At 52.0% G+C, this 243,837-nt stretch overlaps 5 protein-coding genes across 9 annotated transcripts; 3 read left to right on the forward strand and 2 right to left on the reverse strand.

The window, feature by feature from the left end:
* The first annotated feature begins 39,118 nt into the window (after positions 1–39,118).
* Positions 39,119–44,250, forward strand: LOC136297990 (glucagon receptor-like). Its single transcript, XM_066198388.1, has 14 exons — positions 39,119–39,398; positions 40,091–40,237; positions 40,407–40,503; positions 40,794–40,901; positions 41,176–41,297; positions 41,395–41,501; positions 41,569–41,729; positions 42,299–42,454; positions 42,625–42,685; positions 42,877–42,946; positions 43,342–43,430; positions 43,587–43,725; positions 44,008–44,049; positions 44,169–44,250. Exons 2-14 carry the CDS (start codon positions 40,160–40,162, stop codon positions 44,238–44,240), a joined length of 1,302 nt encoding a protein of 433 aa, XP_066054485.1. The 5' UTR covers positions 39,119–39,398; positions 40,091–40,159; the 3' UTR covers positions 44,241–44,250.
* Positions 44,251–45,916: 1,666 nt separating this feature from the next.
* Positions 45,917–63,248, reverse strand: ANKS3 (ankyrin repeat and sterile alpha motif domain containing 3). Of its 2 annotated transcripts, XM_066198191.1 has the most exons (18): positions 63,182–63,248; positions 58,360–58,460; positions 57,744–57,919; positions 57,193–57,391; positions 56,873–56,994; positions 56,161–56,242; positions 55,344–55,479; positions 54,873–55,031; positions 53,690–53,815; positions 53,130–53,245; positions 52,665–52,832; positions 52,105–52,229; positions 51,705–51,846; positions 50,999–51,171; positions 49,741–49,856; positions 48,739–48,822; positions 48,199–48,294; positions 45,917–47,975 (listed from the first exon to the last, which is right to left on the reverse strand). In XM_066198191.1, exons 3-17 carry the CDS (start codon positions 57,911–57,913, stop codon positions 48,212–48,214), a joined length of 2,001 nt encoding a protein of 666 aa, XP_066054288.1. In that variant the 5' UTR covers positions 57,914–57,919; positions 58,360–58,460; positions 63,182–63,248; the 3' UTR covers positions 45,917–47,975; positions 48,199–48,211. The 2 variants fall into 2 exon arrangements, with proteins under 2 accessions (XP_066054288.1, XP_066054287.1); XM_066198190.1 differs by lacking the exons at positions 45,917–47,975; positions 48,199–48,294; positions 48,739–48,822; positions 63,182–63,248 and adding an exon at positions 49,967–50,095 and having other exon boundaries at positions 49,775–49,856; positions 58,360–58,443.
* A 1,925-nt stretch (positions 63,249–65,173) lies between these two features.
* On the forward strand, positions 65,174–153,308 carry DNAAF8 (dynein axonemal assembly factor 8). Its single transcript, XM_066198407.1, has 31 exons — positions 65,174–65,320; positions 68,471–68,584; positions 69,248–69,733; positions 71,709–71,805; positions 72,147–72,285; positions 73,136–73,282; positions 73,645–73,722; positions 75,358–75,711; positions 77,496–77,655; positions 90,816–91,007; positions 93,470–93,625; positions 97,915–98,109; positions 106,471–106,587; positions 108,905–109,049; positions 111,181–111,412; positions 113,268–113,374; positions 116,339–116,493; positions 117,752–117,896; positions 121,086–121,214; positions 122,743–122,937; positions 124,165–124,491; positions 126,152–126,220; positions 127,675–127,728; positions 129,651–129,820; positions 134,934–135,129; positions 138,521–138,615; positions 139,570–139,690; positions 141,683–141,900; positions 143,808–143,893; positions 148,023–148,092; positions 151,181–153,308. Exons 1-31 carry the CDS (start codon positions 65,174–65,176, stop codon positions 151,256–151,258), a joined length of 4,974 nt encoding a protein of 1,657 aa, XP_066054504.1. The 3' UTR covers positions 151,259–153,308.
* A 9,503-nt stretch (positions 153,309–162,811) lies between these two features.
* Positions 162,812–179,406, reverse strand: SBK1 (SH3 domain binding kinase 1). Of its 3 annotated transcripts, none has more exons than XM_066198301.1 (4): positions 179,054–179,406; positions 166,072–166,274; positions 165,787–165,989; positions 162,812–165,271 (listed from the first exon to the last, which is right to left on the reverse strand). In XM_066198301.1, exons 1-4 carry the CDS (start codon positions 179,113–179,115, stop codon positions 164,489–164,491), a joined length of 1,251 nt encoding a protein of 416 aa, XP_066054398.1. In that variant the 5' UTR covers positions 179,116–179,406; the 3' UTR covers positions 162,812–164,488. The 3 variants fall into 3 exon arrangements, with proteins under 3 accessions (XP_066054398.1, XP_066054399.1, XP_066054400.1); XM_066198302.1 differs by lacking the exon at positions 179,054–179,406 and adding an exon at positions 173,226–173,268; XM_066198303.1 differs by lacking the exon at positions 179,054–179,406 and adding an exon at positions 169,234–169,386.
* Positions 179,407–187,101: 7,695 nt separating this feature from the next.
* On the forward strand, positions 187,102–242,600 carry XPO6 (exportin 6). 2 transcript variants are annotated; one of them, XM_066197928.1, is made up of 24 exons: positions 187,102–187,324; positions 202,662–202,752; positions 204,403–204,515; positions 207,378–207,575; positions 210,051–210,210; positions 210,611–210,688; positions 216,127–216,580; positions 219,682–219,808; positions 220,834–220,943; positions 223,155–223,263; positions 224,616–224,708; positions 226,692–226,761; positions 228,215–228,374; positions 229,510–229,602; positions 230,884–231,028; positions 231,645–231,791; positions 233,047–233,236; positions 233,858–234,013; positions 235,183–235,297; positions 235,791–235,962; positions 236,322–236,483; positions 239,037–239,135; positions 240,399–240,629; positions 241,885–242,600. In XM_066197928.1, exons 1-24 carry the CDS (start codon positions 187,322–187,324, stop codon positions 241,984–241,986), a joined length of 3,378 nt encoding a protein of 1,125 aa, XP_066054025.1. In that variant the 5' UTR covers positions 187,102–187,321; the 3' UTR covers positions 241,987–242,600. The 2 variants fall into 2 exon arrangements, with proteins under 2 accessions (XP_066054025.1, XP_066054026.1); XM_066197929.1 differs by lacking the exon at positions 187,102–187,324 and adding an exon at positions 188,061–188,079.
* The last annotated feature ends 1,237 nt before the right edge of the window (positions 242,601–243,837 follow it).

Here is a 243,837-nt window from a genome sequence, read left to right on the forward strand (position 1 = left end):
GCTGTTGCTGGCCGGAGGAGTTTCACTGTGGCCAAAGGGATCCAGTCCTGAAAAATCTACTATCACCAGTTCGACCTAAATCCTGAGTTTTTCTCTGCCACTTGCGGAGGCTAGGCCGCTTTTTCTGCCTCGCCTTCGAGCTTCTTCGGCGCTGCTCCTCTTGCTGCAGCGTGACCCTGCACCCCCTGCCTGCCGGGACACCCTGCCATCCCAGCTACCAGCCCGGGACTTTTCCACTGTTCCAGCTTGGTGCTCTGAAGATCCTGCAAGGACACCGAAACCAAACTGCCCTGGGTTTTGTGAAACAAAGCCCTCAAGGTTCTTGATACTGTTGTCGTTTGTCATTAATGCTGTAGTTGTTTGGTAGGGGGGGGGAGTTTTTTTGCGTTTGTTTGCTTTGTATTACATACTAGTAAAGAACTGCTATTCCTATTTCCCAAATCTTTGCCAAAGAGCCTCTGATTGTAATTTTACCTAGCAAATACCTGTCTTCCTAAACCAAGACAGGAAGGCTGTGCAGCACATGTCCTGAGCAGAGAGGCTGAGGGAGCCTGGGGAGCTCATCCTGGAGAAAAGGAGGCTGGGGGGGGATGTTCTCAATCTCCTCAACAGTGCAACAGGAGATGGAGCCAGGTGGAGGTCAGGCTCTGCTCCCAGGGAACAAGGGACAGGACAAGAAGACACAGTCTTAAATGTGTCAGGAGAGGTTTAAGTCGCATTTAAGGAGGAATTCCTTCCCATAAAGGCTGATCACATGTTGGAATGGGGTACCCATGTGTGTGGATGTGTGTGGTGAATTCACTGTGGCAGCAGATGTTCAAGATAAGCTTGGGTGTAAACCCTCAGGGCTCTGGTCTGGTTGCCACAGTGGACCTGGGTTCCAGGTTGGAGTCACTGATATCACAGGGCACTTCCAGCTGAATGGATTCCATGGTTCTGTGACATCACAGCCTTTGGGGCCAGCGCGGTGGCTGCTGAGTGTCCCCAGCCCGTGGTTGCGGTCAGAGCCCAGGCACAAGGCGGCTGCGAAGGACGTGCCGAGGCTGTTGAGCGGCGGCAGTTTGGCCTTCAGCAGCACCATGCTGTGGGAGAAGGTCTGGATGCTGCTGCCCCTGACGCTGCTGCTCCTGATGGAGTCAGTGGATCCTCCCAGCCCCGCTGCCGTGGACGCGGGGATCGGGGACGCGCTTCCCGAGGCCCCGGAGGAGCAGGAGATGATGACGCTGAGGGGGGCCATGCTGGTCCTGGAGGTGCTGTCATGGATCTGGACGGCCGTGACCCTGCTCCTCAGGGGCCTTCGGCTGTGCAGGCTGCTGGCCAAATGGCTCAGGAGGCGCTGGGGAGAGGTGAGGCAGGGCCGGGGGCAGGTGGGCCGGGAGCCGCCACGGCCTTGGGGCAGGAGGCTGTGGGGCCAGGGCCGAGAGCCCCGCGGGGCAGCAGAGCTGGGCGGGCCCCGAGGGCGCTGCGCCTCCGCGGCCGCCGCGCCGGGCCGGGCTCTGCGTGCAGGAGGGGCCGAAGGCAGCGGCGGAGGGCTCGGCCCCCTGAGGCCCCTGTGCCCCTGCCACGGGGCGCCCTGCGCCCTGTGTTGCAGGAGAAGAGCCGGAGCGCCCTGGCCTCCGCACGGCCGTGCTGCCGGGGCCACGGCTGCTGCGAGGAGCTGCTGCAGCTGGTGCTGGGCCCTGCTGAGGCGCTGCCTGCGCCAGAGCTGCCGGCGGAGGCCGGTGCTCAGACGGAAGAGGGAAGCCGGCCTGGCCCTCGGCAGAGGAGGAGACACCGCTTCTCGCCCCTCTCCTCTGGCTCTGTGGCCCCAGCTCAGTCCGGCCTTGCCAGACACGGCAGGGAAGGTATGCCCAGAGCCGAGTCCGGGCACTGGGATGTTCCCGCCCATAGGACTTAGGAAGCCCTTTTGTTATTAGTCATAGTTTTCCCTGTAATTTTCTTACCACACATTTCAAGTTCGTAGGAGTGTAAAAGCTTTGAAGAGTATTAAGGTTCAATAAAGTTCATGTTTTCTATGTATTGCTGTTTTATTTTACTGTTAACTATGACTGCGGTGGACTTCAAATGATGGTTTTGTACATGGGCTGCAGACCAGCAGTAAAGTCGAGCCTGAGTGTCACAGCAATATTTTAAGGGTGTTGAGGGCATCTCAAGTCAGAGCGCAGGCAATATGCTCTTCCCTGTGCCTTCTAAAGAATTTTTTCTTCTATCCCTATCTGCACTGTGCCAGGGCGCCCCCAAGACCTTAGGAAGTTTCTGGGTAGCCACAGAAGGCTCTTGCAATCCCCTGGGACGGCAGGGAAGGGGCAGGAGCATCCCTGGGGTGCTCAGACAGGCCCACAGAATTGCTGGGCTGCAGAAGCTGCCACAGAAGGCAGCTGAGCCCAACCAACACGGCTGTTGCAGCCTCTCAGCTCCCAGCTGCACCTGATGGTGACTGATCCTGGCAGCAGCTTTGTGAGAAACTTCTTAAAGGGTGTTGATCTCCTGAGTTTTCCCCCATAGACATAAGCCACAGCAGTTTTCATGTTGATGAATCAAGGAAGAACAGCATGAGCGTTTCTGTGCTGACACTGGTGATGTGCCTTGGACAAAGGTACTGGCAGCTGTGACCACAAATCTCTGCATTAACACTGGATGGAGCAGCCACAGCTCTTCCTCACAGGAATCTGTATCTCAGGGTGGATTGAGTTGAAAATCACCTACATGTCAGGCTGATCTGTGGATGTCTGAGGATATTTTGCAGAGCAGTTCACAGTTTTTCACTTCTAACTGCCCAAGCTTAGAAAACACACAGACGTGGATTCTGTAGTGAGCAATACTCATGCACATGATTGAAAAAGTAATCAAAAGCAAGGAAAGAGCAATAAATCCTGAAAGAATAAATACTGAAATGAAATAGTTACATTAGAAAATAGGAAATGTGTTTAGAGAATGGGTTTCTTATGCTAGAAAGCCGTGAGACAGCAAGCCTTGAATAATTCACCAGTTCAAGAATGTATCAGCAATCCCACTTGTTCAGGGGCATCAAAGAAGAAAGGAACCATTCCCCTGCTCTGCTTGGAGTTACACTCACTAATGATGAAATATGTGGGAGAAAGCCAAAGCTGTAAAATAAATAAAATAAATTCCACAGCTGAGGTAAACACTACACTGAGACTCTAAGTAAATATAATTAACATTTTTATATTAATGTTAGGCAGCACAAAAGTGCTGCTGGAGATGGGGTGGATGTAGCTTTGAACTAAGCAGGGACCCAGAGAGGAGAGCAGCCTCTCTGGCAGGAGCTCAGACTCCATCCACAAAGGATAAACTTTTCTCCCTGCCCACTTCCCATTTCTAGCAACCTGAAGGAAAACACACCTCTACTTATTCCCTAGCACATGAACTCACCTCCATGGAAACACCTCCCCATTCCACAGCCCACACTAGAGGAGTGGGGTTTTTTTGTTTGGTTGGGTTTTTTTGTTGTTTTTTCTCTTGTTCATCAGTACAGGAATTTTTCATTTCAGAAGTGGAAATTTTCATGGAAAGCAAAGAAAACTGGCCATTTTGGTGCAGGTTTCGGTGGCAGTGGGCCATCAGCTGGGACTGCAGGCTTTGAGTACAGAACCTGTCGGGTTCTCGACATATAAATAATCAGCTCTATTCATCTTTCCCTCTGTTGGCCCTTTCAGCCATCAGATATCTTGTTGCAGATGAAGTGGTGGTTGAGGATGTTTTTAATTTGGTTCTTCCCTCCCCCCCCCCCCCAGTATATGTCTTTTCATTCTTCATATTCTACTGTTCTTTCCCCAGAGGTTTTGGAAGGGTTGGTTTTTGTTTTGTTTTTTTAGCAGAGCTTGGCACTAAAGCTTCTGTCACATATTTTTAAGTCAAATTCTCACATCCTAGTATTGGCCTACCAGGCAGATGGACCTAAACCAATTTTTTTCCTCTGGTAACAAGTGGCTTTGTGAGGAGTTGCTACTTCATGAGATTCCCATGGGGCAAGTGATTACTTGGGATCAGACTCACCTGGACCACACTCACCAAGGGTCAGGGTGTTATTTTACAGCTTTGGCTTTCCTCAGAGTCATAAACACCAAGGGCTGGAGCCCCTCTGCTTTTGTCTGTGCTGGGGCATAAATGTGCTGTTGAAAACATGATCAAGGAGAACGTAAGTGATTTTTAACTTCATTTCTCTAATGTTTTTTAAATTAGGAAAAAAAAATTGAAAAGAACATTCTTCAGATTCTTCAAGCACAAAAATCAGGAAACACTAATCTGTGCCTGCGCTTTTGGGGGAAAAATGGGTAAAAAGTCCTCAGGCTTCTTTTGCATCCCAGAAAAATCTTCCTGTGAAGCTGCTGTACACTTCAATATACTCTAAGTCACCTTTCACATACTGCAGGGAAAAAAAAAATTAATTCAGTGTGGTCATGATGGTGAATAAAATATGACCTGTTTCTGCTGGGTTGTTTCCCAGCCTACCTGTTAGAAAAGGTTTTGGCTTCACAAATTGCTTGAAAGACTAGGCAGGGAAACTGCCAGATCATTTGTTCAGAGAAGGGCAAAAGGTGCCAAAAAACACCAAACCAAGATCAGGCAGGGTAGGAAGTGATGAGCTTTTCATTTGGCTGGTTCATGGAATTTGGTGTACAGACACTTAATACTCAGCCTTTTGCATCACCTTTTGCCTTATACTTCCAAGTTTTTGGCACCAATTTTTGCTCTTCCAGTCAGAGCCTCCCTTATTTCCCATCTGGGACATTAATTTTCACCTAAATTCTGTTTTCATGCCTGGGCTGCTCTCTTATCCACAGGATCTGAGGTTTCTGTTTGCTGCTGAGGGCTGGCTCAGCTTGCAGACTTCTTGGCCTTTGAAGAGTTTCATGAGCAAACCCCTTCCTTCCCACTTTATTTAACATTAACCTCATCCCTCCAGAGTTGGTGGAAGGGAAAAGAACCCCTCCCAGGAGGAGGGGAAATGGCCAGGGAATCGCTGGGGAAAGCAAAGTGCTCTTTGTGCCGAGGAGCCTGGGGAAGGGAAATATGCAGGAATGTCACGTTCCCGATAATTACAGTGCAGAGCAGCTCTCCCTGTTAATGGGCTGGCATTAGAGGAGAGCTGGGTGCCCAGGATAAGCCGAAGCCCATGGATCAAACACCAGGGGTAATAAATCAACAGCTGGCCTTTGGTGGCTCAGCAGGTGAGCAGGAGAAGCTACTTAGGATGAAAAAACACCCCCAAGCATGGAGATTTCCAGATCCATCTCCGTCTGTGTCTGGCAGGTCAGGAGAGGAGATTGGCTTTTCATTTATATTCAGTGAAAAACAAAATTATACACCCACCCTCCATTAACTCCCCCCAAAGCAAAGTGCCATTTGACCCACCCAAAGCCAGCACTAAGTGCTGATTTCCCAGAGTCTGCCTAATTCCTGGGGGTCCAATTTCAGGTGGCCCAGCACAGCTTGATTTAAAGCCAGCACAACCCTCCCAGTGAGCCTGGGAGCTGCAAGTCCAGCTCATCCTCAGCACGAGGCACAGGGGATCCAAAAATCCTTGTTTTTTCATCAAATATCCCAGCTTGGAAGAGGCCTGTAATGATCACAAGATGCTTTGGTGTTTTTTACCAACATTTTGGCTCTTGGACTACCTGGAGGGAAAGGCACAGAGAGCAGCCAGGCAGGGTGATAAGGACAAAGAAGGACAGGTTTGGAAGGCCATTGTCACAGTCAGCCAATTTTACCCTTTTGATAAGGATCACTCAGAAAAACGCTTCCCATGCATGAGGAAACACAAGCCCTGCTCAGCAAAAGGGTGAAATGAACCCTCCTGGGCCTCCTCTTCCCCAGGCTCCAAACTCGGCACCAGCTCTTTATTGAACTCATTGCAGCCACAGAATCCTTCAGGTTGGAAAAGCCCTCCAAGGTCACCGAGTCCAGCCATTCCCCAGCACTGCCCAGGCCACCACTAACCACATCCTCAAGGACAACATCCACTGCATTAAAATGTCGAGGCTTGAGTACAATTCCAGAGGATTTTCCCCCAAAGTTAAGTATTTTATATCCAAAATAATTTAGTGTAGTCAGCATTTGGGCACTGCCATCAAAACTAGGAACAAATGGGTGGAAATGAGAGCTCTTCCAGGATTATCCCAAATACTCCTTCCCTGTGGAGGTGCTGCCTTTGCCTGGGTTTCTCCCCTTTCTGAGGGGACTCTCAGGGGCAGTTGGAGTCTTGGATAAACAGGCCTTGGGCTGGGCCAGTCTGGGAATGTTATGTTCCTGTGCTGGCAGAAACCTGTGATCTCAGCAGCAGAATTAAGTGTTGCTCAGTTCAAAGGTGAGGGGAGCTGGGTTGTGTTCAACACTCCCGAGAACAGGTTTGTGACAGGGAAAGGTTCGGAGTGGAAGTGATGGAAGGACTTTAGGCAGGGGATGGTGAGCAAGAGAGAGTGGGAGATCCCTGGGCTGGCAGATTGTGCAAACCATGACCTGCAGGCAGTGGGGCCAGTGCCCAGGGAGGGGATGGCACTGCTGAGCCCTCCTGTGGAACCCCAGCTCCCAGCAAAGCCAAAGGGATCTCTGAATCCTGCTTCATTTCCTGCCAGGAATCCCAGCCAGAGCAGCCAAGCACAGTCACAGGGAGAGATAAGTGACAGCAGGGCCACACCTGACCTGGAAATAACCCCCTCCTTGGAGCCTCCTTTTCCTAGTGCAGAACTACTCTCGACTGTGAAACTGAGCCCAGGGGAAGCCATTCCTTCTGGATGGATCCAGCATCGCTGCCAGCAGCTCCCTGTGCCTCAGCTTTGTCACCCAACTCTGCCTGGTGGAGGGACACCTTACAACCTCAATGCCAGTGCTGTTGCACTGCAGCTCTTACGGGATTTGGGGAATTGTTATCCCCCCTTGGTTAGGTAATGAGGATCTCAGGCTCCCTGAGCAGGAGATAGATTTTCTCTGCAGGCTGGGTGCCTTCATCAGCTGTTAAGCTGTAGGAACATGTGCGGTCGTGTCAGAAAAATGCCCCTGATGAGGATGTCTGGGCATCTTTATGAGCAGAGCTGACATGTTCAGCCAGAAATCTCTCTTGACTTGACCTCCAGAAAATGCGCCACACCTCCAGCAAACCCAGGACCCAGCCTGAGGTTTCATTAACTGAGAGAGAAGTGAATAGTCCTCAGACAAAGCCTATTTGGGCTGGTCTCCATGATGGGGAGGCTGCAGAGCAGGAGTTGGGGTGATGTCTGCCTGCAGCTCATCAGTAAATGTGTTTGATACCAGCCCATCCCGACATGGTGTGCAGCACCCTCTGAGCAAGTTGTGCCATGTCCCTGGAGCTGGCTGTGTGCAGCAGGAGCCCAAAACAAGGCTAAAAAAACCCCAAAAAACCTCATTTCTATGAGGAAGACAGAAGCTGCTGAGGCAGGAGGTGTGTGATCCATGCTGCTACCCCTGGAGCTTCCCTGCAACAGCTGGAACAGGAGTGGGTGTGGAAGGAGCAATAACCAGGGATTACACAGCTTTGCATTTATACTGATTAGCGGGCCCTTTTCCCATCAGAAGGAAAATCACACACAGGCAGCCCTAAACAGACACAAAAATCCAACAGGTTTTTCAGCCCAGCTCGTGGCATCTATTTGACAACCCAAACCCCCACAATTTTTGTGAAGATTTTGTAAACGTGCAGAAATCTGATGCCAGAAGGAGCCCAAGGTGGTGAGGCCCTGGCACAGGGTGCCCAGAGAAGCTGTGGCTGTCCCTGGATCCCTGGAAATGTCCAAGGCCAGGCTGGACGGGGCTTGGAGCAGCCTGGGATGGTGGGAGGAGAGGAGGTGGGACAAGATGAGCTTTAAGGTCCTTTCCCACCCAAACCATTCCAGGATTCTGTGATTGACATTTGGGCCTCCGATGGGAGCTGTGTTTAAGCAGAGGGGAATGTCCCTGCCAGCCCCTGCAGCTGCTGCTCCAACCCCAGGGTGCTGCCCAGCCTCAGATCCACCTGCTCCAGCAGCTCATTGGGAAGCTCCTGCAGGAACACATGCTAAGAATTGGGCAAGTTGCTTTTTCACTTCATTTTGCCCAAAGTGAGGGGGAGAGAGCTTTCCCACCGAGTGTGTTGTGATCCAGCACTGTGCCTGGGGGCTGTCTGCTCCCAAACCTGGTTGCTTTGGGTGATTCCCAAATCACCCAAATAATGCTGGAGGAGACACATCCTGACGTCTCCTGTGGTAACTGGGCTTCCAGCATGCCCCAGTCCCACCCGGAGCACCCTGCCTTGTGACAGCACAGAAGCTCCAGTGTCAGTGCCTCCCTCCCCAGCTCTGAGCCCGGGTTTGTATCATGAGGCATTGGCAAACCTGGAGGGGTTTTCTGGAGCCCTTTTAGACCTTCTGGCAAGAGGGAAATAAATGCAGAGCACGTCTCTCACCTGGCAGGTTCGAGTGACTTGAATGCTTTGCTGCCAGAGCAGTGCCAGTTACAGCCCAGGATGAAAATACATTTTCATCCATCACACAGTCCCAGAAGGTGGCAAACATCCAACACTTGGGACAGCTGGAAAGCTGGGAAAGAACCCAGGGCAAGACAAGGCAACTTCTTAATCCCTTGGTTTTCCAGAACAGGATGTGAAAGGTATGGGAAACACGTCTGTTCTCAGAGCAGCTGAGGGGCACCCCAGACCCTCATGGGCTGCTCACCTTCTCTCCTCTGCTTCCACAGGGTGGCTGGAGAGGCCCCTGGGCTGGGAGGAGCCAGGGCTCAGCCGTCACATTGGGACAGAGCCACTTGTGCCCCGGAGTGACTGCAAATGCGTTTTGGCAAATACCAACGGGGATCTTCCAGCTTCCCCCTGGGAATTCTGGGGACCGCCCTGAGCTGGCAAAGCGCTGCCACACCCCTGAGGCACTTGAGCGGCTGATGGGAGGCTCTGATGAAGATGTCCCTTAGTAATTCCACCTGGGGTTAACCCTGACCCTGCCCAGCTTAACGATGAATAAGCTAAAGCAGGGGCACCTTACACTACCCCAGGCTGCTGCAAGCCCCATCCAGCCTGGCCTTGGACACTTCAGGGATCCAGGGGCAGCCACAGCTTCTCTGGGCACCCTGTGCCAGGGCCTCCCCAACCTCCCAGGGAACAATTCCTTCCCAATATCCCATCCATCCCTGCCCTCTGGCAGGGCAAAGCCATTCCCTGTGTCCTGTTCCTCCGTCCCTTGTCCCCAGTCCCTCTCCAGCTCTCCTGGAGCCCCTTTAGGCCCTGGCAGGGGCTCTGAGCTCTCCCTGGAGCCTTCTCCTCTCCAGGGGAACACCCCCAGCTCTCCCAGCCTGGGTCCAGAGCAGAGGGGCTCCAGCCCTTGGAGCATCTCCGTGGCCTCCTCTGGACTGGCTCCAGCAGCTCCAGCCTGGTTTTCCTTGTGCTGCAGCCCTAGAGTTGGTAATAGCAGAAATTGCAACCAGAGTCCTACCAGGCAGGGAGGAAATAAAAGATGCATCCTTTTATCTTCTCCTTGAATTCCGGGTGCCGGGGTTGTTTGATCCATATGGATGCTGCCCTGCCTGCCAAGGCCCTTCAGCAGAGGACGGGGGACAAAGAGCCCAACCCCGGGGCAGGATGTGAATAGAGATGAATTTCAGAGAAGTTCTTGATCTTATCGTTTAAACCTTCCGGCTTGAATGAGGCGAGAATCCACATGGAAACGGAGGAGACCTGGTCAGCTTTGAATCCAGGTTTGCATCCCAGGTGCCTGGGGGCTCGCTGGAGGGACGGCAGCTGCTGACGGCTCTGAACAAGTGCCGAATCCAATAGTGCCTTTCTGAGCTGGGAACACTCATTTGTCACGGGAATGTGACGCCGTGGTGAAACACCGGCTTGGGGGTGACCTTTGCTGTGTGATGGAGTGGGGTCCCCGGCTGTCATCGCCACAGAGGATGGAAACAAGCTGGAAATTGGAGGGAAATGGGATGGAAATAGATGTTCCTGTTCCGTAAACGCTGACCAAAACCCCAAGAGCTACCCCAGGGGCAGCCCTGGAGATGGCTCAGCCGCAGGGAGCCGTATCCCTCCTCACGCTGCTTCCTGGGCACTCGCATGCTTGTGGATTTCTCTACCTGGTAACGCTCCCACAGCCTTTTCGGGGAAGTTTGCTGCATAATTGGGAGTCGGGATGTGTTGATGAGCGCTTCTGTTCTGAGAATTGCTGCTGGATGGGGAGCAAAGCACCTTGATTAGCAGATCCTGCAATAATACACACACGGATGAATCCCCCCATCAATAATGGATAGATAAAGTGAAAGCTGCCGTCAGGAGGTGTTGCTGCTGGTAGCAGTGCTCGGGGGAAGGGATTTAGCCCTGGGGATTTCTCTGGCTGGGTGTTTATCCCTTAGGGACCCTGGCTTTTCTCCCAGGGAACACGGGACAGGGCCAGAGGAAACGGCCTCCAGTTGCACCAGAGGAGGTTTAGGTTGGATATTGGGAAAATTTCTTCCTTTGGAAGAGTGATCAGGCACTGGAACCGGCTGCTTAGAGCAGTGGTGGAGTCACCATCCATGCAAGTGTTCCAAAAACTTGTAGGTGCGGTGTTTTAGGACGTGGGTTAATCGTGGACCTGGCAGTGCTGCCTCATTGGACTCGATGATCTCAGAGGGCTTTTCCAACCTAAGCAATTCCATGATTTTTCCATGCAGGACCCTGGAGGATGCTCTCCTCTCCCTGGGCACTCCTGCAGCTCTCAGCCTGCCTAAGAAGCACCAACAGCTTCAATGCCTGAGACCATTCTGGGGCAATTTTCCCAGCTCTGATGGTGAACATCACTTTTAATAAAGAAATAAATTTACCAGTTGTGTGTTCTCGGTGACAGCTGTGTCCCAAGCCCACCCTGGCAGGACAGCAGTTGTTGGGAGTGGGGTGCTGTCCCAGCCCCTCTTCCCGTGGCTCCAGCTGGCTCTGAGCACCCCATGGATCAGGATCCGGCACCAGCTGAGCCTTGAGCGCTGCAGTCGCTATGGAGACCCGCCTGAAATGCATCAATATGGAGAGGAACAGCTCGTTCCTCATGTCCCCATTCAAGGGGCATGGAAGAAAATCCCATCCGGATGGACCACACCAGGACATTAACGTCTGGGGTGTTGTGATTCCTCTCTAGGCAATGGCATCCGCCTGCTGTATCCCTGGCTCTCCCCAAATCCAGCATCCTTGTGGGATGGGCCCAGCCCATGCTCCTGCTGCCATTGGATGGATTCACATAGGGAGATGTGTGGGGTGCAGAGTGCAGTGTCTGTCTGGGAAGGGGATGTGGCTGGAATCATCCTCCATGAGTGCCCCAGGGCTGAGTTATCATGGAATGGTTTGGGTTGAAGGGACCTTAAAGCTCACCCAGTTCCACCCCCACCATGGGCAGGGACACCTCCCACCATCCCAGGCTGCTCCAAGCCCCATCCAACCTGGCCTTGGACACTTCCAGGGATCCAGGGGCAGCCACAGCTTCTCTGGGCACCCTGTGCCAGGGCCTGCCCACCCTCACAGGGAACAATTCCTTCCCCATATCCCATCCACCCCTGCCTCTGCCAGTGGGAAGCCATTCCCTGTGTCCTGTCCCTCCAGGCTTTTGTCCAAAGTTCATAATCTGTCAATGAACAAACACCCTGGTGTTGGCTCATGCCGGGGGAGGCATTTGAGGGCTCATTTCCCCACCAAACAGCAAAACCTCACCCTGGGCTGCTCCACCACTGTGTTATTTGTCACTTGGAATAACCAGACACTGCTCGCATCACTGGAACCACAGCTGTGACTCCTCATCTGTCTGACTCCTGTGTCTGCTCCCAGCCCACTGCAGCAGCTTCGAGGCAAACATCTTATTTTTGCAAAATAAATGCGTTTTCTGGTGCATTCAGCCAGTTTGGGGGGATGAACCCCACCTTGCTGCAGGGCAGGGTCGGCAGCAGCATTACAGCAGGAGGGAAGCACAGCTGCTCTGGGGGGGACATGGGAGCCTGGAAGAGCTGCACTGCTGGTGATTTGGGGGACCCCAGGGGAATCTCCCCTGCTCCACTGATGGCAAAACCCAGCCCTGCCCCCGGCACAGAACCCTCCCTCCCCACTGCCAGCGCATGTGGTGGGGAGGCAGCATGGCCAGGGCCACCAGGATTGTCCCTGCCCTTGCAGGTCCCTGGCTGGGTGATGGGACTCACGGATGTCACGGACTGTGTCCCTGTGCTGGATCCAGTTCTGTCCCCAGGGGAGGGTGGCCCCCGCAGCCCACCCTGCCTGCGCAGGAGCTGTCACCGTGCCAGCACCCAGCCCAGGGACAGTCAGAGGGACACCGAGCCTGAGAGGTGAAGGACTTTCCCTGGGGCTGCGTGGTGGGAGGGACATGGGCTCTGGGGGACACTGAAGGGCTCTGGACCCTTGATCCGGTCCCTGTGGCCCACAGCTGGAGGGCTGGACCCCCATCCCTGCCCCCGTGTGATGCAGCTGGGGACCCTCAGTGGGGCTGGACCCGGACCCTCATCCCTGTCCCTGTGTGACTCCACCAGGGACCCCGGCAGGGCTGGACCTGGACCCCCATCCCTGTGTCATTCCCGGGGGCCCCGTGGGTCCGTATTGGAGCTCCGCGGGGGCGGCGGCGCCGGGACCCTCCGAGTCCCGGCGGGCGTCCGGAGCCCCGAGAGGCGGCGCCGCCCCCGAACTCCCCCCTAAGCCCCCCCCAAAACCTCCCTCCCGTCGGGGCACGGCGCTGGCAGGAGGCGGCTCCGCCGCAGACGCCGCTCGGTCACCGCCGCGCTCACCTCGCGGAGCCGGGGCTGCCCGTGCCACCGGGAACACTGGGGCTGCCAGAAACACCGGCACTGCCGAGGCCGCCGGGAGTACCGGGAGCACCGGGACGTCGGGAGCCGGGTAAGCGGGCGGAGGAAGCGGCGGAGCGCCGGGACCCCCGCCCGCACCGAGCGGGACCGGCTGGGGATCCTCGTGCGGGACAAACCGGGAGGTCCGGGCTGGAGGGGGGGGCCGGGCTGGGGTCGTCCGTCCTGGAGCGATGAGGAGCCCCGGGAGGACCGGGGAGCCCCGGGGGTGACTGAGCCGCTCCTCCCCCCCCCCCCCCCCCCAGCCGGGCTGGGAGGGGTCTCGGCCAGCAGGATCGGGGCAGGACGGGACGGGATGGGGCGCAGCTGGTTTGGGGGTCCCAGCCTGGCTGGGGGTGGGGGCCCAGGGGACCCCAGAGAGGTCTCGCTGTCTCCTGTCCCTGCAGCCCTTTCCCGGGTCACCCAGGGGTCCCAGCCACCTGCCGGGTGGCCGCGGTGGCACTGGGGCTGTCCCGTCGGCTGTCACGGTGGCGTTTGCTCCCCTCGGGGCTGGCAGCGGTGGGTGGAAGCTGAGCAACCTCATCCAGGACCCGTGATCAATTTACACCCTGGCTGCTCTGCCTGGTGCTCCCCGAGGTTTTGGCTCCATCAGGGAAGTGACCCGGGGCTGCGGCAGCCCAGGACATGCCCGGGATCTTCTCTGCTGGCTCGGGAAGCACATCTCTGCCTCCGCCGGGCGCGGGTGGCTGGCAGAGCCGAGCCGTCCCCGTTCCTTCACCTCTCACCAGGATCGGGGTCCCCGGCCCAGCCCGAGGCGCGCCCCGGCACTGGGAGCACTGGTCAGGCTGGGAGCAGCCATGAGGGACGTGCTTGGAGCCGGAGCCCTGCGGAACCTTGTCCAACTTGCCTGGATGTGCCTGTTCTCCTCTGTGCCGGTGAGGGCCGGGGGACAGCGGGGTTGGCCCAGCCGGGCTCTGGCCCCTGCGGGGCGGCTCCGTCCCGGCTCCGCGCTGGGCTCCTGCCCGGCCCCAGGGAGTGGCAGCACTTCATGGGGGCACTCGAGGCGCTGGGGCTGGAGGCTCTGACCCGGCTCTGGGCTTGCAGCACGGCGGGGCCAAGGTGCTGGAGAAGACCTTCGAGGAGTGGCTGCGGTACCGTGACGAGTGCCTGAGGAGGATGGCGAGCGAGCCCTACCCAGCAGGTACCCGGCCGTGCCCGGCTCGGGGGCACACAGAGCCAGGGCTGGGGTTTGTCCCTCCTGCAGCATCCTCTGCTCAGGCCACCCACGCAGGGTGAGCCAAGAGACTGACAAGGACCTCCACATCTCAGATGGGACACCCAGCGCTGGGATGTCCTGGGGGGCTGAGGCTGCTGTGGGGCACCCGGGCCCATTTCAGGGTGGCATCAGCCCCCTCAGAGGTGCTGGGATAGCAGGGCTCGATATGTCTGTCTCCAGGATGAGCCCCCCAGGCTCCCTCAGCCCCTCCACACAGGACATGTGCTCCATACCCCTTCCCTGCACCTGCTCCAGCCCCTCGGTGTCCTTCCTGAACTGAGGGCCCCACAGCTGAACACGGCACTGGAGCTGTGTGGCCTCCCCACTGCACAGCACAGCACAGGGCCACAAGCACTGCCCCGCTCCTGCCGGTCACTCCCTGCGCCCCCGCCCTGGCTCTGCCAGTCAGGGCCGCCATTTTGTGGCCGAGCCTCTGGCTGTCGGCCACGCTGTCAGTGCTGTCCCATTTGCTTTGTGAAATTTTTATTTGTTCTTCATAAAACTTTTATAACTCATTCCCACTTGGGGTCTGAGTCGTTTATAACACCCGGGCTGAGCCAGGATGGGGTTTGTGACTTAGGAGGGAGGGCTGGGAGCCATCCCCGAGGGGTTCTGAGGAGCACCGGCCGTGTGTGCGGTGTGAGGGGAGCCCGGTCTGCACCCGGCCGGAGCGCACACGGACCCGCCGGCCACATCCCGGGGATCCATACGCCCTCCGTGTGCTCTGCAGAGCACGGTGAGGACTTCTCCCAGGGCAAGAGCCTGGCTTTTGTCCGGCAAAAATCAAACAAAAGAAGCCCTAATGAGACTAGAAGATAAATCTCCTACTGCAGACTGGGGTCTCTGGACCCTGGAATGCACACAGTGGGTTTGTGTACAAACTGCGAAACGCGTAAAGCCTGACCCACTTCACCAGCAGGAATTGCTGCTGGGGGGTCCTGAATACACCTCTTCAGCCACTCTGGATAAGGAACAAATTTACTTCGTTCAACAAGGCTGAGAAATACGTCTTTTCAGAAGAAGACGGAAAAAAGCTGCAAGAAAGTCATCTAAGGGCAGCCTATATATTGAGAAGTGTGTTTCCCTTTGTCACGAAGAAATCGTAAACACAAGATGCAAAATTCCTAACCCTGCTACAGTATGCATTATATATCTTCACAGATCCCTATGGCCAGGTGTGCGTTTCTGTCCTGGATTTCACTTTATCTGTAAGCATCTGGGCAGGTCATGGCTTTGCTCATGCCAACATTCCAGCTCACAGTTTGTATCCTGTACATCACCCATGACTCAAAACTCTGAAAATTTTTCAGAAAAAAGGTCGATTAACCTGTACAGGTACATTTTTATGGAAAAACTGAGAATCCTATCTCTAGAAATATTTTATTGATAACCACTACAAATTATGTTTTGTTCTATTACTGTCCAAAATGTACCAGAAATGCACCAAAATGCACGGAGACAGTTCTCAGTTGTCCCAGAAGGTGCTTTCAAGACCTTGGGGCACCTGGGGCTGCTGTTGGACCATGGCTGAACCTGCAACAACTGTGCCCAGGTGGGCAGGAAGGCCAATGGCCCCTGTGTCAGACGTGGCATGAGCAGAAGCAGGGCAGTGCTTGTGGCCTTGTGCTGGGCACTGGTGAGGCCACAGCTCCAGTGCTGTGTCCAGTTGTGGGCTCCTCAATTATGGGAGAACATTGAGGGGCTGGGGAAGGGTGCAGGGACAGGAAGGGAGCTGGGGAAGGCTGTGCAGCACATGTCCTGAGCAGAGAGGCTGAGGGAGCCTGGGGAGCTCATCCTGGAGAAAAGGAGGCTGGGGGGGGATGTTCTCAATCTCCTCAACAGTGCAACAGGAGATGGAGCCAGGTGGAGGTCAGGCTCTGCTCCCAGGGAACAAGGGACAGGACAAGAAGACACAGTCTTAAATGTGCCAGGAGAGGTTTAAGTCGCATTTAAGGAGGAATTCCTTCCCATAAAGGCTGATCACATGTTGGAATGGGGTACCCATGTGTGTGGATGTGTGTGGTGAATTCACTGTGGCAGCAGATGTTCAAGATAAGCTTGGGTGTAAACCCTCAGGGCTCTGGTCTGGTTGCCACAGTGGACCTGGGTTCCAGGTTGGAGTCACTGATATCACAGGGCACTTCCAGCTGAATGGATTCCATGGTCCTGTGACATCACAGCCTTTGGGGCCAGCGCGGTGGCTGCTGAGTGTCCCCAGCCCGTGGTTGCGGTCAGAGCCCAGGCACAAGGCGGCTGCGAAGGACGTGCCGAGGCTGTTGAGCGGCGGCAGTTTGGCCTTCAGCAGCACCATGCTGTGGGAGAAGGTCCGGATGCTGCTGCCCCTGACGCTGCTGCTCCTGATGGAGTCAGTGGATCCTCCCAGCCCCGCTGCCGTGGACGCGGGGATCGGGGACGCGCTTCCCGAGGCCCCGGAGGAGCAGGAGATGATGACGCTGAGGGGGGCCATGCTGGTCCTGGAGGTGCTTTCATGGATCTGGACGGCCGTGACCCTGCTCCTCAGGGGCCTTTGGCTGTGCAGGCTGCTGGCCAAATGGCTCAGGAGGCGCCGGGGAGAGGTGAGGCAGGGCCGGGGGCAGGTGGGCCGGGAGCCGCCACGGCCTTGGGGCAGGAGGCCGTGGGGCCAGGGCCGAGAGCCCCGCGGGGCAGCAGAGCTGGGCGGGCCCCGAGGGCGCTGCGCCTCCGCGGCCGCCGCGCCGGGCCGGGCTCTGCGTGCAGGAGGGGCCGAAGGCAGCGGCAGAGGGCTCGGCCCCCTGAGGCCCCTGTGCCCCTGCCACGGGGCGCCCTGCGCCCTGTGTTGCAGGAGAAGAGCCGGAGCGCCCTGGCCTCGGCACGGCCGTGCTGCCGGGGCCACGGCTGCTGCGAGGAGCTGCTGCAGCTGGTGCTGGGCCCTGCTGAGGCGCTTCCTGCGCCAGAGCTGCCGGCGGAGGCCGGTGCTCAGACGGAAGAGGGAAGCCGGCCTGGCCCTCGGCAGAGGAGGAGACACCGCTTCTCGCCCCTCTCCTCTGGCTCTGTGGCCCCAGCTCAGTCCGGCCTTGCCAGACACGGCAGGGAAGGTATGCCCAGAGCCGAGTCCGGGCACTGGGATGTTCCCGCCCATAGGACTTAGGAAGCCCTTTTGTTATTAGTCATAGTTTTCCCTGTAATTTTCTTACCACACATTTCAAGTTCGTAGGCGTGTAAAAGCTTTGAAGAGTATTAAGGTTCAATAAAGTTCATGTTTTCTATGTATTGCTGTTTTATTTTACTGTTAACTATGACTGCGGTGGACTTCAAATGATGGTTTTGTACATGGGCTGCAGACCAGCAGTAAAGTCGAGCCTGAGTGTCACAGCAATATTTTAAGGGTGTTGAGGGCATCTCAAGTCAGAGCGCAGGCAATATGCTCTTCCCTGTGCCTTCTAAAGAATTTTTTCTTCTATCCCTATCTGCACTGTGCCAGGGCGCCCCCAAGACCTTAGGAAGTTTCTGGGTAGCCACAGAAGGCTCTTGCAATCCCCTGGGACGGCAGGGAAGGGGCAGGAGCATCCCTGGGGTGCTCAGACAGGCCCACAGAATTGCTGGGCTGCAGAAGCTGCCACAGAAGGCAGCTGAGCCCAACCAACACGGCTGTTGCAGCCTCTCAGCTCCCGGCTGCACCTGATGGTGACTGATCCTGGCAGCAGCTTTGTGAGAAACTTCTTAAAGGGTGTTGATCTCCTGAGTTTTCCCCCACAGACATAAGCCACAGCAGTTTTCATGTTGATGAATCAAGGAAGAACAGCATGAGCGTTTCTGTGCTGACACTGGTGATGTGCCTTGGACAAAGGTACTGGCAGCTGTGACCACAAATCTCTGCATTAACACTGGATGGAGCAGCCACAGCTCTTCCTCACAGGAATCTGTATCTCAGGGTGGATTGAGTTGAAAATCACCTTCGACCTGAATCCTGAGTTTTTCTCTGCCACTTGCGGAGGCTAGGCCGCTTTTTCTGCCTCGCCTTCGAGCTTCTTCGGCGCTGCTCCTCTTGCTGCAGCGTGACCCTGCACCCCCTGCCTGCCGGGACACCCTGCCATCCCAGCTACCAGCCCGGGACTTTTCCACTGTTCCAGCTTGGTGCTCTGAAGATCCTGCAGGGACACCGAAACCAAACTGCCCTGGGTTTTGTGAAACAAAGCCCTCAAGGTTCTTGATACTGTTGTCGTTTGTCATTAATGCTGTAGTTGTTTGGTAGGGGGGGGGAGTTTTTTTGCGTTTGTTTGCTTTGTATTACATACTAGTAAAGAACTGCTATTCCTATTTCCCAAATCTTTGCCAAAGAGCCTCTGATTGTAATTTTACCTAGCAAATACCTGTCTTCCTAAACCAAGACAGGAAGGCTGTGCAGCACATGTCCTGAGCAGAGAGGCTGAGGGAGCCTGGGGAGCTCATCCTGGAGAAAAGGAGGCTGGGGGGGGATGTTCTCAATCTCCTCAACAGTGCAACAGGAGATGGAGCCAGGTGGAGGTCAGGCTCTGCTCCCAGGGAACAAGGGACAGGACAAGAAGACACAGTCTTAAATGTGTCAGGAGAGGTTTAAGTCGCATTTAAGGAGGAATTCCTTCCCATAAAGGCTGATCACATGTTGGAATGGGGTACCCATGTGTGTGGATGTGTGTGGTGAATTCACTGTGGCAGCAGATGTTCAAGATAAGCTTGGGTGTAAACCCTCAGGGCTCTGGTCTGGTTGCCACAGTGGACCTGGGTTCCAGGTTGGAGTCACTGATATCACAGGGCACTTCCAGCTGAATGGATTCCATGGTCCTGTGACATCACAGCCTTTGGGGCCAGCGCGGTGGCTGCTGAGTGTCCCCAGCCCGTGGTTGCGGTCAGAGCCCAGGCACAAGGCGGCTGCGAAGGACGTGCCGAGGCTGTTGAGCGGCGGCAGTTTGGCCTTCAGCAGCACCATGCTGTGGGAGAAGGTCTGGATGCTGCTGCCCCTGACGCTGCTGCTCCTGATGGAGTCAGTGGATCCTCCCAGCCCCGCTGCCGTGGACGCGGGGATCGGGGACGCGCTTCCCGAGGCCCCGGAGGAGCAGGAGATGATGACGCTGAGGGGGGCCATGCTGGTCCTGGAGGTGCTGTCATGGATCTGGACGGCCGTGACCCTGCTCCTCAGGGGCCTTCGGCTGTGCAGGCTGCTGGCCAAATGGCTCAGGAGGCGCTGGGGAGAGGTGAGGCAGGGCCGGGGGCAGGTGGGCCGGGAGCCGCCACGGCCTTGGGGCAGGAGGCTGTGGGGCCAGGGCCGAGAGCCCCGCGGGGCAGCAGAGCCGGGCGGGCCCCGAGGGCGCTGCGCCTCCGCGGCCGCCGCGCCGGGCCGGGCTCTGCGTGCAGGAGGGGCCGAAGGCAGCGGCGGAGGGCTCGGCCCCCTGAGGCCCCTGTGCCCCTGCCACGGGGCGCCCTGCGCCCTGTGTTGCAGGAGAAGAGCCGGAGCGCCCTGGCCTCCGCACGGCCGTGCTGCCGGGGCCACGGCTGCTGCGAGGAGCTGCTGCAGCTGGTGCTGGGCCCTGCTGAGGCGCTGCCTGCGCCAGAGCTGCCGGCGGAGGCCGGTGCTCAGACGGAAGAGGGAAGCCGGCCTGGCCCTCGGCAGAGGAGGAGACATCGCTTCTCGCCCCTCTCCTCTGGCTCTGTGGCCCCAGCTCAGTCCGGCCTTGCCAGACACGGCAGGGAAGGTATGCCCAGGGCCGAGTCCGGGCACTGGGATGTTCCCGCCCATAGGACTTAGGAAGCCCTTTTGTTATTAGTCATAGTTTTCCCTGTAATTTTCTTACCACACATTTCAAGTTCGTAGGCGTGTAAAAGCTTTGAAGAGTATTAAGGTTCAATAAAGTTCATGTTTTCTATGTATTGCTGTTTTATTTTACTGTTAACTATGACTGCGGTGGACTTCAAATGATGGTTTTGTACATGGGCTGCAGACCAGCAGTAAAGTCGAGCCTGAGTGTCACAGCAATATTTTAAGGGTGTTGAGGGCATCTCAAGTCAGAGCGCAGGCAATATGCTCTTCCCTGTGCCTTCTAAAGAATTTTTTCTTCTATCCCTATCTGCACTGTGCCAGGGCGCCCCCAAGACCTTAGGAAGTTTCTGGGTAGCCACAGAAGGCTCTTGCAATCCCCTGGGACGGCAGGGAAGGGGCAGGAGCATCCCTGGGGTGCTCAGACAGGCCCACAGAATTGCTGGGCTGCAGAAGCTGCCACAGAAGGCAGCTGGGCCCAACCAACACGGCTGTTGCAGCCTCTCAGCTCCCAGCTGCACCTGATGGTGACTGATCCTGGCAGCAGCTTTGTGAGAAACTTCTTAAAGGGTGTTGATCTCCTGAGTTTTCCCCCGCAGACATAAGCCACAGCAGTTTTCATGTTGATGAATCAAGGAAGAACAGCATGAGCGTTTCTGTGCTGACACTGGTGATGTGCCTTGGACAAAGGTACTGGCAGCTGTGACCACAAATCTCTGCATTAACACTGGATGGAGCAGCCACAGCTCTTCCTCACAGGAATCTGTATCTCAGGGTGGATTGAGTTGAAAATCACCTTCGACCTGAATCCTGAGTTTTTCTCTGCCACTTGCGGAGGCTAGGCCGCTTTTTCTGCCTCGCCTTCGAGCTTCTTCGGCGCTGCTCCTCTTGCTGCAGCGTGACCCTGCACCCCCTGCCTGCCGGGACACCCTGCCATCCCAGCTACCAGCCCGGGACTTTTCCACTGTTCCAGCTTGGTGCTCTGAAGATCCTGCAGGGACACCGAAACCAAACTGCCCTGGGTTTTGTGAAACAAAGCCCTCAAGGTTCTTGGTACTGTTGTCGTTTGTCATTAATGCTGTAGTTGTTTGGTGGGGGGGGGAGTTTTTTTGCGTTTGTTTGCTTTGTATTACATACTAGTAAAGAACTGCTATTTCTATTTCCCAAATCTTTGCCAAAGAGCCTCTGATTGTAATTTTACCTAGCAGATACCTGTCTTCCTAAACCAAGACAGATTTTGGCGCCCAACGTGCGGCTTGAGGGCACTAAGAAAAGAGAAAAAAAATAGCAGTTCTTAACTAACCTAGTACTTTCTTTTGTGTGCGTTGGATATAAAAACCTCATTAGGCTGCATCATGTAGTCTAACTTAGCCTGGTTTGGGTGGCATGTGGTTGTGGCTGTATTCCTTCCATTTGCAGGCCCTTATCTAAACATGGGCCCTATAACTAAGGCTACTGTGACTGTCATCCAGTTTATTTTATGGCTTAATAAGGTGAAGAACTCATGGATTTTTAATTTCCTCTGGAAGGCAGGCACATGGATTCAAGGCTATCGTACACTAACTGTGTGGTTTTGGAGTTACTTTAACAATAGTACCTACTGTGAAAAAATGACACCGGGAGAAGTTTCTTTTTCCCAACCCTTTACCCATCTCTTTGAGTCTGCCCCACCAGTTTTTGAAGGGTTTAAATCCTCTCTGAATGCTAATGATATCATACAATGGCTGGTGCTGCTAATATGCGTATTCTGTTTAGCATTCAGAGATAAAAGAAGATTGACCTGGATAACCACCCTGATACCTACCCCACAGAATAGGGATGATACCCCAGAGCCTGACTCTGCCCCACAGCCTGCCTCAGAAAAGACCCACCCGGATTGGGTTGAAGTTCTGGTAAAAAAAATACATGAGATAGGCCAGATACTGAGAGAGTACATTTCCCCAGCTCATAAAAAACCCTCCCCCTGCCCCGAGAAGGCAGAGACTGATGGTGCAGCAGTGGAACCCACAGATGTTACAACTGTCCAGGTTCCAGCTGAACCACAAAGGCAGCCACAGCCAGCAGCAGTCGCCCCTGTGGAAACAAAAAAGTGTAAAGTGAAATCGTCAGATCCTAGTATTAAGGATAAAAAAGGAGAGTCCTCACAGTCCACAGAAGAGCCACAGGTTGAGATCATCACTGAGTCCCTGACATATGAAAGTCTACGTAATCTGCAAAAAAATATTGCACGACGAGAACGTGAGGCTTATACAGCCTAGCTACTTCGAGTCTAAGACCTTATGGGTACAGGTGTGCAACTAGATAGTGCTGAAGCAAGAAATTTGGGACCCTTGACCCAAGACTCAGGTATAAATCAAATATTTGTAAGAGAGCAAAAGCCCCTTCCCCTTTGGGAACGACTTCTAATAAGTGTGAGAGAAAGATTTGTCCACAGAGACAGAATGCAAGAGCACAACAATAGAATGCGATAGAAGACCCTTGAAGAAAAAATCCAACAGTTGAGAGAAGTGGCAGTATTAAAAGTACTTTTTAGGAAGACTGGACAGCATAATAATGACCCCGACAAGGTTAAATACACAAGGCACATGTTGTGGAATCTGGCAACTCATGGACCATCCCAATACGCCACATTCATCGCAACAATTAATGCCGAAGATAACCGAGAGACAGTGAGTTCTGTTGCCAACAAGCTCAAAAATTATAAAAGTATAATCAGTAGCCCAATGCAAGCTCATGTCTCTGCGGTGGTGAAGGAACTCAAAGAGAAGATGAGGGAAATGAGAGAGGAGATGAGAAGGAACAGTTCCCATGTAGCACCGGTGCGAGTCACAAACCCCAGAATCAGAGCCCAACATCCCCCAGCGAGAGAGAGAGGGTACACCCCTCGAGCTGACCTGTGGTTTTATCTGCGGGACCATGAGGAGGACATGGGAGCGTGGCATGAAAAACCTACTTCTGTCCTGGCAGCACGGGTACGTGAGCTCAAGAAGAAAAACGCTAACAGAGGAAGTTCCACTAGAATAAAGGTAGCCTCAGCCTCCCATGAGCAAGCTGCCAGGTATTACAGAAGTGGGAATGCTGTGTCAGATTCCCTCGAAAAAACCTCTACCATGTATGTCCAAAAAGAAAATAATAACCAGTGCTAGAGAGGCCCTGCCTCTAGCCAAGAAGAAGCACGAGAAAATCGAGTTTTTTGGACTGTGTGGATTCGATGGCCTAGCACATCAGAGCCACAAAAATATGAAGCTTTAGTAAATACTGGGTCGCAGTATACTCTAATGCCATCAGGACATGTGAAAGCAGAACCGATTTCCATTGCCGGGGTGACGGGGGGATCACAGGAACTGACTCTGGTTGAAGCCGAAGTGAGCCTGACCGGGAAGGAGTGGCAGAAACTTCCGATTGTGACCGGCCCAGAAGCTCCATGTATTCTGGGCATAGACTTCCTCAAGAATAGATATTATAAAGACCCCAAAAGACTCAGATAGGCTTTTAGAATAGCTGCTGTGAAGACAGAGAACATTAAGCAGTTGAACACCTTGCCGGGACTATCAGAGAACCCATCTACAGTGGGACTCCTGAAGGTAGAAGAACAACAAGTACCTGTTGCCACCTCGACAGTGCACCGTCGGCAGTATCGGACAAATCGGGATGCCGTGATCCCCATCCACAAAATAATCCGTGAGCTGAAGAGCCAAGAGGTGGTCAGCAAAACCCACTCACCCTTCAACAGCCCCATCTGGCCTGTGCGCAAGTCTAATGGAAAATAGAGACTGACTGTAGACTATCGTGCATTGAATGAAGTGACTCCACCGCTGAGCGCTGCTGTGCCAGACATGCTAGAACTTCAGTACGAGCTGGAGTCCAAGGCAGCGAAGTGGTATGCCACTATTAACATTGCCAATGCATTTTTCTCCATTCCTCTGGCTGCAGAATGCAGGCCTCAGTTTGCTTTCACCTGGAGGGGCGTGCAGTACACCTGAAACCGGCTGCCCCAGGGGTGGAAACACAGCCCCACCATCTGCCATGGGCTGATCCAGGCTGCACTGGAAAAAAGTGAAGCTCCGGAACATCTACAGTACATTGATGACATCATTGTGTAGAGAAAGACTGCAGCTGAAGTGTTCGAAAAAGGAAAGAGGATCATCCAGATTTTGCTGAAAGCCGGGTTTGCCATCAAAAAGAGCAAAGTCAAAAAACCTGCCAGAAAGATCCAGTTCCTGGGAGTAAAGTGGCAAGATGAACGGCGGCAGATCCCCACTGAAGTCATTGATAAGATCACAGCAATGTCTCCACCGACCAGCAAAAAAAACCCACAAGCTTTCCTAAGAGCCATAAGTTTTTAGAAGATGCACATTCCTGAGTACAGTCAAATCGTGAGCCCTCTCTACCTAGTTACCCGCAAAAAAACCAATTTCCACTAGAGCCCTAAACAGCAACAAGCCTTTGCCCAAATCAAGCAAAAAATTGCTCATGCAGTAGCCCTTAGCCCAGTCAAGACGAGACCAGATGTGAAGAATGTGCTTTATTCTGCAGCCGAAAACAACGGTTTGTCCTGGAGCCTTTGGCAGAAGGTGCCAAGAGAGACCCGAGGCCGACCACTGAGATTCTAAAGTCGAAGTTACAGAAAATCTGAAGCCAACTACACTCCCACAGAGAAAGAGATCTTGGCCGCCTATGAAAGAGTTCAAGCCGCCTCAGAAGTGATTGGCACAAAAGCACAACTCCTCTTAGCACCCCGACTACCAATGCTAGGGTAGATGTTTAAAAGAAAGGCTCCCTCCACGCACCATGCCACTAATGCCACATAGAGCAAATGGACTGCCCTCATCACACAGCGTGCCCGTATTGAAAACCCAAATCGCCCTGAGATTTTAGAAATAATTACAAACTAGCCGGAAAGAAAAAACTTCGGTCTCACGGACGAAAAAAAGCAAGAACAAGTGACACGAGCTGAAAAAGCTCCTCCGTACAACCAACTGCCAGCAGAAAAAACACACTACGCTCTTTTCACTAACGGTTCCTGTCGCATCGTGAGAATGAACCGTAAGTAGAAAGCAGCCGTATAGAGCCCCACACAACAAGTTGCAGAAGCCACTAAAAAAAAAGAGAGATCAAGTCAGCTTGCTAAACTCAAAGCTGTTCAATTAGCCCTTGACATTGCTGAAAGAGAAAAGTAGCCAAAGCTCTACCTCTACACTAATTCGTGAATGATAGCTAATGCTCTGTGAAGCTGGCTAAAAAAGTAAAAAAAGGCCAACTGGCAGCGTAGAAGAAAACCAATCTGGGCTGCTAATGAATAGAAGAACGTTGCCACTCGTTTAGAGAAGCTGCCTGTAAAAGTCCGCCATGTAGATGCCCATGTTCCCAAGAGTCAAGCTAATGAGAAACACCAAAACAACAAGCAAGTAGATCAAACTGCCAAGATAGAAGTGTCAAAGATAGATTTAAATTAGCAACACAAAAGAGAGTTGTTCCTAGCCTGATGGGCCCATGATGCCTCGAGTCATCAGGGCAAAGATGCCACCTATAAGTAGGCCCGAGACCGAGGAGTAGATTTAACCATAGACAGTATTTCTCAAGTTATCCATGACTGTGAGACATGTGCTGCAATCAAGCAAACCAAGCGAGTGAAGCCCTTATGGTATAGTAGGCGGTAGTCCAAATATAAATATGAAAAAGCCTGGCAAATTGACTACATCACCCTTCCCCAAACCCGCCAAAGCAAGCGTTATGTGCTAACCATAGTAGAAGCCACCACTAAATGGTTAGAGACCTACCCTGTGCCTCATGCTACTGCCCGGAACACCATCCTGGGCCTAGAAAAACAAGTCCTGTGGAGACATAGCACCCCTGAAAGAATCGAGTCAAACAATGAGACTCATTTCAAAAATAGTCTTATAAGCACCTGGGCTAGAAAACATAGCATTGAGTGAGTGTACCATATTCCTTATCATGCACCAGCGGCCGAGAAAGTTGAACGGTGCAATGGCCTGCTTAAAACTACCTTGAAAGCACTGGGTGGGGGAACCTTTAAAAATTGAGATACTAATTTAGCAAAGGCCACCTAGTTGGTAAACACTCGAGGTTCCACCAACCGAGCAAGTCCTGCCCAATCTGAGCCCTTGCAAAAGACAGACAGAAATAAAGTTCCAGTGGTACACATAAGAAGTATGCTGAAAAAAACTGTTTGAATTAATCCTGCCTCCAGCAAAGACAATCCCATCCGTGGGGTTGTCTTCGCTCAGAGACCAGGTTGCACCTGGTAGGTAATGCAAAAGAATGGAAAGACCCGATGCATACCTCAAGAAGACCTTGTTTTAAGGTGAACTACCCATGACAATGTGGCTGCATCCATATTTGCATATATATATATATGTATTTTTAACAGTTAAAACTCAATGTAATATGTTGGTATAAAAAAAAATTCGAAGTGAATAATGTTGGGGGTTAGGTTTGTTCCTTCTTTCTCTAAAGAATTTTTTCCCCACAAGTTACCAAAGAGACCAAGTGTTAGATACTTGAGAGTACTTAACTGAAACAAAAAGGTAGACAAAAAATAGAAGAAAAAGAGAACGCAAGTAAAAGACAAAGCTTGAGGCAGCTGCGTGCTTTTTTGCTTCCGGCGTTCGAAGAGACGCGTGTCTGCCGCTCCTCGAGGAGCTCAGCTGCCGCAAAAGCACGCCGAGCGAAGAACGGCTGTTGCTGGCCGGAGGAGTTTCACTGTGGCCAAAGGGATCCAGTCCTGAAAAATCTACTATCACCAGTTCGACCTAAATCCTGAGTTTTTCTCTGCCACTTGCGGAGGCTAGGCCGCTTTTTCTGCCTCGCCTTCGAGTTTCTTCGGCGCTGCTCCTCTTGCTGCAGCGTGACCCTGCACCCCCTACCTGCCGGGACACCCTGCCATCCCAGCTACCAGCCCGGGACTTTTCCACTGTTCCAGCTTGGTGCTCTGAAGATCCTGCAAGGACACCGAAACCAAACTGCCCTGGATTTTGTGAAACAAAGCCCTCAAGGTTCTTGATACTGTTGTCGTTTGTCATTAATGCTGTAGTTGTTTGGTGGGGGGGGGGAGTTTTTTTGCGTTTGTTTGCTTTGTATTACATACTAGTAAAGAACTGCTATTCCTATTTCCCAAATCTTTGCCAAAGAGCCTCTGATTGTAATTTTACCTAGCAAATACCTGTCTTCCTAAACCAAGACAGGAAGGCTGTGCAGCACATGTCCTGAGCAGAGAGGCTGAGGGAGCCTGGGGAGCTCATCCTGGAGAAAAGGAGGCTGGGGGGGGATGTTCTCAATCTCCTCAACAGTGCAACAGGAGATGGAGCCAAGTGGAGGTCAGGCTCTGCTCCCAGGGAACAAGGGACAGGACAAGAAGACACAGTCTTAAATGTGCCAGGAGAGGTTTAAGTCGCATTTAAGGAGGAATTCCTTCCCATAAAGGCTGATCACATGTGTGTGGATGTGTGTGGTGAATTCACTGTGGCAGCAGATGTTCAAGATAAGCTTGGGTGTAAACCCTCAGGGCTCTGGTCTGGTTGCCACAGTGGACCTGGGTTCCAGGTTGGAGTCACTGATATCACAGGGCACTTCCAGCTGAATGGATTCCATGGTTCTGTGACATCACAGCCTTTGGGGCCAGCGCGGTGGCTGCTGAGTGTCCCCAGCCCGTGGTTGCGGTCAGAGCCCAGGCACAAGGCGGCTGCGAAGGACGTGCCGAGGCTGTTGAGCGGCGGCAGTTTGGCCTTCAGCAGCACCATGCTGTGGGAGAAGGTCTGGATGCTGCTGCCCGTGACGCTGCTGCTCCTGATGGAGTCAGTGGATCCTCCCAGCCCCGCTGCCGTGGACGCGGGGATCGGGGACGCGCTTCCCGAGGCCCCGGAGGAGCAGGAGATGATGACGCTGAGGGGGGCCATGCTGGTCCTGGAGGTGCTGTCATGGATCTGGACGGCCGTGACCCTGCTCCTCAGGGGCCTTCGGCTGTGCAGGCTGCTGGCCAAATGGCTCAGGAGGCGCTGGGGAGAGGTGAGGCAGGGCCGGGGGCAGGTGGGCCGGGAGCCGCCACGGCCTTGGGGCAGGAGGCTGTGGGGCCAGGGCCGAGAGCCCCGCGGGGCAGCAGAGCCGGGCGGGCCCCGAGGGCGCTGCGCCTCCGCGGCCGCCGCGCCGGGCCGGGCTCTGCGTGCAGGAGGGGCCGAAGGCAGCGGCGGAGGGCTCGGCCCCCTGAGGCCCCTGTGCCCCTGCCACGGGGCGCCCTGCGCCCTGTGTTGCAGGAGAAGAGCCGGAGCGCCCTGGCCTCCGCACGGCCGTGCTGCCGGGGCCACGGCTGCTGCGAGGAGCTGCTGCAGCTGGTGCTGGGCCCTGCTGAGGCGCTTCCTGCGCCAGAGCTGCCGGCGGAGGCCGGTGCTCAGACGGAAGAGGGAAGCCGGCCTGGCCCTCGGCAGAGGAGGAGACACCGCTTATCGCCCCTCTCCTCTGGCTCTGTGGCCCCAGCTCAGTCCGGCCTTGCCAGACACGGCAGGGAAGGTATGCCCAGAGCCGAGTCCGGGCACTGGGATGTTCCCGCCCATAGGACTTAGGAAGCCCTTTTGTTATTAGTCATAGTTTTCCCTGTAATTTTCTTACCACACATTTCAAGTTCGTAGGAGTGTAAAAGCTTTGAAGAGTATTAAGGTTCAATAAAGTTCATGTTTTCTATGTATTGCTGTTTTATTTTACTGTTAACTATGACTGCGGTGGACTTCAAATGATGGTTTTGTACATGGGCTGCAGACCAGCAGTAAAGTCGAGCCTGAGTGTCACAGCAATATTTTAAGGGTGTTGAGGGCATCTCAAGTCAGAGCGCAGGCAATATGCTCTTCCCTGTGCCTTCTAAAGAATTTTTTCTTCTATCCCTATCTGCACTGTGCCAGGGCACCCCCAAGACCTTAGGAAGTTTCTGGGTAGCCACAGAAGGCTCTTGCAATCCCCTGGGACGGCAGGGAAGGGGCAGGAGCATCCCTGGGGTGCTCAGACAGGCCCACAGAATTGCTGGGCTGCAGAAGCTGCCACAGAAGGCAGCTGAGCCCAACCAACACGGCTGTTGCAGCCTCTCAGCTCCCAGCTGCACCTGATGGTGACTGATCCTGGCAGCAACTTTGTGAGAAACTTCTTGAAGGGTGTTGATCTCCTGAGTTTTCCCCCACAGACATAAGCCACAGCAGTTTTCATGTTGATGAATCAAGGAAGAACAGCATGAGCGTTTCTGTGCTGACACTGGTGATGTGCCTTGGACAAAGGTACTGGCAGCTGTGACCACAAATCTCTGCATTAACACTGGATGGAGCAGCCACAGCTCTTCCTCACAGGAATCTGTATCTCAGGGTGGATTGAGTTGAAAATCACCTACATGTCAGGCTGATCTGTGGATGTCTGAGGATATTTTGCAGAGCAGTTCACAGTTTTTCACTTCTAACTGCCCAAGCTTAGAAAACACACAGACGTGGATTCTGTAGTGAGCAATACTCATGCACATGATTGAAAAAGTAATCAAAAGCAAGGAAAGAGCAATAAATCCTGAAAGAATAAATACTGAAATGAAATAGTTACATTAGAAAATAGGAAATGTGTTTAGAGAATGGGTTTCTTATGCTAGAAAGCCGTGAGACAGCAAGCCTTGAATAATTCACCAGTTCAAGAATGTATCAGCAATCCCACTTGTTCAGGGGCATCAAAGAAGAAAGGAACCATTCCCCTGCTCTGCTTGGAGTTACACTCACTAATGATGAAATATGTGGGAGAAAGCCAAAGCTGTAAAATAAATAAAATAAATTCCACAGCTGAGGTAAACACTACACTGAGACTCTAAGTAAATATAATTAACATTTTTATATTAATGTTAGGCAGCACAAAAGTGCTGCTGGAGATGGGGTGGATGTAGCTTTGAACTAAGCAGGGACCCAGAGAGGAGAGCAGCCTCTCTGGCAGGAGCTCAGACTCCATCCACAAAGGATAAACTTTTCTCCCTGCCCACTTCCCATTTCTAGCAACCTGAAGGAAAACACACCTCTACTTATTCCCTAGCACATGAACTCACCTCCATGGAAACACCTCCCCATTCCACAGCCCACACTAGAGGAGTGGGGTTTTTTTGTTTTGTTGGTTTTTTTTGTTGTTTTTTCTCTTGTTCATCAGTACAGGAATTTTTCATTTCAGAAGTGGAAATTTTCATGGAAAGCAAAGAAAATTGGCCATTTTGGTGCAGGTTTCGGTGGCAGTGGGCCATCAGCTGGGACTGCAGGCTTTGAGTACAGAACCTGTCGGGTTCTCGACATATAAATAATCAGCTCTATTCATCTTTCCCTCTGTTGGCCCTTTCAGCCATCAGATATCTTGTTGCAGATGAAGTGGTGGTTGAGGATGTTTTTAATTTGGTTCTTCCCTCCCCCCCCCCCCCCAGTATATGTCTTTTCATTCTTCATATTCTACTGTTCTTTCCCCAGAGGTTTTGGAAGGGTTGTTTTTTGTTTTTTTTTTAGCAGAGCTTGGCACTAAAGCTTCTGTCACATATTTTTAAGTCAAATTCTCACATCCTAGTATTGGCCTACCAGGCAGATGGACCTAAACCAATTTTTTTCCTCTGGTAACAAGTGGCTTTGTGAGGAGTTGCTACTTCATGAGATTCCCATGGGGCAAGTGATTACTTGGGATCAGACTCACCTGGACCACACTCACCAAGGGTCAGGGTGTTATTTTACAGCTTTGGCTTTCCTCAGAGTCATAAACACCAAGGGCTGGAGCCCCTCTGCTTTTGTCTGTGCTGGGGCATAAATGTGCTGTTGAAAACATGATCAAGGAGAACGTAAGTGATTTTTAACTTCATTTCTCTAATGTTTTTTAAATTAGGAAAAAAAAATTGAAAAGAACATTCTTCAGATTCTTCAAGCACAAAAATCAGGAAACACTAATCTGTGCCTGCGCTTTTGGGGGAAAAATGGGTAAAAAGTCCTCAGGCTTCTTTTGCATCCCAGAAAAATCTTCCTGTGAAGCTGCTGTACACTTCAATATACTCTAAGTCACCTTTCACATACTGCAGGGAAAAAAAAAATTAATTCAGTGTGGTCATGATGGTGAATAAAACATGACCTGTTTCTGCTGGGTTGTTTCCCAGCCTACCTGTTAGAAAAGGTTTTAGCTTCACAAATTGCTTGAAAGACTAGGCAGGGAAACTGCCAGATCATTTGTTCAGAGAAGGGCAAAAGGTGCCAAAAAACACCAAACCAAGATCAGGCAGGGTAGGAAGTGATGAGCTTTTCATTTGGCTGGTTCATGGAATTTGGTGTACAGACACTTAATACTCAGCCTTTTGCATCACCTTTTGCCTTATACTTCCAAGTTTTTGGCACCAATTTTTGCTCTTCCAGTCAGAGCCTCCCTTATTTCCCATCTGGGACATTAATTTTCACCTAAATTCTGTTTTCATGCCTGGGCTGCTCTCTTATCCACAGGATCTGAGGTTTCTGTTTGCTGCTGAGGGCTGGCTCAGCTTGCAGACTTCTTGGCCTTTGAAGAGTTTCATGAGCAAACCCCTTCCTTCCCACTTTATTTAACATTAACCTCATCCCTCCAGAGTTGGTGGAAGGGAAAAGAACCCCTCCCAGGAGGAGGGGAAATGGCCAGGGAATCGCTGGGGAAAGCAAAGTGCTCTTTGTGCCGAGGAGCCTGGGGAAGGGAAATATGCAGGAATGTCACGTTCCCAATAATTACAGTGCAGAGCAGCTCTCCCTGTTAATGGGCTGGCATTAGAGGAGAGCTGGGTGCCCAGGATAAGCCGAAGCCCATGGATCAAACACCAGGGGTAATAAATCAACAGCTGGCCTTTGGTGGCTCAGCAGGTGAGCAGGAGAAGCTACTTAGGATGAAAAAACACCCCCAAGCATGGAGATTTCCAGATCCATCTCCGTCTGTGTCTGGCAGGTCAGGAGAGGAGATTGGCTTTTCATTTATATTCAGTGAAAAACAAAATTATACACCCACCCTCCATTAATTCCCCCCAAAGCAAAGTGCCATTTGACCCACCCAAAGCCAGCACTAAGTGCTGATTTCCCAGAGTCTGCCTAATTCCTGGGGGTCCAATTTCAGGTGGCCCAGCACAGCTTGATTTAAAGCCAGCACAACCCTCCCAGTGAGCCTGGGAGCTGCAAGTCCAGCTCATACTCAGCACGAGGCACAGGGGATCCAAAAATCCTTGTTTTTTTCATCAAATATCCCAGCTTGGAAGAGGCCTGTAATGATCACAAGATGCTTTGGTGTTTTTCACCAACATTTTGGCTCTTGGACTACCTGGAGGGAAAGGCACAGAGAGCAGCCAGGCAGGGTGATAAGGACAAAGAAGGACAGGTTTGGAAGGCCATTGTCACAGTCAGCCAATTTTACCCTTTTGATAAGGATCACTCAGAAAAACGCTTCCCATGCATGAGGAAACACAAGCCCTGCTCAGCAAAAGGGTGAAATGAACCCTCCTGGGCCTCTTCTTCCCCAGGCTCCAAACTCGGCACCAGCTCTTTATTGAACTCATTGCAGCCACAGAATCCTTTAGGTTGGAAAAGCCCTCCAAGGTCACCGAGTCCAGCCATTCCCCAGCACTGCCCAGGCCACCACTAACCACATCCTCAAGGGCAACATCCACTGCATTAAAATGTAGAGGCTTGAGTACAATTCCAGAGGATTTTCCCCCAAAGTTAAGTATTTTATATCCAAAATAATTTAGTGTAGTCAGCATTTGGGCACTGCCATCAAAACTAGGAACAAATGGGTGGAAATGAGAGCTCTTCCAGGATTATCCCAAATACTCCTTCCCTGTGGAGGTGCTGCCTTTGCCTGGGTTTCTCCCCTTTCTGAGGGGACTCTCAGGGGCAGTTGGAGTCTTGGATAAACAGGCCTTGGGCTGGGCCAGTCTGGGAATGTTATGTTCCTGTGCTGGCAGAAACCTGTGATCTCAGCAGCAGAATTAAGTGTTGCTCAGTTCAAAGGTGAGGGGAGCTGGGTTGTGTTCAACACTCCCGAGAACAGGTTTGTGACAGGGAAAGGTTCGGAGTGGAAGTGATGGAAGGACTTTAGGCAGGGGATGGTGAGCAAGAGAGAGTGGGAGATCCCTGGGCTGGCAGATTGTGCAAACCATGACCTGCAGGCAGTGGGGCCAGTGCCCAGGGAGGGGATGGCACTGCTGAGCCCTCCTGTGGAACCCCAGCTCCCAGCAAAGCCAAAGGGATCTCTGAATCCTGCTTCATTTCCTGCCAGGAATCCCAGCCAGAGCAGCCAAGCACAGTCACAGGGAGAGATAAGTGACAGCAGGGCCACACCTGACCTGGAAATAACCCCCTCCTTGGAGCCTCCTTTTCCTAGTGCAGAACTACTCTCGACTGTGAAACTGAGCCCAGGGGAAGCCATTCCTTCTGGATGGATCCAGCATCGCTGCCAGCAGCTCCCTGTGCCTCAGCTTTGTCACCCAACTCTGCCTGGTGGAGGGAGACCTTACAACCTCAATGCCAGTGCTGTTGCACTGCAGCTCTTACGGGATTTGGGGAATTGTTATCCCCCCTTGGTTAGGTAATGAGGATCTCAGGCTCCCTGAGCAGGAGATAGATTTTCTCTGCAGGCTGGGTGCCTTCATCAGCTGTTAAGCTGTAGGAACATGTGCGGTCGTGTCAGAAAAATGCCCCTGATGAGGATGTCTGGGCATCTTTATGAGCAGAGCTGACATGTTCAGCCAGAAATCTCTCTTGACTTGACCTCCAGAAAATGCGCCACACCTCCAGCAAACCCAGGACCCAGCCTGAGGTTTCATTAACTGAGAGAGAAGTGAATAGTCCTCAGACAAAGCCTATTTGGGCTGGTCTCCATGATGGGGAGGCTGCAGAGCAGGAGTTGGGGTGATGTCTGCCTGCAGCTCATCAGTAAATGTGTTTGATACCAGCCCATCCCGACATGGTGTGCAGCACCCTCTGAGCAAGTTGTGCCATGTCCCTGGAGCTGGCTGTGTGCAGCAGGAGCCCAAAACAAGGCTAAAAAAACCCAAAAAAACCTCATTTCTATGAGGAAGACAGAAGCTGCTGAGGCAGGAGGTGTGTGATCCATGCTGCTACCCCTGGAGCTTCCCTGCAACAGCTGGAACAGGAGTGGGTGTGGAAGGAGCAATAACCAGGGATTACACAGCTTTGCATTTATACTGATTAGCGGGCCCTTTTCCCATCAGAAGGAAAATCACACACAGGCAGCCCTAAACAGACACAAAAATCCAACAGGTTTTTCAGCCCAGCTCGTGGCATCTATTTGACAACCCAAACCCCCACAATTTTTGTGAAGATTTTGTAAACATGCAGAAATCTGATGCCAGAAGGAGCCCAAGGTGGTGAGGCCCTGGCACAGGGTGCCCAGAGAAGCTGTGGCTGTCCCTGGATCCCTGGAAATGTCCAAGGCCAGGCTGGATGGGGCTTGGAGCAGCCTGGGATGGTGGGAGGAGAGGAGGTGGGACAAGATGAGCTTTAAGGTCCTTTCCCACCCAAACCATTCCAGGATTCTGTGATTGACATTTGGGCCTCCGATGGGAGCTGTGTTTAAGCAGAGGGGAATGTCCCTGCCAGCCCCTGCAGCCGCTGCTCCAACCCCAGGGTGCTGCCCAGCCTCAGATCCACCTGCTCCAGCAGCTCATTGGGAAGCTCCTGCAGGAACACATGCTAAGAATTGGGCAAGTTGCTTTTTCACTTCATTTTGCCCAAAGTGAGGGGGAGAGAGCTTTCCCACCGAGTGTGTTGTGATCCAGCACTGTGCCTGGGGGCTGTCAGCTCCCAAACCTGGGGGCTTTGGGTGATTCCCAAATCACCCAAATAATGCTGGAGGAGACACATCCTGACGTCTCCTGTGGTAACTGGGCTTCCAGCATGCCCCAGTCCCACCCGGAGCACCCTGCCTTGTGACAGCACAGAAGCTCCAGTGTCAGTGCCTCCCTCCCCAGCTCTGAGCCCGGGTTTGTATCATGAGGCATTGGCAAACCTGGAGGGGTTTTCTGGAGCCCTCTTAGACCTTCTGGCAAGAGGGAAATAAATGCAGAGCACGTCTCTCACCTGGCAGGTTCGAGTGACTTGAATGCTTTGCTGCCAGAGCAGTGCCAGTTACAGCCCAGGATGAAAATACATTTTCATCCATCACGCAGTCCCAGAAGGTGGCAAACATCCAACACTTGGGACAGCTGGAAGGCTGGGAAAGAACCCAGGGCAAGACAAGGCAACTTCTTAATCCCTTGGTTTTCCAGAACAGGATGTGAAAGGTATGGGAAACACGTCTGTTCTCAGAGCAGCTGAGGGGCACCCCAGACCCTCATGGGCTGCTCACCTTCTCTCCTCTGCTTCCACAGGGTGGCTGGAGAGGCCCCTGGGCTGGGAGGAGCCAGGGCTCAGCCGTCACATTGGGACAGAGCCACTTGTGCCTCGGAGTGACTGCAAATGCGTTTTGGCAAATACCAACGGGGATCTTCCAGCTTCCCCCTGGGAATTCTGGGGACCGCCCTGAGCTGGCAAAGCGCTGCCACACCCCTGAGGCACTTGAGCGGCTGATGGGAGGCTCTGATGAAGATGTCCCTTAGTAATTCCACCTGGGGTTAACCCTGACCCTGCCCAGCTTAACGATGAATAAGCTAAAGCAGGGGCACCTTACACTACCCCAGGCTGCTGCAAGCCCCATCCAGCCTGGCCTTGGACACTTCCAGGGATCCAGGGGCAGCCACAGCTTCTCTGGGCACCCTGTGCCAGGGCCTCCCCAACCTCCCAGGGAACAATTCCTTCCCAATATCCCATCCATCCCTGCCCTCTGGCAGGGCAAAGCCATTCCCTGTGTCCTATTCCTCCGTCCCTTGTCCCCAGTCCCTCTCCAGCTCTCCTGGAGCCCCTTTAGGCCCTGGCAGGGGCTCTGAGCTCTCCCTGGAGCCTTCTCCTCTCCAGGGGAACACCCCCAGCTCTCCCAGCCTGGCTCCAGAGCAGAGGGGCTCCAGCCCTTGGGGCATCTCCGTGGCCTCCTCTGGACTGGCTCCAGCAGCTCCAGCCTGGTTTTCCTTGTGCTGCAGCCCTAGAGTTGGTAATAGCAGAAATTGCAACCAGAGTCCTACCAGGCAGGGAGGAAATAAAAGATGCATCCTTTTATCTTCTCCTTGAATTCCGGGTGCCGGGGTTGTTTGATCCATATGGATGCTGCCCTGCCTGCCAAGGCCCTTCAGCAGAGGACGGGGACAAAGAGCCCAACCCCGGGGCAGGATGTGAATAGAGATGAATTTCAGAGAAGTTCTTGATCTTATCGTTTAAACCTTCCGGCTTGAATGAGGCGAGAATCCACATGGAAACGGAGGAGACCTGGTCAGCTTTGAATCCAGGTTTGCATCCCAGGTGCCTGGGGGCTCGCTGGAGGGACGGCAGCTGCTGACGGCTCTGAACAAGTGCCGAATCCAATAGTGCCTTTCTGAGCTGGGAACACTCATTTGTCACGGGAATGTGACGCCGTGGTGAAACACCGGCTTGGGGGTGACCTTTGCTGTGTGATGGAGTGGGGTCCCCGGCTGTCATCGCCACAGGGGATGGAAACAAGCTGGAAATAGGAGGGAAATGGGATGGAAATAGATGTTCCTGTTCCGTAAACGCTGACCAAAACCCCAAGAGCTACCCCAGGGGCAGCCCTGGAGATGGCTCAGCCGCAGGGAGCTGTATCCCTCCTCACGCTGCTTCCTGGGCACTCGCATGCTTGTGGATTTCTCTACCTGGTAACGCCCCCACAGCCTTTTCGGGGAAGTTTGCTGCATAATTGGGAGTCGGGATGTGTTGATGAGCGCTTCTGTTCTGCGAATTGCTGCTGGATGGGGAGCAAAGCACCTTGATTAGCAGATCCTGCAATAATACACACACGGATGAATCCCCCCATCAATAATGGATAGATAAAGTGAAAGCTGCCGTCAGGAGGTGTTGCTGCTGGTAGCAGTGCTCGGGGGAAGGGATTTAGCCCTGGGGATTTCTCTGGCTGGGTGTTTATCCCTTAGGGACCCTGGCTTTTCTCCCAGGGAACACGGGACAGGGCCAGAGGAAACGGCCTCCAGTTGCACCAGAGGAGGTTTAGGTTGGATATTGGGAAAATTTCTTCCTTTGGAAGAGTGATCAGGCACTGGAACCGGCTGCTTAGAGCAGTGGTGGAGTCACCATCCATGCAAGTGTTCCAAAAACTTGTAGGTGCGGTGTTTTAGGACGTGGGTTAATCGTGGACCTGGCAGTGCTGCCTCATTGGACTCGATGATCTCAGAGGGCTTTTCCAACCTAAGCAATTCCATGATTTTTCCATGCAGGACCCTGGAGGATGCTCTCCTCTCCCTGGGCACTCCTGCAGCTCTCAGCCTGCCTAAGAAGCACCAACAGCTTCAATGCCTGAGACCATTCTGGGGCAATTTTCCCAGCTCTGATGGTGAACATCACTTTTAATAAAGAAATAAATTTACCAGTTGTGTGTTCTCGGTGACAGCTGTGTCCCAAGCCCACCCTGGCAGGACAGCAGTTGTTGGGAGTGGGGTGCTGTCCCAGCCCCTCTTCCCGTGGCTCCAGCTGGCTCTGAGCACCCCATGGATCAGGATCCGGCACTAGCTGAGCCTTGAGCGCTGCAGTCGCTATGGAGACCCGCCTGAAATGCATCAATATGGAGAGGAACAGCTCGTTCCTCATGTCCCCATTCAAGGGACATGGAAGAAAATCCCATCCGGATGGACCACACCAGGACATTAACGTCTGGGGTGTTGTGATTCCTCTCTAGGCAATGGCATCCGCCTGCTGTATCCCTGGCTCTCCCCAAATCCAGCATCCTTGTGGGATGGGCCCAGCCCATGCTCCTGCTGCCATTGGATGGATTCACACAGGGAGATGTGTGGGGTGCTGAGTGCAGTGTCTGTCTGGGAAGGGGATGTGGCTGGAATCATCCTCCATGAGTGCCCCAGGGCTGAGTTATCATGGAATGGTTTGGGTTGAAGGGACCTTAAAGCTCACCCAGTTCCACCTCCACCATGGGCAGGGACACCTCCCACCATCCCAGGCTGCTCCAAGCCCCATCCAACCTGGCCTTGGACACTTCCAGGGATCCAGGGGCAGCCACAGCTTCTCTGGGCACCCTGTGCCAGGGCCTGCCCACCCTCACAGGGAACAATTCCTTCCCCATATCCCATCCACCCCTGCCTCTGCCAGTGGGAAGCCATTCCCTGTGTCCTGTCCCTCCAGGCTTTTGTCCAAAGTTCATAATCTGTTAATGAACAAACACCCTGGTGTTGGCTCATGCCGGGGGAGGCATTTGAGGGCTCATTTCCCCACCAAACAGCAAAACCTCACCCTGGGCTGCTCCACCACTGTGTTATTTGTCACTTGGAATAACCAGACACTGCTCGCATCACTGGAACCACAGCTGTGACTCCTCATCTGTCTGACTCCTGTGTCTGCTCCCAGCCCACTGCAGCAGCTTCGAGGCAAACATCTTATTTTTGCAAAATAAATGCGTTTTCTGGTGCATTCAGCCAGTTTGGGGGGATGAACCCCACCTTGCTGCAGGGCAGGGTCGGCAGCAGCATTGCAGCAGGAGGGAAGCACAGCTGCTCTGGGGGGGACATGGGAGCCTGGAAGAGCTGCACTGCTGGTGATTTGGGGGACCCCAGGGGAATCTCCCCTGCTCCACTGATGGCAAAACCCAGCCCTGCCCCCGGCACAGAACCCTCCCTCCCCACTGCCAGCGCATGTGGTGGGGAGGCAGCATGGCCAGGGCCACCAGGATTGTCCCTGCCCTTGCAGGTCCCTGGCTGGGTGATGGGACTCACGGATGTCACGGGCTGTGTCCCTGTGCTGGATCCAGTTCTGTCCCCAGGGGAGGGTGGCCCCCGCAGCCCACCCTGCCTGCGCAGGAGCTGTCACCGTGCCAGCACCCTGCCCAGGGACAGTCAGAGGAACACCGAGCCTGAGAGGTGAAGGACTTTCCCTGGGGCTGCGTGGTGGGAGGGACATGGGCTCTGGGGGACACTGAAGGGCTCTGGACCCTTGATCCGGTCCCTGTGGCCCACAGCTGGAGGGCTGGACCCCCATCCCTGCCCCCGTGTGATGCAGCTGGGGACCCTCAGTGGGGCTGGACCCGGACCCTCATCCCTGTCCCTGTGTGACTCCACCAGGGACCCCGGCAGGGCTGGACCTGGACCCCCATCCCTGTGTCATTCCCGGGGGCTCCGTGGGTCCGTATTGGAGCTCCGCGGGGGCGGCGGCGCCGGGACCCTCCGAGTCCCGGCGGGCGTCCGGAGCCCCGAGAGGCGGCGCCGCCCCCGAACTCCCCCCTAAGCCCCCCCCCAAAACCTCCCTCCCGTCGGGGCACGGCGCTGGCAGGAGGCGGCTCCGCCGCAGACGCCGCTCGGTCACCGCCGCGCTCACCTCGCGGAGCCGGGGCTGCCCGTGCCACCGGGAACACTGGGGCTGCCAGAAACACCGGCACTGCCGAGGCCGCCGGGAGTACCGGGAGCACCGGGACGTCGGGAGCCGGGTAAGCGGGCGGAGGAAGCGGCGGAGCGCCGGGACCCCCGCCCGCACCGAGCGGGACCGGCTGGGGATCCTCGTGCGGGACAAACCGGGAGGTCCGGGCTGGAGGGGGGGGCCGGGCTGGGGTCGTCCGTCCTGGAGCGATGAGGAGCCCCGGGAGGACCGGGGAGCCCCGGGGGTGACTGAGCCGCTCCTCCCCCCCCCCCCCCCCAGCCGGGTTGGGAGGGGTCTCGGCCAGCAGGATCGGGGCAGGACGGGACGGGATGGGGCGCAGCTGGTTTGGGGGTCCCAGCCTGGCTGGGGGTGGGGGCCCAGGGGACCCCAGAGAGGTCTCGCTGTCTCCTGTCCCTGCAGCCCTTTCCCGGGTCACCCAGGGGTCCCAGCCACCTGCCGGGTGGCCGCGGTGGCACTGGGGCTGTCCCGTCGGCTGTCACGGTGGCGTTTGCTCCCCTCGGGGCTGGCAGCGGTGGGTGGAAGCTGAGCAACCTCATCCAGGACCCGTGATCAATTTACACCCTGGCTGCTCTGCCTGGTGCTCCCCGAGGTTTTGGCTCCATCAGGGAAGTGACCCGGGGCTGCGGCAGCCCAGGACATGCCCGGGATCTTCTCTGCTGGCTCGGGAAGCACATCTCTGCCTCCGCCGGGCGCGGGTGGCTGGCAGAGCCGAGCCGTCCCCGTTCCTTCACCTCTCACCAGGATCGGGGTCCCCGGCCCAGCCCGAGGCGCGCCCCGGCACTGGGAGCACTGGTCAGGCTGGGAGCAGCCATGAGGGACGTGCTTGGAGCCGGAGCCCTGCGGAGCCTTGTCCAACTTGCCTGGATGTGCCTGTTCTCCTCTGTGCCGGTGAGGGCCGGGGGGCAGCGGGGTTGGCCCAGCCGGGCTCTGGCCCCTGCGGGGCGGCTCCGTCCCGGCTCCGCGCTGGGCTCCTGCCCGGCCCCAGGGAGTGGCAGCACTTCATGGGGGCACTCGAGGCGCTGGGGCTGGAGGCTCTGACCCGGCTCTGGGCTTGCAGCACGGCGGGGCCAAGGTGCTGGAGAAGACCTTCGAGGAGTGGCTGCGGTACCGTGACGAGTGCCTGAGGAGGATGGCGAGCGAGCCCTACCCAGCAGGTACCCGGCCGTGCCCGGCTCGGGGGCACACAGAGCCAGGGCTGGGGTTTGTCCCTCCTGCAGCATCCTCTGCTCAGGCCACCCACGCAGGGTGAGCCAAGAGACTGACAAGGACCTCCACATCTCAGATGGGACACCCAGCGCTGGGATGTCCTGGGGGGCTGAGGCTGCTGTGGGGCACCCGGGCCCATTTCAGGGTGGCATCAGCCCCCTCAGAGGTGCTGGGATAGCAGGGCTCGATATGTCTGTGCTACCAGCGTCTGACCCCTGGCTTTCCATGTCCTTGGAAGGGCTGTTCTGTAACAGGACATTTGACATGTACGCCTGCTGGCCCGACGGGAGCCCCGGCACCGCTGTCAACGTCTCCTGCCCCTTCTACCTGCCCTGGTTTGAGAAAGGTGAGGATGCCCTCCTGCCATCCCGGAGCTGGGAGCCAGGGCTGAGCCGTTCTGGGGGTGGAGAGGCTCTCAGGGCTCCCCTCCCTTCGCCTGACAGGGGCAGAGGGACCCATGGAGGGACCTGGGGTAAGGGGACGCTTGGGGCTCAGAGCGGAGCCAGCCCGTGCCCTGCCCACGCCTGCCCCGGAGCAGGGCACTGGGCAGGGTCAGATCCATCATCCCAGAGAGGGGCTTGGGGAGCCTGGGGGACTGTGCCCGTGCTTTGTGTCCGCAGTGAAACACGGGCTGGTGAGCCGCAGGTGCGGCACCGACGGCCAGTGGGTGACAGTGAACGGCAGCCAGCCCTGGAGGGACTACTCCCAGTGCGAGGATGAGCTGGAGGTCACTGCTGAGGAGGTGCGACCCTGGCTGGGACCCCAGGGGTGGCCGGGGCAGCCCGGCCGGGGGTGGCCACACACCCACCTGGGCTCCCTGGCGCTGTGCTCACCTGCAGGAAGGCGCCCGCCGCCTCATGGTCAGCTTCAAGGTGCTCTACACCGTGGGGTACTCGCTGTCACTGCTCACGCTCATCTCTGCCCTGCTCGTCCTCACCGTCTGCAGGTAGGACACGGCCCCGCCGCCGCTCCCTGCCCGCGGTGCCGGCCCCGCCTGACCCCGGCTCCTGCAGGAACCTGCGCTGCACCAGGAATTACATCCACGCCAACCTGTTTGCCTCCTTCGGCCTGCGGGCCACCTCGGTGATGGTGAAGGATGCACTGCTGGAGCGGCGCTGGGGCGTGGAGCTGGTGCAGGTGGCGGACTGGGAGGCTCTGCTGAGCCACGAGGCACGTGCTGGGCTGGTGGCAGCGTGGGGACACCGCCTGGGGCAGGGCTGGGGGGGGGGTGGGTGCCCGTGCAGCCCCAGGCACCCGCTGGGTGCGTCCTTGGGGTGCCAGTGGTGCCCATGCACCCCATGGGTGAGGTCTTGGGGTAGCTGTGCATGGTCCTGGGGTGCCCATCCACCTGCTGGACACGCTTTTGGTGTGCCTGTGCTGCCCATGACCCAGTGGGTGAACTCTTGGGATACCTGTGCACCTGCTGGGTGAGCTCAGGGCCTGTGTGGCACCTGAGGGATGAGCCCTTGGTGCCACCCATGCCCCTGATGGGTGAGGTCTGGGGGTTCTCTGGGTGAGCTCTCAGGCCCCATGGGGGTGCTCTCAGGGTTCTTGGGGTGCCTGTATAACACCATACATCTGATGCACGAGCTCTTGGGGCACCTGTGCATCCTCCGGACGAGCTCTCAGGGCTCTTGGGGTGCCTGTGCAGCACCACACCCCCCGTGGATGAGCTCCTGGGGTGCCTGGTCGCTGTGGGTGAGCTGTGGGGTGCCCCATGGGTGGCTCTCCCATGGCAGGCAGCGCTGGGGTGCCGTGCAGCGCAGGTGCTGATGCAGTACTGCATCCTGGCCAACCACTACTGGTTCCTGGTGGAAGCTGTCTACCTCTACAAGCTGCTCATCGGGGCTGTGTTCTCCGAGAAGAATTACTACAGGCTCTATCTCTACCTGGGCTGGGGTAGGAGCCACCTGGGTGTGGCGGGGACAGGGGCAGTGCCTGGTGTCCCAGCCATGCCAGGAGGGTGTGGGGTGGGGGCTCTGCCACCCCGGGTGTCCCCCCCAGCACGGGGGTGGTTTCTCAGCTCAGGAGGGTGCTTGGTTTTACAGGGTTTGCTGTGTGACTTGCAGGGACCCCCGTGGTGTTCGTGGTGCCCTGGATGGCTGCCAAGTACCTGAAGGAGAATGCAGAGTGAGTGGGGAGGGAGGGAGGGAGGGATGAATGGAAGGATGGAGGGATGGATGGAGGGAGGGAGGGGGGTTCTGTTGGGACACTCATTGGCTGCTCAGGGTCCCTGAGTCCCCTGGCTGGGGCTGGAAGGCTCTTGGATCGTGCTGCCCCAGCAGAGGGTGATGGTGCTGCTCTCGGTGCCTCCCTGGCAGGTGCTGGGCGCTGAACGAGAACATGGCGTACTGGTGGATCATCCGCATCCCCATCCTGCTCGCCTCCCTGGTAGGGAACAGCAGCCAGCCCCGGGACTGTTGGACAGCAGCAGCTCAGCCCCTGGCTCCTGGCCATGGGCAGGGCTGTGATCCCCAGGGGAGCTTCCAGCAGAGGCCAGGAGGGAGATTTGGCCTGCAAGGACCAGCCAAATGCACAGGGGGCTTGGCAATTTGCTGACCCCCTGGTTCAAGGGGTTGATGAAGGAAAGTGGGGTGCTGGACCCCAGAGAAAGGGGCTGGGGGCGGCCCCTGCTGCTTCCTAGCCAGGATTTTGGGACGGCAGGAGGGGAGGAAGGGCAGCAGCAGCCTTGGCAGCGCAGGGGGTGCCATCTCTTGCTGGGCGAGTGTCACAGCCAGGGTGGGGGTGCTGGGCTCTGTGTGCCCCTGCCCTGTCTCCCCTCCCAGATCAACCTGCTCATCTTCATGCGGATCCTCAAGGTGATCCTGGCCAAACTCCGGGCCAACCAGAAGGGCTACGCCGACTACAAGCTGAGGTGGGCCGGGAGAGGGGCGGGGTCAGTCTGGGATAACGGGATGACATCGCCTCCACACCCCCTGCCCCTCCCCATGCCTCTCCTCCGCCCTGCACATCCTTAAACCACCGCCCTGGGATTAACCGGGAGATTCAGTGTCCCCTTACTCTCCCGCAGGCTGGCCAAAGCCACCCTGACCCTCATCCCCCTCTTCGGCATCCACGAGGTCGTTTTTATCTTCGCCACCGACGAGCAAACCACGGGCATCCTGCGCTACGTCAAGGTGTTCTTCACCCTCTTCCTCAACTCCTTCCAGGTGAGGTGGGAGTGAAGCAAGTCCCTGCTCTGGGCACACCACGGAGCAAAGATCAGGGGGTCCCTCTCTGAGCTTGCTCTCCCTGTGCTGCTTCCATGGGAAGGGCGGCACGGTCTCTGCCGCCCTCTGCCCCGGAGAGCGTGGTGCTGCCTGCCGGGGCTCTCTGGGGCCGCGGGGACCGCAGCCCTAAAAACCCCCAGAAGTGGCCTGGGGGGAGCCTGAGCCCAGCCCAGCCCCAGGAGAGGGACGGCGAGGGGGGCTCACTCCTGGCTCTCCCTGCAGGGCTTCCTGGTGGCTGTGCTGTACTGCTTTGCCAACAAGGAGGTAACGTCCCTGTCCCTGTCCCTGTCACCGCGCCTCCTGCCCGCCTTCCCCACGCCACGCTGTGCCTGCAGGGAGGGCAGAGCCAGGGATGAGCCGCTGCTCCCTCCCCTCCTTGGCAGGTGAAGTCCGAGATGAAGAAGAAGTGGCAGCTCTGGAAGCTCGACCACCCGGTGCTCTGCTGTGCCCAGTGAGGTGCTGAGCAGCCAGGGCCGAGGGGCTGCTGGCCACAATGGCCACAGGGCCTGGCTGGAGGGCAGGAGGCTGCAGGAAGCTGTGCTGCGCAGTGCCCACCCGGGATGGCACCGGTGTCTGGCTGTGCCGCGCTGGAGCTGCTGAAGGGGCATCCCTGCTGTCACCCGAGTGGGAGGTGGCGCCCCTGGCCCTTGCCCGTCGCTGTCCCCTCAGCAGGGCCTCACCGGGGGCTGTGGGCAGCGCCTGCTGCTTCCTCCCGCTGCCTGAGCAGCAGCGGAGCCTGGCAGCCTCCCCCAGGACACCTCCCACACGGGGAACCCGGGACCGCCTCACCCACCCGGGCACCGGAGGGATCGCAGCAGCCGCGGGGAGCCTGATCCTCAGCACTGGGAATGGGAGACGCTGCCCAAACGCTGCACCCTGGGCCGCTCCTCAGCCAGGGCCTCTCTGTCCTCCCGTGTCCCCGCCCAGGACCATCGCCAGCACCCTGACAGCTCCCAGCCGTCCACGTAAAGCTCTTCCCAGCCACGGGCTGCTCCCTGCACTCCTCCCTACCCTCATCACCAACACAGAACAGCAGCACCCAGCCCCTCCTGGCTGCCCTCCAGCTGCACGAAGCCCCTGCTGCCCCCTCACCATGGGCAGAGCCGAGGATGGAGCCTCAAAAGCACTTGGGAGTGAAGGATTTGAGAGCAGCACTGCGCTGGGGCAGAGCCCAACCTCTCCCAGCCCAGGTTCAGCTCCCAGCCCAGCCTCCCCGTTTTGTGGAGGGAAAGCTGGATTTCCAGGCTTGGCAGGAGCTCAGGAACCATTTTGCTGGCCAAAGTCTAAAATCCTGGGGGCTTGCTTTCCAGTGGGGGTGCCAAAGCATCACCTCACCCTGGCCAAGCAGCCTGTGGCTCCCAGGAAGCCCAGAAGCAGCCGAGGTGGTGTGGTTCGAGCAGGGCTGCTCCCATCCCGGTGCTGCACTTTCCTGGAGGAGCCCAGAGCAGCTGGGGACACCCCCAGGCCCTCACTCTGACCCTCACGAGCAGCACAGGAACGCTGCCAGAGCTTGTTCCCACCACACTCCTTCCTCTGCAATGCATAAGTTCCCTCGGGGCTGGGACACTCCAGGAGATGCCCATGGACACAGGAGGTCCTCCAGGTCGTGGAGGCTGGGGGAGCCTCTCCCAGAGCCTCACGGAGGAGCTGCCTCAGGCACACAAAGCAAAGAGGCTGCACCAGGCTGGAGTCGCACAGGAACGGTCCTGGATCGATGGAACCCCCACAAGACCATTTTACACATTAACTCTCTTCTCAGATGTAAATAAATATTTTTCAGCAAGCAGAGCCTGCTGCTTCTGTCTGCTCCAGGGAGGGAAAGGCCTGGTGGGTACAGAGCTGAATCTCAGAAAGGACTGGGGTGGAAAGGACCTTAAAGCTCATCCCATTCCAGCCCCTGCCATGGACAGGGACATCTACTGCCCCAAGCCTCAGTGTCCAACCTGGCCTTGGACACTGCCAGAGGCAGCCACAGCTTCTCTGGGCACCCTGTGCCAGGGTCTCCCCACCCTCCCAGGGAACAATTCCTTCCCAATATCCCATCTAACCCTGCCCTCTGCCAGTGGGAAGCCAGGCCCTGTGTCCTGTCCCCCCCCCCTCACTTGTCCCCAGTCCATGTCCAACTCTCCTGGCGCCCCTTTACCCCTGGAAGGGGCTCTGAGGTTTCTCTGGATCTTCCTCAGGTGAACAGAGGAGCCAGCTCTCTGAGCCTGGCTTCAGCCCTTTGCTTGGAGTACCGCTGTGGCTTCTCCAGCAGCTCCCACTGGATTCCCACATCACCTACCCCTGGGATGTCAGGGATGAGGCATTCCCAAACCCCTGAGCCTGCAACGGCCTGGCAAACTAGGCTGGAAAACCCTGTGTGCGTTCCTGATTGTCCTGCAAGAAATCAGGGAAGTTATTCATGCTGCCCCAGCTCCCCGCAGAGAAAGCCACACACCACACCCAGGCTTCTCAGCTTTTATTCATTTATCCAAATCAGCAAATGCTATTGTTCCTCGGACAGCTCACCTTAGGGTAGCACCAGACTCCTGCTGCCTGCACAGCCCCCCTGGCCGCAAGGAATGCTGCTTCACACCCTGCAGGTAAGGAATTGCCTCCTCAGGGATACCCTGTGGTAGAAGATCCCCTCCCTGCTCGGCCTTTGTGTGCTCTCACACCTGGGCTCCTGCAGCACCGCTTTGGGGCCTTTTTCCTTCACACACACACACACACACACACACACTGCCACCTCTCCTCCCTTTTTTTAAACATTCTAATTCATCAAGGCCATCACTCACAGACTTCAGATTTTGATTGTTGTATTTTTTCCCCCTTACAGGATTCAGGAATAAATGGGAACACAGTCACTGCAAACTACTTTAAGACCAAGGTCCCTGGCACCGGATCCCTCACCCAATCCCAGGGACAGGGCAGCCTCTTCCTGCACTGCATGTCCTTGGCAATGCCCACCCAAGAATGCCCTGGCAGAATTATTTCCCAACACTAAAGCCTGCAAATCAAAGGCAGGCAGTGGTGAGGAGCAAAGCTTGGCACCACAGCTCCATCTGGGCTGTGGCTCCTTTGCCCACCTCCCACGGGGCACAGAGCTATCCCTGCTCCTGCTCTGCTGCCTTGGCATTCCCCTGCTTGCCACAGGCATGGGAAGCTCTACAGTCCCAGCTCTTCCTTCTCTCTCCTGTCTTTCCAGGGGAACATACGCCTTGCTGGGATCTTGGCCCTGGCAAACCAGACCAATGACCTCTGCCATAAAGCTCTGACCACAGGCCAAGTTCTTGGGGATGGAGTAATGATGATGTCCTTGTTCTGGCCAGGACAGGGTTCATTTTTGCAGAACCAGGACATCACCTGTACACTTTTCTTATTACTGTTGTTGCTGTTACTGTTCCCCATCTCATTGCTGTTTCCAGTAAAATGCTTTTATTTCTACCAGTGATCTTCACCTTTTGTGCCTCCAGTTCTCCTCTCCATCCCAGCCCAGGGGAGGGGAGGAGGAGGAGTGGGTGATTTGGGAGTGTTTCAGTGAATGCCATTCCTAAACCACCAATGTGATCACACCCAGCCCCTGAGGACAGCAGGAACCCAAAGTGAACCAGAGTGGGCTGCTTGGAGGAACAGGCTTTGAAGCCCAGAGCTGGGGTGGCAGTAGAGCAGACAATCCAACTAGGAACAGGGCTGCACTTTGAGCTCACTGCAGCTCAAAGAGCTAAACATCACAAACTCCACTCCTGCACCCCTCCACAACAAACTGCCTTCTTTATGGCCTCAGATCCATTCTCTGGGCCAACCCCCACGGCACAGGAGGAGCCAGGGGCACATTTCAGAGGCCCTGGGGAACGTGGGATGCAGAAAAGGATAATGAATTGATTGCTGTGTGCAACAGTCACCTTTCTACCACCACTCCGACCTGAACAAGAGCTGCAGGAAGCTTAAGGCAGATAAAACTTCCAGGCTTGGAGCTTCTCCTCCAAACCTAAACCTTTCAAACAAAGATCCTGAGAGCCTTGAGTCAGGCCCCGAGAGCTGCTGGTCGTTGTCCTCTGCTGTCCCTCGTCCTCCCAGCTGTGTTTTCGGGTGGCCACAGCCTCCTCCGTGCCCTGCCAGCTGCGGTGGCCCTCGGCATGGCCCCGTGCTCCCTCTCCCAGGCACACTCAGCTTCCGGGTGGAACAGTCACCCGACGTCAGAATTCCTGCAGCCACCAGGAGAGAGGGGACAGTCACCCTCTGCTGGGACAGAGGGGCAAGGGGCACACGGGTTTTCCAAAGGGAGAACCACCCAGAGGGCACACAAGGACAAGCCAGAGCCCAGCCCTGGTGTGTGAGCTCCGAGCGAGCTCTGGGCACGTGGCAGTGCAGGATGGTGTCCCCTCAGTGTCACAGCCTGGGACTGGCAGGGCAGTTGTTCCCACTCACCCTCCTGGCTTGGTTATGGCTTTGGCCGGCTCTGCCTGCTCTGCCCCAGGGCTTGGAGCCTTTGGAGGTTTTGAGTCACAGTCTGCAGAGCTTTTCCTGAGGACAAACCAAAGGGAAAAAGCAGCATTAGGAAGGGGCCAGGAGGCAGGAAAGAACAAGCTGCACTCAGTCACTGCTGTGCTGCCTTCCTGCTCTGGAAACAGGAGTGTCTCTACCGTCTGCAAGTTGCTGGGACAATTTCCTGTCACCAGGAGAACAGCACACAGGATCAGGGAACCACTTCCCCAGCAGCTCTCACCACTGAGCAGGAGATGCAGGGACCACCCCCCACCTCTCAGCCTGGACCTGCCACCAGGGGATAATGCAGAGCCCAAGACTTGCAGCAAGAATAGCACCAACTCCAGAGCCTGGAGACTTCCCTGAATGAGCAGGGATTATGGGGTCTCTCCCGACAACCACTCCAAACCACCAAACCCCACCCAGCCACGCCTCCCCCAGCACAACAGTCCCTCCACATGCCCAGAGTCCTTCCCACCTTACCCATCTCTCCCACACACTCCTCCAGCACAGCTGACAGCTCAGGCAAGCTCATGGACTTCAGGGAAGGTGGCCATCCTTCCAGCACTGCAGGGACAGGGACACAGTTAATCCATCTGCAGCTCTCTGGGACAGAGCAGACAAGAGGCTGGTGCTGCTGGGAAGCATCCCCAGCCAAAAACGTTCCAGTTAGGGGTTCTGAATCACATAGGAAGAGAGCTGGAGCTGCCTGTGCCAAACTGAGGAGTTTTCTGGCAATTCCACCACTTAGGAATTTATGCTTTAGACTGGTTGGGTTGTTTTTATTAATAGAATCTCAAAGGGATTAAGTGCAGTGGACAGAAATCAACAGGATCTCTACTTGTCTCACTTCTAAGACACAGGCAGCAAGGTCACTAGGGACATGTCACAGGCAGCAAGACCAGAGAATCTCAGAATCATGGAATGGTTTGGGATGGAAGAGACCTTAAAGCCCATCCCATTCCACCCCTGCCATGGATAAGGACACCCTTCACTAGACCTGACTGCTCCAAGTTCCATTCCACCTGGCCTTGAGCACTTCCAGGGATCATTTACCAACTCCTAGGGATGAGGAGCTGCTGGGTCAGGCCTGCCCAGCCACAGAGGTTTGTCCCATGGATCCAACAGCAAAATCCCCCAAACCTGGTTAGGGAACCAACCACATCTCCTGGTTCAGACCCTGCTCCAGCGCACAGGGTGGTAACAAACCCGAGGTGCAGCCACAGGTCCCTGAAGCAGGGCTGTCACTGGGGTCTGTGCTACAGCTCTGCATTTTTAGCCACAAACACCTGCCAGACCCCAAACCTTGCAGAGAAACTCTGCAAGTTCCACTCCAAACGCCCTGAGAGCTTTAAACACTTCTCCTGAGCAAGACTTAAACTCACTCTAAGAGTTTGGCTGCTCATGCACTCCCAACTGTGTGACTCTCAGCAAGGACAGACAAGCAGGGGGTCTGCCCTGGGCTCTCCTGGAGCTGCTCCTCACCTGGGCGCTCCCCGGGCCGCCGGCTCTCCCCGGTGCCACACTGCTCCGGCGTGTCCGGCGCTGCATCGCCCGCCCGCTCCGGGGCCAGCCGGGACGACAGCTCCGCCTGGCAGCTCCTGCCAAACCACACCAAAGCCATCAGCAGGACACAGGGACGCGCTGGGAGTGACACTGCACACTCCTACAGCCTGCAGTACCTGCACGGGGGAAGGCCCTGGGGTACAACCTGCTCCTTGCTGCTTCCCGGGAAGAGGAAGTGGTGCCTCAGCCCGAGCTCGGGGCGCTGGCACTGCTCAGCTCCCAGCCACTGCTCCCCAGCGCAGCCACAGCCAGCTCTGCCCCGTTCACAGAGGAGCTGTGGGGGGACAAGACAAGGAGGGGCCGGGGTGAGCAGTGGGAAGCCCGAGTCAGGGGCTGTGCCTGCTCTGTGTGAGAATCAGGCCCAATCCAAGGTTTCTACTGGGCAAAGGAAATGACCTCAGGACAGGCACGAGGGGCACCCAGGTTCTCAGGCTGTCATCACCATCCCACCAATTCAAGCAGTGTATGTTCAGAGCATGGCAGGGCCCTTCTACAGCAGCCTCGGCTCCTCAGTCAGGGAGAAAAGTCAGGCTCTGCCCTCTGCAGTGGGATACTGCTCTGCTGAGCTTCTGGGTCCAACTTAGCTCACCCTGGCTTGGCAGCAAGCAGACCCCACTCTCCCGGGCTAGGATCCAGAAGCAGCAGGATTTATGCCATTTTCAGGGATGTCCCTGTTATATCACTGGACAGAACAAGGCCCATGACAGGAGTCCAAATGAGGCACAGATAAAAGCACCACAAAGGGAGTAAAAGGAGTGTCAGGAGGTGGGACAGGTCAGATTATTCTGCCAGCTGTCAGAGTTGTAGGAAAAGTATTCTTCACTTGCAAGACACTGCACACCCTTTGATAGGATACAGGTTAAAAACTCCTTTTTGTATTCACTTCATCCCCAAGTTATACCCTGGGCACTGGGCAAGCACAGTCTCAGCCTTTTGGTTCCTTCTAGTTGAAACAGGAGCACTCAGCACTCCCAAAAGGCCACTTCCAGCTCATGTATCTGACCAAAGCTTCACACGTGCTCCCGTGGCTGTGGCTTTCCACTAGGGAAACTCAGGCAGGATCCAAATATGTTCAGGTGCCAGGTGAGCTCTGCTGCCTTACCCTAAGCATCACCTGTAAGGCTGCCAGTATGACCCCAACTCCCATTTCCCAGCAGTCTCAGTGGGAATGACTTACTTGATCTGATCCAGCAGGACTCCAGCATCCTTGGTGATGGCCTGAGCCTCTCTGAGCTGGCACTGGATGGCATTCCAGGTCTCATCCCGCTCCATCAAACAGCTCTCAGCCACTGCACGCAGCTTCTGCTCCTGGCACACCTGGCCCTTCATCACCTGCACCTCTTCACACCTCTGCAGCAGAGCACACTGGGGATCAGGCTGGGAGCACTGAACATCTGCTGCTCTCAAGTCCCTGCTATTGTAATGCCTTAGGCAGCCAGAATGCTCCTTTCCAGTGGGAAAGGAAGCTGGATGAAGCTTGTACACCGAGTACGGGTTCTCTCCACACTAAGCCCAGCCCCACAGTTACAATTCCCCCTTCCCCTCTGTTTACAAAGTTACTTGTGAGTCCAAATTTCCCAAACCAACACAAGTCTGTTCACTGAAGGCTGCACAACTTCACCATAAAAACGGTGGGACAGAGCAGAGATTGGATTCCCACCCCTGGTTCCTATACTTCTCAGATGGATGGGAAACTGACACAATGGAACACGAAGGAGCACAAAGGATGAGGGGTGGGTAAGCTTGTGGCGCACTTGACACCAAGCACGTCCACTACAAGTCGCGGCTTGAGGCGAAGGAGAAACATCAGAGGCACAACAAAAACACAGCACTGATCACTTCCTGCAGGGTGCAGGGCCCTGAGGAGCTGGCAGCAGGCTCACCTTGTGCAGCTGGATGGCCAATTCCTGCATCTCCGCCTCCAGCCGATCGGCGTAGGCCAACTCCAGCGCGTCGCTGGGCGGGCGGGCGCTGCTGTGCCAGCGCGCGATGGCCGAGGTCATCTTCCTCTTGGGGCCAAACAGCCTGGGGGGATGGAACCAACAGGGGTCAGGCCCTGCACCACCTGTCCCTGAGCCCAACAGGATGCCATGAGGGCCTCTGCAGCACCCTGGTCTCTCCAGGGTACTTCCAGCAGCAGGAGTGTGTTACAGCCGGGGACGTGGGGAGGTGGTGTTGTGTGGGAGGCAGGCAGAGGAGAGCAGCACTCCCCAGCTAAACCCGCCTGACCAGGTTGGATGTGGTTTGTAGGGGAAAGCTGGGAAGGACAGGACAGACACTCACGTGATGCCTATTTCCTTCAGGTCACTCTCTGTGAGGGTGAGGAAGATCCGGAGGTCCACATCTTGCTCCTCAAACACCTGCAGGTACTTCAGGCACCCAATCTCATTAAGGAACGTTGCCAAGTCCTGCAGCCCAGACAAAACAAACTTATTTACACCTTCACAACAAAACCATCACCACTCCTCCTGATCATAAATATCTGCTTCCTCCGGCTGTTATAACACCTTTCTGGGTTCCAGCAGCAACCACAACTTCCTGTGGTTCCCTGTTCTTCTCCACACTCACACACCAGGACTGGCCTCTTGTAACAAGCGCAGAGCAGAATGACACAGAACCAGCTACCCCAGCCCACCCCACTGTCAGGTTTGATAGCCCACCCATAGGTATGAAGGGTCTTGGAAACCCCTCCAAGCAACAACAACATCAGCAAACAGCTCCTATACAAGAAATTGCTGCTCCACAATCGTTCTAAGTTTGGAGTCCAAGGTGTTTCGGTGACCTTGGAAAAGCCTCCCACACCTGGTACAGTGACAGAGCCTGCAGGACAAGTCTGTGGTTACCTGGGGCCCTGTGTAGGCTGGGGGCTCAGGGAGGACCAGGTGCTGGCTGCAGCCCCCAGCCTTGCCCAGGCAGTGGCTCCACTGGCTGTCACTGTTGCTGTAGCGGGTCTTGCCCTTAAGGTTCTTGGCTTGTTTCCGACTCGGGGGGCTGTTGGTGTGATCAGAGTCCTGGAAAAGGAAAACACCACCCACAGAATGGAAAGGATGACTGTGCAGAGATGTCAGCATCAGGGGGGGCTAACAACTGCAGACTCCTCCAAGACCTAAAGGCCCTTTTGTACTGCAGCCCCAGAGCTTCCTTGACCCACGTTAGCTGTGAGTAACCTCCAACCTCTTCCCCTTGGTTTTCCTGGCCCTGGAACAGCCTGTCCCTCACCCAGCCTGGTCCTACAGGCTGCCATGGGAGTTGAGTCACCCAGGGGTGAAAGCACTGCCCAAACTGAAGGAAGAAAAAGGAAAATCCACCTCATTGCTTTCCAAGGAGCCTTCACTGCTGACTCCTGGGATTCTAATTAGGCATTCGCTGCTGCTGCTGCTGCTCCTGATGGTTCCCAAGCTGTTGCTGGACAAAGCACTATCCTCTGGAAAGGAACAGGAAAAAAAATATTGAGGCACAACTTCATTAAATTCTGGTTCTGTTACACAATTACCAGCAAAACCTCCTGGAGGTGTAAAGGAAGAGGAGACACAGAACAAGGCTTCATGTGCAGCACTCAGGATACAAGATGACCCTGCGGCAGAGATTTCACATCTGATCCCCAGCACTCATCTTTCCCCAAGTCTGTTTGCCATCAGAGACGCTTCTGGAAACAGCCATGCTCTGTCTTCTTCCCACCCTCCTTCAGATTGTTTGTATGAAGTGATGAAATTACCACACTGAGCTTTATCTTCTGTAGCTAAACCATCCCAGCCTTCTCTCAGGAGAGACATTCCAATCTCAGCATCTTAGTGGGAAAGGAGCCAAGGCCTGGACTGACACCCAGGTGTGCACTGGAAGCTGGACCATTTCTGAGGCAGTGACTTACCCCTGCTGCTGCTGCTCTCCATGTCCAGCTCGTTGATGGGGGAGGTGACGTCCCTGTTGCGGATGACACCTGACTCACAGCTGCCATCGTTGCTGAAGGTGACACAGCCCTGAGGGGGCACCTGCTCTGTGTGCAACAGCAAGGGAGAACAGAGATTAGGATGCAAGTTAATCAGGGAGGCTCCTGCAGAAAATGCAACCACTTCTGGACCCGAAAATAACCAAAATGAGAGACTGTGCTCGCGACTGACAAGTTTTGTTCTAAAAAGCACAGAGAGCACCTGAGAAATGCAGGTTCCTGCAGTTCCCTCACATGACCCCACAGCACGTGTACTACATTTACATGCTTACACTGAAAGGAAATCAGAGAAAACACCTCATAGCAGAGATGTACCTTAAACAGCAGCTTCCAGCACTCCCTCTCCTCTTTATACCCAAATTATGAAAGGGGAGAAACAGCTGCTTAAGAGAGCAGCCCTGCACACCCTGCGGAACCAACCCCCCTGCAGCTGTGCTAAAACACCAGGAGCATCCCACTGACATTTAAGAAGCTGACAGTATCATTCCAATACAGCCCGGGGGATAACACAGACTCCTGTTTAGGAGAATGATCTGAGCTTTGAACATGCTTTCAAGCCTATAATCTTGGTTATTCCAGGCAACCACTCTGAGAAATACCTATGACACACAGTAAAACAGATCTCCTAGCACTGCATCTAGGATGTCTGAATTGGGATCACCTTTTCTCTTGGTCTACTGCAAAGGTTTTGCAGTTTCATTTTTAGTAGCATTTCAAGCATCAGGGAAGGCAAAACTCACAAGTTCACTCTCAAGATCAATGATTTCTTGGCCATTGTGAGCAGCCCCTGTCACCAGCTTCAGAAGGGCTCTCCAACTTTTGAGCCTGCCTCAAAAAGGGAAACTGGACTGTTCTCAAGAGTCAGGGGAATAGCAACTGAGGTGAGAGCAGAACAGTATCCCACTCATCAATATCCAGCCTTGACAAAAGAGTTCAGGGGCTTTTCTTTCTAACCCAGACACTGGATAGTGAACACCTTAAAGGCTATCTTTGTTCTGTACAAACCACACATGAATCCCAAACAAATTAAAAATGGATAGCAGGAACAGCTGCAGTGCATTTGAGGTCTCAGAGGATTGTCCCTCAGGTTCCCAACTCTCCTTACCATAGCAAGACTGCTTCCTTCCCCCAATCCCAACTGCTGTGATCTTGGCCAAGGCCTGGGGGCCCTCGTGGATGCTGGGACCCTTGGGCCTACGAGCAGGTCTCTGTCTCTGGGGAGCAGAACATGATTCATCTGAAGAACTCAGCTCCTCATAGTTGCCTGTAGTTCAAACACAGGTTGTTAGCAGCACAGGAAGTCATTTGCCTGCTTTACTTGCTACTGGTCCTATAAATGCAGTGGAAAGAAAAAGGGAAGTGTTAAACAGTGAGGGTAAAACAGCTAACCTAGGTCAGAAAGGGGCTAGCAGACAAGAGTTGTTGGATTCATGCCTCTTCCATCCTCAGAAATGCTGGAATTTTCAAGATAGACCAAGTAGCACTACCCCATCTACACAGTATAACGTACTTTCAAACTATCAAACACCTCACTTCAAGTTCCATCTTAAAATGAACAAGGTCAAACATCTGTTACCTCGACCTCTGCAGAGGACCTTGGGCACTGGGGCTGCATGCAAATCTATCAGCCCCACAATCTTGGTGTGGCCATACTTCATGGCCAGGGCCCTTGCTGTGGCTCCAGTGTTATCTCTGACATCTGCCTTCACCCCCTGCAGAAAAAAAAAAAACCCTGTTTAAGTGCACATAGCAGAGGGTAGTGTTAAAAATATATATGTATATTCAAAACAACCCAAAACAACCCAAAATTGTCTTAGCTCCTCAACCAGCAATACAGGCTCACCTTTGACAGACAGTTCAAGCTGCACTAATACCCTGAATGCCTTTCTAGTTATTTCCAGGCTCTCCAATTCCTGAATGCCAAATAGCCCAGGGCTCTTGTGCCTTGCCACTGGGAACTGGTTTGTTTGATCTGAAGTGTTTAGTATTGCTGCCTCCTTCTGGCAGTAGGCTGGACCAGTCAAACGGGATTTAAACCAAACTCTGTAAAAAGCCCTGCGTGCTCATGAGCTTTTGGATGAAGATGTCCACTAGCCTGAGCATGCAAGCCTGTAAACACAATAGAAAAACTACAGCTTCGGTTGTTTTCTAATTCAGTCAAACCTGGACAGTCAGACCTCACTCCTATTCCTGCAAGGCCAGTGTCAAAATCATGGTACCAGCCTCCAGATCCTGTGAAAACACTCCTGAAAGTCTGGGACGTCAGAGGTGACTGTCAACAAGGAGCAAACAGAACACTGGCAAAAAAAAGCGTGGTGTCAAATTTGTGGTGGCTCCTCTGAGGGCTGGAACCAGAAACTTTCAGCTACACAGAGAACTGTCAGGACACTTACATGATTGAGAAGGTACTGAACAATTATCTCATGGCCAGAAGCAGCTGCTTCCATCAGAGGGGTGTATCCATACACTGGCTCCCTGGGGAGAGAACACACACATGGACTGGTATAACCACAGCTGAACTGTGCTGCAGTTTTGCCGTTCCCTAACAGAGCATATTTTCACCCCTCAACCTTTGCTGATCACAGACTCTACGATGTACTGGCACTCCTGTTGTACAATTCCCTGCAGAGATCCAGTGTTCCTAAACTAGGGCTGCACAGAAACAGATTACTCTTCCAGCTGCAGATCTGCCTTTAAGAGCCCAAATCAGTTTTGCAGGAGCTAATGAAGCAAGAACCTCTTGTTGCCCTCAGGCAATTCCACGTGCATAAATGTGTGGTGGTCCCCAAGGCATGGAAATGCAGGGCACACTTCAAGAACCAGCCTGAACTCTGAGTATATAAAATAATCAATAGAAAGACTTATGAAGTGCACTTGAGTTCAGAAGGTGTCAGTGTTTAGCAGATAATTAAACAAGCAGTAAATCTAATTTCCCTTGATCTGAGTTTAATAAACAGTGACAGCATGGGCAGATTTCAATTCAGTTTGCAGGTCACCTGTCCCTGTATTAGCTATGCCACACATCCCAAGGTACAGGGGGAAGACAAAAGCAGCTGCTTTCATACTGAATGACAAATGACAATGAAATGACAAATTCCTCCTTACTTGCAGTTGGCATTTGCCCCATTCTCCAATAAGAACTTGACCATCTGCTGGTGCCCGGCACTGGTGCAGTGGAACAAGGCAGTCCAGCCATGGATGTCCTTCATCTCCAGCTCTGCCCCTTGCTGCAAGAGAACAGGCAATAATCCTTACTGCACCTGCTCTGCTCAGGCTTTCAGCCACTGCCCCTTCATGCTGGGACATCAGGAGTTTAAATTAAATCTCACCACAAAGCAGAACTCACAACAGAACATAAAGTGGCAGCTTGCATGAGCATTTAAACCGTGTGCTGTGGCTTTACCAGTTTTTTATGGGATACACACCTGTAGAAGGAAGTAAGCAACACTCTCATTGCCACAGCTGGAGGCCAGCATGAGGGGAGTCTGGCCCTCCGGGGTGGGGATGTTCACGTTCACTCCCGCTTCCAGCAGCAGGTGCACGATGTTGTCGTGGCCAATGTAGGAGGCATACATGAGTGGGGTCCAGCCCCCACAGTTCCTCTGGTTCAAATCCAGGTCTCCACTAAGGAACGGAGGAAAGAAGTCACATGAATGACTGTGCTGGAGCTGTGGACCACAGCTGGCTTCTGCAGACTCCTGTTATCATCTAGCACTGAAGCCTGCATGGGAATTTCTACCAGCTGCAGCACAACCTCCCCCAGATCACAGAATGGTTTGGGGTAGAAGGGACCTTAAAGACCACCTCATTCCACACCCTGTCATGAGGGGGACACACACACCTCCCACTAAAACACTAAGGAGGTGATTTTATTAGCAGGTTTGCCCCTGGAAACTTTGTGCCAAGAACCCTTTGGGAGTCCCAGTGACGTGTCCCTGTCGCCCCGACCAGCCCTGCCCTCCCCAGCCCCTCTCACCGCTGGATGCAGTCCTGCACCACCTGGTACTGCCCCACGGAGGAGGCCGTGTGCAGGTCCAGAGGCACGTCCAGCTCCTCCCGGCACAGCACGTGCCCCACCCCGTGCCACATGGACAGGCTGCGGCTCAGCAGCTCCGACTCGCTGGCCTCGTCGCTCAGCTCCGACATCCCGCCCTGAGGAGCCAAAGCAGAGCACAGAGCTCAGCTGCTGATCCCTGCCTTCCACACAGTTACAGCTCCCAGGTGTGCTGAAAGCAGGGCACCACATCCGTCACACATTTTGTTTTAATTTTCACACCAATGGCTAATTAAACTGTACCACACATCCTGCCGCAACGCAAATTAAAACAGCATTAAACAATGTGTGCCAGTAGATTACTGGCCAATAAACCTTTAAAACCCCCTGTAACCTGTGGCCTTGTGACCATTGGCCACGAAATCCTGGTGTATGTGGTGAAGACGTTCTCACCCTTCATGAGACTGTAGAAGAGGAGCAAAAAATCATGTTTTAAGATGTCTCCCAGTGGTCCCATCTCTCTAAAAATCCTGATAGTGCCCCAGGCTCGGAAGGTGAGGCCAGTTCACATGTGTGGTGTGGGGTTTCAAGTTCTTACCTCAACTTTGACTGACTCCTCAGCCCGAAGCAATAACTGTTGCTGAGAAGATTTTGCTGGAAGTTTTCTCTTGCTGCAGGGAACTCTGTGATTCCAATACCCTGGAAAAATAAAAGACAATAATGCTAAACCCCACATCTTTCAATTCTCATTTCAAGATTGCAGAAGGAGTGGCTTTATTTCCACCCTGCCTAATCCAAACATGCCTAAGACAGCTTTGAATAACCTCAGCTACAGAAGACTAAACATCTATTTAAGAGCTGAAGGTGAGCTTAGTGTTATGCAAAAGATGTACTTCTTGCTCTGCATGTTTTATAATGCAAGGAGAGAATTAAGAATTCACGTGTCAGGCATCCCTGGTCTTGTCCATCTCTCTTGTATTACAGGATGGTCCTGATTAAATTAAGACACAGTCATTAATAATGACAACTGTCCACTGCTCCCCAAAAGACTCTGTCATCTGAAAAGGGTGCACCCTCCACTGTCATCAGGTTGTAAGCAGATTGTTTCTACCATTTATTGTTCCAGCCCTCCAGAGGCAGCCCAGCACCACCTCAGTGAATCCTGGAAAATGCTGAAACAGTGGGAGCAGCAGCACACATGCCCATTCATCATCCAAGCACACCCCCCCCCCTGCAGACATAACTTAATTACACAGCTCCTCCAGCTCCAGGACTGCCTGAAAGGTTTAGATCAGCCCCAGCCTTAGGGAGCAATTGCAGACCAATCATGTGAACCTCTCACAGGAGAGTGTTCTTGTCTGGCACTCCATGAAGAGCTGCTCAGCACAGCTGCATCCAACAGCTGAGGGCTTCAGCTGCAGCTCCAGGACACACAATCCCAGAGTGGTTGGGGTTGGAAGGGACCACTGGGTGTCATCTCACCCAACTTCCCTGCTCAAGCAGGGTCCTCTGAGCACATTACACAGGCCTGTGTCCAGGTGGGCTTTGAATATCTCCAGGGAAGGAGAGCCACAGCCTCTCCGGGCAGCTTGTTCCAGGCAATCCCATGGGAATTGCCTCCCCCTCCCTGTAGTCTCATTGCCCACCATACAGCACTCCTGGGCTTTGCCTGGTCCCTCTACACAACCCAAGCCATAAGACATAAAGTCTTTCTTCTTCCTGGCAACTTCTCACCAGTTTAATTCCTTTGATCCATTCTGGGGTCAGGCAAATGCCAAATGTGGCACTGGTGAGGAATAAAGGAGAGCAGGAACAGGCTTTTCAGCAGCAGCTGCTACTCAGATTCCCTCATATGTAACATTTCAAAACCACACTCCTGTTTTCTGAGCAACTGGGAGTCTTTGTCTTGAAAGCATCAGCCCATTTGCTTGTAAGAAAATACCTTTAATTCCTACCTCTTCACTCCCCACCTGCATTCTTTCTCTCCAACCTTCCTTTTCTTCCCCTCCTTCATCCTCAGCTTGTTTAGACTACAAAAGCACCATTTATTCTACTTCATCACCTGGTAAGAAATTATGTCCCTTTAAAAATATCTGTAAAAATACCTACTTTACCTGACAGCAGCAACTGGTACTGCACTGGGAAACCCAGAGGTCTCAACACAAACCTGCAGAGCACAAGGGAAAGGCCTGGACACCTCACAATCAAAACATGAGAAGAGCTGAGTGGATCATAAGGGGGAGAGTAGGAAATTCTCACTAAAACAAAGTAAAGCTGTCCCAGGAAGGCTAAGAGGCAAAGAAAGGAGGTAAAATCCAGGGCAGTTTGTAAAAGCACATTTAGGTGCAAGTGAAGCTCGTTGTTTCCTACCCTCCTTGTTAATTGGATACATTAATTATAAACCACCCGGGTGTTTGGTCTTTGTCAGAATCAGCCACTCTCTCAGGTACAGGTCCCAGTGCAGCTTTGGTGAGGTGATCCACAGTCAGCAGGGCAATAAGGACAGGACAGAACATCCAGGACATTCAGCCTCACTCCTACATCTCCCCTGTGCTCTGCCTACATATTTGCTTTTTGATTTTTTTTTTTTTTTTAAAGCTCTGAGATTTCCCCTCAGACTGAACTTTAGCAGGTTGTCAGCTCTGCAAGCAACTGAGGACAGCTGCTCACAACTTCCAGGCCCACAAGAGTGATCAGAGCTCTCAGGACTGAAATGGAAAGAAGTGAATGAAACAAAACCGGGGTTGTCTGGTGCAAAGAGGAGGAGCCTGGAGGGGACATGTGCCAAGAGAATCCAATACATGATAATCCATCATACCGTGGAATACCAGGATGGTTTGGGTTGGAAAGGACCCCAAAGCCCATCCTGTCCTACCACCTGCCATGGGCAGGGACACCTTCCAGTGTCCCAGGTTGCTCCAAGCCCTGTCCAAGCTGGCCTTGGACACTTCCAGGGATTCAGGGGCTGCCACAACAGAGCCCAAGAAGCTCACATGGAACATCTTAGGTAAAGCCCACTAAAATCCCTGTGGAAGTAAATACAAGAGTACTGAGGGACATGGGGTTACTACGAATAACTTTGACAAAGAACTCCTGAACATTCCCAGGTTGTTCCCCTGCTTTGGGCCAGAGTGACCAAGTTCCCATTTGTTGGAGCCCTCCCTCAGCTCTGCTGTCCTACTTTCAGCTGGGATAGAGTTCATTGTCTTCCCAGCAGCTGGCACAGGCTGTTTTGGATTTGGGATGGGAAGAACGCTGATAACACACTGATGCTTTGGTTGCTGCCATCCAGTGCTTACCCTAAATCAAGGACTTTCCAGTTTCCCATGCTCTGCCAGCAAGGAGGTGCCCAAGAAGCCAGGAGGGGAGCTGACCCAAACTGGCCAGAGGGATATTCTATTCCACAGAACACCACTCCCAGTAAATGAACTGGGGAGCTTGGCTGGGAGAGGCCAATCAGAGCTTGGATACGGGATGGGAATCAGCAGGTGCTGAGCAACCATGTTACTTCTGAGTTTCTTTTGGGGTTATTTTCTCCTTATAATTAATATTATCATTGTATTTTACTTTGCCTCAATAATTGAATTGTTTTTACCTCAAGCCAAGAGTTTTTTTTAACTTTCTTTTCTGATTTTCCTCCCCATCCCACTGGGATAGAGCAGGGAAAAGCAGCAGCCTGGTACTCGGTAACCAGCTGGGGTCAAGCCACGACACCTGTGAGGCTGCTGTTATTATTACTATTCAATTTAATCCATCAGCACTCAGCTATTTATCAGGGTCAGAGCTCTACAGTGCTGGGGCACAGACCAGGCAGCAAACCCCACACTGCCCTGGATTTGGAGTCTGCTGTTTGAGCAGACCAGAAGGCAGAGAAAAAATAAACTTTGTATGAAAACTGAAGCAAAAAGCACCTTAGAATCACGCTACAATAAATGGGAGGTGATTTGAGAAGCAACCAGCCCCCAACACAGAACAAATCCAACACTGTCCGTTAATCACCCTCAGCAGGCACTGCTCAGCTCCAGGCTCTGCTCAGTTCACTCTCTCACATCCCCTCTCACAAGCACAGGTGACATCCACACGTGTCCTTCCGTCCCAAAACAGGGACACCCAAGGCAGCACAAGCGTGGAGATTGCTGAAGGTTCCAAATGAGCAAGCAAATTGACAAGAGAGAGTCATGGAATGTCCTGAGTGGGGAGGGACCCACAGAGATCATCCAGTCCAGCCCCTGGTCCTGCACAGACACCCCAACAAACCCACCCTGTGCCTGAGCATTGTCCAAACACTCCTGGAGCTCTGGCAGCCTCGGGGCTGTGCCCATTCCCTGGGGAGCCTGGGCAGTGCCCAGCACCCTCTGGGGAAGAACCTTTCCCTGATCTGCAGCCTGACCCTGCCCTGGCCCAGCTCCAGCCCTTCCCTGTCCCAGAGGTCGGAGCTGCAGCCCCTGCTGAGCTCTGCCTCAGTCTCCTTCTCCAGCTGAACAATCCAAGTGCCCTCAGCTGCTCCTCAGACCCTTCCCCATGCCCATGGCCCTCCTCTGGACACTCTCCAACAGCTTTAGATCCTTCTGATATCATGGTTGCCCCCAGGACTCGAGATGAGGCCCCAGCAGGGCAGAGCAGGAACACGCTCCCCTTCTGCTCCTGATTTAGTTCTACTTCCACTAAATCCAGCAATAACTTATTGGACGAAGTAACAAAAGCCTCGTTACATCCCAGTGTAGGTGCAATTGTTACCAGCTCAGCCACAACAACAGGAACCAGAGCATCTCATTTTTGAGCGTATCGTCCACTGACCGACTCAGCTGGCACCAATCACAGCTGCAGGAACCACGTCATGTTCCTAAGGTGGGCAAGAGAAAATATTCCTGTACCCGCAACACTCGAGCTCAATCCTACCCACGTCTGTCAAAAACACACCAAGCTCTTAATCTTTTAAAGTTTGGACTCAGTGTGCCTACAGGTCCTTTCCAAGCACAGTCTACCATGAGCCTGCCGCTCTCAGGCACGTTAAAGCACATCAACCAACCTCAGAAAAAGGAGGCAAGAGGCACAGAAGCACCTGAGCAGCCACATTCGGGAGCACATTTCCCCTGCCGGGGGCTGTGCCCGCCGAGGCAGCCGGACACGGCACCCGCAGGGCTCGGCCCGGGCACACGACAGCGCACCTGGGGCGGCCCCACACGGCTCACGGCGAACCGGCTCCGGGGGCCTCACCCCGCACCCGCCGCCCTCACGGCCCTGCCGGCAACGCGGCCTCGGCACCGCAGACTCCAGCGAGCGGGTACGAGCCGCCGCGGCCACGGGCCCACCGAGAACGAGGAGTGCTCGGGGCCGGCCCCAGAGGCGAGTGCCGCCACTCCTGCTGCTCCCCGCTGTTCCGGGCCCAATGTGCTGTCCCAACCCCGCCGCTCCCTCACCTGCGTCCCGGTAAGCGCCGCCACCGGAACTAGTCCTGTCCGGGCAAGGCACGCCGGGAGCGCCCCGCCCCCCGGGCGGCGGACTACATCACCCAAGAGCCCCCGCGGCGCCCGGCCAATGGGAGGAGCCCGCATGAGGGGCGGGGCGAAGGGCAGCCAATGGGGTTGGGGCTGGCGGCGGGCTGTTGTGGCGAGCAGCCCCCGAGGACGCGGCCCCGCGGCGCTGTCTGCAGCCCCGCGCTCGTCCCGGTGCCGCCGGTTCGCTGTGCTCTCGGCCCGGCCCGGCCCGGCCCGGCGCGGAGCGGGGCGGTGGGCGCCGTGAGTGAGGGCAGGGGAGCGGGCCGGGGCCGGGGGCGCGGGAGCCGCGTTGCCATGGGGACGGTGCGCGTGCGCCGCGCGGCCGCCATTGCGGGGCTGTGAGGGGGGTTCTCCCTCAGGCCGGCCCCGTCCCGGGCTCCGGCCAAGCTCTGTCTCCCACCGCTGCCGGTGTCTTCACCGCTTCTCCTTCCCAGCAAACGTCCGTCCTGGTGACACGGAGAAGCTCAGGGTTTCAAGTCTCAGTCAGAGTCATGGAGTCATTAAGGCTGGAAAAGACCTCCAAGATCATCCAGTCCAACTTTCGACCTACCACCTCTATGCCCAAGCTCTACAGAAAGTGCCTGTTGTGCTACTGCTAACAAGGGTTTATTTTGGACACAGAGCACTGTTTGCTCGCACAGAGGATGCTGCATTAGCTGACTGACAAGTCAGATCCAGTGCCCATCCATAACCTTGGAATATTTATCTGGAAATTTGGCTCAGGGAGCCATACTAGGCAGTTTGTGTTATCCTCATGGGGCTCCTCTGACCCTTGGCAAGCTCTGCTCTGTCAGAGCACAATGCTCCAGCCTTGAGGAGTTCCCTCCTTTTTACCTGAGTGATATTCAGGGGTTGTCTCACACCAACAAAACCACCATAGATGTGGCCTGTAAAGTATCTAGAGAGGCAATTTGCAAGTTATAAACTTCCCAGGGAGTAAGTTGAGTTTAACTTCATGTTTTGAGGAGTGTTCCTGGCCAGTGCAGGGAACAGTGACAGTGTGGTTGGTCCCTTGAACAGTTATTTCAGTCCTGAACAGAACACAGTTACCAGTCTCTGATGGTCCTTGTGGGTCTCTTCCAACCCTGGATATCCTGTGAAACCTCTGAACCAGGAGTCATTTACTCTCATGTTTGACTGCCCAGAAAACCATGTGATTGTAGCATAAAATGTAAAGGTTTTCTGTGAGGGTGAATTATCTGACCGCTTAGTTCAGCTGCAGTTCCTACTGTGTTGTCTCAATTTCTCTTGGACATCAGGGATCAGGAGGAAAGAATCCACCTTAGAAACACTCGGAGAGGTCAAAATCCACGAATGTGCCTATTCTTAACTACGTTTTTGAATAAAAATCCAGTGAAAACAAAAGTAAACATGAATCACGTGGAAGGTTCCCTGCCCATGGCAGGTGGGTAGAACGAGATCAACTTTAAGCTCCATTCCAACCCAAACCATTATGAGATTCTTTGACTTCGTGATCATTTTATCTATCCTTTGAGTAGTGAGGAGGGGAATGTGAGGGAAATTGGGAACAGGTGTCAATCCAGCTGAGAGTAGAGGTGTCAGCCTGCCTTTGCTGTGCTCCTGTCCTGTCCCTGCAGGCAGAACATAGGAACATGCTTGGAGAGGACACATTTACAGCACTGTGTCTAAGAATCCCAAAAGATACTTTTCTAAATGAGGGGCAAAACTGCCCCTGGGGTGTGTGTGGTGAGTAGGACGAAAAGCTCTCAGCCCTTTCTGAACTCAGGTGGGAAGGAATAGCTCCAAAAATGCAGATTTTAACATGCCCTGCTGGGAGTGCTGGGAATTCCTCTGCCCTGACCACACACACTGTGTCCTTGGTTTGGACTGATGTAATCTCACGTTTGGAGAAGTGTCCTTAAGCTCATCTTTCCTCGAAGGGAAGCTGTTCCAATGGCCTCAGGAGCACAAAGTGAGGATGCAGAACATGCAGCTGAGCCTGCTGCAGCTCCAGTGCAAAGGGACAGGACATTCCAGTGGGGAGCTATCCTTGCTGCAGTGAAAGACCAGCTCCCGTCCCTGGACTCTGACTCTTCCACAGTAAGCACTGAAAATCTGCCTTTCTTCCCTCTGGGTCATGGAAAAAACTCTCAAAAGCAAGAGCAGGTGACCTTATCAAGCATTTTGGGGTGGCTGGTGTGGTATCCTGGGAGGGCTGCCTGTCCTGCCTATGGAACACTGTGTGTTAATCCACAGCCTTATGGATTATCCTTAATTATCAGAGTTTTTGCTGCCTCCTTTCCCTGTATTCTTGGTATCCTGCTCCTCTGCTCAGCTCAGTGACACCCCACCTGCAGAGCTGCCTCCAGCCCTAGGGCCCAGCACAGACTTGGAGCTGCTGGAGCGAGTCCAGGGGAGGCACCAGGATGATCAGGAGGATGGAGCAGCTCTGCTGGGAGCCAGGCTGAGACAATTGGGATTGTTCAGCCTTGAAAAGAGAAGCTTTGGAGTGATCTCATTGTGGCCTTCTAGTGCCTGAAGGGGCTCCAGGAGGGCTGGAGAGGGACTTGGCACAAGGCGTGGAGGGACAGGACACAGGGAATGGCTTCCCACTGCCAAAGGGCAGAGTTAGATGGGCTATTGGGGAGGAATTGTTCCCTAGGAGGGTGGGGAGGCCCTGGCACAGGGTGCCCAGAGAAGCTGTGGCTGCCCCTGGATCCCTGGAAGTGTCCAAGGCCAGGCTGGACAGAGCTTGGAGTGACCTGAGATAGTGGAAGGTGTCTCTGCCCATGGCAGGGGGTGGGACAAGATGGGTTTTGAGGTCCTTTCCCAACCCAAACCATCCTGGTGTTCCATGATATTATGGATTATTATGTATTTGAGGCTGGTGTCACATGTTCTCTCCACAAGGCACGCTGCTTTTTTGTGCTTTTTACCTGCCAAAGAAGCATAATTACAGAAACCTTTTCATATGAAGTGTGAGACTGAGAGGTGTTGCACAGCATTCTTCCCTGGTACAGGTTTTTCACTTGCTGGGTCTGGGCCAGGCAGTTCTTGGCTGCTGAACATCTCTGTTCACAGGACAGCATTGCTCAGGTGCTCCTCTCTAGTCCAAGATGCTCTGGCATCGACTTTTCTGAGGGGATAACATGTCTCAAGATTTGATTATTTGTGGCATTTTGTCCAAATCAGAACATTGAGTTAATGTTCAAACATGTAGAAAATTGAAAAACATTTTGAACTCACAAAGGATATATTTTATCCCAATTTAGTGTAGCTATTGATGGTACAGGGGGAGATTGAAGATGTGAAAGAGCCAGAAATGTCTCCAGTGGGTATTCATTATTTATTATCAATCAGTGATCCAAAGCAGTGTGATCTGGTGGATGAAGTGTTGATGGGGATTCCAAGACTTGGGTTCTGCACCTGGATCTCTCACTGTCATGCTGGACAAGCCACATTCCCTCGCTGTTCTCAGTTCCCTCTACCTGCACTGTTTTAATTATTCAGAACAACCCTTGCATGTTAACATGTGTCTCTGTAGTCAGATGAAGGCCCAACACGGAGATTATTTGTAGGCTTTCTCGTTGAGTAAGTTACAACCAGGATAAGCAAGAGGAGCAGCTCCAGATTTTGGTGCCAAACACCATTGTATAACCCCAAATCATGCTGAACAGTTTTTTCACTCTTTACAATCTCCAAATTCTCTGTTTCTATCCCACGTGGAAAAGATTTCCTGCACAAGGAACTGAGGCAATCTGTCTGGCACTTCATTTACATTCAGAAGATCTGGTTGTGTAATCCCTTGTCCTGCTGAGGCTGCAGTTCCAGGGCTGCACCTTTGTCCGAGGAGTTTCCTTGTGTGGAAAGATCCATTTGTGCATCCCAGAGCTGTCACCTGAACGTGCTCTGCTCCCACCTCCAAAAATGGCACTCACCAATGTGTTTGATGCCCTGAAGCCCTTTCATTACCCTGATATGCAATTTATTAAGGAGAAAGATGTTCTGTTGCAGTTGACTTCGTGTTAAGTTAATGACACCAGAGAGGATTCTCTGCAGTGTGAATTCCCAAAAGTGCACACTTGCAAAACAAAGGGACAAGCAGGAAAGCTGTGTCCTGACTGCTGAGGAGGTGCTTAATCTCCCTTTGGTCTCCATGCATAAGGATTCATCTCCAATGCATATCTGATGTTTAAAAAAGGGATTTCCAGAGCTATCTAAATTCTGCCCAGTCAAACACAGATGCTGTTTGCATTCTGAACAGGAGTCAGGGTCCTGAGGGCAGTGAAAACCTGCCTGGCCTCACCTCTGGCTCCCAGCAGCTCTATTTAAGCTCAGCTCTGGCCCTTCACTCCCTCTCAGAGCTATGCTAGGGGAGTTTTGGTTTCTAGTTATGGTCCTGCCTGAGCCAGACTTTCACCTGTGAATTGACTTTCAGTCTTGATCTCTGACCAGCCTCATCACACCAATATTGCCTGAGGGTCTGGAGCTGTGCCTCAGCCTGGCTGCTCCCCCTGGCTGTCCTGCTTGTTCCTCTTGGGGGTTGTGAGACTAGGCTTTGCCTGGTGAGGCCTTGCCTTTCCAGTCCCTGAGAATGCCAGACTGCTTTGGGTTTGGAGGGATCTTAAAGCTCATCCAGTTCCACCCCCTGCTATGGGCAGGGACACCTTCCACCATCCCAGGCTGCTCCAAGCCCCATCCAGCCTGGCTGTGGACACTTCCAGGGATCCAGGGGCAGCCACAGCTTCTCTGGGCACCCTGTGCCAGGGCCTCCCCACCTTCCCAGGGAACGATTCCTTCCCAATATCCTATCCATCCCTGCCCTCTGGCACTGGGAAGCCATTCCCTGTTGTCCTGGCACTCCAAGTCCTTGTAAATATTGAGCAGCTCTGCTCTTGCCTCTCTGATGGTGAATGAGTTGGTGCAGAGAATCACATGGGAGTTAGAAAACTTCCCACAGTTCCCATTGCTTTTCTCAGCAGGGTGTTTGTCATCAACCTCCATAGGAATTCAATGTTTTACATGGTTTTTTGCATTTGTAGCTTGCTGAAATGTGGGGTTGGTGACTCTTGGGCTACCAGACTGTCTAGTAAAGGTGTGACTGCAAGGAAACTTCTTGTCTCTGCACTTCAAGAGGTGCCAACATGGGAGCTGTCACTGCAAACCAGATATTCCAATATCAGTGAGTATTGCAATCTCTTGTTGAAAAAAAAATTCTCTCTCTCTTTTTTTTTTTTTTCCTGTTTGCAGTCTGATTGTGAGAGTGATGAGGAGCTTTTCATCTTCCAGCGGGACCTGCCAAACTTAATTCCTGACCTGTCGGAAGAACTGATGATGTTTTCTCTGGAAGACTCCCAGGAGCAGGTTGGGACTGTTGTGTGCAGGCTGTACTGTCACCCCTCTCTTCTGGCTGTCCCCAGTGTGGGCAGCTGCTGATGTCTGACCTATTTGAACAGGAAAAGCTTAGTCCTCAGTATTTTCTCCCACTAGAAAATGGAACTGTTTTTCTCTTTTTGCAGTGGCCCTTTAAAGTTTTCTCTGTTCTTGAGATTTTGGACCTTTTTTGTCCCGTCTCCTGGCAGTTTTTATTGTTCCTTTACTGTTTTTCTTTCATGTGCACTAATTAACACTGTGCAATCATTTTATGTGTCTAGAAAAGGAATTAGGAGAGTGCAGGAAGGAGGAAAAGTATGAAGTTTACTCTTTGAACAGCTTTTCTGGGATAAAATAATCACATTGTTCCTTCAGTGATGAAGGTAAATCCACAGAATCACAGAATGGTTTGAGTTGGAATAATGAGCACATGTAAGAAAAAGTAATTGAAAGGATGTTTATCAGTTCCTGAAATAAAAGTTTCTGGAAAGTAAACAGTCTCCCTGTTTTCCATGAGGGATATGGTGTGGGTTGTTTCCATATGGTGTCTGAGTTGGAGCTGTTGCCTTCCAGTCACTCTGTTCTGGTTTGTTATCCACTTCTAAAGCTCAGGGAGATTGACTTTCTGTATGTTTGTGCTTTCTCTACCTGTAGAAAATCCAGGAGACAGAAAAACTTCCATGGGAGATCTGGAATGGAGACCTGGAAAGTTTTGACTTTCAGGAAAAAGCAGATGGTGCCCAAATCATTTCAAAAGAAGATGTAGAAATGATTAAAGATGAGGCTCCTGAACCTGCCAGCCAGACTGAAGGAATGCCAAGCCAAAAGAGAGCTGTTCTTGAAGAGTCTCACTCAGATTCCACAGATCACCTCGAGGAGAAAGAAATGGACAGGACACAGGCTAAGGAAAGAGGGAGCTCCTGGATTAACACAGCAGTGTCTGTGGAAGAGCTGTGCAGTAAAAAGGAGAGAAAAAAGCTGATTGAGACAAAGATACTCTCCAAGATCATTGTGGAGCCATCCCCAAAGCAGGATGTCAAGCCTCCCTCCCACGGCATCAACAATGGTCTAGGAAGACTTCCAAAGGAGGAAACCTCCTCAGCTGAGCATCTTGGAGAAGTGACCCCTTTGTCACTGCAGGCAAGTGGCCCTGAAATGAACCTTTGGGGGTGCTGCAGGTGGGGTGGGGGCACAGTGCAGTGCCTGCACAATCCCACTGCAGTGAGGCACTGGAGTGCCCAGTTCTGACACACCACAGGGGCTGGGGGTTAAACAGGTACCCAAAGCTGTCCCACAGCTGTCAGTGCAAGCCCAAACCATGGCAAAAGCCATGGGTCAGCAGCAAGGTCCACGAACTGTTCAGGGAAGCCAACCACAGCCTCTGTCCCTGGGAAGGCAAGGAGTTTTTCAGGTCTCGGGCAGACTTTGCATTAGAATAGAGAGCTTTCTGACCTTCCAGTGGAGTGCTGGAGGTGACAAGGTGTTCAGGGTTGTTCCTGAAGTCCTAAATCTCACCCACCTAAGGCAGGTTGGATGAACGGCTCAGTGTTAACTGGGACGTGGCCCAGAGTGAGGGGGTGGTTCTCTTCAGCACTGAGTTACAGATCTGCCTGTATTGATTTTTAAGTTCATTAGGACTTAATCAGCACAGAACAGGTCCTGATCTTTCTGTTCAAAGCCTTCCACAGGTCAGAGTACAGATGTTTCCCTTCCCCTTTCAAGTCTTCACAGAAATGAAGTTTTTGATGTTAGAGCTGTTCCAGTCCAGGCAAATCATGCAGCTGCTGGCCTTTGAGTTAAATTGTGCTGCATCACTGAAGAACATCTTTTTCAAGTGGGTTTGGGTGTAATTCCCAGCTCACCTCATAGAATTCAGTCTCTGTTAATTCAGGAGGCACTATTTGCCTCTCAGAACCTGTTTAATATCAGTGCCTTCAATGAGCTGAAGTCTGGTGCTTTGGGGTGGGTTCTTAGACGAGGTCAATGTGTTCTCACTTTCATTTGGAAGGGGGTTGTTGCTCCCCAGCTCAGCCAGGCACCTCAGTTTGTGTCAAGTTGCTAAACCTAATACACAGTTTCTTCTTGATTCCTCTCAGTTCATTTGAAATGGCTGTTATGTTTTTTTTTTTTTCTTAAGTTCTTTTCTGTATTACAAATGGAATTGTGCAAACCTTCACTTTTATTTCTTCTGGAACTTCTGGAACTTAAACCAGTGCTGCAGTGTTAGAATAGATCTAATCAAGGTTCAGATATGTGTGAAGATCTATTGCTCAGGAAGGAGGGAGAATCTTCTCTTCAGCAAGAGGGGCAGATGCTGGAGGTTTTACAAGGTGAAACTGCTGGGTTTGGAGGCTGCTTCTGCTTTTTTAAAAGCCATGAGTGGTTTGTTAACTGCGTGTTTGTAGCAGTGGTGTCATTGTCACGACGCACAGCCCCCTTCCTTTCAATAAAACTTGTAAGCACTTCTAATTTCTGGTGATGATATTTCACATGGGTGTGGATTCTTTCCATTAAAACTTCAATTTCAAATAATGTTCAGAGGGGACGGCAATGAGTGGTTTAAATGCATGTGGACTTCCATGGCAACCTCTGCACCTGAGCCAGGTGAGTGTGAGCCCTCAGCCAGGGATTCAGAGGAAGGAAATGGATGATCCTCTTTTCAGGGCAAGGTGAGCAGCTGTGAGATATCATCTGATACTGACTGTACCCAGAGCAATAGGAATTTACCCTGCTCAGAAGTTGGAGGGAGAGGAAAGGGCTCATCTCAAAGAACTGAAGAGCCACAAGTCCTCCTGTGGGTGGCAGTAAGAAGTTCTCGCATTATTCAGGTTCTGGATGCACATGCTTGGCCTTGTATCAGGCCACTTTTTAATCTGTTCCACTGTCTCCAGTGACTTTTTGGAGTCTTATCAAAAGGGTTCATGATTCTCAGAGAAAAAGCCTCAGCAGAAGTAGCTGAAGCAGCTGGAGGGATGCAGTGTCTGAAGGGATGTAATAAATGCATTCCTTTCCTTACAGCACTTCCTCTAGAATTGCTGAAAGCAAGCTGGCACTGAAATTAGAAGTGGTCTTTTGGGAGTAAACTTTCCATCACATTTCTCTTGTCTTCTTTCAGAATATTGAGAAATGGGATGTAGACAAGAATCTTGAGGAGCTGGAGCAGCAGGGAGATAAAACTCGTGCAGGAGTTGCTTTCTTCCCAGCAGATTATGGTAATGTCACTAGTTGAAAGGGCATAAAAATAAATAAAACTCAGGTTCCTGTATTTAAGTCATTGCCTGCGGCATAATTTTGAATGCAGAAATCTTAGTGGGTTTTTTAAATGCTTCTAAAACATGTTTAATTATCTTCCTTCAAGATTTCATCTAGGTTTCTTAGCCTGAAGCCAATGCTTCACAGCCTGCCATGGGCCAGACAAGCCAGTTACAATATTATCTTTATCCTTCCCCTGCTGCCAAGCTGAAAGAAAAGGAGCAATGTGAACATGTGGGAGTACTGGGTGATTCCGTGGCAGAAGACCACAACTGATTGTTATTTTGTTGCTCTTCCACAGAGACCTTCAGGAGGATGTCTGAAGACGAGCTCATGGAAAGGCTGGGAGAGCTGTGTGCCCGGCAGTCCAGGGCAGTGTCCCCTCCCTGTGGGAGGCCGTCAGCCAAGCTCTGCGCCTTCCAGGAGCAGCAGGACAATGAGTAGGTCCTTTTCTGTCACATATCCCAGCTAATCCTGGCTGCCAGAATGGATACTGGGGAACTCCTGGTCTTCCACAGAGGTTTTTCTCTGTAGCCTTGCTGATACTGGAATTGGAATACTCAGTCATTCATTTCCATTTGATGATAAACACCTTGGCATTCTCCATCAACCCTTGTCTAAACCTTACCAGACACTTGGGATCAATGGGAAAGGCAGGAAAATGAGGCTAAGCCAATTATCCTGCTCACCTTTTATTTGTCATCTAGGATACCAAGTTCTCTTAATGGTCCTTCAATTGAGCAAAAATACACAAGATGATTTTCTGTGGGTATGAGTGAAGGTGTCAGTGCTTCTTAGAGGTTTCTGTTCTTAGAGGGAACAACATCAATGGTGGCAGCACAGAGGAAATAATGGGTGAAAAAGTGGAGGGGAAGTGGGAAATACCTTCATTTCCAGAGCAGGGAAATCCACTGGGATGATTTGCACTTTGTATGCCTGGGAAGATAAAATGGAATTTCCAGAAGAGGCAGAGACGAAAGGGGAACTTGTTCTTAAACTGAGATGTTAAAAGTTGTGATCTCTCTGGTGCCTTCCTTTGTTCTCCAGAACAATTTGGTGGTGTCACACTTTGAGAACGAAATATCCTTCTTCATCCTGCCTGTGATCTGTGTTCCTGGGGGAAGCTGAATCCTTGAATTTTGATAGCAGGCAGAAGCAGAGTTGGAAACTGTGTGGTAGCCTGGCACAAAGCTCCTTTCTCAGTCCAGTTTTGATCCTAATCCACTCCCTGCAGGATTCCTTGGGTGGATAAGGCAGAGGATATGCTGAGATGGTGTGTTCTATCTGTAGGGATGTTGCCTTGCTGTTATCTCCACCAAGTTCTCTGAGGATGGGCAGGATGAGTTTCCAGGGCCTGCCAAAACCTGCAACTGTGTACATTGATTTGAGAGATGCTGAGCCAAAAAAGTCAGTGACAGTCCCTGAAGAGGAGCAAAGGTAAATCATGGCTTTTTTTGGGAGTGAGAAATAAGTAATAAAAAGTGAGAAGCATAAACCTTTCTGAATCTCATACTTGGGAAATGTAACTTTAAAAATGTTCTTTCACACCTCTGTCATAAGAAGAAACCTTGTAGTTAATAAACAGCTACTAGATAATAAACATTTTTGTCTAGTGGCTTGAATATTTGAATTTTCTTTTTGCTAGAGTAATAGTGAAAGGACACCTCCATAACACCTGAAAGTATCTCTCCCTTTTTCCTCATTTTCTAAATTTGCATCTTAGAAATGACCAAGAGCCATCACTCAGCTGGAACAGGGTTAATTAATATGGTCTGATTGTTTCACAGTGCAAGTGACAGCTCCTCCTCCTCCTCCTCTGAAGAAGAAGAAGAAGAAGAAGAGACTGTGACAATTAAGGATGAAGCAGAAAGGAGAATGTAAGATTCCTTACCAGGACCGTGTTTCAAATTATATGATGTTCATTTTTTCTGAAACTAAAATAATTGCTCTAACAGTGATCAGAGTGAAAGCTTGTGTACTTAAATATTTCCATTCCTGGTCTTCACAGAAAAAAAAAAAAAAATTAAAGCCCAGTAATAAAAGTGCTCCAGTGTGGCCCCAGGAGGTCACTCTTCTCCTGTTGCATGGTAAAGCTACCAAAGCTAGAGAGTTGTTGATCCTTGAGGCAATATTTGCACCTGTCCAGCTGCTTGGGACAGCTCAAAACACAGCCAGAGGTGCCCTGGGGGCTGGAAAATGTGACTTTTTCTCCAGCCCTGTGGGAGTGACACCAGAACTGTGTTTGACATGATTCAGAACCAAACTTGGGAGATGTCGTAGGGAGTTGACTCAGACAAACCTTTATTTTTAGAAATAATAAAATAGACTAGAATGGATAGAGATTTAAAGAGAATACTGACTGCATTGTATGGGGAGGAGCCCTCCCAGTTCTCCTGAATTGGAGGGGAAAGGGGAGAGAGTGTGATGGGTGAAATCCTAAAGTGTAAATTCTTGACAGGCACAGATATCAGCCTTTTCTTGCTAAACTCCTGGATTCATATCCATAGGTTATTAGACATTTGTTTAATGTGAAAGGGTCAAATTTAACCATCTTCCTGCACTCATGCTCTGGGTTCCATTTGGAATTCTGCAGCCTGGAAGTTCAAACCACAGCAGAGCAGGGGACTAGCAGAACACGTGTCTTGTTGTGCCAGCTACTTACACTTCTTTTAATGGTTTGGAAGAAGAGATGATTTGGCAAGGAACAGAGCCCAGACAATGTAATTTAGAACATCTAATCCAAAACCAGTAAAAAGCAGGGACAAGGGGATTCTTGAGGAACTCTCCCTGGCACTGACACAAGTTCAGCAGTTCCATCAGTGTAAATCTGCAGGGATAGAGAGCAGAGCCTGGATTTTGACTCACCTTAATGTTGCTAAAGAACAAGCACAAATGTGATGCCTGGCAAATGCTGCTCAGTTTTGGTTATAAATAAGAAATCCTCTTGGTCTCAGCAGGGCGGGATGCTGACCTCATTCACGAGGGGTCTATCCAGTTTCATTTTTATCTGGGACAAATTATTAAACAGGAATTATTATTCTGTGCATGTAGATTATGTCATGACAGGACAATCCACTACCACAGTAATGTGCTTGCTGACAGTTTAGCAGTCTCATTGAGGAAACTAAGCCAAACTTTCAAAAAATTGTAATTATTATTAGAAAGACTTTTCATCTGCATGTGTTTGAACCCCACTCCCTGTATCCAAAGGGGACAGAAGTCTGTAGGCTCTGATTTCCATGCCAACCATACATTTGTTCAGGGCTCTTCTGGTAGGTGCTTGTGTTGTACCTGAATGCACAAGAGGTAAATAAATTGCCAGGAAGATCAATTTTGTGTTCTGGCTCTGCTTGTGTCACCTGAGTGCTGGGGCTGCTGTCACCCGCAGTTATTATTCCTGTCAATGCCCAGTCCTTGTTTTGAGCTCTCATCATATGAGAAGTTCCTCAGAGATTGAGTTTATTCCTATAATGTTTTATCTTGATGAAATCAGGTTTTTATTTCCTTTGCAGGAGGAATTGCTCAGGGAAGAGCCTGTTACTGCAACAACTCCGAGCAGCCCGTAAGGAGGCCTTGGAGCTTCTTCATAAAGCGCCTGTTCCAGCTGAGAAACTGCATCCAGAAAGGCTGGAAGACAGAGGTTCCTCTCATGAAAATCAAAACCAATCTTGTAAAGTGAGGCAAGAGACAAATGAGGTGGTTCCCAGGAAACTGATGAGATTGGAGGCAGGCAAGGAAAGCCCCCCCTTTCCAAGCTGTGGAGGCAATGGAACTGACACAGAGAAAGAGAACAAAATGGAAGCTCAGAAGATTCAAAATGCAGGAGATGCTCCAGAGTGTCCTCTAATTACAGCGGAATTGCCAAGGTATCCCACAGGAAAAATAATCAATGGGTTTGGATGTGGCTCCTCTAATTGTCCAGGATTAAAGAAAATTGCTTACCTGGGCTGTGAGTTTGAGCAAGACTGGTTTTGTTACCTGGAAAGAACAACAGTCCTGGCAGCTACTGCTGGAAGGTTTAGAGGCATCCTCAGTGGGGCCTGGTATTAGATGAGCTATGGCACTTCTGACATTGGAAATTGAGCCTTTTCCTTTAGCTTTTATTCTACAGAAGAGGAGGATAACGCAGTATTGATCTCCTTTAGGAACAACAGCCCTGAGAGCTCCTAAGCACAGCTTCCTAGAAAATAGGTCTGGAAGGGTCAGTCTTCCCTGTGCCAATAAAGAGTGAGGTAAAACCTAATATCTCCTGGCAGATCTTTATAGAACTTGGTCTTGAAATCCTCAATGGTGAGGATTCCTTGGCTCCCAGGTAGTACATTTTGCTGTTTGATTATCCTTAGAGCTGTAAAGCTTTTCATTAAGTCTAATTTAAATTATCCCCTCTCCAATTTAAGCTTATTTTTGTTGTGTTCCCAGAAGGGATGGAAAATGGTTTATTCTGTGTCTCAGTTTAAAACACCTTTCACAAACTGTAATTTTTTTTTTCTTCCAAACAAAGGAATTCTGACTCTTTTCCAACAAGAAAAGTGCAAGTTCTTGGAGTTACAAAGTACACCCCCGAGGAATGTCACAGGAATATCTTGGAAAGCTTTAAAAAATAGAAATAAGAGTGATATCAGTTGAGGAAATTGCTGAGTTATTTGGGCCTCTGCCTCCCTGGGCTTAGTTAAATGTAGTGTATTCTGCAGAAGGTCTAATTTCAAAGTGAAATCAGGTGGTTGCCTTGTGCACCTGCCCAACTGTTTGGGAGAGCTCCATTATGCTGCCTTTTCAAAGGTTATATCCTGCTATTTTCAGAGTGAAATTTAACATTCTGACTTTGACATATGAGCCCTGGTAAGAATCAGGATCTGCCTGCTCTGGAGACTATTACTGTGTCAGAGTTAAACACTTGCCTGCCCTGCCACTTATACACCTCAGCTCCTGTGTACCTGCTTTAAAAGGCACGTGGTTGGTTGCAGGGATTTTTTCCCTCTGGAATTCCTGACATTAAGCTCATTGCTTCCATCAGGAATACTAAACTCCATTTTGATTACCTGTTAGCCTGAGATGGCAGCTCATGGCCAGGCAAGCATATTGGTTATTTACTGTCTTCGAGTGATAAGTCAGTGATTTTAACTGATTTCAGTTTTCTCTCTTGCTATTCTAATTATTGCTGGGGCACCTGGGGCTGGAAGGATTCAGAAGAAATTGAACTTTTGTTTGCCATGGAAATGGCAGGTGAAATCCAGGTGTAGGAAGATGGGAGGTCTTGGGGTCAGGAGAACTTTATCTCTGTCATATCCTATAGCAGATAGGAAAGGAAATGGGTTTAGACTGGGAATCTCAGTGTGGAGATGGGGACACATCCCAAACACGTCTGCTTAAAGGAGTTTTCATCTCCAGATAGATCATCACCACTTATCAGAAGTTTGATCACCGCTCCTTTTCTTTGAGGTTTTTTTGCTTCTTAGAGAGATTATTTCATCCGCTGACAAGTTCTTGTGTCCCCCCACAAACACCAGAACTGCTTCCAAAATCTGTTTTAGCCTTTCATGTCATGATTCCCCCTCAAGTGTGTGGTGTAAATACGAGGAAAAAAGCAGTGCAACCAGATGAACAAGGGGCTTTTTTTTTTCCCAAGTGTAAAGTAATCTGTATTTTTCAGGAGAGAAGGAAGTGAAAGAGAGCTCTCCCAAAAAGAAGAGGAGCTGAAGGAGAGGCAGAGGAGATGCAGGTTGCAGGAGCAGCTGGAGCAGTGGCAGCCTCAGCGCTCGGTGTGTGGGAAGCAGCCCATGGCAGAGAACACCCCACTCCTCTTCCACATGGTCAGTGCCTCAGGGCAGGCTGGGCCTCGCAGGGGCTCCCTGCCACGGGCAACTGGGAGCAAAAGGTCATTTTTTATTGCATTGTTTCAAATCTGTTTGTTATGGAGCACCATTAGCTGAGGAGAGGAGCAGCCCTACAACTCTTCTCACACTAAGAGGGAAGAATTTCCCACTTTCATGTGCAGGGAGAGCTGCCCAAGCAGCTGCCCTCCAGTTCTGACCTGTCAGGACTTGTGGAATCAGTGGCCTTGGTGTCATCTACTTCATAGCCAGAGTCTCCCACATGGTTTTTCATAACTTTTCCTAAAAAAATGAAGTATTTTTACTGTCTCTGCTGAGTCCTGCCTTCTTGTCTGCCCCCAGCAGCTTTATAGTTCACTTCTGTAGATTGGTTTTGAGGACTGTGGGCTTAATAATAGGTTTTACTCCAGATTAGGGGAGTATGAAACAATCCTGATTTTAGCCAAAGCCTAACTATGGCTTGGAGGACAGGGCTGCTGTTACTCCTCAGAAGATTTCTCTCTATCCCTGCCCTTAGCAGGGGCGTTGGAATGAGATGAGCTTTAGGATCACTCCCAACCCAACCCATTCCATGATTCTATGACAAGCAGTGCTGCGTCATCCATGCACTGATTTTGCTGAACACCAGGCTGGGTGAGAAGGTCAGAGGAGCTGAGAAACTGCAGAACCACCACGAATCCACCATAATGGTTTATTTGGGCTAATGCCAATAACAAAGCTCTTTTGTCAGTACAAAAGTTGGAAAACTTTACAGCCCTAGATTTGGGGCTGGACCATTCAGGTTTGTTTTGTAAATTGATTGCTGTGGTTGTGGAGATTTGAAAGCTCATTTTATTTAGCACTGGATTAGTCAGTGAGGAGGAGTAAAGGAATAAAAAGCTCCCAGCTGAGTTTCCCTCTGCCAGCCTGCTTTGACAAGGACAGCACAGTGCCCAGAGCTCTGCTTTGGAGTGTAGAGGTTGGGGATCCTTTGGATTTGCTCCTCCCTGGCTGCTGGCAGGTACCACCCGCTTCCAGTTAGCCCTTGTTAAGATGCAGAGACTCCCTTGCTCCTCAGAAATCCACGTGGGCCTTGCTCTCTCCTTCCTGACAATGCACCAGGCAAGGCAGAATTACTCTGTGTTTGGTCATTTCCCATATTTGCTGTGCGGATGCCAATAAAATGAAGATGGGCTTGGTGATGTGCTTTGTCTGGAGCAGAGCTCAGGGTGGATCTGTGCTGGAACTGGAGTTGTAAATATTCCCTTAAGGGATGGGATGATGTTCCAGTTGTGGCAGCAGGGACAGGGGCGTTTCTCACCAGCTCGGGCTCCTGCTGCCTATGCAAACTGCTCCCAGGGCCCAGAAGGAGGGAGAGGGACTCATTACACAGTGACAGGACAAGGGACAGCAGGTTTAACCAGAGCGCAGGGTTAAGGTGGGATTTTGGGGACAAATCCTTCCCTGGGAGGGTGGGCAGGCCCTGGCACAGGGTGCCCAGAGCAGCTGTGGCTGCCCCTGGATCCCTGGCAGTGCCCAAGGCCAGGTTGGAGCAGCCTGGGATAGTGGAGGTGTCCCTGCCCATGACACGGGTGGGATGGGATGATCTTTAAGGTCCTTCCAACCCAAACCATTCCATGATCCCAAACTAGAGTGCCAGCCTGCTACAGGGGAACCTGCCTGACCTCCCAAGGCACTGAGGGTAACAACAAATCAGCACAACCCATAATAACCGTGTTGTCTGGGCAACTCTGCTCTTAGTTCTTATTCAGTAATATTCATTATTAAAATTAAGACTAAAAAATGTATCAAAATAATCTATCAAATACAACAGTCCTTTATAAGATTACTTGAAATCCACTTTGATAGCAGCGTTTTTTTCCTTTGAGTTTGAAGAGGGTTTTCTTTTCTTTCTTTTTTTATGAACTCAGACAGAAAAAACTTGACTGTTTTGACATCTAAAACTAAAAGCCCCTGTAATTTGGCAGCTATGTCTCAGTGAAAATATCTAATATCTATATATAAACACATATATTCAAAGAACAAGCCCCAGTGTTTGAGAGAGTAGCACACTTGCAAATTTGTTTTGTAAGTCCTTTGTTTTGGCAGTGATAGATGTTCAGATCTGGAACACTTGTCATAATTTCCAGAATTCTTCTGACCATTTATAATGTACATAAATAATTGAATTGAATAATAATCAGAGGGAAAGTTTAGAAACTCTGCAATTACTGTAGCTGAGGTGCTGGGAAAGACTGGCAAAGGAAATTTAAAAAGCTGCATTAGGGTTACATTAGAGTTCTTGTCTAAAATGTAAAAGCAGATTTAATGTGCTGTCTCCTTTTTCTTAACCCAGTTCAGTCAAACTCTGTCCTCAGCTTCACTCTGAGAGTCAGGGCTGGGGAGAGGTAACTTGAGAGACTGAGAATTCACTTCCAGGGGCACTTCAGCTGCTGAAGAAGGGGCTTAGATCCAGTGGATTTGCAAGACATGCAGGTGCCAATTCCCTGGGAAATCAGTAGGTTCTTGCTAAGAATTCTGCCTGTCAAGTCCATGTCTGTAGGTGTCTGAATACTTGGGCAATCTCGCTCACCTCTTAGTTTAAAAAATAATGCAGGGAAGAACCTGATTTTTTTAATGCTATGTTTTGGTTTTGTTTTTCTTTCCTTCTCTGCACCACCCAAACTTTTGGTGAAATTTAAGACTGGCATGAGATGATCCCTTCTGAAACTGGGCTCCCTAACCACATTTTAACCTTTGGATCTGCTTCAGAACTGGTGCAAGCACCTAGAATTGTGTGAAAGCCAGCAGAGTGGTGGTGTGATCCTTTCTGTAGGGTCAGGATGAATTAGTAGTTTTGAGGAACAATAGAGGGTTTGTTTCATTATTTGAGCAGTGTTATTGATGAGGGAGGCAGAAGGAATGCTCACAGGATGTAAAGCAGTTAAATGGAGGATGTAAAATGAAATGGGTTTGATCTGCCTCTTCATTCATCTTGCTTATTATGATAAGTAACTTTGTGCTGATGTTGTTTTCCTGTCACATTCCCATTAGGTGGGATCCAGATAATGGTGGTAACTTTTGCCAAGCTCAGAGCTGAGTTTTATGTCAGGAGCAGCACAAGCAAGTTATTCTAAGGATATGACAGGATCCCAGACTGGTCTGGGTGGGAAGGGACCCTAAATCCCATCCTGTCCCACCCCCTGCCATGGGCAGGGGCACCTTCCACTATCCCAACCTGGCCTTGGACACTTCCAGGGATCCAGGGGCAGTCTGTGCCAGGGCCTCCCCACCCTCCCAGGGAACAATTTCTCCCCAACAGCCCATCTAAGCCTGCCCTCTGGCAGTGGGAAGCCTTTGGGGAAGACAAAGCAGGATCTGCAGGTGAGAGCAAGGCAGGCAGGGCAGTCCTCGCCAGCAGGTAGGGCAGTGCCACGCTCCCAAAGGAGCAGCAGAGCAGCTCCAGTGAGGCTGGTCAGTTGTGGCAAATGTGTGGGAATGAGGAAGGTCTAAGATGAAGAGCAGAAAGCCAAGGCAGGGACAGGACCCAGGGGCAGCCCAGTGATCACCCAGAAGGTCTGGAGCGATGGAACAGGGCTGAGCTGGAGCCGCAAAGTCAGAGCAAGCAGTGCAGGGGCAGTGCAGGCGAGGGAGGTGAGGCCAGGCAGAGGTAGAGCTGCTCTGCAGCTTGTCCAGGACCAAGGGAAGCTACTGATAAGGCAGCTTCACAGAGCTCCTTTCCCAGCAGCCCCATGGGAAGTGAAACTCCTGAGCTTGTGTCAGACCCGGCCTTGAGCACTGCAGCCAAACCCCTGCATGGCCCATCCAGCCCTGGAATTCATTTAACACAGAACAACTACAATTTAGCTTGCACTCATCTCTTTTATTATTGGGACAAAGTAGGTGCTTTCAGCAGGGCTTCGGCTTGATTCTCCATTTATTGCTTTATCATGATATGGCAGAGCAAGATAATGTTGTTGGAGAGCTATTAGGAGCCACCTTGTAACCAGCCCCTTATAAACAGAGTTTTATCTCCCTTACCCAGCCAGAGTGGTTGGGAAATGAATGTGTTGACTCATACTGTAGCATCTCATTTTTCTTGGCATTCACAATCACTTGGGCTAACCTTGTATCAGTAATTACATTACCCTGATCCTCATCTCATTGCAGCTTAGCCTTACAGCTGCCTTACAAAACAAAAACATCCAGGCACAACAGAGTCATTCTGCCTTAACAAATGGATGATGTGGGTACTTTCCTTTCCATCTTGTAAACACAGGCTCCATCACCTTTTTGTCAAAATCAGCAGGTTCTTTATGTTAACATGCCTTGACTCAGCTCGCTGGTGTCAGGGAGAATTCTCAACCACAAGATGTTCTACTTGCATTGCCACAAAATTACCAATATATTATGGTCAGATCCTTCCTTGTCCTTTGATGGCCTTGTTCTCTCTTTGATCTGATATTTCTTCTGGGGAAAATCCCTGACAAAATCCATATTTACCACCCAGAGTGGTGCTGAAGTGCTGTACATTCTGCTACTGGGACAGTTACCCTGCATCAGCATGGTCTGCCTGAAAGTAGGGATTGATTTCCAAAACTTGTACAAGTATTTTTAGTTCAGTTACTGGCCCCAGAAGTTATTTTTAAGTAGGAGGTACCTTGATCTGCAGATTGTCAGTGATATGCTTTTGATTCTTTACCTGTCTTCCTTAAATAGGTGCCTGTGGTTGCCATTGCTGTTCCATGAGTGTTTTGATCTTTTTAAGGCGATGGTGCTGACATCAGCATTGGAAATTGCCCTTCTCTTCCATCTCTGGGTTGTTCAAGGACGTTGTGGATCCCAGGATCCCAACCCAGCACTTCACCTGCTGGACCAGGGCACTTGGGCACCTCCCCAGCTCCACTGGAGCTGCTCTCATGACTGCACTGAGGTGATGGCCTCAGCACTATTTAAAAATACACCACTTCTATGCTGAGTGGAAAATGCATAAGGAAAAGGACGGTAAGAAAGTCAAATTAGTGTCTCCACTTAAATGGACAAAGGCCTGATCAGCCTCATGAAGGAATGAGGAATATTCATGAAGGGGTAGGTTTTGTGCCACTTCCTTACAGAAATGCCAATTTATCCCCCAAAATGTGGTGCAGTACATCTACTTGGAAAAGCTGAGGTAACCTGTAAAATCTTTTTATGATTATAACGATTCTGTGACACAGTAGTTGCATTTTTCTATATCTGTATTACTCCAAAGGTGATCCTGGTACTACAAATCACCTGTGACCAAATGTTTTCATTGACACTAGATCAAAGCAACTGCATTGGTGTGAATGTAATTATAACAGCATTTAGCCCTTACTATTATTTTAATATAGCTTCAAATCCTCCCATTAATTGTAAAAATCACCGAATATTTCCTACACTAATTCTTTTCAGACACCAGAGCTGAGTTTGGGTTTTGCTTGGCTCCAGGTGCTCTCCCTTCTGGGCTGATGCCAAGGTTCTGGCCAGCAGTGCTGTGCCCAACGGCCACCAGATGGCCCCTGAATTCCTCCTTTTTTTTTTTTTTTTTTCCTGCCAGGCATTTAATGAGTTCCTGAAACAAGATTAAAATCTCTTGTACTTAATGAACCCACTGCCTCGACTCAAGAAAGGCTTAAAAATAAACTAAGGCAATTAGAGATGGAGTTAAACTTAGCACACAGAGACAGAAGGCCAAGATTCCTGTTTGTGCCACCAGGCCGGCACACAGCATTTGGAATAGATGGAAGATCCCAAGGAAATGTTTTTCCAGCATGGGTGGCTGGCAGCTGGCACAGAGCCTGTGTTTCTGGCCTCCCCTTCATCTTCCCACATGGTGCCAGGGAAAGCAAATGGGGGGATTTGCTGGCACAGCACTTTGGTGGAGAAGCTGCTTCCTGCTGTCCCTGGCTCCGGGCACAAATCCCAGGAGCTGAGGCTTAGGATGCCATGGATCTGACCTAAGGATTTGCCTTAATAGGCAAGCAGAGGGTCTAGGCCCTAGGTGTCTGTGTTATAAACACCTCCCTCCACACAGGAGGAGTTTGCTCTCCGTGTTCCCAGAGTCAGGAATGGTATGGAAGTGCCCAGGCACTCCTAGGGCAGGTTGTGCTTCCCATCCTCATGGCTCCTCTCCCCAGTTCTGCTCACACCACCAGAGCAGGTCCAGGAGCCACACAGTAAAGCTGCTTTCATAACCTTTGGCTGCTTTAAGAGGTTTCCCTGCCAAATTGCTGTAGAAATGCTCCGAACCAGGAAATTCACCTGTGCTGAATGCAGCAGGATCACCAAAAAGCCATGGAGAACTTTCCATGTAAACCTGGAGAGCCACTCTGATGGTTCCCAGGGGCCCCCACATTTGTGCTTTTTCCAGCTGTGGAAGGAATTGAAGAACCAGGGCTTTACAAAGCAGTGAGATCTTGCAGTGCTGTTTCTCTGACTGCAGTTTGAAAAGGCCCCAGGATAATGTGAGATATTTAATCCTTTATATTCCTCGGCATATCCTGGAAGTGATTAAAATGAGTTTAGGCTTATTCCTCAATACACTCCTGCCTGAGTTTGACAGATGGGAACATTCGTTGCTGTTGCTTAAGGGAAAGGTTAATACAAGGAAAAGGAGCAGAGTTTCCAGGATTCCATGCATGAACTTGCTGCCAGTAGAGGTCCTGAATACTCCTCCATTCAAATTAGCAGGATGTTCACATTAAACTTGAGGACAATAACGTAAAATATCCATGAGCTAAATTCTATTTCTCATCCTGGAGAGGGCAGGAGGACACAAAACCACCTCTGGGCTTTTTGTCTCCTCAGGTCCTGCTCTGTGCCAGGCCCTGTGCTGGCAGCAGGAAGAGCTACCCTGGGTTTGCAGTGACTATGAACAAGTGCCAGTCACATTTAATTACGCAGAGAAACAAACACTTCGTGCCGCGATTCTCTCTCTTGGAATCAAAATAGAATTCCCAACTCCTGGCCTTACCTCAGGGCTGTGATCACTGATGCTATTTGTAGATGAAAGGAGGCTGAACCTGCCCCTCTGTTTTTCCAAGGGGATGTGCAGGCTTGTCTGTTAATGGAAGTGCAGCATTTAAACTGCACTCCTGGTCTCACTCATGCCTTCTTGTTCAGCATTGACTTAGGCTGGGCTCGTGTTCCAAATCTCAGCACACAGGGGGATAGGCTTGGTCACAACTTGTAAACACGTTATTCCACAAATACTCATTATGGGGCATTATTCTCAGTGGCAGGGAATGGAATTCGGGGCTTTATCTGAGATTATGGAGTGGAAGAATCGTGCAGTTATTTTTATTTTGCAAACACAGAGCTCTACCCAGCTCTGTGCCAAGCACCTGGAGTTCCCACCAGCTTCAGGGAACACTGTAAACACTTAGCAGTTCTCAGGATCACAAAGGCCCAAATTCACAGGTCCGAAGGGTTGTCTGGAGGCTGTTTTATACCTGGAGGGAAGAGCACTGAGCCTGTGACAAACTGGGTACAATCCATTTTAATTGGCAGCTGGCAGTCCGTAAAACTGCTCAGAACCACTTTAGCTCTGCTAAAACTTCCTGATAAAGCAGCTGAGCAGAGTTTCCTCCCCCAGACCCTTTACTTTCCTTCATTTCTTTGGGGATTTACGTAGATTATCAGGGGAAATACATGAAAAAGATAAATAGATGTGAATTAAAAATGAGGCTTTCCCCATGCTGATAAATGTATGGTGAATCCCAAATGGTTTGGGTTGGAAAGGATCTTAAAGATTATTTTATTCCAACTCCTTGGGAATCTCCTGGAGTATCCAAGTAGAGCCATTTCCATAGGATTTACACCAAGCTTGGAAGTATGTGCGAAATGCCAACCCAGATTTCAGATGCCTGAGGACCAATTCCGTGCCCTGTCCCAGCATTTCCAAGTGACCACGTGCAATTCCCTTCCCTTTGGAGGCTCTGGAAGTCCTGACACGTTTTTTGTGTGAGGCAGGTTGGAATCCTTTGAAGAACAAGTTGTGGAAGATGCTGATAAGAACATGCTGAGGGGGCTGAGAGGCCACAACACTTTCCGGAGCAGGAAAGGGAACAGAGGTTAATTCCAAAAGTTTGTTGATAATCTTACACTCTTCCTCTTCAGAGCACTTTACAGAGTCTTGATAATTAATCCAGCTAGACAGGGAGCAGGATAAGGAAATATTATCCTCACTTTACAGTTCCACAGAGAAAGACTTCATTCCAGAGCCAGGACTGAGGCACAAATTCCCGATTCCCAATCTTGTGCTCACATGAAATGTGTAAGTAATTAAACTTCCTTTACTCATTTCAGCTGCCTCTCATTAACCAGGAGTATAAACTCATTAGAGGAGGAACTTTTTGTTACATGTGCTCAGAACACCAGCACAATGAGGCTGGGAATCCTTCTGAGCCTCTCCAAGTGTTACTGGAGTGTAAACACCAATCATGGAAAAGGCACTTCTCATTTTTAATGATTATGTCTCGGAAAGCAAACAAACTCGAATAAGACTCAGTGTTACTTTGGTTTAAATTTTAATGCACTTCTCAGGTCAGTGTTTACCTGAGTTGAGCTTTTGTCAGAAAATTTTCCCACTTCTAAAAAATAAAGAAGAAATGGTGTGTAAAAAGCTGTTTGTTACCAGCTGTTTGAATGGGTTTTTTTAACTTGTTGAATTTGGACCAAAAATATTTAGATCCTGTGTGATCCACAGCATCTCTCTGCTAGCGAATTCCATTATGGACCAGATCCTTGCCTCCCATGGAAGAGGGTTTATCTACACTTTGATAGATGAGCCATTAACTCCAGTGAAGCAGCTGAGAATTCCCTTAGTGCAGTTAAGGGGTTTAATTCTTCACAGCCAAGACTAAGAATAATTGTCCAGAGCAAGAAAACTTTCAGCAAAGACATTTTCTTTATTATTATATTTTTTACTTAAACTCTCATGATCTGGAGTGCCCTAAGTGAATTGAAAACTATGGAGATCAGAGCAAATAATGCTCCATTACACAACTCCCTGAATCCCTGCGATCTCCCTTGGCAGAGTTATCTGCTTTGGAGCATCATAATTCCTCCATTTGAGCAATCTGAGGCTCATCCACAGCAGAAATTTCAATACCATCTTGCCCCCATCATGTTTTTCAGATCCATAACCTCAGCATGATGCTCAGAAAGGCAGGGGTGCCACAGAGTGACTCTGGTACAGAAATGCATTTACAGAAAGACCATTCAGACCATTAAACATCAATTGTACTCTCCTTTTTGTCAGGAAAAGACAACTTCCTAATTCCAGAGTGTTCTGCCAGTTGCATGCAGGAACTGCAGATCCTCCTCTCCTCATTCTCACCCGTTGCTCCCACTTTGCAGTGATAAAGCAGTTTTTTGAATGGTTTCAGGGTTTATTCCACGCTTTAATGTGGAGTTTCAAATCATCTAACAGATGGCATTGTCATAATTTTTCCTTCCCCACAGAATGAAAATGAACAAACACTTGACATTTCCAATATGTCTTCATCTAATGCAAGAATTTTTAGAAGCCATGGAATAGTGATAATCCGCTTTGCCTTAGATGGCCAGAATTGTTAAATGTGTCCTAAAAATTCTACATTCCCCGTGTGACCGTGTGGAAAATGGGGATATAACCACACAGTCATCATGGTTATGCCTTGTACCGCGAGCTCTGTCCAGGGCAGAGCAGGAACATGGAATACCAGAGCAGCTGTGGAATGAGAGGGGAAGGTTCATTAGAGAAATTAGCTCGAGCTGCTCTAGCACTTAGAAATCAGCTCACATTTACAAACCCACAGCAGATGCATCGTTTGGCAAAAGAGTTCTGCAGTCAGTAATTTGCCATTCATCAGGGATTGCCTCTTAAATCTGGGATCCAAGCTAGGGTGCAGATGACATAGGAGGATAAATTTAGACAGGGCTGAAAACAATTATTTTGATTAAACCTCCAGCCAATGAGAGTGACAGTCTTCCTATTCCTCCCCTTCCCCCTCACTCACCCCTCTGTGGTGAGGGAGGAGATTCTGGGAGTTTAACTTCTCTTCCTTTTCCATGCAGGGGATGTTTGGATGGAGCTTTTGCTGCTGCAGAGTCTGTCCAGTGGAGTAGGGAGGGTATTATGGATGGAACATGCTGCCTTGCTTCCATGTCAGTGTTGGAAAAGGTGCTAGGAGGGAAATATTGAAATTTTATTTACCTGAAAAGGAGAGAATGTATCTATCAAAGTAAAAAATTGGTTTTTCTTTGGCCTATCCTGCCACTGGCGCAGCTCATCAGACTGGATGAGTTGATTCTGCTGGGAAATCTTTGTGAAGTTGTTGCCTGGCTCCTAAACTTCTCCTTGGTCATTCCAGCCTCTCACAGCTTTGACATTAATGTTTCCCAATCTTTGAAACTCTTTGTCCAATCTAACATGGATGTGTAGGAAGAGCAATGCTAACCACTCTTTTAAAAAACATCAACAGAAGAATCATTTAACCACTCTGAGCTATTTTATTAGAAATTAAATTATGTTAATCCCTGCTGGCAATCTTGTGCCCACCAGGCCTTGGCTTGCTGTCATCATAAACAGCTCTGGTTTAAAGTAGCATTAATATGGAGGTAAATTGCCACATTTTAAAAGGAGTTTTTAATGAATAGTAATTTCCTTTGGGATTATCATGGAATCACAGGATGGTTTAGGTTGGAAGAGACCTTAAAGCTCATCCTATCCCACCCCTGCCATGGGCGGGGACACCATCCCAGGCTGCTCCAAGCCCCAATGTCCAACCTGGCCTTCGACACTCCCAGGGATCCAGGGCCTCCCCACCCTCCCAAGGAACAATTCCTTCCCAATATCCCATCTATCCCTGCCCTCCCTCAGCCTAAGGCCATTGTGCCTCTGGAAGTTCAGCACCACTGTTACTGCATTGTGTGGCTGTCCTGAAGTTTTCTTGCAATTACTTTTTTCCTCATTTCCCTGTGGTGTGGATTTGGGCAGAGGTCACTCCTTGGCTGCTCGCTGGGGTTGCTGCTCCTCCTTGCACTGTTATGTGAGAGTGGAGGAAAAAAAGGCCAGAGCTGGGCATGGAGGGTGGTTGGGAAACTGAGCTGAAGGGCTGGAATTTGTAATGACATAATCTATAATTGCAAAATAAAATAGCAAGGATTTGGGAAGAGGAAATTTTATCGTATTTACTCTTTGGTAATTGTTGGCACTTGACTGCAATCAGCTGCAAGCCTATCTCTGAGTGACAGCACAATTCCAGTCAGAGCAACCAAAAATAGCCCAGTATTTGAGTAATTTTAGGCTTTTTATAACCTAATACTGTCACAAATAAAAGCCAGTGTAACGTGGGCAAATTGAACTCTCCTGTGCAGACTGGGGTTAAACTGGGCAGTGCTGTGGGAAGCCATATCCAAAAGGCACCAGTTGTATCTTTCTTCAGCTATTCTTGCCCAGAATTAATCTGGATTAGCTCATTTTTTTTGTTGATTAGTCCTAACATTTCAGAAGTTACCCAAGTTCTACCCTTAGATTCTTGTTGTGCTGGGGAGGCTGGCAGAGGGAGGAGGGGGAAGGTCCAACTTTCACCATAACTTCAGTCAGAAAGAACCTGAATGAATAAACTTACCTGATTTTGGTCAGAAAACCCACTGAGCCTTCCCCTGCTGTTGGGCTGAGGAAGTTTGGAATAGCTGGAGATTTCCTACTGAAACATTAATTAGAGATACTGTTTATGTCATTAGCTCTTAAATTACTTACTCTCATTGACCTCACACCCTTGTTGAGGGAGGAAGGAAAATCCTTTCTTACACACAGGAGGTCACTTTTCCCTCATGCTCCCAGAGTTTCTTCCAAGGCCTCTTCCACAGAAGATTTCAGTGGAGGGGTCAAAGCCCTGAGGAGTTCTGTTGGCACCCCAGGACTACGGTACCATTAATTAATACAACTCTCCATCATCGCACTCGTTTGTGTGACTGTTTTGCTTTTATTACTAATTGCAGTTTTATTTGGTACCAAAACACTTGGTGACACAGTAGAGATGCTTTCATTTTATTCCTTATTAAACCTTTTTAAGAAGTTGTCTGTTTTGAGGACCAGCATAAAAGTCAAGCTATATTAACTTGTCAAGTGGATTAGTCATGAAACACAAATACCTTTTTGGACATTTTAATTCAGAATTAAAGTGGCTGTAATTGGATTTAGCTTACTTTGCTTTCAGAGTAAATTCAGGTAAATCAAATTAAGGTTCATTCAGTGTAGAGGTGTGGGCAGAAATCCTCATTATGAGCTACATGGAGCAACTGAAAACATGAGGCCAGGTTGGATGTGGCTTGGAGCAGCCTGTTCCAGTGGAAATTGTCCCTGCCTGTGGGAGGGGCTGGAAGAAGATGAGTTTTAAGGCCCCTTCCAAGCTAAACCCCCTTCCATGATTCTGTGATTGTAACTATTGAGGAGCAGTACTGGGGAATCTTGGGGATTTTAGGGACTTGTTGGTTAATTTACCAAAGAAATGTCAGGGGCAGCAAGTGGAATATGGATAGGAAGAACAAGCCAGCCAATAATTACAGCTGCAGCTGCTGCAGCTGTGGAAGGACAAAAAGCTGCAAGTACCACAGTTCAAGCTTGAGATTGTGTCTTGAACTGTTCTCTTAAAGGAGAGGGAATTTGCATCCTAAATAAACAGCTATCAATGCTGAAGTAAAGAAAGGAGGTTAGTTCCCTTAACTGTGACATCAGCTCTGAAATGAGGGATGTTAGGTGAAGCAGAAAATAATGAGTTTTCACACTATCAGGCTTGTTTGAAGGCTTTTCAGTGATTAAAAAACCCCCCCAAACACTGAGTCTTGAATACAGAATAAATTCAATCACACTTTTCCAGCTGTGACTGTGTAACCTTCCATTCAGCAGGCAATGTGTGGCCAAATGAGGACCCAGGTGACAGCTGTCCAAGAAAACCTGCAGTGCTCAGGCAGGTGTCACTGATGGAACAACCTGGCTTTTATGGCTCATTCTCCCTCTTTGATAAATGCTCTCTGGGTGTTAAATGCCCCTCCTGTGATGGCAATGAATGTAATTAATTCCTGATGATGAATACACTTCCAGGAATCCAAGTGACTTTCCTTGTCGTACTATCTTTTTTTTTTTTTGACAGGAAGCCTCTTTTTTGCCAGCTATTGACACATTGCCTGGATCCCACAGAGTGAAAGAGGAGGTGCTGCTGATGACCATTTGGCTGGCAAGTTGTGGCCAAGTGGCCACGGATCACTGTGAGGGACAGGTGCCTGACAAGGTGCTGGGAGCAGCCAACATCTACCAGGCCCTGGTGACGTGGCTGCTGTCCCTGGTGAGTGCAGTGACGTGGCACAAAAGGCTCTGGGTGATGAGGGCTGTGTTTGGACCTCTGGTGAATACATAATCACTCTTGAAAAATCTCTTTTTAACCCCCCCCTACAGCTACAAAACAGTGGCTGAGCAAAGTGGAAATGACGTTCTAATTCACCTCAGAGTCCGTTAATAAATTCTCACCAGAGTCAGTGGAGCTGGCTTGTGTCTCTGGTTTATGAAAAAGTGAAAAATTCTTCAGCCAGGTTTTGAGCCAGTTGTTGAAAGTGACTGCTGGGTGTTAGGTTTTGTCCTGGGCAATGGACACACGTTCCTGGTTTTCACCACTTGTTCTGGATAAGAAGAGACCCTTCCTGATAGTCAAGGGTGCTGTGAACAAGCAAAGGGCTGCCTTAATTGTCCTTTGGTTCACATGGTTTTCTCCTCTAAAGAAACCACCCCATCCTCCCTCCTTCCCATCCATATTACCCTTCATTCCCTAGGGAAAACAGTGTATTTTTCTTCCCCAGTGTATATTTTTCTTTCCCACCCTGCTCAGTGGCCTTATTCTTTTCCCTGGGAAAGACTCTGGGATACCAAGACTGATCCACACAGTCAAGGTAGATTTCACCCTGAGCAGTCAGGCTTTTAAATCACTTAAACTCCACTTAAACACAATTAATTGTTAATGATGTTCCTGCTTGCATTAAAACATCGCTAACATTCTTTAGTGTTAGTTCAGTGCTAATGAAAATTGCCACTGGAACAGCCCTGGATCCTGAATTTTCCATTCAGACTCGTTAGCTTGTGACCAGCTGCAGTGTGAGCTCTCTTCCCTTGTGTTATTCCCATTAAAAAAGCCCCCTGAGCTCTGACTTGTAGCAGTTCTCTCTGAGCCTGAAAAGGTACATCAGGTTCCAGGGCTGTGTCACTCTGCTGGGTATAGGGTCAGATGTTCAGATGGAATTTGTGCCCAAGAAAAACTGGGGTAAAATCCACCAATTTAGTCTACACAGGCTCTGAAATGGCTGTTGGATAGCAATGAAGAGGTTTGCATTTCTTTCACTGAAAGAACTGGAAATGCTGAGGCATTTTTGGACCAAATCCTCATCTGGTGATCCATGCAATTCCATTGACTGGCTTGTGTAAATCAGCATATCCTCACTGATTCCATTGGAGATGTGCTGCATGCTGTCAGTTGGGAGCAGTGGATGGTGCAGAATTCCCCATGGGAATCCAGTGTTCAAGGCAGTGGAGGACTTGGTGCTGGTGTTTGAGTGATCCAGCTGAGCTGTGCAGCAGTTTCAAAATCCAGCCTGGCCCTGTGCTAAAAGCATGTTTTCTAAAGGCCTTTATCTCCCTGTAAATGGTTTGGGGCTATAGATGCAGTAAATAGAGCTGATGATGCACCTAGAGACTGGTGAGGGTATAAACCAGGAAAACAAGACTTGGAGTTTCTGTATCCACCAGAGCCCTGGGAGGGAATTACAGTCCTGCAGCTCAGACTTGCCTTTCTCTCCATCCAGAGCATGTTCTGGATCAGGGACCTTTGCTTTTCCTTTCTCCTGGCTTTACTGATTCTCTGTGTCTGGCTTTCCCAGAGTTTTCTGCCCCTTTTCACCAGCTGCCCTGAACATTTTGCAGCAACCCAGTGCTTTCCCAGGCTGTTTCAAGTGTCTTTCCTCTCTTTTCTTACTTTTAATCAAGATTTTCCTGCGTTCTGCATGTTAAAGTGGATTATGTTTCATCTGACTTTGAGCAACCCTTAAAGAGCCAAGGCATAGTCTGTCCTACTGGAACCTTCTCCCTGGATCTAAACTGATACTCAGGATAATAATTTATGTCTTGGGGTTGCAGAAGTCACTTTTTGCCCTGTTTGGTTTAAATCAGATCTATAAACTGGAAAAGAGAATGTTTCCCTCCTACACACACGTGTGCACAAAAAAAAAATCATGAAAAAGAAATCACCTCAGCCCAACTAAAAGGGGATTCCCTGGATGGGGATTGATGGAGTGGAGGGCTCCTTAGGGAAGCCTGCAGCAGCCCCTTGGAATGACATCATCCCTTTGCATTGATCGGTGAGCTGAGGTTGGGTTGATCTCATTGTCACTGATAAAGGCACACGTGGTGCTGCTGTGACAGGAACATTCTGGGCAGCCTTGGCAGGGGCTCTGTGCTCACCCCTTGCTGGACCAGGGAAATAATGGGAATTCCTGCTTCCACATAGTGAAACTGGTGGAAGTCAGAGCTTGCAAGTCCTCATTGAGAAAATAAATCCAAAGGCTTATCAAAAGCAATGTGTTATTCCTATTTAATTTGGTCTTTATTGATTTTCCTACTGGCTAAACCACAGCTAATCTACTAATCAAAGCAGAGTGCTCCCTGGGTTGTTGTGGGGCTCTACTCAAAAGCAACAGAGCAAGAAAAAGGTTTTTTTTTTTTCAGTCCATTGAAAAACGGAATTGTGTTCTGATGGATTTCCAGGTGCCTCCTGTGAAGAGGAAGGATGGCCCCAGAGCTCCATTCGAGGTGGTGGGGCTGCAGCAGGCCTGGAGAGAGGAAGGCTTGGCCCTCCACGCCTGCCTGGTGGCACCAGAGGAGCCTTCAGCCCAGAGCTGCCCCGAGCTGCTGGAGTCAGGAGTGAGTAGCAGCATTTCCACCTGGTAGCTGTGCAAACAGGGCAGGCAGCACTGCTGTGTGCCGAGCACCAGGCCTGGCTGTGCCAGCTCAGGCTGCAATTGCAGCAGGGCAGGACAGAGCAGTGCAAGAGCTGCCCAGGCTGGGATGGGGGAGCAGCCCAGTACTGTGGAACTGAAGGGTTGCTTACAGCTAATTGCCAACCCGAGCTGTCCTCAATTATGCTGCAGTTAGATTATGTGCAGACCAGAAAGCAGCTCTCTGTGGCATCAGTTTTTCTCAATTGCTCATTAGCTGTAACCTCACACTACAGAAATTTAGCTGTTTTTGGAGGAGACATGTCTTTTGGTACCTGTTAGGTTTTTCCTCCTTTATTTTAACCATGTGGAGAGTGTGGCACAGGAGGAGGAGGAGTTATTTTTATTTGGCTGCCCAGAGCTGAGGCCTGGAAACAGGACCTGAGCCTGTCCCCTCAAATTTGGTGGGCCCCAGAGCCTGAGCTGTGCAATAAAACTGGAAGGTCCCGCACACAGGCTGGAAATTTAGCACATGTAGGTGGCACATGTGATGTAAGACATGATATAAACTCCTGTCCTGAACACAGCAGAGCTGTGAAATTGCAGATCTGGGCTCTGCTCTGTTGGTTCTGTCTTTCACAGAGCTGATTTGATACGGGTCAGAGCATCTGGTACCTATTTATTTTTTGGGTACAGTTTTTTAGGTAGCATTGCCCCTCTTGCCTGCTCTAAATACCTATTTTACCCTATTTCACTGTGGGTGACTCTTTCTGGGAGGTGTGGCCAGGTGGATGTGGGGAATAACAATCGCTCAGATCTTCTGAGAGCCACTTGCTTGAATAACTGTCCTGTGGCTGAGGAACCTTTGAGGTGCCGCCCTGTGCTCTGCTGAGGCTGCTGAGGTCCTCTCAGGTGGCTCAAAGCAACTTTTGTGGCTTCAGTGAGCTGGCAGTGGATTTTCTACTCTATTTTTGCCTGCCTCATCCCCAGGTGTCTGCATTATACCTGCTGGCCACACCATGGGGAGCCTAAATGGAACAGGATGTGTGAACATGTTTTAAAAACACACTTCAGCATCCCCTCCTCAGCTGCAGCAAATGTTCTTCACTTGCAGCTGCTGCCTGGGAGCAGCAAAGATGGAATTTCCCATGTTGTATCACAAAACCTGGCGTTTGACAGCTGTGGCTCCAGTGCTCCTGAAAATAAATGATGGATGCTGGCACCAAATGTCATGATTAAAACACTACCAAAAAACCCCAGCCCAAAACCAGAGCAACTTCTCCATTAGTGATTGAGCAGCCCTGGGCAGAGGCTGAAGAGATCAGGCTCTGCTGGACTGGACAAGGACTTGATGTTGGTTCCTGCCCAGGGCAACTGAATCCAGGGTGTTTCCTCTTTGGAGCAAAGGGAATGGAGGGACAGAGCCTGACCTGCTCTCTGCTGTTTCCAGCTGAGGGCTTGGCCAAAGCACCAAAATTATTGAGCACTGATTGTGCTCAAAAAATGTCCCCAGGGTTACAGAATTAAATGAACTTTTGGAGCTGTGGGCTCAGGCTGCCCTGAGTGTTTGGTTGGAGCTGGGAAGGGTTAAATCCCAACCTGGCGGAACAAACTGTGCAGATTTTCCAGTCCTTCTCATGGAATCACAGAATGGTTTGGATTGAAAGAGGCCATTCAAGGCCATTCAGTCCAAAATCCCTGCAAGAAATTGGGACAACTTCCACTGTCCCAGGCTGCTCCAAGCCCCATCCAGCCTGGCCTTGGACAGTTCCAGGGATCCAGGGGCAGCCACAGCTTCTCTGGGCAGCCTGCGCCAGGGCCTCCCCACCCTCATCATGAAAAACTTCTGAGCTCAGCTCCCTTGCGCAGCAGTGACATTTCAGGGGTTGGGGCAGTTCCTCCAAGCAGGACTTGGGTTTCCTCTCCCTCATTAGAGGCTCTCTGTGGTGGCACTGACTTGTGTCAATCTTTCTTTCCTGAGGCGTTTGTAGAACTGCTGCTTTCCCCAGCAGAGATCAGAGCTGGGAGGAGCAACAAAAGTTCGGATGTCAGCCTCAGCAGAGACAAGGAAAATAACAGCAAGTCTCTCCCTGTTCCTGCCCTTGGGCAGCTTGAGCTACTGTGGAGAGAAATGTGGACTTATTCTTCACACTGCAGCCCTCAGTCTCTCACTGTCCTGTCAATGTGCAAGTTTTCAGTGGCTAAATTGAAAAACAAAGTCCCGTTGGGGCACTTACTCATTCTGGTTCCAATTGTCTCCTGTGGGCACAAAGAGACACTTTTCAGGGCTTACCTTTAAGATATGATTGGGTTTCCAGGTGCTTTTGTTCCATCTGTTTGCTATAAGAATTTAGGGAGACCTTAAGTTACTTTTTTTGGACTATGCAAAAAGACCAAGTATGTGTAAATGTTAACCAGGATGACTAATGATATTTTAATATTAATGTGAAGAGCCCAGAGTCCATTTTCAGCCCCAAAAAGGGGCTCTGAGCCATCAATTCCTTATTTACTGGCCACTTCACTGTTATCTGTGTATCTTTTATTATTTATCACATTCTAGTTCTCTGTCCCAAGGTGTAATAGTTATAACTAGAATAATAATTGTGGCTTCTCCAGACAAAAGCTCCTGTTCTTAGCACATCAAGGAGTCTTTTGGCTTATTCAACTGGGATGGAATCTGTTCCTATATCCAGTGGTTCTTCTATGTTTCCTCTCATTTTTGTCAGTTTTTTGGGGGGTAGTTTAGGGTGGTTTTATTTATTTCCTCCTCCAAACAGCTGCTAGAAGTGAGGCAGATTTCAACATCCCTGCCTGGTTTTGGTTTCTTGTTGTCAGAACAAATGCCAAAACACTCACCCCCTGTAATCCCTGTGTGCTGATAGACGGGCTGCAGTTCCAGGCATGTCTGATGGGAATTACATTTATACAGCCTCTGCTCTCCACGAATCTCCCAGGCATTCCCAGTCATCCCACTGGGCCTGTGTGGAGCACTGGGGCTCCTCTCTGTGCACCTCCATCACTTCATTCTCTGCTGGCTCAGAGGAGCTCCCAATCTCTGTCCTTTGATTTGGGGTTTTCCTCCTTGAGCTTCACTTTTTTAGGTGCAAAAATCACAGAATGATGGAATATCCTGAGTGGGAAGGGACCCACAGGGATCATCCAGTCTCACCGCTGGCCCAGCACAGACACCCCAACAAACCCACCCTGTGCCTGAGCATTGTCCAAACACTCCTGGAGCTCTGGCAGCCTCGGGGCTGTGCCCATTCCCTGGGGAGCCCGGGCAGTGGCCAGCACCCTCTGGGGAAGAACCTTTCCCTGATCTGCAGCCTGACCCTGCCCTGGCCCAGCTCCAGCCCTTCCCTGTCCCAGAGGTCGGAGCTGCAGCCCCTGCTGAGCTCTGCCTCAGTCTCCTTCTCCAGCTGAACAATCCAAGTGCCCTCAGCTGCTCCTCAGACCCTTCCCCATGCCCATGGCCCTCCTCTGGACACTCTCCAACAGCTTTAGATCCTTCTGATACTGTGGCACCCACAACTGCCCCAGAGCCGAGGTGAGGCCACACCAGGGCAGAGCAGGACCTCCACTTCCCTCCAGTAACTGGTGGAGAGATGTTCTGCACAGTTGTTGAGTCTGTTAATTTTTAATTAGGTCTCCTCGAGGTCACTGATTTTGTTCTCTGAAAGTCCTGCTAATTAAGAATCAGCCTAAAGAACAATGAGGCTTAGAGGGGAGGTTAAATGATGGAAAACTGTAGTTTAGTAGTGCAGTATTCAATATTCATGTATCAGTATTAATATTAGCTTCAATCTTTAAAAAAAATCACAGAATGGTTTGGGTTGGAAGGGACCTTAAAGGCCATCTAATTTCAACCCTCTGCCATGGGCAGGCGCAGCTTCCACTAGACCAGATTGCTCAGTGCTCTCTGCACCCTGGCATTGAACACTTCCAGGGATGGGGCACTAACTGTTTTTGTTTATATCTCCAAGAAACCCTTTGGAAGTTGATTTTTCATTGTATTGGACTGGTTTGTGGTCCTGTTTATGGGCTTTTCTTCCCCTCTGAGTGTGGTGGGATCTGCTTTGGAGCAGGATTTGTGAGTATGGGGTGAAGGGTGTGGGGGTTTGGGAGGTGCAGGGTGTCACACCAAGGGTTGGTTTGGAGAATCTGAGGATGGGATGGGGTCTGGGATGGCCATGGACAGAGGAGGAGCTGCTGCAGGTGCAAGGCACAGAGTTCTGAAACCATCACCAAAGCTACTTAACCACTGGCTCTTTGCAGACTGCAGAACATCTCCAGGGAACATCCAGGTTTTATCAGAGGATTTCTGCATTTCTGACCTCTACGTGGCTTCCAGATGTTATTTGGTGGAGAGATGAACTGGCCAGTCACTTCCAAAACCAGCTGTGCCCACTTCTTCCTGAAATTCCCTCTGTCCTGCTCAGTAACATCACTGCTGTTAATCCTGACCCTCAGGTACTGTACAGAAGTGCTTGGACTTCTGGTAATTTTTTGATCAGGCGCAGTAAAAGTTGTTTTTCCACTGTTAACAGATATTCTCCTTTGCTTTAGCAAAGGATTTAAACAGAGTTTGAAAACAAATGCTTCTAATATTAGACTATTGTGTGATTCAGTTCTGTGATTTTAATATCTGTGCATTTCCAGGGAAGTGTGTGAGCTACAAGGACACAGCATCTCTCCAAATAAAGTGCTTCCAACCTCTTGCCTGCCTGGAAACATCTCTAGGAGCACTCACTACTGTCTATCAGCAGAATAATAATTAACCTTTCACTTCTGTCAGATTAGCAAGTGCTCCATAACAAATATTCCACTGAATGAACTGTTACAAGAATTCCTTACACTAAATGGAGGAATTTATTCCTTGAGGGCATCCAGTGCTGCTTTTAGGCCTTTACCAGCCTTTCCTGCCTTGGTGTAAACACTTAGAATGGGTTTTCAAAGCAGCACTTAATATGACCTGATTTCTATACCTTTTGAGGGAATGTTTTGTTTATTTCTTTCCCACAACAGCGCCAGTCTTTGGACAATGGTGGTCTTTTTCCAATACTTTCAGACGAACAAAACCCTTGAGACACAATTCCAGGGAATGGCAAAGCCTGCAATTCTTGTTCACAATGAAGTTTTAATTTTGAAAACGATGTAGCATGAGAACTTTTCTGCCATTTCAACCAGATTTGGGGATTACTATGACTCTGTGAGAATCAATGCCATGAAAGCTTAGGGGTTTAGCAGTGCACTTAGCAATTTGCCTAAAGGTTTATCCCACTTGTGTGCAGGAAAAGGAGGCTTAGTGTTGTTGATTTGCAGTCACTGTGGCTTTCAAGCAGAAGCAAGAGCCATAAAGAGTCTGATGTACTCGTAAAAGATAAATCTGCTGTATGCTTTTAAGGCATAAAATAAGGCATCATTTAAAACAGCCAGGGCTTTTATGCAAATCCCTTATTAGGGGAATTATAAATCATTAGGAATTGAACAGCGAGATAGCAGGCGCTTTCTGGGGGTGGATATTTGCCTTGATGCTATGGAAAACATGATGTCAATTTAAAAACCACATTCTCTTTCCAAGTTCAAGTGCTCTGTGCCCCCCCAGGCCTGAGTGTGGCTGAGATCACTGTGTGTTGTGGGTTTTTCACAGTTACAGAATCACAGCATGGTTTGGGTTGGGAGGGACCTTAAAGCTCATCTGATTCCACCCCCTGCCATAGGCAGGGACACCTTCCACTATCCCAGGCTGCTCCAAGCCCTGTCCAGCCTGGCCTTGGACACTTCCAGGGTGGGACAGCCACATTTTCTCAGCTGGTTAGGCAGCACGGCTGATTTCCAAAGCAGGGCTCAATGAGCCACGCTCTCAGCAGGCAGCAGCTCACCCTGATGTCTGCCCTGGAGCTTTGCAAAGTGCCACCAACTGAGAATGTTCCCAAGTGTCATTAAAATACAACCAAAAAGTGCTGCATAGAAAACTCAGTATCATATTCTTTTAACTTCTTTGGTCTGAAGGTTTGGTCCAAGGCCAGTGATCCATGCTTTGCTTTTTGCATATATGTATTAGTTTGGAGGCAGTGTGTACAAAACTAAGCAGCCCAAAAACCTGCACCCACGTGTTGGAGGAGCATGCAGTGAATCCCTGCTTTTGCTCCAGGTAGATCAGAGTCTGAGAGAGAAATCCTGGCAGGATGGTGGAAACAAATGGGTAGAAATGGAGGGAGAGGGAAGCTGCTGTGTGTGATCTGGGGAGCAATTGCCAGCAGTAATTGTAATAACCTTTATGCTTTTTGTTTGCTAGAGCATGAGCCAATGTCTTGTTTTCAGTCAGTTTGTCTGCTGGGTTTTCTGCCTGTTGTGGACCCCAAACAGATTGCTTTGCCTGTGCAGGTTTTTGGAGTGCTGTGCAACGAGCCTATTAACCTGCAGCAATTCACTCCTGATCGGAGCAGCAGCTCACAGTGCAGTCATTAAAGCCCAGCTTGGGTTGGGAGTGACAACATCCCTGTGGAAGCTGTTAACTGCAAGGTCCCCTGTCAGCAGAAAGAGGATTTCTTCATTTTAGCATAAAATAAAAGTACTTTCTGCTGCTAAGCCTCAGGATGCAAACATTCACCTTAGGGATACAGATGACACACAGAGAGCTGGTGTTGATGCTGCTTTTCCTCGGCCTGTTTGGTCCAGGCTGGAATTCTTTTCCTCTCAGTTCTTCTAGACAATGGGACATTTGCCCAAAAGATGCAGCCCTTGATGGTCAGCTTCCAGAGCATGTCCTTGAGCTCCCAACCTGTGCAGGTGCCTGCCAGGACAGAGAAGTCAGAGCACAGCAGCGTTTTCAGGGAGCTTTTAGGTAGAAGGGGAACCTCTAACCCTCCTCTGTCTGTCCACAGACATCCCCAAGTCAAGGTGAAGGAGATTTTTTACTTCAAGTTGCAGAAAATTGATTTTGTTGCTCCTCCTGGTGATTAGTTCCCCTCGTGCTGCTCCTTTAGCAGCTTCTCTGCTCTGACACAAAGTTTGTGTGGGTTTTCTAAATAGTAGTGATTAAGGGCAGGTCTACACAAAGTTTCCCCCTTAGTTTTTGCTTAAGCAAAGCTCCGGTTTTTTTTGTTGTTGTTGTTGGTTTTTTTTTTTTTTTGTTGTTTTGTGGGTTTGTTTGTTTTTGGGGTTTGTTTGGGGTTTTTTGGTTTTTGTTTGGTTAATCATAGATAAGAATCCCAGAACTGGGTCCAGGGAGCTGAATTTTCCCCCTGATATTGTAACCCAGGCCTGCTGAAAATGCCCAGCAGCACAGCTGGGTTGGACCCAACAGCACGCTTGATGTGTGGCAGGGGGCTGGCAGTAAGTAGAGCAGTTCTTTCATGTGGAATTTCAGCTTTTTGGGCTTTCCCTGCTGGAGCTGATGTTAACTATGTTGCCATAGAAGCTCTCACACACACAAGCTTTGAAAGTTGCCTGCCTTATTTTGAATTCTGAAATAACCATGTTGGATACATGAAGAGCTGGACATTGCTGCTGAAATTTGAAATCCCTGTGGAAAAGCAGCCCCAGATGCAGCACTTGTTGCTCTGTGCACTTGAGGCACAGATTCAGAGCTGAGATTCCCAAGCTCTGTGTGCAGCCTCTGAAGAGAGAGTGGGAGGCACTTCCAGAGGATCTTTCAGGTCTGTGAGTCTGAGTTTCAGCATGAGCTCAGTGAGAACGCTCTGAGCTCTCTGAGTTGAAACTCTGAGTGCTGTGACATTATTTCATTGACAGGCACCGTGGCCTTGGCGCTGCTGAGTTGCCTTCAGCGTCTTCCACTGCCTTTTCCTGTAACTTCTTTTAATTTCAGTGCTGAGGGAGGTGTGCTCAGGGAACTGCTGCTCATTACCACATCAGCCTTTCACCCAACTCTCCAGGCCCGTGGCTGTGTGGGCATTGCCTTTCGCACATCACAAACTGCAGGAGCTGGGCTTTGCTGGGCTTCAGTGGCTGTGCTGCTGGCAGTTATGGTTTGGTTTGGGGTTACTGCCCTCTGTGTTCTTTCTCATTTCATTCTGTGTGAGCAGCACCTAAGCTCGGCCATGTTTTGGGATGGAGATGCTGCCAGAGCTCCCTGGAGAGCAGCACAATTCATTCAGCTCCCAGACCTGATCCCCACATTGCTATGAGCTCCCAGATTTAGTTCACGGCCCAGGGCTGTGCTTTCCTCCTTCAAAGCTCGAGGGATTTGATTGTTGTGCAGCTGAACTGGCCATTAGGGAGGGATAAAACACCCGGGACAGCTCCTGCACGTGGGCTCACCCAAAGCAGACCTGACAGGGTGAGTCCTGCAGCACTGGCAGTGCAGCCGTGGAGTCCAGCACTCAGCTCTGGGACATCCAGGTTGAAGCTGTAAAGCAGGAGCTTCAAAAGAACAGGTTCATCCTGCCCTTTGCTTCCAAATCTTGCCTATGGCTTGTCTTTATCTGAGTTAGTGGAAAGGTCAGATCTTGCCTGGCTGGCACCCTGAATCTGCTGAGCAGCCTGCTCAAGTTGTGCCAACAGCTTGGGTGAGAGCATGGCTGGCTGCTGATTCCACATGGGTAAGGCTTGTCTGGGGGAGAAATGTTTGTCCTGGGACTTCATCTATTTACATTTATAGAAAAGAATGCATAGCTGCAACCCAGAATAGTTGCATGGCTGTATCTTCAGGAGGCAGAAGGTGACATCCTGGCCCTGGCTGAGTCCTGCTGGAGTCTGGCATTTATTTGCATGGAGCCAGGAGTTCAGGCAGCTACTGGCATTCGTAAATAAAAAACCCCCTAACCTTTAGAAGGAGGAAGGACTACACTGATGTCTACTAGAGCTGGCACAATGTTAAAGGCACAGCTTGAAGAGGAATAAAACATTGCAGGTTTTCTTTCTTCTTAAAATTTGACAGCTCACATTTAGATTGTGTCCATCACTCCTTCTTCCTGAAAAGAGCAGCTTTAAAGAACTCTTGAGCTACTGTGCCTTGCCATTAGTGCTGATGGGCACAAAGGCTGGGAGCTGCTATCTCATCCTCTCTCCTTTCCCAATCCAGAAGGGGAACAAGGGGGAGTGAGATCCATTTCAAACTGCCTGAAATACAGTCACCAGAAGTGCATGTCTTCTTTGAGGAGTCCTCTCTATCCCGAACTTTTTGCTGCCTGGGCTCTTCCTGTGGTGCCTCCACTTTCCTGTACTAAGTTCTGTAGCCATCTGAAGAGAACATGCACAGTGGGGAGGGAAGATGTGCAGGGAACACACTCAACATAGTGTTAATCTGGATTCTACCAGGAAAACTGTGCTCCTGCACATGGCAGCAGGGGGAGGAGAGAGTTTGAGAGTGATGCTGCCTCATTCAGGGGCAGGATTTTGGTGAATCACATCAGACATGAGCCTTGCTGAGTGAGTGAGAGAGAGAGAGAGAGTGCTTTTCCCTGCTGCCCGTGATGTGCTCAGCAGGGCTGGCAGGGAGAGGTTACCTCAGCACAGAGCTCCCACCTGGCTCTGCAGTGCAGCATCCTTCTCTGAGGGCTTTGGTGTTGTCTCACAGAGATAATGGCTGAGCAGATCTTTGCCTTGTGTGTGAGGAGATGAGATTGTGGACTCCATGGGGATGCTTCTTGCAGTTTCTGTTTTCCTGCTGGGCCTGGCAACAGCCTGGAAGACTCCTTGCAACTTAAAAGACTCTCTCAGATCAGCTGACAGCAAAAGATCTTCCTTTGCTGTCAGAGATGGGAACAGAAAACACTGTAAGAACGAAGAGGGGATCACGGGCTTGGTCATATTTCTGTGTGACAGTTAAACATTTATGGCTTTGCTGCAGCTCCAGTCTCCTCTGAAATGTGCTTATTCTTCTTTCTGCTGAGGATTTTACTGCACGTTTTTGTTCTCCTGTGAGTTTCCTTCCTGGAACTGCCTGCCTTCATCTGGGTAGTATTATCTGAAACAAAGCAGGAGCTTGGGGTTTCTTTTAAATGCTTTTGGAAAAACTGGTGTGTGTACAGTCCTAGCTGTGGCACAAAATGGTCCTTTCCAGTGTCTTAAGATGTTAGAGGCTGGAATTTGTCACCCAAACCAAAGAAAGATAAATTGGCAAAAAGGAATAACTAAACCCAGGAGTTTCTGGATGTGCCCTCCCTCCCTGCTCATCCTGATCATGGCAGTGTGGATGGAGAGGATGTCAGTGCTGTAAGGAGCCCTGCAGACACACATGGGGATGGTTATGGTTCCGTGAGCCTGGGGTTTGAAACCTGTCACAGCAGAAGTCAGAGCATCCCTGGGGCTGTGCAGCTGCTGCTGGCTGAGTGCAGGGAACCTTCCACCCTGGGAAAAGGCTTTTCCCTGGAGATGGGAGGTTGGTACAGGGCTCTGAGCCTCACTGGAGAGGTGTTTTCAGGTGAGGTTCAAAGGCTGGGCTGCCTCTTCACCATTCTGCAGGGTTTGGGGAGTCTCCTCTCCTCTCCTCCCACCAGGGGACAGGTCAGCACTCAGAGCTGATGCTTCCCCTGGCTTGGGAAAGGATTTACAGCTGCTGTGATGTTGGGGGATTGAGAGGAACCAGCCCCGATACAATTCTCACACCTACCCTCTTGTAGAACATTAAAAGTAGCACTAAAGTATCATAAACAGAAAGAGTGTCCAAGTTATTTCAGTAGAAGAAGGTTCCTGCAGCTTCCTGCAGAGGGTCCCTCTCTCTTTTTGTGTCCCAAAGGGCTCAGCTCAGTATTAGAGCAACTGGCTCCATGCGATTCTCTCCTACATCACAGGGAAAGTGACTTTCTCCCTGTTTTTTCGTGTTGATGGCATGGGAAGGCTGTGTCAGGAGCTCTCTACTGGGATGTTTTAGCCAGGCTGGACAAAGGGGGCTCATCCTGCAGCCATCTGCCTATTTTCTAATTCATGAGGAGAAATAAGACTTTTCAGACTCCATTTTCTGTTGGTTTGTGAACTCCCATTCAGGTTGGCTGGTAGAAAACAGATGTGACAGGTGATAGGAACAATTCCCACAAGCCTTGCTTCCCAGGTGTGGCCGCAGCAGGGCGGTGGCCTTGGAGCAGCATCCTGGAATCCCCATGGATCCACAGTTTACACCAGAGTGCTCCCCTTGGATTTTCCACCCTGTGTCGTGGAGCTGGATGATTATCTTGAAGGTTTCTATGGAAATAGAGGCTGGTGTTGATTTGACCACATTTGTCCCTTTGTCTCCTCCTTGAACATTCACAGACGTGAGGTTTGTTCAAGAAACAGCTGGAAGAAATAGGAAACTGGGATTTTGCTGCATTCCCACTTTGTAGGGCTTGTCTGGGCTCATTGCACTGTGTCACTGTTGCAGATAGGAGCTGGCATCATGCACTGGAATGGGGAAGATCCCTTTCCTTAAATCCACTTTTCCTCTGATGATATTTTCCACAGCAACCCCGTGTAATATCAGTAGTGGAGGCTGGGAAATGATGGATTGCAGGACAGTATGGACAGATCCACTGGGAGATGCCAAAGCCCTTGGTTTGGTGCTGTTGATTTGACTGAAACAGGGTGAAAAGTGAAATCCCCGGTTCTGCTTTCAGGCAAATATCTCATGAAGCACAGGAAACAGAGGAAGGAGACAACGCAAAAGGTTACTGAAGTGGAAAGGCAGTTGTCAGAGGGGTTTTAATATTCAAATGAATTTCATTTTCTGGTTGTTACTTTGAAACATTTGTGGAATGCTCTGAAGTGCCTATCATTTGCCAAGCAGCACACCCGAAATCTCTCAGGTGATTACACAATTAAACAGCATTATATGGAGCTCATAATGCAGAGTGGATGCTTCTCCATGCAGGGTTAGCCCCTTTTCTCTCCATCATAAAAGTCCTGATGAGACCATGTTGAAAATTAATTTCTTTTTCTGTTTTTGAAAAGGTCAGTCCACATGAGCAGAGGACAAATTAACACCTGCTGTAAATCGAAGTAGAGCCTTTAAAAGTATTGAAACCTCTTTGAGCTACACCTGAGCTTGTGTTTTGAAAGTGACTATCTTTTTTTTTTCTTCATCTCTGGAATGATTCCTACCCACTGTGAACTCTGCCTAAATGCATCTGCATTTCTGGAATGTTCAAAGCAGAAGCTGACAAATGTGACTTTCAAGGGTTGTCTCTGTCCCTGGACTGTGGCCTTGCTTACAGAGCGTGCAGTCACAGCACATTCTCCTGAGTGACACATCCTTACACTTGTACAAGTTGCTTGCTTGGCTGCCCAGAAAATGGATGAGAAACAAAATAAGGTGCTGAGCCTGGGAAATGCTGTGCTTGTGTCGAGCTGTGACCTAAATGCCATTTTTTTGCCTATCCATGAGGATGTGGCACGATGAGCCTAACAGATATGTGTCACTTGTGGTGACATGAGCACAGGAGAAATGTGCTATTTTGGCTACAGGCATGTAGAAGTTCATGCAATCCCTTCCCTACCCTTCCAATTGATTGGTTAATTAGAGCATTGCTTTCACAAAGCCCTTTTCTGCTGAGTGCTCAGCACAGTCATGGAGAATTGAGGTCTTAGCTGATGGATGCAGCTCCTGATGATGTCCGTGGGTGCTCTGTGTCTTGGGGAGTCACTGGGTTGGACCCTTGGGAATGCTCAGGCTCTTGGGAGGCAGTTGCAGATTCATATTCTTGGGATATCACTTAAATAAAGCTACTGGAATAGTTGCAAGAAAGCGAATTATGTAAATGAGCAACACTGGGCTGAGTTTAATCCACCAGCTGCATCCTCATGTGCTCAGTGGCCATAAGGTCCTGGTTTTCCTGCTTTATTTTAAGGGACCAAGATAACATGGAAGTGAGAGCTGTCCTTTGTGCATTTCAGGCAGTGGAGAAGGCGTTTGCAGTGCCAAAGGGATTTTACTGGCAGACAGTTGAGAGTGATGACAAACACTTCCCTGACAGCAGTGCCATGGAGGCTTGCAGAGGCACGGACACCGAGGTAAAGAACAACAAACAACCCCCTCCTTCCTCACCTGAGGGCTGGGGGGGGACACTGAGAGACAGTTTAGTGCCCTGGAATATTTCAATCTAGAGCTTTGATACAAATACTGATCTTGAAGTATTTTTCACTCAGACCTAAATATATCAGCTGAGTATTTTATGTCATCAGTATTGATGTGCTGATTGCTCTGAGCCACAGAAGATTAAACTTTGAAATGTGTGGGTTGGAGAAATTGCTACCAACCAGGTGCAAATCTGTAAGAGTAGACAAAATTTTGATAACCTGAAACCACTTGACTGTAAGTCAGTGAACAGCACAACTTTGATTAAACTTGGGCTCAGGAACATTCCAAAAAATTTCTGAAGGTTCTGGTACTGCCTGACCTTGAGTAACTGTGTGTGTTGTATGAACAACCAGGGAGTATTTGTACTGATTCTACCCCAAGAGAAGAGAAGGTTAAAATGATCTCAGTTACTTCTTGCTTAGGAGTGCAGCACAAAATGTACAGGAGCTCACCCATGTGAAATGAGCTGTTACTGAGCAGAGCAGGGAAGGGCCTGCAGCAGTAATGGAGATCAGCCAAGACTGCTCTGGGTGGGGTGGGACCTCAAAGCCCTTCCAGTGCCACCCCCTGCCATGGGCAGGGACACCTTCCACTATCCCAGGCTGCTCCAAGCCCCATCCAACCTGGCCTGGACACTTCCAGAGATCCAGGGGCAGCCACAGCTTCTCTGGGCACCCTGTGCCAGGGCCTCCCCACCATCCCAGGGAAAAATTCCTCCCCAATATCCCATCCAGCCCTGCCCTCTGGCAGTAGGAAACCATTCCCCCTTGTCCTGTCCCTCCATGCCTTGCCCCTCATCCCTCTCCAGCTCTCCTGGAGCCCCTTTAGGCCCTGGCAGGGGCTCTGAGCTCTCCCTGGAGCCTTCTCCTCTCCAGGGGAACATCCCCAGCTCTCCCAGCCTGGCTCCAGAGCAGAGGGGCTCCAGCCCTTGGGGCTTCTCCATGGCCTCCTCTGGACTTGCTCCAGCAGGCCAACATCTCTCTTGTGCTGGTGGCCCCAGAACTGGGCTCAGCACTGCAGGTGGGGGTCCCCAGTGACAAGGCACAGCCCAGGGTTCACACAGCGGCCAGAATTGGTGATGTCTGTGAGCAGGCCACGCACAACTCAGCCAGGCTGCAATAGGGAGCAAGGCCAAGTGCCAGGCTCCTGAGGAAAGGGGAGACTGACCCTTCCTGAGGCTTCCCTGTGCTGGATGGCTCTGTTATCACAGCTGGCCCCAAGCCCAGGCAGCCCCAGAGCAACTACAGGAAAATTCCTTCCTCACTGGCTGCTGTGAGTATTGGGTTAATAGCAGGAGAGCTAGATCTAGACAAACATAAAGAAATGGAGCTTTTATTCCTAATTAGACCACTTTTATGCGATTTGAGTAAATTTCTATCTTCATTTGTCATGATGGTAAAGCCTCATAATGTCTTTATGTGGCAGTAGCATTTCATTTCAAGTGTCCAGTAGTGATGGATTCATTTGGCATTTGCTGCAGCCATAAACCTTGAGCTGGGGAAATCCTTGAGCTGCTCAACATCCAGGAGAACCACGCCCAAATTTGGGGCCAGAAAATCAGCTTGTCTGATCCCCAGCTAGACAGTTTATTATCTACAGAACCACACAACTCCCTGTTGTAAAGCACTTGCTTTTTAAAACAATTTGTTTCTCTGATGGGGAAAAAAATAATAATTTGCTTTCATTTTGGGTATAAACATTCAGAACATGTTGGTGTGAGTCTTCCTACGTGCCAGGATGGGCTGAAAGGGGTAAGGCTGGGAAAGAAGACTCTGAAATGTAAATTTGGGACAGTACCAATAATGCGTTTGCCTTTTAATATCTTTTTAGTGTTGATTTTGGAGCTGTTAAAGGTAGAGAGACACAACCTATTATTATTATTGAATTTATTATTATTGAATCATGGAGGAAGATGGGCAAATGGTACTGCACAAAGTTAACAGCAGAAGGGATGCACTGTGGGCTCTGCCCCAGAGGCCTTGCAGTTTTTTACTAGTATGTTTATGTGACAAAAGGCACAGTTACATCAGCAGAAATTGATTAAATTAGAATTATCATTGATAGTTGTGATTTAGCCCAAAGCCAACAGCCTTCTGTGTGTACTGCACATAAAGAGAAACCAAAGCCAAGCCTCTCTGTTGCTCTGGCAGTGCAGATCCATCCTGGGAACTACAGGTGAGCAGCAGGGCTGCAGTTGTGGAGGGCTTGGGAGCACTTCCCTCATTTTCCCGTTTTTCTCTGGCTGTCCAGGTTGCCATGGTGCTGCTGTTTGAGGCTCTCTTCCGAAGCCCCCTGGAGACCCATCACACTCTGCAGCTGCTGCGGGGCTCTGGGCTGGATATCTGCGGCCTCCGCCTGCTCTACCCCGGACACCACCTGCTGCTCTCCAGCTCAGGTGAGCTCTGCTGCTCCTCCACAGCTGCCATGGTGCTGAGGAAGGCACAGATCTGTAAATGCACTGAGGTGAAGAGTGATGAGAGTCAGATTTGCGTGAGGGTTGCTTTATCAGTTCCCGTATCTTTCCCAAAAGAAATTATAGAATAGCTTTGACTGTTTCTTTCTTTCTGTTTCTAGCGTTGAATATCCATGAGCTCAATTTTTAACCCTTGATACGTTTCAGACTTTAGCTGTTGCTCCTTTGCAGTGAGCTTTCCCACATTTCAGTGTCCTGAGCCCCAGGGATAGGCTCATGTGAGTTAAATATAATCATTTAGTTCCCCACTGATAGTCCTGAAGGTTTTAGCTGCAGAAAATCCAGTCTCCCTTTTCCACAATTCCCCCATCTCATTGCCTGTGGGACTTGAGTACTGATTTAGCTGTCCTGAAATTGCATTGGCTGATAAACCATCACCAAAATGTCACATTATTTAATAGAATCCCATCTGAGGTTGGAGACCAGCAGGATAAGGTAAATAAACGTGATCTGGGGCTCTGAACTCAAATCACAAAGTCTTGAACATCAAACAACAGTGTGTCAAATACTGGCATGTACCACTCAAGTCTTTATTTTCTCCCATTCGAGGAACAGAGATGATGAAGCCTGTCTTAAAGCATTATGGAATATTATTGGTTGCTACTGCAGCACAACTCCAAAGCAAGAGGTGTTCCCTCAGCTGCAGAGTTTAGAGATTGCTTGTGGCTTGTGCTTCCTTTTAAGCCAAGGAAGTTCTTCTGGAAGGTTCAGATGTGCCCCATCTCACCCAGACAATCCATTTCTCTTGGGAAAGGCACAGGCAGGCTGAGAGGGAGAGAAATGGGCTTCCTTCTCCTCTGGCAGAAGGGGAGTGAAGACCAGCTTAATCAGAGACAATTCCCCAGTCTCCTCACTCCCTTTTTGCATTTGAAAGCAATAGGAGCAGACTGCCTTAGGAATGGGAGTGCAGTTGCAGCTGTCTGGGTGCTGTGCACAAAACATATTCCTGGTGAGAGCTGGAGAAATGGAGGAGGGCTCCAGAAATGAGTAAGAAAACCGTAAAACCAGCAGTCATTAGGAGCTGACAGGCAGCAGATCTGCTTCAATGCTCTGTTCCATGCACCATTATTTAAGAACATTTCGTATGAAGAGACAATTCATTTGAGCTTAGAACTGCTGTGCAAGTTTGTAAATTAGATTTTTACCCTTAGCTTCATAACTCTAAAATTATTATTTTAAATATTTACACCCAGTTGCTCCATTATCTACCTGCTCTGGAGATTTGTGTTCTGCCTTCTGATTCTTATGCAGGAAATGATACATTTCTTCTAAGGGAAGAAAATCACACACCTTGCTGCTTTTCTGACATCTGCAGTAAGAACTGGAAAGCAGGCAAATTTGCTTTTTCTGGGGTTACTTCCTGGGCCCCAACTATGCTGGAGAAAGGTTTGCCAGAGTCATAGGGAAGAGTTATTGAAGGAAATAAGGGAAGTCAGGGTTCAAATCCTGGCAGAAAATTAAAGGTGGCAAATCAAATATTTGCCTGGACCTTGCAGCATTGTACAAAATTTATATTTAATGCAGTAGGAAATAATGTAAAAAAGAACTCCCCAGATTTCCAGTTTGTGTTCCCCTTGAAAAACATCCCTTTCCTCAGGCCCCTGTTCTTGTCCTGTACTTCAATCCCCCAGCCTTGCTTATGGTCATGAACAGGAGGAACTTGAAATGCTGGCTTAGAGTCACAGTTTGGGCTGAAAAGACCCTAAAGACCACCAAGTTCCAACCCCTGCCACAAGGAGGGACACTTCCAGTGCACCACCTGCTCTGTAATAACTTTTCACAGCAAACATGAGGCAACCAATTCCTCTTTCTTCAACAGACTGCCTTGAATAACCTCAGGTTTGCTATTGGGTCAAAAAAAAAATGTGCAGATGCTGTCAGCATCATTCCCCCAAGGCAGGTAAACCAGGTGATTGATTCCCAGGACAGGTAACTGGGTGGTCCCTCTGTTGAAGTTTGGCTCTGACAGATGTGAAAAGAGCCCTTGAGTGGAGTGAGTGACTTTGAGGTGGGTTGTTCCATGTTTAACTCACACATGTGTTTGTCTCCACAGAAAAGCTGCCTTCCTCCTACACTTCAGAGCCTGGCAAGGTGCCCCCAGTGCTGGCATTAGCCCTGAGGGGGCCCAAAGCCCGTGGCATCCTGCAGGACATCACCCGAGGCTCTGCCAGGGCCTGGAGCCAAGCGGAGGCAGTCGTGTCCCTGCCCCTGCCCAGCCGGCTGCACAGGGAGCTGTGCCTCTGGTTTGGAGGGAGAGCTGCTGGAATCCAGCCCCCAGCGTCCAGGTGATGGCCCCGGATGGTTTGGAGCTGTTGTTGCAGAGGCAGTGAACCCTTGAGGCAGGCAGGCACTCAGAGATCTGAGTCAGCCTTCCAAAGGTCCTGCTGCACAGGAGTGCAGGGGGAGCAATCCCTCCACTTTTGTATTCCCAAGCCAGTTAGGTAGTCTGCAGCAATCCTTCTCTCTTCTGCAGCAGATCGTAGACTCATGGAATATCCTGAGTGGGAAGGGACCCACAGGGGTCATCCAGTCACACCTGTGGCCCTGCACAGACACCCCAACAATCCCACACTGTGCCTGAGCATTGTCTAAACGCCCCTGGAGCTCTGGCAGCCTCGGGGCTGTGCCCATTTCCTGGGGAGCCTGGGCAGTGCCCAGCACCCTCTGGGGGAGAACCTTTCCCTGATATCTGACCTAAACCTCCCTGGCACAGCTCCAGCTCCTGTTCTCTCAGTTCCTAGATGTGTCAGGCATGGCACAGTTGCAGTTGCTTCCCATTGCCTGGTCCCTGGTATCCAGGCCTGCAATTCATACTTTTGCTGCAAGATTTGGAAACCTGATGCTGGAGAAGAGCTGCAAGGCTGTGTGCCAGTGACTGACCCTCCACTAGGAAACCTCTGTCTTTGCCCTGAACATCAACTGATAAAGGGATTCAGTAGGAAAAGGTTCTTTGGAGGATGATGAGGGAAGTGTTTGGAAATGAAGGGTGGCTTATAAACCTTTAACTGCATGAGAAACTCTGCTGCAGAAAGCTCAGACCTGCAGGCTCTGGAGAGGTTTTTTAGGGATCCTGCCTGATCCTGGGGGCAGGGTGGCACAGTCAGAGGCAGCAGGCTGGAGGTGAGATCCTCTGCGCTGCTGTCAGTGCTTTCTGTGAGTGGCAAAGCTCAGCGATGTGGAATTAACCTGTGGATTGCTGTGGAGCATTATGTGTCAGAGTTCAGCTCGGCTCAGCCACGACTAGTGGCTCTCATCATTTTTATGTTTAAGATGTGAAAAAAAATCAATTTGGCCAAGTTTCATTCTCTTTATTTGTTTATTTTCCTCAGGGATGCCTTTTTCCTATTACAAAGATGATGAATTCTGCTCCTCTGGTGTAACTCAGTCCGGAGCAGTGCTACATCCTAAATAATGCACTTTTCTTTCTCCTAATGCTGGTAATTTGGTCTGTTGGGAGACAGGAATACAAACTGCAGCTCAGATTGCCCTTTTCAGATTAGACTTGCAAATGCTGTGGGCTCCTGGGAGTGAGCAAGCAGGATGTGTTCCAGCCAGCTCCGTGGTGGTAGCAAGGGATGAGGCAGGTTTGCCTGAGCAGCCTGAGCTCACAGTCCCAGCCACAACTGTTCCCAGACAGTCCCTGGCTTTAAACCACACCTTCTGTTCCCCCTGCCCTGATTGGGTCCTTTTGGATGTGCAGGAATGGTGTGGAAGTTTCACTGGCATGAACATCCCTGCCAGACTGGATCGTGCTTGTTGCCTAACACGAACCCTTCAAACTGGTTAAACTCAGCCTAAAGAACCCAAAGTGAATAGCAACTAGGATGTGTCTGTGGGTGGGAAAAGCTCTGCTAGTGCAGCCTGACATATTTCTTGATTCCCAGATTTCTTTGCCAAGCTGGCTACTTTGCATTAGTTACTTTTAATTGAACACAGAGAGCCTCAGGGAGAGTAATATGAAAAGATATTCAGTCAGAGAGACCTTGATGCAGCTCATGTCACGGACAAGGGATTGAAATGGCTTTTCCAGTAAAGCAGTTTTACCAGAGAAGCTTCTGTGGCCTTGGATTTGACACAGAAAGTAGGTTTGAATCAGAACCTTTTAAAATTTTTCATTTAATATTTATCGTTTTTCTGCAGCTCTGAGAGTCCTTCACCAGCTGGGGCAGGAGCAGATGAAGAAAAAGTTGACCTCCAGGGCTTGATGCTGCCTCGACCTCCAGCCATGCTTGTCTCAGCTACCAAAGGTCAGCGTTAGGAAATGAAATTTGAGGGTTTATGGTTCTCCTTCACTGATAACATCACTTTATTCCAGCCCACCTAAGGCAATTCTGCCTCTCTGGATTGCTCAGGGCTGTGACTTGGCCAGTTCTGGAGCCAGGAATTAGTTTCTAATGGGACACTGTTGCCTGAAATGATGCAGCAGAGAAGTGGCAACACTTTTCATCCTCCCCATGAGAGCAGCTGCTGGAGTCCTGGGGGCTGCATAGATGTCACTGAAGGGGAAAAAAGAAACAACAACAAAAATAAAACCACTGCACAGGAAATCTCTGCACAGAGGAGCCTGTTAATCAAAGAAACAGTCACATGAAGACCTAACAAGAGTCCTTAAACTGCTTGTTTATTGATCAGAGTTCATCTGCCTCTCCTGCTGAAGACTGAGTATTATAATCAGGGGAATTAAATGGTTTAGGCTTCCTTTAGGGCAGGACTGACCACACAGTCAGAAAGGAGAGCATTTTATGGGACTAATATCAATGGGTTATCACCTGGTTCCACCCACATCCCATTTTCCCTTTGCAGGAGAAGTGTTCAGCACCTGAATTTGTACCTAACCAGCAGCAAACTGCATCCAAAGGACACCTGCCAAGGCCCTGCCTGGCGAAAAGGTGTTGGAGTCCTGCTGTAAATGCCAACATCCCCTGGAGTGGGCCTGGCACAGCACATCTGGGGTGCAGGGGGGGTTTGGACAATGCTCCTGGAGCTCTTGGCTGGTTTCTGCTGCCCTAGCTGAAGGTGGTTTCACAGGAATGAAGCCTGAGGGGAGCAGAAGTTCAGCAGCTGTCAGGGAAGAGATGGCAGAAGGAAAGCAGGATTGGAGTGACAGAGAAAGAAGGCGTGGGGAATTACATTGCCAAAGGAAGGAATCCATGAGAAAAGGATGCAAGCATAAGGCAAAAAGATGAAAAAGGAGTGGAAGGGAAGGAAAATAGAGAAGGGAGAAAGGGAAAAACCAATTTTGAGACAGTTTTTAGTCTTTTGGCTCATGTTAACTCAGGTAGTTTGGCAGCCAGCCCTTGGCTCTGTTATTTGGGATTGGGATTGATGGCAGCTGGTGGCTACTGATGGAATGAGTCACATTTGCTGCCTCCCCTTCCTTTTATGGCCGTTAATGATTCACATTTGCTGTGGGCTGCTGAGTTCCACCACACCACGTTCCATCTGCACTGAGCCTCAGAAGTCACTGTCGAGCTTTGCTCCTCAGATAACTTTGCTCTGGCAAGAGGAGCTGAAACTCTGCACTGGGAGCAGACACCCTTGGGGTTTTCAGGAAAAGAAACATTCCCTGACTCCTTCCCTCTGGTCTCCAGCAGCTCCTCTTGGAGACAGGAATATTTACCCATGCAGAGCAGAGGTACTGCAGCTAGGTAGACCTGCCCCTTCTCAGTGATCAGAGTTTTAGGGACCCAAGCAGATATTCTTGTCAATTTCGGATATGTGTGTGCAAAAAAATGTTTTTTAAAGTGTTATCAACTGGAGAGGAGCCAAAATCTTCCCACCAACAATCTTAGATTTTGATAGTTCCCATATCATGAATATCCCTAAAAGCCAGTGTTAATGCCATAAAGCCAAACAGATTTTAGGCAAAGAACCACCCTGCCTGTCCCATCTTTTGTGATAAATCCAAGGTTCCCCTTGTTGTGGTGCTGTTGCTTTGAACTACCAGGCTGAGCCTTGGCAGGACAGATATCCATATCACAAAGTCTAGAATAAAAAGAAATGTTTAGTGTCCTACCCTCAGAATCAGTTGAGACACAAGGAAAAATCCTCCAATCTCACTAAATCTGTTGGTTAAAGTTATGAGAAATTACTGAGGTAGTGTAGAGGAAGCCCGTGTAGAAGTGGTACTGAGGATTTGTCTTCAGAGCTCACTCTTGGCAGCTTATGGAGCTCTGAATATACATTGTGAGGGATAAAAAAGCTGTGTTAGGACTGAGAAAGTGTAATAACGGAGGTCATGGTGAAAACAGAGCTCAGGCAGATCAGAGGCTTCAGGGAAAAGTCTTGAGCTTGTCTCACAGTGCTTAAGGTGTGGGGGCTGCTCAGGAGGCCTTGGAGGCTCTTTCTCCTGAGCTTGCTCAAGGTTGGCAGTGAGCCTGGGATTCAACTTGGAAAACAGGAGTCTAAAAACCCAAGGTTCTGACCCGAGGTAAATTCCAGTTTTGTCTACAATCTTATGTACTGGTCTGAGGGATTCAGAAAGAGCTTGAGCAGCCAGACCTGCTGGAAGGGGATCAGGCAGCACAAGGCAGGCTGGCACCATTACCATGATGTCCAAGGAACCTGTGAAGGTTCCAAAGGGTACCAGAGGGTACCAAACCAAAGGTGAGATCACAGGTGGTCCAGAGTTTCAGGAGCTTGTGCCACAGTACAGGTCTGGGATGATGGTTAAAGGCAGGAACAAGGGAGGGACAACAGAAAGCAAGAAGAGGGTGCTGAGCAGGGTTGTTGAGACCAGTAACAGCAGAGAGGAAAGGCCAGATCTGCTTCATGCTCTTTGGAGTGGACAAATTGATCAAGAACAAGCTCTTGTTGCCCTGTTTGGTTCCTCAGAGGGTGGTCAGGCCTCCGAGGTCTCGGTCCTGCCCTCAGTGCTGGGGGCTGCACAGGGACAGCTCCCACAGCCCGGCCAGCACCGACACACTGCGTGTGAGCAGCTCCCACACCTGGGGACACAGACTACCTCATCTCATCTGATGATTCATAAAGATATTACTGATGATGCCATAAGCTTTCCCACTCTGGGCTGGCCTTGGATTGCAGTCATGATGAGCTGGATGCAGCAAACAAACCGTAAAACACAGGGTCACTGCCCGGGATGCAGCTGTGTGCTTCAAGGTGGAGGCAGCTGCTGTGTGAGCTGCCTTGCATTGATACCACAGCTTCTGTGGCAATAATATGCTGTTTTTCTTGCCCTCTCTTTGATCTAGGGGACGTCATTCTGCTGGTGTCACCTGTGGTACCTCCACGTGCCTATGGGGCTGTGCTTTCGGCCTGTGCCCACCGGGGCTTTGTGCTGCAAGGACTGCGGCAGCTGCAGCTCTCAGCACAGCAAGGCTTTGTGCTGGGCATGACAGCAGGACAGGTACTGTGCCCTTTGTGCCCTGGGTTACCCTCGTTCTGCAGCTAATCGTGCCAGCACTCCTCCAGTGAGTGCTTGAGGACACCCGTTCTCTCTTTTCCAGCTCTCCATGTTCCTGTGAGTGGTGCTCTTGCTGCTTTCAGGGCTGGCTTTTCCTCTAGTAGGAAAATCCCCCAAAGCCTTGGCCTCTCATGGGGAACAGGAGTGTAAATTCATCATCCTGCTCCTACTAAAACAGATGTGAATTTTGCCACTGATGTCAGAATAAGCAAGAGCTGGCAATAGCCCCATGAACCAAAATACTGATCTGCAAAGGTGGTTCAGGAGCAGAGTCTTCACTAACAGACTGATATTTCATGATGTACTTCACAGTCCCTCTGGGCCCTTCAGCATGAAGTCCCCTACCTCAGTGCATTCCAGATGGGTTTCAAAAAGAGCTTTCAAAAATGATTTTTTTTCCTTTGAAGCTCTGCCTAACACGGTGATAGGTTTGAGGTAAAGTGCACTTGGCATTTTGACAAGTCAGCCTAAGGAAACAGCAATAATCACAAATGCAAGGTTGCAGTCAAATTTAACATATGCAAGGAGTCCAGTGCTGCACTTCTTACATTATAAATCCTGCAGGAATCATATGGCACCTTCTCTCACAAAGGAGTGGACCCCACACTTCATCATGCTGAGGGTTCTTTGCTATGTCAGTCAGGAAATGCATAATTTTGCAAATCAAACTCTACAAATCCCCTCTTTTCTGCTTGTTCTTCTGTGATCAATCTAAGGAATAACAATGTCTCTGCCCATAATATTTTGTAGAATGAACACGACGTATTTATGGAATACTACAGCCCAAATAGTCAGCTATTTGGAGCATGCTGCTCAGTGACCATTAAGGAGTTAACAGCAGCAACCCTTACTCCAATGTGCTGTTTGGAGCTAAAATTTCTGAAAATCAGCCCTTCATTTGGGACCCCAGATAATCTTTGAGTGACTTAGGATGGTACCACCTATCAGTTGCAATTGCTGTGCTTCTAGCCCAGCCCAGCCCAGCTGCAGGGCAGAATGATTTTGTGTTAAGCCTCTTCCCTGAGTTCAAATTAAGTTTCTCTGTCTCAGGGAAAGATGACGCAGAACACCCAGATATTGGAGTTCCTGTGGCTCAGGGGTGAGCTGTATCTTGTTATGCCATTGTAATTTATCTATCTGCTTGAGCCCTATAGTAATTACATCTGGATTTAGCAGTCTAATCTGCCCCTCATGATTTCAGATTGCTGTCTTTTGCCCTGGCAAGAGCTCAAGCTCACCTGCTGGTCCTGCAGGAGGAGAAGTCCCTGCTGGATCCCGCAGTCACTGCCTGGTGCTGCTGCTGAGGAAGGAGAATGCCAGGCATCACATCCCTGCCTTGGTGACAGGTAATGCTTGCCCTGCCCAGCAGCCTGGGCGGGAGGGAGGGTTTGCATTTCAGTGTGTGTGAGTTCCACATTAGCAGTCCAACCACAGCTGTACAGTGCAGGGAATATTTATTGGGAGTATCAAGGCCTGCTCATGTTGCTGTAGGAATCTCCAGACCAACGTGTGAATCAGTCACTACTACACATCCAACAGAACTGCCTGACCTTTACCAGTTGTTTGATCTTTAGCTCTGGAGTCCTCTTGAACTTAGAATCACCAAGTAGTTCCTCATGGAAGGGGCCTCAGAAGGCCTCTCACCTAACACCCTGCTCAGCAGAGCATCAGCAATGAATTCCCTCAGGATGCTCGGGGCTTTTTTTCTGTCAGGTCTTGAAAATCTGCAAGGACAGATTCTCCTGCTTCCCTGGGCCTTTGTTCCATCATTATGGGAAATGTTTTTCCTTTATGTGAAGTTGTAACCTTCTGTTGGGATTTGTGAGCCTTGTCCCTGGACAGTTCAAAGCTGGGTCTGACTTTGGCATCTCACACCCAACACATGGAGGTGTTGTTTGGGCTGTCCAGGGCCAGAAGTTGGACTTCAAGGATCCTTGTGGGTCCCTCCCAGCTCAGGACTTGCTGGGATTTTATGGCCTCAATCACTTCCTCTCAGAAACTCTTTTTGCCCACAGAGGTAGGGTAGCCAAAATACAGCTGTGCCACTGAGCCTGAGGGCAGCTTCTGATCCTATCAACCTCAGCTCTGAGTCCTCCATTCTTGTGACTTCCACAAAGCATCCCAAAGGGAACTCATTTTGTGCATAGGGACTGCCAAAACCCAGCCAAGTCGCTTTCTTAAATCTTCTTACTTGAGTTTCTGTTTTCTTAAGGATCAGTTGACATCGACCTCAAGTGGGGAAGATCAGAGGCAAGAGCAGTGGTCAGGAGGGAGCAGAAATCCTGCCCTGCTTGGCTTTTCCCAAGAAGGGGTCACTGTGGGTGACTCTTCCATTAACACCATCCCGCACAGCCCATGAGGGAGACATTCATCCACAGCCCAGTTGCTTCCTTTATTTTATCCACAATAGGAAAGAACATTTAGAGGTTTGAGGAGGGGTGAAACAATGACAATTCAAATAGTCCTGGGCTTTTTCTCCTGAGACTATCACAGAATGTTCTGCAAACATGTGCAGACACAGAGGATTAATCATGGCACAGTAATTACAGCCCCATGTCACCTGCTGCCTCTGCACCCAGAGAAAGTTGCTCATTAAAAAGTGCAGTTTCTGCTGCTTCCCTCAGTGCCACAGATGATGCTTTGTGTTCATGTTTTTCATGGGGAAATTTCCACTAGAAATATATAGGTGGGGCTAGAACAAAGGGTTATCTGGAAAGGTAAAATATTTTCCCTCGTGCTAGAGAACTCAGGGTTTTTCCCTTTGTTTGTGACAGATTTTATAAATGCCTCTTTCCCTGTGTTCTGTGCTATTTTCATCAGTCCTGTACTGCCGAAAGACACCTTATTCCATATTCCAGAGCCTTGGAGAGAGGAAGCTGATGTTCTTTCCACACCAGCTTTGGTTTGGCCTCTGGGAAGCACAGGATGGCACTAAGATTGGAGTAGGGTAAATACCTCACAGGGAAGTTTTGCATTGGTAATCAATATGAAAAGCAGTTGCACCTTCAAGGTCTGAATGCTGTTCAATTTTCAAAGCAAGTGAAAATTCGACAATTACTCCTGAAACAGAGCAGATAAATAGATGGGTAAGGATCTCTGTCCTGAGGTTCAAACACCACACATTTTTGTCCAAGATTTACTTTCTGCCGTGCCCTGGGTTTGAATACACAACAGGCAATACCACTGGGACAGTGATGGCCCATTTTTGGTGCCTCACGCCTTTTGAATTTTGAGAAGCAGGTGATTGTCAGTGGTAGATTTGACATCCAAGCTTTGCCATCAGCCTCTAGCACCAATAATCCATTTCCCATGCTCCACTACAGTGAATTTTTGACAGGCTTGTTCGGTAGGAAGCAATCAAATGTGTACCAAGTAATTTAAAAAATAACAAGCCTTTAAAACTGTGGCCTGAAACATTATTACAGAAGGCTGAACTAATTGTTGTGGAAATGTACTGTATGCTACACCTTAATGCACTGCCTGTGCACAGCCCAGCTCTTTGGAGGGAGAATGGGAGCCGAGAGATTGTGGCTTTAAGCACTTAGTGTCTGTAAAAGTGCTGTGGAATGGGATATTTTCCAGGCTGGAAATCACAGGAGCAGAACATGATGTCTCTGTTCAGGTCTGTCACCCCAGCAATACGTCCCTGCCCACGAGGGCCCTGTGGGATGCAGGGCTTTGGCCTCATGCCTGGAAGTGTGAGACACCTTGAGGGCCTCCACGTGAGCACTGGGCTCAGATTTGGGACTCTTCCTAGTGGACACCACCTTATTGAAGATATTTATTCTAATCCAGGAGCTCTGTGGCAGCATCTGTGCACTTGTTCCAGTTTCAGTTCCCAGCAGGAGATAGAAGGGGATAGAAACAACTGGGTGCTTGTTGCTGTGACCTCGTGTTTGGGGGATGAGACACACTCTTGTTCATGTAGTGAAAAAGGGTCTCGGTTTATTTACACATTTTATTTATATAGAGTTTTACAAACATATCGTGCCTACTTTTAATTGGTTAGTAACAAGCTGTTACCTGTAAGGGTTGGAGAGTTCACCAGAAGTGTTTACGTGCTGGCAAGTGTCTGGTTTTAGGCATTGTTTGCATTTTTTCTCTTTGACGGTTTGGAATAGTTTACACAGGTGCAAGTTAACTGTCCCGGCCTTAGGACTTGTCTCATGAGAACAGGCTGTTTTCCACCGTTACAGGATTCCATTTTCAGGAAAGCTTGACAGATTTCTCACGAGTACAGTTGAATCAAGGTAGAATTCAGTCTGTGAGGTTTTTACAGGCCTGCTGGTTAGCCACCACAGGTGCTGCTGAAAAAGCCAGAGAAAGCTGTGGGCCAGACTCAGTTTTCAACAGCTCCTTGGCCTTTTTACGTGGTCCGTGTGATTTTGGGCAGCGGAGATGGTTCCGTTGCGTTTGGTGTCTCAGGTCTGAAAGGGAGCTGTGACCAGTGACTCAAACATTTGCTAACAGAGTGTTTTGATGTCAGGCTGAGCAGAGCTCTGCATTCCTCACATTTCCTGCTGTTCTGAGCACAGGGCTGATGGATGAGCTGGCAGAGACAGGCCTTGGCAGCGGGCACAGCATCCCCCCTGCAGCTGCTGGAGAGGAGCCGTCCCTCTGCTTCCACGGGGCTCCGTACGCCGAGGACGTGCTGCAGAGCCTGGGTAGGTCAGGGCTGGGGAACTGCTCTGGCCTGGCTTGCACAGGATCAGACACCCAGGGGTTCTTTGGGTTGGGAGGGATCTCAAAGCTCATCTCATTCCACCCCCTGCCATGGGCAGGGACACCTGCCACTATCCCAGGCTGCTCCAAGTCCCATCCAGTCTGGCCTTGGACACTTGAAGAGATGGAGTAGCTACATTAACAATAAAACCATTAGGAATACGCTTTTTGCCTGTAGTATCTCATTCAGTGTTCTGCTGCCAGTCAATCACAATAACTCTCATGGAAGAATCCATGGAAATCAAAATGAAAATACCTTTTTAAAGTAAGTTAAAAGATACCTGCAAAAAGAAATTATTGAAACATGACACAGTAACATGCAATTAAGCCTTAATTAAGATAATTAAAAGATTAATAGCCAATCAATACATATTTATTGCCACAGTTTCAAGAGAAGTCAAAATATTAAAATGAAGCAAATTAATGGTTGTGTGTAAGACTGGAATGTGCTGAAGTGATAAATGCTGGCAGCTATAGTTCTGTAGGCACAGAAAAGGCACTTTCCAATTCCATTTTACTCAGATGTTCTAAATTTCAGTTTGTACAGTTGTATTCACTTTGGTAACTTGTTCATTCAAAGCTGGGAGACTGATAGGATTTCAAACAGCAAGGAAATGGGTTTTCTGTTCTTAATCTATGACTCACATGCGTGAGTCTTAAACCTCCTAGTTCTGTACACTTGGAGTAAAAAAAATCTGATGTTTATTTTACTAACTACAGGTTGAGGAGTTTTACGTGTTCAGCAAGTTAATTTAGTTTAATTTATTTTAATTTTTTTGAGAATTTGGATGCCAGGACTTTAAGTTAAAATATATTGCTCTCCAAAACCAAACTGACACTAAATCCTAAGGCAAAATGAAAATTAAATGCATGTCATTCGCCATTCTCTAGCATTATGAAATGTTATGATGTAGGAATTAGTAAGTAAATAAATGTTTATTGATACAATTGCTTAAAAAAATCATGTAGTGAATCATAATGGAACAAACAGGGATTTCTAATGGGCCAGGGATTCCCCAGGCTGTGCTGTTCCCAACAGGACTGTGGATATAGACACAGTGTTATGGCAGTCCCCAAATTAGCTCCCAATTGTGTGCCCTGCCATGTCCTAGAAAGCAAAATGAGGTATTGATTTAATGTGAAGTCAGTCATTAATTATCAACCCAAAACGGGTGCCTTAAATCATTTTGGTATAGATCTATCAACTCTGCCTAATGGTGTGAATAAGGATATCAAAATTACAAGGGAATGTATTTGCTTTACACTGCAAGATGTAATTCCAGGGAAGGACTGGGACTAATTAGAGGGAGTGTGCTGTGTTAATATTCCTCATTCAGGAAGCTTTTCCTGAGCTGCAGTGTGAGGAGACAGTGAAATGTCGATTGGGATTTATGCAATTCCTTCACAGCAAAGAGATTGAGATCTGTTTTCATGGGGTAACAGTTTTGTTTTGATGCTCTCCCTGGGCAGGAGGAAACCTCAGTGCGGTGCCAGAGCCCCGTCACATCCCTCTGGATTTTCTGTGCCACCGAGCTTACGCTGCTGAGCCCGGGATGGAGCAAGTGGTGATGCTGACAGTGGTGGGGATGCAGGCTCTGAAGAGTGCTGGAGAGCTCCTCCAGCACATCCTGCTGCCTGGCCTCAGGGATAAGTCTCAGAGTGCAGGTGATCCCAGTTCTGGGGCGGGGCTGGAGACCTTGGGCAGGAAAGTTTATCCTGGGTAGCTCTTTTTAGAATAGCAGGAACATCATGGAAAATGTGGTTGAAGGGGCCTCAGGAAGAATGGGTTTCTTTGTTATCCCCCTAAAGAGCTGAAGAATTTATCTTGGTTTGTTACGAGCAATCGCAAACAGCTCAGGTGGGCATAATTTGCTTCAGAGAACATCAAATGAGTTCCGAGTAGTGCTTGGGCTTGCAGAGCTTTTATGTAACGCAGAGCATTGCGTCCCTCCCTGAGCACTGGGGGGTAAGGCTGGGCTGGAACCAGGACAGGAATTTGGGAGTCCCAAGCTCTGTTCTGTCCAGTGACAGCCTTGTTGAGCAGAACCAAGGCACTTCACAGCCTCACGCTCCGGTTCCCCCGCGGGAGGAGCAGCGATGCCATCCCCATACTGGGTGCTCACATATGCATGAAAAGGGCTGTCAAGGACAGGGAGTTTATATAATTTCATGTGCAGGTGGCACTGAAGTGTGATAACACAGGAGGTGTAGGCACAAAGGGCACAAGTCTGCCCATCTTACACTCTGTTGGATCTGCCTCTCCCAAAACTATGTTGAAATACGACTTGAAATTCTATGATGTTCTGTATCCGAGATCTGAGCCAACAGAAACTTCCAGCACTCATGGATTGAGCTCTAAATACCTTCCTACATAGTCAGAAGACAACTTTACAAACCCAACAACACTGAAACTGCTTGAGAGACAAGTCAGCATTCTGATGTAGTTTGTTACTATGATGAGCATTGCTTAAAGTGTTATGAGAGGCGCTAAAGGATCATAATTATGGATTAAGCTGTGCCAAGCCACATTGTTATCACTGTACTCTCAGTGATTCCCTTTCAACTCTCCTCCATTAGCTGTGCTCTCTAATCAAATCATGGCACTTGCTCCCTGTGGCTCCCTGTTGATTTCCCAGATAGCCCTTTTTTTGTTCTTCCTTGTAATAGCATTTCTTAGAATTTGCCTCTCGTGGGTTTTCCCAGTATATTCCTATATTTTCACTACAGTCCATTCTGGATGAAACAGAAGTCAAAACAGCATTGGAACTTGTGCATGGAAAAAAATCAATGTGAAATAAAATGTTTGTGGCCAAAAGAAAGCACAGCTTCTGTGGAACACTGCTTCTATGGAAGCTGCTGTCTGGTGCTAAAAACATTTTTCTTGACTTGCAGCAGAGCCTGGTTCAGGATTTGAGCTCCTGGGCCTGAAGTGGCTGCCCCATCTGACTCGGAGTCAGGCCAGGGAAATAACCCCTTTTGAGGCTGGCGACACTGACTGGCAGAGGAGCCTGGACACGCTGATGTCCAGTCCTGTCCTGGTGTGCGCGCTCCGCGGCGTCGACGCCTTCCAAGCCCTGGGAGCTGCCCTGGAGGGATGGGCACAGGGCAGGGACAGGCTCAGCACCGGGGACAGCCTCCCACAGGCCCTAATGGCCTTGACCCCAGAGGTGACCTTCAGACAAGCCATCCTCTTCTTCACTGAGGCAGATTTGGTGACTGGTAAGGCACGTTTTTCCTGCTTGTATTATCCTCAGCTCTGGGGAGTGTGGGAATTGACTGAACTTGGAGAAAGGAATCCAGTGCTGGGGGTCTTCTCAGGCACAGAAAAATGTAATAATGTGGGGTAAATTCTGTGCTTGGCTGAGTTAAGATGAAGATGAAACCAGCAGGAGCCAGCTGAGCTCATCTACAAGGTGGCCTATTTAATTAATGTGGCTGTGCTTGGCCTGGTGCCCTTTCTGATGATCTTGAGGTACTCCATAAGTACTAATTAGATATCAGAGCAATTGGCAGGATCACTAAATAATACCATGCATTTTAAACCCTCTCTATAAGAGAAACTGAAGAACAGAGCCCAAGAGCTCTCCCACCTACATGTAGGCCCCTAATTGTGGTGCCAGACTTTCAGCTTGCTGCCTCAGCCTTGCCCTGTGCTCAGGGAGATGAAGGTGTGACCAATCTGTAAGAGCCGAACAAAACAGATTTCTTGAGAATTTCTTTTTATCCTGGAGGCGAATGAAGAGAGGAATGGAGACCTTTGCTGTCAAAAGCTTCTCAGAGTTCAGTGATGTGTGCCAGCATCGATCTTTCAGCACAGTAAATTTGATAGTTTCCTCCTGTAGCAGGAACTGTATAGCCATGCCCCTTAAAACTAAATCACTGTGCAGACTGTGGGGTTATTGATAGTGGATGGTTTACAGCAGCAGACTACAAGCTCGCACTGTTTTCTTTTAATGTGAAATATTCAGAGAAGAATTGGGGCTGCCTGACTCCTCACACCCAGAGAGAAACAGTTCTGAGCCCTGACAGTTTCTGGCAGGGAGTTGGAACAAGATGGTCCCTTCCAACCCAAGCCATTGTGAGATTTTATGATTACTCAGAAGCAGAGAGAAATCAAAGATTGTGGTAACACCATGTATCAGCTGAGGGAGAGTGATGCAGTCCCATAAGTGCATTCGTGCTTTGAATTTACAGCCCTTCCTTTATCTTTCTTTGGGGAAGAAAAGTCCTTTGTCATCAACACAAACTTAGACACTTGTGTCAAATCCACTGTGCCTGTGTAGTGTGCAGTAACAAATTTGCTTTGCTGAATACCAGGAAGAAAGATTTGTCTGGGAAAAGATCCTGGGCTTAGGCTCACAGCAAGTTTGATTTGTCAGTGAACTATGTGGGTGTTCTCTGTGAGACTGGTGAGCAGGAAGAGGAGCCTTCAGAAGAGAAGGTATCAGACATCCCAAAGTGGTGTCTAAAACTGTAAAGGGTTCATGCACTGCAGCCCTTAATTAAAGTTATCTTGAGACGGGAAGGTGGGATAAGAGGAAAGCAGAGCTGTGAGCTCAGTTTATTGAGGAAGGTTGTAATGGCAGTGCCAGCCTTTTGCAACAAAGTCACTGTGAGGGACAAAGGAGGACAGCTGAGGCACCACTTCAGCATCCTGCACTATCTTGTATAAGGTAATTCCATTTTTTCCTTGTGTTTTTATTGTTGTGGGAGGAATGGAGAGGCCTCCATGCTCAAGAACAGCTTTTCCGTATTTTGTAGCAAGTTGAACATCTGCCCTGCTAAATGACATTACCTTTGTCACACTCCAGCCCCAGACAGTGAAGGTTTCCCATCTGTGAATCCATAAAAATACCCGTCCTTCCTTTTCCAGATGCAGAACACAGCCCTGCTGTGAAATACCTGCCACCACCTGGCAGGAGCTTCAGGACTGAAGGGAAGACCACAGGTAAGCACCAGTTGCCTCTTGAAAAAAAAAAAAAACAACAACAAAAACCAAACAAAAAAACCCCAACTTATTTTAGACTCTTAAATAGATTGAAAAAACCTGTGTGTCCTCTGTCAGAGCCATAGCAATGGGATTAGTAAACCTTTGGTTAGACATCCTAATCCCAGTCAAGTGGGAAGGAAAGGCCAGCTGGGTCCAGCTGCTGCTGGAGGAAGGTGAGAGCATTGTCGCATCATTTCTCCTCCACAGTCCTGAGAACAACCTGCTGAGGGATGGTGTGGAAAGTCAGCTGGAAAAGTAATTAATGCCAGCTCTTTAGTAGCCTTTTTCAGGTGTATATCCCAGAAATGACAATTTTCATGATGGTTTAGAGAGGTGAAATCAGAGCAGAAGGTGCATTTCCTGTGTCTCAGATAGGATGTCTCTGTCATCTACATCCAGTGCTGCCCAAGTCACCATGGGATTCATAGATCCTGAAAGTCCTTTCAGATTACCCCAGCACCAAGGAAAAAAGCTGGTACTGGGAGGATGAGCTAAAAAGTTATGAGACAAGGCAAGAACCTTAGGGCTGGTTCCACCTGCTATTTGTGCTCTTAATATTGCAACAAACATATGGAAAGAGAAAGAGGGCTCATTAGAAAAAAACCCACTTTGGCTAAATACCTTCCAGATACATAACTCTGGAACATAGATAGACATGGATTTTGGGCAGTTTTTTCTTATCTACCTTGCATGTCACAGTGGCTAAACTTGCCAGTCACTGAAAAGGGAAGTCTTTTATCAATCTGATGCAGGATTCCCCTCACTGTGCCCTAGATCTGGATAACTTCTCAATTCTCGTGTGCCTGAAGTGCCTTAATTTTCCTCATCTCCAGGCCACTGCAGGTTTTACATTAGACTGGAGGGAACATTTGTCTATTGGCTTTTGTCCTGAGTTCTGATTCCCCAGACTCCTTTCATCCTGCTCTGCCCTCCTGAAACATCACTGGAGCAGCCACTCCTGGCTGGTTGGGGAATGCCGGGGAAGTTTTATCAGCAGCACTCAGGATCCACTGCACTTTGTTTCTGAGAGAACATGAAACAAAAGACCTGCGCTCTGGGAACACCAGAAACAGGGCAGCATCTGACTTGACTGTGGAGTATTAGGAGCACAGATAGGTTTAAAACCACTGTTAACCACTCCCTGAAATCCCAGGAAAGGTAACCAACGTGATTTAGGACTTGCAGTCCCAATCAGCTCCTGGGATCACCCCTGTGCTCCTGGGGTTACCAGAGAAGGAGGAAGTGTGACCCCTCCCAGGACATGTGAAATCAATCCATCCATGTCCCAGTGTAACACCCTAAAATATCAGTGTGTCACTCTCATATTGGCTGCTTTATGTAGAGATGAGAGCACAATTCTCAGATTGTCTCAGAACACACAAAACTCACTCCAATCTGCTTCTCTCCTTTAGTGGCTGAGAGCTGGTGGTGCCGAGCAGAATCCCTCTTTTCCTACCTGCAAGCAGGTGAGAGGAGAGCGAATGGAAACATGGGGTTTGACAAGGACTCGGTGGAACTAAATCATCTGGATGTACCAGCCCAAAATAAGCAAGAGGATTATCCCAACATTTTCCTTAGGCTGAAATCCAGGCAGTGATGCACTCTGAGCATGCCAGGAAATGTGGTAGCTGCTTGTCCTGAGTTCCCACTTATTTGAAGTCACACCTGTCTGAGCTATTATCTATAAATAGCATATCTAAGCATAAATAGCATAACTAAGCCCTATTTTCACAGGCTATGAAATCAAAACCTATGTAGTGACTTTTTTGGGAGGCAAAAAGGAAAGGATTGGGAAGAATGGATCTAAAAATATTACAAAGTAGAGAAACGTAATAAAGACCAGGAAAGGCTCTGAGCAGCCAGAACTGGAAATCAGGCAGGTTTGAGTATTGCCAAACAGGTACCTCTGGTAATTCATGATGAGCAGAGATTGTTCCATTGGCAATTAGTGGTATTTTCTCTAATTCTAGTTACTTAAAATCCCTGAGGAGAGAAAGCCAGCTCTGGGTGACAAGGTGTCTTTGACCAAACCAAGCTGGCAATCCTCCTCAAGTGTCTGAAGTCTCTAAATGTGCAGCAGGTAGTGACTCACACAGCAGAAGAATGAGAATATCTGCCCAAAACCATAGCAGATGGTGAGGAAAACATCTGGAGGCCCCTGAGTGCTTACATAACCCACACGGGTGAGTTTGCTGAGGTGGAGCCCAGCAGCCTCCTGCACTCCCAGGCTGTTGCTATGGAACCTTTCTGTTCAGAAATGATGTGAAGAAAACAGCACATCTGGGAACAGGAAGGCTCCCTGCAGCACAAGGGTTAAGTTTCCATATCAAGTGGGGAGGAAGTAATCTTGGTTTTTATTTTTGATCCTGTGTTTCTGTGCCATGTCCTGCTTGTCACCTGGAAATACCAGCATTAAGTTCCAGGTTGATGCTTTGCTGCATTGAGATCTGTGTAATTAGTACTGGGGTGTACAGGAAACATAAAATGACATTTTTTGTACCCAAACAGATCAGCTTGGATCAGTTTTAGCAGCCTGTAGGATGTTCCCTTGTGCTCATGCTGATTGATGTGGTGCAGCACCAGCAGTTCCTGGGCCTCACAGACTGGTTCTGACCCTGCACTTGCCAATAAATCTCCAAAAGATGTTATAAGGATAAAATATTAACTGTACTCTTAGTAGCAAGTACTTTAGCAAGACTAAAAATTTGAAAATGCTGTTATTTAAAAACGGAATTTAGTATTTTCTGCCTTTAAATCCATTTTTATCAGACAGCAAAGCTTTCTTGGTCTGGTTTGTTTTCTGCTCCTCAGTGCTGCACCTTCCTGGCAGCTCTGCTGGGAAAGATGTGTCAGAAGCAGAAAGTTTTTTCTGGAATGTCAAATTTGGTAAAGACAATTCAGTTAATTATTGGTTTATGACATTAATTGGGTCCTGTCAGGGTTTTTAGTGCCTCTCTGAAACAGAGCTTTAAAATATACAGAACACCAGAGTAAGGTAATAGCTGCTCCAGGATTACATCACATAATCACCACCGTTCACATGAAAAATGTAAAAGGGAATATTTTATCTCTCTTAAAACATTAATCTGTAATATAAAGGTTTGAGTCTTATCCGACAGAGCTGCCACAAAGACTCTGTGGACCTGGAGCAGATTTCCTTGATGGAGAAACCTCCAAGCTTAAATGGTTCCAGTTACAATTTTAATTTGAAGACCCAACAAAGCTAACCCAAATAAATAAATGATCCTCTTTGCCCAGGGTTTTTATGGAGTTGTTTTGTTGGTATTTTTGTGAACTTCCTGCCAGGTTTCCGCTGACCCCCATCCCCAGCTGCGTGCCCAGGGTAGTAAACAAAACCCGCTGTGTTTCACTGAGCGCTTTGTTCCAGGGGCACAGGTTCTCTGCACGGTGCTGCTCATCAAACCCGGTGTCTGGAGCCGCAGGCTGCCCAGGATCCTCCGGGATCTACACCTGGAAAAATTCAGCGTGGTCGGGATGAAACACCTGGAGCTGGCAGCGGCCGCTGCCTCCGCACTCGTGCCCTGCGAGGTGCAGCAGGTCGGTGAAGGGAGTGGCAGCTTTGTGGGACCGGTGGAGGGGGGAAAGGGATGAGCTGCAGATAATCCATTCCCGAAGAGCCCAGCAATTCCCACCCGGGATTTCGGAGCTGTTGCTGGGAGCGAGCTATATGGAACAATCAGATCTGTACCTTATCAGCACAAAGAGAGCTGACGTGCTGAGGGCTTCTTTTATCACATGCCATAAAGACAGCCCTGGTTTCTCCCAAACGAAACTGGGGAGGATAAGGGCAATACAGACCTCGCAGGAATCTGTTCAGTTCTGCCTCTTTCCCTGCCAAACAGGTGTCCTCTGCTCCTTCCCCCAGGTCATTCCAGGTAGGGCACATCCAGGGAGCACGTGTGCCTGGGTTTATTCCATGTGGTTAAACTGGGAAAGCCTCCTGTCCTGTCAGGGAATGCACATCCCTGGGCTGCTGTTGCCTGAGATTACATTGCAGACACAGCTGAACCCGGGGAGCCAGTCTGTAAAAATCACCTGCCAGGAGTGGAAGTTGTCCTTGCTCATGTCTAATAGGCAATAAAAAGGGTTCTTAAATCTTAGGGCATTGTGGGGTTGATTAGCTAAAAATAGATGTTTGTTTCTGCTCTTTCATGGCATCAGAAACCTTTTCTTTCCTGAGCCTGGTGTACCCTGAGTGTTAGGATGCTGTGAAAGCCACGGAACTGAACTCTGGGCATTTGAGAGGAGCTGGAAATTTTTTTTTTTTTTACTTCCCTTGGGGAAAAACAGTCTGTGTTATTTGATTGCTTTCCTGAAGACATTTAGCCACTTGACTTTATAAAAACCGAACATTTATAATTGATACTGCACTTGGGTTAAGTTTGGAAAGTTTATAACATTGTCTCCTACAAATTCTTCTAGAGACTTCCAGAAGAAAAGAGGCACATGCCAAGGCAGTGCTCCGGAACAATTAATACCTTCTGCATGGTAGCTATGAGCACAGACATCTGAGTTTTAAATATTTACACTGGCCATTAGGGTTGATGGAGATGTGCTTCCCAATGTTATTTAATCACAGAGCTAAATACAAAATGCCTTTTTGATCGTCTGAAACAGAAAGCATCTTAAAACCCCCAAATATCCTCAGGAAGCAATGCAGATGCATGTGGGGTAAATGTGAGGAGAGGTTGTTTCCTGAAAATTTCCTTGGTTTTGGCGTTCTCCAACACACCAGAGCAGCTGTTGAGCATTGATTCAGTTGCCTTGAAAAGCTGGTGACTAATGAGTATAAAAATTACAGACTGTTGGGGTTTTGTTCATGAGGGGAAAAGCAGGGTTTGAAAGTGAGGAAGGAAAGAGAACAGTCCGCCTTTGGTGAGGGGGAGCAGACAGTGGGAAATGCTTTCTGCTGGCCAGGGGCTCCTGCTCCTTTTCAGAGCAGCAGGACTGGTTCTCACTGGGGAGGGCTGGGAAAGGCTGAGCTCCCAAGATAAGTAGGGAGATTTTGAAAAAGCCTCAGCAGGCTCCAAGGACAGGGTTATTTGGAAAATCCGGTGGGTAAGTGGCTCAATGGCAGCCGTGAGGACAGGGCTGTTTTTCCCAGCTAAATTGCATGTACAGCTTTTGGATGGGAGGAATATTCATGACGGATCTACTCCTCAGCCTGTGGCACGATGGGATGCAGTGGCTGCCAATATGGGGGAGAATTGCTGGCGTTTAGCAGGTCACAGAATCCCAGCCGGGATAATCCCAGTTGGGTTTGGAAGTGACCGTTGGAGATCATCCAGTGCCACCCCCGTGCCAGGGCAGGGTCACCTGGAGCAGGTGACACAGGGATATATCCAGGTGGGTTTGGGATGTCTCCAGAGAGGGAGACTCCACACCCTCCCTGGGCAGCTGTTCCACAGCTCTGCCCCCCTCCATGGATGGAAGTTCTTCCTCAGGTGGAGGTGGAATTTCTTGTGGTTTAGTTTCTGACCATTACTGCTCGTCCTGTCACTGGGCACTGGTGGAAAGAGCCTGGCACCATCCCCTGACACCCTTGGAGATACTTACATGGATTGAAGAGATCCATGATGAAATGTCCTGTTGAAGAGGATGGAGCCAGTGTGTCTGTCCCTTCTAGAAGTTCTGTCTAGGGCTTCTTCTCACTTTACCCAAAGCATGCTCCAAATCCATCTCTAGAGAACCCCCAAGCACTGGGATGTGCTGGTTTGTTGTGTGTACTCAGCACTTGAGAGCAAATCTGGATTTATTCACTGCAAGCAAGACAACCTCACATCTCCTTTTCCTTTCTAATGTATTATTTACGTGCACTTGACAAATATCCTTGGCAGCACGAGCTCAGCTCCGTGATTGCTTTTCCAACTGCAATAGTCCCCCCGAGCTCGGAGCGGCGTGTGGCCTTTGGAGCCCCAGAAAACACAACTGCTCTGCTCCTGGCTGAGGTTATCGAATCACAGGAGCCATAACAAGATGTTTTATCTGCAGTTTAATAATGATTGTAAAAAATAAAGGTCATGTAAATAGAGTTTATGTTGTCTCCCCAGCTTTCAGTATGACCTGGTGGTGTTCAACCTGATCCCAGGGGGATTCTGCCCAGGGAGTCTGGATCTCCCTTCACTGCTTATCCAGCAGATCCAGCCCTGTGCAGATTGGTAGTTTGGGCTTTATTTTTCCAGTGGGGCCTGATCATGCTGCGGAGGATTACCTGATGTGATTGCCTGCAGTAGCAGGTCACTGGACTCAATAACTCCACGATTCCCTCCAGCCCCATCTTGTGATTCCGGCGGTAAAAGCAGCCGGATAATTCGGCTGCTCTTTAATCCCGTTAGTCCTCCCAAGCCAGCTCACAGCTGGAACTTCCTCTCAATGCAATTGCTCCCTTAATTCCAGGCAGCTGCACAGGGGCAGCTCCAGCACAGCTGCTCAGGACCCACAAGGGCAGGGTGGCAGGATGGGAATGGAGGGAATGAAGGGCTGGCAGAGCCTGGAGTGGGTGTGAGGAGTGAGAGGAGCTGCCAGAAGCTCCCTGACACCATCAGGAGCAATTAGAAACAGCATCATCCTCAACCCCAAGTCCGTGGATTTGCTGGGGAACAACCAAAAGACAGAGGAGTTTTGTTATTTAGATCTGAAATCACTGGTTAGAAGCCCTGGAACAAAATACTTTCATTTATTCCGGTCTGTTTAACAGAAACGGAATGTTTTCTTTGCAGCTGTTTCCAACCTGGATGAATATTGATATGTTTTATCAGTCCTTTTGAAAGCTGTCATGAAAAACGTCACTGGTTTTTCATTGCCCAAAGAGAAAACCCATAGAAAAGTGGATTAAATCCATTTTTTTTAACTAACAAAAATTTTCAAGCAGGAAGGGATTATTTTTGTATTATACAGAACTGAATGAATGTCACCATTTCTCAGTACACTGTGACAAGCTGAAATTCTTCATCCTCATGCAAGCAGAGCTCTTGTCACCAGAGAGCCCCTGAGTGACAGCTGTGACCCTGTGCCCACCGGGCAGGAGCATTGACAAACACCACACTCAAGCCCTAAATTCCTCACCAATTTAAGCACTGAGGGGTTTTCTCAGGGAATATTTTGCCTTTGCAAATAGAGGGGGGAATATCAGCCTTGAGCCCGTGGTTGTCAATTCATAACCTACTTCTCAGAGATGCAATTTGGGAGGCAGGCGAGTGCGAGAAGATTTGGGTCAAAGGCAGTGAATGGTTGCACGTGATAGAAAAGCAGAGAGGCCTTGAAGTGTTTTATCTCCATATTTTTAAATGAAATGATAGGATTTGCTTTTGGAACTGTTTTATCTAGAGAATTGCTATCCTCCGCTGCTTTTAGAAGATTAAAAAATAGAGGAATTAAAACCTCTGTGAATGACGTGATTCAGCTGAATCGAATGGTGGTTTTTTCCCCCTCTTGTTTTTTATTTCCTCAAAAACTGGGAAAAAAGTAAATAGCCATGCGTTGATTCTGGCAGGGAGCTGGAAATGCCCTTGTTTTTTTAAGCTGGGGAGAACATCCAGCCCTGGCTGCTGCACTGTGGGGTGCAGGGAGGCACAGCTGGATATTCCTGACACCTTGTTCAGATGGAGGGGGAGGAGGACTCAGAGCTGGATGCTCCTGCCATGTTATTTAGGTGGAGGGGCAGGATGAGGCACAGCTGGATGTTCCTGCCATTCAGATGGAAGGGCAGGAAGAGGCAGAACTGGATGCTCCTGCCATGTTATTCAGATGGAGAAGCAGGAGGAGGCAGAGCTGCAGCTGCTGTGGACACCCCGACCTTGTGTTCAGCCCAGACACCTGCAGCAGGCCTGGCTTCCCAAGGTTTTCCTTGATTAAAGCAGGCAGCAAGGCCAAAGAGCTCTGCCACCTGTCTGCCCCCAGTTCTGCTGGCTGTCCCAGGGTCTCTGTCAGTCTGTCTGTCCCCAGCCCTCTCCTCACCAGTGCAGTGATTGCTTCTCATCCTTTCCTCTCATCCTTTCTCAATGTACAATCCCAGGGAGCTGTGACCAGCACAGCTCTGCTCAGGAGTGGGCATGGGCTGAACTGACCGTGCTTGGAAAAGAAGCAAAGGTGGAGACATTTGTTATGGAGCAAAGGGCATCAGACAAGGCCAGAACAACAAACTGATTTCTTGCGCCCCTGGTCTGACCCTCCTACTTCTAAGTTCTGTACTCCTGATCCTAACTAGTGTCTGGAATTCTCTCTTCAGGAGGAGCAGGGTATGGAGGTGGGGTGGGGGTGGGGGGGTCCTGCCTTTTGGGAATTCAAAAAGCAAAGCTCTGGTATTTGTATCCATCACTTTATATCAGCTGAAGAATGAAATGTGGCTCCTCATCCCAGACTATTTATGGCTCTGGTGTTCTTGCTTGTGCCCATGCTTCCTCCTGATCTGGAGGTCCCCCCCAAGGAAGAGCCCTCCTGTGACCTGCTGGACGTCACAGGAACTGTCTGGTGTCTGAGCTCTGGATTTTGAAATCTTTAATACACCAGCAGTGTATTAAAGAGGAGAGAAAACAAGGAGCAACAGCAGATTTACTTACTTACAACTTCCCTCCCTAACCAGAGGAAAGCTGGGATGTTCCCAGTGCTCACCAGCTCCCCATAACCTGTCCCATCTCTGATTTCTTCTCAGGATCCAGCTGCTGTAGAAGCTCACTGCACTTACCTTACCTCGGGCACTGCCCTCGTGCTGTGCCTGCAAAGGCCCAATGCTGTGAAGAAACTGATGGATCTGCTGGGACCAGAGGATCCTCAACTGGCCCAAGCACTGGATCCAAGGCTCTGGAGGGCTCAGTATGGCACCAGCACAGTCCAGAATGGATTTTATGGTAGGTTTTTGTAAAAGAAAAGTCCGAAGGCTCAGATATGCAAATAGACAGTATGTTATGTATTGTTCCCTCCTGCACTGTCACTGCAGATCCAGCCTTGGCAGGCACTGAAGGCCATTATTCCCTAGAAAAGTTTCCCCGTGTTCTTGGTAGCTGAGCTGAGTGTGTCTCAAGCAATGACATATTCTCCCAGAAGATACATTCCAAAGGGTTCTTCCCAGAGCAGCCCTAGCTCTGGCTTTATCAGAACACATTTCCTTTGATCTCTTCCCTACTTGGTCATTTCATCCTTTCAGCTTGGTTATTTTGGAATTATCCCCAAGAACCCATCTGTCTTCCCTGCTTGTGTGTCCCTTCCTGATGTCTCCATTACCCATTGGCCAATTCCAAGATTTCACAAAGACTCCAAGAGTTCCTGTAACATCTCCCAATGCTGATAGCTGGCGGGAGAGAGGTGATCCCAACCTGCTCTGGCTGAGGCAAGCAGGGAAACTCAGCTGGTTCCCATCTGGAAAGGCTCTTTCCAGCTGGGCACAGGCACAGGGCGAGTCAGCATCCTTGGAATGCTGAACCATCCCAGCTCCTCTGCCGGCAGGGAAGCACTGGGATGTTGCAGTGTGGGGGGGGGTGGTGAAGGATGGGAAAACGGGAGGTGTCCCTGGAGAGAGCAGCCTGTGGAGAGCCCAACATTCTTGCCACAAGGAGGGAAGGATGTCATTCCAAAATTCACATGGAATAAGGCACAGTTAGCCTGTGTTTCTCCTCAGTGTTACACTGATTTTGCTCTGATACTTAAAGGAATATAAAAATAATAAATTAAAAACTTCTGTAAACACAGATGAGCTGGCAGGCACTGTGTGCCTTCAAGTCCCACAGGATCAAGACAAGATCCATTGGATTATTTGGCTCTTCCTGTTGTATCCTGGGCTGTGAAATCACTCCCTCTTTTCATCCAGATCAGGTGGGCTGCTGAGAACTGGCAGGGACTGAAGGAGCCACAGCTTGGCAAAGAAAACCAACCCTTTGCTGCAGAACCTTCTCTAACCCTGAGGACTTGGACTCAGCCAGGAGAGATCCCATAGGATTTGTGGGAGTTCCTGAAAAGCAGGATCTACTTGCACAAAAAAAGTGGTCAGGGCTCTCCAGCCAATGCTTTTCCATTGTCTTGCTCTGGAGATGAATGAATGGATTGTGGGTCCAGATTGCCCTGAAACTCTTCAGTCATGGCTAAGAATGGGAAATATATATTCCAGATTTCAGATGTTTGCTACAGTTGGAGCATCCCCAGCATGATTCAGTGAAAATGAGCAAGGGAAGCTGAGTCTCAGCCCATTTTTGTTGGGAGTTACAGGGAGCTCCCTGTGGGATAGAGATCCTTGGATATTCTGACTCCCTTCAGACCCCCAGGCTGGGATCTGAAGTTGCTCTTGAGACCTGGGCTGAGCCCTGAGCTGGCTCTGCCCTCTGAGCCCAGAGCAGGTGCACTGTGTATGACCCAGCTGGAGGGCTGGCCCCCAAAGCCCTCCCTGCACACATTCCAGGAACAGGGATGCAGCTGTAGCTAACTCTGATGGATCTGACACAGCTGCTCTGCCCTGGAGCCATCTATCCATAAGGAAAGGAGTGTTCCTAAACCCCTGCACCTCCCAGAGCTTTGTCCTCCAACACAGGTGAATCATTTATCCACAAGTTAATCTGGAAGAACCTTCAATGAGTAACTGGGGGACTCTGCAAGTCCATCTTCCTTCCCCAGGAGGCAATATTAGGCTTTCCTAGTTTTGCTCCAGCTGAGGAAGAACTTCAATTAATGCCTGAAGCAGAGCAGACTCTCACTTTTCCTCCCAAAGTGACAAAGGAAATGCAATTTAGATGAAGATGGAGTTCCAGGGAGACTGGTGAACCAAGAAATGCAGCTTTAATCCTCGGGCTCAGCTGCAGAGGTGAACCTGCAGCCTCCCATCTCCTCTGGGGCTTGGGAAATCATTGGACTGTGCTTTTTCTTGCATCCAAAGAGCTCTTACGTGTGCACCCTATACTGTCTTGTACCTTGAGCAAAGTGAGAGTAAAATGTTCATTTTGGGAGCATTTGTGTTCTCTGTAATGCCCCAAATGATGGAATCACAGAAGGTTTGGTGTGGAGGTATGGAAAGGATCCAGCCCAGCTCATACACTGGGACTTACACAACCTCAGGATTGTAAATTGCTGCCTTCTGACTATACAAACCCTGGAATTATGGAGCTCCAACAGGGCTGAGTGCTCTCAGGTGGGATCCTTTGAATGGGTAGGCTCCAAGGTGGTAATATTTCAGAGGATATTTGTGTCCCAGGAGGATGGATCTGTGCCAGCACATTGACAATCTATCTAAACTCCAACAGAAAAAGCTTTTCCCTCTCTAGTATTTTCCATCCACAAATCTCCAAACATTCTGAGTAATGCTTTATAACACTGTTGCTTTATAGGGAAATATTCAGCTGCTAAGCCTGGAGGGACCTCTCGAGTCACTGAGTTCAGTTAATTCCCTCACAGACAGCCCCATCACGTTTTCCCTTCCATAAGCACCCACCCCAACTGGATGGATGTCACAGAGCTTTGAGAGCTAAAAATCTTCTTACATTTTCAAACTTAAATATGGCCACATACACTTTGTCCCCATTTGTTCCTGTGCCATTATCTGGACTTTATTTTAAGTAGCTCTTTTTACACCTCTGACCTTTCCTACCCTGAAGTGTTTATCAGAAATCAGATTTGTTTCTCAGCTTTGGGTCGTGTTGGGTCCAACTAGCCACAGTCTATTTTAACTCTTCAGATGATTCTCCATTTCCCCAGTCGTCCTCATGTCATTTCTCTGACTGTTCTGGTCTCAATTTACCTTTCTTGACCAGAGGTGAACAGAAAAATGTACGTCCATCAGCAATGCCTCGTGCTAATTCTGATTTCTGTGATCAGTCAGAGTTCCCAGCCTATTTGGGACCTGCATTATTGTTACTAAGTACATTTGTTTTACTAACCAGTAGCTCTTCCCCTTCAGTCAGGGCAGCCTGGTGTGATCCAGAAGCAAGGGAACAACAGGATTTAGAGCTGGAATTGAAAGGTTTCACAGTCTCCTTAACATGATTCCCTCAGCTCCACTGTTAAGAAATAGAAGGAGTCTTGTTTACACGAGGAGGCTGCTGAGTGATCGTAGGACAGAATCAAAATACCAAGGAGGCAATGGAACTATTCTAAATATAATGGTTTAAAATGTTTGCTATTACTGTACAGAACAGCTGGCCTTTAAAGCAATTACTGCAGTGAGTTGCACATCATCAATCTCTCCAAAAGATGAGTGTGAGTCTAGAGAATGTTTAATTCATGGCCTGAGAGAATCTTCTCATTGTATTTATCTCTCAGGCTCCAGATCCTATCCAATGGCTGTGCGGGATGTGAAGCTGTTTTTCCCAGAAGGGCTGTGCTGTGCCCAGTGTCAGACAGTGCAGGAGCAAGAGGTAGGAATCTGCCCTTTCCTGAGCTTCATCCTGCTGTTCCAGAGGGACAGCTTTGGCCCTGCTATCCCGTGACTTCTCTCCTATTATGCTGTAGATAATGCAGCTCTGGATGTGTTTCCTAAGCTGCCAAGTTCTCCTGGTGCTGGGGATGTTCCTCCCTCTGCACTGACCCCGGCAGCCTCGGTGGGGAAGAGCTGCTGCAGATCTGTTTGTTCAGCAAGCTCTGCTGTTCAGAGCTCAGGCTCTGGGCTGCTGCTCCCAAATGATCAACATTGCTTTGGAAGCAGGTCACGAGCAGGGGCAGCAGCCTCACCCTGACTGCTAAGGCACACTTGACCCAGGAGCTGATTTTTCACCAGCTTTGTATCATTCAGGGATGGGATGGCTGATGATGTGAAAATGATTGGGATGTGCTCAACCAAGGGGTGGAAATGTCTGAGCTTTGCTGTGGCTCAGAGGTGGTCCGGCTGAGATGGTCCTCCCAGGAGATTAGCTCTGGAAATGGCCACATCTGTAAGGGGCTTCACTCGTGTGGGTGTGCAGCTCAGTGCAGGGCATCCTGACTGTGCCCGTTCACTCGGGGGCAGAGGGAGCTGCTGCACCCCAGCGTGGCACTGGGTAAAGCTGTCAGAATCTCACAGGTTTTGTTTGAGCTCCTGGCCTTGAAAAGCTGGGAGTAGAGACCTGAGAATGATGTCTGGATATGGGACCTTGAAAAGGATGATGAGATGCTGCACTGAATTAAGCCTCAATAAAAAAGAAGAATGCATGCAAAATGTTCTTGTATCTCCAGACAAGCAGGTGTTTTCTCGGCTGGCAATTACAGAAGTGCACGACAGCAACAAAAGCTTCACAGCTTGCCTGAATCAATACTTGAGGAGTGTTATCCCTCCTCATTAGGTAATGTGTTCACATGACTAGCTTCTCCCTCCCTCCCTGCCTTCCCTCCTGTAGATCCAGAACCTGAAACATGACCCCATCCTCAGCCTGGGAATCAGGAAGCCGCGCAAGATCCTAACCCGTGACCCGGGAAAACATCCCAGTGTCCTGAGCTCCGAGCAGCCAGGCAGTCCTGGTAAGGAAATGTAACTCTCCTGTTATAGGTTGGGACTGTTATTGATTAATTGGACAGCAAGACAAACCATCTGGTGGCAGCAAGATTGGGTATTTATGTCCTTTCAGAAGGGAGAGACAGCTCTGAGCTGCAGAGAACAGCTCCAGGGGAGTCCAGCTTTTAACTGTTTACCTGCCAGCACTTCAGGGGTTTACAGACAGAGCTGTCCACAAGGGCTGGCTGACCTTAAAAGCAGCAGCAGAACAAGCACTGACAGCACAGCTGGTGTCAGAGCAGCACATGTTCCTCTCTGAACCCTTCCCAGGTGTCTCAGCACTACCCTGGTGGTTTGTGTCCATTCAGAGCCTCCCCTGGAGAGGCAGGAGCACGGGGCTGGGCAGTGTGAGCTGTTCTGTGCTGTGAGTAGATAAATATCAGTTGGTGCAGGGAGTGCTGCTGGCAGCGAGGCCAGAGGCCTCTCCTGAGCTGGGCTGAGAGCTCGTTCAGCTCCCACTGCTGCTGAGCAGCTGCCAGCTCCAAGTGACTCCCAGCTATGGCCAGGCTGACTTTGGGAGCTGAAGCCTCAGCCAGGCTGACACTTCCTGGGATGCAGCAGCTTCTCAGGGCCTTTCCTGCTGATTTGACTTGATAGACATGTGTAAACACAGCTGTGCTGCAGGGCAGGAGATGGCACTGACAGGAGGGGATGCTCCCACCCTGGGATGTTGTGGATTGATCTCAAACCTTTATAAACAAGCAGGGACCAGGTGAAGCATCCCTGTGGTGTTCCTTGGGGAACAGAATTGTTTAGAACCAGGCTATTCCCATTCCTTTAGCTTCAGTTCTGATGTGACTGATGTGGGCAGCTCAGAAAATGTTCCTGTGCTACACCTGATCACTGCAGTCGTTAATCCCGGCAGTGGAACCACAGGATTGTTGTGGATGGGGGAGGAACAGGATAAAAAAGTGACAGAATCCCAGCCCAGCCTGACACAGGACTTTGGGGGGGCATTGGTCACATACCAGCAGGTGCAGAAGTGGAAGGAGGGGGTGGTAAATCAAATCCTCTGCTCCTGCGGTGAACACCAAGTCACTTTTGTGCAAGGGGTCTCTGAAGGAGGATTTGTCCCAAGGTATTTGGGAAGGGTGTTTTCCCCATCATCTTAGTGCACAATGGGAAAGGAGCCGGTTTGCTGTGAACGAATCACTTGATTTGTAGAAGAGATTGCACAAAATAAAATGAAATAAAATAAAATCTTGTTGTGGAGAGAGCACAGGTATTCTGCAGGCTTTGCACAGCTCAGTCTTGGGAGCTAATCTCAAAATACATGCCCCTAATTTCCTGCTGCATGAGGATATCTTAGCTTTGAAGATGCCTAAGCAGAGTAAAAAGGAAAGCAGTGTACAGCACTGATGTGTTTATGTCTCAGAAAATGTATTTCAAAGAGTTACTGCCCTGGAAAAGCAAGTCCACGTGATCTCTGAACTGTCAGGCACGATCTCGTAAGTGCCTCCAGCAAAGCAGACACATCACTCACGTTCTGGGCTCATCTTGGACACTAGAGGAAGCTCTTGCACACAAGGAAACCTCCTTCCAGCAAATAATTATCACAAAGCTGCTGCCTAATGGACAGACAGATTTATCCTAAGCAAAATATGAAATACATTAAGCCTCACGTATGCTGAGCAGAATTACATTTGGGATTATAAAAGCAGCTGGATTAGCAGCTAGGAAAAAATGAAAATGGAATAGTATCTCCTGTAGCAAACCAGCAGCTGTCCTTGTCTGACTCCTGAAATAGGGTCACTCCTGCTGTCTTGTGATCTCCAGACAGGGACACAAAGGCGTGCAGCAGCTCAGGGTGAGCATCCCAGGGCACGTCCCAGGGCACGTCCCAACACCGCGATGCCTCCGACTGCCATGGACACGTCTGTGCCCGGGCAGAGGCGCCGAGAGGGCTCAGAGGTGCTGGGGGCAGACGCCAAATCAGTGTTTTGCTCTTTTCCCATCAGGTCAGGCATTGCTGGAGAAGCTCTGCCAAACCACCTGCCTGGTGCTACCCAGGATAATCCTGCAGGATTCAGAGTCCCCTGCGTACGTGGAGCTGCTGGAGGAGCTCGTGGGCAGCGGCTTTGTGGTGACAGGAGCTCGCCTGGCCATGCTGGACTCACCTCAGGCTCTCTGCGTCTCCCAGATGCTCAGCAGGGCCAAGGGCAGTGTTGCAGCAAAGGTATGGAACAGCTGGAGCTGGGCTTTGCTTCCTTAGCACAAAAGAAGACCTTTCAATGCCTTGCTCTGATGTGCTGCCCCGAGGTTTTGGTGGCACTATTGCAACACTGCCTCTAAGCCCTGGCACCTCTGGTGAGTAATGTAGGCTCTGGGGGCACTTCCTGGTGGTCCTGCATCCCTGGGAGCCCTCAACACCATCCCCTGTGAACATACCCCTCCTGGGAATGGCCTATCCATCACTCATTTATTGGATGTTTCACTCCAGTCAGCCATCATTCTGTTCTGTGTGCTCTGCTGCTGTCTCCTGTCTTGTTTCTCCATATAAACACAGTTTCTATTTCCCCCTCCATAATCACACCCCATTAATCCTCCTCTACAATGCTAAAAAACCTTTTTTCTTCTTGGACTGTGCCTTGGAGCCTGAGCCAGATTTTCCACCTGGAGTGTTGCCTCCAACTCTGGGGTTCCCAGCACAGGAAGGATATGGAGCTGCTGGAGCCAGTGCAGGGGAGGCCCCTGGATGATCAGAGGGATGGAGCAGCTCTGCTCTGAGGAAAGGCTGAGGAAATTGGGATTGTTCCCCTGGAGAAGAAAAGGCTTTGGCGTGACCTAACTGTAGCCTAAGATGTGAAGGAGCTACAAGAAAGATGGAGAGACTATGTACAAGGGCCTGAAGGGACAGGGCAAGGGGGAATGGTTTCCCACTCCCAGAGGGCAGGGTTAGGTGGGATATTGAGAAGGAATTATTCTCTGTGAAGGGGATCAGGCCCTGGCACAGAGTGCCCAGAGAAGCTGTGGCTGCCCCTGGATCCCTGGAAGTGTCCAAGGCCAGGTTGGATGGGGCTTGGAGCAGCCTGGGATAGTGACAGGTGTCCCTGCCCATGGCAGGGGGTGGGACAAGATGAGTTTTGAGGTCCCTCCAACCTAGGCCATTCTGTGGCTCTCGTTAGTCCAGCCCAGCCTGGGGTGTGGGCACAGGATGTGCTGCTGGGCTGAGCTGACACTGCTCCACAACAACAGGACACCAGGCCCAGACTGTTTTCCTTTTGGTGTAGGAGAAGCCCACCCAGTCAGGAACCTTGCCTGGGCAAAGCTGGAATGTGCAGGGAAGTGCTGCCAGCAGCAGAGAGTAAACAAGGGGGGAAGGTAATTACAGTGGCAGTAGCAAACCAACAATTACCTGAGGGCTGTCAGACCGCAGCTGACCCTTCACAAAACACAAACATTTGGGCTTCCAGCTCTCCATCCTAAATCTTGGGTGTTACCTGTAATAGGAGCATGTAAGATCTTTTCAGGTTGTCCTTTTTAAAACTGACAGCATCCCTTTGAAGTACATCTGTATGGAACAGCAATTACATCTAGCAGCCAATTAGTGTAAGCACTGCTTGCCTGTCCCTTGAGTCCCTCGAGGATCCATCCCTCTGCACAGGGAATGTGCACAGCTCTCTAAGAAGGACAAATCAGCGTTGGGGGAGCAGAGCCATCCCTCCTCCCTCCCTCAGAGATAAATGGCCCTGGGTAGAGCTGGCATGTTTCCAGAAGGATCTGTTACTGCTGAGCCAAAGGTGAATGTTACAGCCTTTACTCTCCCTCTCTAGAAGGGAGATGGGCTGCTTCAAGTAATGAGTGCTTCTGCTGCAATATCTCAATATTTACCTGTCTTGGTATTCCTGCTTCCAGCAGAGGTAGGGACTGAATAACACACCCAGATACTCTGCTGGTTTTCACTCAGAGAGGGCAACAGGAATACTGGAGAGCTCTGGGGTTCACAAACACCTCAGACACGGCACAGGCTGTGCCTGGAAGGATCTGTTACTCTGTGGCTCCTGTTCCTCATCCATCAGCCAGACTCAGAGACTTGTTCAAGTGCAGAGCAGCACCAAAGCTCGGTTCCTGCCTCTCTTGCAGTGCTCCCTGTTGAAGGATGGCTTGTGCCTGGTGCTGGCAGCACAGCGGGACAGCGCTGTCACCTCCCTGTGCTCCCTGCTGCAAAGGTAAGGAGGAGCTCCTGCCCTGAGCCAGGGCACCTCTCTTTGCTGTGCTTCTCATCAGGGCAGCTGCCACTCAAGGGCAGCTTGTTCTGCACAGTTACCTTGTTCAGGGGTCAGTCACTGGGGCATGGAATTGTTAAGGCTGGAAAAGATCAAGCCCAGCCAGGAACCCAGTGCCCCCAGCACATTCACCATGAAACCAGGCCCTCAAGTGCCGCATCCAGCACCTCCAGGGACGGGGACTCCACCACTGCCCTGGACAGCTGTGCCAATGTCTGACCACCCTTCCCATGAAGAAATTTTCCCAATATGCAACCTAAACCTCCCCTGGTACAGTTTGAGGCCGTTTCCTCTCATCCTGTCCCTGAGGGGCAGATCTCAATTTACCCCCACCCAGCTGTCCCCTCCTGTCAGGGAGTTGTGCAGAGCCACAAGGTCCCCCCTGAACCTCCTTTTCTCCAGGCTGAGCCCCTTTCCCAGCTCCCTCAGCTACTCCTGGTGCTCCAGCCCCTTCCCCAGCTCTGTTCCCTTCTCTGGACATGCTCCAGCCCCTCAGTGTCCTTTGTCATGAGGGGCCCAATACCTGAGAGTGTCCTCCAGTTTCCAAGTCATGTATCCTCTACTCAGGACCTTTAAAAACCAAGTTGTGTTCTTTCTCAAGGACCTGCAGTGTCCATAAGGCTCAGCAGCCTGGTTCTGTGAATACAGGGAATTCTCTGAAGAAGGACTCACATTGGGAATAGACCTGCTGAATCAATAAAATTCCTAGGAGAAATATCTTAGCAGATTTTATGTTTGCTGTGGAGGAAAAAAAAAAAACACACAACCAAAAAATCAAACCTTAAAATAAACGCCAGAAAGCAAAATCAAAAATTAGCCTCTTAAATAAATCACCAGAAACGCTGGGTAGAGGATGTATAAGCCTGGAAAAACAAACAGAACCCCTCTGCAGGGACTGATTAGTGAGACAGAGTGATTAGCAGGGCAATTAACCCTGTGTTCCCCAGAGGGAAAGGCTCCCTGCACGGGGCTGGTATTTGGCACTGGCATGTGCAGCTCTCGCACATGGCTCCTCTGGCACAGGAACCAAGAGTCGGGTTTGTGCCACGTCCCATGTGGAGCAGCCCAGCAGCCACGATAAAAAACCCATCCTGACTTTGGCTGTGCCCTCTGGAGGACTTCCAGAAAGTTCTGTCAGTGGGACAGGAGTCAGGGATGCTGGAATTTGCAGACACCAAGGGATCAAAGCAACATCCACGTTGCTGCACCTCAGAGTTCTCATACTTTGCAGAAATGTTCCCAGAGCCACACCTGGGAGGAATGGTTGGAACAGATTTCATTGGTAACTTTTCAAAAATATTTTTTAGGCTACTGACAGCATTTTGACTTTGCTTCCATTCATTTCAAATCACACCCTTGGGGAGCCACATCCCAAATCTTCCACTCTGCAAGGGGAGAAAAATAGCAAGTTACCTAAGACCTATCTGATGAGATTCTCCCACTCTTTCTCTGGTTTACAATGAAAAAAGAAGTGGACTCCTGGGAACCCTGGAGGTCACTGCTGGAGGTAGTTCTGGGAGAGTCACTCAAGATGCCCCCAGTTCTTTATTTTCCCCACCACCACAGTCATGGGTGCTGCTTTACAGGATGAGCTGCAGCCCAGCACTTCCCTCTCCTTCAGGCTGGATGTGTTTCCAGAGGCCAGTCCCAGGGCAGCCCCTCCAGAGACACCTCCCGTGGCTTCTCCTGGCTTTCAGAGAGCCCAGAGAGTTCTTGTGCTGAACTCCAAAATACACGTGCATAACTTATGGGAGTCAGGAGGCACTTCCAAAGGGCAGGATCCACTCCCAAACAAATGGATCTACCCCCAAACAGCAGGATCCAGCCCCATACTGCAGCATCCCCTCTCCCCCCAGTGCCAGAACCAGTGATCACAGAGCCTTTTCCAACCAGCTTTATTAAAAAAAAATAAATGTCTTCATGATGGAAAATGCCTGTGGAAGGGAGGGGCAGCAAGATGTGCCCGAGGGTGGGAGGAGGGAGGGCTCTGATTCTCAGGGAGATCGGGAGCTCACACCCGTACTGTCTCCCAAGCTGTCGAACTTTTTAAAATCAGCCTGACTTCACTGGTGCCTCCCAAGGACACTTCATGCCAAGACATCGTCAATTTAAATAACACCAGAGGTTAATTACTCTCACAGCTCCATCAGCCCTTTCTGTCCCGAATAAATCACTGGATATTTATCTCCCTCTCTCTGCCAGGGCCCAGGATTCCAATACCTGCCCAGATCCCCGCATTTCAGCTGCACTGCTGAAGCCTCACCGCGGTGAAGGGATTATTTTCCAGCCCTGGGACTTGAGTCACAGCTGAGCCACATTTCTGCGGCTCTGTGCCACGGGGAGGGACGTTCCCATCTGTATGGAAGCCTGGCTGTGATGTCAGAGATGGGCTGGGATAAGGAGGAATCAGGTGTTGAGAGGAACAATGGGGGCTCTGCCAGTGTCACTGCTGCCGGTCCTGAGCCTATTAAAGCTTTCCTAAGCCAGGTCTGTCAAGGAGAGATGATATTCAGATCCTGGGGGTTCGAAGACAGCCCCAGACCCTCCTTGCTGTGGTTGTTCAGCAGCAGGAACAATGCAGGTGTGGGCACAAAAGCAGCCAGGGAGTTTGGTGGGCTGCCAAAAGTGGAGCCAAAGCAGGAATTTGGGAGAGTCTGGGAGCATGCCAAGGGGAGCTCCCAGAGCAGAGGGAGATGTTTGGAAGAGGTGAGGGAGCAGTGGGGACCCCGGAGAGGGAAGTGACACCATCCTATCCACAGACAAGGGAAAGCAATGTGAGACTCACCTTTCTTGTTCTGTCAGCATCCAGCTGCCTGGACGGCTCAGGATAAAGCATCTGAATTTTCCCTGTCATAACTTGTTTTCACAGCCACATTTCCTGGCTGCAGGGTGGCAGAGGCAAGAATTTACAGCAGTAGATTCAAAGCAACTCCTGGAAGGAAGGCATGCTCTGCTTTTTATGCATGACAAACCAGATTTAGCCGCCTAAAGAGGTGATGCTGATTCCACAGTGATTACTCCTCTATGGTTTTAAGCATTTAAAAAGCACTTTAAGATTGTCAGGACCTGTGTTGTGCACAGACTTAGCAGCTCACCTGGTTAACTCAGCTCAGTAGGCAGGGTTTGGCTAAAGCACCCCCAAAACCGAGCTGCAGGGGGAGAAATTTGGAGTTTAGGCCAGGCTTTGTGCCTTCCTGCCTTTAAACGAGGTTCTGCAATCAGAGCAGAAGCCAAGTGCTGAGGAACTTAGCTGGATGTTTTTCTCTCTGATGAAACATTCTTACCAAGTGTTAATTGCTGCTAGCAGGGAGCGATGTTATCCCTATAGGAAGCTCATCCCGGGGAGCTTTGGAGGGGAAGGAGGTGTAGAAATTTAAAAAAAAAAAAAAAAAAAAAAAAAAAAAAAAAAAAAAAAGAGAAAAATATGAACACATGGGGGTGTAAAATCTGGGAGCTGTTGAAAACCAGTGAAGGGAAAACTGTTGCCAAGCACAATACCTGGATATGGGGGCAGGGAGCAGGGAGTGGTTTCCAAAGCCTCGGGAGAGTTTTCAAGCCTGAGGCTCCGAGTGTGCACGGAGTTCCTTTAAAAGGCACTGCTGAAATTGGTCCCTTGCCTCTCGATTTCTCTGGAATACATTCTGTGCTCAGGTCGTGTGTGGCTTGAGGAGGGCCCGAGTAAAACCAGGAGTGGTGAGGCAATGCCTGCTGCTCCAGACAGTTCAGTAAATCCTGGGATTGGGGGAAAACACCCAGATTATCTCAGTGGAGAAAAAGCCCCTTGCCCAGAGCCAAGTGCCCACATTCATGTGCATTTCCCACTGCCCCAGAGCCACTATTGTGCAACTGGACATGGCTGTTGGTTTGAAGGTTTGTGTTTAAATAGTGAGGAGCCATTTACACAAAGCTTTGTAAAAACCAGGATTTAGCTGTGTAAAGAGGAGCAGTGACAGATGCCCGTGGCTGGAGCTGCTGGCACAGAGCTCAGACCTCCCCAGAGCTGGGTCATCTCCCTCCCTCCCTTCAGCTGACATGGCAAACTAACCCTGCTGCCCTTTCTCTTTGCCCCCAGTGCTTGCTGGCAGAACCCGTTGGTCCTGGACACTGCAGAGCATCTCCTTTATCCCCAAAATGAGAATCAGGCAAGTAGAGAAGTTTATGGTATGGATATGTGTTCTTTGTACCCCTGTGATGAAGGAAACTTGTTAACATTGGTTGAAATTTCAAAGACAATGAGAATTTTTGAGTCAGAGGTGGTGACAGCCCCGAGCCTTGGCTTAGGCTGAGAGCCCAGAACATGGGGAAGGTGGGACCAAAATCCTGTCAAACTGTCTCCCACATTGCAGTGGTGACACAGTTTTGAATCAAAACATTTGGAGATATTGATAAAGGTTCTATATTTTCCATAGAAATTCTGTTATTTTTTGTGAAAAGTCAACACTGAGAAAAATGTCATGGAATGGTTGGGGTTGGAAAGGACCTTAAAGCCCTTCCAGTGCCACCCCCTGCCATGGGCAGGGACACCTCCCACCATCCCAGGCTGCTCCAAGCCCTGTCCAGCCTGGCCTTGGACACTTCCAGGGATCCAGGGGCAGCCACAGCTTCTCTGGACACCCTGTGCCAGGGCCTGCCCACCCTCACATGGAACAATTACAAGTGTCTGTGATATTTGTCAAAAATAGCAACAGGAAATGTTCATTCAGCCCTATGGCCAAGCTGGCACAGGTCCTGTGTTCTGAAAGTTGCATTTCAGAAGCCCAAATGCAAGTGGAAGAGGAGGAGTGAAGCCATTAGCCATTCCAGGGATGGTCTAGCTGAATATTTTCTCAGTAATTCATCCCAAGAAAGGAAACACTGAGCTCCAGACATGTGGGCAGCTAATGGGAATAAACTGCATAAATACATTCAAAATTCGGGCTGTAATCATCAGAGTTTAGTTCAAAACCAGTGAGAGGTTTGGATAGAGGAGGCAGAGCCCGAGGAGTTGGGATCAGGAGATGTAAAGTCCTGGTGGAGGTGTCCCTGCCCATGCCAGGGGAGTGGAGTGACATGAGGTTTAAGATCCCTTCCAGCCCAAACCATTCTGTGATTCTGTGATAAAAGACTTGCGGAGAGTGAGAAATGATAGCAAGTGGACAAACCTCTCCTCTGGATCCCTTTTTATTCCCAATAAAAGCCCAGCAGGAGAGCGAGATGTGTTTGTAACCTCATCTAACACATCAGAGCTGCTGCCTTCAAGCACCGGCGCTCTAAGGATTGAACCTTAAAAGACACCGAGCCCTCTTTGAAGTGTGCATTCCTGCTTTTAACACAGACAAAACTACCCCAACTTCCCCGGAGTGCCTGAGCTGCCGTTCCCAGCCGTTTTCCTGGGGCACAGTGGGATCCCCGGCGCTGCAGTGCCTGGGCAGCTCTGCCTGCACGGCTCTGCGGAGCTGCAGGGCTGTCACAGCCCACTGCTGCCTGCTGCCAGGGTGCCAGGCTGTTGCCAGGGAATGTGACAGGGCAGCAAGTCCAGGCTGTCTCCTGATTTGCTTTGAAAGGACATTACATCTCTGTGCCTGACATAAAATCCCTTCTGCTTCCCGGTGCTGGGGAACGAGCCTATCAGGGACAGGCTTAGAGGGCTTTTTTTGTGCTAGAGAAGAGAAAAAGCAAATATGCTCAGCCCTTCTCCTGCTTCTGGCAGCCTGGGATGTGCAATCTAATCCCTCTGGAAGCAGGGGCTGCTCGCAGGAGCTTGGAATCTGGAGCAGGAATGCGGTCCTGGGACAGCAGCACATCACCCTGGGGGTACAAACAGCACGGCAGCAGCTCCTGTTGGTTTTCCAATGGGCCTTTTTCTCCCAAGTTCAGGGTAGGTTCAGGAATCAGAGTGAGATCTGAGGAGCAAACACACCGGGGAATCTGTTCCTCAAAGGATGGCCCCGGGAACGATGTTTGAGCCTCTGATCTCCTGCTAATGAGTTTATGAAATGTCAGCCAGGCTTTGCAGGGCAAAGCTAATGAGCAACAACACAATATCAGGCAAAGTTCAGGAGGGTTAAATGAACATGGGTTTCAAATCCTTATGGTCTGAGCAGAGCTGCAGCCTTTCCTGGTGGAGTCGAGCCATGGAAGTGAAATGGAATATCATCCTGGCTCCCAGTGTGATTTGGGATTAGGCAATAGGATGAGAAATCAGCTTTCCAAATGCGCCCTGGTGCAGTGCTGACATCTGTGCCTGGGCTGCTTGTCTGCCTGCTTCTGCTGCATTCTGGAGCACCTTCCCCTGCCCTGGGTGAAACACCTGCCTCAGGAGCAGACAAATCCAAGCTTTGCAAGTTCCTTGTTCTCCCCAGTGACCCTGCAGGTACCAGGCACACTCAGCACAGCTCACATCTGGAAGCGACAGAACCATGGTTTGTTGGTGCCACCATTAGGGGCTGGTGACCTTCCACAGGCGTGGCCCAGATGTTCCCACAGCTGCTCCATGCCCAAAGTGGGATGTCTGCAGTGATGAGGAGTGCTCAGGGAATGCTGTGCTCAGCCTGGGGACTGGGATGTCCTGGGGCTGGACACTTCCCCTCACCTGCTGCAGTGACTGTGGCTGGGATGGGACTGTGAGGACCAGTAGTGGCTGTCCCTGGGTGACATCACTGACCTGCCACCATCAGAGCAGCAGGGTGACACATCTCTGTCCCTCAGTAAGAGCCCACAGGGAGCAGTCCAGCCTCCCCTGGCAGCACCAATCCCTCCTCTCTGCCTGCAGACACCTGAAACGTGGAACTGGAGCAGAGCAACACAGGAAGCACCTTCCAGCCCCTCTTGGCATGGTCCTCTGCCCCTCAGCAGCAGGCAGAAGGGCTGCAGTCCCACAAAAGAGACTAAAAAGCTGTGAGGAGAGACAGGGCTGGCAGGAGGGCCCGAGGGCTGTGTGGGGTGGGCAGCAGCACAGCATCCCCAGTACCTTGGGGCCGTGGGGCTCATTAGCACAGGCAGGATTGCAGCCCTTGGCACCACATTGGCCTCTCCTGCTCAGAAACAGCTGAGCCAGGGCTGAGCCAGGGCTGGGCTTGGGAAGGACAGGCAGGGCAGCCACAGAGGGAGGAGATTTCCCACTCAGCACCTTGCTCGCTGCTTCTCTTCAGTTCCTTGAGAACATAATTCCTGAGCATCACGAGGAGCAGGGGTTCCCTGCTGTGGGACACTCACAGCTCTCCTCCAACCCTTTCCTTGTTTTCTCCCCAGGCCCAGGAGCTGCTCTGCTGCCTTTTTGACTCGCTGACATCAGAGAGCATCCACCGAATTGAATCCCAGGACTGCTAGCAGAGATGGGCAAGGCCCCCAGGCAGCCTTGGATGCCACGGTGGGGATGGACACACGGCACAACCAGCTCTAAGAGCACTTTTTGTTTGGAATTAAAACACAGAGTGGGAAGTGTGGCATTAGCATGGGTCAGAGAAATGAGTGTGGTGGAGGAAGGCTCAGCTCCCCAAAACAAACCCCTCTGAACTGTGGCTGTGCTTCCCACTGGAGTCCATCCAGAGACAATCTGCTTGTGTCCTGGGAGCAAGGCTTGGAGCACTCCTCTGGCTGGGAAAACCTTGGGAAGCAAACACAGGGGCAGCTGTTCACTGCTGTGTCTCTCAGGTGCCTGGGGACTCCATCTCCCCCAGGCCTCAAAGACTCCGTGGAGAGACTCCTCTTGCTGCTGCTGCTGTGTTCTTTGGACCAAAGACAAACCCACAGCAAGTGAAGTGGAAATAGTCAGGGAAAGCTGCATCCCTGGAGGTTCAGTACACCAGGCCAATAAGTTCAATAAGATTAAAACTCGATGTTCACCTGCCTCTGCTCCAGCAGCCCTGCCACGGACTGTGCCAGCCCACATCCTGCTCCCTCCGTGGGCACACGGCCCTGCCTCCTCCTCCTCCTCCTGCAGCAGCTGCTGATCCTATGATCCTTTCTCGGAGCCCAGAGGAATGGAAGCTGGTGTTAATGCAAAGGCCCTCAGCCTTTCTGTGACCCACCGGGGTCTTTTTCCTTTAGGAAAGACTCTTAGCCCAGGAGGCCTCCTGTTCCCACCTGCTCTGCTAAGGCAAAGACTAAGACTTAGACCCTGCCCTGATGTGGCCTCACCTCGGCTCTGGGGCAGTTGTGGGTGCCACGATATCAGAAGGATCTAAAGCTGTTGGAGAGTGTCCAGAGGAGGGCCATGGGCATGGGGAAGAGTCTGAGGAGCAGCTGAGGGCACTTGGATTGTTCAGCTGGAGAAGGAGACTGAGGCAGAGCTCAGCAGGGGCTGCAGCTCTGACCTCTGGGACAGGGAAGGGCTGGAGCTGGGCCAGGGCAGGGTCAGGCTGCAGATCAGGGAAAGGTTCTTCCCCCAGAGGGTTCAGGCACTGCCCAGGCTCCCCAGGGAATGGGCACAGCCCCGAGGCTGCCAGAGCTCCAGGAGTGTTTGGACAATGCTCAGGCTTGGGGTGGGATTGTTGGGGTGTCTGTGCTGGGCCAGGAGTTGGATCCATGATCCTTTTGGACGCCTTCCAACCCAGGACATTCTGTCACTCTGTGCATGCTTCTAGCTCCAGCCACGGCAGAGGTGGCAGGGACAGTCCCTGTGAGTGTCCCAGAGGTGAGGGCAGGGCAATGTGGCCAGCCCAGCTCTGGGTGCTGGGGGTACGTGAGCCCCTTCTTTGCATGGTCTTTCCCTCAGGAAGAGCCTGGGGTGAGCCCTCCTCCTTCCCAGCTCACACAAACTGTGACAAGGTGACACCTGGGAGATCTGTCCCTTTGCAGGTGAGGTGAAAGGGCCCAGTAATCCCAGAGCTGTCAGAGGTGTGGCCCTGCCAGCTCTGCTTCCTCAGCAGGGACCAGTCCCAACACAGCCCCTGCCCCTGGAACAGCCAAAAGAGATTGTCACAGCCAGGCGGGTGTGAGGGGGACACAGTGACCTGGCCTGACCTCACACAACATTTCAGTGTCAGAATCACAAACCCAGACTGCTTTGTGTTGGAAGAAACCTTAAAACTCACCCAGTGCCACCCCCTACCATGGGCAGGGACACCTTCCACTAGCCCAGGTTGCTCCCACGCCCTGTCCAACCTTGGAAGTTTTTCCCAGCCTCGGCTCCCCAGCACTATTCTGCCTACATGGGCTCTTTGGGCTTTGTGGTAGGGCCAAACATCTCCAGGAGGGAGCTGGAGAGGGAAGCAGGCAGCTGCCCTGGTCACTGGGGAGGATGAGGTCCTTGGAGTCAGCGTGCTGGAGGAGCCTGCTCTGCTCCTGCAGCTAAGTAGGCCATTTCCTGCACTCCAGGCGCATTTCTGTCATGCTTGTAAGCCCTGCACGGCTTTGAAACAAATGAAAATTAAAAGGATCCACCCCCAGCACTCGGGGAATTTGATCTGGAAAAGGAATGGAATAAAGACAGCAGCTGAGGGAGCAGCCCTGTGAAGCTGCACGTGAGGAAGGGGCACACGGGGCCAGCAGCAGCCCTGACCTGGCCAGCCTGGTGACACAAGGGTCACAGAGCCCTGTCCCTGTCACTTGGGCCCTTAGGGCTGTGGGACTGAGATCACAGGGAGCTGGACACCGTGAGGGGATGGATGGATGGATGGATGGATGGATGGATGGATGGATGGACGGACGGACGGACGGACGGACGGACACCATGAAGGGATGCTCTGGTGAATGCCAGCAGTCAGCCTGGGGAGGTGACATTCCAGTGGGACACCCCTAGCTCATCTGGGCTTGGCAGCAGCATTCCCACTCTCTGATTTTATTAATTAATTCTATGAATTAATGAATTGAGACCCATTAATTCATTAATTCATAGAATGAATTAATAAAACCAGAGAATTATGAATGGTTTAGGTGTGAAAGGACCTCAAAGCCCATTCCATCCCCTGCCAGCCATGGGCAGGGACACCTTCCACTGTCCCAGGCTGCTCCAAGCCCCAGTGTCCAGCCTGGCCTTGGACACTTCCAGGGATCCAGGGGCAGCCACAGCTGCTCTGAGCACCCTGTGCCAGGGCCTCAGCACTCTCTAAGTAAAGATTAATTCCTTGTGTAACAAACCAGGGCCTGGCACAAAGCACATCCCATTTCCCATCCCCTTCCACACTTCCCTGCTGAGGTTTGAGCTCTGTGCGCCTCCATGCACCAGCAAGCAAAGGCCTCTGCCTCAGTTTCCCATCTAGGAAATGGACGTAGCAGCTCTGCAACATCCCCCAGGCACAGCAGCAACATCCCAAAAATGGGGCAGCACCCAGATACCTCCGAGCAAGGATCTGCTGCCGTGCCTTGGATTCCTATTTTAAAGCCCAGCTAATTAATCTCAGCGTAACAAACCCGCACACCCTGCACAGAGCAGGGGAAAGCATCATCCTCTGGTATTTCCAAAATGCCAGCATTCCAGAAATAACCCCGCCAGCCTTTTCTCCTAGAGAATACCCCAGTTGTCTCTGGAGAAATGACGAGCAGGAGCACCACGACCCACCAGGAATCAATCCCATCATCCGGCCCTCGGCTCCGGCTCCGTCAATGGGAGTTGCAGCTCTTGCTCCGTTTTTCCCTGGAAACTGCCACAAGGCAGCCAGGATTAGCTAATCAGAGCTGAGGAGCAAATTAATGATTGAAAGAACTAGGAGAAAGGCAGATTTGGTCCGAGATTGCCAGCTTTGCAGCTGGCTCCTACTTGCAAACAATTCATTTAGATTATGAAAGCAAGAAATTGAGTACAAAACCCCCTAGATTGTTTGCTTCCTGGAGAAAGAAAAGAAAAGAAATGGAATTTAGATTAAAAATTATGCAGAATAGTATTAAATCCCCACCCTCTTGTGCCTCCCCTCTTGCTGGAAAACCAGAGCTAATCAGAATTTTGCATTGTTCTGCTGCCAGTGTCAGAGCTGCCTCAATGGAGGAGAGATAAAATACAGAAGGTGGCACTTGCTGTTAACTCCTTAGGGTCCTGCCATGGTCAAAACGGGAACACGGGGCCTGGTGCCTAAATTCCCTTTTCCCAGCCTGATCAGCTCCCTTTAGGGGCAGGCATTGAGGACAGAGCAGCTCCCCCCGCCCTGCACAGCTCCTGCTGTGCCCTGGGGTGGGCACATGGTGTTTATTCACAACCTGGGAGCTCTCAGGTGAGCCCTTTGTCCCTCCCCAGGAAGGATTGGTGTCCCCAGGCATGTGCAGGTGCTGGATGCTTTCCCCATCAGGGCACAGGCAGAGCCTCACTCCTGCTGTAGCTTTATAGCTCCTCTGTGCCAAGGACAGATCTACCCAGTTACCACCCTGGTAATTCCTGCCTGGCTGTCCCCAGCAGCAGTGGGACAGTGACACCCCGAGGGGGGATCCCAGGGGACCGTATCCCTCCCCTTGGCAGCATGACCAGGGCAGGGGCTGAGCTGCAGGGAGCTGCAGGAGCAGCTCATCCCCGCTGGGCACAGCCTCTGTGCTCTTCTCTGGATATCTGTGACCCAGGGTCAGCACCCAGCCACTGCTGGGGGAGCTGGGTGCCAGCTCTGACCCTCTGCAGCCACCAGTGCAGACACATGGACTGCTCAGCACTTTCAGCCTGGCCAAACTGGCTCTTTCACCCCAAAAACGTTTCTGCTTCAGCCCTGTGCACACGTGCCCTGCTGAGCCCTGGGAATGTCCCATGTCACCTCTCAGAGCCACCAGCCTGGGAATTACTGCACAGCCAGCAGGACTTGCTGCCCTCCCAGCAAACCCAAAACTGGGCACTTGGGTTTCATCTCCCGAGGTCCATGGCTGGCTCAGGAAGCAAGAGGAGCTGATGCACCTGCTGGAGCTGTCCTTGGAGCATCCATACTCACCAAACATGATAATCCTGTGCCACGCACCTCCCATGCCCACACATACCTGCCTTGCACTGGCTGACAGAGACAAAACCACCTCTCTTGGCCAAGAGCCACTGCTGATCTCCAGGGAGAGCTCCAGAGCCCATTCCAGGGCCTAAAGGGGCTCCAGGAGAGCCGGAGAGGGACTGGGGACAAGGGATGGAAGAACTGGACACAGGGAATGGCTTCCCAGTGCCAGAGGGTAGGGATGGATGGGATATTGGGAAGGAACTGTTCCCTGGGAGGGTGGTGAGCCCCTGGCACAGGGTGCCCAGAGAAGCTGTGGCTGCCCCTGGATCCCTGGAAGTGTCCCAGGCCAGGCTGGTTGGGGCTTGGAACAACCTGGGATGGTGGAAGGTGTCCCTGCCCATGGCAGGGGATTTGGGAGATATTTAAGGTCCCTTCAAACCCAACCCAAACCTCACTCCATGACTGCCAGGGGTGGTGGCTGCTTCTTGCCTCACCGCTGTCTTCCTGGGGCGGGATCAGGACCTGGGCTCCTGTCCCAGTTCTGTCCCGTGGGGCAGGCAGTGGCCCTTCTCCAGTCCTTGATCTCCCCCTTCCCGAGGCGCCGTGTCCAGGCCTGTGGCAGCAGGAGCCGGTGATTAATTGGTCCTTGGCAATGGCCCCCGGCAGGGCTGGAGGAGCACAAAGGGCGCTTTGTGTGCAGGCTGATAAACGGGGCCGGGATGAGTCACCCGCGGGTAATTAAACCCGGGAACAGCGATGCTCAGCCAGGAATGCGGCACCGGAGCTCACTGGAGGCTCTAACTGGGTCACGCAGGAGCCCGGGGCTGGCACAGCCTTGTCTGGGCCCACCTGGCCCTGGCATGGCCACGGGCCAGCAGCAGCACCACGGCCCGTCCCCAAAAGTGACCAGTTTGATCCAGTAAACCAAGGCTGACGCTCTGCCAGGACGCTTTCACACAGTGTGGGGTCAAACTGGGGCTGCTGGGCCTGCAAAAACTCCTGGGGAAATCAGCTGAGGGGCTGTAGGGTCCATCTCCCTCCCATCCATCCATCCATTCATCCATCCATCCATCCATCCATCCATCCATCCATCCATCCATCCATCCATCCACAGCTGTGGAGATATTGAAGCCTCAGCTGGGGCTCTGCTGAGCTCCTGGCCCTGTCCTGGGGCTGTGCTTGGCTGCTCTGCCAGCTGAACCAATGGATCTGACCCCTGGAGTCTCCTCCTTGCTCACCTGTGGGATGTTGGCCTTTTTCTGGCCATCAGGAGCCTCCTGACATCTTTGGGAGCTTTCAGAGATGATTTTGAAAATGAAAACGTGCATACAGCAAGATCACCAAGGCGCTGCAGGTGCTCAAGATCCCCGGGTGGCTCCAATGGGCCTGTTTGTGACTGGTTTGTCCAAGAAAATGGTGAGGGACTGCAGCATCTCCTCGTGAGGAAAGGCTGAGGGAGCTGGGGCTGTTCAGCCCTCTGCCCTGGGTGTCCCTGTGTGCAGGGAGGATCAGAGCAGGGAGGCCAGCAGTGGGCAGGAACTGATCCCAGGAGTTCTATTTGGACATGGAATCATTAGGGATAGAAAAGACCTCCAAAATCAGTTAGGCCAACCTCTGACATTCCCACTAAACCATCAACATGAGGAAGAACTTCCTCCCCATGCAGTGACTGAGCACTGGCTCAGGCTGTCCAGAGAGGTTGTCCAGGCTCCTTCCCTGGAGATCCTCAAGAGCCATCTGGACACAATCCTGAGCACCATGCTCTGGGGGACCCAGATGAGCTCCAGTGGTCTCTTCCAAGCTGAATCATTGTGGAATTCTGTGATCTGGATGCTGTGATGTACCAGCTGACCTGGCTGGCACCGACACCTGAGAGACTTCGAGTGACAGAGGGAAGGAGGGAGCAGGGTGGGGTAGAATGTCCCTGTTCCTCTGCCTCAGCTGGCCATTGTCCCTCAGCAGGCAGCCGCTGCTTGGAGACTGGAGAGTGCTTTTGGCTCGTGCCTGGCAGGGACTCGTGGGGCTCTGGAGCCCAGAACACCCACCAGCCGCAATCCCAGATCTGAGTGCTGACTCTGGCTGTGGGGCTCCTCCTTCCCAGAGCTCGGGCAGAAGATCCTGAGCGGGTGGTGACTGATTCCGTCTCACAGCAGACTGGCCAGTGACTGTCTCCCTGAGGGCTGTGGGGCAGCAGGAACGGGTGGCTCCCAGGAATGGTGGGAAAGCTGGGCAGTGACTCGGAGCCGGACGCCTCGTCCTGCAGGGAGGTCACTCTGAGACAAACGGGGCTGTTGTGCTGGTCCCCAGGCCTGTCCTTCCCCACGATCCAGCCTTCTTGGGAGGCCTGGAAGCCAGGATGGTGTTCAGCTCCTGACAGAGAATCCTGGGCCTGGTTCAACCCTGCTGCCAGCCCAAGTGCCCTGGGGTCCTGCAGAGCTGCTCCTTCCCCCACAGGGGGATATCCAAACACACGAGGTGCTATGGAGCAAACCGAAGACCTCTGAGAAGCTCCTGACCACTAAACCAGCACAGTTCATCCATCCTGAGCTGCTGAGCTCCTGCACAGCCACAGCCAGAGTCCATGTCCAGCCCACAGCCACAGCCAGCACAACTGGCAGCCTCCAGACATTGGAGTCCCCCTGGCCCTGAAGCCAAGGCGGTTGTCTGGGCAGCCAGGGGAGCAGGCATCCTGGCCAGCCCTGGCACACACCAGGCATCCTGGCCAGCCCTGGGAGGCAGACATGACCCAGGAGCTCTGCAGAGCCAGCCACCCTCACGGGGTACAGGGGCACTTTGGAACTCCACCTTGGTCCTTGGGAAAGGCTCCTGGCACTGCTCCTCAAACCAGGCCTGTCCCTCGAGTGGCTGCAGAGGTGCCACAAGCTGGAGTGAGGCCAGCAGAGGCTGAGGGAGCTGGACCTTCCCCTGGCTGGAGGTGATGGAGGAAACTTAAATCCCTGTCTGGGATTATCAGATCTGGGAGTGGCTTCAGACAGGGAGGTGCTGATGGGCTCCTGTCCAGGAGGGTGGGACAGCCCCAGGAGAGGGACCCCAGGCCAGCTGCAGGGTTTGCCCACTCCAAATGGTCCCCAGTTAGCACCCCCTCCTTGGTGACTGGGGATAGCTCCACTGCAGGGCACATCTGGCCTTCCCTTAGAGACTGCCCTTGTTCGTTGTGGCTCCAGCCCCGGGGGCGCTCAGGTGTCCCAAATTCCTCTGCCTGCCTTCGTGCCAGGGCTGGAGTGGGGGAAATGCTTGTAAATCCCCGTGTCCTGAAGCAGTGGGAGAGGTGAGGTCGTGCCCTAGGCTCACCTGCTGCCTTTCCCCTAAAATTCCCTTCCCCTGCGGTGTCTTCAGGGCTACAAGGTGATTAACATCCCCCTTCAGCATGTTCCAGCCATGTTCTGGATGCCTTTAAGCCCCCGGGGTGTTACACATGGCTTACAAGTTGGGCTCCATTAGCGCTCGATTCGCTGTTTATTAAAACCTCGATTAATCTTGTATTAATGCTCTTCAAATGCGACTTTTGTGGAGGTGCAGCAGCCTCTGAGACGAGGAGCTAAGCTTCTCCCCAGCCCTGTGCCACTGCTGTCAGCGAGGAATTAGCTCAGGATCTCTCCAGGCTCAGAGCTGAGGGGTTGGGAGGTTGCAGAGAGCAAGAGCCACCTGAGAGGATGCTCTGATTAACGGGAGTAACACCAGCCCACAGACACCCCTGGCTCTGCTGCCCCCAAATCTGGGGCAACTGGAGGGGCAGGGTCCATGATCTAGGAGCCCACTGGCCACTTTGTCCCCCCCCAGAGAAGACAGGAAGGTGCGGGGGCAGCCTAGAGGATGCCCTGCTTGCCAGGACCCCACAAATCCAGAGCAGGTGGAAGGGTTTGGAATGGGAAGATCCCCATGTGAAAAGCAGAAATCTCTCCTGCCCCTGCCCTGAGCCGTGTGGCTCTGGGAGGGCTGTGCAGGAAGGAGGAGCATGGCCCAGCCCTCAGAGCCAGCAGGAAAAACACCTCGTGCTCCTCCGTGGCTTAGCGATGCTGCCTGTGCCAGAGCCATGTCCGGGCAAGGCGGTGATGGGATGGAGATTTCCCATCCCTGCCAAGCTGGGATGCTGCAGTTGTCATGGCAACGTGGGAGGCCTGCGAGCTGGAGCCCATAGCCCACCCCTGTGGGGGCTGGAGGGTGTTCAGGGCTGGGAGTGCTCCCCAACCCCCCCCTCCCGCAGCCCAAAACTGCCACCAACCCCCTCCTGCCGAAGCTGACACCCCCACCCATCCTTCAGCCAAAAGACCCTGCTGAAAACAGCGCCTTTTCCACGGGGAAAAAACACCTTTGGGTGAAAAAATGTGTCCAGAGCCGTTGTGGGGAGCAGAGGGCCGGGTGGGAGATGCCGGCAGAGATTCCCGGCAGGTTCCTGCTTCCCTGTGCCCCGAGCCGAGATCCCCCGGCTGGCTGAGGCTGGAGCAAAGACGTGGCAGGGTCTGGCCGTGAGCTGTTCCCTGTGGGATGCTCGCAGGGCTCTTTCCAGCAGGCACGGATGTGCTGGGAGCTGGGCTGGGCCGGGGCTGGCGCTGCAGCCAGCTCTGCTCTCCCTCCTCCCAAGGGTGGCTGGATCGCCACACAAGGTCACCTCTCCCTCCAGCCGCCAGCCACGGGCCTGCTGAGCCTTCCCACGCGGCACAGGCTGGGATTTTCCCCACCTCGGGACAGTTTTTGCTGTTTGTCTCCAGCAGCTCATTCCCGCCGGGGCCCTCGACCGCTGCCAGGCCTTGACTGACATGTGTCCGTCATCCCTGGCAGCTGGAATCGCAGACAGCAGCGGGTCCCCGCGGGAAGGACAGGCGGGGACGAGCCCGAGCTGCGTCCCCTCCGTGGGCGGTCTGCTGCCTCCAGAATGAGCATCGGGGTGCCCCCGTGCCCGCTCCTGCCGCATTCCCGCATTCCCGCAGCCCCGCTCGGGTGCCCGCCCGGTTCCGCCGGGGCGCCGGGTGGCACATGAGTCACACTTCCTCCGAACGCCCATTCCAGCGCGGTGCCACCGCTATTTTTGGAAGTTCTTGAAAGCGGATCGGCCCCGAGAAGCGCAGTTAATGGATGCTCCCCATGCCGGGCTGGCGTCCCCCCGTGTCCCCGAGCCGGGCTGGGGAAGCCCCCGGCAGCCCGGACCCTGCGCTCCCCTCCCTGCTCGGGATGCGTGGGAACTCCCTCCTCATCCCACGGCCCCTCCTGAGTCAGCAGCCAGCTGAAGCACCGTCCTAGTGGCAAAATATTACCTTTTAAAGGGTTTGTTTGCGTTTGGGGTGGGACTTCGTGCAACGCCAGCTTGGCGTTGATCATTGTGCTCCCAGTTATTTTTACTCCCAACCCCCAGTGTTTTAGCTGGGGCTGCAGTGCCTCACAAAGTGTCTGTGAGGAAAACCGGGCCCAATCCAGCTCCGGAATCGAGGGGTGGATGAAATCCGAGGCGAGATCAGCAGCTGAGTGTCACAGCCGGGCCTTCCCGGCCTTCCCAGCTCGGAAGGATCTGGTTTTACGGGATGCTGCACCCACACCCACACCATTCCACACCTGCCACCCCATCCCTCTTCCCTCCGCTCCCCCAGGATCTGTCCGAATGGAGGATTATTTTCCTTTCAGAGCAGTGATTGTGTCGCTCATCCTTTGCCCGGGGACTGCCCGGGTTCAGCGGCCGTGACCCCGGAATGCCGGGCGGCCTTCCCGGCCACACCGGGGAGCAAACCGGGGGGGCAGGCAGGGAGGTGGCGGCTCTGCCGGGCAGGTGACACCTTTGCCGTGCGGGTGGTGGCTTGGCAAACTTCAGCTCCGTTTTTTGCGGCTGAAGCTTTTGCCTGGAGGCAAGCAGCTCCCGTCCCGCCGGCGCTGCCGGGCTCGCAGCATCCCGACCTTGCCGGGATAAAATTAGCCCCATTTCACTTTGGATTAAAGGCAGCGCCGCTGGAGCCGCGCGAGCGCTTCGGCTCGGAGACGTCAAACGGCAGCGATCCCTTTTTTGTCTGGATCGGGGAGGGGACAGTCCTGCCAGCCAGCGCCTGGTGACAATGACATTGATTTCCTAGACCTCTCGGCGTGGCCAAATCTGTATTTTTAGCCGCGGAAGAGAAAAATACGAATCACGTGTCAGAGCAATGCTTTCCGTGCCCCGGTGGGAGGGAAGGAGCCGGGAGCCGTCGCTGCTGGAGCAGGGGATGAGCCGGACTCGCTGCCCGGTCCCGGAGCGGGGCTGGGGATGCGCCGCGGAGCCGCTGCTGCGGTGCCCGGGCTCCACCCCGGCACTGCCCCGGCCGTGCCCCGCACAGCTCTGGGGTCCCACGGCACGGGGGAACAAAGGATCCCCGCTCCCAAAGGATCCCGTCCATCCCTCCCCATCCCCTGTGGCCATTTATCTTCCGGGGCAGGCGCTGCCTTCATCTCTGCTTCCCTGCCACCGCCTCTTCCCCCTCCCTGTTCTCATTTCCCCAAGAAGACTTTAATGAAATCTGCCCTTAATTAAATCCACATTCATTTGCATAATTACCAGGAAATTGAAATTAGCCTGTGGACGTGGCTGGAATACATTTGGCATGAGGCGGCCGTGGCTGTTCCGAGGGGCTGCACCGAGGGCCGTGGGGTGCCCCCCACCCATGGGTGCTGCCCCACGGGGCTGCTCCCCACATCCCTTCCCTCCCTTGCCGGGGTGGCCATGGTGACAGGGTGAAAGTGGAGGGACAGCCGCTCCTGAGGCCACGGCAGGGCAGAGGCCGTGCCCTCCACCCCCGCATAAGCAGCATCACATTTCCTTTATTTAATAATAATAAAAAAAAGTCTTCACCGCCATTGAGAAATTTTTTGTTGCTTTTATAACTATGTATTTTGTCGTTTTTTATGGTTTCAGTTGTGGTTTGTTTTTTTTTTTTTAAATCCTTTTCAACAGTGACAAACTGAGGTAACGTCTGTGACACTACAGCCTCTCCTACGGGAAGAAGGTCCGAAACCCGACAGTTGAGGGAACTGGAAATAAAAACCTGACAACCTACGGACACAGCGACCTCGACGGGGACAGAAATCACACCGGGCACCCCCTGGGACACGCCCCGGGCGGTGCCACCGAGCCCTCCCAGAGAGGTGCCACCGAGCCCTGCCGGGGCGGCCGGGATCCCTTATCTACATTATTGCACGAAAGATCGAGGACATCGAGGGACCTAAGGCAAAGAGGAGTAAAACCGGTGCCTAGCTCTCTACGTGGGGCAATGCTACGTCTAACGCCGGGCCCGGGGGTGCCGGGGACGGGGGCACGGCGGGGGCGGGGCGGCCCCTGCTCTGTAAACTGCTGCTGCTGCTGCTGCTGCTGGAAAGCGTTATAGCCCTTTGTGGGGAATTGGGGCACCGGGGCGGCTCCACGGCACCCACCCCATGGGAGGGAAGCCCGAACCACAGCAGGGTGTTCCTTGCCGCCTTGGGGTGCCCCCACAGCTTCCCCACCGCGGCGGTGGGGTGAGCTCCCCGCTCTGATGGGTGCCCAGATCCAGGAGGGAAGGTGCGACCTCCACGCACACCCCAGGGACCTTGTCACTAAGGGGCCACCGGTGGCGGCTGCCCACCGCGCCCTGCCTCGCTGCAGCCAACCCCGGCAGGGTCTATCCCGTTGCCGCTTCCCCGCCAGCCCCAGGGGAGGGTGACAGGTTTGGGGAAGGGGCGACAGCAAGGAGGGGTGATGGGGACAGCACAGAGAAGCAGGCAGGCCCGCGGGAGGCCACTCGGCGCTCCCCCCGCGCTCCCGGGCTGTGCAGGCCAGCCTGGGCTGCACCGCTGCCCCTCCTCCGGTCCCTGGGTACAAAGAGTCTGCAGAGGGGCCCCGGGGACGCCGGCACGGCAGAGCCAGCCCGGCCCCGAGCATCCAACCTGCTGGATGGCCGGCACCGCGCCGCTGGCCACAGCCCGGAGCGCAGCTCCGGCCAGACGGGACCCACCCCTCCGGCAGGGCCTGAGCCGTGTGGGGCAGGGCGGGGGGCCAGGGGCTGCCGGTGGCGGTGGCTGGGACACACAATGACACACAGACAGGGACACTTGCTACATCAATGGCTGCCAGCACCTCCCACGGCAGGGAGGCAGCCGGGGCTGCCGGGGCTCCGGAGCTGCCGGCACCCCCCGGCTCCCCATCACCCACCTCCCTATCCCCTCCCAGGCCCCAGCAGCGCGGCAGGGACCAGTGGAAGAGGGCAAATCACCACCCACCCAAACCTCCCCAAAGGCCTCCTCCACGGTGCAGGGTCATCGGCCTTCCCGCTCCCCGGGCAGGGGTCGAGCACGGGGTGGGAGCAGAGGCAGTGGGACACCCGCTACCCACTGCCCCCTGACTCTTCTTCCCCGTACTGGGAGACCCCTCCCCACACCACCCCGGGGGGAGCCTTGGAGGGGCAGCACAGCCGTGGCCGGGCTGTGGGTGCCCCCAGCCTCCCCGGCGGCGAGCGGCGCCCTCGGCTGGGCTCCGGCCACCGGCCTCGCCCAGGCGGGGCGGGGGGGTCGGCATCCTCGGCGCTACAGAGTGCGCCCAGTTCTGTCCTTTTCCTCTTCGATTCTGTTTCTTTTCCTTTTTTTTTTTTTTTTTCCTTTGGGACACCCAGAGCCCGGTCCCGGCTCGTGCCACCAACCACGATGTGCTCCCCCCATCCCTGTCCCCGGGCCGGGGGGACGGGGCGGGTCGCGCAGCCGCCACGCGCCGCCGTCACACGCAGATCTCTATTGCTGTGGCCAGGACCATCTGCCCCTTGGCCTTGTCCTGCCGTCCGTCTGTCCTGCTGGCCGTGCCCGGGGCGGCTGCGCCGGGCTCGGGGCCGCGCGCTCCGCTCCCCTCGGTCAGGACGGTCCTCTTGAGCGGGGCGGGCGTGCAGGAGCCGCCGGCATCATGGCAGTGCGGCCCGGCCGGGAGCTTGTCCCTGGCGTGCTTGCGGGAGCGGTAGGAGGGCCGGCACCGCACCTCGGCCATGAGGTCGCACTTGATGAAGTAGAAAACCTCCTTGACGGGGCAGCGCTTCTCGGGGTCGAGCGCCAGCAGGCGCTGGAACATGCGCAGGGCGCTGTCCGTGAAACGCCGCCACTGCGAGGGCAGCCCCGCCAGCCGCCCCTTCTGCCACCGCACGAACTCCTCAAAGAAGGCGTCGGACGCCACCGCCGCCTCCCAGGGGAAGTTCCCGGTGAGGACGCAGAAGATGAGCACCCCGAAAGCCCAGACGTCGATGCTGGTGTCCACGGCGAAGCCCTCGGCGCGGCCGGCCTGGCACACCTCGGGCGCCGTGTAGGGGATGGTGCCGCTGATGCGCTTGACCCGGCAGCCCACCTTGCGCGTCATGCCGAAGTCGGCCAGCTTGACGCGGCGGCAGTCGCGGTCGAAGAGCAGCACGTTCTCCGGTTTGATGTCCCGGTGCACCAGGCTCTTGCTGTGCATGTAGTCGAGGGCCAGGCCCAGCTGCTGCACGCAGCGCTTCACCAGCTCCTCGGGGAGCCCCACCTGCGGGGGGGACACGGCGTCAGCACCGAGCCCTGCGGGGGCCCATCCGGCCCGGGTCGGATGGTCAGGGGTGCTTTCATCTCCGGGTGCTCAGAGGCAGGGGATGGTGGTGGGTCCTGGGCCACCCAAGGGATGGGTGGTGGGTCTCAGGCTCCCCATAAGGATGGTTTGGGTTGGAACGGACCTTAAGGATCATCCAGTTCCCTGGGCAGGGACACCTTCCACTATCCCAGGCTGCTCCAAGCCCCGTCCAACCTGGCCCCAGACACTTCCAGGGATCCAGAGGCAGCCACAACTTCCCCAGGAGAAGGGTGATGGGTCTGAGGCCACCCAGGGGATGGGTGATGGGTCCCACACTTGTTTGTAGGTCCTTGTGGTCAAGCCCAGCCCAGATAGGGGTGCCCAGCCCCTGCACCCCCTCCCACATGGGCACAAAGCACAGGGGCAGCTTCGCTCAGCACCCCCTGAACCCCCATATCCCACCAAGGCTCCCAGGGGAGGTGCCGGGGTCCCACCTGAGGCGGGATGATGTCGAAGAGGTCCCCGCCGGGGGCGTACTCCTGAGCGAAGACGTAGCAGTCCTCGGTCTCGAAGACCACGTCGAAGACCTTGATGATGAAGGGGCTGGAGGAGAGCGTGTTGGTGATGCTGAATTCCCGCAGGAAGTTCTTCAGCTTCGTCTTGCTCTTGTTGACGAACTTGAGGGCCATCTTGGTGCCTGTGGAGGGCAGGGGACAGGAGTGAGCCCTGGCTGGGACAGGCCGGGCGCGGCGCTCCCAGCACACGTCCCCTCCTCTCACCTGTGCTTTTATGGGACACCAGGTCCACCTTGCCGTAGGTGCCCTTGCCGAGCTCGCGGATGAGGTCATAGTGCTTGGTGATGTCGGTGCCCGAGAGGGTGCGGATGGCCAGGGACTGCATGTCCTCGGTGATGAGGGGCACCCCGCAGCAGCCCAGCTTGCGCGACGGCTCCTGCTCAATCGAGCCCGCACTCATGGTTGCGCTGCAAGGCACAGGTGGCACTGCTTCCGTGGGGGCTGCAGAGCCTTTGTGTCCCGTCCCATCCCGTCCCATCCCATCCCATCCCATCCCATCCCATCCCATCCCATCCCATCCCATCCCATTCTGTCTCGTCCTATCTCTTCCCCAGGGCTGCAGCCACAGCTCCTCACAAAGGGGGATGGGGCTGCCAGGGTGGTGCTGAGCAGCCCCCACTGGGTGCCACCCCTCCGTCCCCAGGGGCCACCAACCCTACAGCTCTGGAGGGGATGCTCCAGCGTCCACAGGGGCTGCAGATGTGTGGATGTTTGGGGTCAAAGGGAGGGCTCCAGGCACGGCAGAGACAAGGACGGGAGACAGGGACATGGACACACAGAGGGACACATAGGGACACACACGGATACAAACAGGGACGCACACATGGACACATTTTCTCAGGCCTGGTGTGTTCACGGCCTCCCTGAAGGACAGTGGGGACCCCAAGAGCCAGCCCTGTCCGCTCCAGTACTGAGTCCCCCGCAGAGCTGAGCCTCACCCCAGCCAGCGAAGCTCCAGAACGGAACCAGGGCCATGCACAGGCACCGAGGGGACACAATGGCTCTGCAGCAAACCCCTCCCTCACATCTCTCCATCCATCCACCAGCACCAGCTCCTGGCCTTCACTGACCAGGGTGCCAGACACTCTGGTGTGGAGAATCCCAGAATCTCAGATTGCTTTGGGGTTGGAAGGCACCTTAAAGCCAACCTTGTTCCATGGGCAGGGAACATGTCACTACCCCAGGTTGCTCCAAGCCCCAGTATCCAACCTGGCCTTGGACACTTCCAGGGATCCAGAGGCAGCCACAGCTTCTCTGGGCACCCTGTGCCAGGGCCTCCCCTCCCTCCCAGGGAACAATTCCTTCCCAATATCCCAATAACTTCCCTCTGGCAGTGGGAAGTCATTGCCCCTTGTCCTCTCATTTCAGGCTCTTGTCCCAAATCCCTCTCCAGCTCTCCTGGAGCCCCTTGAGGCACTGAAACGGGCTTTAAGATCTCCCCAGAGTCTTGTCTTTTCTAGGCTGAACAATCCAAATTCTCTAAGCTTTTCTTCACAGCAGAGGTATTCCATCCCAATAATCATCATTGTGGCTTCCTCTGGACTTGCTCCAACATATCCATGTCTTTCCTGCGCTGGGGACCAACAGCTGGATGCAGTATTCCCGGTGGGATCTCACCAAAGCAGAGCAGAGGCCGGCCCAGCCAGCAGCACATGGACAACAGCATCAGCATTCCTCACTCCCAACAAACCAGGGATGGTTTTCTCTTCACTTTGGCCATTCCCAGAAGAAGATCCAAGCTCAGAGTCATCCACCACACCACCAAGGCAGTGAATGAAACCAGCCCAGCATCTCCTCTGAGGTCTTCAGGGCACTGCCTCACCCTCCATCACCTTCATCACAAGCACAAACCCCGGGTGGCCAGGGATGCGGGGAGGGCACTTGGTGGCTGCAGGTGGATGAGGGTGGACAGAGAGAGCCCAGCTGGTGCCCATGGGCTGAGCCCCACTCAGGGGCTGTGGCAGCCACCCCAAATGGTGCCAGACACCCCACAGAGTGCCTGCAGCGCCCCACGGTCAGGATCACACACAAGGATCCTGCCAGCCCCTTCTCAATAAGGCTGAGGCGGATCTCCAACTTCTCCCTCCCTTCCTTCCTTCCTTCCTTCCTTCCTTCCTTCCTTCCTTCCTTCCTTCCTTCCTTCCTTCCTTCCTTCCTTCCTTCCTTCCTTCCTTCCTTCCTTCCTTCCCCACATCGTGCTGCCTGTCATCCCAAACCAAAGCTCAGCTTCTTCACTTATTATAGTTATATTTTTTTCCCTGGGAAGTTGGGGAAAAAATAGAAAAGGAACTTCAACATCATGATGTTCCAAAAATGTAACAGTTTGACTCATAAGATCTCCGAAGCAGCTCATCTCCATAGTGTTTCATTGGCCCCCTGGCAGAGGAGCACCATCTCAGCGTCTGGGTGCTGGAGGTGGAGGTGGATCAGCAGCAGCTCGCTGGAGGCAGGACTGAGAACAGCCCCCAGCATCCTGCACAGAGAATTCCGGCTACGCTTGGATTTACGATTGCGCTCGTCGATGTCCCTTAATTAACCGGCGTTGAAATGCAATTATTCAAGTCGGGAAGGTTGGGTTTGAGGAAGAGCCCTGCTGGTTGGATGGGAGAGAGGAGAGGGAGGACTGGCAGCTTGTGGAAGTGCTCTCCAAGTCAAGGGCTGTTTGCTTTTCCTCTTGGCTCAGCCTGTTGGGGTTTCCAGGTGTCTCCTTCCCAACCAGTAACCAAGGAACATCCATGGGAAGCAGGGATCCCGCCACGTCAGGTCCCGTGCTGCAGCGTGGGCTGGCACAGCTGGCACCAGGATGTGCTGCCAGGGATTGGGATGTGCCGGGATCCTGCCGCAGTGCCGCCGGCACGGCCAGCTCCGAACAGCCACCCCCGCCTGGTCAGGGCTAACGGGAACACGGGGCCGTGGCCGGGCCCAGGAGAGGCCAAACAGTGACCAAAATACCGACGTGCCGAGGCCAAGGAAAGCCTAAACGCTGAAGTTTTCATTAAAAATTGAAAGGCTTTTGAAAACACGTTGGGTTTGATGTGAGCAGCGAAGCAGGGCAGCAGCAGGAGGCAGAGAGAGCTCGGTTCCAGCTCCAGGCACTCCCAGGGACAGCAGGGATGTGGGAAGAGCGGGACACAGAGAGATGGCAGTGCCGGAGTGGCCGGAGATGCCACCAGCTTGGCCTGGCCAGGTTGAGGTCCCACATCCTTCTGCAGCCAGGGCAGTCACACCAAGGACCAGCTGTGCAGCCACATGCCAGATCAGGTCACTCCAGAGCCAGAACGGCCCTTTCCCGGCACCCCAGCTCCCCTCCCGCCCCAAAACCCTGGCAGAGGAGTCAGCACCATGTCTGAAGGAAGACAAACGCACCCTCTCCAGCTCAGCTTCAGGTGTTCCTGAAGGAGCTTTCCCAAGCAGGGAGGAAGGATTCGCATCCCGGCCGAGTCCTGGCAAAGCCCCCCATGGCTCAAGATCCCGGGAGTGACAAAGAGGCAGCGAAGCCACTGCCACGTGGCCCCGGGACCTGCCGCTCACCACAGGCGGTTCCTGCCGTCATCTCCGCATCCTGAGCCATTTCTCCTACTATTCAGACTAAAATTGTTCTGTGTTTAAGCTTCAGAACCGTTTATCTCATTGAGTGAGGAGGATAATCCACCCACCTCTTCCTTGCTCCCTGGCAGGTATTTATAGGCAGCCACTCGTCTCCCGTCGGCAGCTGCCGCTCCTCTTCCCAAACCTCCCGGCACCATCCGCAGCACCGTGGAGCAGATCCCGGAAGGACATTATCCCATATCCACAGCGCAGCATCCTGCCAGGAGCCGGGGCCGGCCCCGACAATCCCGTCCCGGCGCTGTTCCCTGCTGGGGGATGCTTTGCCTTGCTCCACATCCCGCTCCGCCGCACGCTCAGCCCTGGGCGCATCGGCTCTGCCGATAACTAATTGCAAACTCATTAGGAGCTCATTGAGAGGAGCAGAGGCCGCCCGGGAGAGTTGCCCCAGGCTCCCGCAGAGGAGGCTGCTGGAGCAGCGGCTGCTTGGAAATTAAGAGGGAAAGGGGGAAAAATCCCTCTGGCCACATCAGAGACTGACAGGAAAACAACCCGGTTATTGAGGGAGGTTACAGGAAAAGGGTTCGGGCTGAGCCTGATGCACGGTTGAGCACCAGAGGCTGGGACTCGCACAGTGGGCTGTTCTGGGGCAAGGAATTGGGAAGATGAAGGGAAAATCTATGCAGGGCAGGGGCTCTGCAAGACCCAGATTCCTCTTTAAAGAGGGGAGAAATGCGAAATGCAGCAGTGGGATGGGCACAAGCCCACGCTGCTCCGTCCCTGAACTTGGCAGAGCTTTGATTTCCCCATTTCCCATTCCCAAACCCCCAGTTATGAGCAGGTAACACCGACTGCCACCCCAGCCCAGCAAGCTGGAGGCCAGGGCATCCCTCCACACCCCAGCCAGCTTCCAAACCCGAACAACGCACTGTTTCCCCTGAACAACGCACTGAGCCAGCAAAGTCACACCCTGGGCCCTGCCAGGGCCATCGCCTCTCCCAGTTCTCCACATGCCAGCACCACCCTGGTGTCACTGGAACGAGGGGCCAGTGGTGCTTGGGCTGTGCCCCACGTTGAGCCGCTGTCTCCCAGTGCCCCACTCCATTTCCAGCTGCTGCCACCTCCATTCCTGCCTGACCCCGTTCCAGGGACATCCTCTCCTGTGTTCCGTGCCGCTGGGACCCGCACACCAGATATGAGCTGTGCTTCCCGGGGCTGTGGCACGCCGGAGCCCAGGGAGGGCTGGCAAAGGCACCTTGGCCTAACGAGGACAATGTGGCTGTGGGGGCAGGACAGGAACCGGGGCTCAGAGCCACCGGCACCCACCATGGCCAGGCAGCCTCCAGCCAGGGTGGTCACCAACTCCCACCTCACCCAGAGCAGCAAAACAGGCCCAGGGAAAGGGTTCCTGCATCCATGTGCCACCTCAAGGCCATCCAAAGCCACCCAGGACAAGCCGAGTGTGTCTGGGAATGGCTGGTCACACACAGCATGGGGACATTGGCTGCTGGCAGTGGCTTGGGGACAGCCCCTCTGCCAGCATCCTGCAGCCCAGGAGGAGCAGCCACCTCCAAGAGGCCATGGGTGCAGCACATCTCCCTGTCCAGCTGGCTCCAGCACAGCGGGACAGCGCCGGGAAATGCCGGAGCACCACGGACACCACCGGAACCAGCACCAAACCTCCACCGAAGCACCCGCAGCAACTGGGACTCCCCAGTGCCCCCAGCTCAGGACTGAATTGGCACTGAATTCCAAGTTATCCAGCAATTCTCATACCAGCTCCTTGCCTAGACCAGAGCAGCCCGCTCAGCAGCAGGATTGTCTTCGGCAAAGTCAGTGAACACCCAGCCAGGCCAGGGCTCCCAGTCGCAGGAGCTGCTCTCCCAGTGCAGATGTTCCAGCTGCAGGGCAGGGTCAGGCCCTGTCACACCCATCCATGCTGTCCCCCACTGCAGGAACCATCTCCCATCCTGGCCAGCAGCCTGTGACAAGCTTCCTCAGCCTTTGGTCCCGGGATTCAGGTTACACAGAGCAGTTTGGGAAGAGAAGACAAAGCAGTGCCAGGACCTTCTCCTCCGCCTGCTCCCCGGGGAGCCGCCACTCCTCCTTCCTGCCACGGTTCCCTGTGCCCTCCGCACCGCTCTCCCGGAGCTGCCAGCAGGATTTTCCCTGCTCTCATCCACACGGGGCCGTCTCTGTCCACCGGCCCCGATGACAGGACCTTGGCTGCCTTTCAGTGCTTCGGCCTCCCGGGGTTTTTGCTGCCGAGCAGCATGGCTTCGTTAGGACCTCAGCTCCTCCAGCCTGCAGCTCCTCCCGCCTTCGCCGCCGGCACCGGGGATTTATGATTACTTCATTGTTTGATTGGTTTCATCAGCCTGTCATCATCTCCCTCCCAAAACTCTTCCGCCAGCGCCGGCAGCACCGCACGGTTGGGATCTGCAAAGACAAACGCCCCGAGCGGCACCTGCCCGACCCCACGGCGGGGCCAGCCGGCCCTCGGCCCCGCTCGCTCCTGGCGACAGCAGCGGCACGTCCCTCTGCCACAGAACCCAGCCCTGACTCCACTCCAAGGGGCTTTATGTGCCCCGTGCAGCCCGGGCATCGCCCCCACCGCAGCCTCCGCCGGCCGGGATGCTCCCGTGAAGGAGGACGCTCCCACCTCTGCCGTGGTCTCCTCCCGCAGCACCCCGGGCAGCGCAGGGTGACACGGTGACACCGGGCAGGTGACCTCCGTCCCGCCGAGGGCCCAGCACAGAGGGCTTCCGAGGCCGGGCCACCCTGTCCCCGGTCCCCGAGCTGTGCTGGGGCTCCCGGCTGGCGTCGCCCGCCCGCGGCTACGGCGGCAGCGAGGCCGGACCTGGAGGAAAGTGGGTCACGCTCCCCTTCCCCGCTGCAGCCCGGGGAACAACGGGGTGGGAGGGAGGCCGGCCCCGCGCCCGCGGCCGGGGGACAGCAGGGGACAGCAGGGGACAGCAGGAAAGGTGAAAGGGGAGATAGGGGAGGGGATGAGGGGACACAAGGAGACAGGAGGGGACGTGGTGAAGGGATGCGAGAGGGGACGAGGCGAGATGACGGGAGGAGATGACACGGGGAGATGACGAGGGGACAAGAGAGGACACGATGAGGAGAGACAATGAGGGGAAACGAGGGGAGATGATGAACGGGGCATGAGGGGAGATGACAAGAGGACATGAGGGGACATGAGGGGAGGTAATACAGAAGACAGGAAGCTGGTGAGGGAAGACAAGGGGAGGTGAGGGAACACGAGGGGAAACAAGGGGAGATGAGATGGGGAGATGATGGGGGGACACAAGGGGACACAATGAGGGGACACGAGGGGACACGGCCTGAGCTGCCCCCGAGGCCGCCTCTCCCTGTTCTCCCCTTGCCCTGTTCCCAGCTGTCTTCCAGCTCAGCGCACCCTTCCAGACACCCCCAAACCCGCCGGGAGCCCCCGGGACCAGCCCCGCGGCCCCAGCAGCGCTCGGTGTCACTCACGCCCCTCCGTCCCCGTCCCTCCCCCTCGCCCTCCCGCCGTACCGGGGCCGCCCGGGGCGCAGGTGCCACCGGCCGCAGGAGGGACCCGGGGCGGGGGAGCCACCGATCCCGGGGGCAGCGCCCGCCCCGCGCGGTGCCCACCCCGCTCCATTCATCCCGGAGCGCCGGTTGTACCGGGATGGGGGATTTGTCCCCTCCCCTCGCCGTGCGGGCAAACAAAGGGCGGCCTCGGTACCGGGCGGGCAGCGCCCCCCCGTATCCTCATCCCCGCATCCCCGTGCCCGCGCCCCATCCTCGCACCGCCGTCTTACCGGAGGGGCGAGCCGCCGCCGCGCCCCGTCCCCGGCGGGAGAGGAGCCGCCGCCGCCGCCGCCGCCGCCGCGCTCCGCCCGCCCCGCCGGGCTCCTCATGCCGCGGCCCCGCCGCCGCCGGAGGAGCGGAGCGGAGCGGAGCGGAGAGAGCGGAGGGAGCGGAGGGAGCGGAGGGAGCGGAGGGAGCGGAGGGAGCGGAGCGCGGCGCCCCCCGCAACCCCCGGCAGCGCCCGCCCCGCGCCGCGCCGCGCTCCGCCCGCACCGGCACCGGCGCCGCCCCGGGGAGGGAGCGCGGAGCGGGAGGAGCGGGAGGCGCGGGGGGGCTCCGCCGCCGGCCCCGCGGGGATGGGGGGATGCGGAATGAGCGATGCGGGATGCGGGGCTTGTCCCCGCCCCCCCGGTGTAGCCGGGGGCAGGCGGTGCGGGAGCAGCCCGGGAAAGGGGGGTCGGGGCTGAGCCGCCCCCTCCCCGCCGGGTGCGGAGCTCCGGTACCGCGGGCTGGGCTCGGAGCAGACGGCGGCGCCGGGGACAATGGGGACGGGAGCGGTGCTCCGCGGGGGGCGGCTTCACACCCCCACCCCACCCGACGACCCCAATAATCCAAGCTTGGAGCAGCTGGGGGTCACCAGCACTGTGCAGCCAGAATGCCCAAGCACAGGACCACGTCCTGCTGCCCGTGTTTCCCTGGGCCCTGCTGTCCTTGAGCCCTCCAAGACTCTGCTCCCTCTCCTTTGGCACAGGTGATGCCCCCGTGGTGTGGGTGATGCCCACCCTGGGTCAGGGGATGGTTTGGGTTAGAAGGGACCTTCAGGATCATCTCATTCCAACCCCTGCCACGGGACACCTTCCACTATCCCAGGCTGCTCCAAGCCCCATTCAACCTGGCCTTGGACACTTCCAGGGATCCAGGGGCAGCCACAGCTTCTCTGGGCACCCTGAGCCACCATGGCACAGGTGATGCCCACCATGGCACAGACAGCCCCCCAGAATGCTGCTCCTCAATGTGTGCACGACATGTGCCTTCCCCTGTGGCCCATGAATGGTGGGAACATTCATGCCAAGCCGGGAAATGCCAGATGAGGAAAAGACATCACGGGGGCTTCCCTTCAGGCACCTTAAATTCGGCAACACTTTCAGCAAGTGATGCCAGAGCTGGGCACCAGGAGCTCCCAGGCACCTCCAGCCTGGACCACAGTGACAGCTCTCCCGGAGGAAGGCGAGGGGTTGGCACTGTGCTCCCTCTTGGAGCATCCCTGGACACACCTCATCTTCCCAGATTTCCTTCTGTGCCCACCAAGGCCGCGCAGGGATGTTTAACACAAGCCGGGATTTGCTTCGGGACTTCTTTGTCTCTCAGCTGGGTGCCAGGTCCCCTTGCTGCCGCGATGTCACTTTAAAGGGACTCAGCCCCACTCTCCGTGGGGGACACCCGACTGTTCCCACACATCAGCCGTGCCCGCTCCACTGGGACCGGGACTCTCCCGCTGCTCCCTGAGGCCCCACAACCCCGGGAGGGCCGGGCAGCCATCGGCACTGACTCACTGGTGGCTCTGCTCCGCTCGCGCTGAGGATGCAGAGCAATTAAGCCTTTTCATGAATGACTTTAAGGCAAGAGGCTGAATCACACTCCGGCACTCCGCTTTAATTTGTGCCGGCATCGGCTGTGCCGCTGTCACCCTGCTCTTCCAGCTGCGCACGGGGCAGCGCCAGCCCGGGCAGGGCCGCGGCAGGGACGGCTGCGGCTCCCGGGGCCGGTCCCCTCCATCCCCTCCGCTCGCCGGCTCCCGCCACAGCTCCCGGCTCCCGAGGCTGGGATGCTCCGGGTGGGGATGATTCCCACAGGGGTGGAGGCATGGGAATGGCATTGGGAGAGAAATGCTGGGGCGCAGTGCCCCGGCCAGGCGGGGCTGGGACAGGGCTGGCACAGGGCAGGAGAGCATCCGAGGAGTGAAGGTGCACCAAAGAGGAAAACCCTGGGAGATGGGCAGAGCCCTCTGTGTCACCGCAGCAGCAGACACGGGCCAGAAAAAGCCGCAGCCGCCTGCCTCGCACGCCCCACTCCGTGGGGCTGGGGTGGCTCCAGCCTCACCCCTTCCCGAGGCCCTCTCCCCCCGTGTCCCCTGCCTGTCCTTGCGGTGCCATCCTGGCTCCAGGAGCCTCCCGCTCGCGGCGTTCTCTGAGCTCTCTGTCAACTCTCTCCCTATTTATAGCTCGGGGCTGTTTCTAGGTCAGGCGGGAGGTGCCGGTGCCCGGGGAGCCAGCCCAGGGACCACGGGGGGGGCTGCAGGGACGGTGTCACACGCCCCACACGTGGGTCAGCTCCCAGTGTCACCATCCTGCTGCCGTGCCCTGAGTGCACAGGGGCCGAACTGGCACTGGGACCAGCTGGGCCTGGCAGGGCTTCAGGGGACTCCAGGGGCTTGGCAGGGCTTTGTGGGGCTCAGTGGGACTCCATGGGGCTCTCTGGGGTTCTGTGGGGCTCCACGGGACTCATCAGGGCTCCGTGGGCTTCAGCAGGTCTCCATGGGACTTTGTAGGGCTCAGCAGGGCTCTTTGGGACTCCATGGGGCTCTGTAGAACTCGGGAGGGCTTTGTGGTGCTCTATGGGCTCCATGGGGCTCAGTGGGGCTGTGTGGGGCTCAGCAGGGCTCCTTCAGCTTCTGTGGGGATCTGTGGGGATCTGCAGGGCTCCATAAGGATCTGTGGGGCTCCATAAGGATAAGGATCTGTGGGGCTCCATGGGGCTCCTCAGAGCTTGTCAGGCCTCCGTGGGGCTCAGCAGGGCTCCATGTGACCCCGGGGGTTCCGTGGGGCTCTGTGGGGCCCGTCAGGTCCCTCTGGGGTGTCCCTGCCCCTCGGTGGCTCGTGGGTGACAGGCACACCGAGCCATAGTAACACCAGTTGTACCAGGGAGCGCCCGCACTGAGCTCCTGGTCTTCAAAGCACTCCCGGAGTATTAATAACTAATTAAGATTAACGAGATGAAAGGAGACAGATCAAACATGTTTATCAGCTCGTGCAATCCCAAACCGTGCGAAGAGCCCCCGCCTCCCCGAGGGACCACGGGTGCCCCTGGGATTTGTGCTCGGAACGGGAATATTCGGCTCGTGTCGTGGGATGTGCTCGGGCAGGGTGGGCAGCGGGAAATGACCTGGAAAGCCCAAAATATTCCCAGCGTGCCAGATCCCCTCGGAATTCAGCGAGAAGGTCGCTTGTCCCTTCGCCATCGCTTGGCCAGAGCGGGAGCCGAGGGATTGAGCCGCACAGGGGTCCCACGGCCACCCGCGCGTGTCACACTGCGGTGACAGGAGCCAAACCTGCCGGGGATGCTGCGGGGATGCTGGGAAGGAGCAGCGGAGGGAAGGAGGGAGGGAGGGAAGGCGGGAGCGGAGCACGCCGGGAGCCGCAGCACGGGCGGAGGGGACCCGCTCACCCCGGGGGGCTCCGGCGTGTCCCCCCTGTTGGGACAGCACCCCCCGCCTCCAGCCCGGGGGGCACCACCCGTGTCGGGGCCGCCGGGTGTCCCCTCGGTCCCTGGGGACGGAGCCCACCCAGGGGGTTTCCCAGGGGAAAGGGGGTGGTGGGAGCTGTTCCCGGAGCGCGGGGCGAGGTGAGCCCCCGGCTCGGTGTCCCCGCCCTGCTGCCATTCCCCGCCGTGACAGCCGGGAGGAGATTCCCGGGGGCCGCTCCCCAAGGTCAGGGAGGGGCCGCAGCCCGGGAGCCCTGGGACAGCCCCGCTGGTTACGGGCACACGCCGAACCCCCGGCAGCGACCCTCGGGGTGCTGCCCCCGGCCCAGAGCCCGTCCCGTGCTCCCGGGACCGGGAGGGACCGAGCACAGCGCCCTGAGGGATGGATCCGGGCTGGGGCTGCACCGGCCGCAGTCGGGATCTTGGGAATGGGGCTGACCCTGGAGCACAGGGACGGCTGTTCAGCCACGGGGATGGAACGGGACAGGAGGGGGTTCTTGGGGATGGGCTGCTCGGGAAAAGAAGCGGAACGGGTTTCTTCGAGGAGAAGGAGGGACTGAACTGGGGGGAGAGCCACGGGGCCCGCCCCGGTACCCCGGTACCCCAACAGCACCGGCACCGCCCGCCGCCTCCGCTCGCTGCCCGTTCTCCTGGCACCATCTAGAGGCTGCGGGGACGGGCACGGGGAGGCGGACACGGGGGGAGAGACACCGGGGGACGGCGCCGGGAACAGACACAGGGGAAAGGACGCGGGGACACACACGAGGGGACAGACAGAGGGGAAAGACGTGGGGACAGACACGGGGGGACAAACATGAGGGGACAAACACGTAGGGACAGACATGGGGGACAGACGCACTGCCACAGCACCCACGCGTGGGTCCCACGCACTGTCCCTGGCACAGGGGACAGGACCAGGCCGGGGCGCCGGGGCGGTGACAGCAGGGAGCACCTCTGGCAGCACCTCCTGTCACCCCGGGGAGCCCACCCCGGCGGGGCTGTGCTGGAGGTGACAGGCGATGGCAGCTGTGTCCCCACGGGATGGGGACAGACTCAGGGACAAGCTGGTGACAACCAGGGGGGTGTTCAGGGACCGGACACACACACACACCCACCCACCCCAGTGCGGCCAACCTTGAAGCAGGGCAGGACAGGGAGAAGCCTCTGGGCACAAGCCGTGGGTGTCCATCCCTCGGGTCCCCCGAGCAGGAAGGAAGGAAGGGGTGGTCCCTGCAGCCACCACGCGGGACCCTGGGCCACCACAGTGCCACCCCGAGTGCTCCCTCCCTGGCTGAGAATGCCAAACTCATGCCACCTGTGGCCTCACACAGGCTGGATGCCACTGGTCAGGTTCCAGCCCGAGTTGGGCTGTGGGACAGGAGCCCTGGGAATTCGTGCCCCCCTCCAGCCAGCAGCACCCACACCCAGGCCCTCTCGATCCCTGTTCCCTCCACCTGGGCACTGACTCACGGGAACTGAAGCTCCAAAAACTCATGATTTACACCAAAACAAATCCTACAGCTTCCTGCGACCTGGGAGGAAGGACAGACTGCCTGGATAGATCCAGCTGATGGCCCTGAGGCCCCCCAGACCTCGCTGGGGACAGCCAGTGCCTGGAGGGCTCCTGGCTGGAGCAGGCAGCGTGGGACAGGAGCCGGCAGTGGCTCAGTGCCACGGAGGAGCAGTTGGGCACAACATGTGCCAGCGTTCACACCTCGCATCCTGCCGGCTGCCCGGCTAATTCCGGCACCGGCACATTCTCCTTGGCTGTTGCTCAGCAGCGCCGGTGGAAGAGGAGATTTCGGGAAAGGGGGAGGCAAGCGCCGGTGCTGCTGCCCAGAGGGACAGGCCTCGGGGAGCCTCGGGGCGCTTCTTTTGAACCCACAGCTGCACTGGGCCCCCGGCCCCGGTCAGGCAGGGAGGAGCGGAGACTGCCCAGGGACCCTGCTCAGGTGAGCAGGGGTGGGTGGGATGGCTCCAGGATGGATCGGGGATGGTTCTGGGATGGCTCGGGGAGGCCGTGGGTGCACATGCTGCTGCCCACAGCCCCACTGTTCCCCATGGGCACAGCAGCGTCGCTGAGCTGGCACGGCACGGCACGGCACGGGATGCCCACCGGGTTCCCTGGAGAGCTGCTGCCAGGGAAGCACATCCCGGCCGGACACACGTGCTCTGCGCGCAGCGTCTCCAGGCACAGCACCGGCTCCGGACTCCTGTGGCCCGAAGAGGATGCGCCGGGTCCCAAGGAAACTTTGGGCACTGTCCCCAACCCGGCTCGGTGCCCCGCTCCCGGGCCGTGCCCTGCCGTGGGTCCACGGCGTGTCCCCACCAGAGCTGTGTCCCCTCCTGCGGCACTGACCTGTGCAGGTGCAGGGGCTGCAGCTCCTCTTTCTGGAAGCAGACGAAGCAGAAGGAATCCATCGCTCAGGTCCGGTGGCCACCGCGCCCGGGCGAGGGCGACCGCAGGGCAGGCAGTGCCGGAGGGGTGTTGGCATCTTCCTCGCCAGCGCCGGCGGTGGCCGGAGGCTCAGGCTGGCCCTCCCGGGGCCATGGTGTCACACGGCCGGACTGAGCGCCGGGACCGGCCGCTCCCCGGGCACGGAGGCCGCTCCGGGCTGTGCCGTGTCCCGCGTCGCCCTCACGCCGGGGCCGGCGATGCCCGGCGCCAGCCCGGCACCCATGGCGCTGCCCGGCCGGCGGCACTGCCGGTCCTCAGCGGGTGCCAACAGGGGCCCGCGGTGGCATCACCAGCACCAGGGGTCCGGCAGGGCGGGCCGAGGCAGCGGCCGAGCCCTGCGGTGCTTCAGAGGCCGCGGGAAGCGGCTGCCCCGCGGCCCCGGACGGTGCCCGGCCGCCGTGAGGCAAAGTGTCCCCTGCAGCAGGTGGGCTCCGGCGGGCTGTGACGGGATCCAGCGCGGTCTGGAAGGGTCTGGAAGGGTCCGGCAGGGTCCGGCAGCCGAACACACCGACGGAGGGGGAAAGTTGTGCCGTCGTGGAGCGGCGGCTCCGCGGGGCTCGTCTCACCAGCAGAGCAGCCGCTCGCTCTGACAGCTAAAGCAGCGTGCGAGTATTAATAGCTCCCGACTCCCGCGGCGAGGCTGGAAGTTAACTCCTCGAATGCCGCCTGCCCGGCCTCCAGCCGCCCTCTCCCGGTGCCCGCTGCAGCCTCCGGGCCCGCCAGCACGGGCTGGGACCGGGCAAACTCAGCCCGCCCTCCCGGGGCACCGCGAGTCACCGAGGAGCCCTTGCTCTGTCCCCCGGGGCTCTGTCCGACATCCCCAGGCTCTGGCACAGGAGACATGGCACAGTCGGGGGGAAATCTCTTCCCCTGACTGCTCGGGGGTGGCCCGGGCCTGCTGGTGGCAGGGGAGGTGGCTGGGAGCCATCCCGGGATGTTTCCCACTGCACGGGCACGCAGGGACAGGGACAGGACAGCAGCACCACGGTGCCTTGTGAGGGGTGTCTCCTCTGCCCCACAGCGGTGTCCCTGCCCCAGAAATGCGTCCCTGCCTCACAGCAGTGTCCTTTTGTCCCTTGATGAGTGTCCCTCCCCCAAAATGGACCATCGCTACAGGCTCCAGGGGGATGTGCCAGGCCACGGTGGGTCAGTAGCCCCCAAACTCACATGGCCCTGGCATGTCACTGTTCCCCATCCATTGGGACTGGCTCAGGCACCAACACGTGTCCCCCACGTCCTTGGGACCAAGTCCTGGTCCCTCGCCCCAGCCTGCACCCAGTGTCCTGGGGCAGGAGCAAAAGCCATGTCCTTGGGAAGCTGGAGCAGAAGAACAGGGAGAGGCTCCCCCAGCCTGGCCCTGGGCTTCGTCATCTCTCGCCCTGAATTATTCAGAGAGTGGCTCTGCCTGTGGTGTCTGCTCCGGCCACACCCCTGCTAATGGCAGAAATCGATGGCTTTTTAATTCCTCCTGGCCAGAAATCTCCTGGCTCTGCTGCTCTGAGTCCTGTTCCCCCAGGAGACGCCGATGATCCCAATTTTATCTCACAGAATCTTGGAATCCCAGAATGGTTTGGGTTGGAAGAAACCTTAAAACCCATCTTGTTCCACTCCCTGCCATGGGCAGGGACACCTTCCACTATCCCAGGTTACTCCAAGCCCCAGTGTCCAACCTGGCCTTGACACTTCCAGGATCCAGGGGCAGCCACAGCTTATCTGGGCACCCTGTGCCAGGGCCTCGCCACCCTCCCAGGGAACAATTCCTTCCCAATATCCCATCCATCCCTGCCCTCTGGCAGTGGGAAGCCATTCCCTGTGTCCTGTCCTTCTGTCCCTTGTCCCCAGACCCTCTCCAGCTCTCCTGGAGCCCCTTTAGGCCCTGGCAGGGGCTCTGAGCTCTCCCTGGAGCCTTCTCCTCTTCAGCTGAGCACCCCCAGCTCTCCCAGCCTGGCTCCACTGGGGCTGTGCAGGGTGTTTGCAGTGATGCTCTTTCCATGCTGTTCCTCGGGTGCTGGGAGAAGCAGCATCAGAATTCCCCAGGCACTGCACTGAGTGAGTCCATGGGATCAGATCCCCCAGGCCCCTCGGTCCCCTGGTGCCAGGCTCTGGCATCCACCCAGGCACCCACTCACCAGGAACACGCTGCAGGAACAACAAAAATGTTAAAATTTAATGCCTTGGCTAATGGGCTGAGCAGAATGGAGCAGAAACCTGGAGAAAAAGGGAAGAGGATGAGCATGGCCTGGCCTAGGGAGTCCCTAATGGCTTCCCCCAACACCCTCTGCTTCCTGGAAAAAGAGGACACCCTGCTTGGCTCACGGGACCCTCCTGCCTCACTAAATAAAATCCCACCACAATGTGGGACCAAGGAGCCAGTCATGAATCCGTGTGGCTCCTGGTGGATCCCCACAGAGGCTCCTGGTGAAGGACAGACCCCCCAGGATGAGACCTCGCCCATGGGAACCCAGGTTCCATCATCCTCCTCCACCACCACCTGCACCTCTGCTGGTGTCCCACAAAACCATGGGATGCTGAGAGCAGGGAGAGGCACAGAAGGGCAGGTCAGGACATTCTGCTGTGCTGTCTGGGTGGATTTGATCTGGGAAGAAGGCTGGGAGAGCCTGAACTTCGTGCAGGTTCAAAAGAAGCCACAGCCTAAACAAGTCCTTTCTCCCTGCCTGCAAGAGAGTGGAGGGAGAGAACTGCCATGGCTTCCACCTGCTCCTCTGGCTCTGGAGCTGTTGGAAGGGGTGCTTGGGACACTGGCATGGATTTCCAGGGCTCCCTTTCAAATACTCTCGGGACATCAGACCCACAAATCCTGCCTGAAGCTCGGTCTTGCTGTGTTCCCCATCCATGTGTCCTTTGGGGATCTGCTCAGGGCCCTGTCCCCATGGGCTCGCTCAGTCCCAGGCTGGGAGCAGCCACCCTTCAGAGGGAATTGGGAAGCCATTCCCAGGGATATAATCAGTGCCAAAACCCCAGCATGGTCCCAGTTGAATCCCAGTGGGGTGTGGAGCAGAGCAGGAGTGGAGGCAGGAACACACTGGCCAGGGCTGGTGGTGGTGGCCACAAAGGTCCCTCAGCCACCACGGCCACCCTGGCTGGCCCTGCCCAGCCTGCCCAGCACAGGGCTGTGGGATGGGGTGGGATTCCAGCCCCATTTGAGCACCCTCCACCCCTGGGACACCAGGCTGGGGTGCCTGTGTCCCACCCCACACCGAGGCAGGACACAGACCCATCCCAGGGAAGGGCTCCTTGTCCCCCAGGCTCTGCTGGGTTTGTATCATTAATTATCCACGTTTGTACTTTCCTCAGGAATTTGTACTCAGGAATTTTTACCTGCTGGGTTTTTACAGCTTGCTAAATAAGCAAATTCCTTGCCAAAGAACTTGGGAGACGTGGGGAGCAGTGGGGCTTTGCAGACAAAACTTTTCCAAGCTGCTTTATTGGACTTATAAAACGCAGTTTAACCCTTTTCATCAGATTGCTTTGCATGAGGTGGCAGGGCAGTAAAATGCTCATTTCTCCATGGCATTCCCAATGAGTTACAGCTCGGTTTGTGGCAGGAACAATAAAGGGGATGGGAACAGAGGAGAGGGATGTGAGGGGAAGCACAGCCAGCTGCTGGGTTGGCGTGAGGCTCAGACTCACCCTGAGGGCAAAACCCGAATGCTGCAAAACAGGAATAAAGCAATTAAATGTGATGAATATTTGAATGTGGGATTGAAGGGGCTGGAATCAAGGCTGGAGCAGTGCAGGAGGCTTGGAGAACAGGCATTTCAGTGCCTGTTTGTAATAAAAATTGAGAGATAAACCATGTGGTAACAAATTATTTTCACAAATTCTGTTCCCTTCATCTCCCCAAACAGCTGTTCAGCTCCATGGCATTTCCATTCCTTCTGTGTTTTTAAAACATAAAGTTACCAAATAAATTTAAAAATAATAAAAAAAAAGGTGGATGGCTTCTCCTGCCTCAGGGCTGGTCCAGGCACAGTCCAAGCACTGCTGCTCCCTCTCTAGGGATGGAGGAGCCCCAAATTGAAACGAGGGCTGGCACAGTCACGGGTCGGGGGGACTGTGGATTTTCTTTAAGAAATGGCACTTTCAGCAATGGGATACAGCAGGCCCGGGGCCTGGCATGGCCACATTCCCAGGACAGGTTCCTCCTCCTGGTCCAGTGATGCTGGAGGCTGGTGTGGAATTCCCACCTTGTTTTTTCATGGATCAACAAGAGGAGGTCCCTGATGGGGCCATGTGAGAGCTGGTGTTTCCTGTGGGAGGCACAAGGACACTGGGGACACCTTGATGTGTCTAAAGGGAGCCTGGAGGGAAGATGGGCACAGACCTTTTATAAGGGACTGGAGAGCCAGGATACAGGGAATGGCTTCCCAGTGCCAGAGGGCAGGGATGGATGGGATATTGGGAAGGAATTGTTCCCTGGGAGGGTGGGCAGGCCCTGGCACAGGGTGCCCAGAGCAGTTGTGGCTGCCCCTGGATCCCAGGAAGTGTCCAAGGGCAGGTTAGATGGGGCTTGGAGCAGCCTGGGATGATGGGAAGGTGTCCCTGACCTAGCAGGGGGTGGCACTGGATGGGCTTTGAGGTCCCTTCAACCCAAATCATTCCATGCTTTATGATTCCTTTACCTCGGGACAGGTGTTTCTAAAGCAGAGGCCTGCAGAAACTCAGCCTCATCCCTGAAACCTATTCCACATCCTTGGCCCTTGCAGGGATAAGTGTAATAGAGGAGAAGCCTCTCTGCAGGGATCCAGCAGTTTGCCAGGAGGTCCCTTCTTTATGTTCCCATCACCTGCTCCATGCCTGCGGTCCCTCCCTCCTCATCCCAGGGGCCTGGAGCCGCTCGTCTCTTGGAGACCCCAAAAAATCCCCAACAGTGGTGGGAGCAGCATGTCCCCTGGCTGGGGAGGCTCAGGAGATCCCTGTCCCTGGTTCCTTGGAGCACACAGCCCTGCTGGGATGACAAAGGGTGATAATGAGATTAGCCTGTTAATGATCACCATGGTAACGAGCTCGCGTAGCTGCACATCCCGGAGGGAGCCCTGCTGGGGGGAAAATCCGGGCAGCTCCGGCCTCGGATCAACGTGGGGTATGGGGCAGAGCAGGAGTGGAGGCAGGAACACGCTGGCCAGGGCTGGTGGTGGCCACAAAGCCACAAAGGTCCCTCAGCCACCACGGCTGCCCAGTCTGCCCAGCACAGGGCTGTGGGATTGGGTGGGATGGGATGGGATGCCAACCTTCCTCAGCTCTACTGGGCGGGCTGGAGAGGTCTTGAAGTGGGTTTGGAGCAGTCAGAGGAGTTTTGGAGGTGTTTGGGAGACTTCGGAGGTGTTGTAATGGTTTTGGAAGCGTTGGAGGGGTTTTGGAGGCATCAGAGGGTTTTGGTGGTGTTGGGAATATTGGGGAAGTTTTGGAGGGGGTTTGGAGGTGTCGGAGGAGTTCTGGAGAAGTCAGAGGAGTTCTGGAGGTGCTGGTGATATTTTGGAGGCACTGGACTGATTTTGGGAGTGTTGGAGAGGTCTTGGGGGCATCTGAATGTTTTGGTGGCATAGGAAATATTGCAGAATTTTGGAAAGGTTCTGGAGATGCTGGGGTAGTTTTTCTAAGGATTTTGGAGAGATTTTGAAGGTGGTGGAGGGGGTTTGGAAATGTTGGGAATGTTGAAGGGTGTTTGGAGAGGTTTTGGAGATGTTGGAGAGACTTTGGAGAGGTTGCAGGTGTTTTGGAGGTGTCAGAGGGGTTTTGGAAGTGTTAAAGGGGTTTTCAAAAAGTTCTGGAGGAGTCATAGCAGTTTGAAGGTGTTGGAGGGGTTTTGGAGGCAATAGAAGGTTTTGGGTGTGGTGGAAATTTTGCTGAAGTTTGGAGGTGTGGGAGAAGTTTGGAAGGTGCTGAAGATACTCTGGAAATGTTGGAAGATATTTGGAGGCGTTTGAGGGATTTTAAAGGTGATAGATTTTAGAGGCATTGGAGGTGTTTGGATGGTGTTGGACGGATTTGGGAACTTCCAGGTTCTAGAGATATTGGAGAGATTTGGGGAAGGCTGAAGAGGTTTTGCAGGTACTCGAGGGGTTTTGAAGGTCTTGAGACGTGAGATTTTGAGGGTGTTGGAGGGTTTTGGAGGCATTGGAGGGGTTGAAAATATTGGAGAGATTTTGGAGAGCTTGCAGGGGTTTGGGAGAGGTTTTGGAGATGATGGAGAGGTTTTGGAGTAGATAGAGAGGTTCTGGAAGTGTTGGAGGGGTTGAAGAGGTGTTGGAGAGATTTTGGAGGTTTTGGAGAGGTTTTGGAGGGGTTGGGGAAGCTTTGGAGGGGTTGGGGAGGTTTTGGAGGCATTGGAGAGATTGTGGAGGGGTTGGATGGGTTGTGGAGGTCTTGGAAGGTGTTGTAGAGCATTTTGGAGGTTTGGGGAGGTTTGGAGGCTTTGGGGAGGTTTGGAGGTGATGCAGAGGCCGGTTTTGGAGCCGGGGCTCTGCCTGGGGGTGCACACGATGATCCTTCAGCACATCCAGGCTGTCTCCTCACCTGCTCCTCCCTGGGCAGCTCCAGCACCCTGCCTGGCCCAGGAACAGCATTTTCCCTGGAGGGATGAGCAGGACTGGGGCCTGTTGGGGTCAGTGCTCTGCTGAGAGCGTGGAAATAAAATCCTCCTTGAGGGAAAATCCTCCTGCAGACCCCGTGGGGCCGCTCAGCCCTAAGCTCCTTGCGGAGCCCTGGGGACAGTTCCAGCCCCACAGATGGTTTATTGCCCCTCCTCCCGGTGTTTAATCCTCTAAAGGAAGTGCCAGCCTTTGCAATGTCCCCACAGGGCTGTTCTCCCCTCTAATGCCCGTTAAGCCGCCAGGCTGAGCCACCTCTTGTCACTGCAGGTGCCACAGGAATTTGGGAACCATAGGGAATACTTCGATCTGTAGATGTGTATCAGCCTCACTGGTATGGAGTTGCAGTGGGTCTCAGCTTCTTGATTTTGTGAGGCAGCTGTTAGGGACGGGATTTCAATTTTCCTAACATTAATCCCCTGGATTAATGGGTCTGGATCTCCCTGTTAATGTCTCTGCTCCTGGCCAGGTCAGGCAATGGAAAACTGATGGCTCCAAGGAGCTCCAGGCTGAGACAAACTCGGGACAGGGGAATAGCCAAAGGATTCCATGCCATGGAGCTTTGTTGGCCTTGCTGAGGAGGGTTGGAAGGGTTGGGGGTTTGTGTGGCCCTGGTTCATTTAATTACTTAATTAGTTACATGGGCACAAAGGCAGGACCCACATGCAAAAGCCAGGACCCACATGCTGAGCCCTGGAGGCTCCTCATTGGGCAGGAGCCAGGAGGCAGCACAGGCAGCCCTGGGGGCTGGGATGGGGTCGAGGCTCAGGGCCACATCCAGGGCCACCTCCGGCTCCAGCTGCAGGCTCAGGTCCAGGCCCTTACCCAGGTCAGGGTCCGTCCCGTCCCGTCCCGTCCCGTCCCGTCCCGTCCCGTCCCGTCCCCAAACCCATCCCAGCCCCACCTCATTCCTATCCCATCCCAGCGCTCTCCTCATCCACGCCTCCATCCGTCATCCCAGGCCCCGCCCACAACGGGGCGTATCGAACCATAGCCCCGCCCACCGAGGCGCGGCCCAATCCCCGCCCATTTCCTGCCGCGCGGGAAAACGCCTCTGGCGCATGCGCAGTGCGGCGGGGGCGGGGCCAGGCGCAGCTCCGGGCGTGCCCTTCCCTCAGCGCCCCGCGAGGCGCCGCGCCCTTCTCCAAGATGGCGGCGGGCAGCGCGCCGCGCCGAGCTGCGCACGCGCGGAAGGCGCTGGCCCTGCCGTGATTGGATGCGGCCGCCGGTGAGCGCTTCCGGCGGGAGGGCGGGGCGGGCCCGGGATGCGCCTGGCGTAGCCCCGGCACCGACACCGGCCCCGGACCCGCGCGGGCCGCGCCGCCGCCGCCGCTCCCGCCCGTCCGCCCGCCGCGCTGCCCGGCGCCCCGGGGCTCCCCGTCCCGCCGGCCGGGGGAGGCCCGGGGGCTGGGTGCCGGCAGCTCTCCGGTGCCCGTGGCTGCGCGGCCGGCGGGGGCTCGCCGGTGCATGGGCGGGGAGGCCCCGCCGGGCCACCGCCGGCCATGAGATGAGCAGAGCGCGGCGTCCTGCCTAGAGCCGCCCCGGGGCCGCCGCGGCCATGGTGAGCTGGGGGAGCGGCGCCCCGCCGGGACCGCAGGGATGGAAGGAAGGACCGGGGGGATTGTCCCGGGGGGCCCGGGACACCGGAGCCCGCGGGGCCGAGGGGCGGCTGCAGCCCCCGAGCCACCGCAGCCACAGGATGTAAAAGCCGGGAAGGCACAAATCCCTCCTGGGAGCGCTGGTGCCTGGGGGTGTTGGGAATTACGGGTTTTATGGCGTTACAGGCAGTGAGCGAGGGGAGGGGGTGCCCCTGGATAGGGAAGTGCCCAAGGCCAGGCTGGACAGGGCTTGGAGCAGCCTGGGACAGTGGAAGGTGTCCCTGGACGTGGCAGGGGGTGGAACGGGATGAGCTTCAAGGTCCCTTCCAACCCAAACCATTGGGCGATTAAGAACCTCCGGCGCCAGCTGTGGGCTCGCCCTCACGGCCTCCAGTTCAGCCTTGGATAAGCGGTAGGAATGACCTGGATTCTGTTCTGCGATAGAGGCTTGGCCTTCAGCTGCCTCCCCGCAGCGCCGGCCGGGGCTCCGGGAGGCACAGGGACAGATCCGGCCCGCTGTGATGTGCCGGAGGAGCGGTCTCTGATCTCCCGCGGAGCCGGGCTGGGAGGTGGGAATTGCCTCCCGGGGATCAGCGCGCTGCTCGCCGTCACCATCCCGGAGCTGTCCTTGTTTTCCCCTTTTCCTTCCCGCAGGGAGACCTTGTGTCCCAGGATTTGTTGGGATGACAAAGGGAAGCCACCAGCGTGCCCTTTGCAGGTGGGCAGGGAGTGGGGAGATGCTTTCAGCAGCCCTGGATCTGCTCCTGGAGCTCTGTCCCTGCCTTACCCCCAGAGTCCCACTGAGCACAGGCCGGAGTTTCTGGCCGAGTTCTCACCCCCTTCTAGCTGAACCTGCCTTAGGTGTTGTAGGATCAGGCTTTGCGCCCCTTTCTTCCTGGAATTTGGGATCCTGGTTGTGAATTTGTTCACCCAAGAACTGAGATAATCACATCTGCTCGCTGTGATGTGCTCCTGGTACGTGATTGGTGTTTTATTGAAACTTGGATCTCTGTAGCCCCTTTGCTGAGCTTCATTAGTCTCTTGGGGAGGCTTTGCTGGGGTGGGACACGGTCTCCTCGGTAAACGCTGGCAGTGTTTTGTGGTAGTAGCCGGTGGGTGTGGCTGAGGGTGCTCAGGGTGGGCTCCTGACGTGTCTGCCACGTGTCCCAGCCCTTTGTGGGTTTAACTTCAGTCACAGGGTGACATTTTTGAGGTGGATTCTTCTTAGTGAACACCCCAGGTTCAAAAAAGGTGACTAAATGGATTTGGTAGGCCGGAGTGTCCCCTTCCCATTGCAGGTGGCAGAAGGACTCGTGGGTTCTCCCCTCCCTTCCCTGTGGACACACACGTTTGTCCTCCTGAATTACACCTTGTTTTCTTCTCTTTTTTCCCCCTTGAACATGCACTGTTTGGCTCAGCCACAAGTCCTGCCTGTGGAAGTTGAGAAGCAGTCCCTGGGCTGTGCTGCAGGATTTACTGTTGTAACTCATCATGTGACTCCTGTGCAAGATTTTCCTTCTGCTCCCATTTCCCTGGAGCCTACAGATGGGCATGTTCTGCTGCTAGTGCACCCTCCTTCCCGGAAACAGTTGGGAAAGTGTGAAGATGAGCTGCTGGAAGGCACACAGGGAACAAATAAAACATAATTAAACTCTGCTCCAGAATAACAGGCTGCTGGGAGCAGATTTTCCTTAGTGGGATTGAATGGGGTTGATATGGAAGGGTATGAGCAGGGATGAATTAGAGCTTGATTAACTGGGCAGGAATTTTGGGAGGGAATTGGGAAGGCAGGAGGGAATGCAGCAGTGATGCACAGTGAGCTCAGGCACTACAAATGTTGTAGAACAAGTGCCTGTTTGCTGGGCTCAGTTGCCACTCATGGCTCAGAAATCTTAATGCCACTGAAAATCTGGGTTCAGGGGAAGCTTTGGTCGTGCTTTGCTCTCAGAGGTGTTTGCAGAGAGCTCTGTGTGGTGGTTCCTGGGGCTGCTCCTGCCTGCTGGGTGTGCCAGTAGTGCTTGTGCAGTGTCCAGTTTGGGGCTTCCTGAGGGAAAAAAGGGGTGAGGATGCCCTGGTGTCTCTCTAGGGAAAACAGGATATTGCAGAATCCAGGTGGGTTTCTGTGGAGTTCACCTCTAAACACACACAGCAGATCCAGCGTCAAGCTTTTCTTCCACAGACCACAGATTATGATGTTGTTTCCTGCTCACCTTTAGGATCCTTTTGGAGGATTTTATGAAGAGCTTCAATGTAATTATTGTTCATGGAGCTGTCCTTGAAGGGATTTGTTTTCTGTCCAAATAAGCCATGTCTGTATCTCCTCACTCTTTCCTTCGCCTTTGTTCCTTCCACTGGTGAAGATGAAGCATCCTTGAAGCCCTGGGGGCTCAGCTGGGACCTCCTGAACAAACCGCTCCCTGGGAATTGCATTTGCAGCTCCCATGTGAGGCTGGAATTTCGGTGATTGCCTCCTAGGAAATGCATTCTTCAGTTATGTGAGATTGGTATCCTGCCAGCAACTGAAACAGCTCAGGAGCAGGGACTTCCAGGAAATGCTGCTGTGTGAGATTTGGGATGCAGAGGTGCTGGAGAACTGCAGGCAGGCTTCTCCCAGAACAAATGACACTTCCCTCAGGTTGGGCCTCCCAGGCGGGCAACAGACAATGGCAGGGGCAGCCCAGATCCAGGGAATGTCGTGTCCCTGTTCTGTGTGAGGCACACTGAGCTGCTGAAATGGGAGCAGGCAGTGGGTGTCTGCAGCTTGGATGTTTCTGAGTTTCCCACAGCAGCATCCTGGCTTTTATTCCGTAGCTTCTCTTAGCACCTTCCCGTGTTTGAGCAGTAAGTGCTGTCATTTTCTTGTGCCTGAAGCTGCCTGCTGATGGTTGGAGCCTTTCATTGAGGAAGGAGTGAAGTGTGTGTGGATTGCAGCACGTCCTGCCAGGTAATGCTGGTGAGCCCTGGGTTATCCTGGTGCTCGTGGTTGCCAAGGAGCTCCTGCTCAATTACCAGAATAGCTCCTGTCTATTCTGTGTCAGCCTCGCTGAGCTGGTGGCCCTGAGGCTGCCTCAGGCTGTGGCTGTGAACCAGAGCTGCCTTGGGGAGCACTCCTGCTGTTTGCAGGTGACCTTAGGACACTGTGACAGGAGGGAGCAGCAGCTCCTTGCTCCTGCAGAGCCCCTTGGCCTGGCTGTACCATCACCCCGGGGACATTTGGGCCCGTGAGCTGTGCTGCTGTTCCTGGCACAGGTGAGCTCGGGGATGCTGTGCTGTGAGGAGATGGGCAGGATGCTGCTGCTGCACAGGCAGAAAGTGTCGAGGTGAGCTTGGCTTCACAGTAAGGTTTTGGGATGAAGAGGGAGGTGAGGGTGTTGTCCCCTCCCTCTGTTCCCCAGCTGAGGTGCAGCGTCAAAACGACACCCCTAAGCCTGACGTTGTGTCTGCTCTCAGTGCAGCCCCTTCATGGCCAGTTAAAGTGAAAGCAAACCCTTTGTGGAGCCCTTCTGACTCAATCAGCTGCTGAGCAGAGAAACCAGAGAGTAGGAACTCGGAAGTTCTGGCCTCAGCTCCAACATCTGGCTTCCTTTTTTGGCCAGCAAGTCATATTGTGACTATGTGTGCCCCCCAGTTATCTCCCCTCCAATAAATCAGCAAACTGGAGATGATGATTAATGCTGGTGAACTTTCCCATCTCTGGAGATGAACCAGGAATGGGAAATGTAGCGGGAGAGCTGATCCCTGCTCAGATGCTTCCTCCAAGACCGGAGGTTTTTCTCAGAAGAAACTGCTCATTTAGCAGAGTGGTTGCACATAATCCCTTTCAGGACCTATAATTATTCCACTACATCCATATTTCAAAGACCTGGACAGCTAAATGCAGGCTGCAGCAGGACTAGGAGCTATCAAGGCAAAACGGTTGAGCCTCCAGGTTCACTAAAGGAGCCTGGAAAGCTCATTTCCACTGGCTGCTGCTGATGGATGGGTGGTGGTGGTTGTAATTGTTTCAGCAGAAAAGCATTAAAATCTGGCAGGTGGCACAAAGCTCCTGCCATGGGGTTCAGTGCTGTGCAGAGATCACTCCATGCATGGGTGCCTGAAAACTCCCAGAACTTTGGGTTCAGTTGGGTGAATTAATTGCACATTGTTAGGTGGTGTCATTTAGGAATAGAGTAGCTGCTGTTAATGGATTTGTGCATTAGTATATGCAAAGCAGAAGAAAATGTAGCTTTGAGATGTATAGACTCATGTGTGTCTGGTAGAATGTGCCCCCAAATCCTTCCAAATCATTTTCCTCTATCAGACAGCGGATATTTCCTATTAGGGACTGTATTTGTATTTGGGTCACTGCAGCCTTGGCTTTCTCTGCATCCCAGGTGTCAACATGGCAACCTTCTTATTTGAGAGAAAGAAAAGAAGGTGTTTGCTGCTTTGTCTTATCGAAATAAAATGTTCAGACTCCCATTTATATAGAATCACTTTTGGAATCCCATTTCCAGCATTTATGAAGTGTGCACCATGTGCCTGTTCTCTGTTGTAGGCCTCGTTGTTCCAACCAAAATATAAATATTAATATTTTGGTAGAGGAAAAGCAATTGGCTTTTTCCCTGATTCTGATGGTCAAGGACTTTCCTACTCATCCAGGCACCCCCTGGGGTTTATCTGTGGGTTCTCTGTCCTCTGGAATTTTGGGATGATGCAGCTTCTCCAGGGCTAAGAAGCACCTACAGCTTATGGTGAAGCAACTCTTTTCCAATCTTACCTTCCCTGCACAGACATTTGATTCCTTTCTTTATCCATGTTTCTCTTTTCTGTTTACACTCCAGGATACTGCCACTCCACCAGAACTATTCCAGGCTCTTCTAGCAGCACCACAAATTCCTTATTTTTTTTCCCCTCTGATCTTGCCTGACCCTTCTCCTATGTGGATCATTCCCAGAATTCCATTTCTTTTCCTATTTCCAGCCCTTTGCATTCATGCTCTAAATTATCTTTTATTTGTTCCAGCATCTCCAAGCTTGTGGCTGGATCTCTGTGTGTATTTTTAGCATTTTGACTTAATATTTTATTAGGTCTTTAATTGCAGCGTGGCGTTCTTCCCGAGAGGGATTGTCCTGGTTCCTTTTTGTCCCCTCTTTGGAGAAAGGAGTGTGCTCATCTGTTTTGTGTACTGGCTTGTCAGGATGCCAAAGCCAGCATTGGATGCAGCTTTCCAGAGGGGAATGAGAGGGTTTTTTTCCTTTGGAGGGATGTTTTGCCTGAAAAATCTGTGTTGTGCTCAGCTGGTTCCCTGCTGCTTCATTGAGTAAGAACAGAGCAGGTTTCTTCTGCGTTGCAATTCCACCTTTTCTTTGGGATGAAGAGCAGTTTGGCTCAGTAGTGGTTTCCCTGGTGTTTAAAATCAGGGTCTGGAGAGGGTACAGCAAAACCAACTACTTGGCGTGGCTGCTTTTGTTGTTCTTCGTCCCATTCCCTAATCCTTTGGTTATGGGAGATAAAACTGTTTTCTACAGTTCCTTGACTTCCTTTTTGCAAGTGTGAAGGAGGACAGAGTGATCCATGACCTGTGGTGTCTGGTGTGGAAGTGTGAGCTCAGGGGGCAGTTCCTGCTCCCAGTCATGGCTGGGGGTTGCACCAGCCCTTCCTCTGATCCCAGGGGTTGCTGGGTTTGGGAAAGCTGCAGGGGGAAAAGGCAGCTTTGGCTTTCAAAAGCTGCTTTTTCCTGTTTTCTGCTGGTGCTTGATGGAGCTGGTTGGGTCGAGGTGATCCTTTGGGTCCCCTCAGGACAAATATCCCCAAAGTGGCCCAGCAGAGCCTCCTGTTATGAGCAGAGAGGCTGGAACCTTCCCCTGGGGTTGGACACCCCGAGTGTCCCGGAGCTGCAGGGGTGAGCAGCAAAGTGCAGTTGTGAAATGCCCCAAAGTGCAGAAGCATTGCAGATGTCAACATCTTGTTTTTCTGCAGTTGGACTGGATGTTCTCCCTGCGTGAGCCGTCCTTTGAAAACATTTTAATGAACAAAAATCTTAGTTATTCCCATGGGGTTTCCCATGGTAGCTTCGTTGTATGTTCTTAAATGCCCAACACGAGTTTTAATGCTCTTGCCAGGAATAAAATTTAGAGTATCACAATCTTTTTTTCTTTTTTTTTTTGACAAGGAGTGAGGTTCTGCAAATTCCATGTTCCTTCTTTGAAATCAGGCGTGCTGTAATGTATTGGATAAGGTATAATCCTGCCCCCAAGTTTGCCCTAAACCTTGCATGTTGTGTAGCCAGGTGTTGGGATGGTTTTTCCCCGTGGTAATGGACTTAATCCTGCAGGAGTGGATGCTGGAGAAAAATCAGCAAGATTTGCTTGCTGGAGCTTCATCTGAGTAGAGGTGCTCCTTTAAGAAATATGCTGAATAATTGGGTTTTTTCTTACATTCACTTTCCTTTTTTGCTTGCCCTGGTGCTTCCCATTTCCAGCTCTGCATATGTGCATAATTCCAGAGACTCCTTCACTTGGGGCTACAAACAACTGTGATTCAGAGCCTTTCCCTGGGTATTATTGGGACTTGTCTGGAGGCTGAGATAAATAAGGGTTTATTTGTGGCTCTGCTGACAGTGAAGGATTTGAGATGTGTTTTTAAAAATCTCTTCCTGCATCTTGGACTCCTTCGAGCTGCTACACAACCACACCAGGTTCTTCACTCCTGTCACTTGGGCATCTTCTTTTCTTGTCTTCTCTCTGGTCAAAGGAGCTGCTACGTTTTCCACAAGTGGGGAGGAACAAGAGTTGGGGCATTTTTAAGTCTCAGTTTTTCACCTGTAAAAGCATGAAGAGTGTTCTCTGTAGGAAGAGTCATTGTAACCACAGGAAGGACAGGGAGCTGCTAGAGAGAGTCCAGGGGAGGCCACGGAGATGCCCCAAGGGCTGGAGCCCCTCTGGAGCCAGGCTGGGAGAGCTGGGGGTGCTCACCTGGAGAGGAGAAGGCTCCAGGGAGAGCTCAGAGCCCCTTCCAGGGCCTAAAGGGGCTCCAGGAGAGCTGGAGAGGGTCTGGGGACAAGGGATGGAAGGACAGGACACAGGGAATGGCTTCCCACTGCCGGAGGGCAGGAATGGATGGGAGAGTGGGAAGGAATTGTTCCCTGGAGGGTGGTGAGCCCCTGGCACAGGGTGCCCAGATAAGCTGTGGCTGCCCCTGGATCCCTGAAGTGTCCAAGGCCTGGCTGGACAGGGCTTGCAGCCACCTGGGATAGTGGAACACGTCCCTGCCCATGGCAGGGGTGGGATGAGCTTTAAAGTCCCTTCACGCCCAAACCATTCCATGATTCTGTGATAAGTGTGGGGTTTTTAAACAGACTTCAGCTAAGAAGGCTGTGCTGGGTACAGTGCAAGTTCATTGGACACTGCTGCTCATCTCTTCATTTCTGGACCATTGGAGTAAGGTGATGAGGGTGTTTTTCTTAACACCTTCTACAAATACTTTGTATAAGGATTTTTGTTATTCTCTTCACAAATACTTTCCTCACCAATTACTCCTTTCCAAAGGATTCCTTGGGATCTTTTTTCCACCTGCCTGTTTAGAAGTTGGGTTATTTCACCCAAACCTCTGGAAAAAGTGTTGTCTCAAAGTGAGTGAAGCTGCATTTGGGGCAGCCCTGTGGTCCTGCCTGCTTTGTTTAGGTAGAGAAAAGGGAAGAGTTCTGTTCTTTGTGGCCGTGGTGCTGGGGCTCCTGCACGAGCATTGCCTTAGTGGAGGATGGGATCTCTCTGCAAGGGGGCACAAGCTGCTTAGGGGGTGGGGAACCCAGCAAAGGGAGAGGGTGAAGTGAAAGGAGTGATGCAGTCTCAGAGGTGTGAGTTTCTAGACTTCACTGGGGGGAATTTAAGTCAATTCTGAACTGAGACAACGAGAGTCACCTTGCAGTGTTTGAACTTCTGGAAGCAGCCCCTGCCCAGCACAGCACCCTTGGCAGATGCTCAGCTGTGTCAAGCAGATCTTGTTTGGCTGGTTTTGCTGATAACCCACAAAATGAAAAGTTCTTATTGTTGATGGCTTAAAAAGTGGTGGCCAGCAGCTGAGAACTGACTGAGCCAAGTGTCTGCTGAGGAAAGCGTGATGGCTGTGGCTGGATTGTCAGGTTTAAGTTGCAAGTCCAAAAAGTGACTCCGGAGCCACCTCTGCCTGCTGTGCTTCAGTGATGTGCAGGGTATTGATCTTGAGGAATCTGCTTTGGGTGCTTCTACACTTCTCAGCTGCGTATTGTTATTTTAGCAACTGCTTGTTTGGGAAAATACTGAGTTGCTGAGCCCTTTCCAGCAGCTAAACCACAAGAAATCAATTAGGAAGTCAGCAGCACGTGACCAACTGCCTTTCCTGGGCGTCAGGGACCCAGAAATTGCTCTTGGGCTCATCTTCAGCAAGCTTTGCTTGAAACAGCACTGTGCCTAAACCACCCTTTGCTTATTCCAGCCTGCTGGGATTGTTTTATTCCTTTGCTGGGTTTCTAAGAGATTTCCTCGGTGCTGAAGGCACAGGGAGCTGCTGGGTGGAGGACACGCTGCCTGCTGGGCTTGGTTATGTGGGTTAAGAGTTACTGGGTTAGAAAGAATCGTACTCAGACACTTGAGCCTGTTAATCAAAGTTCAGCCTTCAAACCTGATGCCTGGTTTAACTGAATCTGCCTGTCCAAGAGCGTTTAAGAAATCAGATCCCTTGTGTATTGAAAAAGGTGCTGATTACTGGTGGAGCAGGCAGTGTTCCAGGTAAGATGATCTCTGGTGCAGAGATCAGGCTGACTCTGCTGGCTCTCCATGGCCTGTTCCACGCTGCACTGCTCAGCCTGGGGTCCTGCTGAGTCCTTAGGTGATATTTGAATTAAACACTCTGATTCCTGAAGTGCAGCCAGGTTCCTGAAGGGGGGAGTTGTCCGGGCAGGAGGCCTTTGAGCAGCTCTGGAGCTGGCCCTGAGCTTTGGGACTTCAGGGACATAGAGACGAGCGTGGTGCCTTTGCTCCTCTGCCAGTTGCCTTGAGGTACAACAGCTATCTGTGACTTTTATCCCACAACTGAAGCAAAAAAAAATTACTATAACGAGTTTTCAAACTCTCTGTGTGGTTAGTGATGCGCTGAAGTCGTGGTCTCTGGAATGAGGGAGGCAGGAGAGGGATCAGCTCTGCAGCCAGAGCTGTCTTGCCACGGCCCCAGGAGCTGAGCTGTGCTGGGAGCAGAGCGGGGCCCAGTCTGCTTTCGGTTCTTGAAACCACAAAAACATCTCTGAGGTGCAACAAGGAAACTGAGAATGAAGGCTGAGCCCTGCCAGCATCAGCAGAGCACTGCTGGGGAGCATGTATGCTGTGGGCTCATGTCACACTCTGATAAGAGACCCTGGCAATGAGGGTGAGCCCCCAAATTCTACAGGTATTGTTGGAAAGGATTAAATATGATGAGTAACACTGCTTTTGAGCTCCCAGCTCAGCCTCCCTGTTGCATGGGTTGATCTTTTCTGGAGGATGTGTTGGGTGTCCTGCAACTTTTTTAAAAACACTTCGTAATTCTGCTGTTCTTGCTAAAAATAACAGTGCACTTCTTCCATGAATTTTACTGCCCTGATTGACCATGGGGTTCTCCAGGTTTTTGTGAGCAGGCTTGAAATGACCCACAAGCTTTCTGAGAGTGTGATTTCTGATCTACCTCTTCATGACCGTGTTGTGTTAGGGCTGGGGCAGGGAGGGGCTCTGAGACACCCTGCTGATCCTTCAATGAGTAAATTGCTACCTCAGTACATGGAGATGTTAATGGTGGTAATAGTCACAATACATAGGTGCATCATTAAGTTAGGCTTGACCATAAATAATAGAGAAAGAAGAAAATTCAGCAGCTGGAGTGTAGTTGTTTGTATTCTTAGGTGTGTGACTGTGCTATTAATTAACTGCACAACACTGGAAGCAGAAGGCTTCGAGGTGGAAGAGGATGGGACATTGCAATTAGCAATGACAGCGTGATGATGAGTTATTTTATACAGGTGCTGTGGATGAAATTTCTTGTCTGTTTTTTTTTTTTAAGCCTGTGCACTGGCTCGTTGGTGGCATTACAGCAATTCCAGCTGGGAATTTTTCCATCAGCCGGGATTCTCATCGTGTGCTCCCCTGCAGTCCCTCCTCTCCTGGAAGAGCTGCCCACAAGCTGGTAGACATAGCTGATAGTGATTTTAACAGATCAATGTGATAAAATCCGAATCCTGATCCCTGGGAGGAGGCTGAGCTGTGCTGGGCTGTGTGTTTTGCACTGGAAATGGCAGGAGAGGGGGCTGGGAGGGATTGGGATTGGGATGGAGAGGCAGGCTCCAGCAAGTGAGGAAGCTGCAGAGGGATCTGCAGAGGGATCAGTGCACGCTGTGGGGGCTCGGTGGGCTGGGAGGTGTTAAACACAGGGAGCAGGGACTGCACAGGGACTGCGGGCACGGATGAACGGGGTGGGCGGTGGAATTCAAACCACCGCGGCTGCAGGGGGTGGGAACGAGTCCCCGACAGAACTCCCATTTTTAAATAAAGAGTAGAGATGCAGAACGGGGTGGGTTTGATCTGCCGTGAGGGCTCCTGGGGTGCAGCAGAGTCGGGGCTTTTCCTCGCTGCCCCTGGAGGAGGTGTTGGGAGCTTGTGTGGTGGAGAATCCATCCCTCCACATCAGGAGGGTGCTCCAGCGCTGCCTGAAGGATGAAGTCACCTCTGTAACGTTGCAGCCGCAATTAACATCTTACTAAAAAAAGCTCCGGAGAGGGAATGTCTTAAATTTGTCTTAGAGTGATATCCATTTGCAAACACATTAGGGAAAAACTGAGCAGACCTAACCCTTCTCTTAGTTGTCACCAGCCCGAGTTGCCGTATTTAGAGCATCGTTTGTGTGATGGATGCTCTAATGGCAAACATTGCAAGGTTAACAGCTTGTGTTTTTATGGCAAAGCAGTAGAGAAAAGCTTTCCCCCGAACGAAAAAATCCTTTCAGAGAGCGTAAAATGAAATTTAAAAAAAAAAAGAGGAAGTGAACTCTAAATGAAAGCACTTGTGGAGAAAATGGCTTTAGAAAGCACTTCCATGTCTTGCAGAACGAGCAGGTGCTTTTTTAAAGGCTGTGGTTGTGTTGGGTGATATGCAAACTAAAATTAGCATTGTATCTGCTCTTCAAGTGCATGTGCAGTGTCTAAACTGCAACCCAAGGATCACTGCTCTGTTGTTTGCAGGAGCTGGATGAGTAACTCGTTCTGCCCCAGTGCTTTAGTCATAGTCTACATCTGAGCTTGTGATGGAGTCAGCAGCAGGGTACAAAGATTGTGCTTCTCCAGAGCCACACTGAGGTGCAGCTGCAATATTGAACAGCCTGAAATGCAGGAGGTTGGCAGGTTTGGGGTTTTTTTTTTCTCCCCTTAATCAGCAGAAATCAGTTAATGACTCATAGAGCTTAAAATGTAACTGGAAGATAGCCCTGAAATCAGCCAGTGGGGTGGGCCCTTCTTGTGGTGCCTTGGTGGATGGAGAATGCTGTGGGATGTGCAGGTTCTTGGTGGCAAATCTTGTATTTTGTGTCAGGAAAAGGAGCTGTTGGAGCTCCTTTCCCTGCCTGGAGGAGGGCGCAGAGGGTTGGAGTCCAGAGATAACTGGAATGAGTAAGCAGCTCCACCCCTCATCTGACAGGGGTGTGCAACACCTTTAGCAAACACGTGAGGGGACAGGGGATGGGAAGGACACAGGCTGACAGTGGCTCTCCCACCCTCATCCACAGCAGGTCCTGCTCAGATCAGATGGGACAGTTCCAGGAGGGGCAGAGCTGGAGCTGAGCTGCTGCTTGCCTGCTCGGTGTGGTGTGGACCCAGCTCGGCATTTGGAGGCATCTGCTTTGGGGACAGTCACCTGTGACACACCTCCCAGTGATGCTATTTTGACCCAGATTCCAGGTCAAAGTCAGGATGTGCTGCTGGAACATGGGAATCTGTGGCTGTGTTAGATTGAGCCCTGCTTGCTTTCTCCTCTCACTGCCTTGTTCCCCTAAGGGAGCTGTGACAAGGACATCACCTTTGGATCTGCTGAATTTGGCAGCCAGGACCCTCCCTGTGGGTCAGAACTCAGCCGTGGTGTTGAGGCAGTGGAGCAGGAGTGGATGGTGACGTGGCACCTCTTATCTCCCCTGCTTTTTGTGAGCTGCAGAGTTTTCATGGGGAAAGCTTGTGTTACCTGCTCTGCAACCAAGACTTGGAGAACTGAATATATTTTCCTTTAATGGTTGGCAGAAGAGAGAAATGCTATTTTTTTGATGTTTGATCCAGCCCTGGGAGGCACTAGGGGTGAGAGGGGTCAGGTTTGACTTCTGAAAGGGACTGGGAAGTATTTCTGTTTCAATAGTTGCATATTTAGTAATGCCTCACCGAAGTGAGGCAAACTGCCAGCCCTGACCTAGAAAACTGGGGTAAATTCTGTGTCTAATGGTCCACACTTTCCTTGAAAACCTTGGAATTTGAAATCTATGCATGCCCCAGAATTTCAGAGGAGAGCCTGAACTCTGCACTGCTGGTTCTGCTTGTACTTCTCCTCAATGCAGAGTAAACAGGGAGCCCTAAAAGAAAGCAACCTGCTTGTTAACCTGGGAATAACACTAGGAGATATTCCAGGTACATCCCCAGGTGCTCCAAACAGCTGGACTTCTCTTGGAGTCTCACTGATCAACTTCCCAGGTGTCTGGGTCCAGGTGCAGCCACCTTCCCCTGCAGCTCTGCACAGCCTCCTTATCTCAGTGGCCTCCTTATCAGAGCCTTGCTGGACAGCTGGGGGATGACCAGGTGCCCCCAGGATCTGGGGAACTTGAGGAATACCCAAAGGCAGCAGCAAATGCAGGTCCTTGGTACACCCAGGCTGGAGTTAGAAGGGATCCTGAGCTGGGCTTTGGTTACCTCAGGCAATTTTTCCTTCTCAGTCTTCCTTTGGCCAAACCTCCCAAAGAGCCACAAGACGTCAAATGTGGGCAGAGAACCATCTCGGAGGTCCCACTGTGTCCTTGTCCCCAAGGTGACCTTAGGTGCTCTGCAGCCTGGGCTTTTTGGCATGAAATCCTCCTGTTGTGCTCTCTGCTTTCTTTCCTTCCTGCTTTTGACATGTTGAACATCGTGATCACGATGTTCTGCTTTGGAAGATTGACTGTGTTCCTAAGGAGTAGGATCTTCCAAATCACAGTGCTGAAGTCAGGGGAGGACAAGGCAGATACTCAAGATTTATAAGAACTCCATAATTTATTTCCAAAAGCAGGACATAAATTCCTTGAATCTTGGAAGAAATGTACTTATGTCAACTGCTCTTGCTAAAGAAGGGTTGAATTAAGTATCCAGAGATGTTTGAGCCCTTCCACCCTGAGATGAACCTAAAGTTTTCCATGGATTGAGGTGATCGTATTGGATGGTAGAAGGTGGAGTGGGAGAGCAGTGCAGCTCTTGGGGGAATTTGCATCAAACTGAGCTGGGAAACTCATCTTTGGGGGTTTGGCATCAGAAACTGCTGGTGAGACTCTGTGTTGAGCAGCAGGGAAGGAAAGTGCAGGGATTTAGGAAAATACGGGATTTGTTTGTATGGATCTGCCTGGGAGAAGCTTAGGAGAACTTGGCTCCCACAAATGGCAGTGTGGCCATATCATAAGTAATTAAAGACTCCACTTAGTCAGATATTTCTTTTTACAGTGAGTCTCTCAGCCACAGAAGTGCTGTTAGCTGGGAATGGTGACTGGCAGGAGGCTGATCTGTGGCTGAAGGGAAGTTTGCAGCCCAGGTATAAATGGAGTAAAGCTGGAAACTTGAGCTGCAAAGGTGGCTCTGCTTGGACTGTTGGTTGTTTTAAGCCAGTTTCCCACTACCAACCTCTCTTGCTGAAGTAGTCCTTGGTTTCTAGAGCAGGGCTTTAAAAAGCAAGAAAAAAAAGGAAAAAGCAGGGCAGGAAGAGGAAAGGTAGGATAGAATTCAGTATTCCTTTGTAAATGGAAATGGTTGGTGTCCTGCAGAGCATCCACTTGCAGCTGCTGGAGAGCAGAGCCCTCACTGTGGAGTTTCTGGTGTTGCTGGGGCTTCATCCAGTCAGGAGGGGCTCCTGCTGCTTGGCCCTTGGGAAAGCTGCTGTGCATGGAAATGGGAATTAGCAGAAGCCTGGAGTGTTTCTGCAGGATGTCTCACGTGCTCTTCTCTGCACGAGACTGCCAGGCAACGCTTTTGTTTCTGGTTTGGGTTCGGGGTTTTTTTGTTTGGGGTTTTTTTTTTTGAGGCAGAAATTTCAGTTTTCTGAAATGTTTATTTTGTTCCTGCGCTTGAAGGTCTGGGCTTGAATCTTGATGCATTTATTATTGGTAGTATGGGTTGAAAACATTGGAGACACAGCCATGGCATGGTCTGTGCTGTAGCAGGACTGTCTCTAAGGCTGTTACCTTGCCAGAATAAAACCATCCCAGCTCCAGAGTGCTCCAAAACTACAGCTGGATGCTAATCTTGATAATTTCTTCAGGACTTTAATGATTTCTAAGAATAAAACCTAAATTGGGGGGGGTGGGGGAAGGGGAGTGCTGTTCTTCTTGAATCAGATTGCTGAATACTGGTATATTGCTTTTTAGAGTGCTGGAAATCCCTGGATTTTTCAAGCTTCCTGAGCAGCAGGATGGCACCAAGGCAAAGACAGGAAAAGGTGTCAGGGGTCACAGGATCATGGAATGACTGAGGTTGGAAAAGACCTCGAGGATCATTGAGTCCAACCTGTGACCCATCCCCACTTTGACACCAGCCCAGAGCCCTGAGTGCCACATCCAGCCCTTCCTTGGACACCTCCAGGGATGGGGACTCTACCCCCAACCCAAGCAGCCCATTCCAATATCTGGTCACCCATTCTGGGAAGAAAGTCCTCCTGATGTCCAAGAGAAATCCCCTCAAAGTTTATGCTTCCCATGATAGGATATTTATGATTTCCAAACATCTGAAAACATCTTTACTCCAACTTGCCATCTTTGTGAGAATTATTTATTGCCTTAAAATTCCTGAATGCCACCAAAATAAAGGAGTTTTGTTGTATTCTTGTCCTTATTAATGGAGCTGAGTAAATGGTCCTTCATGTCCAAAGCTTTGACTTGCAGTGGACAAATCTTGCTGCTCCTTGGCACCAGTGAGCAGTGTGAGTTCCCGGTTACTTGCCCTGCGCTGGTCCTGCTCCTGTTGGATTTTGGTGCATCTGTGACGTTCTAATGCCACCCTCCTGTGTCAGGGTGGGATTGAGTTTTATCTCTTTCCTTCAATGTCATTCGCAGGCATCAGAAGAGGCCTCGCTGCGGGCTCTGGAGAGTCTGATGACGGAGTTTTTCCACAATTGCACAACAAATGAGCGCAAACGTGAGATAGGTGAGTTCTGCCCCTTCCAAGGGCTGTTCCTGTGCTACTTCTACCCCCCAGCAGTGAGGACTGCTTGTGTTCAGCACAGCTGTGCCTGCACTGAACTGACATCTTCCCCTTTTCCTGCTTAGGTGGGAATGGAAGGAAAGGTTTTTCATGGTTGGGGTTTTGGGGAACCTGGCAGCTCCTATGGATGATAAACCAGTGATGTTTCCTCTGTGTGTTGTTGGATTGTGTGTCCTGGAAAACATCTGCCTGGAGATGGAGCATGGACTTCAGCATTAGGAATGCAAAGCCAGGCTGTCCCAGTTCTCGTGGAAAGGCAGGCAGGAATTACAGCAATTCCCTTTGGCTGGGGTTATTAAATATGTCCTGAAAGCAGCAGAGATCCTCCCAGGTGCTCTCTGGTGATTGTAAGGAGGCAGATTCCTTTTATTCCCAAACAGCCACAGGGATGCTCCAAGGGCTGGAACCCCTCTGGAGCCAGGCTGGGAGAGCTGGGGGTGCTCAGCTGGAGAGGAAAAGGCTCCAGGGAGAGCTCAGAGCCCCTTCCAGGGCCTAAAGGGGCTCCAGGAGAGCTGGAGAGGGACTGGGGACAAGGGATGGAGGGACAGGACACAGGGAATGGCTTCCCACTGGCAGAGGGGAGGGATGGATGGGAGAGTGGGAAGGAATTGTTCCCTGGGAGAGTGGGGAGGCCCTGGCACAGGGTGCCCAGATAAGCTGTGGCTGCCCCTGGATCCCTGGAAGTGTCCAAGGCCAGGTTGGACATTGGGGCTTGGAGCGGCCTGGGATAGTGGGAGGTGTCCCTGCCCTTGGCAGGGGGTGGGATGGGATGACCTTTAGGGTCCCTTCCAACCCAGACCATTCTGGGATTGTTCTGTTTCTACCACCTCGTGCCAAAAGTGTCATCAGCATGAAAGACATGTCCCAGAAATCCTGTAAAATCAACAACACAAGGTTTTTGTTGTGGTTTTTCTGATGGTGATCTCCTGCTGGGGGAAAGGTATCCCTCATTTTCCTGCTAAAATTGAAGGAAAGAAAACAATTAAGCCTCAAATTTGCTTAGCCTGTAAAGCAGCCCTTGTTGCTTTTCTCTTTGTCACATTGTCACCTCACTAGAGATGACCAAATCCTGCCCTGAGCGTTCAGGGAGGTTTCTCACACCCTGAGCTTCCACCAAGTCAGCAGCTCTCGGAGTTGCATTAAAAGAAGGTGGGCTTGGAGCAGTGTGATCTGAAGTGCTCCTACTCTCTCACAACGACCTGAAATCCCAGCATTTGGCTTTTACAGATAAAATAACAGTCCTCCTAATACAATTGCTGTGTGATTTGTTTTAATATTCGCCTCTTATCTGCTGCAGTATTTATGTCAAAACTGATTCTAAAATGACACATCTGGTTTGTTTTCATTAAAGCCTGTTGTTACTTTGCTTTAAACACTGTAGAATGTGATTTTATTATATTTTTTGCCCTCCTCCAGGTTGAGTCATTCCCTGAACACAGGGTCTCTTCCCTGCTCAGTTGTTGTTCTGTCACTATACATTTGTTATGGCTTTGTTTACAGCTAAAGAATTTCAATGGAATATTTTACATCAAAGTCAAATTAAAACTGAAGTACATTTAAAAATAATACTTTACTTTTGTATTTTTTTTGCAGAGGAGCTTTTAAATAACTTTGCCCAGCAGATAGGAGCCTGGAGGTTCTGCCTGTACTTCCTGTCCAGCACAAGGAATGATTATGTGATGATGTACAGCCTGACAGTGTTTGAGGTGAGGGCTGAGCTCCTGCCTGGGAGAACTGCATTCTCTGCCTGGTGCAGTTTTATCTGGCAATCGATTTTTTTGGGGGGAAAATGTTTGTCTGAAATGGCATCCCTGGTAAGTACAGTGATAAAGGATGCTTTTATTGCTCTCTGCCAGAGAGGTTGCTTAATGGCAGGCCCTGAGTGGGAGAATATGAATCTTTGTACACAAATTGAAGAATTCATTTCCTGGCATCTCTAAGCACAAATTACCTCCAGTTTCAGAGGCTGCTTGAGTTTCTGCACGATGCTTTTAAGGGTGTTATTGCTTTTATGCTGTTTTTATGATCAGAAATATGAGGGTGATTACCTGCTCCTGGCTCCTGCAGGCTTTGAGTGCTGAGAGGGAAGGCAGACCTGCTTTTATTTTTCTGACGTTTTGTAGTTGTGGTTGGTGCTCTTGAGCTACATCCTGCGAACTTGTGCTGGTTGGAGCGGTGAGGTCTCTCTTAGGCAGCCACATCCCACTCTTCACCTACTTATAAAAGAACAAAATTCGGGTTAAAAGCCTTGATATTGATCTCTGTGTCTATTGCAATAAGCAAAAGTATTGTGTGAACAGCTCTGCTGTGTCACTGATTTCTCAGTGGCCAGTGCAATGTGTGTCCCTGAGGATGTCCTGGGATTTGGTTGATGTCACGCCTCAGTCTGGGCCGTTTGTGGCCTCTCTGTTGTGTTTTGGCTGGGTGGGCACCCTGAGCTGTACATCAGAGGGATTTATATTTATAGCCTTTGCACTGGGCCACTTTTTGGATAAATTACACTTTTAGATAAAAATTCTGCTCCTAAAGTTGTGTTGGTTTTACAAATTATCCACATCATTGTTGATTTCTTCTCTTAAATATTCATTTTATTTATTAGGGATTGCACAGGGAGTCTGGACCCCATCTGCAAATTGAATCTGATTTGCCTTCCCCTCAAAAAGGGATGATCATGGCAAGTGGCTTGGGATTATTCCTGCTCAGGGGATGGTGTCCCACTGATTTTCCTGACAAACAAAACAAACAGGACCAGGAGGTGGATTCAGTGATCCTTGTGATCATCCTGTGTGGATCCTACCAGCTCAGGATATTTTATGGAGTTACTGAGCCTCTGCTTCCCTGGAGGGGGAAAAAGTAGCATTGAAAACCCTAACTGTGCCCAGAATAATGAAATAACTGTGCAAGTGCAGAGGGAGGGACAGGAGTCCCAAGCCCAGCTGGGAGATGAGGATCTCTCCATGGATGAGCTTGAATTCCCAAAATTAACCGATGCAGTGCTGGGCATTGCCTGGTCCTCAGAGCCATGGTCTGTCACAGTCTGCAGCTTCCCCACCTGTCCTTGGGCACTGGGTCAGTCAGAGGGATGTGAACACAAGGATGGTCCCCAAAACTGCCCAAGGACATGGATTTCCCAAACTGCTTAGGGAGTTGACAGTGAATTTGGAATAAAACTCCTCCTGACCCCTTTCCAGATTGTTTTCACCTCCTGCTTTTTGGAAAAGAAAACATCTTCCCAGAAGCATTTATAGGGAGAAACTGCTGCTGGCAGGTGGGAGGAATAGGACAGAACACAGTGGGCATGAAAGGATGGATGTTAAAGCTAAAACATCTTCCAGTTTTATTGGGATTCTGAACTTGCAGCAAGGAACCTTCAGCTGTTTGGGCCGTTGTTTTCAAGCAGTACTTGTGGATTTTCTCTGCTAGAAATTTTACCAACTTCTTTGAGGAGTTTCTGTGTAAATATCCCTGTGTAGCTCTCCACTGGGAACTGGTGTTTCTGCAGTACATCCTGCTGTGGATTGCATCTCCTTTGACCATACATCATCTTCCAGTTTTGGATATTTGAGGTTTCTTCCAACCCAACCCGGGCTGTGATTGTGATCTGCAGCATTCTCTTTCTCCAGGCTGCAGAGGGGCACAGACATTGCCTCAGCCTCCTCTCTGGGTTATCCCAAGAGATTCAGATCCTAATGCTCCAGAGCCCTAAATGGGATCAGGGCAGGGAAGCAATTTGCAACTCTGCTTTCCTTTGGATTTTGTCTGGCTTTAAGTGGACTAAAAGCTTTCTGTGCGAGTGGTGCCTTGTCACTGCCAGGCACTGCCCGCTCCAGTGACCTTCCAGCTCAGCTTCAGGAGCCCTGCGTGGCATCAGAGGTGTGGAAAACCAAACCTCCTTCCCTGCTTTTCTTTTCCTGCTTCCTGCACCAAGGCTGTGCTTCCCCCTTTAGAGGAGAAACCCTCTGTGCCCGGGGTTAAAAGGTAGAGGAAATGGTTCTGTGCCTGCCACTATAGTTCTGCTTAACCCAAAACCAGTTAAACCAGTAGCTTCAGTTCCATTGTGGCACTGCCAGTCCTGGGCCATGAGATGCAGCAGCTTTGCCAGGTGCGCTGTCCCTGCTTGTTTGGCTTGGAGAAGAGAAGGCTCTGAGGAGAGCTCAGAGCCCCTTCCATGCCCTAAAGGGGCTCCAGGAGAGCTGCAGAGGGACTGGGGACAAGGGGTGGGGGGACAGGATGAGGGAGAATGGCTTCCCACTGCCAGAGGGGAGGGATGGATGGGATATTGGGGAGGAATTGTTCCCTGGGAGGCTGGGCAGGCCCTGGCATAGGGTGCCCAGAGCAGCTGTGGCTGCCCCTGGATCCCTGGAAGTGTCCAAGGCCACGTTGGACAGGGCTTGGAGCTACCTGGGATAGTTGGGAGATGTCCCTGCCCATGGCAGGGGTTTGGAACAGGATGATTTTTAAGGTCCCTTCCAACCCAAACCAGTCTGAGATTCCCGATTCTCTCAGTGTTTCACCTCAGCCAAGCGTGTCCAAGGTGAGCTCATTTGGGATACCCATTACTTTTCCAGAACCTGATCAATAAGATGTGGCTGGGGGTCCCATCCCAGGACAAGATGGAGATCAGGAGCTGCCTGCCCAAGCTGCTGCTGGCTCACCACAAAACTCTGCCTTACTTCATCAGGAACAAGCTCTGCAAAGTCATCGTGGACATCGGCCGCCAAGACTGGCCCATGTTCTACCACGACTTCTTCACCAACATCCTGCAGGTAGGAAGTCTGTCCATGACTGAGGCCAGTTTTTCCCTTAGAAACATCATTTTGTTTCTGTGAGCAAGGATTTCTTTTGATGAAGATTAAATAGTAAGTGTTGCTTTGTAAATTCCTGTTTAATTTTGTCGTAGCCTTCGACTTTTTCCACGTTCCGTTTCTCTCCACTGTTAAAAGTGTTTTGAGGAAGGAACAATGCTGTGCCACAAGTATTCGCTTTGAATTTTAAATGCTATGGGCTAGTTCTTGAAAATACGGTGAGTATGAGTTGTTCTTTAAACAAAAAATAAGTCAGTAAAATGATGGATGTGTCACTGATTCTCCAAAGGGCAATTTTTCAATGGGACTGTTGCAGATTTTTCACCCGACAGCCAAAGACACCCCAAAAATCTCTGGTACCTCATCAGTAAGGTCACTAGTGGGATGCTGTTGGGGTGTTTAGGAAGGCTCAGCTGTGAATTGTGGATCCTGACTGAATCCATGTTATTAGCTGGAATGTTGGTTGCAACTCAGCATCCCAACAGGGAATCCTGAGCCAGGCTGCTGCTGGAGCATCACCAGGCTGGTGCAAACCTCTTTTTGTTGGAGATTTCTGTCTCGAGTTCCCTTAAAATTGTTCCTAATTGGCTTAAAGAGGCTGAGTGTAAACTGAAGTGCTGCACAGGCTTTTTCTGCTGACATAATTACATGATTTGAATGCAGCAAAGCCCACGGCCAAGCCACAAGGCAGTTATTTAAATCCAAGTCCTTGAGTGGCAGGAGTTTGTTTGTTAAGGCAAATGGATCTAGTATTAATTGCAAAATTTAAAAAACCCCTTGTCTTGGCTGCTGAGCTCATCACTGGCTGGTGTAATCACTTTTCTGATTGCTCTGGAGTGGGACATGCTGCAGGTTTTGCCTCAGTTGTCAATTTGACAAGAAATACTTGGAGATAACTGTCTCCATGTAGAGTTTTGCCTCTCATTTCACCTGGATCTGGACTGGAAGGCAGCCTGAGCTTTCCTGGCCTTTCTAGCACTCTGGGGTTATCTTAAGGGATTGCAGAGCTCACTTGAGGAATCTATTTTCTCTTAAGCCTCTCCTTGTGAGCTCAGCAGTGGAGGGAAATTTCTCCATAAATTAATTTATGTGTCAGACACATTCCTAAAATGTTCAGAGAAAGTGGAAGAAAAACAGTAATGCTGAATTCCAGGGTCTCAACAGAAGGAAGAGTAGCACAGGAGCAGAATGATTTGCTGTTAGAATTGCAGATGAACCTTGTCTCAAGGCTTTTTTTTCTGAGATCATTTGCAGCATGTTCTTTGTTCTTCAGCATTAAATTGTATCCCAGTATTAAATTGTACTACTCTGAGTAGTCTCTAAACCTTTTACTGAACCACTGGAGGGGTGGGGAAGAAAGGTAAATTGGGGTATTGTATTGCCAATATGCAAAGCCAGTAATTCTACATAAAATGCAGCTTCTTTAGAGGTTTAAAATTTGTTTAGCCTGACTGAGGTACCAGTGCCTGGTATTGCTAAAACTCCCTGGGTTTGTCAGAAAATATCCTGAGAGATGATTTTCAGTCCCTTCACAATTTACCAACAAGTTGGGTGTTTCATTGAGTTCTTTGTCATCTGCTCCTGTGTCTGGGACTTCCTTTTCAAAAGCCCCTTGAGGAGCTTTTAGATGGGCTATTTTCTCCCGAAATATTTCACCAAACTCCGTGTTTTTAGCAATGTTAACTCAGCCTGGCTCTCCTTTGGAGGGTCAAGGGATCAGGAGCAAAGTCAACCTGTATTACAGAATTATGGCTTCAAGGGTTACTTGTAGCAACTGGGACTGCCTTTGGACTTTCTTCTCCCAGAGGGAGCAGTGCATAAATCTCTTTGGATGTGTCTGGGCAGCAGTGAAGAGTAGTGCTGTCCTTCAGCTGGAAACAAAACTTTGTCCCACTCGAAGAAGTCTTTAATATCCCAGTGGCTGATGAAGGCACAAGTCAGCTTTTTGTGCAGCCCTGTTCCAGCATGGGGCAGAAGTTACTCTTTCTGGGGAAAATGCAGTTTCCAGCTTGAGACCCAGTACAGGTGCAAGGGGAGGTCAGATCCCTCAGCTGTGGTCTGGTGGCTTTTGCTCCTGGCTGCAGCCTTTGGGCCATGTGGGAAGGGTGGGATTTCTGGGGAAGCTGTAAGGTGTGAGCTGCTGGTGCTCAGGCGGTCCTGGGCAGGGCCGAGGGCGGAGGATACAGCAAACAGAAGGGACAGGCTGTTCCTGTGACCGTGCTGGGACACAGAATGTGTGCAGTGACATTTTGAAAGCTCTCTTGAAACCCCAAGGATTCCCATGGGGCTGGAGCTGTTGCGACATCAGAGATTCACGTCTGGGGAAATGGATCGTGTCTGTGGGAACTGGAGTGCCCTCGCTGGTGAGGCTGTCCTAAACTGTGTGATCCCTGTCTGTCAGTGGATGCTGTCATCACGCTGCTCTCCTGTCCTCAGCTGATCCAGTCTCCTGTGACCACTCCCCTGGGGCTGATCATGCTGAAAACCACCTCGGAGGAGCTGGCGTGTCCGCGCGAGGACCTGAGCGTGGCCCGCAAGGAGGAGCTGCGCAAGCTGCTCCTGGACCAGGTGCAGACAGTGCTGGGGCTGCTCACAGGTACGACCCGTGCCGTGCCACCCTTGTCCCACTGGCACCAGTGTCCCCCCTCAGCACCCAGAGGTGCTGCTGGGCACCACTCCTGGGGCTCGGGGAAGCAAAATGGGGACGATTGTCCCACCACGATGTGGCAGCTGCTGCTGCACTTGGAGCACTCAGCTCTGTCCTGCAGCATTTGGGTCAACTTAGTATGAGCCAACCGGCGTAGCAGAGCAACTGCTGAGCTCTCTCATGAAGAGGGATGGAGATTGTCTGCTCTTAGTGAGCCCAAAGCAATTACGGGGTGTTTCTGTCCCTCTCAGTGCACTCGAGGTGTGTTCTGCCAAAGTGCTCCTGCAGTCTGTGTTTGTTGGATCAGTGTCTTTGAGAAGGTATTTCTGAAAGGTCTCTCTTTGGCCAGGTATTCTGGAGAGCATCTGGGATAAGCACAGTGCAACTGCTGCCACTCCACCACCATCCCCGACCTCAGGAGAAAGTGGTAAGGAGAAGCTACGAGATGGGATTTCCATGTACTTAAACCTGCAGTATCAGGCACAGATTCCTTCCTTTGCTGTCTAACCTCTCCTAATAACCCTTTCCCAGAGCTTTTCACAGGCCAACAAATTCCTGATTGGAAAGAAAAACCCTACACAGAGAAGCAAATTCTACTGTGGGAACTCCCCATGGCAAATGTGATTAAAACGTGCCCACAGAACTGCTTGTTGGCCTCAGATGGCAGAAACCTCCCTGAAGTTTCAGTGCAAAATGCTCTGATGACAGTGAATTAAAATCATGGAATTGTTAAGGTTGGAAAAGCCCTCTAAAGTCATCAAGTCCAGCTGATATTCCAGCATAGCCAAGGCCACCACTAACCCCTGTCCTCAGCTGCCACATCCACACGGCTTTTAAATCCTCTCAGGGATGGTGACACCACCACTGCCCTGGGCAGCCTGTGCCAGGGCCTGACCACCCTTGTATGAAAAAATTTTCCCAAAATCCAACCTAAACCTCCCCTGGCACAACTTGAGGCCATTTCCCCTTGTCCTGTCCCTGTTCCCTGGGAGCAGAGCCCGACCCCCCCTGGCTGTCCCCTCCTGTCAGGGAGTTGTGCAGAGCCACAAGGTCCCCCCTGAGCCTCCTTTTCTCCAGGCTGAGCCCCTTTCTCAGCTCCCTCAGCTGCTCCTGGTGCTCCAGCCCCTTCCCCAGCTCTGTTCCCTTCCCTGGACATGCTCCAGCCCCTCAGTGTTGTGAGGGCCCAGAACTGGACACAGGACTGGCGGTGCGTCAGCAGGGACAGCACAGGGGGCAGTCCCTGCCTTGGGCCTGCTGCCACCCCAGTGCTGGTCCAGCCCAGCTGCCACTGCCCTCTTGCCCACCTGGGCACACTTTTCCACTGAGCAACTTTCTGGCCCCTCCTCCCCAAACCTTGCATGGGGTTGGCATTGTCTCCTGAATTCCAGCTGTTGGCACATCAAAGCCAGTGGAGCAAAACTGAATCCTACCTTGGAAAAAGCAAATAAAGGTAGCCAAGTCTCTGTGAAATGGAGCAGGGTGCCCAGAGAAGCTGTGGCTGCCCCTGGATCCCTGGAAGTGTCCAAGGCCAGGCTGGACATTGGGGCTTGGAGCAGCCTGGGACAGTGGAAGGTGTCCCTGCCCATGGCAGGAGTGAGGCTGGATGGGCTCTAAGGTCCCTTCTCACCCAAACTGTTCTGTAATTGTGAAAGTTTGTTTTCTATCTATTCCTGTTAGACTTCTATGTGAGTGCTTATCTGATGTTAACCCATTTACATCTCTATTTCTTAGTTACCTCTGAAATGGAGAACACATTTTTATGTTGTTGTCCTTGGCACACATTTCCTTGTCCCTGGGACCTTGAACGGTTCCCTGGGAGCTGCAGATCATTTCCTTGTGGCCAGATTGCACCAGGCAGCTCCAGGCTGCTGCCTTTGATAAGCTGTTGGCAGTGTTTTGCTTGGTGCTGAACCTTTCACATTGAAGTTTGAGCAGCATTTCGAGTGCTCCTTTCCTATGGTAGAGCTTAAGATACTTCTATATTTCTATACAAACCACCAGCTTTAATGGGGAGAAATATTCCTTTGGGTTGGCAGGGGGAGAGTGGATTTTGTTGTAGCTGGGAAGAGTTTGGACAGGAAATATTTACAGAAAAGATCAAAGCTTCTGGTGTCAGTTGTCAAGAATGGTGCTGGGGGAGGGCACTGGTAGAACAAAATCTGGGCTGGCTGTTGTGGAAGTCTGTTGGAGATGTCCCTCAGTCCCCTGGGGCTTGTGCTGAGGCAGCTTTCATCCACCTGTGTGCTCACCTCGTGACTTGGGATCATATTTCCCAAACTGGAAGTTGGCTGCACTTCTGTGCTGGGCTTTTCCTTTCTCCCCTCTCAGGGAAAATAAACAAACTTTTCACACAGTGTTTTTTCAAGATAATTGCTAAGAACCAGGACCACACTGGCAGTGCCTTTTTGCCTGTGCAAACTTGTTGGTGTGAAACTCTCCGTTTTATTTTTCTGTGCTGTGTCTTTGCTGTCTCCATGTTAAAACTGGTTATGTTTCCACTTCCTGAAGTCACAGAATCACTAAGGTTGGAAAAAACTCTTAAGATTGAGTCCAGCCATTAACCAGCACTGCCAGAGCCACCACCAAACCATGTCCCCAAGTGCCACATCCACGTGGCTTTTGGACGCTTCCAGAGATGATGATTCCACCACATCCAGAGGGAACACCGAGTGCTTCCCTGTGATCCACTGCTTGCTCATTTTGTGTTCCCTGAGACTCAATTCATGCAGGACTCAATTCCTGTGTGCTGGTGACTCTTGAGTGTTTTCATTGCTTAAGTGAGGCCACCACCCTTTACTGTTTGCAATCAGGTGAGATTAAAGCTGTTCCAAGAGGCAAAACAAGCTCCTGACGTCTCCATCAATGTTTAATATCTTCCATCAGAGCCCAGATCTCTTCAGGAACTTAGAAAACCACTGCTTCCTATTTTTCATTTGCACAGGGAAGTGGAGTGAAATGGTTACTTGCAAGTCTTGCATAGGTTTTAAATAGCACTCGAAGACAACATTAAACTCATTTCTCACATCACTTAAGCAAAGGAACTCTGATAATGTCCCAAGCTGGACAACATTTGAGTTATTGCCATGGTGTAGGATTTACTCAGCAACAGGCTCAGCCTCCAGATGTTGTCTTTGCATGATTTATAGCACATTTCCTGATGAATCCCTTCCTCAGCAATATGCACTCACCTGTGGCAAACAAATGAGTAGAGAAGTATTTGTGGCCGCTCGCCTGCTCCTCAGCCACTCACTGGGAGTTCTCTCCTTTGGAATGAATGCAGCTGATGCTGTGAATTTGTCACCTGTTTGCAAAGCCACTGAAAATCCCTGAACCTCAGAGTTTCAGTGATTTAACTGCATGCAAAGCACTTGAACCAAGTGTGTGAGTTACAGGAATGTTATTGAGAGTTTCTGGTGTGGATGGATTAAAAGATGAGAATCTTTAATTCTCATTGATTTTTGTGGAGTTGGCTGAACTGAATGTTTAAAAGAATAAAGATAGTTGGGATTGGAAGGAACCTTAAAGATCATCCCATCCCACCCCCTGCCTTGGGCAGGGACACCTCCCATTAGCCCAGGCTGCTCCAATCCCTGTCCAACCTGGCCTTGGACACTTCCAGGGATCCAGGGGCAGCCACAGCTTCTCTGGGCACCCTGTGCAAGGGTCTCCCCAGCCTCCAGGGAACAATTCCTTCCCAATATCCCATCCATCCCTCCCCTCTGGCAGTGGGAAGCCATTCCCCTTGCCCTGTCCCCCCATCCCTTGTTCCCAGACCCTCTCCAGCTCTCCTGGAGCCCCTTTAGGCCCTGGAAGGGGCTCTGAGCTCTCCCTGGAGCCTTCTCCAGGGGAGCACCCCCAGCTCTCCCAGCCTGGCTCCAGAGGGGCTCCAGCCCTTGGGGCATCTCCATGGCCTCCCCTGGACTCTCTCCAGCAGCTCCAGGTCCTGCTGCTGTTGGCCCCGGGGCTGGAGGCAGCTCTGCAGGTGGGGTCTCACCTGAGGGGGCAGAGGGACAGAATCCCCCCTTCCTGCTGCCCACGCTGGGGGCTCAGCCCTGCCCAGGGGGTTTCTGGGGGCTCACAGCCCAGGGCATGGCCAGCTCTCATCCTCCAACACCCCAAATCCTCTCCCAGGGCTGCCCTCAGTCCATTCCCTGCCCAGCCTGGATTTGTGCTTGGGCTTGCCCCCGCCCCGGAGCACTTGGCCCTGTTGAGCTTCAGGGGGTCTGTAAAATATGAGCTGTCCAGGTGTGAATGTGCCCACAGAGGGGTTCAGTGCTAAGATTGAAGGGCAGGATTGTCTTGCTCAGCCATAGCCACGTGATGCCTTTGGCTTCTGGAGTGCAGGAGAAAGAGGCAATGATAAGGCTTGGCAGGGAATTATGAATTCAGTGATGTAAGACATCAATCTTGGTGAAAAAGGAAGACTTAGGAGGAATGTGTTCATCACTCAGGCTCTTGTGTACATTGGAAGTAGATCAGTAAATCACAGCTGTTGTTTTGGCACTGCTGGTGTGTCAGGATGTTTCACTTCCATAAAAAATCCCTCAGATTCTCTGAGAACTTCAGATTCTGTAGCAGAGCAAGTGCCAGATTTTTAAAGATGAGGAGATACTCAAGGAAGAGAAGTGTACTGAACAACCTGGGGAGGGTGAAGAGTTTTGCAGCAGGTGGAAGCCTGGAGATTGTGAGCAGCGTCTGTGGGAAAGGCAGCCTGGCTGGGACTGGCCCTTGGATTCCAAAAGCTTTTGGGGAAGCAAAGGCCATCAGGGGTAAGGGAATCTCTGGGCTGTTGATGGCTTGGTTAGAGGTGGGAGATGAAAGGTGAGTGCATGTGGTCCCCTCCTGCTGTGAGGGGGGAGTTCACTCTGGACTAGGCAGGATTTAGCTTTGGAGCTTCTCCTCATCATTCTACAGGGAATTCACAGCAGCAGCAGTCAGGAACGATCCCCTGCTGTGCTGCTCTGTGCAACTGAGGCTCATCTGCACCTTGAGTGGTGGCTGCAGTTCGGCTCTTTCGGTATCAGTAGGTGCAGAGGAGCAATGAAAACTTTGTAGAAGGGCACTAAAGGTGCTGGAGGGGTTTGAGTGGCTTCCCTGTAAGTAACAACAGAAGTAAAACCTTCTCTCTGTCAAGGAAACTGAGCAGTGCCTGTTAGAAGCCTGCTGACACAAAGAAAGTGAAAGCAGGGTTTGCTTCTGTTCCGTGCTTGGGTAGAAAGTGAAACTAGGAGCTGGCACACCCCAAACAAAGCAGCTTCGTGGTGAAGCTGTGGAACTCTGTCGTGAGATATTGCAAATATTAACTTTATATGGCTTCAGTTGGAGGTTGGAGAAAGTCATGGAAGATAAATCTGAGGCTGGGTCGAATTTTTCCGACTCCATCTTTCTTGGGAAGCCTTTGTCATGGTGTGGTTGGGAGGCTGGGGGATGTGCTCTGTGCCTGCCGTGGCATTTGGTCCCTGGGCGGAGGTGCTGCCCTGGCTGAGCTTTTTGGTGTGTCTGGGAACATCACCAGAAGTGTCACAGGCCAACAGAAAACCCTGCCATGTTCAGAGACGTGCCACACTTGTATCAAGGATACTCAGCCTTGTGGAGGGATAGAATTTTATAATGAATTCCTAAAATACACCCCATGGCATTGTATTTCCTGAAATACCAGGAGTGCCCTGCCTGGTAAGGCCAGAAGGGTTGCGGGAGGCTAATTCCTGAGTGCAGAAATCACCAGTTCCTCTCAGACAGATAACCTGCTGAATCACAGGATGTTCTGGGTTGGAAGGGATCCACAAGGATGATCAGAGTCAGCTCCTGGCTCTGCCCTGGGCAGCTGGGGGTTCCTGCCCTGCCTGACACCGCTCTCTCCCCCAGGTGACCTCTTGAGTAGCCTCTTGCAGAGCCCCAGCACAGCCAAACTGCTGAACCAACCCATCCCCATCCTGGACACCGACAGTGAATACATCTGCTCCCTGGCCCTGGAGTGCCTGGCACACCTCTTCAGCTGGATCCCTTTGTCCACGAGCATCACCCCGTCCCTGCTCACCACCATCTTCCACTTCGCGCGCTTCGGCTGCGACACGCGCGCCCGCAAGATGTCCTCGGTGAACGGCAGCAGCCACAACTCGGTGCTGGGGCAGGAGCGGGGCCGCCTGGGCGTGCTGGCCATGGCCTGCATCAACGAACTCATGTCCAAGAACTGCGTGCCTATGGAGTTCGAGGAGTACCTGCTCCGCATGTTCCAGCAGACTTTCTACCTCCTGCAGAAGATCACCAAGGAGAACAACGCGCACACGGTGAAGAGCCGGCTCGAGGAGCTGGATGAGAGGTAGGAGCGGCTCAGCTGCGGTGCCAGGGCCTCGTGTTTCCTCTGAAGGACTGTGGGGTTTATTTGGGGGGCTTGCATGGTGTGTCTGATGGTGTTTTTTTCAGAGTACTGAGCCAGGGCAGCTGGGCAGACAGGTAGGTGTGCCCAGGTAAGGGCTGGGTGCTGAGGGAGCTGCTGGCCCAGGTTTGTGCTCCTTGCTGTCCCTTCCCTCCCCTGTCCCCTCTGGTTGCTGTTTGAGTGCAGGGCTGAGGTGGCACCAGAGCTGAGCCTGTTGTCACGGAACACAGAAGAGGCTCCGTGAGGTAAAGGCACTGCAGTGTCCCCTCTGTCCCCTCTGGTCAGTATCTGCCACTCTGCCCAAACCACGCGGAGTGGGGACACATCCTGCGAGTCGTGGCTTGGGAGAAAACAGCAGAAACTTCCCGCCCTTCACTGAGCCACGGCCATTTCTGATTCTTTTTAATTTTTGCTTTTTAAATTTATTTTGAAGCAGCACCAAACACAGCTTGGGGGGTTCTGCTCAGTGGTGAGTGGCTCCACTTCCAAGGCTTTCCACAAGCTTGGCTGGAGGCAGCAGGGAAGCAGCAGCACCTTGGGAAGCTGTGTATTCTTATTTTCCAGGGTGTTACTGCCGCCTTTTGTTCCCCAGCACAGCTCCCTTCTCTTATGTCAGATATTCCTACTTGTAGGGGACAGAGTGAGACTCCTCCTGCTGTTGTGTTGAGTGGCTAAGCCTGGGTGTTGGCAGGGTGGTGACTTGGTGCTGCCTCTTGTCACAGGGCTGCTGACAGTGGCAGAGAGGTTGTAACTGTGTGAAAGTGCTGAGTATCTTACTACGGGTACACAAGGGTGGAAATAAATTTCCACTCAGGAGATAAAAGCATTCAGGAAAAAAGCTCTGGGTCCATTTGTAGAGAGGACTTGCTGCAGAATTCCCCTTTTCCATATCCCTAGATAAAGGTGTAACTGTGGTGTGGTAAATCCAGACTCACAGAGAATTCTACTGCTCGTTTTTTGCTAGCTCTGACTTGTGTCGCTCTCTGCCTAGAAATGAGACGTGTGGGAATGTGCCACCTTTGCCTGCAAGGCACAGAGAGCCAGGAGTTCCCCTCTGGATTTCAGAAAAGCTCTCCTGGAAATCCACAACCCCCTGTTCTAACTGTTCTTTCTTTTATGGACAGTATCAAACAGGAGGGTCTGGAGCTGTGCTGCCCTGGGCAGAGGTGGTGTTGCCATTCCATGACATTCCTCAGACCTGTTATCCACAGGGACTCTTGGTGTCTGGAGATGGGACACCCCCTTTATTCATTGCTAAGGTCTGAAATAGGGATGGAACCAAGATGTTCTGGAGACTGGAAAAGTCCAGCTGGCTTCTGGGGGAGTGGAGCTTTCTTTTGTCCTTGTCTTCTCTGTGTAAAAGGCCATGAGGATTTTCCTTTTGTCACTTAAAGGCACAGCTGTACTTTCTGTGTCCAAAATTAAAGGACTGAATTAAAGTGTCATCCTGGCTTGGAGCAACAAAATCCTGAATGAAAGGGGCACTGAAGAAACCTTCTTCAGTAGATGGGTGTGCTCAGAACTTGCAGGTTCCAGAGTCCTTCCTTGCCTTCCTCTTGTGCTGCTGGTTCTTTTTGTTCTGTTAAAAATCAGTCTGAACACTTTGGAACCGCCAGACTAATCCAGGAAAGAGTAAGTTCAAATTGCCTTTTGCTTCATTTGTGTAAGGATTCAGGCAATGGCTCAGTGGTTGGAGAAGGGGGCTGGGGGCCAAGGAAGAATTTCACTGGTCTCAGGTAAGAGCCTATTTAGAAAATAAAAAGATGGAGATGTTTGAGGCTGGACTTCTTTTTTTATTATTTTTTTTCCCCTGGCTTTGATTTGGAAGTGTTTGATCTGTGCTCTGGTGTGCTCACTGATGTCCTGTCAAGTAGGCAGTGGCAAATAAAGAAGGAACTTCATCTTTTTTTTGTGTATTCAAAGCAGTGTGTGGTTTTGAAGGCTCACAGCTAACTCCAGTGCTGTAGCTCTGTCAGCTGGCAGTGCTGCTGCCCGTGAGGGAGCTCCTGTTAGAAAGAGTGGGGATTCCCAAAAGCACACCCAAATCCCCAGAGTTTGCAACAGTGCGGAGCAGGCAGTAGAGTAAAACCAGGCTGCTCATGCCTGTCTGAAACTGTGCTGAGCCCAACTTTTTATTTAAAATACAAACTTTAGGTAGTTTCATGCATTTCAGAGCTCTGGGCACGAGGGAAGGCTGGAATTGCCTGTGTGTGATGTGTGTGTGGTGCTGCCATCCCTCCTGTGGCTGATGGAGTGTTTAACTCTTGCTGCACAGATGGATCTGGGGATGATTTTTAACCTCTTGCTATGCAGGGTGTGTTTGTGTTCCCCAGTAAAAGCTCACCCCACTGGGGGCTTTGCCACTTTTCCCTCAAGAACTCTTCATGCTGCACTGGGGTTGTGCTCTTGCTGCAGTCTCTGAAGATTTGGTGGCAGACTCCTTTTGGAAACTACACTTTGTACATTCCCTGAGGAGCCCCGTGCTTTGGAGGAAGATTTCTCTTTCTTTTCCTAACTCAGTCCCAAGCCTGGGCTTAGAAACTCTTGGATGGTTGATCACTGCAGGAGGAATTTTCCTTTCCAGCTCTCCCTGACTCTCCCACTCCCTCCTGTAAATGTAACCCCTCTGTTGCTGATTCCTGCATTAACTTCTTGCTTCCAGCTGAATTCCTCAGGGCTACAGTTCATTTCACTAATCCTGTCTTTGTCAGTACAATGACCTTTGCTATCAAATTCTTTCTCCAGGGTGGTGGGGGTTGTGTTCATTTGCAGGCCTGGTTGAACTCGATATTTATCTGAATATTAAAGTTCCTTTTGACTAGATTGTCTTTTCTGCTGTTTCAGGTGTTAATGGAGTGAAGGGTTGCCCATCCTGTAGGTAATTGTTGCAGGGCTTTATATTTTAATCGTTCTGCTGCTGGTTAATTGTAACTTTGCTTTAAATGAGAAGATTTTGAGTGGCTTTTATCGCTATTTCAATGAAATTGCTTTCCCTTGGGGTGCCTTTCCTGTCTTTTCTCAGTGCTTTCTCCTTTCCCTTGTAGCTACATTGAGAAGTTCACAGATTTCCTCCGTCTCTTTGTGAGCGTCCACCTCCGAAGGATCGAATCCTACTCCCAGTTCCCCGTGGTTGAATTCCTGGCCCTGTTGTTCAAATACACTTTCCATCAGGTACAGCCCCTCATCCTCGTTTTTCCCAGTCTATTCTGTTGTCCAGCTTGTTTGCCCCAGTCAAGCCAAAAAAAGAGCATTTAACTGATTTTACTGGCACTTCCCAGTGCTACTGGGGACTTGGAAATGGCTTAATGTGCTCTTGGACTTAGCTGGAGACAGAGGTCACAGGTGGTTACCCTGCAACAACAACTTGTCTGATGTTTAACTTTGCTTCTGCTTTAGTTTCTAGTCCTTGGAATGGACAATGGGTGGAAAAGTCTCTCCAGCTTGCTTGGTTTGTGTTTGGGGATGCTGTTCTTTGTCCTCAGTCTGTGGCTTTCTTGTAGCTTTTGGTGTTTGTGTTAAAAACCTCCAAGCCCTGTGGCTTACTGTAGAAACTGTCAGTGCAGCTCAGCCCCATTTACACAGGAATATTGACAAAGAAAAACAGCTTTATAATATCACAGAATCATGGGATGGTTTGGGGCAGAAGGGACATTTAAAACCCATCCAGTGCCACCCCTGCCATGGGCACCTTCCACTATCCCAGGCTGCTCCAAGCCCTGTCCAACCTGGCCTTGGACACTCCAGGGATCCAGAGGCAGCCACAGCTTCTCTGGGCACCCTGTGCCAGGGCCTCCCGTCCCTCCCAGGGAGCAGTTCCTTCCCAATATCCCATCCATCCCTGCCCTCTGGCAGGGGGAAGCCATTCCCTGTGTCCTGTCCCTCCATGCCTTGTCCCCAATCCCTCTCCAGCTCTCCTGGAGCCCCTTTAGGCACTGGAATACTGGAAGCTGGTGTAGCTTCCATGAGATGGGTTAATGCTGAGACCAGCCTTGTAATTCCTGGCTTCCTGCCCTTGTACAAAAGCTCTTGCTCATCTTTTGACAGCTCTGAATCTCTCCATTGACATCCTGGAACTGTTTCAGTAAAGCAAGAAGCTCTCCCCATGGACTGAAGTGGATGTTAATTCCTGTTTTCATTGTGTGAAATTCATCTTGCCATAGCTTGTGGTACTCATTGGGAATTTTGGTGTCTTTCAGCCTACACATGAAGGTTACTTCTCTTGCTTGGACATCTGGACACTCTTCTTGGACTATCTGACCAGCAAAATCAAAAGTCGCCTGGCAGACAAAGAAGCAGTGCTCAACAGGTGAGGGCTGGGGAGCTGCCAGGGTGGGACAGCCTGGGATCATGGAATGGCTTGGGATGGAGGGACCTTAGAACTCATCTCATCCCACCCCTGCCATGGGCAGGGACACCTTCCACTGTCCCAGGCTGCTCCAACCCCCAATGTCCAACCTGGCCTTGGACACTTCCAGTGATCCAGGGGCAACCACAGCTTCTCTGGGCATCCTCCCCACCCTCCCAGGGAAGAATTTTTTCCTACAGCAGCAAAGAGACTTTGTGGTCACCATGGAAGAGCTGTGAGAAATAAGATACTGCTTGCTGCAGCCTCCTGTGTGGTTGAGTACTTTCTTTTTCTAAAATCGTGAAGTATAAAAAGCGTAAACCTCAGTGTTTCACAGTCATTCACAAGAATTCAGGCTGAGCAGGTTTGGGTAGACAAACTGTCACTTACATATGTTGTGTGTGAACCTTGCAGGCAGAGGAAGGAAGCTTTGTAGTCTAAAATAGAACTGGAATACATTTTGGGACAAATTAGAGGAGGAAACTACAACACAAATTGCTTACTTAGTGTTCACACAGCTCATGCAACTAATTAATGAATTAGGAAACAAATTTCATTTAATTAGGATTTTAAATTTCCTCTTTAAATAGAGGATGTGTTTCTGAGAAATATAGATGAGACTGGAAGTCAGTAGTTGCGCTTGCTTACTACTGTGTGTATTAGTTACAGCATCTTCCTTGGCAGATGCTGACCCTGAAAGGGGTGGGTTTTGTTTGAGAAGAGTCTCTTTGCTGCCACTTTAAAAATCTGATGAATATCCTGGTGAGTTGTTTGGGTTTTTGAAGTTTAAAAGCACCATGGTTTGTGCCATGTTTAGTTCTGCTAAGTGCAGAAGGAAGATTCTTTCCCTTAAGCCCCCTGAACAGCAGCAGTCGGTTTTTAAAAGCCAGCCTGGCATCATAACCACAAGGGAAAGTGGAACTACTGTAGAGCAGACAGCTCCTCCTTTCACATGGGAACCGTGGGGTTTGAATTTCTCAAGAAGTCGATTTTTGGGTTGGAACTTCAAGATTTGCTCCTGTACCTGCCTAACGTGTGTGTTGTGTTGGGGTCACTCAGCTTGTGGAGAAAATTGTCACAGAAAGCTGTCTCTAGGTCTGTGACACTACAAAATTATAAATAAGGCTCCTGAGTGGTTGGGGCTGTGCTCTTTGTCCTCTGTGTCTGTCCTCTGTGACACCTTTGACATCTCCACATCCCTGAACCGTGGGAACTCTTGAGCTGGGCAGTCTGGGAGTGGTTACAGCACAGGGGCACAGAGGACATTTCCTGTTCTGTGGTTCAGAGACTTTGCATTTTGTACACAGTGCCACTTCGACCGCTGGAGAAGTTGCCAAATGCAAGGTTACGCCACCTTGCCCAGAGCTTGCAGCTGCCTGGCTGGTGGCACAGCTGACTGTCACATCTGACACTTGCCTTGCATCATGCCCTGTGTCTGGTACTCTTTTTTAAGGCCTGTTTTTCCAACCTGATTTTCCCTAGGAAAAAAAACGGGTTTTTTTTAATGAGACCTCAGCTGTTTTGAGAAGGCTTTTCAAAGAAAAATCAGACTAACCCTGCTTGAAATCCCTGAAGTTTGGTATTGTGGCACCAGGAGTGACTGTGGCTCTGCTGAGTTTGCAGCTTAGCATTATTTCTGTTGGCTTTCTGGTGTGCTCCGTACCAGCTCTCTGGCTCCCAGAGGTGCAGGGATATCTCAGTGATGTGCCTTCAGTGTTACAGTGTGAGCAGGAGAGGGGCTGCCTTTGTTTCAGGGGAGAAGGGCCTGAATTTCAGTGTGGGGAAGGAGATAGCAGCACAGAGAGGCTCAAGGTCCCACCTCTGTTCCTCATTCAGTGCCCAGAGCAGAGCAGCAGAGGCTGCTGAGGACAGCCCAGGCTATGAGAGGCTCTGGGTGCCTCCCGTTTGTGGACACCTGGTGATGTTCCTGGCAAGCTGCTCCTGCTTTTCCTGTTTTGAACTCTGGAGCTGTTCCTATTGCTGACAATCCTCCCTTTCCCTTCCAGAGGGATATGCGGTATTGCCAAGGCTGTTTCCTTACAGGTACCTTGTGACCTGAACTGAGCCGATGCCTTGAATCCCAGGAGCTGCTTGGTGTAACTGTTCTGGTTTAGATTCCCTTTGCTGGAATGGTTTTATCCACATCTTTGTGTGTCTCCCTGGTGGCTGCAGGTACGAAGATGCCTTGGTTCTGCTGCTGACAGAGGTGTTGAACCGGATCCAGTTCAGGTATAACCAGGCGCAGCTGGAGGAGCTGGATGACGAGGCCCTGGATGATGATGTAAGGAGCACAGCTGGGCAGGACAGGGCCACATGTGAACCCTTGCACTGCTGACTCCTGGAGGGGCTTTTCCAGACCTTGGACTTGGGAGTGTGGGCTAAACAGCTGCTTCTCCCCTCGCTTCTGTGTGGGGTTTGAGCTGTGAAACAGCTTCGGATGCTTTCACAAAAAGTCACACTGAAGATGGAACCTTTGGGTTTAACCTGGTTCTTATTGGGGAAATAATTTAGATCCTTACATTCTCATTGTCAGAGGTATCAGATGTCCATGTCTGGACACCTTTGGAATTTGAAGTCTTTAATTAGTTTGGAATTAATTTGCTGGTCACTTGGGAATTTAAATGCTAAAATATCTCTGAAGCAAAAGCTTGAAGCTGTGTATTGTTGGTGCCTGTGTTTAAGCTTATTTCTCCTAAGTTAGTAAAGATAAAAATCATCTTGAAGCTGATAAATGTTGAAGTGGAGTAGGTGGCCAAAATGGGTGGGGCCAGAGCCCTGGAAGGGCAGGTCAGCTGTCACAAGAGGGTAGGTGAAGGAGCAGAGGGAATTTCATCATGAATGGGATCAGACAGATTTTTAAATTCTGGGGTGTTGAGGACTGGTGACACCTCAGCTTCTGAGCTTGCTAGCAGCACCATTTCATAAGCAAAATAAATTATTTTCTCAATTCATTTGACACTTGTGTCATCTGGATAATTAGCTGTCATACCCCTGCAAAGACCATATTGGTGTTTGAATGCCTTTCCATGGTGATAATAATGTCACAAATAAGGGTATAAATTATCTTGAGCAGTCCTGATGAGGATGGCCTTACACTTCTGAAACAGCGTGGCAAATGATGATACTTGCAAGACTTTAAGCTTTTGATATAAAACGTGGAAAGGGCTTTAGTTCATTATTTAAAGACAAAATTAAATCAGAACATGGTGCTATTGATTCTGTTGTTTATGTTCCTGTGTGTGTTTCTTGTTCCATTTTTACCTTCTCATATTAATGGCAGGTTTGGGCTGTGATGGTAACAGGCAACTTCTTTCTCAATCACCTGTGTAGCTGAGCGTGGAAAGAGTCTTTTACTGTTAAAATAATTGTTTTACTCACCTATCAACTTATTGCCACTCTTTCTTCTCTCTTCTCCTGCACTGTCCCCTGGTTTTATCAATTCTGTGTGAAAACAGAACGAATTCTATATGAAAATAAGTCCAAGTGGGTTGTGCATGTTGCATTTCTCTAAGGTGCTGCTTTGGGTCTGTTTTGGGCGGTTCCTCCCTCCTGTCCCTCCCTTCCCAGTGTCCCAAAAGCTCTGTGTTCCCCTGGGAAGGGCTGTGCTCACCCCAGTGTCCCTTTTGTCTGCAGCAGCAAACGGAGTGGCAGCGGTACTTGCGCCAGAGCTTGGAAGTGGTGGCCAAAGTCATGGAGCTCCTGCCAACTCACGCCTTCTCCACACTCGTAAGTCCTTCCCAGGCCCAGAGTGCCACGTGGAATAAGCACCAACTGCTGTGGATTTTTTTTTTTTTAATAGAAACTCAGTGCCAAAAAAAAGTAGGGAAATCTTGGGTTGTTGCAAAACTTGGCAAGGGAGGGTTAGAAATTGAAGAGAAAAAATTATTTCTTTGGCTTTGTTGCATTTCTTGGTGTTTCAAAGAGAGTGCTTCAGTGTCTAAGTCCAGCTTGGTGGACACTCTTTAGAAATTCCCACCTCTCAAAGTGTAAACATTTGGCAGCAGTTCCTCTCTGCTGTTTATCTTGGCCTTTATTTTGGAGGCAGGGCTGTGAATTGGGCAGATAAGTGTCATTATTAGGGCTTTAAAGAGAGTGGAATCTTTATTATAATTAAAGGCTAGATAAAAATGCTGGCAAGAGGCCTTGGACTATTGGGAAGCAGATCTGATCTGGATAAGTGCTTCTCTTCAGCTGCTGTCACTGCCTTTGGTGGTGTAAAACTTGTCTGGGTTTGTAGCATCATAACAATTTTGAGGAAGAGATCTTGAGGCTGGAAGTGTGGCCCAGAATTCAGAGCAGTCCAGGTGGGGTTTTGCTGGGTGAGGAGAAAGGGAAACAACAGCAGTGAGATCTCAGCAAGTGCATTAATCCTGCTGGGAACACTGCACACCTCGACCTCTGAACTGTATTCCCAAGAAGCAGAGAAAACTGGGCTGCTGCAGAGACAGAAGATGCCTGACCTGAAGTGCCTTTGCAGTTGCTATTTTTTTGAAGCAGGGGATGGCTGTCAGTAGAAGGAGGGAACAAAAGCAGAGGCTGCTGTGCAGCTTTGCCGTGCAGAGGAGCAGAGCGGGTGTTTCAGGGAGCAGATGGATCAGATGGAGCAGAGCATGTGGCTTCCTTGGAGTAACATGTTCACATGAGGAAGGCTCTGTGGTTTTGTAAACGCCCCTCGGGCACTTATGCAAAGACACTCCACTGTTAATTAAGCACAGCATGGCTAGGGAGTGTTTTCCTGAGCCCTGCATTGTTCCCAGTTCTTGTGGAGTCAAGCAGTTCCCAGTGCTTTTCCCAGTGGCTGCAGGGTGCAGTGGTTAGTTTAGGAGTTCCAGCAGTGGCAAATAATTAAAGCAGTGGACAGCAGCTGCCATTACTCCATCCTATGCTGGGCAAGGAAAGGCTGCAGCTCCTTCTGCTGATGGGCAAGAGAACTTCCATAAAGCCAACCACCAGTTTCAACCATTTTTTTCCCCAGCAGAAATTAAACAGAGCTCTGCCAGGCTGAAAGGGTTGAAAAATATTTTCCAGCTGAATTACGAGCAGGGCCTGGCATGTTTGCTGTCACTGCTGAGTGATGGAGCTGGGCTGACACTCTGCTCCCACACCAGGGTGCATGAGGACTGTGATGTTTATTCCTCTGGCTGTTTCCCCATGGAATTTCAGCTGCTGCAGCCTACAGCTTGCTGGCAGAGTGCCGCTGCACTGCTTCCCTTCTGTACCCTGGTGGAGGCACCGAACTCAACTTTCTGGTTGCATTATGTTTTGGGAGGTTTTTAAGTATCACCTTTTGAGGTGATTCTTCCAGGTGAGGTGGGTGAGCACAGACTCACTTCACACTGCACTTCAGACTCTGCCGCTCCTCTGCTCCTTGGCCTGGGTTCTACCTCCAGCTGTGTATTCCTGGTGCTGTGCCCTCACTTCCACTGTCAGACCATTATCTTGTCAGCCTGATTGCTGGGGTTAGAGGCAAAGGAGAGGTGCCACAGGGCAGTGCCTTCAAGGGAGTGATCTCTGTTTTCCTGACAGCTGTCAGGACCTGGGAAGTTGTGGGATGCAGCGTCAGCCCTGAGTCCATCCTGCCCTTCCTCCAAATGTCTGTCTGAAGGCACTGGGGAGAAATGAGAGAACTCTGCTCTGGCAGAGCAATCAGTAATAGGGTGTTACTGTCTGCCAAGCCTCAGGATCACAATCAGTTCTTCTTTCTTTCAGTTTCCTGTTCTGCAGGATAACCTGGAAGTATATCTGGGGCTCCAGCAGTTCGTGGTCACTTCAGGAACAGGTAATAACCACCCTCTAACACTGTGCTCCTCCCTCTTTCATCACTGCCAAACCACTCTCGACCTGCTTTGGTGTTGTTTTTTCTATATTCAGTGATCCAAACCTTTGTGGTGTCTCATGGCTCAGTAGTTAAACTCCATCAGCAGACAGAAGTCTCATAATGTGATTTATTCTTATTGGCTTGTTCTGGTATTTGAAATGAAGATACCAGAGGTGTTCAGAGCAGGTGTGCAGCACCAAATACTACAGCTCCTTCCTGAGAAACAAGGGAAGCAGCAGTAGTGAGATCTGCCTGAGGGGAGGTTGTAGCTTAAGGTGATATTGAAATTTCCTGCTTTGACCAGGAGAGGAATCTGTCACATCTCCAATACTGCTGGACATGGCAGAATGGTGACTGTTGTATAGCCAGTTCCAGAAAAAGTATTCCCAGTTCTAGGATCATTTCAGCCCAAGGATAAGCAGTGTGTGTAGGGTTTAGTGCCGTGGCACCAGCCTGTGTTAGAAGCTGTCTTGGGGGCTAGATCAGCAGCAGCAGCTCAGGTGCAGCTCTGGATTGAGCTCAGAATCCCAGAATAGGTTTGGAAGGGACCAGAGTGAGCCTCTGATCCACCTTCCCTGCTCATCCCAGAGCAAAGGATCCTGTGTTTGTATTAATGGCACAAAATGGAGAGGTTTTTGCTGAAAGCTTGATCGGAGATTAAATACAGTCAGTGGAAATAAAATCTGATTTTCTTCAAAAGGTGGTGTTGCAGAACATATTTGCTTTTTTAGTAGAAGCTCTGGAATGTTTGAGCCCAGGTGTCCACACCTGAGCAGCAGGAGGATTGTGTGTGGCTGGAAAATCTCCTTAGCAGATTGTTTCTTGTACCTGAGAAATACGGAAGCGCACAGCACACCTCACATCAGAAGTGAAGTCACAAATTCTCTGTCCCAAATCTGCCGCTGGGATCACTGGAACTGTAGCCAGCAGAGGGAGTGTGAAAAACCATCTTCTCCAGGTGGAAAACCACCTTCTCCAGAGCTGAGAATGCTCCTGATGGCAGCACAAAACAGAAAGGCTCCTGTTTGTGTAGGAATTAACACCATAGAGAAAGAAATAAAGGTGTAAAAGGCTGAAATAGTCGTTGACATCTTTATCAGCCTCTGAAGTGTTGTCAGAAGAACTGAGCTTCCTTTCCAAGCTCCAGTGCTGCAGTGCCTTGGCCAGTGCTGCCATCTGACCTGTGACCCAGTACCGAGCTCATTTCAGAAGAATGCTTGTCATGTAATTGGAATAAACTTTGCATTTCCTGTCACTTTGTCCCCAGGTTTCCCATCCCCAAGAGCTGCAGGGATTAACCACAGAGTTGTGGGTTTTTTCCCTTGGGTGAGCAGGGATTTCCAGCTCTGGGGGCAGCTCTTGGAGAAAGGCTGATGAGTGGCAGTGTTGCTGATGGGCTATGGTGTCCCTGCAGGTCACAGGCTGAACATCACAGCAGAGAACGACTGCAGGAGGCTGCACTGCTCCCTGAGGGACCTGAGCTCGCTGCTGCAGGCCGTGGGCCGCCTGGCCGAGTACTTCACCGGAGACGTGTTCGCCGCCAGGTTCAACGACGCCCTCACCGTGGTGGAGAGGTGGGTACAGCCACTGCCACCCCTGCGGGCACAGTGACAAACAGGGCTTCCTTCTGCCTCCCCGTGGCAGGAGGGGATTGGGGTATGAGGGATTTGGTGGCCGGAATGTTGTAAAGCCAGCGGTTGTGCTGGGCTGAGCCCCCGGTGTGGGCGGCAGGGGTTGGGGGTTCTGCCCCTCTGCTCAGGTGAGATCCCACCTGCAGAGCTGCCTCCAGCCCTGGGACCCAGCACAGGAAGGATGTGGAGCTGGAGCCCCTCTGCTGTGGACCCAGGCTGGGAGAATTGGGATTGTTTCAGCCTGGAAAAGAAACAGCTCAGGGGTGACCTGGTTACCCTTCCAGTAACTGAAAGAGCCATCAGGAAGAAGATGGAGAGAGACCATTTACAAGGGATGAAGTACCAGGATGGGGGAAATGGCTTCCCACTGGCAAAGGGCAGGGATGGATGGGATATTGGGAAGGAATGGTTCCCTGGGAGGATGGGCAGGCCCTGTCACAGGGTGCCCAGAGCTGCTGTAGCTGCCCCTGGATCCCTGGAAGTGTCCAAGGCCAGGTTGGATGGGGCTTAGAGCAGCCTGGGATGGTGGGATGTGTCCCTGCCCATGGCAGGGGTGGAATGAGATAAACTCAGTCACTTGAAAACGTTGAGGGACTTGTGTTCCAGCATCTGCATTTATGAGGCAATGAAATAACAGGTGGAATTTGAGTAAAGTTGTTCCTTTCAAAACTAAATCACCAAAACCTCCTTTGATGGTTGGACTTCGTGATCTTCAAGGTCTTTTCCAACCTTGATGATTCCATGATTCTTCTCTTAAATGAAAAGACCTGTGAAAGCTGAAGGGGCAGACATTTTATTCTTCCTCTCCAAGGTACTTAATTAGCACGTAGTTACAAATGGCAGAATTTCAGGCCTTTACACAGGTTTTGTGTTTTCATTTCTGTGCAGGAACATCTGACTTGTTCCATTTTATCCCAAACAGTGCAGTAGGCTCTGAATTATTTTAAGCCAAATGGTCAAAGTCTCATTTGTGTATTAGCTAAATATTGACACAGACTGGGGAAGAGCTGCACCAGATCAGGTGCTGGAGCAGATTTGTACAGTCCCTTTGCACTGCCACGTGTGTTTTCTCCTGCAGGTTGGTGAAAGTGACGTTGTATGGATCCCAAATCAAGCTGTACAACATCGAAACCGCTGTTCCCTCCGTGCTGAAACCTGACCTCATCGATGTGTGAGTGTGGGCTGCACCCAGACTGCTGTGGGAAGGGTTGGATCTCCTGCATCTGCTGCTCACACCCCTCCTTGGCAGATACTCTGGGAAACAGCCTCTCCAGCTGTTGGCAGCTCCCCAGCAAAGCACCTTTTTCAGCTGATGGAAGTCAAGGCTGCTGCCAGCATATTGGACCAGTCTTTCCTCTAATGGAAGTACCCAGGTCGTTTAAAGGAAAACATGTTTGTGCTGAGGAGGAAAAATGTCCCTTAAATCAGCTCTGAGAGCAAACTGGGATTGTGCCCTGTGCTGGTGGCTGTAAAAGCAGGGTAACTAATGAGGAAATAAGTGTTACAACAGTGATGTTTTAAAGAAATGGATCCACTGTGTACTGTGTAGTTTATTTATGAATCCAGTTGATGGATTTTTTTTTGCTGCCGAAGTCAGATCTGTGGCTCAGGTAAAAGAGGTTTTTCCCAGTTGAGGGTTTCAATCCTTGTCTTCCAAGACAAACATAAGCCTTGCAGCTGTGCAAGCCATTTGTGGGACAAACAACTGCCTGCCCTCCAGGCCCTGACATTCAGTGTGAAATCCTGGAGCTGCAGGTCACAGAGCACCTCTGTGACAGACTTTAGGGACCCTCCCTTTCTGAGGCTGTGCAGCACAAACCTGTTCCCTGCCAGCTGGAGTTCTGTGACCAGAATTTAAGGTTTGAACGCTTGTTCTGGTTTGTAATTGCACCTTCAGCAGCTCCTTGAAGACTCCCACTGGATTTCACTATATCACTGGATAACTAATGGGATTTCTCTTATTAGTCCCAAGTTAATTGCCACTGAAATTTGTGCAGGTGATGTTGTTTTCATGGTTTTTCTGGTTTACAGTAACTGGGGAGGTGTTTTCCATGATATGTCAGCAAGGGTTGCCCCTTTTCCCTGTCCCTGAAAAAACGAAATGTCCATTTTCTAATGGACCTAATTTTGTTTCTAATGCAAACAAGAGAAGAAATGTGGTCCATTTTCTAATGCTTGCCTGAGAAAGCAACACTGTCACACATTTGGGGGGCACTTTTCTGAAACATCCTGACTCAATTTTCACGTGATAAAAGTGTGATTATGAAGTGTCTTTAGTCAAGTACCAGTTGGTGATAACTTAGCTTTATCAATTCACACCTTTGCCTTGGTGGGTCCAGAACCAAAACCAAGAAAGCAGTGAGGATTTTTTACAAACCACGCTGCCAGCTTTGCCTGGAACGCCGCTCTCGTGTCCCCTTACGGTGCTCACTGTGTCCCCTGGTGTCCCCAGGCACGCCCAGTCCCTGGCAGCCCTGCAGGCCTACGCTCACTGGCTGGCCCAGTTCTACAGCGAGGTGCACCGGCAGAACCCTGAGCAGTTCATCTCCCTGGTGTCCACGGCGCTGGAGGCCATCACCCCCCTCATCAGCTCCAAGGTATTGCCCCCCTGGCTCCCCTGGGGGCTGGGGGCTGCACTCTGCTCAGCTGGGGAGGGCTGGGAGCTGGGGCTGCGTCCCAGAGCCACGGGAGGTGTCCCAGCAGCACTGGGAGTCAGGCTAACACAAGCATAAGCAACTTAAAGGCTTTTAAACTCAGTCGAATGATTTTATGGCTTGAAAGCAGGGAAGTCTCTCTCTCTTGTGGTATTAAGGGAACTCAGCTATGCTCTGGTTGGCAAATAAATCACAGAATTGTTTAGGAAAAGCTCTCTAAGATCAAATCCAACCATTCCTCCAGTACTGCCGAGGCCACCACTGACCCATGTCCCCAAATGTCACATCCACGTGGCTCTTAAATCCCTCCAAAGGATGGGGACTGCCATGAGCAGCCTATGCCTGACCACCCTTTCCATGAAGAACTTTCCCCAGAATCCAATCTAAACCTCCCCTGGCACAGCTTGAGGCCGTTTCCTCTCCTCCTGTCCCTTTTCCCTGGGAACAGAGCCCGACCCCCCCGGCTGCAACCCCCCAGGTCCTGGCAGCTCAGTGAGCTGACTCTGGCTGCGTGTGCTGGTGGCACTGGGCAGCCTGAGCACCCCTCTCTGTGTCTCAGGTGCAGGAGAAGCTGCTGCTGTCTGCGTGCCACCTGCTGGTGTCCCTGGCCACCACGGTGCGCCCGGTGTTCCTGATCAGCATCCCAGCCGTGCAGAAGGTGTTCAACAGGATCACGGACACCTCTGCCCAGCGCCTCCCCGACAAGGTCAGTTGGCCCAGAGCTGCCTCACAGGGAAATCAGGTGTCCTTGGGAAGATGTGCCTCAGGTGGGGAAGGATAACCTCAAAAATCAACTGGAGGGGCAACAGTCATCTCTGTATTGTGGATATCCACAAATTACAGTGGTATTGTACGTAATTAATGGTCTGTTTCAAGGAGCAGTGCAAGGAAAAAACACAACTGCACCTCTTAGATCTGATTGTTTCCTCATTTGTTGACACCATCCCCAGTTCTGCTGCATCTTTACAGGACAGGCACGTTGATTCTGACCTACACAAGGAGGTTTTTGTGAAACTCATTTATATTGCAGAAGCAATGTAAATAATATGAATATATTCCATTTATAGCACTGACAAGCCACAGTGCTGGGATGGTTTTGTTGTGTGCTGGCAAGGAAGCACAAAGTGCTGCACAAGTGCAGAAGCTCAGCTTGTAAACCAGACAAGGAGTAATAAAAGTAAAATCATCTTTGTTCTTATAAACACCGGAGATTTACCGCTGCAGGGAAGGTCTGACAGGGCTGGAAGCTGCTTCCAGGCCTTAAATCCTGGAGCTTTGCTTCTCTCTCTCTCTTTGCAGAGCTGGTGGTTTTCACTTGGGCTTGTTATGCTGTTGAACAATGAGCACCGTTGGTGTCTTGGACAGCCATAAAATGTCACTTCACTCCAGGCTTGTGCTCTAGCAAAAATTAACTCTGAAAAAAAATCGAAACTTTGTCTTTTTGCTTAATGTTGCCCAGAGAAGTTGTGGCTGCCCCATCCCAAGAGGTGCCCAAGGCCAGGCTGGGCTTGGAACAGCTTGGTCTGGTGGAAGGTGTCTGTGCCTGTGGCAGGGGGTTGGAACTATGTGACCTTTAAGGTCCCTTCAACCCAAACCATTCCACGACTCAATGGTTTTGCTGTCAGTCCAACCCTGGTGCTGTCTGCGGTCTTGTAGACGGCTTCCTGCTCCCACATCTCCTTGTGGGTACCAGGAGCTCAGGGTTTATATCCTGTAAGGTGTTGATATCCTGTAAGGTTATATATGTATCTCCTTATAACCTGTATGGGTGTTCTGGGAGCTGCAATCCATCCTCAGTGTCCAGGGACCTCCGCAGAGCTCATCCAGAGCCTCCTGCACATCAGAGATGCTCAAAGCAGGGGTGGAACACCTGATGAGCTTTAACCTCCCTTCCCACCCAAGCCATTCCATGACTCTTCCCACCCAAACCATTCCTTGGCTGTGATTCGTGTCCCTTCCAGGCCCAGGTGCTGGTGTGCAGGGCTCTGTCCAACGTGCTGCTGCTGCCCTGGCCCAACCTGCCCGAGAGCGAGCAGCAGTGGGCCGTGCGCTCCACCAACCACGCCAGCCTCGTGTCCGCCCTCACCAGGGACTACCGCCAGCTCAAGGCCACGGCCAGCCTGCCCCAGAGGAAGGTGCAGCTGGAGGACAGTAAGTACCAGTGTCCTGCTCACTCCTGCTGCACTGGTGACTGTCGTTAAGCTGACTTGCCAGTAATTATTTTGGCTGAGAAACCATTTTGCGTACGGGGAGGGTGGGAAAGGAGCAGGGTGTGTTTTCTTTCTGTTTTTGGAGGCTTTTCTGCTCTGTACAGGGCACTCTCAGCACAGGTCACCTGTAAACTCCTCCGTTAAAGTGTGATCAGGGTTGAGGAGGTGAGGATTGCATTGGGAATACTGAACAACCTCATGGTGTAGTATCAGAAATACTGGCTGGGAGCAGCGGTAACGAAGATCATCATTGTAAAAAGCAAAGGGGGAAAATAAGAATTTCTTCCAGGCTTGGGAAGTACTGGAGAGGGTTTCTTTATATGGGAGGAATGCAAGGAAACTCTGGGCAGGAGTGCAGGGAAACTACTGTGTATGCTTTGGGCATGGTTTTGGGTGATTTTTGGTTTTTTTTTCATTGAGGATAACTTTAGAAATCATTCAGAAATCTGCAGTGTCACACGTCAGTTGTTTTAATTACTCTGTGTGTGAGCTTAATTTCTCTTCCTCTTACCTGTGAGCAGTTTTGGCACATGCAAGAAGCATCGCTCCTCTTGTTTTGCAGCGAAAGTGATCATCCACCAGACACTGAGCGTTCTGGAAGATATTGTAGAAAGTGTCTCTGGAGAATCCACCAAGTCCCGGCAGATCTGTTATCAGTCGCTGCAAGAATCCGTGCAGGTCTCACTAGCCCTCTTCCCAGCTTTCATTCATCAGTCAGGTATAACCTCAGGCCAGGGGTCATGCTGTGAGTAGCTTTCTGAGCTCCTGGTAACACCCAGAGCAGCAGCACAGAGTTGTGGTGTGGGTGTGGAGTGTGTGAGTTGGGTGTGTTGGGAGAGCTGGGCTGAAGCACAGCAGGGAAGGGACATCCCTGCCAGCCAGGATCCAGGCAGGATTGTCACAGTTTCAAAGAGGAGCTGGTCCTGAGCACAAAAAAAAAAAAAAAAAAAAAGAAAAAAAAGAAAAAAAAAAAAAAAAAAAAAAAAGCTTTAACATACCCTCTCTAGCTGTATTTGCCATTTACATTCTCTGCAGAAGCTTGAAGACTAAGTTGTCATCAGATTGGGTCAAATGATGTGGGATTTGGGGATTTTTCCCGAGATGGAACCAGGACTGTCACTTGGCGGCCTTTTGGCTTTGTGTTTTGTGTCACATCAGGGTCCTTCCTGCTGTTCCACTTGGAGCTGGGTGAGATTTTCTCAATGATGGGGGTTGAGGGGAGACAAGAGCAGTGAAAAGCAGAGGATCCAAGGCAGCAGCAAGATGCTGGGAGCTGTTGTCTTCAGAACAGGCCGGCAGCCTCATCAACTGCCATTGATTGGCAATCAAAGGCTGTGGGATGAGGGAGGAGTTGGGCAGCTCCAGCTTGATTATCCAGTCTTTATTGGGATGGAAGAAGGACCAGCTCACTGCATCACCACATGCTCGCTTCTGAAGATAGAAGGGTCTTCTCAGATCCTGCCAGAAAAACAAGCTGGATTCTGTCTCCTCCACCCCGAGCTGTGTGGATGTTTGGGATTTCCTGCTGTTTCCTGTTAACCCTGTATGAGCAGTGAGAACAGGAGATGGGCCTGGAGCTGCCCCTGAGCTTTCTCCCAGCACTCTGAGCACACTGAGGCCTTGCTGGCTGGGTTGTGGTTGTTCTGGGGGGTTGGTGCTGCCTGTGCTTGTCATCCTGGGCTGCTTTTGGAAGGGGATGAACAATCCTGAAGCCCTGTAGGAACCAGCTGATGGTTTCAGTTTCTCAGACAGCCCTGTTGGTAAATTCCCAAAAGTAAATGGGGTTCCCTGAACAGGAGGAGCAAACTTCAGACTTAAACATAAAAGACTTCTTGATGCACTTGGATATTTCCTTAACATGTTCCTTTTGCTTTTCTCTTCTCTTAGATGTGACAGATGAGATGCTGAGCTTTTTCCTCACCCTGTTCCAAGGCCTGAGGGTGCAGATGGGAGTGCCTTTCACTGAGCAGATCATACAGACCTTCCTGAACATGTTCACCAGGTACTGCCCAACACTGGTCACTTCTTCCTTACCCTCAGGATGGTTTGTTTTAGGAGCTGCTCAGCCACTTGGTCCCTGTCCCTAAAGTGGGCTGTTCCCAGCCTTTGTGGCCAGACTTTGTCACATCCCAGGGCTGAATCTGATGAACACACTTCCAAGTCTGGAGAGACCCCAGTGCATGCTCAGCAGTCATACCTGCCACTGTGCAAATCCAGCTCTACCACAGACTTTCTGGCTGTGTGGGGCGTTGTACTGGACTCTCACATTCCCTCTTAGCTCCTGCCCAAGGTCTGAGAGTCTGAGAGTGTCCCCTCACTCATCTTTTGTTCGGGAGAGGGGTCTGTCAACCCTCAGTCACAACCTCCCTCCCTTCTGTGGCTTCCTGTACTTGGCCAGTATTAACTGAGCATTTTAGAGGCATCACCTACTTTCCAGGAAACCAGGTGAGCCTTTGGATCTCTGGCAATGTTCCTAATACCTGTTTGTATCCCAGGGAGCAGCTGGCAGAGAGCATCCTCCACGAGGGCAGCACCGGCTGCCGGGTGGTGGAAAAGTTCCTGAAGATCCTGCAGGTGGTGGTGCAGGAGCCAGGCCAGGTGTTCAAACCCTTCCTGCCCAGTGTGATCTCCCTGTGCATGGAGCAGGTGTATCCCATCATTGCAGAGGTAGGCAAGGGAGGGGAAGGCATTGCTGGGGGGTGGCAGCAGTTGAAGCTTTGACCTTCCAAGAGCTGCAAGTGTGGAGGGAAAACACCCTGTGGGTGGGGGAGTAGTCAGGGGGATTGGAAGCAGGGTAGGTGGAGGATTTTGTCAGGGATTTGAAGAGAAGCTGAAACTGGGGAGGTCAACGCAGGAGGTACAACTCCGAGTCAGCGATGTGTTCTCAGCCTGATCCTACAGCTGCTGGTGCTCCCTAAGGAGAAGTGCTTTGATGCTTGGCTGCAGCACTGGGTGGGAGGGATCCAGGGCTTGGGGTGGGATCCCAGCAGAGGAGCTGCTCTGAGCTCTGTCCCCTGTCCTGCCAGCGCTCATCCCCTGATGTGAAAGCAGAGCTGTTTGAGCTGCTCTTCCGGGTCCTGCACCACAACTGGAGGTACTTCTTCAAATCCAGTGTGCTGGCCAGTGTCCAGAGGGGAGTGGCAGAAGAGCAGATGGAGAACGAAGCCCAGTTCAGTGCCATCATGCAGGTAACTCACCCCTTCCCAGCATTCCCCAGAACCTGTCCTGCAGGGGAGCACACCCTGCTTGGGGCAGTGCATTAAATATGGGATCACAGAATCATCGAGGTTGGAAAAGTCCTCTGAGACCGAGTCCAGTCATTCCCCCAGCACTGCCAAGGCCACTACTAAAACACATCCCCAAGTGCCACATCCACACAGCTTTTAAATCCCTGCAGGGATGGTGACGCCACCACTGCCCTGGGCAGCTCTGCCAGTGCCTGAGCACCCTTTCCATAAAGAATTTTCCCAATATCCAACCTAAACTTCCCCTGGTACAGCTTGAGGCTGTTTCCTTTCATCCTGTCTCTGGGGAGCAGAGCCCGACCCCCCCAGCTGTCCCCTCCAGTCAGGGAGTTGTGCAGAGCCACAAGGTCCCCCCTGAACCTCCTTTTCTCCAGGCTGAGCCCCTTTCCCAGCTCCCTCAGCTGCTCCTGGTGCTCCAGCCCCTTCCCCAGCTCTGTTCCCTCCCCTGGACATGCTCCAGCCCCTCGGTGTCTCTGTTCTTGTGAGGGTCCCACATGGGCACATGTGGGTGATGGTTTTAGATGAGTCTTGAGTGAGGTTTTGCCTCCCAAAACTGCTGGAAATGAACGTTGCTGAGGAGTGACCCAGCTGCTGAGCTCAAGGCACAGAGCCATGCAGGCATGAGAAAGCAATGTTAATTCCTTTGCAAGCCTCATCCTGCAATGAAAACACATTGCTGCCACTGACCCATTTAATTCTGAGTGTTGTGATTGGTACTGGGGAGAGCTGTCAGTGCAGGGAAGGTTTCCTGAGTGTCTTTTGGTTTCCATGGACTTGTTGAGTGCTGCACCACAGACCCTGGTAGGGGAGGGTCAGTGGGGTTACACCTGACAGGCTTTGGCCTGGGGAATAGAGAGTAATGGAATGGTTTGGGTTGGAAGGAACCTTAAAGCCCATCCAGTCCCACCCCTGCCATGGGCAGGGACACCTTCCACAGTCCCAGGCTGCTCCAAGCCCTGTCTAACCTGCCTTGGACACTTCCAGGGATCCAGGGGCAGCCACAGCTGCTCTGGGCACCCTGTGCCAGGGCTTCCCCTCCCTCCCAGGGAACAATTCCTTCCCAATATCCATTCCTGCCCTCTGGCAGTGGGAAGCCATTCTCCGTTCTCCAGACCCTTGTCCCAAATCCCTCTGCAGCTCTCCTGGAGCCCCTTTAGGCCCTGGAAGGCAGGGACAGCGTGTGCACAGAGCCAGCTCCAACCTTCTCAGGTTGGGGCAGTAGAATTTTTAAGAATAACAGACTGTGTTCCATGTGTTACTTTATTCAGAGCTGGCCAGATGAGTTCCCTTGAATTCCTAGATCTCCTTAGACTGCAGGTGGGAGGACTTTGGGAGAGTTTCCCCATCGTGGAGTGCCAGGAGAAACTGGGTCCTCTGTGGTGCACAAGTGGAGAGGGAGCTCTTGCAGTGACATAAACTGGGTCATGTTTCTCTCTGGCTTTCCCCTTCTCCTGCCACCTTTTGGTATGAATGAAGCCCGGGCTGGTTCCTGTGCAGGGCTGTCCAAGCGTCTCTTTCACCTGCAGCTGTGTAAAACTTCCAAACTCTCTTGAATGCCTCATTCTGGAAGATATTTATGTAATAATCTCAATTCAGGCTGGGTGACAATACTGCACTGCTTGTTTTACTCCTTGGCTCTTGTTGCTCTGATAAAAACCTCTTGTTTAATGTTCTGTAAGTGTTCCCACAGCCAGTGCTTTGTGTGGGGGATATTAATAGTTTGTATGCTGATTTCCACCTGAGATCTAAGGCCAGAACTGGCTCAGTCTTGATGGGATCTGGGTCATTTTTGTCCATTTGACAATAAATGGGTCATGTGGGAGAATAAACTCTTCTGTTCGCAATGCCTTGAAGAGGAACTGTTAAAATCCTGCTGCCTGTCTCTGTACAGAGCTGACCTCATCCACCTTCATCCCCTGTGCAGTGTTTTGGAGGTGTTCAGGGTGGAAAAGATGTTTGATCACACACTGTGCAGCCCTGCCAGACCAGCTCAGGCTCCAGCAAGTTTTGTTCTGGGCTCTTCACTGCACAGGCTCCCAGGGCCCATCTCCAAATCCTAAATCAGGCCAGTGACATCTGCTTGGGCTCCTGGCTGAGACTGAGGGCCCACCCTGGGGTGTGTCCTGGTCTGTTCCCCCATGCTGTGGTGCCTTAGGTGACCTCCCTGAGGAACAGCCCTACCCTTCCTGAGCAGCCTGCCTGCCCAGGGAGCTGGCTTCAGCATCCCTGGCCCTCTCCAGTGCCAGCTTGGCCTGCTTGTTCCCAGTGGAGCCAGCTTAGCAGCTGCTCTGCAGGGATATGCTCATGTTCCCACCAAAATGCCATTCCCGTGGATCTGGTGGCAGCACGGGTGATTGGAACAGCTGCCTGTCTCTTGTTATCTTGACTCCCAGGGGTTTGTCCTGGTGTCAGGGTGAAAACGCTGTTGTTTTGCCTGGCAGGTGTGATGTTTGTGGTGGTCTCCATCCCCTTCCTCCCACTGTGCTTTGTTCCCAGGCGTTTGGCCAGTCTTTCCTGCAGCCTGACATTCACCTGTTCAAGCAGAACCTCTTCTACCTGGAGACACTGAACACGAAGCAGAAGTTGTACCACAAGGTGGGTCCTACCTGAGCCTGTGCTCTCTGTCCATGGGAAGAGGTGGGAGCTGTCCTGGGACTGGTTTTAAGCTACTTGGAAGTCCAGGTCAGGATTTGGGGGTTTTGTGCTGCAGCCTTCGGGTGGTTGCCTTGCTCCAGGGGGTTGGAATGAAGTTACCACCCCTCTGATACCGGGAACTGGGAATGGGAGGGATCCCAGCTCCAGTCAGACAAAGCCTGGATGTGTTCCCTCCTCTGACAGTGAGGGAAAGCGGAGAACACACAGTGACAGTGAGGTTTGCAGGAATTGGGATCACCAGTGGGACAGTGAGTGCCTCCAGCATTCCCGCCTGGGCAGCTGCAGGTATCCAGTATTCCCAGGTCACTGCCACTTGGGAATCTCCATCTCTCTTTGGACCCATCCTCCAGGCCCTGTAACCTACCCTTAGCTGCTGCCATCAGGGATTAAATCTGGAATCCAGGGAATCTGATCAGCCTGGGAAAGCAGAGCTTTCAGTTTCTCATCAGATGTGGTCACACTTGAAGGGCAGCCCTTGGTGTTCACAGGTGCCTGGGGCAGACTTCAGGCATCTGGCCACATTCCCTGGCTCCCAAGAACACTGTACAGGGTACACCTGGCTGGAATTGGAGCGGGACTTGACGCTGGTGGCTTTACCAATGCTTAAAACTTGGTCAGAGCATGGAATCATGGAATGGTCTGGGTTGGATGGGGCTGTAAAGCTGATTTATTTTTATCCCCCTGCCATAGGCAGGGACACCTTCCACCATCCCACGTTGCTCAAAGCCCTGTCCAACCTGGCCTTGGATACTTCCAGGGATCCAGGGGCAGCCACAGCTTCTCTGGGCACCCTGTGCCAGGGCCTCCCCACTCTCCCAGGGAACAATTCCTTCCCAATATCCCATCCATCCCTGCCCTCTGGCAATGGAACCCATTCCCCCTTGTCAGTCCCTCCATCCCTTGTCCCCAGTCCCTCTCCAGCTCTCCTGGAGCCCCTTTAGGCACTGAAAGGGGCTCGAAGGTGTCCCAAGGTCTAAGCCTCAAATCATGAGGTAAGTGCGGCCAAATTCAACATTAACTTTCAAGCTGATACTAACTGAGCTTGTTTTAGCCATTTTTGATCTGGCTTGGCTTAGAAAATCATCTCAGTGCTCACCTGAGTTTGCAGATGCCGCCAAAGCTGTGGCTGCTCTGTCCATGCTGGATTTGTCCTCCTGTGGGAGGAGTGAAATCCCTTAACCCTGTGCCCCTCTCTCTGTGCAGAAGATCTTCAGGACCACCATGCTGTTCCAGTTTGTGAACGTGCTGCTGCAGGTGCTGGTGCACAAATCCCACGACCTGCTGCAGGAGGAGATCGGCATCGCCACCTACAACATGGCCTCGGTGGACTTTGATGGCTTCTACTCCGCCTTCCTGCCCGAGTTCCTGGCCAGCTGTGACGGCGTGGACTCCAACCAGAAGAACGTGCTGGGGAGGAATTTCAAAATGGACAGGGTAAGGAGGGGAACATTGTGGTGTTCCCAGGATGCGCAGGGCTCCCCCAGAGCACAGCTGGGAATGTCTCCAGGCAGTGCCTTTTGTTCCCAACGCTTCCATGCTCAGCAATCCCCAGGCAAGGATTTCTCACTGCAGGTAGCAGAGCTGCCATCTCATGCCTCAGGCTGCAGGATGCTGTGGGAGTCAGGGATTGTGTTTCCTGGAGGAAGTTTTCTTTGGAATAGGCTGGCATTGCTGAGTGGGATGCTCAGGTCCTTGCCTAAATCTCGCTCCAGCTGCTGGCCAGATGTTTGAGGGTTACAGTAAGGACAACAGCAGAGTACCTGCAAAGGCTCACAATTCCTGCAAACCCCTCGTGTGTGGGAAGGAAATGTGTGGAATATGATGGCAGAGCAGCAGGTTCTGGCTTCCATCTACTGAGGGCTATCCATTGAGTGCTCCCTGCCCTGAGGGAGGGGATGGGAATTCGAGACCAAGGGTGAGGATAGGAATGGACCCTGGGAAAACTGCTTGGCTCTAGAAGGCAACTGCTCTTCAGGAATATCAGCCCCTGTTAGGGAGTGTATGATAGCCAGGAGCCTTGGCAGGAGGGCAGCAAGAAATTAGTGCTGCATCTGGCCATGGAGCCAGGCTCAGAGCTGGGAGTGTTCACCTGAGGAAGAGAAGCTCCAGGGAGACCTGAGAGGCCTAAAGGGACTCCAGGAGAGCTGGAGAGGGACTTGGGACAAGGGATGGAGGGACAGGCCAAAGGAAATGGCTTCCCACTGCCAGAGGGCAGGGTTTGATGGGATATTGGGCAGGAATTATTCCCTGGGAGGGTGGGGAGGCCCTGGCACAGGGTGCCCAGAGAAGCTGTGGCTGCCCCTGGATCCCTGGAAGTGTCCAAGGCCAGGCTGGACATTGGGGCTTGGAGCAGCCTGGGACAGTAGGAGGTGTCCCTGCCTATGGCAGGGGGTGGCACTGGATGAGTTTAAAGGCCCTTCCCAGCCCAGACCATTCCATGATTCCATGACCATTCCTCTCGGGCCTGGCTGCACCGTGAGAAGCCAGAGATGGGAGCAGAGCCTGGATCCCTGCAGTCAGCCAGCTCTGAAACCATCTCTGCCCCAAGGAACTGGAGTTCCCTGGGCTCAGGCTGAGTCAGGATGCATCTGTTCCCGTGTGAACACCAGCGGGGTGTGTGCCCCTCTCGGTGCCTCTCTGCTCCGCGCCGTGAGTCCGTTCCCAGCAGTTGTTGTTGTGTCCCTTGCAGGACCTGCCCTCGTTCACACAGAACGTGCACAGGCTGGTGAATGACCTGCGCTATTACAGACTGTGCAACGACAGCCTGCCCCCGGGGACTGTGAAGTTATAGTGACTGCACTGGACTGCTGCCCTTCCCCAGGGAACAGCTCCGTGTCCCGGTTCGCCACCGCCCCCTCTGCTGCCGGGCCGGGCCGTGCCGTGCCGGCGCTGCAGGCCGGGCTCCTGCCCGTGCCCCCGCCCTGGATTCACCGCGCTCCACCGCTTCCTTTGAGTTCTCCCTGCCCAGCCCGAGGCCGCAGCTGGAGCCAGCAGGATGTGTCTTAATGCCCACCCCCGGGGCATCCCGACTGTTGGGAAATCCCTCTCCCGGGGCTTTCCCTCTGCTCCTGTAGCACTTTGTTGCATCTGGAGGTGTCTGGAGAGATCATGTCCGTATCAAACACGAGGCAGAAGCGCCAAAGACCACTTCAGACATTCGTACCTTCGTGTCATTCCACCTTCCTGCCCCGCCCAGCTCTCGGAGGAGGAGTCTCCTGACGTTGGGACTGGTTTGGCACTTCTGTCACTCCCTTTGTTTTTAAATTGCCTTGAAAACCTCCCCGATGTTGGCGGGGATTTAGAGACTTTTTTGGGTTTTTTTTAAACGTTTTCTCATCATTCCATTGTGATACTAAAACAACATGCTTAATGGGAATAAAGTGCTTACTTTGTTGTTTTAAATAACTTGGGGCTGGGTTAGTTTCCCTCTAGGTCATTCTGTAAATGAACACGGTGTGATCCACAGCTTTTCCCAGGGTCAGGAATGGGGAGCAGCCAGCAAGGATCCCAACACGTCCAGCAGCTCTTGGAAGGTGCAGATCAGTGATGGCTGCTTCTTCTGCTGTCTCCTCATAGTTTTCCTCCTGTGTTTTCTGTCACATGTTGTGGTGATCCATTCATTCCCTCCATTACACTTGTCTGAATCGATCTTGAAGTGCCTGCAGGAAGAAATTCCCCATCCCCAGGGAGCCTGGAGCTGAAGTTCACCCTCTGGCCAGTGACCCAGTAGTGGCATCTGTCTGGTAAAATCCCAGTCAGGCAGGACCAGACTGTGTGGGACTTGTGAATCTCTGATCATGCAGCTGGGAAGGATTTCTTTTCCTTGAGGATTTCTTTTCCTTTTCCTCTGCTCAGGAAGCAGTATTAAATCAGTCATAATTTTTATATTTAATAGATTAAGCTTGAGAGGAACTTCTCACAAAGGCATGGAGTGACAGGACTAGGGAAATTGCCTTAGGCTGAATGAGGGCAGGGTTTGATGGGATGTTGGGAAGGAATTGTTCCCTGGGAGGGTGGGGAGGCCCTGGCACAGGGTGCCCAGATAAGCTGTGGCTGCCCCTGGATCCCTGGAAGTGTCCAAGACCAGGCTGGATGGGGCATGGAGCCACCTGGGACTGTGGAAGGTGTCCCTGCCCATGGTAGGGGGTGGGGTGGGATTTAAGGTCCCTTTCCACCCAAACCATTCCATGATTCCATGGAATCAGTCTTAATTCCCTGTGGTGAAGAGACTGGAGTGATACTGGGCAGCTGCAGTGGCAGGAACAGCACCAGGCACTGGGAAGGGAACACTCCTGGAGAGGTTCTCCTCGGAACGTTGGAGACACGGGTGTGATGTGGCTGCACCTGGACAGCTGGGAGGTGTCAGGGGTGAGCTGGAATGTGGCAGCACTTACTCCATGGTTCCTGTGTTTCAGTTTTGTGGATAAGCCCCTTCCCTGTGCACATTTGTCATTGGGAGGTGACAGATGCTGTTTGGATAATCTGTGCAACCCCTGCATCTGGGATCTGAGCTGGCACCAGTTGGATCTTTGGGCTCCCTGCCCTGGAGCAGAGTCGAAGGCCCAGGATGTGCCTCAGCTGCTCCAGCCCGTGCAGGTGAGGGCTGAGCTGCCTCCCGAGGGGTGAGGGGAGAGGGGAAGAA

This window comes from Chamaea fasciata, unplaced genomic scaffold, assembly GCF_029207755.1.
Source record: "Chamaea fasciata isolate MVZ Bird 193981 ecotype frontalis unplaced genomic scaffold, bChaFas1.0.hap1 SCAF_16, whole genome shotgun sequence".
NCBI lineage: Eukaryota > Metazoa > Chordata > Aves > Passeriformes > Sylviidae > Chamaea > Chamaea fasciata.

Excerpts from the sequence above, each read along its gene's own strand:
- LOC136297990 (XM_066198388.1), top strand. The coding sequence starts at position 40,160 with ATGAGGGACGTGCTTGGAGCCGGAGCCCTGCGGAGCCTTGTCCAACTT. Across the intron at positions 41,298-41,394 it reads TGGAGGTCACTGCTGAGGAG|GAAGGCGCCCGCCGCCTCAT; the intron begins GTGCGACCCTGG and ends GCTCACCTGCAG. Across the intron at positions 44,050-44,168 it reads ACTGCTTTGCCAACAAGGAG|GTGAAGTCCGAGATGAAGAA; the intron begins GTAACGTCCCTG and ends CCTCCTTGGCAG.
- ANKS3 (XM_066198191.1), bottom strand. The coding sequence starts at position 57,913 with ATGTCGGAGCTGAGCGACGAGGCCAGCGAGTCGGAGCTGCTGAGCCGC. Across the intron at positions 53,246-53,689 it reads GGAGAGCAGCAGCAGCAGGG|AGGATAGTGCTTTGTCCAGC; the intron begins GTAAGTCACTGC and ends GTTCCTTTCCAG. Across the intron at positions 52,230-52,664 it reads CAGCCTACACAGGGCCCCAG|GACTTGGCAACGTTCCTTAA; the intron begins GTAACCACAGAC and ends TCTGGGCTGCAG.
- DNAAF8 (XM_066198407.1), top strand. The coding sequence starts at position 65,174 with ATGGCCTCAGGAGCACAAAGTGAGGATGCAGAACATGCAGCTGAGCCT. Across the intron at positions 77,656-90,815 it reads CCCCACTCCTCTTCCACATG|GAAGCCTCTTTTTTGCCAGC; the intron begins GTCAGTGCCTCA and ends TTTTTTTGACAG. Across the intron at positions 91,008-93,469 it reads TGACGTGGCTGCTGTCCCTG|GTGCCTCCTGTGAAGAGGAA; the intron begins GTGAGTGCAGTG and ends ATGGATTTCCAG.
- SBK1 (XM_066198303.1), bottom strand. The coding sequence starts at position 169,298 with ATGCGAATCCTTCCTCCCTGCTTGGGAAAGCTCCTTCAGGAACACCTG. Across the intron at positions 166,275-169,233 it reads CTGAAGCTGAGCTGGAGAGG|CGCAACCATGAGTGCGGGCT; the intron begins GTGCGTTTGTCT and ends TGTGCCTTGCAG. Across the intron at positions 165,272-165,786 it reads TCGACATCATCCCGCCTCAG|GTGGGGCTCCCCGAGGAGCT; the intron begins GTGGGACCCCGG and ends TCCCCCCCGCAG.
- XPO6 (XM_066197928.1), top strand. Across the intron at positions 204,516-207,377 it reads ACAGCCTGACAGTGTTTGAG|AACCTGATCAATAAGATGTG; the intron begins GTGAGGGCTGAG and ends TTACTTTTCCAG. Across the intron at positions 216,581-219,681 it reads CTCGAGGAGCTGGATGAGAG|CTACATTGAGAAGTTCACAG; the intron begins GTAGGAGCGGCT and ends TTTCCCTTGTAG.